We start from the raw sequence: 245971 nt of genomic DNA, 5'->3' as shown, positions 1-245971 counted from the left end.
GCTGTCCCTGCGGGCAGCGGGGCCGTGTGCCCCGGGCTCCCCGCCCAGCCCCGGCCGTTGGAGGCCTGTGGGGCCGGCTGTCCAGCCGCTCACCCCCTCCTTTCCCTCGGCTGTCGCAGCGCTGCGTTCGGCGTGCTGGCCTGAGAACTGCATCGCCGAGCCGTTAGGTACGGGCGCTGCCCTCTGCCGCTCGGGTGTACCTGAGGTACCCCCAAGATCACGTAATAAATACAGAGCAGATGCACTTTCTTCCCGTTCTGGTTCGGATTGCCAGCCTACCATCATGCTCTGCCACGACCGTAATTTCCTTTCCTCGTGTGGCGGAGGCTTATGGCTTGTTGGCAACACCTTTAATTACTGCATGAGGTGCTACCGCGTTTCAGGCCAGCCTCAGATTTTTTTTAGTGTGTTTTTGCTATCTTCTGCTTCTTGCAACCGTTGAAAAAAGAATGCATTCTTTACAGAAATCATATGTGTGCGTATGTCCTACATATATTTTGTGAAGATGTATTTATATATAAATTGGCATTCAGTTACATTTAATGCATTTTTGTAATTGTCAGAGGATTATGATATCTAAGAGTTATCATGGTGAACAGTTAATAAGCTTTCTCTGTGTTTAAATATTGCTGTGAGATGAGATACAGAAAACCATGTTAAAATGCTACTATAGCACTTGGACAAAACCCCAGTGTGCATACAGCAGCACATTGGCAGGCCTTGTCAAAATGGAGATGGTGACAGTTTTCTGACAAAGGACATAGCAGACACCCAATTTTTTAAATTATTTTTTAAATGATGCCTGTGTGACATGTATCAGAGGTCCAGGGAAGGTTGTCAGGGATTTAACTGAAGCTGAACTGGATTCTCTGTCACACTGGTGGTTAAAAATGTTAAGAACCACCGTGAGTTCGAGTCTGCTTGCAAATTGTTTTGCTGAGGAACAGCTGAAGGGCAGAGGGGAATCGTGATGTTATTCTCTCTCTCTCTCTCTTCTTTCTGTAAAGGAGTACAGAGAAGTGTCCCGAAGGCCATCCAGCGAGGAGTGCCACCTGGCTGCACAGCAGTGACTCGGCCAGGGACGAGCAAGGGATGCGGAACGCGATGGTTCCTTCTGCGCAGCATCGCATCCCAGGAAGCTCGGTTCGCTAGTAAAGCACCCAATCATGCCATTTACTTATAAAGCTGTCACTTGTTGCTTAGTTGCCTTTGGAGGCACTGATTAATAGAAAACGTAATTTTGGAAATGAAACTGTTTCCCAATACATGTGATAGAGATGATAAATCAGAGGGAGTGCAGAAAAACAAGATGACTTTAATTGTCTAAGCGAAGCTGCATGCATAACTTGGCTGAACATACACTTGGATAAGAAAAGTCCATTTTAAACTTTGCTTAATCTACAAAACACTAGATAAACACACATAGGCTTTTAAATTTAATCTTGGTTTCACAACGGTGTTACTGTGGTTTACCTATCTTTTATGCAATAGCTTTGTTTTTGGTGGAGGTCCTGAGGTGAGACTGTATGTCTGAAGGGTGGGAGTTTCGGGATGAAAGAAAGGTAAAGCTTCTCCCCAGTTATAGACCCAAAAGGAGGAGCAAATCCTGAATTTAAAATTACTTTCTTTCCTGTTCAGAACGTTGGGCCTTTCACAAGGAAGCAGCAAATTCCAGGAAGAGGTACGGAAGAATAGGTAGCATTACTGGATACGTCTGCTTTGGGGGGCAATCATACTAATTTTAAATGTTTGGAGAGGATACATAGTAGCATCCTATCTGAAAAGGGCAGATGGAAGACCCTGTTCTCTGGTTGTTCGTAACTTCTCAGTCGGGCATAGAAAGATGTCCTTGGGATGGTCTCAGCTTGCTTTGAACTCCCGAGTCATTATTGCAAAGCAGGCAACTCCCATGAATAGCAAAGCTGTTGGGTGTGGGCTTGAGAGAGCTTGAAAATCAGGATTAGTGGAGGAGCAGTTCTGCATTACCAAGTGACAAGACAGGGCCCTGCAGTCTTTTCTTGGAACGCTTCAGAAAAGAAAATCGTAACTATGCGACTATGTTACAGATGTGGCAGGTGGCTGCAGACAATGTCAGCAGGGCTGCGTGCATTCTTAGAATTATTCCCCGGTGCTGACCTTGCACAAGATCTGTCAGTGGAGTCCAGTGCTTTGTGCAAAGCATCTTTGTATTGTTGCCATAAAAAATGGGCCAATCCTCTGATTTTTAGTCATTATAACAGAGCCATTCAATCCTTTACACTTTTTATTATGTTTACATGATCTTGTAAAAAGTTGCAAAAAAAATTCTGTTTAAAATTTTACTTCTGGAAACAGTTTTCACTCATTTCAGGAAAGGATTTCCAGAACTTCGGGGTGACGATTCAGAAAAATTCTTGCATAATCCATAGGAGAATTGTTTACGTCAGCATCATAGCTCCAGTTTCAGGTAGCTTAAACAAGAAAAATACTGAGCCAAAGATTAATCTGGCATCGGGTAATTTAAATAATTGCAGGCTTGTGGGTCCTTGCCAGGTCTCATAATGCAGACATTTAGATCAGTGATCATGTAGAAAGGATAAGACAGAGCTGCCCTGATGGAAAGCTGCATAGTAGCTTTTAGTCTTTCTGCAAAGCTCCACTAACAGATTAACAGCGACATAAAAATGCCTATATATTACTTTGTATGTCTCCATAAAGTTCACATTCCATTAACTGAAAACTTAAACACATCTTATGTGGAAAAAATTCTTTCAGTATCTTGCTTAATAAATTTGTCAATGGATAATGAATTACTCCTATTTTATACATCCAGTTATTTGTAATGTTGAATAAGAGTCTGAATAAAGTTTTAAATAACATTTTTCAGTGGAATGCTTTTAACTCTTTTCTACTTTTTCTGTCCTTTCTTGAAATCCTAGTTGTTATTGGCACGTGTTATTTTCTGATCAGAGGCAGTTCTGTCTAATGTCCATGACTGTTATCCCCAAATTCAGAAATTTGATAAAAAGCCTGGTGTTAAGGAACTCCCATCTCCCAGAGAGTTTGTACTGAGCTTAGATGTATACATTATATATTGCTTCCCTGCCTGTTAGGAAGACCAGTAGTTCTGAGTGTAAAACAGACAAGGCAGCTGCTTTTCTTTCTTGCTAGAAGGAAATAAGCTAGAGTAACTTCCCTACCATATTTAAGTGTTTGTTGTGGTTGTCTAAATAAAGTGCACTTCTTTTTACACCTGCATGTAAGCAAGCAAGTCTGAAGGTATGTGTGCATTTGTATGTATGCAGACACAAACACGCTTCACATCTTTTTTCCTAAATGGAATAGTTTGCTTTTAAAAAAAAATTGCTTATGAATGAACAAAGATTCTGTACGTGTTAAAAATACTGATTTTGCTGCCATCTAGACCTGGAATAAGATGATTTGTGTGGTTTGGTTTTTTTTGTTGTTGGTTTTAATTAATTTTTTTAATTAATTAGAAAATGTAAAAGCAGATGTAAAGGGCTGTGGCTGTTAAGATAGATCTTTATAGCCACAATTCTTCAAACTGCTTATTCAGCTCATTAAATTAGTAACAAGGCAGCAAAGAAATGCTAATTTGCTATTTGAAAAGATATAGAAGTAGTTAAAGGTTTAGCCCTTACAAAGCTGTGTCTGTATTTAATTATGAAGTTGTTGGAAAAAAGAAATCTGACATCTACGCTGCATCAGTATGGCTGGATTTGAGAAACAAAGCTATTTTTTACATCACCTTTGTGCGTGATTGATCCGAAAGCTTAGGTTCCAAGTGTAACAGAGATGATTATTCTGCAGTTAGTGATACCAGATCTCTGCAAATTTTGATTGACAAATTCTGTACAAATTCAGACACACAGTACAGTCATACCCTGTCAAATTAACCAGGACATGATCTGCAGTTTCTCAAGTATGGTGTTATTTGCTGAAGGATAGAGAACATGAAGCCTGCTGTAAAGCTTGTCTGTACAAAGGCTGGTTTTAGATGAAAATTTTGAGCTGCAAAAAATTTTTGCCACTGAAAAAATAGCTTTATTGGGTGCAACTGGGTTTTGTGTTCCAACATAATTCCTTGCTTGTGTCACCCTGTTTGTGATGCCGTACAGGGAACTGATTGAGCTGGCTGAAAAATAAACAGTTTTGGGGGGGAGGAGGGAAGGTTATTAATTTTCATCCACATTCGTTTTCGATTCAGTACTAAAAGCTCTGCAATCAGATTTCCTATATTCTTGAAGCTGCCCTTTGGATAGCTCTGAAACTTAGAGATTCTCTGTGTGAGTTGTTACCCGACAATTCAGCCTGCCTGTTGGCAGGGCAGTGATGTCATGTCCCCTTTCAGCAAGTCCTTGCTCTTGCTCTGCAACCCAGCAGGACAACGCAAAACCCCAAGAAGGGCGTGATTTGGACTGGAAAAAATTGCTAATTTACAGATCTGGAAGAGACACCTTATTTTTTGGACACTATTTCTGTTCAAGATTGCACAACTAACAAGTACTAGTTATTTCACTAGAAGTCATTTCTTTATTAGCTGTCTTGATGAAGATAAGACTTCAGTTGATCTTGAAAACCTTCCCTTCTCAAGCAGCCCTATTACACCAACCAGTAAGTTTCTGTGGTTTTGGGACGATGGAAGGTAACCGGAGTACAGGAGCTTATCAGTTGACTTGCAGTTGTGAAACTTGCTTCAGAAGCGAACAGGGTAACACCATGTTGTCCTCAAGAATGAAATGAGAAGTCTAATTCTTCAATAGCCTCCCTCTGATAACGTCAGAAAGCTAAATTATACGTGACAGTGAGACAAACAAGGGGGAACAAAAGGAGGAAAAAAAAATGGTGTATATTTCTACAATTTCTATGTTGCTGAAATAGAAGAAACAAGATTTAAAGATTTGTCCCTGCCCACGGCAGGGGGGTTGGACTGGATGATCTTTAAAGGTCCCTTCCAACCCAATTGTTTCTGTGATTCTGTGATTAATGGAACTTTTTACAGTTTCAGTTTATATTTAGATGTAAGCAAGAAAACAAAAAAATGTACTTTTGGTGCCATGCTTTTATTTAAATGAAAGGAAAATCTACACTGTACCACGTAAGTAGCAATGACAATATTTTACAGCACAGCATTTGAAAAAATATGGAAGCTATGCTCCATAGAAGTGGACAAGTAAGCACACAATACACTGTACATTTTTTCAACAGTGCCCATTAAATCATAATTAAATAGCTGAATTTGGCTTTAAACAGCCAAATAATAAAAACTAACAGTCATACTAACATTAAAAAAAAAAAAAATTCAGTAGCTATTATGACTGTTAGAATATGAAATTTTGCTCCAAAAACTAAGACGAGAGTTTGGCAATTCAGTTGTAGCAACAATAATAATAATACCCCTGATGAAAGCACCAGTGTGTTCTGAAAAGGTCAGTGATAAATACTGGCCTTTATGGAAAGCTTCCTTTTTTTTTTTTTTTTTTTTCTTCTTTTTTTAAACATGATCCCAACCAAAGATCCACTGTAATTAGAAAATTTGCAGGCTTAAAAAGGAAAAGCGTATCTAGCTTTACTTTTCCTGTGTTAAGTAAAACTTTATACTGCGAGCAATGACATTTTCAACTGCATTATTCACATTCTACTTTTAGACATTGCACAAATCTGTAACCTGCTGACAAATGTAAATTTCATAATACATTCAGATATATTTAAAATTACTCCAAGAATTCCTGTCATGTATTTAAGCTCACTTTGATTAGATTGATGCATGTGTCTTTATGGTGTTGCAAATCTTCAGTTAAATCATAGTACAGATTTTAGAAATAAAAAGCCTCCCATGATAAAACTTCTTCTGAAGTTATTCACCGTATGTGTATCAGATAATTCCAACCTCCTGGTTTCTTGAATCACTGTATATTATACACAGCTTCATATTGTTATTCAAGATGTTCCTACCACAGTAGTTGTAGGAACTGTCTAACAGGCAGAATGCGCAAACCCTCTTTCCCCTTTTTTTAATATTATTTATATCCTATATACACAATATGTATACACTTGAAATATAAGAGTTACATATCCTGGTGATATACATGCAAACAGTAGGAATCAGCTAACCACAAATAGTTTTGAGCCACATACATATTAAACATGTATTTTAAAGTGTTTTTTCTTTTTTTACAGTTTTAACAAATATACATAAATATAAGAACATAAATTACAGTAAAATTGACAGCATTTTTGAGAAAATGTTTATAACCCAGATGCATTGATGCCTAAGGCCTTATAATAATTTAAAAAAAGTACTGTTCTAAACTGCTTCATGACATCTCATTCCTGTGCATCTTTTATGTAAGTCAATGAGCACATCATAGTAGTGAGGCATAGTTTCTCTCAAAGCAGTTTAATGAGAGAAATATGAACAGAGTTTTAGTCTCCCCATGAAACAGAATGGACTACATACTTATAGCACAATACTGTCTTATGTTAATGTAGTTGTCACAACACTGAAACAGAACAGAATCACAAATCATTCAAGTCTTTTCCTGAGAATGAGATTTTTTCCCCCAACAAATCCTCTGGTGTACATTATCAAAATAGCCACAGATTTAGGGGAGGCTTCAAGTTTGTAGTTTCTTTTTTTGTCAGAACAGTGCTATGTTAAAAGCAAATTATAAGAGAAACAAACACTGAAATGGAATAGTGATCTATAAAATAATCAAACACTGTTTTGAAATAAAATGCAGCCCTTTATAAATAATACTGAAATATGCCTAAAGTTTGGTTTTGTAAATGGTCATACTATAAATTTATTGAAATGTCATTTAGGCTTTTTTGCCATATGTATTTAAACTCGCTAAGTGTCACAAGACATCATCTGTTAAATCGTGTCAAAAAACCAATTTACTAAGACACACTGAAAATGCTTATCAGATGTCTATTCCCTGGAAAATGGATTTAAGTCTGAGCTGGCAGATCTGAAGGCAGGAAGAACTGACAGTGGCCTGGATCTTAAAATCAATGGGAATTAGATACACGACTTCTGAAAGATCTGTGACTTAGTGAATTCTGTGATTCTTCTGAACATTTGTAGTGTTCTGTCAGGCAAACATCAGGGATCTAGTTCTGAATGTTTCACAAGTGCCTATTCCTTCCTTGGAGAAGCAGTACCTGACCATGTGCTCGCTCTTCATGTGGAACAATGCAAAATAATGCACATTTGCTTAAACTGTTCTAGAGGTCTACTGAATCTTTTTGCTTTGCGTTTTAATGGTGGTATGAACGTGCACATGGTCAGTCATTACATCTCAGGTGGTAGCTTACTGAAACGGGAATAATTGCATCACCTAGCTATACCCTGAGTTGTTAAATAATTCATTTGAAGGAAACTTCAAGCAGTTCAAAGGTTTTTCCTTTACTGTTTAGTCTATAAGCAAGTCAGTATTATTTAATTGAAAAAGAATTATAAATACTCAGGGGAATCAATCTTGATTTTGTTACAGCACACAATAAGGATCTGGCAGAACAGACCCATTCAGCTGTTCTTCGGTGACATACAACTGATCATTTAGTCTTTACTGTAAGTCAGTATGCAAAGTTCAATGGTATTGAGAACATTAAGAAGTATTTCTTTAGTGAAAGAAAAAATATTTCAGGACAAGCACAAATACAAACATATAAGGCAACAGATGTAAAAAAATGTAGTTTGAGTCACTAAAGAGGAACATTCAGTGCTTCAGTGTATCTAATCAAAATACAGAGCAAATATACTCTATATATTGTATTAGCACATACAAATCTCCACACAAGTCAAACATTTCCATAATCACTCATAGTTATTCACCTAAGCAATAATCTTCTGCACTCCTAAACACTGTGTTTACATTCCAGTTGGACATGATAATAGAACTTGGTGTCCAGTTTTAAGTTCTAAGAGTCTTCGCTGGCAACTAGAAATCTATTTCCTATAGGCAGTAAAGATGAAGTGCAAGTTTATCATAATTCTCTGAAGCAATTTTTTTTGCCATCTACTATGCCTTGGTGGGTAAAAGTTTCTTAGGAGTTACTGGTCTCTTGGTTTGCCACAAATGGCTGTGAATGGTAATTGCATCAACACTGGCAGACAAAGTTTTAGCAGGTATGTGGCTAAATTGCTTCCTGTCAGAGTTGTACTTATACAGTCCCTCTATCATTTTCTTTGTGATAGATTTGGGACCTATTCCTGTTAATTTATTGATTTCTTCAGTATCAGGGCAGTATGTATACAGAGATCTGAACTGGCAGCCTGAATCCCGGAACAAGATTAAGAAATTATTGGCATCGGATTTTTCCATTTCCTTTAAAAGAAAGAAAGAAAAAGATTTACAATATGAATTTTGCATTGTAGTTGCAAATAACATTGAAAGTTATTGGATTGTGATTTTGAATTTGTTTTCTACAAGAGCTGAAACTTATGTCTAACTCTGTCCACTAAAAGACCTTATTGTCAATCACCAAAATTTGCTAAGCTTCACCTATCTGAATTTTAATAAGGTAGCTATCTTTCTCAAGCAAAACCTTATTTATTTAGACAATTTCAGCTATACTTGTTTAGTTGTACCTCACGAGGAGATATCCTAACAAATTTTCTGTTGACCAAATAAAAAGTCTTTGATCCATTTCATCAAGCAGATCTAATAGTTGCAAGTCTAGGTACAGGAAATGTAGGTATGTCCAGATGTGCCAGAAAGATCCTCCAGTGCTAAAATGGGTTTTCAGTCATCCCTAAATCCCTTCAAATTTGGTCAAACCATAATGTTGGTTGAAGTGTACTAAGCAAAGGTTCTTTATTAGCTGAAATGTTCAGATTCCTATTCCACCCAACACAACTTCTACAGGACATGTGCCCTGAACATGTACAGCTTCTACCAAGTGACATATGCCACAGCCTAGAGTTAAGCACAACCTTTTTACAGCTGTTCTTTCCTGGGATTTCTGGGGGTTGTTATGCTCCCAGTTACTTGAACTGAAAGAGGCTGTCTCAGTTTCTCACTTGTTATTTCCAAAAAGTAGCTGCAAAGATAGAGAAGGCAGCATCTAAACGTGAATGCAGAAGAATTACGACGAGAAGAAAGGGCAATAAATACTTTCATGAAATTTATTCTGGAAAAGGAATTAGATCTAGATTCCAAGTACCTGTGTTCTTTGATCTTTTTAATCTATCAAATTTGTCACAGTTGGTAAAAGGAACAGTCCCATTACTCTCAACCCTCAGACTCTGTGTTATTCCTTTTGCATGGAAACACACTGGTCCCTGAGTTCTCACCCTTATAACATTTGTACATCTTCAGAAAGGTTTATATGAGCATAGGAGAAAAGGCTGGAAGGCACCGCTCTGTGGTAGAAAGTCCTGAATTTGCCCTACTGCTTGGAAACTGGAGAAAAGCCTACAAGGGATGGATTTCAGTTCTTTCTGTTCATCAGAGAGCTGTGCTTTAGTTCTAACGGTCCCATGTATAAGATGGATATTTTTCACGTTAGGGAAAACAAGTTTGTGAGCAAATTATAAAAGTCTACATATTGACGTTCCCACATTAAACAAGCAGTAGCTATTAACTAACAGTTCAGCTTCCTGTGCTGCATGTACGATGCAACAGCTATTGTTTCTACAGTACTAGAGAACCTTTCTGTCTGCACAGGAAGCAAGTCACAGAAGTTCCTCAAGCCTTTCCCTAAAAGCTGGCTGGCATAACCTCAGAAGATTCCTTTTGATACTTTTGATATAAATACTTGAGTGTTTTCCTAATGCCTGACTGTGGTTTGACTTAGGTGTTTATGCTTTTAGGGGAAAAATACCCTTACCTCCAGTATCTTTTTCTTTTGACCTTCATTTACTTTTCCAGCCAAGCAGCAATGTGCCAGCGCATTCTGAATTATATACTTGTTGGATTTAGCACTGGGTTCTTTGAAGAGCTTTGGTCCTATGGAGGAGGAATGACAAATCAGCTAAGTCAATAAGCCAACAAAGAGTTTAAATGCTGTGAATCACTTTCAGTATGGATCTTTTGCATGCATAAAAATACAAATCCAGGAATAAAATAGAATTAGGCTAGAGACCACAAATTTCACAAACAAGTAAAATGTCATTTTTTCAGCTGTTATTGAGCGTGCTTACAAATGTGTCTTTCATTATTAAATCATTATTGTTGGCAGTCCTCACAAATACATTTTCTCTCAGAGGACCTTTTCTATGAACAACAAAATGTTTTGCATTTTCTAACTAAAATTTCAGTCGTCCAGGAGGAAGCAAGTTCTTTCTTTTTCTTCATCTACACCTGTAATTTCAAGGGTGAAAGGTAAAACAACAAAGCTGATGCAGCACTTAAGAGTAACTATAGCCTGTCTACCTTGGAATTCCAGACAAGTTTTACCCAAAACCAGAGATAAAAGATGTGACCTGACACTTGTCAGGTTATTCTGTCTGTAAAAAGACTTGATTCATCTGGTTGAAGGAGAAATTTCTTCTGTTTTAACTTCTGAAATATACGCGTACTTGTATCAAGACTATTTGAAAAAACCAACATGTAAGTACCGATTGTGAGTCTCAGAAAGGAACATAATATAGAAGCAATTACCAATTAAACTTAAGATTAAATCTCAGTTTGTCTATGCTTTGGGGAAAAAAGCCTAGAATCAACACTAAAAAGCTGTATGGAGTCTGACTGACAGAATGAAGATATTAAAACATGTGAAAAAAGCCTTCTGCTCAATTCTTATGAACTGTACATTCCTTCATTTAAAAATAACCTCCACATAATAATCATTAAAACATGATCTTCAGCACTATGGGTCTTCATGAGAAAACTCAGCAAGACCAGCCAGGCAAAGTATCGCTATCCCTCCTGTAATTTCATTTGACATGCATGTGGCACAAACTGACACAAACTGACTGAAGTTTCGTGGTTTAAAAACAGGTACTTTCTCATTTTCAGAATGAACACTTTGCCTTTCCAGACTGTAGTCGTTTCAGTGGAAAGGAGATAAGATTATTTTAAAAGCAAACATTTGCCAGCACAGACAGAAGTATGCAGGCCCATCAATCAAACCTGATCTCCCTAAAAGTTTATTGAAAATACCTGACATTATTTTACTCTTTACCAAACAAAATGACATTAGGTGGGCAAAAATGGAGCTTTTATAATCCTGATAATGCACGGTCTTTGCAACGTCATGTGCTGTAATTTGGAGAAAAGGGATGAAGATAACATTATTATTTGATTCATAATATAATAAAGAATTAGAAGTCAGATTGTAAAGCTTTTAATAAACAAGAGATCTGTTTGGAAACAAAAGGTGCAGAATATTTAAATTCACATTCATTCATTCCATTCTAAATTGAACTTAAATTTCAACTCTTCTTGCCTTGCTAGACAGACTACTGAAGTGCACTGTTTATTCTGGTTATCACAAATGCTACTGTGTCAGTACTTTAATTTTGGATTTAAAATTTTAAAATTTTTAATTTTTTAATTTATTATTACCATCTATTTTAAAGGACGTGAAAGTAACATTTCTATGAAAGCATCCTCAATCAAGTTTTAGGAAACCAAATAAAGATAATTCAAAACTTTTCATGCATAGAACCACTAATAGCCAGGTACTTTTCTGAATATTGTTGTCACTGACCTGTGTATTCTGTAGCAGAAGCGACTGAAGAAGTTGTAGATGCGTTTTCCCAGTCTTTTTCTCCATTCCGACTACCACAGCGACTTGGAGATAAGAATCCTTCCACAGACTCAGACCTAAATATAAATTTTAAAATCTATTAAAAAAGCATTTACAATGTTCGGCAGAGAAGCCTTCTAATATGAAAGGAAGACAAACTCTATTAATGTAGAACACAATGATTTGAATTGTAGACTATGAGCCTAAATGCACAATATTTATAGAAGAAATTAACGGATAACCGAGTTCATGTTCTGTATCAAGTTGGTATTTAGGTGAAGTGTATGTTAGTAAATTTTTGGGCTACATCTGAGGCACAGAAACCTAATAGATATTCTAAGCTGTGGAATATTATTACTAAGTGGGAGTTTGGGTTACTTTTACATTGGTACTAGCAAAACAATGTTACCTCATGTAGCGAACAAACCAGTTCTCGGTAGAATGATGAATGTGAAGTAAAAACGTACTTCATTCATACTTATCATTACAACAATTGGCAGTGAGAACTGCTCTATTTAAGACAACAAAACAATTTTCTTTCTATTTTTTGTTTTCACAAGCAGTAATTCTTCAAACTGTGTCTGCATTCAAATGTGAAAAGTTTTGCATTTAAAGATCTAAGCAAGATTGTAATGTTTTCTTAAATTATTACAAGGTATTTAAAGCTTCTGTGATTGTGGCTACTGGAAAAGCCAAATTTTCAGCTTGGAATGAAAGCTTTTCTAAGTGAGAAGAAAGGCGCTACTAGCAAAGAATAAGGAAAAAAAGTGGTATTATAGTAACATTTATCTGCACACTAACTTCCAGTAAAATCAGCAATAGATGAAAATACAATTTATAATACATCCTATGCCTTTTGTGATTAGCACCTGCATGAAGGAGACCTCAAAGGTATCACTGAAGTTCACTCAATGTGATCATCAAAAGACAGTTCTGATGCAAGGAAAAGGTGAAAGTATGGGTCTGGAAAGATTGAAAATTCTTTCAACTCTGTTACTTTCAATAATTTGTACTGAATTTTATCATATTTTAAAAGTCTCAACTCCCTAAATCAAATCCAAAGCCAGAGAAAGATGTACTGTTCATTACAAGCATAGTACAGCACTGTACAACTAAAACTACGTAGACAGGGGTCATCTGGAAAGTCTGTGTAGATAAGCAACATCAAGCCTTTTCTAACAGCTAATAAAGCTAGAAGAAATCCCCTTCTCAATTAAAACTGATCATTTTTAAGGGATGACAAGAAATGTTAGGATACTTGGATCATTTTATGAAATTTTCTTATGTAAGAACCAGAAATTCAGTTCTCAAGACATCAAGAAAATGGAAAAGTCAACTGAAACCAGCTGCAGGCATGTCCGAGTTGATGAGTGATGCATAGGGGCCATGAAAACATGACATATGATATCGTAACATGTAGTACTCATTATCAACCCGCTGTTCCTAGTTTGCCTTTCTTTCCTATTTCTTTTCTATAAAAAACCCCCAGCTATTCCTCTGAATATTATTAAGTGGTTACATAGAAATAAAAATTTTCCTCTGAATTACAGTATAGATTCTGCATATAAAATTAATAATTTTCTGTTATTTTTATCTCTTTTTATTTCATTTTCAGGTCATTTTTAATGCAAAATCAATTCTGGTGTCTGGAAGAGGCTGAAGTCCTAGTGAACACTTAATACTTCCCTGTACGACTGCTCAGGGGAAAAAAATCAGAAAAGAAGCTTCTATGTGAAAAAAAGAAAAGAAGCTATGTAGCTGCACGTAGCATACAGGTTTAGTAAAATATCCACAAGTTGAGATTTAAATGCAAGCAGGTGAATTAAAGAGGCTGCGTGAATAGCATTTTGTTTTGACCTCATTTACAGTTGCCCAACTGGTTTACTTGGTAAAATTTGTGAAACAAATGATCATGGCTTGGTTCCCTAATGCCTGACACTGGAAACTATCACAGTCTCAAATCAGGAAAACATACCTGTTCTTGGAGTACACAATATATACATGACCTCTTTAAAATTCATGCTAGTTTTACATAGCTGATTATCAAATTTTATTAAATCAAACGGTTATTTTAGCTTTACCTTGGTGTTCTCTTGCCTGACTGCACACTCTCATTGTCCCCTGTATTCAGCGATGCCAATGAAAGACTAGATACTGAAAAAACACGATAAAGCTGTGAACCTGGATAAAAACAAAGTTAAGGCTTATAAACCTATGCAAGTAGTAGAGTCTGTTCATTAGACCCAACACCAGCATCAGAAAGTCGGTAAGAGCTTTTATATGCGAGACTCTTACACCCATACATGATATACCTGCATGCATATGTGGTGCACTTCATCTAAACGTTTGCTGACACCCAGCCATTTGCAGCCACCTGGGATGGTCTCAGACTAAGCGTTAACGTGAAGCACAGACATGGGAATATTGGCACTATGCAAATCAAAGAATGCAATCAAAGTTAATAAGTCCTCATGAAAGAGAGCTTAAGAGGCTTAATGGAGAGCTTGGGAGGGATTCTTGGAAGGTGTTAAGGGAATACTTTAACTTACACTGGAAGATGGAGGGAAGCAGCTAGAGAAAATGCAGCAGAATAACAAGGCTATACGATGCTGTAACAAAAAGGATCACTGAGCAGTCTGGTTACTTTTTCTAACTGTAAGTTGGCAATACTTCTTCCAATCATTACTGCACTTATGTGATATCTAAAAGAATAAATTGTTCCACATGATTAGTGTTGCTATGTTCATAACTATACCTGCAGCAGGTAAGTGAGCAAAATAGAAAAAAACATGAAATATATAAGTAACTTTTTAATTTTAATTTTTGTCTGTATTAAGCAGGAGTTTAAGTACTCTTACCTTATAATCACCATTTTATTTATCAATCTCTTATCTCCCAACTTTTATTCATTCTTAGCTCTACAGGTGCAAGAAGAGATTAGTGAAGAATACATGGGTGTGTATGACTTGCAACACATGTTGGTGGTCCCACTGGGTTTGCATACAGTTAGCCTTTTTGTTTCATGATATATGCATGCATGCATAGCAGGTAAGTAACATTCATCTTTTTATTTCAATTGGCAAATTTTGCTTTCCAGTTTGGTCACGTGCAGCTTCAATTTAGCACAAGACACTAATAAATGCATGTGCTTGTTAGTATCAAAAAACAAGCTGGTGTTTTAGCATGAACAGACTCTTTTTCCACATGAACATTTGTTACCTGGTGGACCTTTGATTGGTGTCTTAGGTGATTCAATATGATCTCTATGAATAGATTTTGGACGTGGCTTTTTTTGTTTGATTGAGAGGGAACGTGGCTTTATGACAGTATCCATTTCTTCCATAAGCTTTAGTTGTTTCCTTCTCATATATTCCTGCTTAATAAATTCTCGCCGTGCTCGTTCATCCTCCTTCTTCTGACGTTCTTCTTCTGTTTTGCGTCTAAAAAACGACCAAATAAATTCAACAATAGAAACTTTCCAAATTAACAGTTTTAGCTAGCACGGTGAGGACAACACAGGCATCAGACTTGTGGAACTTCTAGAGTTCTCAGACATCAGTAAGAGGAACTTGCTTTTTTTACAACTTTCAGACGGTTTAAACTTTTTGGGATACCGTTACTAGTAAAATCAAACCCACATTTATTAGCTTGACTGCTGTAACCGAGCGAGCATTGCGCATTTGTGCAGAAAGAGGCCCAAAGTGATGTGTTCTCCCTCAGAATATAAAGTGCAGGGCAGGGTAGTACTCTGAGGAGCTTCCCTCATGCCAGCAGGGCTCATATGTTGAGTCTGAGCTACAGACTGATGCCACTGGCTGATTTTGCAGGACCAGCTGGCATGTGTCTTCAGCTGGGCTCCTCAGCACATCTGGCTCTGGATTAAATATCTTGGATATTATGATACCAATTCTTTGACATGGAAGTTACACTTTTAACTAAACTAGACATTTTTACGTTCACTGTTACTGATCATTGGGATCAGGACATGTAGTTTTACCTTGTCTCTTCCTTCTTATGTTCTAGTTCTGCTTCCAGCTGCTGCTTTCGAAGCAGAGTCTCTCTTTCCCTTCTCAAACGCTTCTCCAATAATGCTGCTCGTTTCATTGCCATATCATTTTCTGCCTTTTGATCATCCTAGCAGCAACAGTATTTGAAGGAAAAGGACCCAAAAATATTAAAATTTCTGAATTCAGCAACTGATTTTGCCAAGTCATTAGACACTTAATTCTGTACACTGTGTTGAAATATCCTAACATACTTTTGCAGTATTTGAAGTAAGTTTATTTTAAAAGATTTTTCTTAAGACTACTAAAACTTTCATAAAGGAGTTTTTCCTTCCTAAGTCAAATAAAATTCAACACTGATATAAGAAAGTGAAATATTTTAGTTTAGAGTCAGATCCCACACTGCATAAACTTCTGTATTCAGCTTCAGAAGATTCTACATGTATGGAGATGAAGGTAATTTATCATAAAAAGCAGTAACTATGCAGCATATAAAAGTAACTTTGCTGATCAAGCCATGTGTTTTGTTAGAACTGAGGAACGCTTCCAGACAAGCAAGGTGCATCTCAGATATGCAATACAAGATTTTGGGGTATTCCAAGATGGAAATTCAAAATCTTGATGGCTTTCAGTGTCTAGACCACTCTCCTACAATGTGCATTATAGTTAAAAGCCTGTCTGAATATAACTCTTTAATAAGACAACAGGGAGTGCTCCCAAATACCAACTTCAAAAGGGAGTCTCAAAAGACTATACTTCCTTAGCCAGCCAAGAGATGGAAAAAGGCTCTCCCAAGTGCAACTCAGAGACATTCAACATTTTTAAAAATGCAGGCTGTTTTGTACTTCAAAAACTTTTAGTTTAGGGATGGGGAAGTGAAGGTGAGACATGAGCATGTTTAATTAAGGTCACCAAAGCTTACGTTAAAAATAAGTCTACATTCCAGCATGCATTCCTCACCAAAACCTGCAAGCTCTCTTCCACAACTGTGAATGTAAAGGGGTACTCTGGCATGCTCAAAACTGCAGTATAGTAGAATCTCACCGCTCTTATGATGCCAAATCAATCATCAGGTGCAAAAGGTAGGCTTGTACATTTAGAGTTGCAGAACTATCTGCTTTGACTTCAATGGCAAGTCATCACTGAAATCTGTATCTGAATTAAGTTCCCTTTCAAAGGAAGGTTAATGGCAGACATACACATCCACTAGTTCTCTTACCTTAAAAAAGAATCCACAACACACTTTCTGGTCATCCTCAAATTGTTCTCTATCACTCTCACCTTCATATTTTTCAACAGATACTTCAGTTTTTTCTGGTGGCTTCAAATCTGACAGGGAAACTTCAATTAAGCTAGCTGTTTTGGGAGTTGGTAAAATTGGTTGGCTTAGCTGATCCTCATTTGGGGTGAGGCAGACAGTTTCTGTGATAGGCTGAGATAATACTTCCGAAACATTAGATTCAATAGGCTTAATCTCCTTTTCATCCAACTTCGGTTCACACTGTTTCAGCAATTTTGGTCCTTCGTCTTTTGGTACCTCTTCCGTAGGCTTGACTTCTTTCAAAAGATTTCCCCTTAACTGAGGTTCACCTATATGTTCACCATCATCTCCAAAGCAAACAAACGATCTAGTCTGAATAGGAACCTGACTTGGAGAAAATCTCCTCAAACGGGGAAGACTATCCACAGACCTGGGGGCAGTCAAGGTACGATTTAGAGGTGTTATTTTCAGTTCATTTGGCCTAGGAGTCCTTTGCATTTTAATGTGAAAAGAGGCATTCTTCCTGTTGGAAGACTGTGGAGATTGATGTGTAGAGCGAGGAGATTCCTGTGAGAAAGGTGCAACAGGAGATGGAGTTCCCATTTGCCTTGATGAAGACTTAAAGTCCCGAATCTGCTTCTGAGGAGAAGGCTGAGGAGGAGAAATAACCCAAGCCTGTTGCTCTCTCATCTGCATCAACATCTCCTGTTGAAGGGACAGACGTTGCATTTCTTGTTGCAGAAAGTGCAGGGAAGAATTTAGTTTTTCAATTGATTTTGTATATTCTAAGATATCTCCTTCATTAAAATTTTCTTCTGAGGGGCTTGCTAAATTCCATTGCTTTTCAGAATCCATAGGAGTAGCAGGAGATTTTAACCATTTGCTATGAGAATTTTCAGGATTTTCTTTTATTAATTCTGAACTCTTACTAGTTTGTTCATCTGATTTTTGAGTTTCTTTTTCTTTCAACCGACTACTGTCAGTGAATACCTTCTCATCCTCAGCTCCCGCTGCTTCTTCTCGGAGAGGTGACACTCCATCACCTTTCTTTTTCACAACATTAAGAAATGCTGTTCTTCCCATCTTCTGCCGCTGCTTTGTGAATGCAGCTTCAACTTTCTTCTTCTGTGCTTCAATGGCTCGCCTCTTTTCCTCTAGCTTCATCCTAAGATGTACCATTTCGGAAGCCAGTAACTGTGTAGTGTCTCTTCCTTGAGGAACAGATGCCTCCTCGGGAATATGAGTCCAAGCAACCACATGAGGGATGTTCAGCTCAGAACCTTCTGGTGTGGTTTTCTGAGAACTGCTTCCACTGCTTCTACTATCTGTGTGATTCAACTTCCTGAATTTCTGCTCTGCAAAGCTAGTCATTTTAACCCCCGAACTTGAAGAAGCACTGCTGCCTGCCTGTGATTTAGTACTTACTGAGCTGGGACAGGGACTTAATTGATCTCTGTGATTGCTAGCTCGCATGTCATACTCTTGGAGAAATTTAGATGGTTCTTCCATGTCAGAGTCCATGCTTACAGTATAATCTCTCAAAGAAGAATCCTCATCCATTGTCTCTGGAATATCTTCTGAAGGGACATGTATTCCGGTATCTACTTCTGTATTGTCAGTCACAGGACTTAGAGCACCTTTTGTGTCTGTAATTATATCAGGGGTAGACTGATTTGGTTTAATGTTTGAATTCAAGATGCTCATTTCCTGATTGTGAAGAAAGAACCCATTTGTAATTTGGTCTGGCTGGATAACTCTGGGAGATTTTTCAGTGTCATGAATTATCTGCAAAGCCTCTTCAATGCTTGGTGTCTCAATCTGATTGCCAAAATCATCCAGAACTGCCCTGTTTTGCAGAGCTCCATTTGGAAACCGGTAGCAGCTGCTCTCATTGGCATTTTTTTGATTTGTGTTAAGAGACTGATTGGCCTTTGTGTCTTTAGGACCTATCATGTCCTTTTCCTCTTCAATATCTTGATTTTCATCTTCTCCATTTACTGGTTTGAAGGACAGATTTTTTCTAATATGTTTTGGCATGCGGTTGCTGTTTAGTGTAAGGCCTTCATTGCTCACAGATCTAGTAATTCCTCTGTTTGGAGCAGTTACTGGAATGCTTTTTTCTTTGTCAAAAGAAATGTCAAATGAAACTCCATGTAATGATGACCTAATAGAGATTAGAATAAAGGAAATAACTGAGCAACTCTTGATTAATAATAATGAAATATTCACGTTTGGTTTTAAAACTATTTTAAGATTGTAATTTTAGAGGCACTGTTACGCGTACTGTATTTTGCCTAACTTCATATGCAAATACAATAAATAAAAAATGCACAATAAAATAGAATATAACAACATTTTCTTTAGAGATAGCCAATGCTTTTTATTACTTCAGAATAAATTCAGGGCACTTTAGGAATATAGGAATTGCCATAGTAGGTCAGAAGGAAGATGTGAAAAGACTCACAATTTACACTTACCGAATAACCCACCACTATAACTCTTACCATTTTAACTTTAGTTTACACCCTACAGATTAAGAGTTTATGACCAGTCTAACTGAAAGACAAAACATTCAGCCTGATTGTTCTTACTATCCACAAAATAATGCAAGTTTAAATACTACTGAGCTCATTAGCCATGTGAGTCTTACCACTGTTAGTTGACTGCGTGAGTAAATGTGAACATATTTAATGTCAAGAATTCAAACATCTCAAATATACTTCATTTCAATGTAAAAATAGATGATTTGTTTCTGAAGTTTGTTTCCTATCACTGAGTTCTTAATCCACAATATAGTTCTCTCTTTCTACTTTTGCAAGTCACTTACAAGGACTCTTACTACAGGATTCTTAAAATCCAAACTACAACGGAGCATTTATTACTATTTATGACCAACACATAATAATTTTTTAACCAACTCGTATGGTAGAACTACTTACCTTTTTTCTTTGGGCCATGTCCCTACATACCCATCTACATAAGACATCGATGTGGATCTTCTGATGACTCCTAAGTGAAATTAAAATAGAACCCAAGGTAACTGCTATGAAAAATTATTTTAACATCACCTTCTGTTGCTTTAACAAATTAGTTTGCTTTATTACTTAGAACACTGCAATGGCAAAAATAGTGGGTTTATATTACAAATACAAGTAGAGCAACTGAGTTGATTTCATCCTGAATATATATTATACCACTCATCCCTCAAACAATTTACTATTGAGTAAAATATACTACAAATAATACTAAAATATACTACAAATACTTGTTGAAAGCTGTATTTCACATAATCAAAACAGAAGTCAGATTAAAAAAATACACACAATGTAAGAGGTACAAACTCAAACTTCCCATTTGTGTATTTTATAAATTACCAAACTCATTCATTAGCCTTGCATGTAAAGCTCTCCCAGTAGTATCTGCATAAATAATGTTTGAATAAATATAAGCATGATAGCAATTTACTCATTGCCTCTTCCACCCATTTGTAAATTGTTACCTGAAACAGATGAATAAGGCTGCTGGGGTGTATGCAATTGGCGAGATGGTGTATAAGTTGGACTCTCCAATCTACAAAGTAAGAGGCAGTAACTTATAAGACATACATCAAAAGCCATATAACAAAAGGGCAACCAGACTTCATGTCCTGGGCCAACACAAAACCAGATTTATTTTTTGTGACAGTGAGCAAAGTGAGGTGCAATTATTTTCTTGAAATACTAATTTATTAACTAAAAAGAGAACTCTGTATTACCTTTAACTGGACCTAATGCAGACAGACACAAAAAGGCAAAAAGGTATTTCTCCTACACAAGTGGCCACAGAGCGGTGTTATTTTTTGTTAACTTGTTACCTGATTTATTTCATGTAAATGTCATTATTAGAAGGTTCTCATTTTTAGGTTTGATTTTAGCAAAAACCCCAAAGATGAACAAAATGAGGCAGTTCCTACTGGCCTCAAAGCTGAGTGACTGCAGCTAATATCACATACTTTTCATGCATCTCTCTTTTCAGTTGCTTAGTCTGAAGCTTCTGCTTTGTGTCTGGACTGCAATCTACACTAGAAGTGGATAAAGGAGATTTTGTGATAGACTTGACTTTACCAAGACAAGAAATATATTCACTGCTAAAACAGTAATTACAAAGATTTCCTCTGTTTCTACTTACAACAGATTTTTGTTTTGTTTTTGTTTTTTTGTTTTTTGTTTTTTTTTTTTATTTTTAAGTCTGTAATAGACTAGCTGTGGTAATCCAGAATAGGATTAACATAATTCAATGTTTTGATCAAAGTGCTTCTTCAGGATCAGAACAAAGACACATGCATAAAGATACATGCGTTTGTATGTAAAACACTTCTAAAGAAGCCAGACTTCAAAAACATGCTGGATTAAATCCTTTCATGTTTGGAATTTTGTTCATGGAGCTGAAGAGCACACTCCCAAACTCCCCTTTTTTCAATCAGTCATTTTTGAAATATTTGTTTAGTGCTTTTATAGTTTATATACAGTATGCTCTAGAAATGTTTCTAAATAATATTTGTGGAGGGATAGTCACATCAATTTAAGAAAAATATTGTTGTTTAAAATCTACAAAAGCATCTTCTGTAAGTATATATTTTAAATTACTCAAAATAGGTCCTCATAAATTCCTGATTTTTTTGTGTTAATAAGATTACACATTAGCTACACAACTTATCTGTTTTAAATGGCATTTGAGATTTCTGTGAAAATTTTAAAATCATACATATAATGTTTGTAAGTTATCTTAAAAGAAAAACATGCATTCAAAATTTCGTCCAGCAGCCTGTGAAAATTTGCTACCACAAAGAAAATCTATGCACTTCATTTTCCCTGAAGAAAACACTGATTTTGGCACCATGACTGTGATTCCATGGCAACCTCAGACATCATAACTGCTCGCCGCCACAGTCCCACTCCCTCCTCTGCACTGGATCTGGCTTTCCATCTGATCCTCTGAGTCATTTCAACAAGCTACACCAGCAGAAAAAACATACACTTTTTCCAACTGGGTTAGGTTTTTCTGTCTTTGTAAGCTGAAATGAACAATGTCAAACACTCAAGGGGGCAAGAACGTGCAGCTGGGAGAAGGAGAAAGGCCAGGACCACGACATCCTGCAGTCAGATCTGTTCTGCCAGGGGACCTGCAGCCTCTGTGTTAGATTCCTACCGTCTGTGCTAACTTCTGCGCTAACTTCTTAGGCCCCTCCTTTGCCCTGCAATGCAGGGAAGTATCATCATGTTGGATGATGTACACTGTTTTATGAGGAAAGATGTATGTCTCTATTACTCATGGATTGCTCTCATAATACTCCAACACAAAACCATATCCATCACTTGTAAAGACACTAAAACAGTGTTGTGATGAGCTACTACAATACACAATCCACCACCCTAAGGGGTTCATAATGATTTTTACTATGTCTTTTTAACACGTCTCAGGAAACGTGAGAAATATTACAAAATACGTTGGTGACAACTTAGGGACTTAATAGTTAAATTTGTAAGTACTTATGAATTGAACTCAGATGCTTACTGCAAAATGTCCAATCAGTCCTCTTCAGTTTAGAGGTCAAAACCATCCGCACAGACAAAATGTACACATTTAGAGAAAAGGTAGATTTATTTGGATGAAAATACTATGTTACTGACAGAATTTGTCAGGGCAGGATAGACGCGTGGTTAGTGGCTTCAGCTGTGGGGATTCTTTAACATAGCCAAGGCTCTAGATAGACTTCTCTTGTGGTGTTGTCCAGTATTCCTCTACTAACTTTCTTTACATTTAAAGAAAACCTTCTCCATGGTGATCACTACAGCACAAGTGTGGCACAGAACTCTGTGCTTCTTTAGTTTGATTTGGTTTTAAGTGTAACTGACATATGATTTACTATCTTTATAGAACTTCTTAAAAGAGAAGTCACTGAAGTTTTGTTCGTGAAGGGCTCTAAAAGGGGGACATCAGTTTGGAAACCATGTACGAAGAGTGATTTTTACTGCAAACCTTTCTCTGTTCTGTAGGACAGTCATAGTTACAAGCCCTTTGTTGGACTGCTTGCAGTGGCTTTGCAAGGTGCAAATGGCCTTGGGAACTCCTGTTCCAAAAGATACGTTCAAAACTACTGTTTCTTGTTCTCCTGGGCTTACATGCTCAGTTTACACTAAAATAACTTTGTTGTCTGCAAGGGAAACACTTCCAATACACACAGGAAAAGGATTTGGAATCACAGCATTTAATGATAGTAAGAAATACTACTCCCTGATTAAAGTCAGCATAGATTCCTAAATGCTAGAAAAACCCCAAACCAACCAAACCTCAAACCCAACCAAACACCCCCTCTACCAAAAACCCCATTCAAAAACAACAGAAAAGGCTGAACAGCATTAGCTGGGTTGGCAACTAACAATTTACTGAATATCCAATTAATATGCTAACTTTATCCTTCTCCTCTGTGTCAGTTCAGATGCAATCAATAAATCTTTGCCCCCAAATTATAAATGTAATGCAGTGCCACCCCTCACCCACTATGTTCAGATCAGATCACTGGAAGGCTTTCTTTACTCTGTTAAAAAGAAAGATTAAAAAGAAGGCCTGATGTGCAATTTCTGCCTCTTATCAAATGCATAATCAGCTAGAGACCACAAGGGAAACAGGATGTTTTTATATTGCTTCCAGTATTACTGTAACAGTAATACTAAAAATAATGTTTCACATATGTTTATAAAAATATAAATATTGCAAAACATATTTAATAAAGCAGTTAGCTCGCCATTCTTGATGCTCACGAGTTGGGAAGTTCATCACAGAAGTATTTATTTTTACCTATTTGACCTTCATGGTACTTAAGTAACATAATCAGACCAAACTAAAACTCAGTGGTTTTCTTGCTGTTATCTTAGTTCACCTTCTTTACCATTTTTTGAAAATTTACTGTGAATTCTGGAAAATCCTGGAGCATTGCAAAAAGGCAACAAAACTAAATAAAAAAACTGTGTTTGATTTTTAGTAGAAAGGAGAAGATTGTGAAACAATACCAGCGATTCTCTGACATTACCTGGCTACAAAGTCAGAACCAGATGGGCCATCCATATAATTTCTTCTGTTAACATTCAAGCTGTGAGCAGAAGCTGCATCTTTTGCAGGTTCACCTGCCAGGAAGAAGAAAGCGCAAGTTATTTAGTTTAGTATTTGGTTAAAATCCACTATAGAAATGCTGTCTGAAATAATCTGAAGTTATGATTTCCAAAGTTTTAAAGAATTTTCATTGGTTCCATTATTTAAATTAAAACCCAGTCACTTCCTTTCAGCTTTACCTCCTCCGAAGTTCCCAAATTGGCACTAATTAAGGGAATGGAGCATGACAAAAATGACTACAAAAGGCAACGGGTTAAATAATACATTAAAAAAATATCTGAAAAAGAGCCACAAAACTAAAAGCAAGCAATCTTTTTAGCAAAAATATTCTTCTTCTGGAAGAAATTTTTCTGAAAAAATTTTTTTTCCCCAAACCCTTAGACTGACTTTTCCGCTAGAAAATAGTATTTTGGCCATATCCTACATTAGTTAGCAATACCAGATTTGTATGTGCTATGAAGTATATAAATGGAAAAAAAAGCCACACAATGAAAATCTCATCCTAGCTCTTGGAGAGACAATCAGAGCACTACCATATGAATGTTAAGTTACCATGACTCTATACTCATCAACAGATCTCAAGATCTACCTGAGAGGTGGATTTTTAAATTTCAGAATTTACTGATGGAAGACTGTGCCTTTGCACCCAGTTAACTGTAAAATTGCATTTTGTACCTATTTGTCCACTTTCCCCAGATCTATGTTCCTTTCTCTTGGTATCTTCTCAGCAATACAAGCTCTTCAGGCTAAATTCTGTTCTTGGCTCCTTATTACATTTGTAATCCCTGCATGGGCATAAATGGATTCTAGGCTGGTTTAGGTCAGGAAAATTCGCAAGTGATTATACCACAACAATTTAAATGAGTTTTTGGTAATAGACAACAAGATCTAATTATGATTTATGAGAGGAGATGAAGATTAACATGAGGAAAAAGTACTTTGCTCCTTCTTTAAGGGGGCTGTACACCACCAAATCCTGTTAAATAAAATATTTGCTGTATTTGTGAACACAATAGCAATCTGTACACACATATATTAAAAACATGCATGTTAAACCCGATCCTTAATAAAATTACCTTGGGGATGCACAACAACACGAGGTTGTACAAATGATGGCTTCACCACTTCAAACCACCAGAACAATTCTGCCATGAACACCATGTAGTTGCTCTACAAAACAAAACAAAAAAAAAAAGAAAAAAAAGAAGAAAAGAAAAAAGACATTTCTGTTATAACACAAGCCTGCAAATAAATAGATTAAGCAGCATTCAGGATATGTGTCTGCATTTCATCCAGTTTACATTTTCTTCTCTAACAATTTCTTAGAAAATGCAATCGGTAAGACTGATCTGTAGCACCAACTATAGAATACACATAACTCAACTAGATTGTAGCCGTTTGGGTTGGAATGTTTCATAATAAGCATATGCTCACACCTGATGTCTTGCAGGCAGGGCAGAGAGGTACAGGATGGGTGGAAAAAGATGCCTGTCAAACAGATTAGCCATTTCCATAAAAAAGAGCTGTGAAAAGCCCATTGTTTTGCAAGGCTAGGCAATAACATTTCAGAGTTTTTTAACATGAAGAACTCTGGTAGCCCTTAGTTTTAGTGTAGGAATTTTGAATCTGATTTAGGCCTTTGTGACAAGCATGTGCTTTTTGCCACTTTTGTGAAGATCTACCCAAATTTACAATTGTCTAATTAAAAACAAAACCCAGCAGCAGTGTTTGTTCAATGCAGGTTAGAACAAGGTTTTAGCTCCAAAGATTTATGCACACTTCATATATCGTTGATATATCTCCCTTGCTCACATTCACATTGCCCACATTCAATGTTTAACTGCATATTTGAGCACACCTGGTGTATGCCTGCAGAGGATGTACTTAAAAATTGTATTCAGACTATGTAAGACTTCCATTTAAGACTTCTTTTGACAGCTTCACTATGTCAAATTCCATCGTTGCATTAATTTTGTTGCCTTAAAAATGTGTACCTCAAATGTAGTGCGAGCAAACGTTTGACAAAAGTTCTAAACAAAATGTCATTTTATTTCAAAAGCAAACCACAGGCATTAGGGGGTAAGAACATCTTTTAAAATAATAAAAAAATTACAACAAAAATCTTTAATAATAAATGAGATAACCTCAATTCTCTATCAGTAAATTTGAAAACATGATTTTAAATATCTATTTCACACTGTCATTAAGATTTATTATTCCTGAATATTTCTGCTGTAGATAAGCCTTTATTCCAGCAAAGGATGCTCTTAGACTGAAAGCTGGTCATACGCTTTAGTATATGGTGAAGGGATCAGCCAGATGTTGCCATATTTATTACATACAAGCTATAAATAGACTAGGAAAACCCCCGCCTCTGCTTATTCAGCACAACAGAACTGAGAGAGGAAAAGTTCATAGCAAAATGTTTTCCATTCAAGTAAAATGTTAAGCGTAGCATTTTGGTATCACACACTGATTTCATTAGGAAACAATATACATAAAGAAAAAAATCAGATGTACTTCTCAGGCAAAATATGATTTTTAATACTACAATTTCTAAGTATTACAATTTCTACATTTTTTCTCTTAATACTTTCCCCCTACCCTTACCTCCTCTCCAACTTTTTACATTTTTTACTTGAATTTTTGTCCTGATTCTGGCTGAGACAAAGTTCTTTTTCTTTCTAGTAGCTGGTGTAGTGCTGTGTTTTGGATTTAGGGTGAGAATAATGTTGATAACACACTGATGTTTTTAGTTGTTGCCAAGCAGTCAAGGACTTTTCAGCTTCTCATACTTCCCTACCAACGAGGAAGCTGGGGATGCACAAGAAGCTAGGAGGCGACATGGCCAGGACAGCTGAGCCAAACTGGTCAAAGGGATATTCCATACCATATGACGTCATGCTCTGTATATAACTGGGGGTGCGATGGGAAGCAGTTTGGCCTCAGAACGAGCTGAGTATTGGCTCTGGTTGGTGAGCAGTTGTGCTGTGCATCACTTATCATCATCATCATCCTTTTCTGTCCTATTAAACTTTTTTATCTCAACCCACAAGTTTTACTATTTTTCTTTTCTTTTCAATTGTCTCCCCCATCCCACTGGGGAGGAGTGAGCGAATGGCTGTGTGTTTGTTTTAGCTGCCTGCAGGTTATACCATAACATACGAAAACCGAATTATAAAATGTTCTAAACATAGCTTTGTCCCCATCTGAAATAATATTGTACTTAAATAATATTGTACTTAAATACTCCCATTTTGTATGTTTATGTTGAAATGCTGCATTTAATACTGTGATTACTTTATGAAGGACTCAGATATTCCTTCTAAGAATATCTTCTATGCAGTCCTGAGCTACTGCAAGACAGCTTGTTTTTCCAAAATCACCAAAGCAGTATTTACTGAAGTAAACATGAAACTGTTGGCTGCATAGCCTGCTTGGAACTGAGGCTGCTTTAGACATCATGATGGAAAATGCATTTTCTCATAAGTTATTTTTAGTCAGAAAGGGTTGCTAATAATAATGATCAAAGGGGAAGACTGATAATCAGTAGCTTAATTTTTTGGAAAAAACTAACTGTGGGTTTGTAGTAATCCTGCTACCCAGGACTAGAAAGAACATAGATATTATTTTCACAGATTTTGCCTTAATTATGCTGACAGAAGTTCTAATAGCTCATCACATGATTGTCACGTGCACTTATACACAAAAATATTCAGAAGCACAACAGTATTTTAACAGTACTAAACAATAACGGAGCTCTGAGCAGCTCAGACTGCCTCAAAACCACTGAGCAGCAGATGGCAGACTTGCGGCTTCATAGATGCATTGCTAAACATGCTGATTTATTTCTTTCAATTTGATTTTTGCAGACTGTTCATTAATTGCACGTAGTCAGCTGCACTATTGGTTACATTTTATCTATTGCATCTTCTGGTACCATACAATAAAAATCCTTCTGTTTAACAGATTTTGCAAGATCATCTTTTGGAAGAAAAAAATATTCCCATATTCTGAGTACAAAATCTAAAGTTATTACTTGCTTCTGTATCAAAGGGAGATACATAAGCTAGCTTGCTTTATAAAATTTTATACAAAAAAGAAATTATTTTATTTAATATCTCTCCTTGACACAATTTAAAAATCACAATTAATTTTTAAATCGAATTAGCTAACAGAAATAGTATGTCCAATCTTGCCACTTAAAATAAATTACATCCTTCTAATATTTATAGGTTTTAGATCTGCATATTTATGGAATAACAACTACAAGGTCATACATACAAGTGATACAAAGAATTTGTAATCAGGCTTGAATCCACTAAAATGGAATGAAAAAGCATCCACAGATGCTTTTAGGAATTTTCTCAAAAAGAACATAAAAATACACTGTAAAATTTATATCATGATGCACATTAAAATTTCTGTTCAATAGGCCAGGAAAGCAAGTTACCTCAAATGCAAATCCATAGATTATATGTTATAAAAGTGCCAACATAAATGCATCATGACTGACAAAATTTGGAGTGTTTCAAACTCTCCGGAGAAGGCCAAATTACAGTCCTGTGTATGATCCATGCACTATCAGTTTGTCATATCTCCTGCCACAGCAACTCAAGTTGAAAACTCCAGTATGTCTTATTTCAGACCAGAACAAAGAAGTGGGAAAACTGGCCGATTAACATCGGTGAAAGTAAACCACGCTGCTTCCCTTTAAATAATGAGTCAGGAACACTTGGTCCCTCTCAGGAGAGAAATCTTCTCTTAAAGAACTGTTCCCTGGTTGAATCTTCCTTTTCATTCCTGATCCTGAATCCTTTTAAACCAGCCAGATGGGAATCAAATCGCTGGGCAGACTCCCACCATAGGTACCTAATTGCCTCACCAGAGACAGCCAGCTGCTCTCCCAGGTCCTTAAGGAGTCCATACACACATGGACGAGGACTTGCACTCAAGTTCAGACTTGGGTTAGCACTCTGATTGGCAGTGGGTTTTTTCACTGAGATTGGAGGGAAAGCTGTACAACACTTGTGGACATTGTGTAGCCCCTAATTGCTATGATTTATCTATGTGATGTATTTGAACGCTATTTGTCACATCTCAGAAGAGAAGGTGCTAATTATAGCTTCTGCTTACATTGTTTGCAAAGTTACCATCAACATTACATCAGAAAGTGCAAGCATTCAAAATGTTCAAATACAATAAATATTTTTAGTAGAAAATAACCCTTTAGGAACTCTATACTGCTGTTCAGTTCAGTAGTGGGGGGGGGGGGGGAGAAAAAAGGACCAGCCTCTCCATCTGGGTGAGCCGCAGTGCAAATGTTTGCTCTGCCTGCTCTGGTTAGTGCAAAAATAAAGTACCTATTCCATGTGTTTAGCTGTGATTCTGCACAGTTTAGAGTCTGGCCCACATTTAGGTCACAGGAACGCCTTTCACAGACAAGAGACAACAATCACCTCTCGAATTTGCTTCATTTCACTTTCAGAAAGCTTTCATCCTGAATAAACATGCCTTCTGCACAAGTTTGGGCGAACAGACTCTACAGATATCAGAAAACAGCAGCCAAAGAGAGCAAGCATCCATGCTGCGGGGCAGCACACAGAAGTTTCCCAAGAACTGAGAGGCTGCAGACCCATGGTCCTGTTGACTCCCCAAGAACCCAGACGCTCAGAACAGCAGGACTCGCCCAGATCTGTACAAGGCCATCAGCACGTGCTAGTGTCTACAACAGGTTGTATAACCCTAACCATACCCATGAGGGCAGTAGCTGCTATATGCAGACAAAGAGTACACGATTCTATGTATATAAACACCTAAAGAGACAAGTGACCCCTTGAGAGACTTTCTGGATACCTTCCCAAAAGCCACCAGTGAGCCAGTATGACCCCCTACTTCTGTAAGGCCACTGACTTGGCCTCCAACACAGTAAAAATGACTGAGAGTGTGTGTGTGTGTGTGTGTGTGTGAACTGTGCGATAAAAATGAATGCATTGTGTGAATCATTAATAATGGATTCATTCTATTAATAATAGCAGTTGAATTAATAAAAGGTGTTCTAATATTGGTTGTGATCTGTGTCTCACCGTGCCTCAATCCTTATCAATGAAAGGAATGTACAACAATATGTTTAAATGAGTAGCAAAAGTTTAGGATCACTATGTAAAAAAAACCATAAACACACACACATTTTTGAAGGTTCAGATTAAGGAACACTTACAAAAGACAATAATTAACTGTGTGTCAATTGACTCAATGCCAAGTTCCTACGTGAGGTCTCAAATAATGGTAAACATCAAATGATTCAAGCTGTCTATTAGTACGCTCTTTGACAGTACATCTCGTAAGTGACTTATTCTTAGGTCTGAACCCTGCAGTCCTACTAGAACAAACTGGCAGAGAATGATCTAAAAATAAGGAATATAACCAAATACAACCAAAGATGTTTTTTTCCTCTTTTAGAAATACTTTCAACACATATCTCATGTGACAAATGGAACACGCGAGACGCATTTTTTTCTTTCTATTCAGGGACCATACATGTCCCTTACAACATCCTTTCAGAAATTATACATTCCATAAGACATTTATTCAAGCCACAAATGCTATATACTGATGTGGCAGTGCTAATCAACTGTTGCGCCAAAGCAATAAAGAAGTCTTTACTGTTCTGCAGGGCAGTTTGTGCTTCCTGTGATGGCACTTCATGCAAGTTCTTCTATTTCTACAAACTTTTTCTTTGGATAGGCAGAACATGTGTGTGTCAAAACACAATAAAAAAAAAATCTCTTCCAGTTCTATGTAATTTCCCAGATACCGGCACAGAACAAGATATTAAAAAAAAAAATAAATCTTGTCTCAGGATAAAACTGCTTACAGGAAAAGGGAAGAGGGAGGATCAGGGCAAAAACGCAATCTGCACAACTAAAGAGAGATCCAAGACACTCTATTCTTTCCTCGTGTTAAATATGCAGGGAGGATTCAGAAAATATTGTGATTATTTGTATGTACTGTCTCTCTACTTGTGTTTGCTTGTCTCAAAGGAAAACAACCAGGAACCAGTATGGTCCCTTGGTAGTGCCTCAAGCATCCATGGAATGTATTCAAATATTTTTTTTCTTTAACATCAGTAGCTCTGTGTTCGTAAACATCTCATGAAGAACTTCACAAATGTATTTTTCATAGAGGAGGAGAAATGGGCAAGTGAGGAGCAACAAAACTTATTTTCTGCTTCATTTGATTGTGACACATTAAAGCTGTCTAGAAATCCAGCCAAAGCTTATTTCTCCTCTGTGCTGAAACAGAACTAAGCCAACAGTTTCATCTGCTGCAAAACCTGAGAGCCCATATGAAATACTCCGGATGTTTGTTAAGAGAAGTTTTAAATTAAGCTGACTTTGTTTCTGTGCATTTTGATGAGAAAGCCAAAAGCGGGCACAATCACTTTGATCAAGTCCTGCACTAAATTTCTGTACCATGTACTATCTACAACCTACCTTGATTTAACATTAACAGGACAGTGCAGTGTGCCCAGTAAAGAATGTAAGGTATGCACTTGGTGCTTGATGACTTTAAAAGAAAGAGGCTCTGCTCCCTTCCTTCTCAAGGACTAGCATGAAGTCAGGATACCTAGTGTAATTTCTAGGACCACACAAGGCACAGCATAGTCATTACAAAAACTCAGCTGTCATTTTTTTATTGAGGCTTTGTCCAGTAATGTATCAGCAGTTTGGTTCTTTTTATTCTTTCTGTCACCACTATGAATGTAACAGACTTTTAACCAAAAGCGTAGTGCCACCTACTGTGCAGTCTGAGTCACCCTGAAAACAAATAGAAATCTTTGCTGATTAACACGGACACCTGAAACAAAGACACATGCTTCTATAAATCCTAAAACTTGATTCTATGTAAATCTTGTAGACTGACATAAAGGTGACTTCTACTAACTAGTTTAAATCAATGCATAATATTTAAAATATCCATTTACAAGTTTTTTTTCAAAGTCAAAATAAAATTCTTTGGAGAATATGTACATCTATTAAAACTTACTCTAATCAGATGCACTGGAAAATTAAGAAAGAGCTCCTTTAACTGTGAATTTATTTTGAAAGCAAATTAATTCTTAACACTGGAAAAACAGAGTTTATAGAACTAGCCAAAGCTTCTGTGCCAAGTTTTAGAAGAAAAACTTGGCAGCCTTTCTTTGTAGCATTTACATCTAAATAAGTATCCACACCACAGCAACTTGTAAAAACATGATCACAAAGGGCCTTCTCAGTTCTAGAGATATTCTAAATCTTTGAAAGAAATCTAAATCCCCTCTAAAAACAGTGTTCAGAAACAGCAAAATTGCTGAGTCTGTAGCATTTTAGAAGTGTAAAGTCTGGTGCATTGGGATATTGACAAAATATTTAATATAGTTACTTTTTTAAAATTGAAGCTTCATAGTGCATACTGCCTTGAGAAATAGTTCAAACGTGTACTATAAAAACCAGTATTATTAATTGTCACAAGTGAAACCAAAGAATAATGAATTCCATTTATTCCATGTATCTGTAAGCAGAGAGAAACAATCAAAATGCAGTGAAGGAGTTCTACTCAAGATCATTGAAGATGGTTGTAGGACCATATGTTGGGAAACTACAGGCAAGACAGACTGCAATGCAGCAGGCTTTTTACAAGTTGGTAGGTAGGTAGATTACTGTATCTGAAATTTAAAAACACCAAAAGCTGATTGAAAGCAGTGACTTACGCAACTTTGCATACACAAAATAAAACAGCAGCAGCTAAGTAGTCTAGACTGACAAGGCCTGGTCCTACTGCCGTTACTCACCCTGGCAACTCATTACTTATTTGAAAAGGATTGGGTTCAACCCTACAGGACACAACAAAGTTGCATTCAGGCTCTAGCCTCTGACTCAGCATGTGAGATTGCTGTAAAGATAAGAGCATTGAAATGACCCAGATATTTAGAAACCAATTACATGCCGTCTGCAATGGATATGCTGACACCATAAAAATAATATTTAATTCCCTAAAGGCAGGCCAACAAGAATCTTAAGCAAATGAACTTTTATATAGAAGAAAGTCTTAGAAAAACACAATGAAAAATTAAAGTTACAATTAGGCAAGAAATAGTTTGATTACTCCTTGTCTTTCCACACAGGCTTAAAAAATGCTAGAATAAGCAAAAGTATTTTTTTCCTTCTTTCTAAAAGAGCAGAATCTTAGAATGACTGAAAACACTTAATTGCTTATTCAAACAACTGTATTTGTTGGAATGGTGTTCCTGCTTACGTTCTGGGCATAAAACCAATTAGATTTTTCAACGAAATTAACTCAGAAGTTTACACTTTTATAAAAGCGAAAAAGCTTTAAGGTTAAACCATAAAATTATTGTGTACACAGAAATGAGTAAGAAGGGTGAGTAATAATTCCATAAACAACTCTTCGATATTTTGTCCTTTTGTAAAAGCCTTAATAAATTAAAACTAATGCAAATCACTATTACATTTTAACAGAAATATTATAGATTACATGCTTCAACTAACAATTAATTAATAAGAAAGAAGATAAGTATGAAATAGTTTCACACAAAATCAAAGTTTTTATAAATACTTTCGCAAGTGCGTTTTCTAAAATACTTTGAAATTACTAGAACCACATGACTGTCAAAAGAAGGTGGTTTTACATGCTGCTGTGTGTTGTATGCTATAGCATGAGATGCAACATGCTTTTTCATATAGCCATACAGGAGCAGATAGAAAATTACTAAATATATCATTAGCAAAACAGTTCTGTGGATGCTGCTTGCATTTCCCTTTATTTATTTACTTTTACCTTTATTGAAGAAGCTGCATAGAGCATATCCTCAAGACTGAAATGGCAACACTGGTTAAGGTATTCCTGACAAAATTCTTGAATCAATTGTAGGTTATACAAGCTGTCAGCCAAAGACATTGTCTCTTTCAAACAAATATCTAAAAAGGAAGAATAGAAGCAAAGATTAGATATAGTTACTGATGTGCAAAAAAGTGCTTTTTGCTTTGATGGATTCTGGAGCATTTTCTGGATAAATTCAGACTTGGTTTTTTTTTTCCCCTGAAGGCTTTTATTTTTCTATTTCAGAAACTTAAGAAATGACAACTCTACATTTTATTTTGCAGTTTTATATCTTTAGATGTTTTTCTAAACCTGAATTGTGTTATTTCACTATTGACAAGTTTGTTTATTTTCTGCTTTGCCTTTTGTGAAAATGGAGGTTATGCTCTAACTTCTATTTCCATATAATGAAAAACTATATTTGATCACTAATATACATGGTTTGGTTTTTTTTTTCAGTTAGATTTTCTATATAGCAATGGCAGTAGGAAATGTATGCTTTTTCACAAAGTTCTCCATACCTACTAGTTCCTTGTCTTCGCACAGGGATCTGGTAAGACATTTTAATGCTATTAACCCTAAATCTTCACCAAAAAACCCAGCATCAGTTTATTCTTATCTATTTGTTTTTGTGGATGTAGATGTTTGATATGAGATTTTACAAAGATCTGAAGCCTTTGATATATGAATTACTATTCTCTGTTTGAAAGTGCTATTTAAAGACAAGTGGTAGCAGTGAACAGACTAGCGTAGTTATACAGTATTCTCTAAATACTATTTACCCTCAGCTAACCTCCTGTTCTCTTTTTATGACTGCTTCTTGGAAAATTAAGTAGCAATAACAATTTCCTAGAAAAAAAGACAGCCCTTGTAAAAAGGACTGAATAACAGAAAATTAAATATACTTCCAGAGCATGCATCACATTTTACTCCTAAAGCAACAATGTATGATAGAGCTGCACAGAACAGTTTTAAATTGTTTAGTTTAAAAGATTTCTTCAGACATGGAATTTACTTTGATGCTAGCAGGACAAGGATTCCCATCCTGAGGAATGAAGATATATTCCGTCATCCCAACCTCACAGATGATTATCAATGGAAACAACCTGTTTGATTAAACTGCCCAAAATGGGATTAAATTTAGTAATGCAAAATGCAGTCATGGATTTGGATCTAATAAAATTCTAATGTGATTCATTGGTTGAAAGTGATACAGAGTAGGAAGGTATCGTGTATTAGCCAACGTAAAGATGTCTATGAGCTTTCAGCATCATGCTGCTATGGAAAAAAAGCAAACATAATGCTAAAATGTATCAGAAAAATTATTTCCAGTAGTGACAGAGAAGCACTGTACAAAGCAGTAATGAGATGCCAGTCTGGATTTCTGTGTACAATTACAACCATCCATATTCAAGAAAGATGAACCAAAACTGGACTAGTTGCAGAGGCAGACTAGTGAGGATAATAATGAGAATGGAAATCCACTTCAGAAGGGGAGACTGAAAACGCTTGGTTCAGTAGCCTGGGCAAAACAAGGGAAAGAAAATATATCGAAAAGGTAGACATCAGATTAGGAGAAGCTAATCAAGCCGAAGGGCACTGCTGGAGGAACAATAAAGGCACGTAGACAGGCTACAAGCGCATTTAGGTAGAAAACAAGAATACGACTTAAAACCATGTAAAAAATGGAGCACTGCAACAGTGGGTAAGAAGAGTACAGATTTTAGAGAGTTAGACATGTTTTAAGATAAAACATGATAAATTCATGAAAGGGATTATATAATTTTGTACAATAGCCAATTTCTTGACTCATTGACATAGGGAGTCCTTTCTGGTCCTGTATTCCTTGAAGTAAACCTAGATTTGAAAGTTAAATAAAGTCTTAATGAGAAGAAACAATCTATTCCAGACTACACAGAACTCTAGATTAATATTTTTCTTTTTTGTTAATGCATTTTAAAGCATTTTTGCATACGCATTTTTGTTACCTGCCTTTCTCAGTCCAATACAGAACCAAATCTCAGTGAAATTTAACATGCATCAAAAATGATGTTTAAATACAAAGAAGATGGGCAAAGTCTTTTAAAGTGTTTCTGGTCACTTCAGAATACCTTTGAATTTACTTCTGAGACAATGACATGCACGTTTACATATCTTTAGGGAAAGGGATGTCAGGACACCCAAGAACAATATTAAAACTAAAGTTCCAAAGATGACATGTGCCTTGTCTTGTTTAAAGTCAGATGCTGGAGAAATCTGCTGATAAGCATATATGCGGTCACACAAGGTGCACAACATTTTTCAGTCTGTCCATACTTTTAGCCATGCTAGAACAGTAAGAAGGAACCAGGTGTTACCCCCATTCAACACTACCCAAGTTTTAACTCTTCCCTAATCACATACAATAGCATATATTTGGCTGCAACATCTATGTAAATTGAAAGTTGTATTTTTCAAAATTCACAAGCCGAAGAAGAATGGTGAATACATGCATCTTAGTGTCTTTCATCTTCAATGCCTACTGTGCTAGAAGCTTCCTATAAAGTGGTTGTGCAGATGAATTCCAGGTTTCAGTCCTTAGCAAGCTTTATACCCTTGTTCATATTCCTGGATTTCTCAGGATGCTTCTGTGTAAGTGTTCCCACGACATCAAAGGTATCACGGACAGAACACAGGCAGAAAATGATGGGTGTTAGCTGCCAAGACACTTTACAACTACATGAGGCTCTTAGTTGCCAAGAGGAAGACATGACTTTAACCAGGCCACTGAGCAAAAGAACAAGATGTAGCTGCTCATTATAACCGACAATTGCTATTACAGAACAGGAGGACACCAATGCATTCTACACTACATGTTTTTGTTTACTCTACAAATGATATTGGTAACTATCAGGTGAACTAAAAGCCCAGAACACAGAGCAACTATTTGCCATGCAGTGCAGCTATGCAGAGCTTGACTAACTCTAACCTCTTCCATGGTTTATATCTGTAACTGCTCAGATTCACAAGAAAGCACTTATGCAGCTTCAAGAGTAAGACCTTTCCAGGTGGTTTCAAATTTCATAGCACAAAGGCAAATGCGTTGCCACAGTCAGATCTGTAACAATATATCTTAATACGCTTATATTAGCATGATAACATGAAAATAAGCACAACGTGGAAGGACACCTTGGTTCCTTTTATTTAAATGTAAAAATAAATAGGCACTAAGTTAATATTAAACCCACAACACCCAAAATATGCCTCTGGTATATCATATTTAAGCACCTTCCTTCACACTTATCAAATACAGACATTTCAACTTTTACAGACATATGTTTACAAGCTGACAGACACGTTAGACATACCCTCCAGTTTAACGATATCTGGACAGTAGAAGTGGATCAGGGCTGCTAGAGCACAACCATCTGTACCATCTTTCAACAGGTTCTCCACCAATGGAATGCAGGGCAGCTGCTTAAGCAACGTTTGCTCCTTCCTGTAACGAGCCTACAACATAGAACAAAGAAATTTAGAGAGACAAAGGCTCTGAACCATATGAAGAAAGAGATGCATATTGCAGGTTTTACACTGTTAGTCAAATAGCAGTATTCAATAAACAGCTGAATATTCGCAGTTTTAAAGTTCTTAAAACTATTCATGTTATGCCCCATTTTGAATGGTATAAACAATATTTAAGAGGAAAGGAACCTACAATGCTAATATTGAGCTTTTCCTTCAAAACTATCAAATTTTGATTATCTCTGTATAACATCATATACCTTAATTACATTCAACACACTGTTATACTATCAGAAATGATCTGTGTGTAAACACAATGAGACAAATCCTTATCTGGTGTAACTTCAGTTTACTGGCAAGTCAAATGACTGTGAGGTTAACACACCTAAGAATCTTGCCTAAAATCTCATTCATATAACTGACTCAATGATCAATTCAGAAACGAGGAAATCTGCATTTGATCCACTCCCTTTTTATTACTAGAATGTGTTATTTTAAGCAGTTGTAAACATAGAGAAGCATTAATGATCAAGTGTGATGACCATGCAGTGGCCCAGTTATAAAAGGAAACATTTTGAAAAACATCTTGGTATATAAAGAGATCATTAGTTCACAATACCAAGATAGCATTTGTCTGCAGTGAATATATTTTTCATGGGTTTCTTTTTTTCCTGGAGGGAGAGGGGGCTTACTTAAAAAAGTGGTATTCATCATTCTTAGTTTCTTTTCAGTTCTTCCTGGGAAAACAAATGGAGGTGGAAGAAAGTGATACAGATTTTAATGTGTTAATATTATTCACTAAGACTTATTTTTAAAACAGTACCGAAGGGTTACTTTTCTACTCATACCACAAAACTACTTATGATGCCAAGAGTGTTTCTGAGTTAATTTTATGCTATTTTCATTCATCTGGAAGTCTCCCTGTAGGAACTCCAAGAAGCCTTTGTGGATGTTATACTCCTCAGCAAAGCTGAAGCTGATAGTTCCTATCTCCTACTGTCCACCTTTTGGCTGTGCTGGAGCAATTGCTGATGGGGCTGAGTGGTAAGACCAGTGATCTGGCTACATCTCTCTCCTCCTTTGCTTCTGCAGTGAATGAGTGGGCAGGGCTGGAGGTTTTATGGGTGGGGTGGGAATTGTTTAAGCTAGCTTTGCTGGCAAAAAAGGCTGAGGAACCACAGACTAACCCTGAAGGCTATACTTACTGTCACTGGATTGCTGTCAAGGATCACATGGGATTATCTTTAGTGAACGTCAGTGTCCTCTAACTGGCCCAAAAAGTACAAGTCTAATCTGGCAACAGTAGACACATCAATTCTAGAAAAATAAAGGGCTTGTATTTGGCCCAGAGAACTTATACTTTAACCAATTAATATTAAAAAAAACCCAACCAAAACCTGAGAGTTAGTCTTTATTTCATACTTGAAATGTACTGGTATTTGTGTGTCAAGTATGCTGTATAAAAATGAAAATGCCATATGGGAAATATTCACTGATAGTAAACAAAATCATGTTAGTGTTTCATGCATTATTAATATTCTTTTCCCTATGTTAGCAATACTTCCTATTATTTCTAATTAAATAGGTCAATTATGTTTGCAGTGAAAGTTTGTTCTTTTTCACTCTGTGGCAATCCAATGACCCACTATGATGAAAATCCTGTAAGTTTCAAATACCATGTTAATTTGTCCATGTACTTCCCCCTCAAAATGACTGAAATTCAGTCTCTGAAATATTACAATTAATTATGAAATAATGATAAAAGATACAGGATACAGATGGACTCTAACATCACGGCCCTTGTATAATTTATATATTCCTTTAAACAGCATCTTTTTAATGGAGTGTTCAAAAATATTTGAAATGGTTAATACAGCGGTCTCGCACAGTAAATCCTGTGAAAAAGTCTACTGTCACTTTAATGATGCCTTCACTGGCCTTATGAACAGTGCCTGCAGATGCTGGAAACTGTGTCATATCATTAAAGTGGACCTAAAAAGAGGACTTAATTCATTGTAGAGAGTATGCCAGGCACATTACTTCAGGAAAAATAAACTTATACCCTAATGAACCTAGCATGTCAGGTTATATAAGAGGCATTGTGTTTTAATTTGGTTGAAAAGATAAAAGAAATGATACTGAAAAATAAGACACTGGTAATTGCACTGCATTTTTACTAAACTTCAATTTGAAGCAACTCTTCTCATCAGTTGCTATGTTTGCTAATAAATATGGATGCAATAATGCAAAAGATGAACCTCGAGTTATTATAAAGCTCTAGTGCTAATTTAAACATAAATGCTAATACAGGCATCTTGTTTCTGAGATCCTAAACCAGCTTGATTTAATGTCTTGGAGCTTATTCCACGTAAACGAGTCTAGGTATAGCTGAGATGCTTGCATATAAACAAGGTCAGCTAAAGATGAACCAACAGCATGCCAGCTACTCTATCTTAAGTGCTCATGTGTACTCTGAGTTAATCATTAATAATGAACACTCTTATGCATTTACCATATAGTAGATAACATGTTATAAATTTACTTCTCAGAGTAAGTTTTCATCTGCCTGTATGCTCAGGAATGTCTACCTCACTATGAAACACTTGCACTACGTAAAGGGAAGATATCAGGAGACTAGTTGAACTGTTAGAGCAGTGTGAGCCACTGCCTTCCTACTATATCATCAGTAGCATGTGGGTTTCAACTGTATCTCTACCAAACTAACACACTCAAAGCAACATAAATACCACTAGTTCAAGTTGTTTATGGACAACTGGCAGGAAAATTGGAGACAGCTTTTCAATAGATTGAATATCTTATATTTAAATACCATTTTTATGCAATGGAAGAGAATCATTAGCAAACTAACACCTTAGGCAAAAATAGAACAAAAACATATTCTGAAACTGCTTTGAAGTAGCCACCTTATTTTGTAGAAATGAGACCAAAAAAACCCCCCAAGCACTGCTTAAATTTCTGATCACAGACAGTCCATTTTTTGCATTATTCCCTCCATTTAATTATGCTATCTATTCCAAAACACAATTAAAGGACTATACTCTGAAAAGCAGTGCATTTGTGTGTCACAACTGTAATAGATAGCATTATAGAGAAATTGCCCATATAGCATAAACTGTTATGAATTTGAATACTGATTAGTCTGCTGAAGACAGTACTTTTAAATTGCTTTTCCAGACACCAAGTAACTTCTGTTGTTGCATATATGCACCCGCCTTGTATTTTTAATTCTCTTTGCAATGTATAAACAATCTCTTACTAGCTATGACAACAAATATCTCAGGGACTGCTAGATCAGTTATTTGGTAATCCTTAGATCAAAGATAGATCAGAATTAGTTCTTTGGAATTCAGACTAGAAGTATGCAATTCTGCATGTACCTAAACAGCTGACTATTTTGTTTCCAGCCAAACCTGTTGTAGAATAAACAATCTGAATACATTTCAGGGGTGAATTACTATATGATAAAGGAAAGTAATGATAATCCCAAAGTGACACAGAGAGAAAACAAACTTTATTATGGCAGTCCTGAACAGTTACTTTTTATTGCTTTTAGTGAAATTAGTTTCAATAAAAGTAGACTGCTTTGGGTTACTTTGTGTGGGGAGAGATTAACTGCAGTCTTAAATCAGCTGAAAAATTAGGGAATTCTCAACAAATGGTGTCATGATTGCACATTGTTAAATCAGAATATTTCTGATGCCATCTTGCATCAACAATCAAAAACTATTTCTGCAAGTCTCTTAAAAAGAGAGTCAGTATCAAATAGCATATGTTTACTGGAATCTTATGAAAAAAGTAGTCTGCAAAACCCCTGATCATTTGACATTAGTTAATTACAGGTAGCACTGCCTTATTCAAACCCATAGAGGACTTGACTGCTTGAAAAGTAATTCCTTATCCAGCTTCATACCTTACATTTATTTTGCACAGATTATCTTGCAAAACAAGGTGCACTATTATGCACATCTTTGCAGAGCAATCTCTTGTAAAATTATCGTGTAGAGATACATGAAATGAATGATTAGACCAGCATGACATGGACAAAGCCATTCCCAAAATAAGCTAGTTGATCAAAGTGAAGCAGCTGGGCAAACTTACAGGAACCAGTTTCCAAAACCATTTGGTGGGAGACTTCAGAGGAAGCAGTAGGAAAAAAGAATAAAAGCAAAAAGCAAAGAAAAAAAAAAAAGGAACAATTTATCAGATTTCACAAATTACTTTAACAAAGCAATTTTCTTTAACATTCTCAGTTTTGTGTAACAGTGAATTGTAATTTAATGGTAAGCATTAGTGCACTGTAACCTCTGTGTATGGAACTAATTAGCAGAAATAACAGTGGAGAAATATGTCTGCAGTTTTTGTAGATCAACATTATAATTTTCCCACATGAACAGGTAAGATTGTCAGATCAATGCAGTTTTATTTAATGCTTTCACACATCTAATTGTGCCCTACATATGCAATCTGACTGAAGAATTCATTTGAGACTTGAAGTCATGATACCACAAGTATCAAAATGAACTCCAGCAGCACATATGGGGAAGCAGGGAAGCTAAAGCAATGAAAAAAGGTATAAACACACTGTAGTACAGTACAACCAATTGCAGTGAAGTTTGCATTAGTTACTTCAAGCCAAACAGTTATGTTTATAACATTTAACAATATTTTTAAACAATCATATGACAGTTTTCAGAACAAGAGGTGCAGGCAGTTATATTTTTGCAATGACAAATCACATTAGCATCAGCTGCATGATGTGCAATGACCTGAAATGTAGATGGAGTTTTGGCTACTGACAGAGAAATGATCCGAATTGATACATACAATTCTAAACTCACAGGCGATCAAAAAATACTACAGCAAATTATAAAGAAAATGTTTTACAAATATAAAATTTGACCTAAAAGCTTAATCCTAAGCACAGTAAAGTCAGTGAATTTTTCTGTAACTAGTCTAGCATAATACTTCTACTATTAAGGAAACAAAAAATTGTGTAGCAGTATTATAAATTCACACACAGAAAACTTCACCACTCTATTGATTTAATTGTAGAAATTAAAAAACCCAAACACTCCAACCAATTACCAAAGTGCAGGAAAGAATTTTTTTTTTTTTTAAATGAAGAGAAATATTTTCTGGAAATGGTGAAAAAAATAGTTTCAAAACTACTATGCAAAAAACTGCTACAGAAGCTTATTATTTTATGCAGTTGTTAAAATACTGCACTTCTACAAAACCCTTAAAATAACTGCAGTAATGAAACAAAGCTTCTATGTAAAAAAGCTATTGTACATGAAAGGGTGTGCATTAGTAATATGACTATTCTCAATATTCTCCTCCATTTAACTGGACATTTACACTGGAGAATCCCAAAGCCACTTAGAGAAATGAACTACGAGATGCATGTTCATGTCTGGCTCTAGCATTTCAGTCACACCAACTAAAGCACTTTCCATAGAGTTCAGTTTCTCTTCACCTCACTGAAATATAGTCAATGTATGGAAAAGTACATGAATTTGGAAACAATTATTTTTCAACTGCAACAGGAATTCTAAACCTTATCATAAAGCAAGTGTTTAGGTAAATGGATCAGACCGGGGCTGCCTATCATTCTTCTTAACGCTGACAGGAACATTCTTATTTGATTTCCAAAGGTGAAATGTATTTCAGACTTGGACGCAAAGGTCCATCAATATCTATTTAGTGATAGGCTGAAGAACTAGTCTTTGGAAAAAAGCACACATTACTTTCAATTCCAAAGACTAGCTCTCCGTAACAGTACAAACAGAACTGAACACTAGCAATCCAATATATATTTTTATTTGTCCACTTAGCTGAAACTAGGGTTGAGATGACTATGAATATAATTCAAGAGGCTGAAAGACTGAAGATAATCAAGTTTAAATTCAAATAGACTATAAGATTTGTAAATATACGCTTTGTAAAGGCACTTAAAAAAAGATAAAGACAAGTTGAAATCTCTTGGACAAGATAATGGGAATCCAATGGCTGCTGAACTGGCACTTTATATTAACAGGAATAAACTTCTGCTGTCTTCCTTGCACCATCATTTGTGTTCATGCAGCTGTGCATTAACTGCATTAATTGGATCAAGAAGCTGATCCTGCTGCAAACATTTCTTCTTGACAGGTTAGCTTTTGCTAGCAGTGTGGATTTATGACACATTAAATTGAAAGTGATACTACGGCGTTAGTGTTTTACCTTCACGCAAAAAGTTGCACTGTTTAAACTAATTTTAAAAAACGTTTTAAGAATTCAGGTCTTTGGATGAAACATTTGTTTCTCACATAGGATTTGCACTGATTTGGCTTAAATCTGTTAAGACTGATTCAGCCTAAATCACAAAAGTAGATGGAAAAATAACAGATTTTTTAGAAAGCTTTGACTACACTGGAAATCAGTAGTTTAACCAGTGCAACTGTACATTCACTACATATTCCTCAATGGAAGCCTGAAAACCAAAGCTATTCACTACAAAACTTGAAATTCTAATTCTGAAAGAAGATGCAGAGACTCTACCAGAAAAAGACGAGGTTACCACAAATCACGGGCTGATCAAGATCCACAGAGGACTACCTGGAACTAAAAATCATACGTAGTCCTTCCTCTCTTACCTTCTACAGGAAGCTATCAGCAGAAGAAAGTGAAGGAAAACAAAAGCAATCTCATAATCTGTTAATACTGTTTTTAATCTATCCAGAAATAGAAAACAGGTATATCTTATCAGTTTTATGATTTATTAATCTGTGTATATGATGCTTACAATTTTTAGAAATGTAGAGATTTACTATTTATTGAAAAAAGGTTCACCGTGGTTTTGTAACAAGACAGTAAGGCATTAATTTGGCAGGCTTGAGGATTTATGAATTTATCACAGTAGGAAATTATAAAATAATTTAAAAGTCTACTCGTTAACTTTCTTTCACCTTTTAGGTACACAACTTTGCTGCTTCTTGGCCAGAAATTAAAAATAACAAAAAGCTTTCCCTAATGACAAGAATGATCTATTCTTCCCGTGTTTTTTTGGCCATCTCTCTAAATCAGCAGAAGAGGCATTTTTAATTTAAATTTAGTTCAAGTTCAAAACCTGACCACACCTTAGAAACTCTGAAACTTAAATATCCAAAGGTGTGTGGCTAGAGCAGAAGGGAGATTGCAAAGTTTCTTCAGTTTTAGAATGGAATCATCACCTTTCGAACCACTGTGTTGGGTAACGTGGAGAAGCTAAATTATAAAACAACTTTAACCTGAAAAGGATGGTGGAAGACAGAAGAAAGGCACAATTAAACAGGCCAGTTCCCCTTCATGCTAAGTTTTAAAATACAAATAGAAGCAGCAGTTCGGAGTTTAAAAAGATCAAAGAAAGAAAATAAAACAACTTAATTCAGATATCAAGAATTAAGCTACAACTGTAATATGAGCATAGAAAATACTATACTTAATAAATATATAGAAGTATAATTTAATTTTTCCATAAAAGTGAAAAACCATGTAATAATATTGCTTTAGTTAACACAATTACTTGACAATGTAATTTATGCAGCTGAATCCCACACTGAGGCAAATAACAACATATACTTGGGATAATAGTATCTAAAATTCAGTGTATAGAAGAGAAGGCCTTAATTAGAATTTTTTCCATGATATAGCAACTATACCATGATTTCGGTATTTTGCAAATTCATTTGTACATTGGCCAACAGAACGGGGCTCTGAATGTGTTATAGCTTCACAATTCATATGAAAAACACTACAAATGCATATACCATTTTTACGTAAATGTTTTATTCCACTGGGTCCATTTATGGGATCAGAGTTACAGACTGTACAAGTCTTTCAGCAGTTGATTCAAGAATGTTGACATTAAAGATAAATTATAAACTAAAAATTTTCTCTTGCTATTCCTAATATAAAATGCAAACTACAGTGTAAGTGAAAATAAACATTACTGAATTTTTACAGATACAGGTACTTCTATGGCATTGCTTTGATAATAATGTCATCTTAGATATATCTTTGTTTACCATATTAAGACTCTCATCCACTTTGGATTTTAAAAATTACTGTCATCTTTCAAAATGACCTAGAAGCACACAAAACTTCCTACTATTATTTTCAAGAAAAAGAAAAATCACTAGAGGACAGAGGATCATAGGTTATCTCACCGCCCCCCATTTACTTTGTTTTATCTAAATTTGAGAAATGAACTTGTCAAGGACATCTTATTCTCCAGGTTTCTATGCCATTATCACACTGCTGAACACAGATTAAATTTTCCTTATCGAGATATATGCATCAGGGTCACACTACTATTGTAAAAAACACCATTTTCTTTTGCTGAGTCACATACTTACTAATTAGCCTTCATCATTCCGTATATTTAAAAAGAAACCACAAGTGCAGGGGCATTCATTGCATTCATACTTTTTGAAGCTGAACTTCTGATCTAGCCAGGTAACCCGCAACTCCTTCACAGTAGCACTGAAAAGGAGATAGCTGCTTACATGAAAACAGACCAGGAAGGGAACTAGGATTACAGCCTTGCTGTAGCTAGGAAATCTGTCTGCATTCAAGTGCAGGGATAATACCAAAGGGTGTTCCAACTGATTACCAATTCCCCAATAATAATTATATCACAATAGGATAAATGATCTCATTCTGAAGCAAGCAATTTTACATACTTTGGAACTGTATGCTATCCTTCCGTATTTTGATGGGTATAATGCTATTTAATTATCTGAGCTCCGCAAACAAAAGGAAAAAAATCCTGTTATGAAGGAGAATCAAACATAATCTGGTTTTATTGTATACATAATAAAACCTGTAATCAACCAGTATTTTGGACCATAGCCAGAACAATGCTTCCCATGATGCCACATACAGATCTCTCTTTTGAGATGCATGCAATTGACAAGGAAAAAAACATTTAAAATAATACGTAAAAACGTGGTGGTCTTTTTTGTATCAGATCTGACTGCAGTTTTAATCCATTTGAAAGTATTCATTAATCTTAATAAATTCCTTAGTACTAACATAACAGATGTTTCCCTGCTATCAAAGATTTATTTGTCAAAAGGACAACTGGGAATAAAAAGTGCAACTCAGTGTTACATTTAAATGGATATTTTCATGGAAACAATGAAACTAACAACAAAAGGACTGAACACTAAAAGTTTGCTTTCTTCAACAAGCAGTTAAAAATGGAATGTCTGCAAATGTATATTTACCTATACATACTATATGCAAGTAGTTTTTGTTTATAGATAAATGTTTACTCTTGTTTAAAGTATTTTAACTCCTACACCTACCTTTTGACCTCCTGCGGATTCTGCACCGTGATGCTCTTTTAGTTTTTGCTCCTGTTCCATTATGTCTTTTAAATGTTCATTTACCTAGAGACAAAATAGTTTATTCAGTGGTCTGTTCTAAGTTAGTCTGTTAACTGAAAAGATTAAACAAGTGTTTCAGACTACAGCCCTGAAGCATAATCAGAAAATGACAGTTTTAGATGCAGTCTGGGGTCACTAGTTGTCAGCTGTACACTGCACAAACTAACCTGCCCCTTATTATGCTCAACCACGTTTGATTAACAGTGCATCCTTGTTACTTGATTTGACTATGCAGTGAAACAAGATGTGTTCAAATACAAACAGAATACCTTGGGTTTAAATCATGTTAAATTACACACTAAGATGACAAGTCTTGACAGAGCCAAAAAGAGACCCTCGAGCAGCCGTCATGCCATCTCAGCATGACGGTGACTGGTAAACTGTCATATGTAATGTCTATTATAGTATTTTATTTAGTATTTATATAGTATTTATAGAGTATTTATTTAGACTTCCCATTTATTTGGTTCACACAACATGTTTAGCTTATTTCTGCAAACTTTGCTTTTTATTATCCACACACAGCAGATGTAGGAATAGTCTGTATCAGACACAGTCTTGATATACCTACATACATCTATATCGTACCCACTCGTCTCTAATCAAATCATATAGACTACAAAGAAAATCACAGCTTGCTTTTCCAGTACTCATACCTTGTTTATCCAGTACATGACAGCATCCTCAATGTCATAAGGTAGATCTGTAGCTTGGAAGAAGGATGAATACTGCTGAGTGCATGCAATCACTTTCTCAACGCTGACCATCTCTACAGTATATGCCATCATAAGAGTATCAATCATGGCCAAGTGAGCACTCTACAAAGAGAAGCAGCAATACCTAATTAGTTTGCAAATCAAAAGATCACTTTCTTGCGTATCATTTCTGAACATAGTCACATACGTGCAAAGATCAAAACTGTAAATGCTGCAAGTTTTCTGTCTGGTTGTCAGTTTTTGAATGAAAGACAAATGAAGACAAACACACATAACAGATCTGAGAATGCAATACAAAGCACAGGGACATGAATTAAAAAAAATATTTATTGCAAATTAAAATAACTTGTGTAACAAAACTAACACCAAAAATAAAGAACTGGAAATGGAAAGAATAAGCAATTTTAATAACTCAAACATTACAACACTTTTAACAAAGCTAAAGAGATCTTTTAAATTTGTCACCCTAGCGAAAACAAAAACCCCTGCCTGTTCCAATGTTATTTGTACTGGAAATAAAAGCTGAGATTGCCTGGTAAACAACCTTCATCATCATGAAAATGCTTCATTAGTAAGTGGAAGTTTATCTGTTTTTAAAGTCATAATCCAGGAAGAAGACGACACCATTATACTAAACTTAAGTAAAAACAACATGATAGAAAATGTTTTTCTTCTAATAAACTAATTATCTTATGCAGATGCAGCTATATATGAACAACTGGGTTTAAAATAAGCATATACTGACAAATAAAATATAGCTTCTGTTAAAAGAGGAGGTATGTTTCTCCTGGTGGTGTTATGTATTGAAAGACAATGGCTATGTCACAGTTTGTAATAATTTAAAAACAAACAAAAAAGGATGACAAGCAGGATTTACATTAGATACTTGTGACTGAATAAGAAAATGATGGCAGTTTGTTGAGGCAGTGCCTACAGCTAAACAGATTTGTTTCTGCTTCATGATAAGATGAACAGCAACAGCTTTCTAAGTATTAAGTAACATTTCCCATGAACCAGAACAATTTCCAAAGACAGCGTTTTTTAAAACATTGCCTTTAAACACAGCTCATGATGCAAACAAAGATCCCAAACACTTGGTAACACCATCACTTCAATTCTATTAAAAACATTCATATAAACATCTCACAAGGTAGCTATAACAGCCATGGCAACAGCAACGCACAACATGAGTCACACAGCAATATGCCATTTAATTATTATAGTCAAGGTAGTACATGCACATCATTTATTCCAGAATTCCCAGCAGGGAAAAGATGAACAGATCAAGACTTTGTGCTGCCCTTAGTGTTTGTATCATCGACGAAAGTGATGATGCTGGCCTCAGAAGCAAGCAGCAGCACATAACTTTTTTTTTTTTTAAATGCAGTTAAGTTACTTTGATGAAAAAATGCAAACTATACTTACTTTATTAACTAACTAAAGACATTCACAAATTGTTCCTGACAACCCATCGTCCTGGAATGAGTTCATTCTCTCTGGACGCTGGATGTGACCTGAAAGCCCTCTGTCTGCCACATGCTCCATCCATGCTCCTAGCACAGTAGTGCAGCTAGGCTAGGAGCCAGCGCCTCTTCGCTCCTGCCACCATTGACTTATTCAGAATAAACTCTTTTCAACATATTCATCTGCCTTATTAATTTATTTACAGACCTTTTGGGGACTACTATGGACAGAAGTTCCTAGGTGCAAATGAAGGAAAGAGCTGGGGAGTTGAATTCTTGCCACCCAAAGTATTTAAGAAAACAGAGAGTATTACCCATGACCAGTCTCCTGAGGAACCTGAACTCCAATGTTAAATATGGCAGTTCTACACATAGATACAAGAGTTTCTCCTTTGTTGGCCCAGAAATGCAGTGCAGAGAAGGAGTTCAGGTAGAGTATCACATTAACTAGTAAAGTCCCCAAACCTTGTGAGGGATTGCAGAGCCTTGGTCAGCCACACAAATCCATGCAGTTCTGCAGGAGCTTCCAGCTCAGATTGCAGAAGGGTAGTTTAACAAGTACAAAACAGGAAGGAAGAAAGGAAGACTTGGATTGTTTCTGACATCCAGGGGTCACGGCTCTCATGGTCTTTCCTTGCTATATCTTTGTTGGCTAGTCTCAATGGCACTTGGGTTAAAACCTTGTGCCATTTCCAGAACCTCCCCAGAAAATGGAGATATTAAAATAGCATGAAAATGCTGGATTTGCTTTTTAAAATGAGGTAGTGCACAAAATGTGTTTCCCAGTCGGACATAAGAGCAGCCTCATATGGAGTGCTACTGCTAGAGGTGTGCTAAGAGTCATCTGTGCTGATCCAGAACTGCTCGGACTGCCTGCTGCACACAAGGATTGTTTTCATCCCCTGCCTGCGAGGTGGACACAGCCTTCCAGTTGAGGTGTGACAACCAAGGAAACTCCAAGCAGGTTTGGAAGCAGAAACTTCTTCCCCAACTGGTGGTCCACGACTAATTCACCGGCTACTGTGCCTGTGCTCTGAGACTGGCCCGCAAGAAAAGCAATCGCTGGCAGCTCTCCCAGAGGGAATTTAGCAGCTTTCACCTTCCATGCTGGATCATCGGTTTCTCTGTAAAACTTGATCATGCCTATGAAGTGGATTGCCAATGGAGAGCAAAAGCCGCTGAAGTGTTGCTAGAACTGCCAATAAGCTCAATACATTATAAATACATTCAGAAAATTATTTACAACTAGCTAGCTGAGCCACATTTTCAATGTTTATAGCAAATTATTAACGAACTGCAAACTACTTAAGCAAACAGAGGGAACAATGAAAGGGATGACCTTAGATAATACTCTGTATTATCAAAATCAAGTGTAATAAACTTTTACCCATGCTAACTGGATCCATGTCACTATTCTTTATTTTATATAACTTACCAAATACAAACATCTTCAGAGTCTCAAAAGTGACTCCAAATTATTTTCTTTATAATCCAGGCAGAACGCTCAAAAGGAGGTTTTTTAAAAATAGTAAATAATAAAAAGAAGTATTTGAGTCAACTTGCATCTATTATCCTGAGAAACAAACTACAAAATGGCTGTCTTTCCCAGTTAGCAAAATCAAATTTTATTTTATAGGTAATTTCTTAACTAATAAAAATATTTAAAACTATTAACATCTACAAATTTTTCCCCAGAAAATTGCAACCAACCAAATAAGCACATAAGATAACTTATATCTAAAATAGTTGGGTTTTTTGGGGGGTTTTGTTTCAGTTTTTTTCTTTAAAAAGGAGGTACAGAAAGAAACACTACTTAATTCCACATACAGTTCTACTGGTTTTCTTCCATTTTTTCTAGAAAGAGTCAGACAAGCTGCATTCTTTTACATCTTTTAATTCACTATGCTCAATAAGAAAGACTAAATTAAAAACTGCACTACAAAAATAGTATCCTACTGTTCCAAATACAGGGTTTATCAGCATAATGGCTGAAGTTCTCTACAAAAACAATTTTATATAAGTCCTACTGATAGTAAATGAAGTTTCTTTTTTTTTTTTTTTACATCTCTACTGAACAGCATATTTTAAGTACAGCAGAGAGAGGTCACTTTTACTAGTCAAATCCACAATTATGACTGAATTATGACACGAGGAAGCAACCTTTCATATTTGTGGGGGACATATAGATATCATTCTGAGCCAGGCAAAAACTAGGATCAGCTGCTCTGCTCAGCCATGTTGTCTTTCTCTGGACAAGCCTGTAATGCAATGCCTGAAGGAAGTCCCCAGGGGCTGCTGATGACTGGTACCAAGATGGTAGTCTAATTGTGGCTATTTCCTCCAACATGTCAGCATTGTCAAATGCAGCATAAAAAAAAAAACCAGGCAGGATTTTATGCTGTCACATACCTCCCACATCCAGAACTGCAGCAAGGTATATTTGAATAAGGACACATGATTTTGAAAAAATAACATTAAAAAAATTAGAGAAATAATAGAAAAAATCAGTAACATACTTAGTTACACAGAGTAGAATATAAAACCATTAAAGAAATATCTTTTAAAAAAAAAAAATCAAGACCAATACAGCAGCAGTGAACAACACTGGAAGTAATACACTTTTATCACAAAGCTGTTATGCAGAGATTTGGTTTAAGCCAATTCAAGAAATCTTTTCATTCTTTGATCATTTCACTACAATGATGCAAAGTACTGAAGTCTTACATGGCACACTACAAAATGTTAAAAAAAAACCCCAAAATGCTGAATTCTTAGGAGGTATTTTATTTTCTAGACACAAACACGGTTTTGTCTTTCCCAGCTACACCCTGCACAGAACACAAGAGTTTTATCTTGGTAATCTTTACAGTCTTGTGTAATTACTAGTTAGTTTCTGCTCTGTAAAGTAGGTTCCATAGCTTTATTTTCTACTGCTAAATAGTTCAGTAAGAAGCTTACAGAACTGTAGAAGAAAAATTATTCTGAGAATGACTGCTAATGCTTTCTCTGTCTGCCTAATCTTTGATCACGGAGCTTGCTCCACCTCCCTTGAAGAATTGCAAACAAATTCATTAAGCAAAAGGTGTATATGATACTGTACACATAGATACTTATGGATAAATACTGTATATTATAGACAGCTCTTATATTATTACCTACTAAGGATATTTCTCATACTCCATTAAACGATATTCAAGTCAAGAGTTCTCTTTTAACCTGCCCTTTTAGGAATATCAAGGACAAAACCATTTCCTACTACGATGCTTGAAGAAAGGGACAGAAGGAAAACAGAGGATATAATTGTTATCCTCGTGCTAAAATAAATAAAGGACTATTTCCTTAAGTCTTTTATTGAAAGAAAAAGTCCCCTAATCTCACTATGCTTTGGAGAAGAGATTTGATCTTTGACAGAATATGGCTTTTGTAAACAGGAATATGTATTTCTGTTCTTATTGAAGTTGGTCGTGCTTCAAGAATTTTATGAAAGAATTTGCCCATATTTAAAAAAAAGTCTTCACACTAGTTCTCACTTGCACAATAAACACATATATTTCTAGTTAAAGCCCCTAAAGATTTTGCCTACACTGCATCAGGCACTTGAGCAAAGAACAGAAGAGATCAGCTCTCTATAATTAGCTAGGAAAATATTTACATCACCTTTGTATCAATAGCTATGCATGTAACCAACTGTTTCTACCTGCTGAAAATGAAGTTTTGATGCAGACACTTCTCAGAATACAGTAAAAAACAGTAACTTGAGCCAGTTACTTCAGTTAACAGTAAAGTACAAATTAAATTTCATGGGCTTGATGGAACCAACTCTGAAGATACTACATACAAGTAAGCACTAAGATTACAAATACGTTAAATGGTCAGTGTATTCCTAAAAATACTTGGTCTGTTAATGTTAACTGTAAGTAACATTTCCTAAATTAAACCTGAAATTCCCATTAACGTTCTGCCAGGATATATTACCACTTAATTTAATGTTACATTTCCTTGTATAATTATTGCCACAGATTGAGTGTTATCAAGACAGAGCAAAGATAACTAGAAAGAAACAAAGCAAGAAAGAGAATACAATAACTAAGATACAGATTGTCCCCACAAAAACAGTCACCGAATTTATAACTGCTAGAAGGTATGGATCATATGGAATAACCATTAAAGGACACCTGCTTAAAGAGAAAAGACAGGTAAAACCAGAGTTGCTTAAATGCAGAGTAAAAAAAGACAGGAACAGCAGGCGAGTATGGGGTTAAACATCCAGGACAACTGTGGGGAAAAGGTGTGCCAAGAGCACTATGAGGATCTCCTTCCGTCCCACCCTAACCCAGGTCTCTGAATCCCGCTTTCTGGCAGATTCTGTGAACAGTGCAGTTTGAGGAGGCTGAGTAGCTTTAGCCCTCAGGCACCCTCTCCCAAAGACTCTCTGCTAGATAATCTGAGTCTCTAATAAATCTGCTAGCATAATGAGATACCACCTAAATTCCAAGTCTCAACTAAGAGTGGAAAATTGCAGAATTCCAACTCAGGGAAAGCAAAGGGTAGGCTCGATACTGCAGGAGGTGACGAAGGAATCCATGAGTTGAGCCAATAGGCGATAAACTTCAAAGCTATTGCTTCCTTTCCCCAACATTCATATAGCAAAATGAAGACAATTCTGATACTACAAAATAAACAACAGTTTTAAAAGATTTCGATCAACAAAATGGGAGCAGTCTGAAGTAGTCATTTCTGCCTCACTTGATTTTTGGACCCAATTCTTCTCTAGCCTCACACAGTCCTTATGCCTAGCACAAATCTAAGAGAACCCCAGTTGTCTAGCTATTCTTGTCCTGCAACGGAATGATCATGTCCAATTACCTCCTCACTGCATTTTCATGAAGAACAAGCACTTGACTCTGATAAGATGCTTGCTCAGCAAGAACGGGCATTACTGAGTCATGCTAAACACATCATAGCAGGTTCTGCAAGGTAGAGGGAATGGTTTGTACTTTCAATATTTATTATAACCTTCTGTATTTGGTTAACATTTAGATTTAGTAATCAATTATATGAATGTATATAAAACATCATGATTGGACTGATGGTACACATCTGACATGGGAAATGTAATTAACTTCTTAAAAAAGCATTTGTTAAGTATAGATACTTGCTGAGTTAACATTTTGATAGCACTTCTAAGTTCTTCTACCTAAGGTTTTCTCACTATGCTTGGTAAGGAATTTAATACTTTGATCTATTAATTCAATCCTAACTAAATACTTAACAGAGATTCCCAGATTCTTTCTGAATCCCATAATCACATGAGACCTTGCCACTCCAGGTCATAAATACCAGCACGACGTGCACTGGAATCAAGAACCAGCAAATGGTGTTAGTCACATTATTTTTATTTTGTCGTATTTTATAGTTTCACACTACCTACATTGTTGGGTTTTTTTAAAAATATACTTAAAAATTACTCCAGAAATTACCTGTATCCTATACACTGGAAGAATCAAGTGCCTAATGGTAAAAACCACGAATGTGCTTCAGTGTCTTTGTGCCAAGTACTGCATGTTTCAAAAATAAAGTATTTTTAGTTGGATAGGTTAAACTGAGAAATTAACATAGGATAACCAATAACAAGACAGTTATACACATTTAGACAAATAAATAGCACCAGCCTCAAATTTCCCCAGAATATTTTGTTTTTACAGATAATTAAGGATTTTCTTAGATCACACTGTCAAATCCTATGCAGATAAACCAGAAACAAAAATCCCTTACAAAAATTTATATTGTTACATATGTGCACTGTCTCCTTGCTGTTATGCCCTGGACATTTAAACCAAGAACAAGCAGTAATTATATAAAATACCATCTGAATGTCTTCTGTCACAGAAATCTCCACCAATCTTTGAGGAATAGAAGAGTAGGAAAAAGAGAAACAGGGCTTTGGTTATAAATTACATCCATATTTAAATAAAAAGTAGTTCCTCCTTCCTGACTCACTCATACCTGCATGGTAATGACATTAAAAGCAGCATTTTAACTTCTCTGGCAGCTCAGCTAAAACACTTCCAGAGGCAGGTATCACCAGGAAGTATCCAAGCCTGTTCATCTCGGAACATCTGTTGAAGGAACACAGCCTTAGGAGTTCTGGAGAACTACCACTTCCTCATGGAGATACAGGAGCAGTGACAAGAAAAGCTAGCTTGTTACAGAATTTGGGGTGAAGAGTTCAGGTTTGGGTGATGTGCTCTAAGTACATAAGAGAGGAAGTTAGAAAGGGAAAGAGAGAAAAGAGGCTGAGGTCCCAAAATAAAAATATATGTAGGCCTGGGGTACTAATTCATGGAGATGAGACTGGAGGAGGAACCAGAGGCATGTTTTCTCCAGTGCATGACTTAGCCTGCCACAAGTCCCACTGACAAAACCACTCAGAGCCACTGCTCAGTATGTTAGCGGAGCAGATCCGTTTTGAAACTCTGCAACATGGACTTCTAGTTAATCCATTTCACACTTACATATAGATACCCAGCTTTTGTTGCTCAGGTAACTGATACAACATGCTTTCTGACTAATCTGCATTTCGAGTTTGCAGATAATAAATATCAAAGAATATTTGAAAGAAAGAACTTAGAAACCTAGAAAAACTTAGACCAATCCCCTTCCCAAAGCAGGTCCAACTAGCTCAGGTTTCCCAAGGACTTCTCCAGTCAAATTTTTAATATCAACAAGGATGAAGAATCTACAACTGCTTTGGGCAACCACCTTATGTCTTCCATCACGTTAGTGTTAGCTGGTATCCTTCTCAGTACAAAATTCCAGTCTCATGGCAAATATATGGCTAAACTAAAATGTAGAGAAAGACTCTGTAGCTCTCATTTGCTTCAAATACTGAGCTCTCAATATCACTATATTTGTATCAAGCTTTTTATTTTTTTTTAAATAAAGGTAAACACAGAACACTGCTTTCCTACAAGAGAAAAGATGAAGTTAGCTATGGTTCCCTCGTTTCTCAAACCAAAAAAGGATCAAAGTAGGGCCAAATTATCAATGGAAAACTTCAAGTAAATTCCAGGATTGTTGCTAAAAACCCTGCAACTCACCCAAAGCCCAGCTGAACAATGCAAGTTGCCATGTTGCTCTGTTACAATATAAATCCAGAATACCTTCAATAAAAGTGTAAAAAGATGCAGACTTTAATCCAGCATAACTCAGCCTACCACGTAAACCACAAGCTGTTACCAAGACAGTGTAAGAAGCTGAAAACAAATAGGTTGCTGTCTTTCAAAGGAGGGGAAGAAACATGAATATTTGCAGCCAATATAAAATGTTCCTACATTTTCATCTGAACAGGCTCCTTATAATTTTCCTTCTGTTTTTCTATGTATACCCTTACATGTAATTTTTTGATGTTTCATTTACTAACATTATGGTGAGATAGCTGCATCTGCACAGTTCTGGACTGGCCTTCCAGGGTAAGATTTTAACTCCTACATTCTACTCAGTTCCCTCAGGAAACGTGCCTCCCAGCTGCAACTTATGTGAGACTCTTGCCAAAATACAATACTGGAAATGCAGGCTTAAATTACTCAGGGAAGGTATTTTAAGAACTTAATTATAAACAAAAAGATTGGGGGTTTTGTTGCAAGCTCATCTTTGGTTTTGAGAGGTAACCATCCTTCTTGGTCCAAATTCGTATTTTTATTGTATGTTGAGAAAATGTGTAGCATTTTAGATAAAACAAAAAAATTTAGTGTTGAAGCTAATGCCTCTGATGTGTAAGCATCCAAGACCTAGGGACAATTTTATTCTGTCACATGTCAAAAATCACTGTATTTTTATAAAGCTGCTGCTCAAGAACCCATGAAATGTTTCTGTGATTTTTTTGTTAAGTTGCTGATGTACAAAAACCTATTTTTAGGACAGAAACATGAGAATCTCTTAGGCTTAGCTTTCTTTGTTGATCTAGGAAAATCTTGGCTAAAGAAACCAAAACATTATGACTGTTCATTTCAACATAGTATCTTCAAAAAGAGAAAAACTAGCTGCAATTTTTATATGAAAACATAATATGAAATCTTCCTGCATTTGCATATGAACAACCTCATGATAATTTCCTTGCTGTTTCTTTATTAACCATAAAAAGGACAGAGAAATAAGGTCATCACACTCATTACTCTAATGGCAATTACATTAAGAATGGGAGTTACTTGTCCTTTTCCTCAAAGGTTTGTAGGAACATCACATTTCTAGACCATAACACAGCACAGTAAGACATGAGAGGGAAATTGACCTCATCAAACATTTTCTTCTAAAATAACAGCCAAGGTCAAAAGAAATTTCCCAGTCCCCTACTTCAACTCTATCAGTAGCGTTAAAGAAATTAAAACAGACATAGAAAATTATACTGATCACAAGAAACCTGTTTCTCTATGGCTGCTAATGTAGTAACACCTTGTAAGTGACAAGCTGCTGACTAATAGCATTACTAAATCAGACAGCTGACCAGCATTTTCTCATCTACTTATTAAAGGATTGTGACAGGCCAGCCACAACAGTGGCTGCTAAACAAGGACACGGCCCATAGTGATGTTATAGCAGAAGTAGGAAAGGTGCATTATGGTTGTTTTGATAAATATATTCAAAAGCCTTTCCACTTGTTTGTTCAATCTGGACTAAACGCCAAGCTTTAAGACAGATCTTGAACCTCTAAAGTAGGGCTTCTTCAGAGAAAGACTCATACGTACAAAGACACAGGCATAGAAAAATTATTTTACTGTAAACTTTATGATCTGTTTTTTCATCTTCCCAATTAACTGTGTAGTCAGGCATATAATTTATACTTAAGAATGAGCAGTATGCGTTCATTCACAGAGATCCTGCTGTACCAATAATCCTTTTTAATAGATTACTTGCACCCAGGGATGTCCACTTCAACCACTGCTGTAGATTTTTGCAGGACATCTGGCTGTAGTCCCCATTACTATAAGCTTCTACTAAGCATCAGGCCATACAAGCTTTGTCTGCGTCAGGAACTGCTGCAGATCAACAGGAGCAGGATGATAGACAGAAAAGGGTTGTGTTGAGGACGGGATACCTATGATATAGATTTCTGTTGTCAACCATCACTCCACTTTGAAAATAATCTGGAATTTAAGCAGTGTACTAGTAAGGCAATGGATTGTCTTACTATCAGCTTTTCACAAAAACGGGAAGGTCCATGAAATAGTAACTAAAGCTTTTCTTAAAAGTTACCTAAGTGATGGCATGAAAAATAGTCATAGATACGACACCATCTTCAGGAAGCTTGTTGCCTAAAATAGAAAAGACTAGAATGTTCTTTTCCAAAGAATTAAGACAGAACAGGAGACCGTTGTGAACTAGAGACTACTCAGTTAACTGGCAATCAAGGTAAAACAGTGCCCGTTCTCATCCTTCACAAGTATCTGTTTGTAAACTAATACTTTTTATGGCATGAAAATGAATTGGAAAAGTCTCTCTCCTCCACCTCCCTTTGGTAATGAAATAACTGCCAGTTCATAAGTCTATTTAAAGACTGAAATAATAAAACACACAATCACGTTCTTATTCCTCATGCTTTTTTGGTTCATAGTGTTACTCCAAGACCTGTTGCTTAATTACTAGCTCTCAGTAAAGTCAGCTGCAGCAATAACCTATTCACATTGGAGTAAACAACTATTTTCTTTGGCAAAATATCACTCCTCCTTTTCTCCCCAACTAAGGCAAGCTGAGTAAGAGGACAGGGTGATGAATGAAACAAAACAGAGAAAACAGCTGAACAGAAAAAACAGAATACAGAAACATGAAAAATAGTAACTCCTATCCTTTCATTTTCAAAATAACACATTTCAATAACTTAAGATGGTGATTACTAAAATGTACATATTTGCTGTGCTTCCAGCAGTAAATACCAATAGTATTAACCGAAACGTCTGCTACAAGCGCAAGATATGTCAGCACATGCTGTCCAGAAACCACACAAGCCCTTCGCATAATGACGAAATCTTCACTTCAGCAAAAGGAATGATCCCCATATATGAACCTCAACTACTAAATCACCTTGTTAACTGGGAAGAGGAGGGGAGATGAAGGGAGGGAAGGAAGAGGAAAGGGAAGTATTTTAGAGCAGTCCTCAAATGATGGATTAGGAGACCAACAGTAAACATGAAGCCCCCCCCGCAGTGCCACATACTGCGATGGAAGGATTAGCATAGGCCCAGTGTAAAGGACAGGTAGGGGTGTAGCGTGTTTAAAAAGCTGTGACTCTGGGCAACAGTCAGGCAATTTGATTGATTAGCTACATTGTTTTGTCAGTCAAAAGGGTACAACCACAGAACAAAAATCTTTGTCAGGCAGTTTAGGTGTCGAACATTTGGAGGAACTGAAAAAACAGAGATTAAAGTGGTGTGAATAGTAAGGCCTTCAGAGGAATGACATCAAGCCAGGCCAAAATCTCTGGAGAGAGTGGTTTTTTTGATTGGACTGAATAAAGCAAAGAAAAGTAGAAATTGTTTTCTAATTTTTTCTTAATTTCTGACTGCCTTATTTTGCTCTGTTTGTAGTTTGTTTGGGGTTTCCCCCCCCAACACACACCACCTTCTCATTAAAGTTATAAGTTGACTGACATCTGCTCTTTCTTTTCAAGCATCCAAACTCTGTAATCCCATAATCCTTAAAGGGTAAAGGATGATGATGTGGTCTAACCCAGCAGGCAGCTAAAACAACCACACAACCTTTCGCCCACTCCCCCCACCCCCAGTGGGACAGGGGAGAGAATTGGGGGGGGGAGTAAAACTCACAGGCTGAGATAAAGACAGTTTAATATGTCAGAAAAGGAAGATGATGATAATAATAATAAATAATAATAACAGAATATACAAAACAAGGGACGCACAGTACAATTGCTCAACATCTGTTAACCGATGCCCAGCTAGTTCCCGAGCCGTGGTTGCACTCCCAGTCAGCTTCCTTCAACTTATATACTGAGCATGACATCATATGGTATGGCATATCCCTTTGGCCAGTTTGGGTCAGCTGTCCTGGCTGTGTCCCCTCCCAGCTTCCTGTGCACCCCCAGCCTCCTCACTGGCAAGGCAGCATGAGAAGTTGAAAAGTCCTTGACTTGTGTAAACACTGCTCAGCAACAACTAAAAACATCAGTGTGTTAACATGATTCTCATCCTAAATCCAAAATGCTGTGTCTGGCACTCTTCCCATTCATCCTCATTGCACTTGGGTGCAAAATAAATACTGACCATTAAAAAGCATCACTTGCTATATAGTTCAGGTACTTCAAAGTATCAAATCCAAATCACTTGATTTTGAATGTGCCTTTTGCAGATGACAAAATAGCTGTTTAATGCAAGTTACTCATACTGAAAAAAAAAAAGAACAAAATCAGTTTTGCACTTCCAATGAACAAGCACAGAGAGGTTCAACCAGAGCAGCCAGTACAGACAAGAGGAACATTAACATCCCTCACTCCTTCCTTCTCTGTGCATTATAGCTTTCAACTTCCTTGTACCATCCCAGGACACATAGTCACACAACAGGAAATGTGCTTCCAGCTCCATCCTTCACCCAGGCTTGAAAGCAGCAAGTCAGGCTGTATCCTAGGACGTTACAGCCAGAGCAGGAAGCACTTCGAACGGAGTTTGCTGTTCAGATACATGTTTCTGATATCCACTGCAGAAAAGGCTGCAGGCTGGCTGGCGGCCAACTAGACCATACTGATCTACCAGGCAGCTTTGACTGTAACCATGAAACAGTTCAAAATAAAGAAAAGGCATGATAATAGTGATTCTTCAAACTTTTTACTTAGATACTATTTAAAATATTTCTATCATTCATTAACACGACCTTTACAACCAGAGAGCTTGTGGAGGCCCCATCCCTGGAAGTGTTTAAGGCCAGGCTGGATGAGGCTTTGGGCAACGTGGTCTAGTGGGGGGTCTCCCTGCCCATAGCAGGGGGGTTGGAACTAGATGGTCTTTAAGGTCCCTTCCAACCCAAACCATTCTATGATTCTATGATAATAGCTTCTGAATTAATCCTTAACTGACTACACTGGGATTCTCTTTACATAAACTATAAATTCTTTTGGCAATTCTAGGTATATCAATGACAGACTATAGAAGTTATTTTGAATGCTGTCTTTATCTTAGTCTTCGGGTTTTGAACAAAGGTGAAAAGAATGTTATAGTGTAGGATGCGGGCATGAACTGGAAAAATTACATTTCAGCCCTAGCAAAGCAAGCGCGTAGGCACTAAAACACACTAATCTGAACAAGCTGATCTAAAATCCAAGATTCCTTAAGTCTCACCACTAAGGGTATGCAAAAATATCAATATGCAAATGCTTCTCATCTATCAAATGATGTACATGGCATATGACAGCCTACTACTCCATCAGTTACTCCATTAAATCAAATAGTACAGGTCCACACTGTGTAGCTACAAGTTCTGATGATTAATGAAATGTGTACTCTCTAATTCCATGAAACAGGATTTCAGACCTTATTTTTATTGCTGTTTTAAGATTAAGATAGGATGACAAGAGGGGAAGAAAAGAAAGAGGAAAAAAAAAGATTTCATGACTTTCTCAGAAGTCCCCTGAGAGCCAGCTGAATGGTCACAGCTTCACTCCTATGTTCGTTTTGTGATCTTTAACTTCTGGATGTTTGTCTTCAGATGGTCATGCCTGTCGTAGAAGTAGTGACATCTCATTTTTCAGCCATAGTATAAAGTCAATAGAAGCCAGTTTTAATGTATTAAAAGTGGACAGAACGTTAAAGGAACTAAAACTTATGGCTCTTTACATTCTTAATGTCTTAGTTCCCTACTTGTAGATTTGGCCCAATAAAACTTTCATATTTGTTTATATATACACACTTACACACACAAATATAGGAATAACATGTCAGAGTAGCTTTGAATATATGTAATAAATAATGTTACAATAGGCCTTAAACAATGAGAAAGAATCAGTCCTTCAAACAGCATTATCCTCTTGGGATGTGAATAAGATATGTTGTATTTAAACACTATATCATACTTTTGCCAGAGTCCCAAGATTACAAATGAAAACATCACTCTGGCTTTTCCAAACTTTCCAGTATTTGGCATTGCCACTAATTTTTAAACTTTTTTTAATGCATAGTAATATATAGAAATAATAGTCCCAATTTAGTTTTTATAGATACGGGTGTCTGTATTAAAAAATTGTTTGTTTTTAAACAGATTCTTTTTATAGAGTAATCAATCATTACAAACATCCGTTGTTCATAGTTCCAGACGTTTGTCTAACAAGCGTTGTTCAGCTGTTTATAAACTTGGGACCTTTTAATTCCACTGTTACCCTGATCCAACAAGAAAACTTGCCATTACACACTGGTATTGCAACAAAACACTGAAAGAAACAATTTAAACTCTCTCCTAATTACTGATAATGAGTGTACTGCCAAGATATAGTAGTGAGTGTATTCATATTTGCAAATATACTGCTACATAATTATGGTAAAACATGCTGCTTGATGAGATAAAGACAAACAATTCTTTCACAAAAATAAATAAATAATATATAGGCCCAATTTTATGGTCTTCTCTCTCAGTCTCCAGGTTTTATTCTGTACTTGATTAATTTAATAAACATTTCACTGAAATAGTAAGCAGCCCTACCTTAAGCATTAGCTACCACATATTGATATTTACAACAAACTAATCCAGGGAAAAACAAGTGACCTACCAAGCTTTCAAATTTCACCTCTAAATGTCATTTAGCTTTCAATATATCATCAGGTTCAAACTGCTTAGGCAAATGCAGGTAATTGCATCCTCCAAAAAGATATCTGAAATATGTAGAAGCCTGCAGAAACAGTTTCTGTAAATATGTAAAGAGTCTACTGCGACATGCTTTTTCACAGTATGTCACTTTTTTCACAGTATGAAAGTTAACCTTTGAGACCGAATACTGGACTTAAAGTAACTAAACAATTAATAACAAAACCTAATGTTTAAAATTACAGGAATAAAGTAAACTTCTACTCCAAGTGCATATACCTTGATGGCTTTCAATGTACGGGGAAAAGGTGAGATTTTCAGATGTGAGATAGAAGGACATGAGGCAGAGAACTCATTTGTATAATTAGTTTGTGACATCAATTCCAGATAAAAGTCACTTTTTCCCCTTTCCCCTCATCACATTAGGGAACAATCATTCTAATGCTGTTATAAAGCCTTCTGAAAAATTCTAAAACTACTAAAAGCCTACCTTAAATATGTGGCAAATCACTAACTAATATCTAGTAGCATCTATCACATGCTCAGCATTATCATGATGTTGAAAAGAAACTCAGCCTGAATCACGCAGCTCACACCCTAAGACTGAGACAAAAGCAGCAGAGTAATTTGACTGGACAGTTCGTTGTTTTTTTTAAGTACATATTGTATTATATTTAAATGGATTTTAGATAAAGAAATAACCTAAATTCATGTAAGAGTGAACTAGTTCTTTCAAAGAAAAATGTCAGTTTTGGATGTAAAGAAAACAAGTGGAATGGTGGGATAGATGTTATGAAGAATAGTCTCAACATCTAAGAATTGTAGATGAAGCTCTCTGAAATTGCTTCTGCTAAAAATACTGCAGAAAACAGTGATCAGCATGTGTTTACAAATACTGTGACTATATTTTAAACAAGAACTAAAACTTTATTGTCAACTTCAGTTGGAATAAAACTGGACAAGCTCATAAAAGGAAATAACCTGGTATGTTGTTTTAGTAAATACTATCTACATAAAAACATTCAGCCTTTCCAACTGAAAATTGAGTGGCAGTTTGAAAGTCTAGGTGCATTGTACAACTTTGCACAATCTTTGTTACATTAAAATGCCAGACAAAGTACAATTCTGCTATTTTTAAATTAGTTCTAATAGTAGATCTTATTTGAGAAGTTCGGCAATATCCATTTCAGGTCAAATATAGATAAAGTCTGGGATACACATTCATTTATATTTTCTAGTAATTCAAATATCTTAATACAGATTTACATAACCTTATTTTTTCTTAGGGAAAATGTAGACCCGAGACAGTATTTATTATATTTGCAGGCTTCAGACAATGTTTAGTGAAGAAAAAAAAAAAAACAACTCCCCACTTGAAGATTGTTTTTTTTCCTCATACTCAAGCAATACTTTAAATTCTCTGAAAGCCTCTCACACTCTCAACAAATATTATGAAGCGTCAGTTATTCTGTAATAGAAGATTTCCAATCAATCTTCCCTTCATATGGACCTGCTATTCTAATGAAAAGGGCTTCGAGAAGAGCAAGTTCTGACCCCCATCTGGTACTGTTCCAGTTACAATCCTGATGGCAGCGCAATGAAAAAAGTCCTGAAGATGCTTTACTGCTGGATTTGTAAAGAAAAGCAGTTTCCTTGTTCTGTAGGTCCTGTGCTTTGCCAATTAAAAAATAAGAATGAAGAAAAGGTTTTCTCCCCCTCATATAGCGCACAACCACCCAACACTTTTCAAAGAAAGGCATTTCTTGGAGCTGTGCACCACAGAACTTGATTTTCACCTTGTTACTTCTCCAAGCTAACTTTTGCTTAAACATTTTATCCCTGAATTCCATTTGAACTTAGTGTAATACTAGTAACTGGTATCGGTTATCAGTTTAATGTATAACTAGATGAACATTAAGTAAAAAAATTCAGTAAGTTCAATTATTATAATTCATAATTTTCTTGAGTATAGTATTTTCCTGTTTTAATCACAATCCATTATTTTGCCCCCAGAAATTATGACATTAAGGTAAGAAATAATGGCATGTCTAGTTGCCAACAGATTAGCAATGTATTATTTTAATCTGTAAAGTACCACGTACGCTGATGCCATTGCAAGAAGCAGAGGAGGAGAGGTGGGAGTTATGCCGTGGGAGAAAAAAAAAGTATCATCCTTCTGGAAAAAGATATTCCTGGCGATAGGCTCTATCACACCATACCTACACACAGATCTGGAGGTCTCTGCTTTATTGGGGTTGTCACAGATGGATGATGCCCTTTGGATAATATAACCAAAGGCTTTTGAGGAAGCATCTCCAAGCACTTGGCTCTGGTTATCTTTTGGTAATAAAAAGAAGGCAAGTGGAAAGAATTTAAGTTGCTCTATGACAACAAAGCTTTGTGGATTCATGGACTGTGTGCTCTGGGCTCAGGAGTAACTTCACTTCTCCCACCCACCCATAATAAGTTGCCCAAAAGATTCAGCCCCCATCCCAAGCCGTCTAATCTCTCCCATTTTTCCTCAGACCTACATCCTGAGGGCCTTTTTGAACTATTCTCAGAATGTGCTGGTTCAGGAAAGAAGCTCATCAGAGTCCATAGCTATTTGGTCTACACTTCAGCCTTGCCTTTGGCAAAGGAGTGAATTTGGCTTGCTCTCCTCTAGACCACAAGCTATCTCCAATATGCTTGTAAGAACTTGTAACAAAAGTAAACTATTTTCTAAAATAAATAAGCAGCAGAAGATAGATATAGGCCATAAGTAGAATGAAAGACAAAAACAAAATAATCATTTGACTAGGATTAAACCTGCAAATTCAGATAATATTTTACATTCTTTTCAAAGAAGGGTTGGGAAAGGTACAGAAGCAATGCAAAGAACAAGAAATAAGCAGTGTATGCCTTCAGGAAAACTTAAAAGACAAATTTATTCAGTGGTTATACTGGAAGAATGGTATTTTTGTAGATAAAATAACTAGCAGGAAAAAAATCTAGAGGACTACAGTTTGGATAAGACAACAAAAGGGATGATACGATCAAAAAAAATTAAAATAATATGAAAACAGTCTTGCATGATTTTAACTTTAATTTATTCATCAAGATAGTAGCTAAGATGAATATTACCTAGAAGTGATGTAAGTGGCAGGAGAGATATGCAGTTGTTAGCCCAGCAAATGCAGTACCTTTTCAAATGGCAGCAAGGGCTGCTGTCCAAGGTTTCAGCCTTAAAAAGATGGCTAACAGCTTATTTCTCTCATGACCAAGGACGCTCTGTATTTAAGGATAACAAATAATGGCCTGCGGAGAAGTATCTCAATTCTATTACCAGTATACATAGTGACCTGCAAGCTGATACTACTATTTTTCACTTTTTTCAAGAGATTTCTAATCCTTTCTGTCTTCTAAAATGTATATTAATTATTGATAGCCTTTGGATTATCTGCAAGTCTGCCAATTTCATACATAACCTACAATTTCATCTCAGAGTCTAGAGAAATAAGGAAAGAAAAAATATTGTATTTTAAAAATTACAAAAGGATTTAAAGAGGAGCTTTCTGTACATATTGAGCTATTCTTTCTGTAACTAAGAACACTGGGGACATTCCAAAAGACTAGAAGAAACAAAACAATGGATTTTTTTTTTGAAAGACAGACAATACAAATAATTTTAAGGCCCCACATCCTCCTCCTGATCTCATGCAAAATAATTTCAGAGTCAGCAAGCAGCTTGATTTATATATAAAAAAAGATAATAAAAAGATAATGCTAATTAAAACATGAACTTATAGAACATAGATAACATTCACTTATAAATGTAACTGAAAAGTGTAAGACCAAGGCATCTAATGATACTAATACATTCTGATTAAACAGATTTTTTAAAATGCTAGATACATTAAACTGATTTATAATCCAGTCAACTAAGCTGAAAATGCAATTCTGAGCACAGAATCAGCAATGAATAGGTGCGTTTTCTGTGAAACACCATAGGGATGAGTTATCAGCTCACCATCTCTTACTATTTTTACCAATGGCCTGGAAGAAAAGCTCATCACTAATCAGGTTTGAAGAGAATGCAGTATTTGTGAGAAAGGTAGCTAAGGAAGAAGATGAATCAGAGGAGTAGAGTGATTATTTCTCCCTCCAAATTCGGGAGGGTAAGAAGAGAATCAAAGAAGCCACATTGAAATGGAAGGTCCCACCTTAGCTGAAAAAATGCAAGCAATAGTCATCAGAATGGTACTATCTTCTCTAGTAAAGGAAAGGTTTAAAGTTGTTTGAGAAAAGGAACCTAAAATAATTGACACTACAGCCATATGTATGATAACAGCATAATTGTGTTTAAGTCATTAAGACATCAGATCTTGTTAGAACAAGCAAGGCTGTATTATTATCCTTCTCCCTCCTCCATAATCAGTACAAGCCAATAATACCAAGCCACATGTAGCCTGTTACATAAGTTCCCAGTTTCCTTATGTTCTGGGAAAGCCAGACGAATTATCCCTCAATGCCTAGAGGCATATGGGTATTAATTTTTTTGTTGTTGTTGAAAGTACATAGTACATTAGTAGGATTGTATTCTTCCCCAAAGCCTTGACCTGGAAAAATAAGAATTTTCAAGCATATGCGTGTGCTGACTTAGAGAAAATACAATTCGTGATGCTAACTAACAATAAAGAAAAAAGCACTGGAGATTACCTGGGGACATCGTAACACCTTAGAAGACACTGGAGTAATTTGACTGATGCCATTATTGTCTAATTAGAATCATAGAATGGTTTGGGTTGGAAGGGACCTCAAAGACCATCTAGTCCCAACCCCCCCTGCTACAGGCAGGGACACCCTCCACTAGACCACGTTGCCCAAAGCCTCATCATTACTATACGTACTATACTAAAACTGATAGCAAGTTCTGCAAGTAAATTAATTGAGTAGAACTTTTAGCATCAGGATTTTCTTCTCTCTAGCAGTTCTTTGCTAGCGTGTATACATATTTCTTCAACTCCATCTTTACCATGCTACTTTACTTCCCAACCGCGTAAGTTTTCTCTGTATTTCTTCCTGTTGCTGAAGAAAAAATAAATGCTAGAGTTTGAATAATCTCATTTTTTGCAGGTACCTACCTATTAGGTACATCTTACCATAAAGAATTGAGCAACACAGACGTTATGAGGCTTCCCTGACAAAATGATACACTGAATTACAATAACTTATAGTCTTTCTATGGGCAGTCACACTAGTATTTTTTTTAACCTCATATACACATGTCTTTAGAAGGAACTTCTAAATATCACTTAGACAGGTTTGGTTTTGGTTTTGAGAGTGGGGGAGTTAAGAAAAGGGGTAAGGAAAAAAAAGTAAAATGCGTTCAAAATTATGAACTGAATTTTCTTTCCCTCAGCATTTTGTCCATTCCATTGTCTCCCTTTTATGTACTAGGATGTAACCCCACATAGTCCTGTATTTCTCTCTAACCTTTTTTTTCCCTTCACAAAAGCAAAGATGAACAAAGAGCATTAAAAGTGAATTGAGCTCCTTATAAAAGCTGGCTGCCTTCACAGAACAATAACACAGAAACATACCACCCAAATTTACAGAATTCTTTCTATGTAATAGACCAGGAAGCTTTTACAAATGTTTATTCCCTCACAGCACACCCTTAAGAAGAGAAATAAAGCACAAGGTATTTTCCACCAAAGCATGTGTCACTAATGTATGGTATATTCAGTTTCAAAATAATCTTAATATGATAGAGAAGAGAGTCAGTAAAAAGTCTGTATTAACCTTTTGCATCTGGGTGGAGAACACTTAAGTAAATTGCTGATCAGTGGACACGATCTGAGGTTAGAGAGTATAACCACCTGAATATGACCACACAATGAAAGTCATGCTGCCACAAAGAAGGCAGCTGACATACAGGGGGGTGTCAACTGCACACTCTAGTTTGCAAAAAATGCACCAGTACCCATCATGCCCTACAAGGCTTGACAAGGTCCCACTTAGAATCCTGGGTCCAGATTTTGGCACAACCTGTCAAGAAAGATTGGCACCAAATGGAGGGCATTTGGAATTAAGATAAGGTTTGGGAAACAAAGCATGAGAGGCATCACCTGCCCACACATAGAAGGCTGCTACAAAAAGGAAGAGAATAAACTGTTCTTCATGTTCACAGTAGACACAGCACAAAACAATGGGCTGATACTGCAGAAAAGATTTAAGAAAGAAATTTAAGGAGACTTTCTGATGGTAGGGTGGTTCTGACTGCTGATATGGCAAAATAAAGCCCCTATTGCCCCCACACCCCATACATTAATTTATAAATGGTAGGTCAGCAGGTCAGTAAAAAAGGGGTGAGGTGGTACAACATCTGTAACTAAACCTCTCAAATGCTGTTGAGAATACAGATTGCATTTTCTAGCTGCTTTCAACAGCACTTAATCAGTACCTACTGCAGTAGGTTTGTTGCCTAAATGCCACTGTGCAATTTACTTCATGATATATCAGTATCCTTTAATAATATAACAGATACCTCAATTTCATATTTAATAAATATAAGTGTCCCTATATAATGAGATTTCATATTACATACTATGTACATTTAATAATTATGTAAAATTCATCTGATCCACCATTACATGCTCATCCAGTATCTACATATTCACTTTTCTTGTAATTTTTTGTCTTTTAAAGCTCATAATAGTTTTTAACCTGCTACTTCTTTATCAAACCAAACAGCTAAAAAAAATTTCAACACACACTTAACATTGTATATACTTATTGCATAAATATTGACTGCTAGGCATTCTGAATTGTGTTCCAAACATCCAACTTAAAGCTTATAAAAAGCTCTTGCCATTTCAACTTTTCAGAGATGTCATCAGTCTTGACAACTGATTTGGATCTCTAGCTACTGCTAGATGATTATATAAATTCTGATAAAGATAGCTTTTTCCAATCTTCTAAAATTATTAAGTTGTAGGACCTCTTTCTGCCATAGACTTTGCTGTTTACCCACTGGTCTTAGAGTCATGGTTTGGGAAGGCAAAGAAATATATTATACTGGGATATACCCTTCCTAATGACCTGATGGATGTGGAAAAAGTAGAAAATCTGCCACATTTATAGTAGATTGTCAATTTGTTAAAAAGCACTATTACAGTCAATTTATGACTGTAATAGTTTAACAAGTTACCAGATAATGTTTTAATACAAGTCTTAAATTGTTTTATTTATATAGGACCAATTCTGTTGGATTGTGCTTTGGGTAATTTGAAGATACACTTCTGCAAGGTAATAAAATTTCCTACTAGTTGATATAAACCAAATAGTTGGTAGAAAACCTACCAGTTCATATAAATGACTGAAGTACATTGCTATTTACTGCATTTCCCTAAGTGTCAAACAAAAAGACTAGACATACTATGGAGACCTTACAACATTTCGTTCATTCAACTTCAGGGAGAAAATAAAATCCTATAATGTTTTTAAATTCCACAGGGTTTGTAAGAACAAAGATTTCAATGTTATGATACATCTACTGTGATGACAGAGGGTGCTCTTTGCTGATAAATGCAGCCAGATAGCCAGGTTTATGTGTGCAGATTAACAAATGCAGATTAGCAGTGTTCTTTTGTACTATACTGGAGCAGCTGCTGCATTATGGGGAGTACAAACTGTATTCCTTCAACAGTCAGTGTGGTTTTGTCCCCTTGTTGCTGTGTGTATGTACTACATAGAGCTGGCAGTGAAGCTCTCCTTATGTTTACACGACAGACCCACACCTCCTGCTAAAAGCGGCTCACTATTTTCCATAATAGGAAGAAAGCAGTGCTCTTAACCAAGTAACTGCCTGCTACAACCATGCAGGATTTTTAGCTTTCCCCTATCCAGCAGAAGGGTATTAAGAAAGATTTCTCTCAGCATAATTTAAACTAACTGATGAAGAAATACTGTCTAGATAGTCTGTAAAATAATTCATAGATTCTTCTTTTTCTAAGCAGCTTAGTTCCTATACTCTGAAATGTACTTAACCTAACAGAAGTTAAGACCATTCCTAAACACCTATGTAAATAACTTTTTCACATTTTTAAGGAGATACAAAGAAACTTCACAGCAGCATACCAACAGCCAAAACCAGAACCACACTACTTAACAGTGCTGTTGAAACAGGAAGAAAGTGTTCTTAAACTGTGTCTAACAAAATAGTGTTTCTTTCAAGGTTAATGAAAATACTTCCTGACCTGTTTAAAAAGCATTTTCTGCATGGTATCTAGCATTCTTCACAGACTTTAACTCATACTGTCTTTCTTTCACAATTTATACCTCCATTTAACTGTTTTTCCTTGTTGGGCTTCAGGAGTGGTTTTTTGTCTGTTTTTCAGGGGGGGTTTGGTTTGGGGGTTTTTTGGTGTTTTGTGTTTTTTTTTTTTTTTTTTTTTTTTTTTTTAATTAAACCACCTTTTTCTTTCCCCCCCTCCCAGGTAAACAGCAGCATAAGAAGGAATACTAACTAAGAATATAATCAGAAGCTCTTTGGTTCGGAACTTCAGTTCGCTCAAGGTAGAAGAATACCAACTATTTTTTTCATTCCTCACAGCACTCCATATTTCCTAATGAGCAAGGAAGTGAACAAGACAGACAACAGTCAATAATGATGCGCTGCTTTATTTTCTGATGAAAGGCATTAGACTTGACTTTGGGAGGTACCACTGTGTCTTGAGGTACACGTTCACTTTATTTCCTGTCATCATTCCCACACAGCGGCAGCTTGGTTTATTTAGTATATTATGTACCTCAATTGGAAGATGTGCCACAATATTCTCTCCTCATTTTAGCAGAAGTTTAAATGTGATTGCCACAATTTCACATTAAAATAAATATGACAGTGTGGCACTATTTCTGAGCATTGCCTACTACATTCATCTGGCAAAGGCCAATGTAAGGTCAGTTCTCTATGGAGCAGGTATTTGATGGCAGTTTCGAGAACGCACTTTCAATGCAATACAAGCAGCACAGTCTATTCAATAGCTCTGCACAACCAAAACAAATCCTACAAGCCTTGTTAAAAAGAACAATCAGATTTTGTTATTTTCCATACAAGGATTCTTAAGTGATACAAATTTGAAATGCAGCTACATTGCTGGAACCCTGAATAAGACCAAAATGCTATAGATTTTTGTACTGAAATTAATGATGCAGGAAAGAAAAAAATCCCAAAAATGAAAATTAAAGCTAGAGAAATATAGAAGGTTTTCAGTTTTCTTTTGTGGGGAGAGTTGCAAACATGAAAGCAAGTGATGGGATCAGGGTTTTAGCATTAGAGTTGCTGGAAAGGACCAGTAAAGAATTCCTACTTTCTATTCTTTACAGACATAACTTTGGTGTCAGCAGCTCTGCTACCTTCCACATTAGTTGCCACACTTGGTGCACAGATGAGCAGACAGCATTCCATGAAAACCCAAAGGATGTTGCAGAGGACTTTGTGGTTACCTAAGTCTTCCACAAATTTATGATACAGATATCTACGTTATCTTTTGGAGTTAATTCCTACCTTTAGTTGCAGAAAGTCCTTTTTAAACAGATTTCAAAACTGATGCTCTAAGAATAAATGTCTATTTTCTCCCACAAGAGATCTTTCTAATAAATAATGGTCCTTTACCGCAATTTTTCTTTTCAGCTATTCATAGGCTAAGATACATATGAATAAGAGTAAGCACAGAACAATTTAATTATATAATTTTATTTCATCTGCAGTTTCTTTCAACTGGCTTGGAAAAACACAGAAGTGACTCAATCTGACTGCAGCTAAGCTAATCATTTACAGTGCAAAAGAATGGCATTAGTAGCAAATAATCAGTCATGGAGTTTTGTTTCAGAAAAGGAGGAGGCTTAAATTAAACACACCCTTCTGTTCCAGAAAATTACAGAAATAAAACAAACCTCAGTATGACTCACACTGATAACCTGTATTTGATTTGTGCATGCTAACTTCTAGACAAACATACTGTAGAACACATCCCAAGTTACTGCTGCTATTTACATGAAAAAGCATTTTCTACATACAAGACAAACATAATTAGAAACTAGCAGCAGGCAAAACAAAATCCCCAGTTTATGAGTCAACATAAGCTGCATGAAAAAAGCTAAGAGAATACTAAGATGTTAGTTAAAATGGTCAGAGCAGAATAAACTTTGTGCAGAGTTATAGCAGTTACGATGACCAAAGCGCAAACTGGTACTGTGTGCTTGAGGGAGCTTGGTATCCCCATTCCTTTACTACGTCAAACAGATGTTTGTGCAAGGTTGCCTAAAGTGAGATGGTATATCTGACACAAGACTAGTAAAAATACTGGATCACTGTTTTCAAGCAAATGAGAACCTCACAAGGAATGTGTGTGAAGAGGTAAGTCTCAAACTCAGTGTCAACAGCAGAAATTGAGAAAAATACAGAACATCTAAAGATTACATTATCCCAGCTCAAAGCCACAGCTGACTGGTTCTATGAGGCACATTAGACTAAACTCAGGTTCTGTTTCACCACTCTATTTGCTTATTATTTTAATCTTCTGTGAAACATACTACTATGCAAGATGCTTAAATATCACAGGTCAGTTAATATTAGAATCTGGTGTTTTAACTAACAAATTACAATATCTATGGGCTCAAGTCAAGTAACTGCAAATTCTTTTTACGTGTCCTCATCTAACAAAGTAATTCACAATAGCACAGGAATGGAGACTTGTTACATCATGCCTAAAACCAGAAAAAAATTCTTCCGGGCAGAAGCCACATGTTATTTCTTTGTTCTATGAAGTGTTTAGTACATTTTTTGTTACCTTACAGAGTTAAAGGAATTCTACAGCAAGAAAATGCAGAGGCTGCAGCACGTAGCTGCAAGCTAACTGGGTGAGCTGCTGGAGTCCTTTGTCAAGGATAAATACTCCTCTGATGATAGGGACTGTAATTTCAAATTAATGTAGTCTGTCAGAAAGACCAAAAATCTGGATTGCAGGATGAGTTAACCTCTTATTATCTGCTACCTTATCCAGAAGGAGATCCTGATTCTGGCTGTGGATACAAAACCAGCAGTATTAATCCCCCTTCCTTCCATGTAAGTTTTACTGGCTATGATTAACCTAATCATTAGTACTGCACAACAGAAAAGCAAAACTGGTGCAAAGGTCCCAGGAATTGCCTCTACTCCCTTCTCAGGGGATTCACTTCAATCAGCTCTACTCTAGTCCTGCTAAATGAGTACCCTTTGTCAGGTGGACTACCGCAGGTGTGATCCCAGAACCCACCTTCCCGTTTAACTGCTGAAAGAAATTGAGTTCACGCTCCCTGAGATGACTCCACAACACAAACCAGAAGTGCAGTAACTGGGAGAAATATGGAAATTTGCCTCAAAAGTGCACTCCTGATCACTACTAAAAAGCTAATACAGGCACACCTAATTATGCCTCAGTTACAGCCCAGATTCACAAACTGCTACAGAGAAAATTACTGCCAGACTGCCTCACAGAAGAAATCTTCAAGGAACAAGGCAATTTGTAGCTAAATGGATAAACAATTTGGACAACAGCACACTACTTTTTATATTAAAAACCCATACACAAGGTATGTCTCAGAATTAGAGATGTAACAATTTTTAGTCCTACCAACTATTATGGACTTATTGCTGTGGTTTTGCTGGAGCCTCTCATTCCCTTCACATCTTGGCTGACAATTGTGGAAGTGTATGGATGATTTAAGTGTTTCTTGATTAATTACAGTACTTTTCAAAAGTAACTATACACGGGTGTAACTTTAAGGTAGCTGCTCAGCTACTTGACCTTTTTCTGCAACAATGTTTTTCCAAATTAGAGTTCAAATTTACACAAAAGTTACACTTTTTGATTGCATTATGCTTAGTACAATTTTTATATCTTCCCATATTGAGAAGATGATACAGATAAATATTTGAAAATATGGCATATTTTCCTGGAGATACTATTTATATATGGGGTATTCACTAACCTTTTTCTAGTTGCTAAATTTTAATTAAGAACTAAACATCTAAAACTGTTTTTTTTTTTTTTCTTCCTTTCAGAACCCTTGCAAGATAGTGGTTTGTTGGGTTTTTTTAAGTCAGATGAAAATGCTTTATCAATATACCACAAGGGCAGGAAAATAGGTTTTTGGCACAAATCTGGTAATGGTCTGTTACATTACTGTATCTGTACACCCTCCAACACACACTAGTTTTAATGTCAAATCTTTTATACCAGTTTATTACCCCTCAAGCTTGAAATTTAGTTGGTCTTGGCCCTGCCACATTAGGGACAGAGACTGGGCAGTATGGAAGTCCACAGCTTGGGTAATTATGCAACTTCAGTTTCCCTGAAGATCATCAAGCAGCAGAACACTAAGATGCTGATTCATTATTCCTTTCCCCAAATAGCAGAAGTGCATTGCAGGGACTTGGAGGAGGGAAAGCATTTGTTAATTCCTCACTCAATCTGTTTATTCTTCCCTCCACTTGAGGCAAATTGAAAGAGATCACCAGTATATGAATAAAAAATAGCCAGCCTGATTAATATCAGAATTCTTGTAAAAGGATTGGGCCTGTCAAAGACATTATTCAGTTGATACAAAATTATTAACATAATGCAGAAACTTGTCTAAAAGTCTCTTCTGGTTCGCCCTGTAAGAATAGATATATATGGGTTTTTTAAACATAAAGAGATCAAATTTGTATGAGAGAAAAAAATATGAAAAAATCCAAATTGCCTTCTCTTGTGTACCTGACACTTGAAGGTTTAAGTCAGTCTGGCTCATGAAATAAATGTGAAATTTAGGAGGTAAGTCAACATGGAAATACAAAAGTAGATCTTGACTTGAAGAGTGATCTATGCATATTATATCTGGAAGCATTAAAACAAAATTATTGCATAATTGTCAGAACCATGCTGAATTCTCGAACTATTTCAGATTTCTATAGCCTGTCAAAATCTCACATATGATTTCCATCTGGAAGTGCCTATTTAAGACAGATTTTTTTTTTAAAATGCAATTGGAACTTGCCAACTGAAATAAGTAGCTTTTGCTCATATTTTTGCAACTTGGCTTTCATAAATTTTTTAAACATCAGGTAATTCTTTTTGTACCCCTGACCTGAAGTATAATTTTCAGGAGAAAAATACTTTGTTTCTTGGTTCAACACTGCTTCAATTGCAAGCTCTAGACTTATTTCTGCATTGTTTAAAGTCTAATGTAGCAGAGCCAAGACCATATGAATTTCAACCTGGAGTGTAATAATGTGGTATTTGTTTCTTTTGCTCCCCTATCAAAAATAAAGGCAACAGGATGATCCTATCGAATAAGAAGATTTAACAAAAATAAACATAGAATTAAGTTTTAATGGTTTGCAATAGACAGAGAACAGAAATAGAGGTACCCCTGAATAGTTCTATAATGTTATCACAAGATGCAATCTCTCAGAAACAGACAGTTTAAATTACAAGTCCTGAAATCAGAACAAGCCTAAAGAATAACACAGCTTTCAATTTTACCAGCAAAACAAATATAAGACATGTGAACAAACCAAACATAAGAAAAACTAAACCAAACCAGATTCCACATGGACTTCCCTACCCCTACACAGGGCAGGCTTTAATAGAAGCCTTTGCTCTTGTTACTGTGTGTTAATTTCTTAAGTGCCTCTTTCTTAACCCTATTCCACTGGAGAAAACTAATTTTTATATACATGTACACTTACACACGTATATACAGACATACACACGCACACAAACACAAAAATTTGCAGCTTCTCAAATTAGATACTAATGCAGCCAAGTCAGTCATGACTAACACGGAAACTACCACCTATCCTGACCTCAGTCCATAAAGAAACACAGCCATTTCCTAGACTTTTCAAAGACTTTAATATATAGGGTGCTTCCTAGAAAAAGGTTCAGTTATAGCTAGCTAAGAAATAGAGAAGGCCAAAATTTGACATGCCTGCTTTAGTAGTCACATGCAAAGTAAATCAACAACTAATCACCACAGCCATCACTGTTACAAACATACAATACAAGGAATTCCAAGTCTGTTGACCACAGCTACACACACTGGAAAACACAAGTAAAATTAAAACATTCCATACTTAAATCTCTTTCCATAGTTTCAGTTTATATTATAACTCACCCCTTTTCAGCAATAGAAACACAGCACATCTGAGCAGATAACAATAAAGGACCTCTAACAAACACCAACATCTTTCCCCTATTTATGGGGAAGACAGACTAGCCAAGAGAAGGACTACCATACTATTTTCTATTAGATTACTCAAAATTAGATTGAACATAGGTTTAACACAATCTGATCTACCAGAGGAATGTATGAGTTAATTATATATGCAAACTTTCTGTTATACATAATCGAAAAAGAAAAATCATTCCATGCTCTAAAACAGATATACATCTTCTTTGTAAGCCTTGTAGAAATTATGGCATACGGAACACTGGGAAAAGGTACTGGAAGACATCAAGGGGATAATTTTAAGACTGTCAATACTGCAACAGCCAGATTTGAAATTCTCTGCCAACTTTGCTAATCATAGAGTAAGGAAAAAAGTTGAGACTTCCCAATTAAGATGCAGTGTTGCTGCTAGGAACGTACATAGCGACACAAGCATGGCATGACAAATTTAAACTTTTGGGCTCAGAATATTATTATTGAGACTACAGTTTCACAGCCATTTCTTTGGTAGCAATTGCTTTAGACATGGCTGCCCTTCTGCCCAAGCCAGTTAGTTTCCACTCCAATGTTCCCTCTCATCGTCACGGCTGTGAACTAACTCAACAGCCTCAGTACACTCGTCTGTTGCTGGTACTGGAGTGGGGACAAGTGATCTGGACAGAGTAGGAACCTGGGGATGTCAACTGTTATGACACTAATGCTTGAATAACTACTTGCTGGACTGTATCTAAACAACACAGGAAAGAAAGACACAAAAATCCATTCAAGCACAGGGGAAATACAAAATCGCTATTGAAATGCATTTTCAGCAACATTAATTACTGAATTAAAGATCTGCAAACCAAACCAGAGAATACGGACACATTTTCTCAACTGACAACTCTGAAAAGAGATGCCTCTTACAACTATTCTAGAAAGGGTGGGAAAAAAAGGTCAAATAGGAAAACCATAGATTCAGAAATGCAACTCAAACTTTATCTTCCTTCAGAGATGAGAACGGAATTGAGTTCTGAAAAAACATCAACAGTCAGGAAATTTGTTTCTTAACCTTTTAAATGCTTCTAAACGAGTCATGACTGTTGCAAGTGTCCTGCAAATTTTGTATCACTTCAGTATGTGCTATCCACAGCTTCTTTTACTAAAATGCCACTTGTTCTTTGCTGAGCTCTCCTTTTTAAAAAGGATATTGAGACCAAAAAAAGAGACTGGCAAAATCTCAAGTTATCTACGTTCACTGATCACAGCTTAATCGTAAGGAAAGAGTGTCTTGACTAGTTTTATTACTATTGTTGAAATACTTGTATCTTCAGATCTTAAGCATTCTATGAGTAGGAAATAATTTTCAACATAAAAATAAAAACAAAGTGGATGTAAAGAATTTAGTCTTTATATCACAGTAACTGATTACTGCCACTTCTGAAAAAAAAAAAACAAAAACACTTGTGCAATCTAAGAGGTAATACTTAGTGGAATGGAATAAATCATTAATTACTAATTAGTAGCTTTGATGTCATACCTGTAAAGCTTCTGCAACTTATCACTTGATATTAACTGATCAAATAAGAGAGTCTCTCTAGTCATATTCTGCCAAATACTTGTTAGTCATCTTACATGTCAGTAAACACAAGTTGCTAATAAGCTGACGATAAAAACATAGCTGTATTAACTTTCACACACCTCCATTCTAGCAGCAGCTACAGGTCACTGACCATAAAAGTATAAAAGGAATTAAGATAGAGCAGTCTGCCAACTCCAAAGGATAGATTCAAACAAAAAAAAGACCCTGGCAAAAATAGATTGCAAAGTCTAAATTCAGCTAATAGATAACAGAAAATTTATAGAAGTCCTTTCTCTATTAGACATTTTATTCCCCCTGTGTCCATTGTATTGTAATCTAAAAAGACCAGATTGTGCCATGAATACCTCCTAGTAGGAACATTAGTTCCACTGATAACACAATAAAATTTGCTCGTGATTTCAAATGAGCAAGCTTAAGTTCTGAAGTAAAATGGAAGTTATCAGCTCAACCTTTGTAGTTGCATACTTTGTTTACTGAATTTATTTTCTATATCAAATATTAAACAATAAAAAGTTGAAACTAACTTTAAATATTTCACTTTAAATATAGTTCAATCTTATTCTATCATACTGTCATTTTATAAACAACCTAGAGAAAGGATTGGCCATATGTAGTCACCCTTTTTACAATTTTTTTTTTTAAGTCTGCTCCAATAAAGGAAGAAAATCCGTGACTTAGGAGCTTAGTAATAGAATCATTCATCTTTTGAACTAATGTTTTAATTACCAGTTGTATAAAGTAAAGACATATTATTAAAAGTCTCCATGAAAGAATATACCATTGTTGCATGTTTTACATTGACTTAATACGTAACTAGTGATATTGAATGTTATTAGGTTAAATTGCCTATGTCATCAAAACTTTTTTTTTTAAGCTTTTAACCAAAGATTTCTAAGGAGGCGAAAAAAACCCAAAACCTATTTTCAAACCACTTTTCCAACACAGAAATATTCACTGACAGTCAGTGCTGTAAAACTGAAATCGAAGTGATCATATTGTCACTACTGTATTTAAAAGTGTAACACTTGAACCAAGTAGAATGATAGGTGTTTTCAAGCATTAGTAGAGAGGAAATACATCTGCACTGACAGCTATGAGAAGACCAAAAAAGCAAACCAAAACAATCATAAGCCTCCCAGTAATGAATCACATTTAACTCTTGAGAAAAATACTTCAACATAATGATGCATGTTATAAGATAGATATGTAGTTATTGGGAGTACAGAGAAAAAAGAGAAGAAACATAACATACAAGCTTTAAACACTCACCATCTGAATTGGTTTTTTGTGAAGATCTCGTTCAGTCACCAACTTTTCTTGGTCAGTGACATAAAGGCCTTTTTGTGCCAGGGCTTGTATAACAGCATCATGACCTAGAAGTGGTTTTGCAGCATCACTCTTGAGAATAAGGCTCCCAGCACGACAGTAGAGTTCTGCAGACAGCAGCAAGTTAACAACAGGTGGTTTAATGTGCTCCTGGTCATACTGGTCTGTGTAAAATGGTTCTCGTAATTCTTCTGGAACATTTTCTACAAAGACAAAAATAAAAAGCATTAGTCAGTATCAGAAAGGATAGATATAGTATTAGGGTTTTTTTTTACTTATATGAGCTCAAAATTACTTTAAAGAAAGTATATTCAAGGGAAGGACAGAGTCTTTACCAGTCGTCATGATATAAAACACTGGGGAAAACTGCATACAAATATAACATTTGAACTATAAATAGAAACTTAAGAAGCATTCAAAGAGCATTCCACAATGCAAAGGCCAACCTGTGGTTTACAGCATCATTAAGATTTCTCGGCTTCTCCAAATACATGCCCAAGTGTTCTCATTTCCTTCAGCATAATATTATATAGGTCAGACATGTAAAGGCAGAACAACACCCATTTAAACACAAAACTCTGTCTCTATTACAATAATAAAATGGAAATGGAACATTATATTTTAGCACAGAATAATTTGAGACAAAAAGGGAAACTTACACTCAGCAGCCTTCTAGATTTCATATATGCAAGAGAAATTTGATTACTATACTACCTATTTCAAAGGTCATGCATCACAGAATGATGACAATACAGCAGTTAAGCATAAATACATGGATGTTTTACTGTAATTAAAATAATGGAAAAAGAGGGGAAAAATTATCAATTTCCTTCTGACAAAATATTAAATTCTTATTTGCCTATTTGTGTTACTGACTTCCCGTAAAATTGTGGCTTTCCTCCTTTTCCAATGAACTGGCTTAGCACCCACAGGAAGCTATGCAAGATTCTGTCAAGTTTATGCTGAGATTTTAACCCCAAAATTAGCATTCCAAGACATTCTAACAGTTTTTCCAAGTACTTTACACAGTACAAGCAGACTATATTTAGAATTGTCTACCTCAAAAGTAATAAATTAAATATGGTACCAGATCAAATGAAATTAAAACACCAGTGAAATGGAAAATAACTTAGACATGGTTTCAGACTTCACATTTCTAGACATATGCACTGCAAGATGCTCCATTTTCCCCATATAAGAATTTCACTCTCCATTGTTGTAAAATTAGTTAAGCCAACAGCATTTATGGGATGAAGAGCAGTGATTCTTTTCCTGACCCCAAATGGAAAAGCCTTTTTAACTGGGAAAAAAGTGCATAAGAAAACAGTGATGCAACTCTATCTCCTAGATATATCTCCTATCCCTTTTGCCTTCAGCATGAGAAATGGCTGAACAGACAAGGTTTGAAGCAGAGGGTGGAGTAAACAGCAGTTTACTCCAGAGGGTGGAGTAAACAGCCCAATACGGGTTGAGCAGGAGAGAAAAAAAACAGAACATGCCATCACAAGATAACGACAGATTATCTTCTTCCTCATACATATTCTACTGCAGTTCATGTGCTTCCATTATGGGCTTTGGAAGAAGAGCTAGCTGCCTTCTAGCTGTGAAAGGAGCAGATATGCATTACAGAGTGCAAAAAGGGAAAGAAATATTAACACATACTTTCTTAAATGTCATGAGAATGGTAAAAATGGATAAGATATCACTTCTTATTTGCCAGTTCAGAATATCAAGGGGAAGAGAGGTATAGTTTATAAATTGCTTAAACCATGAGCCTAAATTTGGCTAGAAAGCTGGCAGCTCTGCTTTAGATTACAGATCAAAATATATTGTCAGGAAAACTAATTTGCCTTTTAAAATACAAGCCTAATGCCCAACAACATTTTTTTTACAAGATAATTATAAAACCACTAAAAAAAAAAAATCTATCAATGTCAGGCAATGATATTGCAATCTTCTCTTGCCACTTCCCAGCCTCACTTACTGACTACAGGAGCTACAGTCATCCAATACTATAAAAAGCATTTATAATTCAAGAACTCTGAACTCCTAGGTACCTGCTTCCCTAGGTATTATTTCCATCTATCTCAGTTCTACCTGTCCTTCTTTATTTTCCCTGTTTCTCCATACATTGTCTATTTAAATATTAAGCTCATTATTTCTGAAGTCTCTCATGATCCATCTCTTCCTTGTTATCAGAAGCTCAGACTTATCATGACTTTATCCTCTATAATTCCAAATGCCAACTTTTAAAGCATATTCATGGTATTTCCTCAAGCTCGAGAGCATTAGAAAATATTTTTGTAAATATTTCACAATGCACAGGCAGCAGATTTTTGCCTTTTTTTGAAAACAAAACACACACCCTTTTTGAATCACAGGGGAAGTTATACGGGGTAGGAGGCATCAGGGAGGAAGAGATAAAGCCACCTGTAGTTTCTTAGAAGACCTAAAAAAGCTTCATTCCCATGTGGAAAAAATACCTCAAGGCAGGAGCAGTTAGCTACACACAAACAAAAGTCACATACTCTGTGTGATTCCCTGAAGACAATGACAGATTTCAAGTCTGAAAATCTGAGTCAGAAGAGAAATCCAAAGTCAGGAAATAAAAAAAAACATCGCCCATTAATGAGTAATTTCTGATCTTCTGCATCACTGAAACAGACCCTAAAGTGACAAGCTAAGATGCAATAAATGCATTTATCATGAAGGAATGATATCCACTACTGGGGTTTAGTGATGAAAAACCTCAATACACTAAAAAAAAACCAACCCAAAACAAAAAAACAAACCAAGATCAAGATGATAATTATCAAAGGCAAAGAGAATTATTTATAAGGAATATTTCAGCTTCTGAAAAATACAGCAAAAGACAAAATAAGACATGTGCCATTTCTTTTACTTCATTGGTGTTCACAAAAATAAATCTGGAATAGAAACTTATTGGTGTTCATAAAAATAAAACTGGAAATTTATTAGAGAAATAGAATACAGAAACAAGGGGCTAGGAAGAGAAACTGACTACAGACTTATATCTGAATTTATAAAAACAAAACATGTGAAAACATACAAATAAGGAATCCCTGCTGCAACAAGATCAGAAGTCTTCACAAAAATTCCCATCAGAGTTCCCTTTGCACAGAAAGAAACACATGCACTTTTCCCCATTTAAAACATGTATCAAACTGTTTGATATCAGAATAGATCTTTATAGAAGATTCAAACTGTGTTCTCATTTTTGTTATAGCTTAAAAAAAAAAGCAGAGCAGCCAGACATAGAGGAAACTTTTCTTGTTACTGATATCAAAGTAACAGCCCTTACAGAATCAGCATGCATTGCCTTTGCAGTCCTGTGGAGGGGAATTTCAAGGCTACATCCAGCTCTCAGCAGATTACCAGAACAACCAACAGGGTCAAACCCCTTTCTTAACAATCTCCAATCCTGCAAGAATTGTTAAACAGCTCTGTTAGGCAGAGAAGAATCTTAACACTAATTCCCAATATGTGCATTTTACCAGTCCCTTCCCTTTGCCCAACTGACAAGTCTTTCAAGATTAAACTGCGAAGTAAATGAACAGTTTTAAAATAAATACCTTGTTGCACATACTGCCATAAAGTACCATTTAACCTTGAAATTTATGGCAAAGTACAGCAATTATGTTAGAGAGATTTATCAGGGACACTGGGTTTGGGGAGTTGAGCACACAAAATATGGATGAGACCAAAGGAACTGGGTGTATTTCTGCTGCAGAGGCAGTGGGAGGATCTAACTGCACTCTTCCAGCACCCAACGGGCAGGTTTCAGAAACATGGACTTGGACTGTACAGTGAAGTGACAAAAGGCAGTGGTTGTGAGTTGTTGCATGGGAAATTTCAACTGGGTAAGTCAAAAAAAACCAAACTTCTCCGCAGTGAGAGCAGCAGAGCACAGGTTGCCTGGGGACTTGGCTGTGCAACTACCATCTCTGGGGACTTTCAATACTTGAGTGGACAAGGCCTTGAAAAACCTCCTTTAACTTTGAAGCTGGCTCTGCTTGGAGCAGAAGGTTAAACTACGTGATCTCCAGAGACTGCTTTCACCCTATTTTTTTTCCTAAACGTGTCAATAGGTCCACAGGTTTCAATTGTGGAAATCTTTTCTTGATAGGGGTTTTAAAAAAAAGAAGTTTGACATTCTGAATTTTGTCAATATTGAACTGTGAAGAAAATAAATGAAGCTAATGTACATATTCAATACACATGGAAAAGAACAAAGAGGAAATACCACATTAACCCAAAGCATTAACATAAATTTAAGAATCAGGCTAACTTTAAAAACAGTATTCAACATATCTTCATGTAATTTTTCCATAAATTATAATGCTCTCTTGAGAGAAGAAGGGGGGAAAAAAGAAAAAAGGAAAGAAAGTACTTATTCCAAGCTTTAAAGCAGACAAGGGATTATTATTCTCCCTCCTTCCCCCCCAGGAGATAGAATTGTAACTTAACTTTCCATTTAAACAGACAATTCTAAAGGGAAGGAATTATCTAAAAATAATTCATGGCTACAACCCTTGAATTTACCTTTAAAAGCTGTTTCATAAACAAAACACTCTGCTCAGGTAAGTGTGAATCAATCCTTGGAGGATAGGATGAATTCCTCCTTTGGAAAAAATTACTTGTATTAATGTGGAAAGTCCACACTTCTTTAAAAACAAACTGGTTTTTTGTAAAGTTTCTAGACTTCCATACAAATGAATACAATCCTTTGAGTTACACGACTACTGAGTTTTTTAAGTTTATAAGAGTGAACAATTCCAGATTTATGAATGTTTGCATTACGGAAATCCAAAAGCTTATAAGTCTTTGTCAACAAGGTCTCTTGTTTATACTATCCTCAGGAGTAAAAAAAAAAAGTTAAAATATCTCACCATCTCATTGAAATGTACACCATTCTTGGGAGCCAAAAGAACACATCAAGCCTCAGCCTAGAAAACTTCCATCTCTATATGTTACTGACGTCAATCAACAAAGATATTAAGGAAAAAAACCCAACTTATTTGTAGAAGACTGAGATTTAATATAAAATTATTTCATGAAAATACCTTTAAGTACTTCCTAGTGCAAGCCATTAGATGAATTTATGCCAAGTCTTAACGGACTCAGTTACTTGACAGTTTTCTGTAGGACAGCAAAGATATGCTTTTGCCATAAGGTAACACTGTTAAGTTACTTCATTCAGATTCCCACTTGCCAGCAAGGGTTCTGGTGCCCAGATGGCAAATATGGCACAAGAGAGCAGAGCCTGCATGGAAGTCAAGAGTCTGAGGACAGCACAGGTCAGAGAAGTGTGATTTATATTATTTTGCTTTTGATGAATTTTTGTAGTTGCCTCAGTAGAAGAGGGAGACATTTCAATTTGCTGTTTCATTCTGGAGACACCTTCAAGGACTCTGGTGAGTACTTCAGTTCTAAGATTTACAGCAGGTTAGTAATCCAATGGTCACACTGATGCTACTGAAAAAAAAGTAATAGTCATGAAACAAGACTTTTAATCAGGAAGCAGAAAACAAAATGAGACAGTTGATATTAAAAAAGAATTTTTACTTTTTTGTTTGTTAAATCAGTCTGCCACTTACATTGTTCTTGGCTAGCAGGCAGTAGGTGTACTTCTGCCTAGGGGCAAGTATCTAAAAGGTCCATCTATATAAATTTGTGGTAGACTTAATTTCAGTAGCACAATTCTTAACTTTGTCCACCTAACTAAACTGAACTTGAGAGATTCTTGGATTTACCATCACAGAAGTACTACAACCCTACCCTCCTGCCTCTAGATGCCACAAAAATAGACCACTATCCACTGCTTTGACAGCAGTTCTGCACTTATAAGGGATTCATTATTTAAAAACAAAACCCAAAAGCATCCAAGGAAAAAACATGCACAGGCTCTACCTTCATAGCCTACGCAGACTTCAGTTATTTTTTGAGCACTGAGAATCACATAAGAAATGCTCTACGGGGTCATGCTAATTGTCTTTCCTGTCCAATATTCTGTCTTTGGTAGCACAACAGGAAGCTCTCCTTGCAAAGCATACAGAATTTGTCTGGTAGGAGCATTTCTTATAAAAATGGGGAAGTTTAACATCTACTTTACTAAAACCTGCATATTGATTCAGGTTTTGATAAACAAAAGAATGACTTGGAATTACCCTGGCAATAAAGGTATCAATTCTTATTAGCATAAATATCCTCAGAACTTATTTGTGGGAAAGGTAAGGTATGAGAAATATAAAGATAATAGTATAGTTATAATCCCATCTCACTCAGCTAGCACCCTGATGACTGTTATAGTCAAGATATGATTTGAATAGCCTATAGAATAGGGCAAAAGATTGTTTCAGAAATTTAGAGATAAACACTTATTTATTGAGCTACTATAGGACTTTATTAAGCCAAAGAAAATTTTTGCCAGCCATATCTAGAAAGACTTGAGCTGACACATCTGCTTTGGTGTCTGGATTACAGGTTCTCTTAGCTTAAGGCTGCTTCTAATTGGAAGAAAAAAAAAACCAAGTAGTTAAAAGTTATTAATTTCAGGAGTGGAATTGTATCCAGTTTTGCTCATCCACCAGCTAGCTGTAGAAGTAAAATTATATAACATCTCATATTAGAAAGGCGATAAGTTCCTGATTAACAGCATATAAATACTCTCCCAAGTTTGGAAGAGAGCCACCTTTAAACATGGAGTCACTAAAGTAACCCAACAGATTACCATAAAGAATGGGGGGAGGAAGCTAAAATATATCTGCAGCAGTAACTGCAATGATGGTCAAAAAATATAAAAGAGAAACTAGGTATAGGTAGAAGAAATATGTTTCATCTCATCACCTGACATAGGTGAGCATTTGGCTACAGTCTTTGTCAGATCTATTGCACTCTGCAGACCCACACTTCAGTTGTAAAGACAAATAGGCTCAATGACATGAAGTCATTGAAATAACAGATTATAAACTACTCCACCTGAGGTCTATCATGTAGTAAGAATCTTGACAACTGTTAACTTATTAATTCACCTTCTCATACTTTTGTATGTATACAATCTATAACCTCAGATGACTCTCAAATCCAATAGATCCAGAGGCTCATACAATTTTATTTATTTACTTTAAAAAAGTGATCTACAGTCAAACCATGTTTTAAATGTGTTCTACAGAAAGGAGTGATACAATCAACTTCTAAGTAGACCATCTCAGTTGATGATTAGTCCAACCAAGTGACTTTAGTAGGATTGACCAAAGCATCAATTTGTCAGCAACTATTTTAGAGAAGTGATGGAAGGGAATATCCTCAGAAGAAATCTTCCTCACAAGACTCTCAAACATTTGCTTTTATATTCCAAACTCTTGTGCAAGTTTTTTCTAGCTGCCATACTGAATAAAAGTAAAGAAATATGGTATGCTAGGAAAAGATTAAAAGATGTTCTGGCCTGCAACACCCAACATAATAGATGAGAGTATTTAGTTAAAACTTGTTTCTGTCAGATACACAATGTCCATTTCCTCTCTTCATGGTTCTACTGGCAACATCTGCGAACAGCAGTAAGTAGCTGCATATGAATTCTGAAAGTATTAATCATCAGGAGAAAGCTATTTTTAAGTTTCTTGGGTAATGTTTAGTTGCAGATGACACAATTTGTAATCTATTGCTTCCAAATCTATAAAGGATAAATTTAATGTTAAAAGGTGTATGGACTATTTTATTTTGACTGCAGAAAACACTCACAACAATGTTTAGGATGAGCACTCAGACTTGTGCAGCTTTTATCTAGTTGTTAAGTTTACTCCTCTCAAAAAAAACTCTCATGCTAAACCAGTGAAATTTATTACTGTAGCAGAATAATATGTTGTATGGATAGTAGAACAGTAACAGATTTAACTTGACTTTAAAATTGTTCCCATGATTACCTAAGAATCATACACAGAGACAGCATATGATTAACTTAGTAAATAAAAATGTGATGCAAAGCTGTCTGAAAAACAATTTTCCAAGAGTATTCTGAGGTCTCCTATCAAATGGGAAGAATGTCTACTTGAAGGTTCAAGAATTAGTATTTTCATTCATACTAACTGAGGTTCTAGAGAAGCAATTCCAAGATACAAAGGGATTGAGAGCATTTTGGAGGACAAAATCAAAATCACCTGGAATAAGTGGAAGAAGGGCTTTGAAAATAGGATGCAGTTATGTAAGTATAGCTGCAAAGCAGGAACCTACAACTGTACAATTACAAGATGGGAACAAGTGAGTAGGCAGCAGTTCTGCAGAGAAATATACAGAGCTACAGTGAATCACAGACTGAATGAGTCAACAATTCTAGGCTGATGCAAAAATGACAAACATCATATTCTAGTGATTAAATGAGAGTATTATGGGTTGGAAAGATGAAGTAATTTTTCAAATCTACCCTGTACTGGTAAGGGTTTAGCTGGACCATTAGATCTAGATTTAGGCATAGAACTCATGCAACCCGACCACAGGGAAAAAAAAAAACCCACCACAGGAAAATAACAAACCAAAAACCCCGCAGAGTCCAAAAAAGCTTGACTTACAAAAATGAAGCTGAAAAAGTCTATTGTGTCTAAACAGCAGAATAGAGAAGAGACACTGTTTTTATTATGTGGAAGGTGTTATAAAAAGGTAAGGCACCCACCATTCTCACATCCACCGGGAACAGGATAAGTAATAGGTTTACAGTGTAGCAAAAGACATCAAGATTATTATGTTGTTCTAACATCTAGAGATAAATAAAGATTCAAATTGACTAGCAGACATACCATGGAATCTCTATAATTACAGATTTTTTAAAAAAAATGGGCTAAACAAACATCTGTCAGGGATGATGTATATTTAGTTCAGCCTGTCTTTAGGTTGGCGGATGGATAACAAATTTTCCAGCCACATTTTCTACATCTATAGTACAGTGAGAAGACAAAAACTTCACACTCCAGAATAATGAAATCCACTTCTGTTGTTTACGAAATAAAAAGGATGCAGAGTAACACAACATCAAGACCTTTTAAAAATTATTCCTATGAAGTAGGTCTCATTATATTTTTAAGTCGAGGCATATAACATCAATATATTCAACCACTTCTTTGGAAAGCAGTTTTTCTATACTGAAATGGTTAACTTCCAGCATTGGGAGTCAGTGCTGAAATTTAGTGTTTGCAGATTTAACTTCTAAGATCAAACATTCCCACTTTCATACTTCACACTTTTTGTTAGTTTCCCTCCCCTTTCAGTTACTGTAAGTTGTGTCACAAATAATTTATTTATTACAAAACATTTAACCTGACCTGTCCTAACACTGATACATTTTCTTGCAACAGAACATCAAGGCACAAAATCCTACACTCCCTCAACACTTACTTATGAATGCTGTCTTCAATTAGTATTTCTTAAAAAATTCTTCATACAAGATGCCTTCAACATGACTCTTAGTATACTTGTACTCTCATAAGGGACCTTACTAATAAGGCAACTTACATTGACTCACCTGTGTTGCGGGCCAGACTACTCTTGCAGCTTTACTGAAGACAAGAGCAATATACAATTGGTCTCTCGGTTTTTGTATGCAGATATCAAACACCAAAAGCCACTACTAAATGTTAATGAACAGTACCTATTTCAAAGTCTTTTTTCAAGAGACAATCCTCTTCACAACACCTAGCCAAGCTGTATCCACAATTTTGATGATATTAAAATATGCTTTTAAGAATGTGAAATATGTCCATTGAAAGATGTGCTCATGTGATATATAAAGATTTAGACTTCTTCAATGGGTACATGATTGCAACAACTTGTACTTTTCATTAATCAAAATGAATGGTATTAGTTTATTTCAGAGAGGGTGGGGAAAAAAATCCTTCATTTCCCCTGCCCACTTAAGGCATTCCAACATTTCAAGCATAAAAAAAAGAAATAAAAAAGAGGCATCCATAAACACACGAATCATCCTTTGTAATTCCTTTGTACAAATGCATACAGCAATAGGTAGAAGACATGACTGAGGTTGTGACCTACTCCAAAGAACTAAAACAAATAATTTAACAAACCCAAACTTCCTTCCTTCTTGGAAAAGGTCTTCTGTTTCACTCCAAGTATAAAGGAAGCGTTTGTATTGCAGGCATGCAAGTCTTGTATACTGTTTTTCCCTACCTCAGCCACAAACTCTTCTTTGAGGCGACTAGCGATATTAACCTAGTGGAAGAACCGTGAGATCAGAAACACTACAATTGTGTATGTTTACCTCTCTTCCTACTATTACATTACAGCAGTACTTAGAGGGCAGATGGAGCTATTTTCTCTCTAATCATGTTTCATTTGTACATCTCAGAACAACCACAGTAATGAATAGAAAGAGTAAAGGAAGCTGGTTTGGATCACACTTTCTACAGAAAAGTACCCTGCAAGTTGCTTTACACATCCAATAGAAACTCAACCAATATAAACCAAGACATTTCAACCACAGGCTGTGAATCTGTCCAACTCCAGTAGAAAAAGGTTTTCAGGTTAGAATGCTGGGTTATATTGCACAAGCACTGTACACCCAGATTCCCATGAGTAGAGACTATAGAACTAAGCTACCTAAAAAAATAATGATTTCTGAAAATGTTCAATCAAGTACTTCCAAGAGTTTTCACTACTACTATTTTACCCCTCATGTCTGCATAGCTAATAAAGCCATATATAAAAAATATTAAATACTTGCCTAGATTTCACCAAAGAAATTAAGCAGAGTTTATTGACAAATCTTTAAATATAAATAGCATCTTGATCTTTTTTCTTTCTAAAGTGACAAACATGCATCTTACTTCAGTAGCTACTGACCTTACTGAAATTTCACCAGGTTCAACCACTTCTTTTAAAAGTAGCTTTTTGGAAGCACCACATCAAATATCATCAGCTCCCAGGGGCATCATAAAGGTACACCTTTAACCCTGTTCAAATACATAACAATGCTCCTGCCCTAAATGCAAAAGTTACAAAATTCCAGAAGGAGGAACCTTTTCCTGTTATTCTACAAAGAACAGGGGTAAAAATATTGACTGTTAATATATAACTCACCTTTCAAAGAAGAACTTTCTTTTTAATCCACAGAAAATTAAGTGATTAATATACCACAGCTATATTAAAAACCCCCAGCTTGGTAAATTTTCAAAATGCTTCCCTCAGACGACCTCTGTAAGTCTGGTATTCCTCAAGGCCCAACAGTATTTCAGGCATAGAATAATAGGTCTGGTATTCCTCAAGGCCCAGGTTTTCAAAGACAGAGCAGTAATGCCTTTTCAGAGGCATTACAATCAATTCCATTTATGCTTACGGACAAGGAGAGGCTTCTGTATTGTGCAGGCCAAAAACCTGGCATTAAACGCTCTTTTTCCTGAAACCCTTATTGTTTAACCACCCAAAAGGCTACAGGCTACTGTCACACATGTCAAAACTAACAGCGCACATCCATTTCCGTTGCTAGCCCCCAATTCAGCTCTTAAACAACGTTAGGAAAAATTTTGAAACGACAGGCAAACATGGATTGCTGGTGTTTTTTCACGTTCTAGAAGCATGACCCGGGGAATAAATAATACACAATTAACAGAGTTTGATTCTTCAAATAAAATTGTATTAGCACCAATACACAAAAATTACTCGCTAATGGAAACAGTGGTTTCTCCAGAAAGATTACAGGTAATTAAAGAAAAACAAAAGAAAATCTAAAAACCTCACAAGGGGTAAGGAACCTAAATAGGAGGGAACAGACCAAAACCATTTCCTAGGCACCTCCTACCCGCCCCCCCCCCGCCTCAGCTCCGCAGGGAAGGGCTCGCACGTCCTCAGGAGCGAAGCAACCAAGCAGGAACCAGCATCAAAGAAAAGGAAGAAGAAGACGCCACCTACCTGTCCCAAAGGCTTTGGCCACCAGCCAGGCGAGATTACAGGCGATTTTCGCTCGGGAGAAATCATAATGGTCAAAGGGTTTGATGGCAGGAACAATGAAAGTCTTCCTCATCTCCTTGGCGTCTGCGGCATCCCCCATCTTCTCACAGGACCCCCGGCAATTCGGAACTTACATGGTTTTTCCTCCTCCTCCTCCTTCTCCCGCAGCCGGGAGAGACGGCTGTAAATACGCCGACAGCAGCTGAGGGCAGCGCTGAACCCAGCTGTCCGTAAAGGGCTAACGCCGCCTCCCGCCTTCCTCTGCACAGGAATGTGGCAGAGCCCGAGTGTCCTCCTCTTCTTCTTCTTCTTCTTTTTCCTCCTCCTCCTCGCTCTTTGTCTCAATTCACTCACGACGCCGTCCCTCACCCCCCGAAAAACGGCCCCCGGCGGCCCCGGCCCCCCCTCCCCCAGGGAGACCCTCCGGGCAGGGCTGGGCGCCCCAGGCCGCCACAGCCTCCAGCCCCTCGGCCTAGGGCGGGAGCCGCCCGCAAGGCCCCCACAGCCGCAGCGGGCCGGGACGCGGCCCTTCCCGGCCCCAGCGGAGGCACCGAGATGTCAAAACGCCGGGGACCTGCCCGAAAACGCTGCGAAGCTCGTCCCGCCGCCCCGCCTCAGCAGCAGCCTACGGTGGGCTGGGAGCGACACCAGCTACCCCGCCGCTGCCCCTTGTCCAGGCGCTGCCCCAGCCGCCCCTCAGCGAGACAACACGCTCCCGGCTCCCCTCAGCAGCTGCCGCTGCGGTTTTCCACCCGCGGCTGCCGCACTCGACGGGCGACACACGGCTGCGCATGCGCTAACGCCACGGCCGCCGCCCCCGCCCAACAAGGGCGGGGCGGGGAGCGCGAGAGGGAGGGGCGGGGCGGGGCGCTCTCCGCCGTCGGGCGGTCACGTGATCGCCCCCTCTCTACAAGGGGGTTCTTGGCGCCGGGCTGGCTCCTCGCCTCAGGTGGGGTGGGCCTTGCCTCAGGCGGGAGAGCCGGGGAAGCTCGGCCAGGCTCAGCCCGGCCGTAACCCAGCGGGAGAGAGGGGCGGAGTGTTTCCCGCCGGTAAGGGGGCGTCTGGTGGTGCCCGTCCGTGGGGAAAAAGGGCGGTGTCCCTCGGCCGCAGGGCCCGCCCGCTGCTGGCGTCGCTCCTTTCCTGGCGGGGCCGGACGCGTCTTCCCGCGCGCGGCCGTTGGCCTTCGGCGGTGTCTTCTGGGAAGGTCGGGATCAGCCCCAGCGCCCGGATCACAGCGTGCCTCACGTGTAGGGGGGCACTCTGGGGAGCCGGCGGCCGCCTTGTTGCGGGGCAGCTCGGTGGGCTGGGGCCGCTGACTGGAGCAGGGAGCGCTGCCGAGGGGACGGGCTTTTCATCCCTCTCGTGTGTATTTGTTCCTCCTGTCTTAAATTGCGTCTATGTGTAACTTCTCAAATAGTCGGATAGAAAAATGACAGAGCCTTAAAATGGTTCAAGGCCTGTTCACATAATAGCTGTGATAACAAGCAGTAGTAACAATTTGCCCTAGAGACCATCTGCTGTCTCACTCGCAAGTACCTGGGCTGTTTTTGGAAATGTATACAATCACTTTAACAGTGGCCTGTGTGGAAAGAAGTATTAGTCACAGTAGGAACTAGTAACCGGGTGATTAATGACTTGCATTCAAACAGGATTGGATGAGTTAGCTTTGAAGTGTGGGTCTGAGGGTGCGGCTGTGCTGGTGAGCGGCTGCTGCTGATGGGAAGGTCCTGCCTTTGTATGGCCACTGTGTAATTGGTGACCAGCAGCGCCAGGGGGTACTAAATTTGTGCTTTTTAGCATCAAATAGTTATTAGGTTGGTGTAATGTAGAAGTGTGTCCTCCTTCCCTGCCAACCTGGGTGCTCTAGCAGCTGTGTGGTGAGCCAGTTCAAGAAGCTGATCAGGCCAAGAATTAATAGTTTCTTTTTTGTAGTTAGTTTTTTATCTGGCTGAGCTTTCTTGGGTCACTAAAGGACCACTCCTGACTTACAGTAATTATTAGTTAACCTGTCTCCTCCCCCCCCCCCCCCCTGCGGTAATTTAGTGAGCATCTTCCTAAATTGTTGCAGTGGAGGGTGGCAGCCTGAGGTGGGTTGATTTTTGAGGGGTTTTTTTTGGTCCTACTGAATGTGGAAAAGAATATTTAGGCACAGTCTTAGCATTACACTGTAATGTTTCAAATAATATTTTATCTAAACTGTTATTTCTTTGTGTTTAAAGTGGACTGTGAATTGATCTGGACAGAGATTTTTCCATTGTTACATGGCTATCTATGCTTCTAGCACTTCATGTGCACAATGATACAAATACTATGATTATGAGGCTATAGTGTACTTTACAGTTTTGCTGACCTGAAATACTGAATCTGTATTTACTAGTAATGAGTAAATGAAAGGATTGTGGGGAGGTCAACATTTGAAGATATTATTGCTGTCTCCCCATATGCTCTCTGGGATGGGATTCCCAAACTGTCATGCATACCACTCATAAGTGGCACATAGCTAGCTACAAAACTAGGAGCTACTGTTGGCGGTATTCAGCAGAAGGGAGGGGAGGAGGAAAGTTTAGAAATCCTTGCTTTAGCACACTTATGACAGAAATTCCTAGATCCTCTACAGCAGAAATAGGAATAATAATACCAAATTAACATATGGGTGTGACTTGGGAAAATTTTCCCTATTCAGGAAAAGCATATGCTTAGTTTTCAACAACTAAAGTAAAACCTGTATTTGCATGTGTTCCTGAATTATTTTTATATATGTACTTTGGAAATAAGTTATATTAGACACTTAACATTATTTTAACTAATTTTTATTTTATATTGCCACTAGAAAACTAGTTTAATTATTCCTGTATATTTAACAACAAACACCTAGAATCCATATGCTTTAAAATCTCAAATGATTAGAGTTAGAAAAAGTACATATGTCCCAGATCCCAACTCATTTGTTTCTTGCATGACTAAGAAAATACCTAAAAATTAGATCAACCTACAAGGAAAACATGTTTAGGAAAACTATAAGGCCATTATGTACATATGAGGGATATAGGATCTACTTTGAGAGGTCATAAGATTACAAACTAGTCCCTATAAAATGATACAAAACTTTCAGAAACACCTTTCTTACAGAAATGTGGCATAATCCAAATAAGGTGTCATTAGTTATGTGTAATGTACTCCTGCATTTATCATCTGTTCCTATGCACTTGCAAAACATAACGTGTACATATGTACTGTACATTGAGACTAGTGACACTTACCTGAAGCAAATAAAAATCCCAAAATTCTTGTAATCATGAGTCCCTTCTTAAAAAAAAAAGTGAATATTGTTTTAGAGAATGCATCTCAAAAATGGCAATAGATACAATTATAGATGGGATATAGATAAACATTGCTACTAGTTTAATTTAAAATGCAGAAATTTTTGTGGGTGCAGCCTTTGTACCAGTTAAATTTGTTCAGAGTCATAGAACAAAATCTAAAAAAGCTGTGTTGTGGTAACTGCAGTCAAAGTGGTTTTTTTTTTAATTCGCTCAGTGCTCTTAGGAGTGAGTGCATGAATGTAAAATCTAATATGTGTAAGTGAAAAAAGACATCACCACCAGTTGCTGGAGTTCTTGTGCCAGTTCATCTACTTTTGCAGACATGCTAAAATGTGATCTGCTTATTGCACTGTCAAAGATATCAACAGTCAACATGGAAAATGATTAAAATTTGCTCTCATTGTTCAGAGTAGATAAACAGAAAAATTGAGTGAGGAGTCATCCCCTTCTGCTCTGCTCCCGTTTATCCATCTTAAAATATTTTAAATAGTGAGAATCTCTTCTGTACGCAATCTTTCTGCTGCAAAGTATTTTATACTTCAAAATTCATTCCAAGTGGAAAGACAAAGTATTATGGATTAAAACAAGCAGTTCACAGATACTTTTTTTTACCTTCTTTCTCCCTTCTTTTGCTTTCCCTCCCTCAACCCCAAATTAGAAACCCATTTGACTAGTTTTATCCTGTAATTACATCATAGGCCTGATTCTTCACTGTCATGTGTTTAGTCATTTACATAGTTGGTATACCAAGCCTGTAGTCAGTGTCAGGCAACAGGAACAAATAAGACCATGAAGCTATGAATAATGGTGTGGGTCACGGTTGTTGCTAATAGCCTTAAGCTTGGGAGATAGTGAAATAAGTCTTGAGTAACAATTTTATACCTCTCTTTTTTCAATTGGTTTAAGATTCACTTGGCTTCTGAAGAGGCTGTGTATAGAGTAGATGCCCTTCGACTAAATTCAGGCTAGTGCTAGATTGCAGAGAGTGTTCAAGCTGGAGTAAGATTTCATGCGTGATTTCTTCTTTCACAATACTTGATGATAAAGGTAATGTAAAATGTTTTAAATTAGCAATACCATTACTGCTTTTGCTGTGGCACTGTCTGTAGCCAGACTCTGCACTAGTGAACAGGCATCAAGCTACCTACAAAGGGTAGTAAAAACTACCATTTCAGATTAGCTGGTTGTATTAGGGCAAATCCACAAACAGGAGTTCACAGCAACTATTCTGCCATGTAATGCTTCAGCCTTGATGTTGGAAAAAGGCTAGGAATAACACCATGGGGATATTATCTTAAATTGCTGCCATCAAATCTGCCTATTTAGGATGATCCCATCTGTTTGCCTTAGCTTAGAGGCTATCAGTCACGATAGAAATGGTAGTAGCTGAGGGGAGGGGTGTGCTCTGTAGCCTGTAACCTCTGGCAAAGAGGCAGAGTGCACAACTTGATGTGGTGCTGTCAGACTATCAACATACAGACCAAGAATCAGTCATGTCCCAATGTGATCCTTAAGAAATGTGCTTGTTGACTTCAGTAGGTTTTATGTTGAGTATGTGAGATTGAACAGGTAATCTATAAATGATTCTGTAATGTTATTACAGCCTAAGGATGACTTGTGAAATGCAATTACTGATATTCCAGCCTCTTAAACTTACGATATTTTATTAAATATACTTCCTTATAAGTAATGGTAAAACCATGAGAGTTAAGAAATTATACATTTAAATAGATATTACCAAGTGAGCGATTGTCTGAATTATTAAACTTCTTTGGAATTATTACTGAAATGCATGTATGTGGTTTCTGCAAGCTAGGAGTTTTCTTGGAGCGTAAATTTGGAGGGGAGTATGTTCTTCCTGTTTCAGGATGATACAAAAGTACAGGAACAGTTACATAATTATTTTCTTACAAATTATTTTATTAATTTGTAATCAGAAAGTGCTGAGGCATTTAAAAGGGAAGATAGTTTACCAACTTTACAGATTCTAGTAGAATCATGAGCTGAAGCAAAAATAAAGCTTTGTATGACATTTTACTTGGATTGTCTGTGACTTTTGATATGGTTAAAATTAAAAAAAGGAAAAAGGTAGAGTAATAGCTACTTTAGCTCATTTACTACTGAAATCTGCACAACCAAAAAGCTGCCCAATGAGAATCAAATGTGGTACCTAATAGTTGCTTCTCTTAATACTTGGCTGCTCCTGGTTTCATTTCCTGAACTTGGCTTTGACCTAATATGGCTCCATGAAGGGGGAAAAATCTACATCTTCCCCTCCCATGCCCTAGTACCACCAAGCAGGTACCAGATCTGTCCCTTTCCTGTGGTCTGTGAGAGGCAAAACCTCTTGGCTCCGTCAACACTCATGACTAGTTGGTTTGTCTCTTTCTCTGGTTACTTTGGTGTCTTCTTTTCTGAGATGTTTTTTTGTTTATTTCTTAATCTGTTTTTTACACTGACTGCTTTCATGTTCTGCCCATCTCCTGGAATTGCAGTCATGCTAGGGTGGGGGGGTTAGATGACTGTTCTTCCCAAGTGTGCTCCCTAATTCCAGTGCTTTCTCCTTCTTGATGTTCCACTGTTGTCAGAGAATGAGTGCCCTGCTATAACTGATATATACGTAAAATAAGTGTAAAGTGGGAAATTTACATTCACAAAATGACTTTGTACCAAAAAAAAAAAAAAGGAATGTTATTACCATTATGGTACCCGTTAGATAATGCTTTATTTGCACTCAAGTTCAGAGGAAAATGGGCATGACTAGTTTACAAATTGTGCGTTCAGGTATAAGAAGTTTAAATTGGTTAGCAAGACTTCACCAAATCTGAATGAGAGTGAATTTTAAATTGTGCAGTTTTTTCTGTTGAACTGTAGTCCGCTGAAGTGATTGGCTGACTTTTTTTCGTTCTGCTTCTACACATGAAGAAAGATCTGAATGTTCATAAAAGCTCATTTGTTTTGAGCATGCACATGATTTATTAGTGGAGCATGAATAGACTTCAGTTTCCCATCTTTTGGCCCTGCTTTCAGTTTCCACTGAAGCTCATGTGTGTCTGAATGAGCCTAGCAGTAAATAGGAGAGAATGCTCTGTTAGAACAGTAAAATTCTGGTGTCATTTAATCACAGCAGAATTGTTTTTTGGAAGGGGTGGCAGTGAAGGTGGATGAGGAGAGGAAAGCAAGGGAGTAGCATAGGAGACTACCCAATGAAGGGTTTTTTTCTATATATCTTCTTTGAAACATCATCATCCAATTTTTCACTGAATTTTTTAGGCAGTTTCTCTGTTTCCCTTAATTTATGGAGAAATTGCATAATTTTGAGGAATTTTTTATTATTACTTTAGGGAACAGGTGTAAATATCTGCTATGCTGTTTAAAAAGTGGCTGTGGAAAGTGTGTATCAAAGATTTTTATTGTAATCTTTCATTTATACATAGTGACCCTTGATGGTGTTGGAGATTTTGTTTCTGCATGCACAGTAAGGTCAGCAGAACCTAAGTGCATGGAACTCTGTTACATTTAATTCTCTTTTGGCATAACTTAATTTGTTTATAATATTTTCTGAGTAACTTTACAAGATGTATGACTTACAGTTCATTTGAAAACATTTTCAATATACAAAAAATGTATGGGATATTTAAGCCTCACGTAGAAAAAATTTATTTAAATACTCCCCTATTTCAATATATATTAGAAACATGGAAAGAGCAACAATTATTTTAATAGTTGCCTTAAACTAAATGTATATATACATTTAGCAATAAAAACTTGGCTCCAGCAAGGATTTTTTTAAGCTTTAGATTAATCCTGTGGGTAGTTCCCATTTGAAATCACTGGTGCTACAGACATGATTAAATTTAAGTGTGTATATAATTGTGTTTCTGGATTAAGGGTTTCATGCAGAATATTTGTTTTTGAAGAAATAACCTGGATGATTTCTTTCTTCTAGAAAGTCTCAGAAATTAGCTACAAAAGGCTTATACATCTCTCTGGTTATTCTGTCCTCATACAGTATGCTTGCTATATAGTATACACAGCTCTGTTAAAGCATAGGATCTTATCTCGGCTGTCTCACCTGGGCAGGGAGCAGTCATGGTGCCACTTGTTGGCACAAAGAATAGAAATGTCCATCATCACAACTGCTGTCAGAAACAGAGCCCTCTCTTTGGCAGGGGGCAAGCAGGCTGAAACTTGCTGTTCAGGGAATGTTTGAGCCCCAGTTGTGATGGCTACTGCCCTGGAAGCAGTCTGAGACAAAGTACACCTGGGACTCCCACATCTGCACAGTACTTCATGATCCAGGGTTTGTTTTAACAGCCACAGTACAGTCCTTATGGATGATAATTTACTAAATGAGGGGAGAATCAGCCTGGGGAAGAGTATGCTAGTAGGCACTGTGTTGAATCAAGGACAACAAAAGTAACCCCTGGATGTTTTGTACAAGAACAGGGACTTGCTGGGGTATATACCTATCAGTTTTCCTTTAGTCTGGCAAGTCTTCTTTGTATCAAGCGCTTTCCTCCTTTTCTATTTGTTCTTAACAAAAAGGAAGCAATTGCCTGGTTGGACAATGTAGGGTAACCAAACAGATTCCATTGCAATGAACCCTGTCTTGATATAAGTCCATTTTGTTCAGCTGAGTATTTTGCCATGCATAGGGCAACTGTTGAAATTGGGTGCTTGAGAGTCTCTGTCCCAGCTTTTAGGATGCTATTTCAGAAGTGGGAAAAAGCAGTAAGTTGTGGTCACCGGAAGAGATGGGGAAACAAAAACAGGCTCAGTAAGAAAGTGTATCCAAGGTAGAGAGCACAGCGCCATGTTTTATTCTCTTTTACCACCAAGGTCCTAAGTGGTATTGTGCTGGTATACTTAGGAACACTATTTGGCTTACTTGAGTGAAGAGATGAACTGAAGGTGGGATACTTAAGCATAAACAGATGAAAAATAAGAACTATAAATACTATTTAGGTTGTAGTAGGTTGTAGAAGTTCTAGTTAAAGGAAAAGATGTCACAGTGGAAATGCAGAACAAAATGATGTTTTAGTTCCGAGTCAGAAGGATAAAGTTTTAGATAATGTAAGACTAGGCAAGCAGTAACAAATAAAGCTTTGATATTATTACATTGCTCTGATTTAATTGCCTGAGAGCCCAATGCCTCGGAAATATTCTCACTGCTGCTAGAGCAGGTTTCCTGTGTATCAACAGAAGATTAAGAGCCATCTGCATGGAGATGCTCTGTGTCTGTGCTTCTGATGGCTCTTTAATCATTGTAGGAAGACATGTCATGCTTCCCAGGGCCAACACCCTCTTGTAACCACTGACTACCTTTGTGGCTTCTTCCAGAGCAGACAGTGTAAGTCATACAGAAGCCTTTTCACTACTTTGCCTTTTTTGCTCCAAGTTCCAGTGATCTGGTAGGAGCTATTTGTTCTTACTTGTCTCTGGTCTGGCTAGCCATTTTTTTTTCCTTGTTCAGGTTGTATCATGCAGTAGTGCTCTATTTTCAAGTATTTACATTGGTAATGTCAAGGGGAGCTGTTCCCCTGCAGCTTTAGTTTATGCTGGAACTGAGCAGAATGAGAATCTGAGAGCCATGACTTACCGTTCTTGAGGAGTTTATACGAACTGGAGTAAAGTCCTTATATACCCACCATATTTGGTTGAATTACAAATAATCTCAGAGAAACTATTGTTTCATAAGAATACTTAGTTTTAATTTGTGTTGAACTGTAAGGTAGGCAGAGATATTCTAGGGGATAATGTGCTCTAGGCAAATTCTCCTGAGGGAAAACCCAAGTTAGTCAAGAAAATGAGCAGAAACACTTCTAAGCTACTCTGTCTCGTGGTATTTTCTGGCCCTGTTCCTTCCAATGTTTCTTTTGAAATGATCTCACCAGATATATTCAGAACTGTTTTAAAATTTATTGGTATGTTTTCATTGTCTCTTTTTGTTTTGAGTTGTTGGGAGGTTTCTTCCTCTTAGGCATAAGCCTAAACCACTACTTTTTCACAGCTCAGGCAACTATCGTAGCCTTCTTGCTTCTTGACACCTGGCTATTGCTTGAAAGAGAGCTTCCTTAGCTTGGGCTCCAATCTGTGTTGTGCCTGAAATCTAATTTCTATATATCTTGCTAGTTGCCACAGGAAACAACATTGCTTTGGCAAGGAACTGTGCAAAATGACCTTGTCCTAATGGGTCGTGTGCCAAAAAAGAAAATGGGAACACTGAAATTGGACTTTTGCACGGCTCGAAGCTTTGAATCGTTTGGTTAAAAACAAAAACAACCCCACATAATTTAACATGGAAATTCTAAGCTTATGTTTTGTAAGAATGGTGTGTTAAACTTAGCCAATTTTTTCACAACCTGGCCTTATACTCAAGTCAGCTGAGTTGTATTAAGAATTAGCACAGATTTAATCCACTGCATTGTTTAGCAGATAGAATCCCAGTAGTGCTTCATATGCATTTCATACAGTCTTCCTTAAAAAGAAAATACACATCAGTGGAGTCTTGACCATACAGCACAAAAGTTGCCTTTCACATTGCAATACTTCAGACTTATTTAATACCAAAGGGTTAGAAAACTTATAATGATCTGAGGTGCAAACTTGCTAACCAGAGGGTATTTTCAGTAAGACAGCTAAAAATATATGAAGTGCTAAATTGTTTACCTTACTACCTTTGGAATAAATTAAATTTATTCCAAAAATTGGAAATATATTTTAAAATTTGTAATCTGAATTCTTTTGAACCAGGCATTATCATGCTGGATTTTTTTGTAGCCAAGTTACAAATCCCAGAAAAATAAGGTTTGCATGGAAAGTACTTGGCAGATCTCTCTTGGAACAGCACAAACAAAACTTCTTAACAAGGAGGCATTCATTATTTCTGTCTCGTTACCCTCTGTTATTACAGAGTCACCAGCTGTAGGTTACTGGCATCTTTGAATGTTTCTAATAAAAAGCATAGGGAGCAGTCATTGAAGGGTGGTAGTGAGAGATATGTTGCATTTTTGAGGCTTGCTTTCTTTTTCAATAGCTATTGTGCTTTATCAAGCTGAGCTAATGCATTGTCTGCATGTTCTCACCGCAAACAAAGTTTAGGAAACTGAATTTCAGAAAGGCAAATCTGTTGGTTTAACTTTAGCAGTCTGTGGTCCTGAAGTGTGCGTTTAAACCACAGATGGACAACTTAGTGCCACCATGTCATGGAATGTGGAGGTTGGTTTGCTTAGTGTTTGTAACAACTAATTGGTAAATACTGCAAGTGATTCACAGAAGCAAAAGCTTAAGAGAGAGTTAAAGGATTTATGTTTTTTAACATTGTAATGTATTCTCATCTCTTTTGGTTATCTTGAACTCCATAGTCTCATATAATTGATGTTTATTAGTATTTTCATTTATTCAGTGCTTTCAAGTCCTCAGTTTTATCACACCTTGACTGTATTTGCTGGTAGGTCTAGCTTAAAAGAGAAAACAAAATATTCATTCTTTTATGCAATAAAACTTAATTACATATACTGAGTTTTAGATGTATCCCTTAAGACAAAAGTATTTCAGTTTTATATTTTTGTATTTGATAGTATACTTTCTTACAGAGCTTTATAAGAACAACATTTATGAGAAAAATCCATACAATATCCAGTGTTTGGTACAGTGCCATTCTCTGATCAGAGGAGCCAAGCCATGTTCTGAGGATGTCTTCATCTCATTTTAGGTAGGTGGGAGTTTAGCTGGACTTACATGAGGGGATGGAGAGGAAGCTGTTTTCAGACAAGTAATTTCTACTTCTTAGGTTTGGACTGGGGGGACATTTTTTAATTGACGGGCTAGTACCAGCAAGGGCTGAGTTAGCTGGAATTGAACTAGGAGCTCAGTTGTCTTGTCTGAACTGGCTTTCTCAGAAGAATATAAATAAGAGAGCTACCCAAGAAACCTGTAAGTAAAGCCAAGCTTTGACATGCTAAGTATTCAGAGGTGGACTGTTAAGGCTTAGGGGCTTGGATTTACACAGATTTGGTCCCCTCCTTGATGCTTTATCTGTCTTCAGGCTGATCCATGGGACTTTGGTATTCCCAGATTGGGATATAGCCTAAAGCCTTTTACTCCCTGACAGACTAGGGACTTTATGCTGGAAGATAGGCATAAATAATGCTGAGATCTGCTATTCAGTCTTGTTACTTTGTCATTTTTAATCTGTGCTTTTTTTTTGTCTCTGTAGGATGAGTGTTACACATTTGTGTATACAGTAATATTTACCTGGGAAGGCAGTTCATCTTTGCTGTCAGTGAATATCCAAGTGAGAGGATGAATTTAGTTTAAATATATGATCAGATTAATGCTAGTTCTTTTCATTGATGAAGTAAGAAAAATAAATAAGCGAATGGAATTACTGGAATTTTAAGGTAGGTTTTCACTTACAGATTACATAAGTGTTTTAACTCCTTAAAATTTGAGTAGTGTATTGGTTTGGTGATCATGGAATGTTTAGCTATATTGAAATACATTTTTAGAAAAAAGTTCTGCCACTTAGGAGGCTACTTTACTTCATTTTTACATATAAATGTTTAGAAAATTATTTTCTAAAGAATCGAAAGGATAGAACAGTATTTGAAATCATAGTTAAATTACACCGTGAATAATTTCTGAGGCTAACAGTACCATCATTTGTATTCTACGTAATTTTCTCCCATTTGAAGTTTCAGCATGGTAGCTTTCTATTGATAGGTTTTACCCTGAGTTAGATGTTGTCGATACTAGTGCAGCCAGCATAAACACTATATTGTGTATTATGGCTAATGGGACAGAAATTTGCGCGAAGACCAGATTCAGATTGCTTCTTTACCACTATGTTATTTTCTAGAGCTAATGAAAACCATGGCCTCCCAGGTGACAGAAAAAAAAACTTTGGGCTGTTTCAAATAGCTATACATTATTTAGTAGGGAGGAACTTGATGATCAAAGGTCTGGAGCACCTCTCTGATGCAGATAGGCTGAGAGAGTTGGGGTTGTTCAGCCTGGAGAAGAGAAGGCTCTGGGGAGACCTTATAGAGGCTGAGAGAGTTGGGGTTGTTCAGCCTGGAGAAGAGAAGGCTCTGGGGAGACCTTATAGCAGCCTTCCAGTACCTAAAGGGGTACAAAGCAAGCTGAAGAGGGACTGTTTACAAGAGCAAGTAGTGACAAGGGGTGATGGCCTTAAGCTGAAGGAGGGTAGATTTAGATTACATATTAGGAAGAAATTCTTTACTGTGAGAGTGGTGAGGCACTGTAACAGATTGCCCAGAGAAGTTGTGGCTGCCCTCTCCCTGGAAGTGTTTAAGGCAACCTGGTCTAGTGGAGGGTGTTCCTGCCAGTGGGAACTAGATGATCTTTAAAGGTCCCTTCCAACCCAAACCATTCTATGATTCTGACTGGCTGGAGACTTAAGTCCTGCTTTTCCAGCTTGCCAGGTTTATGGTTTTTTGGAGCTTATGAAAAGGAAATTATGGGGGGGCGGGGGCAAGCATTAACCATAGCAAACATTAACAATCTTTTCACTCATTCTTTTCTACACATGAGAAGTAAATTGGGAAGGAACAGTGAAATTGATGCACATGTTTTGGAGATAAAGTAAAAAGTGGTTTGTGTTTTGAAATCAAAGCCACCTGGTATACTTTTCTGTTAAAGCTATGGATGAATGGCCTACTTGGTGACCAAATATTTATATTGCATTACAATCCTTTGTAATGGAATGGAAAGGAATTTAGGTGAAGGTGTAACTTTTTGGTAAACTAAGTAGCAATTGTTTTATCGTCTATTTTGCTTAGCAGTCATGTACAACATCTTTTTTGGCATGTGACAAAGATCTGTACTAGTGAAATTAATGCCAAGTATGCTGCAGCTCTGCAAAATTAATATTGGAGACCTGCAGTATGAGTCAGTGGAAAAAATATCCACAAGGTGTATTTTTTTAATTAAACTATTAAGACTGCATTGAATACTCTGCACACAAAGAGTGACGTTAGAGAAATTTAAAAATCTGTAGGCAAGAGCCCAACAGTAACAGTCACTTAGAGCAGTGGTGAAGGCTGACATAAAGGAGGCTTTTGAGACCTGAATCCTGGAGCTGCGTAGCCACCAAACCCGCCGCTAGCAGAAAGTACAGGAGCTGGAAGGAACCTCTGTTTTGTAACAGAGGCCAATGGCTGCCAAAGGCAATAGTCACAGCTGGCAGTCACTCAGTAGCAGGGACATCCTGAATTTGGCTTCTACTCTGGCAGCAATGAGATGGCTTTGTAGATGCAGTTACAGCCTTTCCATGTCCTTTAATAATTTTCATGTGAAGGATTCAGCTAGGCCAATTTAAGACTTCATGCAGCATTAGAATAGGGACCAAATGTAATGTAGGGAAGCATGAAGGTTAAACCCAATGATTAGTATTGACACAGATTTTTAACAAGACGACTGGTAAAAAGTTTAGTTTCTAGCAGCTTTCTTGCATGTTTTCCAGACCATTCTTAGTATAGTGGTTTCTGCTCTCAAAATTATCAGTGCTGGTGGGAGGTTTACAGTTGGAAAAGGAAATTTACTATCCATTTATTCAAAAGGCTTATGATGTTGTGCTGGTTTTGGCTGGGATAGAGTTAATTTTCTTCATAGTAGCTAGTATGAGGCTATGTTTTGGATTTGTGCTGAAAACAGTGTTGATAACACCAGGATGTTTTTGTTACTGCTGAGCAGTGCTTACACAGAGCCAAGGCCTTTTCTGCTTCTCACCCCACCCCACCAGTGAGGAGCCTGGGGGTGCACAAGGAGCTGGGAGGGGACACAGCCGGGACAGCTGACCCCAACTGACCAGAGGGATATTCAATACCATTTGGCGTCATGCTCAGCATATAAAGCTGGGGGGGAAGAAAGAGGAAGGGGGGGAACATTTGGCGTTATGGCATTTGTCTTCCCAAGTAACCGTTACATGTGATGGAGCCCTGCTTTCCTGGGGATGGCAGAACACCTGCCTGCTGATGGGAAGTGGGGAATGAATTCCTTGTTTTGCTTTGCTTGCCTGCGTGGCTTTTGCTTTACCTATTAAATTGTCTTTATCTCAACTCCTGAGTTGTCTCACTTTTCTGATTGTCTCCCCCATCTTGCCGTGGGAGGAGTGAGCAAGTGGCTGTGTGGGGCTTGGTTGCCCACTGGGGTTAAACGATGACAGATGTAAATTTTTCCTTCAGTCTGTCACACTAATGGATTATAACTCTGTGCTTCTTTCACCTGTCTCCCTGTAATACAAGTGCAATGTACCAGAGCAGAAACTGTTACATTTATCATACTTGCTGATTAATTAGAAAGGTCTTAATCTCTTAAGTGATATGATTGGAAAGAGAGTTTATTGAGGGGGCAGGTGGCAATATACATCGAACACAGGTCATCTGGCAAGCTGGAATGTAATGATTCCTGTTGTCTCTAGTGGATTTTCTTTTCTTTGTCTCCCATCCTTTTGTCTGGGACCCCAGTGGGGGGAAAAAAGGGTTTAATTTCGCTAAGTGCATGTTGTGGGAGTGTTATCTTGTTTTTTTAGAATAGATTGCAATCTCATATGCCTCCAAACAGCCTTATTAATTAGAACACAAATCTAAATGGCAAACTGGTAAGCAGCTTTCAAATATAATGTTTTATATCCTCTCAGAAAGAAAAATAGATTAACATGAAAGGAGAGAATTTTTAATTCTTAATTCCTCACCTCTAAGTTATTTCAAGATTTATTTAATCTTGTTAATTTCCACCTGAATTCTCTAAGAATCTGGGTTCCGGTTTACTGGTTACTGAAGTCCATGGAAATTTGAAATTGTCTTTGGAATCTTTGTATCAAATCTTTGTTCTGTAAGTCTCAGAGACCTAACAGAGATTTGCAAGTTAGTTTAAATGATTCTTACATCCTAAAATTATTCCTTTTAATTGGAAAAAGCTACTCTGTATCTTGTACAAAGAAGGTGATATTAAATCAGAGAGTCCATTGATTCTCAAAGTAAATACTATATGCAGTATTTGAGCATATAATCAGATACATTATGTTCATAATTTTTGCATGACTTGCCCTGTACAGTTATTTCCCTATGGATTAGTGGCATTTAATGCCAGAGCTTCAGGGCAGGACTGCTGTTTGTTTTTTTTTTTTAATACACCTCAGTAATATGCTTTAAGAATTCAGATCTAATTAGATTTTTTTAAATTCCAATTTTATCACAGATTTCTGCAGAGACTAATATTAACTAATATTTCCTTAGAATGTGGCTCTTTAAACAAAGAGAATGCTCAGGAAACCCAAAAATCTTAGTCCAAGACTACTTTTACTGATTATTTACTTTCAAAAAGTTTAGGAGTTGCCTGTTTGGATTAAGCAAACTTATAAAAACTAGGCCTCAGAATACTGTTTGCAATATCTGTACTAAATCAGGACATTTTGTATGAATATTAGCAGAATTGACTAGTTAATCGTTAGCCACCATTATTTGTTTTTAGATTATCCGGATTTTTCTGGTGTGGTTGCTTTAAAGCTGTAATTCAGAAAGCAGTGGAAATATTGACGCACTGATTCTTTCAATAAAAAACCCTATTCATTAAGTATGCTTTGGGTTAGAGTTGCTGTTGACTACCCACCTACAAATCTGCTGAGTGGCTTCAAAGTCCCAAAGCATTAAAGAACCAGAAAATATTTAGTTTCATAGCATCAGGTGGAGCAGACACAGGTGCCAATCCCCAAGTATACATGCTTTGACTTCTGTGTCTTCCGAATGGAAAGACATTCCCTCTCCCTTACACCCAAGCAGTGGATATTTTTTTAACTCAAATTATGCATACTGTGGCACACTTTAAAAAAAAAAAAAAAATCAAGGAATAATTTCTATTCTCTAAGTGACATCTTCATAAACTTAATGTACTTCATCCTTTATAACATTAAAAAACAACATTAAGGCACTGGGATTCCTTAGTTTAGAATAGTGATATGTAGGATACATATTGAGTTATTTAAAATAATTAATAGCATAAAGAAAAAACCAAAACTATTCCTTGAGACACATTCTTTTGAGGTACATTTTAATTTTCATATTTGTCAGTAGTGACACTTGCCACTTGAGGGAGTGATGCATCAGGTGCTATTTGGACTCTAATTTGAGTCCATTCTCAGTAACACTGGGAGCTCACTCTTAAGTGGAAAGTTCAGTCACCATATGAGGATATTTTGGCTACAAAGGAAACTTAAAATGCACTGTATTAAAATGTTTTGGACACTTACCCTTTGGGATGTATTTATCTGTTAATCACATGACTGTGTGGAACTCGAGAAACAGCCTGCTTGCCAGATTTGTGGCGAGGTGCCTACAGGTTGTGTTCTGGACAGGTTTTAATTAATGGGGGTCACTGGCAGGTATCGCTGTGGAGAGCCGAGGCATATGCTACAGTCAAGCAGCTGTTTGAAATGCTTGTGATACTGTCTCTAAATTAGTATGCAGAATGCCTGGGTTTTATGAATTTAGTGTGTCTGGGAGTAGAGGGATTTCAGTCTCCTGCTTTAATCCAATCTTGTTTTACTGAATTATTTATTATTTGCAAGTGATAGGAAAGGTTGGTTCATGCTTCTAAAGAATGGCTGTGAGATGTCGTTGGGCAAAGCGCCTGTTTTTAAATTGAGGGCAGGAATCCAAGATGCCACGCTGGCTTTCTGTGTATTTGATATAGAAACCATGAGTGAATATGGAAAAAATCTTCTTGATATAATTTAAAATAGACCAAAAAGCGGGATACCTTAGTATTAATAATTTGTGCTTGAATTATTGTTTTCATTATTTATTTATTTTGACTTTTAATAAATAGTTACTATCTTTGTTATTTTAACAGAAATCTGCATAAAGTTGAAATTTGTTGCTGTATATCTGTGTAGTAAATCCATGTTGGTATATACTAGTCCTTTTGTACATGTGGGTTTGGGTGTGCATTGTTACATTTCTGTGGCTCCTAATATTTATTTTAGAAGTTACTCTGAAGAGGTGTATTAATTATAAGGACTATATCTGAACAAGGGTTTCTAATAACAATACATGGTACTTTCCTAGGCAGCTATTGTACTGGAACACATGCAGGATAGACAAGATGAGAAAATTGTAAATTCTTGGTGTTTTACCAGCTAAATTAAAATGTGACTATACAAAATATAGATGCTACTTTTTTTTACACTACCTGGAAACCTTAAGATACTTCCACGATGAAATCTCCACATAAATTGTCCATAATGTGTGAAAATAACTGTTCTAATTGTTCATGGTTTTCTAACGAGACTTACACCCACTTTATTCAGGCAGTGCTTGAATTAACTAGTTTTTAGAAAAAAATACCAAGACAAAACCCTTATAGGATATCTGAAAGCATCTTGTCTGGGGACATTTTGTACAATCTGGTGAACTCTAAATGTACAAAACTTCAAGTTCAAAACTCTTATTAAAATGTCATTTGCCTCACATCTGATTAGCAGCATGAAAAGCTGAGAGGATGGGAATGAAATTCACCAAGGCTATCTATTACTCTTACATATTTCAGCATTCTACAAAGGCTTAGGAAAATGACTGGACTAGAATGTTTATGCTTTATTCCAGGAAGAAAAGTATTTACTTAGGGACCTCACAAAGCATGGTATCTGTTCCAGAAGAGGTTTTGGTAAATCTATCCTGATTAACTTCTCCATGTAAAGAAAAACCTACTACATTCTGTGGAAGCTTGCACTCCTTTTCAGTTGTAAGCACTTACTACAAAGCATATTACAATTTAAAAAAGTGTAGTGCACTTAGAGTGTGTCAAAGCAATGGCTGAAAAAGATCTATTTTGTTAGTATTTCTGTTAATACCTCACTGTTGGTTGTGTTGTTGGAAGAAAGAATGAACTATCAATACCTGTCCAGCCCTTATGAGCCACTCAAGGTATAGTAGATCTACTGTATTTGTTCCTCAGTCATCTCTTTTTTCAGACGGATGAGTTTTTGTTTAGTTGTGTCTTGCAGGTAAGCTCTTTCATGCCTCTGAATATCCATAGACTCCTTTTCTAAAACTTAATTTCAAGATCTACTGTTGTCTTTCTCAAGCAAGGAGAGTGAGTGATGGGGAAATCCTAGTTACAAGGAGCATTCATATAGGTGAACTGTCAGTTTATACAGTAATGTTCTCTATACATTTCCTAGTATTTCCTACCATGTAACTTTGTTTTTCTGACTGCTGTTGTACACTGAACTGATGCTTTAATGAAGTAATTCCTCTTAATATTCAGATCTTGTTTCTGAATAGTAATGTACATTTCAGAGCTTATCATTCTATACTCAATGTCAAGATACCTGTCTGTGTACCTAGGTTTGCATTTGTCTGTCTGAATTTTACCTGTCATCATAACTAAGCTTTCTAAGGCTCTTGTAAAGCTTGTGTTAAGTATCTGAGACATCATTGCCAGCAAACTTTCTCACTTTCCTGGTCTTCAGGTTGCAGTATCAATCTGTAAAACAGTACCAAGTTTTGCATAATTCAGTGGTGACTTCCCTTCCTCTGTTGTGGGAGCCCTTATTAGTGCGTCCATAAACTTTTTTTTCATGTATTCTAATCAATGGTATGTCAATGCAAGACCATTTCCTCTTACCCTGCCTTTTTTTTTTTTAGTGTCCTCAAAACTTCTGGTGAGTAACCTCTTAACAGCTTTTGGAAAGTCAAGTATTCTTTATCAGTGGCATTTCCCATAATCACAGGGGTGTCAACCTTTTCTGGTAATACAGAAGTTTTTGATTAGGTATGAACAGTTGTCTTTATTGAACAATTCTTTAAGGATTCCTACATAATTGAGGATGTAATGAGAGAGGGGGAGGCTGCTTGTTTGGCGGGGTTTTTATATAACATAATCCTGCAGACTGTTCAATACTTGGTTTCTTTAGTCTTTAACCAGTTTGAATAATCTCTGACCTCCTTCTATCTTTACTGCTGTGATGAAGTCTCAGTTCATCTGAAAGACCGTTATACGCTAAAGAAAAGAAAGCTATTAGTGTGTACTAAAACAACAGTAGAGGCAGGTTTTCTGTTTGGAGAATGTCAGTTTGTGTTGCATTTATAATAACTTGTTATATAATAATGATCTTGTAAAATGCAACACAATATTTGTATTTTCAAAGTGATTATAAAAAAAATCAGTACCTAATTAGAAAGTGTTCATTACTAACAAAATAGTGTTCTCATGAAACAAATACAGGGTAGACCAAAAATTGAAAGTCATGCATCCAGAAGTGAATCATGGAATACACCCACTGACTACATTATTCCTTCCACAGAAATGCGTGTACTAGAGTTCTGCATTTTGCAGTTTAGAACAGCAGGAATATGTACTATGAACAAAAAAGCTAAGTAGCTGTATTACAGTATGGACATATTATTTAATCTTAAGAGCTTGAATGTGTCTGTGTAATCAAAGTGTGCAAAGTTCTCCCATTGAATGAGAAGGCAAATGGTAGCTTTCAACAAACAGTGTTCTTACTATAATAAAAAGGTACTTTAATTTTCTTTAGATTCAGTTATTTCCATTAGATTAGTATTTTGTTGCATCTATTGTTAGCAAAAAATAGGATATCTGATACATATAGGATGTTTGCATTTTGGTATATGGACGTTATAGAGTATGAAGCATCTTTTATCAGATTGAATACTGTTGAAATACTGGTCTTTGAGTAAAAGATGTTTTGAATTCCAGGAAATGACCTTGTAGAAATGGAAGTAAGAAAAGGAAATTAGCCTATGTTAGAAACTCTCCAGGAGGGAAAATGAAAAAAGGAAAGTCAGTGCAAACAAAGAGGAATGACAGAGGCTGAATCAGAGAAAGGTTGGGATTTTCACAGAGAATGAGGAACGTATGGAGTGTGGGGGAAAGGTGCCTGACAGTTTTTCATGCCTAGAAATGCCCACTTAATCTTTCCAGAAGCTCAGTAGTCTCTTCCAATTGTACCAGTTAATTAAAAATCCCATGCAGACCCAGACCCCTTATTTGCACTGACTTTGTCTTGCTACTGTGGTAATCTACCACAGAAAAATCCAAGATACTTCAAGATAGACCATGTTTCAGGTGTGACTGGACTTGAAGATTAGAGAATGCTGCAGCCAGCTGCTGGAAAGCCCCAGCTTTGTGCCTGTGTTTTAACCCCATTCCCACTGGCTCCTCTGACTGTTCCTCTGGGCTGCCATTAAACTGTTTCCAAAGGGGCTGCTAGTATTTATGGATTCTTTCTTTTAGCAGGAAATGGTGGTGGTGGTCACCAACAAAGTTAATGAGCCAGAAAGACAATGGAACTCCCCATCAACGTGGATGCTTTCAGGCTAATGGCATCAATGTTGGAGGAAGAGGGAGGTAAGATACAATCTGTTTTGTAGTATCTATCAACCCAGGTAGCTCCCAGCAAGATATCTTTCCCATACACCAAATTATTTATGGCTGTAGGGTACGTTTTGACTTTGGGAATACTCTGGTCTTCCTGCTTGTGCTCAGAACCAGGACCTCCTGCAAATGGTGTGCATACAGTGATACCACCTCAGGGACCTGGTGTTGCAAGGGAGTACCTGGGACAAGTTGACTCGCCTCCTTCTGGTAACATGAGTCCTTGGAAAGAAAGGGAGTAGCAGTGACCACTCTGTTCACTGTGGCCAAGCAGCTAAAACTATCAGCCTTCTCAGTGGACGTACATACAAGCCTTGGTACTCTTTTTCATGAACTTCGTTTGCCTGGGGCAGTTGTTGCAGAGTGCTGGTTGAAGTTAAGTCTGAAAGTTTCTTCTGCCCTGCAGTGAAATGTGATAAATGGTGGTGTTCTCATGCATTGTGATGTAGTGTAAGTGATGCTTATTTATTATTGAAAATAATAACTTCCTTAATTTGCAGTATATGAACAGCTCTTTCATCATGCTGTTTTAAGTGGGTCATGACATATGCTGGGCATTTATCTGGCATACCTTATGCCTTCATCATCTGCAGTAATAACACGTTTTTCTCATGTGTGCAAATACCTCTGTGTTTGTAGCGTGCGGCAGCTCACCTGTAAATACATGAGGGCAACACGGGGCGAGCCCACCCCGCAGACCTCAAGAGGGTCAGCAGCCGGGCGTCCAGTCCCCCAAAACCGAAACTGAACTCAGCGGCGACATCTCCCGGCGATGCGGCTTTCGCCTCCCACGCCCAGCACGCAGGCTGGGCCGCCACGGGCCTGGCCAGCCCCCGGGAGCGGGGAGCCCGCCCGCCCCTGCCCGCGTCTCTTCCCGTGTAGGGCTGCGGGCGGCCGCCACCGTTTCGCCTCTCGCCCTCGGCTCAGCCCGCGCGGCCGCCGGTGACCTCCCACCGTGCCGTGTCGCACCGTGCCGCTCCCTCCCGTGCGGCCGAGAGCCCCCGCCCCTCGGCTCACTTCCCCTCGGCTCGCCCCGTCGCCGGCGCGCCCTCCCGCTGCTCTCCCAGCACTCTCCGGCAGCGGAGCGGCGGCTCGCTGTTTCCGCCGGCCGCTCGCCCGGCGCTGCCTGCGTGGGACCGCCGCCATTTTGTGAGGAGAGGCAGTGGCGGGGCCGACGGCTGGTCGGTAGCGGTACGTGAAGCGACGTCGCTGCGCCTGCGAGGAGGAGGAGGTGGGGGCCGGGCTCCGCCTCGCAGCGGTGGAGCGGGGGAGGCTGGCGGATTGAAAGGGCTCCGCGCCGTCTTGGTCTTCTGTGTGGGGTGTGTAGCTCCTGCCGGAGAGGAGGGCTGGGGCAGGCGGGGGAAGAGGATGCCGTGCTGCCCCGGAGCCCTGCGGGCAGGGGGCTTCCCAGCGGGGTCACCGCTGGCGGCAGGACGGGACACTTCTGAAGAGCCCGTTAAGGGTGTAGTCTTTTTCGTCAGCCTGGCGCTCCGTGAGCACGGTTTGCTCCCCTCACCTGAAAGGTAACTGAGTTTGTGAAGAGGTTTGTTGTGGGGAGTTCTCATTAGGTGCGAAAAATTAAGTGGTGAGATCTGGCTGCTGATCCAGCAGCGCGGAGGAGCAACCTCCATCCCAGAACATCGGGTCTGCCCGCGTTCTACCCACGGATTTCAGTCAGCAGAGCTCATCCGACCGGTGAGCTGCCTGCTGATGCCTCGTCATTCTGAATTGCTTTGAGTTACACAGAAAAAAAGCTGCCTGTAAATATAGAGATAGCTTTGTGTATTTTTAGAAAACTGGTGTAAAAAGAAGTTGACAGAGACTTGTATAGACAGTACGATTAATTCAGAGTAAAATTATATTTCATGTACTTTGTTTACTGATTGCACCATACCAAACGATTGGTGAGAACATCTGATACTTTCAGATTCAACTACTCAAAGTTTCAGAATATAAAAGGTGTGGTTATTTATGGACACTTAATTCAGCTTCCTTCTATTACAGTAGAGACTTGGCAAATTGATCATCTAGGTCTTTGCCTTTTCTTTGACACCCTGAACAAACAGAGCTGTGCTCTAAACAGATCTCAGAGTTTACAGGTTTTTTTTAAATTTGGGTAAACTTTGAAAAGGACAACAAAAGGAGTGGTCTTAGGTGGGTCCTGTACTAAATTTCACATCCTTTTCAAAATTGATGCTTTTGTTTGGTGGTTTTTTTCATAGCTTAAAAGAATGCGTGTTTTGTTTCTATATGTCATCTTAGAAACAACTAAATTATCCAAAGATTTAAATATGACTGACTCTCAAAATGGATAAATTTCCCAACAGATAGTGAAAATGAAAGTTTTTATTCAACTGCAAATGTCTAATACAGATCTCTCTGTATTGTTCCATGCTTCCACTGTTATTTTGAAGTACTGCTTTACATTGCATCGACATGCTAAGACCAAGATTGTTTTTAAACAAGGCAATTTCTAGATCTTTTCAAGGATTGGAAGCTGGTTTCTAGGTTTGCAAATATATTTCTTAGACTTCAGGTTTTTTGTGGTAACAGTAAAATGTACTTTTCTCAATGGTAGTAGTTTCTAACAACTGTAACAATTCTCTTTCTAGTGTACTGAAGCATGTTTTTACCAAGATCTGTTAAAGTCAAGAGGACCGCTGATGACGACAAAGATTGTACAGCTAAGAAAAAGAAATTGTCTTCTGGAGAATCTTTGCTAGAAGAGACCACCGAGTTCCAAGACTGTAAGTTGGTAAGAACAGAAACTTGTGCTTCAAGATGCGATTTGAATGAAGTTGTACAAGAATGCACAGAACCTGTAGCTGGAGATCTTGGTGTTCTGAATACAACTTTGGGAAAGGACAACCAAAATACTGATGAAGATAGCTCTTTGGAAGAACCCATAAAATCCTTCAGCAAATCCCAGCGTTGGCCAGAACCTGGAGAACCTGTATGTGTTGTGTGTGGTCGCTATGGAGAGTACATCTGCGATAAAACAGATGAAGATGTTTGTAGCTTGGAATGTAAAGCCAAACACCTTCTACAATCTCAAGAAAAGGAAAAAAAGCTAAAATCGGATCAACTCACAAAAGAAAATCAAGCAGATACTCACCTATTTAACACACCTTATTTCTACAAAGATCATTCCTTTATTTTAGGTTTGCGAGATGATCAGATTGAGAACCTTAAACTGCAGCTAGGTATTGCTGTCCAGGGCCAGCAAGTTCCAAGACCTATTGTAGAGTTTGAGCACTGTGGTTTTCCTGAAACTTTAAACCATAATTTAAAGAATTCTGGCTATGAAGTCCCAACTCCCATCCAAATGCAAATGATCCCTGTTGGACTGTTAGGGAGGGATATTGTGGCTAGCGCAGACACGGGCTCTGGAAAAACAGCAGCCTTTCTACTCCCTGTTATTATGAAGGTTTTGAAAGAGGTAATGAAACTTTGTGTGTTTAAAGCAAATGGTTTGCAACTTTGTGTCTTGGATTCCCGATGTAACTGAGAATGTAATTGCAGTGTGTTTTATTGACATTCAATGATTTGTTATACTTTTGATGCAGCATTGGGAGGTGCTGATTATTCTTAATGACTTTGAATGTTTTTTCACTTGGGTCAGGAGATAAAGCAACTCTATTAATATTATCTAGTATACAGATTCTCCTTGGTACGAAAAGTAACTAAACTCTGTAGTAAACTTCCTAAATGACTTAAGAGAAAATTCCAGGCACTCTGCAAGTAGTTGTTCCTGTATCTTAACATATCAGATGGCCGAAAGAGCTTTTTTGGCATTGGCATAATTTCCCAGAGTAGTTTCTGTTGGAATACGTTCAGCTGACCATCAGATAATTATAGGAATTCGAATTTATAGAACTTTTGAAATCCTCTAGTTATACAGTCTCCCCTTTGAGAGTGTGGGAAAAAGCAATTAAGAAAACTTTTGCTTTGTGAGGACATGAATGTATGATGAGAAGTAATGGCAAATAGTATTCTGGACCTTGTGTGTGGTTCAGTATTGCTTTTTCCTCTAGTGGTTTTATTCAAAAAGAGATGCATAAGAATACATTTGAAAATTCTGGACCTGATTCTGGTTGATGTTTTGGCCTGTTTAGATGCCTTTATATATATATACACACAATATATATACATACACACAGATGTTTGTGTATATATATACACATATATATACACACAGATGTTTGTGTATATATATACACATATATATACACACAGATGTTTGTGTATATATACATATGTATAATTTTTTTCAAATGAATAATTTAAAAATTATTTAAGTAACTCTCTTAATCTTTAAAGCACTATATCATTAGTTTTTAGAATGGGAGCATTTAAGAACAAGAATCTGATCATCGTTAAAGTCCGCAGGACAATTATGTGCTTACAATAACGTGAACAAAATTGGAGCCTCAATGAGTTTCTCTACATGATATTTCTCATTCTTCATCTTCAGGGTACTTTACAAGTTAAATGTATATGTCAAGAAATAATTTTATTTTGTTGTTTAAAATAATTTTCATTTCTAACATGAGAGATGAGGTGTTAAGAGCACAAGGGTAATCGGGTTATGAGATACTTGACAGTTCCTGGCTTCTTCACATCTAGATATACACCTTTTTTTGTGGTGGTAAGTTATTCAGTTAAACACTGTTGCCCAGTTGAAAACAACTCAAAAAGCTGTTCTTGACACAAGTATTTAACTATGTAGTTCCTTGCTGATGCAGTGGGAAAGGAACAACCTCCTACTCTTGGTCAATTGTAAATATTCCAATTGAAGACCAGAAAGAAACACATACCATCCAGACAACTGTTAAGTGAATTTCTGATTGTAGTATCAGTATATGAGAGAGCTTTGTTTATTTGCTGAAAAAGTGATCAGCATTATTGAAATAATGCACCTTGGAGCTAGACCATTATTCTGTCTTTTTTTGTATTCCCCACCCCCCATTTTACCCTATGTTTTTTACTTTGTTAGTATGTGTTAACTGCAGTTAGGAATCTATATTAATCTGAGAGGAATTACTACCTGTAATTTTGTGTTTTCTGGGTTGCAGAAGTATCAGTGAGGTGATAATTCAGTTGAAGATCCTTATATAAGGAACAACAACAACAAATCGAGTCTGTACCACTTTAATGATTCATCTCTACTCTGGCTGACTAATAGTGGGTCAGAGGGGTTATTGATTTTGTTTTTAAATTTCAGAGACATATTATAGAATGGTTTGGGTTGGAAGGGACCTTAAAGATCATCTGGTCCAACTCCCCTGCTATGGGCAGGGACACCCTCCACTAGACCACATTGCCCAAAGCCCCATCCAACCTGGCCTTGAACACTTCCAGGGATGGGGCCTCCACAGCTTCTCTGGGCAACCTGTTACAGTGTCTCACCACTTTCACAGTGAAGAATTTATTCCTAATATCTAATATAAATCTATCCTCCTTCATCTTAAAATGAAATTATGTTTTTGCTGTACAAAGTTCCTATCACTGCTTATCTTGTCTGGCTAGTGCTTAATGTTTTTACTTAGTGGTGTGCAAGACAGTAAAGGGAAATAGTCTGTTCCAGTAATATCAACACTTCTAAAACCCTTTTTAATGATTTCTAGATTCAGCTAGCATCCTGTGTTTTGAGTTCATGCGGAATTTATTCTGAATTTCTGTTACAGATTCAGTGCAATAACTAAAATAGAAAAAACCAATCTTTACAAATGACTGCTAGCTTTTTGGGCCTTTTTTTTTTTGGTGTCAGGAAGCTATTCCAACAGTGTACTTACACAGGCATTAATTATTTGTTTTCAAAAGTTGAGTAACTGAGGGATAGACTTCCTTGGCCTACATTGTTAAAGGTATAATCCTGGTCTACCTTCTGTCTTCAGATAGAAAGGGTATTGGCAGTCTAATGGTATGTATCCACAGTAGCTGCGCTATATACTTTATATTTTAGTATTGGGAGATTTAATCTTGAAAGGTTTTTATCTAAATAATATATAACAAAATTCAATGTTCAGCAGATTTCCTCCCCCTCTTTCTAGACAGAAACTCCATCTGCCCTTATTTTGGCACCAACAAGGGAGTTAGCAATTCAGATAGAGAGACAAGCTAAAGAACTGATGGCTGGTTTACCAAACATGAGAACAGTTCTTCTGGTAGGAGGTTTACCACTGCCACCACAGCTTCACCGTCTCAAGCAAAGTGTTAAGGTAAGGACTATAGTGTGGAAAGATCCTGTGGAGAGTTATGTTTTCGTGACAGTCACAGAAAAGAAAAATGTTGCTGTTGACATATATGGACACATAAAGATGTGCTTTCCTAAGTCTGAACTACTAAAATAATTGTTAGCTCTTGAAAATTTTACAGTAATACTTTTTTTTAACATTTTGATTTTTGATTAAATATATAATAGCTTTTTTGGTTTTTGAAAATATGTCATGCGTAATATTGCTGCTTTCAAAGACTGAAATATGCCATTTTATTAGACAAGGAGTTGTAATTTACAGCAAAAATAGTTCATTTTTAATGCAGATTACATTGCTTATATTTAGACACTTCCATTAGAGTTCTAAAAGGTCCATTTCCTTTTGAGGCTTCATAATTTATGAAGTTATCTATAAAAGTTTTAAGACTTTCTTGACCGTTAAGTAATTTCACTGATGAGTGCCCTTCTCGGCTATGTGCTTTAGTTTTTCTAGGATAGTCATCTGTCTTTTAAGGAATTTCTAACTCCTGTTGGTTTTTTTTTTCCCCCCTTTTGGTAGGTTATTATAGCAACACCTGGAAGACTACTTGAGATTTTAAAGCAAAGTTCTGTTCAACTGCATGGCATAAAAATTGTAGTGGTGGATGAAGTAAGTTTTTAGTTACTGGGGGTGTATTGCCTATACAGAGGTCCTTGAAGAGCCAGTGTGGGTGTCTAGTTGAACTGATTAAACATACAGAGTGTTCATTATAAAGACAAAATTCATTTCTCAAGAGAAAAATTAATTTAACACCATTTGAAATGTGTTTGAACAATGCGTGTTCTATTGGCTATAGAAGACTTAGATACCTGTCAGGATAATGCTGCTAGACCAGTGTGAAACATTTGTTTTTAATTTTCTCAGCTTTTCTTCTGACTGAAAATACTCCTGAATTTGGATTATTACATACATATTGTGGTTCTTCTGTTGATTCAAGTTCAGGATTCTGCTGTTTATGAAAAAATCTGGTACAAATCTAATACTTTTCACATAGGTGGATACCATGTTAAAAATGGGTTTCCAGCAGCAAGTGTTGGACATTTTGGAAGACATCTCTCATGATCATCAAACCATACTGGTGTCAGCCACGATTCCAGTAGGCATTGAACACTTAGCAAATCAGCTTCTGCACAATTTTGTAAGAATAACAATTGGAGAAAAGAATCTGCCGTGTTCCAATGTTCGCCAAATTATTTTGTGGGTAGAAGAACCATCTAAAAAGAAAAAGCTGTTTGAGATACTAAATGTAAGTGTAGTATTTTTCTCATAAGAACAACTTACACAATTCTTCATGTCTTTGCGGATCTCTGTCAAGTTCTCGTCTTTAATTCTAATCTGTATGTAGTGAAGAGGTGGAGTGAGGTTAAGCATACAACTGCACTAACTAGTTCAGTAGTTCTGCAGTGTAGGAGCTTTAATGGCAATTTCAGGGATTATTCCACCCCCATCCCTCACACCTCCTTCTGTGCAGCAGCAAACTAGATTCCTGTGCTGGGATCCAAGTTAAAAATTACAATCTTGATAATTTTTTTGTGATTCGCAGTATGGCATCCCAAAGGTTTGTACTGATTATCTGAGAGTGGTACAGGAACAAGACTTTCTTAAACTGTCATAGCTGCTTTACAGCCTGGGAGTGGTTTGTCATTTGAAAAGTCATTAAAGAAACCAGTGAGAAAGTTAATTTAGTTCTTTCTTGAATTTTCTTTATATGAATAATAATATATGTCTTTTATGAGTACTTGGGGGGGGGATTTTGGAGTCTTGTCTGAGGTTATCCAAAAAGTAAATAAGAATCTAACTGAACCTCAGAACTTAAAGAAATTCAGAATTATTATTTAACATTTAAAGAAACATAAAAGAAAGCTTCTGACTTCTAAAAAAAGGCATGTATTGATATCATAGAATCATAGAATGGTTTGGGTTGGAAGGGACCTCAAAGATCACCTAGTTCCAATCCCCCTGCCATGGGTAGGGACACTTTCCACTAGACTAGGTTGCCCAGTGAAAGATAAAAACTAGGGTTCTCAGTCCACAAATCATTATATGTTTATCACGTACAGATTAATATCATTTCATGGCTGGTATCTTGTTCTTTCTTATCTAGAGTGTAAGAACATTTATTCATCTGCAAATGTTTTTAATATTAGAGATAATGAGCAGAAGAAACTGAATCCAAGTTGCTGATGATGAGCAGCAAACTGTTGTAATACCTTCTTACATAAACTGTTTAATTTTACAGGATAAGAAGCTCTTCAAGCCTCCAGTGTTGGTGTTTGTGGACTGTAAGCTAGGAGCAGATCTGTTGAGTGATGCTGTTCATAAGATTACAGGATTGCAATGTACAGCTATGCATTCTGAAAAGTCTCAGGTGGAAAGAACAGACATATTACAGGTTTGTGCCTCTGAAAGTTACAGGGGTTTTGATGGATTTAAAATGGACAATTTTTTTAAAGGTGGCTTAATTTGGATGAATTAAGTCATAATTTACTGCTTTTCTGCAGTAAAACCTGGAGTATTGCTGAGGGAGAGGAGAGACAGATGGGACCAAACAAAACTGTGGATAATAATGCCATTTTAAATGCAGATAACCTAGCAAATAGTCTCCAGTATTTATTTGCTTTGAAATGGGAATTTAAATATGCATTTAACATTAACTTATGATTTTTTTTATTAAAATGGTGATTTTGATCTCTCTTTAATTAACTCTGTGAATTATACTGCTATTTAAGTCAAGAATACGGAGGGGCCATTCTCTTTTCTGCAATGGAATAATCCCACTGGGTGTGTTCTTACACTGTATAACTAAATCTAGCCAATGCTTGGAGATGTTCAAAATATAAATAAGTAAAAAAGAATTAACTTTTGTTTATTCCTCCCTTGCCAGGGATTACTTCAAGAGAAGTATGAAGTTATAGTAAGTACTGGAGTCCTTGGACGAGGGCTTGACCTTGTCAATGTCAAACTGGTAGTAAATTTTGATATGCCCTCAAGTATGGATGAATATGTACATCAGGTAAATAAATTGCTAAAGCATTATTTGAAAAGTATACTGAAATTTGACATCCACCTATGGAAGTTTAAATTGAAATGTAAACATAAAATTATTTTCCTCTTCAGAATATCGTTTTTATAGAAAAGAAAGGTGCTGAGTATCTATTCCATAAGGCTCTTAGGTAAATTACTAAAATCTAGAACACTGTTCTTGTATCTCCTATATAAGTTACTAAAATCTGGAAGAGTGTTCTTATATCGATTATGTTAGCAGTATTATTCTTCTGTTTTGTAATCTGTTGTATCATTTTGTGTCTATAGAAAGCAAAGTTTACCATGTTTTTACTATCTGTGTGAAGGAAGGCCAAATACCCCTCTTCCTGCTGCAGCTCATCTGTAGCGTGGGATATGCACGTAATAAATCAGGAAACCAGTTGCGAATGTTCTTTTCATTCTCTCTTCCTACTCCAGTATCTTCCCTGATACTTTTTTTTTTCTGAGGATTTCTTGCTTTGAAAAAGACGGTGTGTGGGTTGCATGCATGTGTGTATTTATGTATATGTGCGCACACCCCAACCCCAGTTTGGCTAGCAGATCAAGAGAACTAATAATTACCCTCTTTATGGTACTTATGAAGCCACAGTACTCTACTACTGTGTCCAGTTTTGAGACCATCACTACAAGAAAAGCTAACAAACTGGAAAGTCTGGACAAAGTCACACGTGACTGGCACATGTGACACATGAAGAGAGGCAGAGGGAACTGGGCTTGTTTCGGCTGGAGTAGAGATTTAATTGTTGTCTTCTGTTTGATAATGGACGGTTACAGAAGAGATGGAGCCAGACTCTTGGAGATGCACAGTGAAAGGATGACGGCCAACAGTCGCAACTTGCTGCAAGGGGAATTCTGGCCTGCTTAACAGGGAAAAATGTTTTTCACAGTGAGAGTTGACAGGCAGTGGAACAGGCTGCCCAGAGAGGTGGTGGGACCTTTGTGCATGGAGACACTCGAAACTCTGTGGGACAAGGCCCTGAGAAAACTGATCTAACTTTGAAGTTAGCCCTGTTCTGAATCAGTGGGAAGGACATCTGGAAGTGTCCAGTCTCATGAACTCCTAAAGTATTCTGTGTTACTAACTGCAGTACACCTCTCTGGGTTTTAATTATCTTTCTGCTAAAGTTTCAAGCAAGTACTAAATAAATAAAAATGGTCTTTCCTGGCATCAGAACTATAGCAATATTAACATAGTGCCTCTTCCTAAATAGGCAGTCTTTGTAGGTGGTTCTCTAATTTGTTCAAGCACTTTGGGTAATACTGAAAAATATTTTTAAGTTACCAGATCATTGAAAGTAAAGGGCTTTTTTTATGGTCATGCTTATACATATCGTGCTTGATACAAGATACATGTATGTGGCATTGCTATAAACATTTTTTAAACGTTTTGTTTGGACCCATAGACTATATCATGTATCTCAGCTTTAATATTGGACTTTTGGTATGTCCCATAAACCAGTGGTAATTTCAGATGTGTTTAAGCTAAAGCTTCAGATCTGTGCTCAGGAAGTTTATTAAAAGGTTGTGCTTAGAGGATGAGATAGAGATTTGGTTTTGTCACTTAGGTTAGTTGCTGTTTTATAACAGAAAATAAACTTTAAGGATATATGAAGGACTTCCATTTAATATTGATAACTTAAAATGAGTTTTTGCTTTTTCAGGTTGGAAGAGCGGGGAGGTTGGGTCACAGTGGAACTGCAATTACTTTCATCAATAACAACAGCAAGAAGCTCTTTTGGGATGTTGTGAAGAGAGTAAAACCAACAGGCACCATTCTTCCCCCACAGCTGCTGAATTCCCCATATCTTCATGACCAAAAGAGAAGGGAACAACAGAGACTTAAACAATTACAGAATAGTCTTGTAACAGGAGATAATATTATGGACATTATTAGAAAACATGACAAAAATAATTCTCAGAGGTAATAAAGATATATTTATAGTTATCTGATGTAATTATAATGAAAGTGATTAAAAATAAACATGAAATTATGATGCTTTGTATCTTGCCTTTTTTAGAAGAAGTTTATATATTCTGTTTTTTAAGGAGTCTCTTTTGTCTCATCTTCATTTTGAAATACAGACTATTGTGGGTTTGAGTTACAGTAGTACCTAGTAAAAATAGTCTGTGACCCTTTTTCAAAACCAGCAGTCTTTGGTCTTGCTTGCCACAAACTATTTTGTTGTAATATTTCTGAATAATGATTTCAGACTTGTTGGGAAACACACTCTTCTGGTAATTTTTATGTCATTGAGGTAAGATCTTTGCTAAGGACATCCTCTTCCCCACCCAAAAAAAAAAAAAAAAAAAAAATTGGGGTCTGGTCTCTGAAAACAAGCCTCCATCTCTTCCTGTTAGTTTATATGAAAGCTTCCCCTGGGATTGAATCCTCAGTATGTTCTCTGGGGGTTTCTTGTGAACATACATGCAAGTTTTTTGTTTGTAAACAGTACTGAAAGTTTAGTTTCTCCTTCATTGCCTGTGGACTAGCTAAAAGTCCTGCTCAAGCGCTTTGTGATAGCAGAAATACTCAGTTATTGGTATAACTTCATTGTAGACAATAGGATAAACCATGTAAGTTAAAGAAGAAATTTGTGTTCTTATTTCATGAAACATGGTAGTTAATGTCTAACTGACCATATTTACTTATTTACTGCTCATTTAAGCACAGCAGATGCTGGTTGTTTTTTTTTTTTTTTCAGGAAACAAGACCAAAACTATTAAAATAGTGTTGTATGACTTACCATCCAAAGTTCCTTTTTTTTTTTTCCTTTTAGACTGAGGCTTGAGATACTAGTTGCATCAGACCTTTCAAGCTGCTGTGATGCATCATCCCTTTTTGGCAGACTGAGATGTCCCAGGTAGTTAGATGTTAGCCTTATGCATTCTCTGTCCACTCTTTGGCCAAAGGACAGCAATACAATAGACTGACTTTGTTTTGTAGCTAACTCATTTTAAAAAGTTTAGTAGCTGAATATTTTTTTCCCCCAACTAGAAACAGAGAGTAGGTATTAACCTGCTGCAAGACAGATGGCATAAGCATGGCGCTGGTGCCAGGCATTCTTTAACAAGAACAGATTTATATAGTTATCAATGACAAACCTCTACTATTATTTCTGATAATCTGAAATATTTATTATTTCTTTTATTTGCAGTTGTTACTACTTTAATAATCTCACATGGGGGGGAAAACTAGTCTTTAACACCTTCCCTGTGCTTTGTCTTTTGTCACCCTCTGCTGGATTTTTTTCTTTCAACTTTATCAGATTAACTTGATTGTACAGTATTTATAAATGCCAAATCTTTTTTAAAACGCATATATCCTTTGGCAAAAGACCAATTTTTATTTCTTGTAGAGATTTCATGAAGTGGTACTTGATAATCTTTCTCATCCTGTAATCCTCAAACTTTTCAATAATCACCTTTTTTTCTGAGGGTGGGGAGCTAAGCGCTGTGTTCGGGATGCAACGCGGCGCCGGTGTCGTACCGTTGCTGAGTGGCTCCGTTAACGGGCCGGCGGGTAGAGTGGGGCTGTGCCTGGTGTTTGAGGGGTCACCGGCTGCGTCGGGCTTCCGCCCATCGGCCGCAGGTTGTCGGCAGCGGGACCTCCCTGGAGGGGAGGAAACGCTTCCGATAGGAAAGCCGCAGCTGCCCCTGGCAATGAGTCGCGGCTCTGAGCGGGCAGGAGTGCCGGTCCTCCGTCCTCCCCGTCCCGCGGCCGTACGACCGGCCCCGGAAGCTCCGGGACGCTTCGGGGGCGAGAGCGACGCCCCGGCGGCGGCGCGCTCGGGGCCGCCCCTTCTGACGCAGGTCCTCGTGAGAGCCAATCCCTGCGGGCCCGGCGCATTCAAACGGGGCAGGGAGAGGGCGCGAGGCGCGTCCGCAGCGGAGCGGGTGAGGAGAGGTCGCTGTGAGGTGAGGGACGGGGCTCCCTCCCGGGTCTGGGGGTGTCCCGCGGGCCTGTGGCTGGCCGCGGCACGGGTGGACCATTGTTTCGGGAGCTGCAGAGCTGGGTCGGCAGCAGGGGGTGGCGGGCTCTGCAGGCTCGGTTGGTCAGCCGCTGCTTCCTCTTCGCCTTGTGCCAGTGGCCGCGCCCGGCGAGGCTGAGGGGCGCCTTCGGCGGGGTGGTCGTAAAACATCTGTGGCTGCGTCGAGAGTCTTACGGGGGCTCGCCTGAGGAGGGTAGGTTTGCTGAAGGATAGAAAAGCTATCGATTTCTCCTACGCTTTCAGCCAGCTTTGAACACTTGGGTTTAATCTCTAATTAGTATTTGTAATCAATTAAAAATGAGGAACGAGTACTTTTACCAAGTCTTGAACCTTATTTTAGAATGAAGGAGCATTTAACGAGGAGATTAAGCTTTTTTACAGAAAAGCTTGGTGAATATTTGCAAGGCACAGCTATAGCAACAGGAGGGGAGAACTTCTGTTGTTATGCTAGTTAATTTAAAGCTGAATGGAAAAGATGGACTTTCCAGAAAACACTAAAGCAATTCATGGCTTACAGCGATGTTTCTTTATTTACTGACTGCTAGACAGAACCACAAAATATGTTTTTTACAACTCATGTAGCATAAGAAGATTCCTGTATCAAACTGGATTGAGCAATAAACACACTCTAGTTTGAAGTTCTTGAAACTTTCCTCACAACTTTTGAGGTATGAAAACTTTGTGCAGTCATGATACATGTAGAAGTGGATGTAGTTGCATAAATTCTGAGAGTGGTCCAAAAGCTCTAACTTAAAAGTGTAGCATCAAAAGAAACTTCTATTGGAACAATGGTTAAATGGTTGTTTCTCTCATCTTACTCTCTTTTTTCATCCCCTGACCATCTGCTGCTTTTGTTAATGATATATGCAGTTTTTGAAGGCTCTAAGGCAGGTGACTTCTTGTTGACTTTTAATAGCAAATTAATTGCAGCTGGCATATTTGTAGTAGTGATGTCAAACCTGCAACTGCCTGGTAACTATGGTGCACATGCGACAGTGAAAGCATACTTTTCTATCCAGATTGGATATATACAGCTTTTTAAATATTTACATGTAGAAAGGATGTGGAACACATTTAATAGTTTTTCTTCTGTCCCCTAGGCTAGGTATCTTTTTGTTTTGCAATGCATGTATGTACTAAATAAACTAACTAAAATAATGTCCAAATGTATTGTAATTGTCATCTTTATTAACTGACTTATTCTGATAGTGTGTGTTATATTATATATCAGAATCCTAAAAAAAATCTGCTATGTTCACAGATCTCCTATTCAATGATAATAATTTTGTTGTTCTATTAGAGTCTGTTAGTTGAGAAACACCAAGAGCATAAATAGTTGTGAGTTAATGGAGGGGCGTGATCTTGAATTCCCTTTCTGTGGGGATGATGGTAGATCACTCAGAAGAAATGTCCATGGTGATCTTTGTTGCTAGTTAGCTCATTCTTTGTACCAACTCATGCTTCTTTGTGATGTTTGGTTCACTCTCTGAAACAAATAATAAAATTCAATAAACGGAATCAAATAGCCTACTATTGGCAGAAGCGGTCATTTAAATATAGAAGAATTACTTTTTTAAGTGCTTGAGGTGAAACAGGATACTAATTGTTCTTAATGTTTGGGGACATATATTTACTGTAGTAAATATATGTGAAGACCTCCCCATGCACCAAAACATAACTCGCACTGAACACCATTATCATAAAAATTTTTGCTTTTTCTCCCCAGATTCCATAAGAAGAAGCAACTAGAAATAATCTTTTAGTAAAGGTGGTGTACTTATTAAAACCCTGATGTTAATTTGCTGGAAGACAAAATGCCTATTTACACAGTTCCTGCAAGAAGCTCCTCTGAGGCACGAAGTACTACCACTTTGCAGAAGACTTCTTCACAGAATACCTTTACCAGCAGCAAAGCGTTTAGGCAGCAACTGAAATCACAAGTGTCAGAGGAAGAAAAGGATAGTCTACTTTCATGTTCTCAGAATAAGACTGAGGAAGTAAATAGGACCTACGTGATTTCAGCCTGTAAAAAAGTGAGTGATGCATCAACTACATTTAAACCTGAAGGCAAATTAACACTTCAGAGGAGAACTGGAGCAAGCAAAAAATCAGCGTCCAGTAGTGAACAATTGCATACAAACACAATGCAGGGCATGGAAAATACACAAATGGAGAAAAAACTTACTCTGCAGAGGCGTGTGAGGACTGGCTCCATAGAGAAAAGTAAAATTAGTCAGAATACTGTGCTTGGAATAGAAAATAAATCTGCTGCACAAAGAAATTGTAAGATTGCACTTCCACCAAATATTAATAATAATGGTACCCATGATGTTAAACCAAGCTTTAAATTAGCCGAGGGTCAGTCAAGTATGAAGTTGCAGTGTAACCCAAACAGCAAGGATTCCTTTGGCTTTGTTGATGGTCTGTGTGAAAACGATAGCTGCACGTATTTAAAATACAGGACGTGCGCTGCTGACATAAAATTGCAAAATGAAGTTCCTAAATCAGAACAATTAGTTACCTCAAAATATATTAATCGGATAGCAGGAGAACAACTGAATGAAAAAGGTGATATAAATAAGCTAACTGAAAAGCAAAGGTTGCAACACTTTTCTAATAAATATAACAGTGTGGAGAGACCAAGGACACCAACAAAAGGTTCAACAGAAGGGTTTAAGCTTACACCAAAGAACAGCACTTCTCAGGATCAACCATCTCTGTCTGCTTCAAATAAACAAACACCTTGTCTTCAAATTCTAGCCAAAAAGAAAACTAGTGTCTCCAGCTCTCTTTCTGCAAGTAGAAGTTCAAAACCAAAAGAGAACACAGAAACTCTAGCTGAGAGCAATAACAATGAGAAAGATTTTTTCAAAGTGGAAAACAGCAAAGTGGTTGTAGCTGTGCGTGTACGGCCTTTCAGTAACAGGTTTGTATCCTGGACTTAATTCTGATGCTAATAGTAGCTTTTGTAGTGTATGTTGATTCCTGCTTTGTATTTTTTTAATTGTTTAATCGTTGACCCAATAAGGTTATAATACATACTTAGAAATCAGCTGATATTTCATGTTACATCAAGAAAAAGATTTTCTTAAGAGGTTGAATTCACTTTATAAATGTTTGGGACAATTTTTTGCATATTTATGAGCTGAATGATTTTGAGCTTGAATACTTTGTATTTGTATGTTCATCAAATGTTTTATTTAACAATGATTACCAAACTTCTTATTTTCCATAAGGCAGTTGATTGAAATCACTAACTTAAAGCATGTAGTTTATGCTTTTTAATTTTTTATTTTTTCCTTTCTTCCATTCAGAGAGAAAAATGAAAACTCACTCCCTGTAATCTCCATGAGTGGTTCAGAGACAGCTGTACAAAATCCAGCCACAAACCAAGTTTACAGCTTCAGTTATGACTTCTCTTTCTGGTCTTTTGACAAGTGTCATCCTAATTTTGCAAGCCAAGCAATTATTTATAAAACTTTGGCAGTGCCACTCCTAGAAAGAGCTTTTGAGGGCTATAACACTTGTCTTTTTGCTTACGGGCAGACTGGTTCTGGAAAGTCATACACGTAAGTTCCTAATAATAATTGTTAAAATTCTGTAGGAGCCACTTGTTATGCAATGTAAAGTCATGAAAAGAGATGATATGGAATAGATTTCATAGTTATTGAATTGTGTTAAAATGTTTTTGTATATTTCAAACCAAACAAAAATAATTAAAACAATGTTTATAGTAAATGAGACTGTTAGCTGTGGAGTATTCTTATGTGTCTGACGCTGACCTCTTTCTACCTCTAGTGAAGAAAATAAAAGCTCTTTCCAGAGACTTTAGTGAAGAAAAACCTTTGTTAATGTGGAGAGCTTCTCAGGCTCTCCTAGTGCTGTGGTTCACCACTGTTTGTTATTTTGTACGTGAAGTGACATGTTCTAAAGTATGTTATGGTTTTTGGCCAAGACCTTTAAGAGACCTTTCTAAGTATGGTCCTGATTGTTTCAGAACTTTAAATAAATAAATATGTTTGTGACACTGCTTATTTGAAATCTAATCTTTACCCAAAATAATCCGAGACAAATAACGTTTTGAGGGTTTATAGCCAATTTTATATACCTAGTGTAAGTTTTTCAATAGAATGCCTAGTGAACTGTTTTGCTTCCAACCATGCATCTATTAAAATCAGTTCTCAGCTTTACAATTCCCATGCAGTTATATAGACTTAAATATGTAGTTGAGGATCAGAAACATTTCTATTCAATATATCACAATTTTATGTTTTGTATTGAATTTATCATAGATATAGAACTTAAACAGAGGTAGGATTTTCTTTTTAAGTGGGAACTCTATTTTTAATTGTAATGTTTATTTACCTTGCCCTAAAAGAAAGATATGCTTAATATTGCAGTTGTTATCCTATTTGTGGGTTTGTTGTATTCTTTTTAAAATTTATTTTCCTCTTGCCTTCACCCCTTTCTATTTTCAGCAAGGCTGAAATTGATATCAGTAATAACTGTTTCCTCAGGTCAGGTCTACACAACAAACTTCTACTGACAGCTATGTTGGGCAGATGTAGGAGTCTCTAGACTGCAGCTGAATTAGTCCAGTACACTGGTGTTCTGCAGTGGCAGAACTAGACAGGAAAAAACTACACCAGAGGTGGAGAGAGGCTTAGGTTACTGCATTGGCAGGATGCAGAGAATATAAAATGCATGCATGTTAAGATATCAAACATCTATAGGTTTACTGTTCATAGTACAACTTACTCTTCAGTTGCTGCAGGGTTTTCATTTGACTTAAGTTTTCAACCAATTTCTCAATGGCTGAATTAGAAAAGACCTCTGGACATCATCTTGTTCAACTCCCTGCACAAGCAAGCATGAACTTAGATCTGGTTTATTTCTGTCGCTTATTACTTCTATAACTTAGAAGCATATGGCATTTCAGCTTTAGAGCTATACAATTAATACCAGAACTAGCTATAGAGGGTTACAAAACTGAACTAGCCAGTTTTTTTTTAACTACAGGATGATGGGATTTGATGAAGACCGAGGAATAATTCCAAGACTTTGTGAAGATCTTTTCACTCGTATAACACAAATGGACAAGCAACAGGTAGTGTGCTTATGCTATTGACCTTACATTGAATTATAAGGAAACCGATGCATTTCAGAATTTTGATACCTGTTTCATTCTTTCATTTTATACCTTAGTGCTGATCCATTTGTTAACATCTGTATTCTTTTGCTGATTCAAATCTTATTTCTGCCAGTAGTTCTGATTAATAGGGTTCCTAAATAGTCAACATCAACATTGTTTTGCTTCATTAATGATGATAATGTGAAAAAGAAATATAGGCATGCTGTTTTTGCTGTGTCACTAGACTAGGATTCTTTCATCTATATAGCATGTCTTACAAGATAAGATTTATATAACGAAAGGTAAAAAGAAATCCTAGTGAGTTCCATACTTTCAGTGGAGGCATATAAAATAACTCAAAAAATATGAATTTACCTTTAAATGTTGTCACATATCAAAGCAAAATACACTTTAAATAGTATTCTAATTCTAGTGTTCTAGCTCGATATTCTTGCTGAAATTAAAAAAAAAAACAAAAAACAACTACCTCCACCTGGTGTGGGTTTTTTTAAGACTTTAAGATTTTCATTGTAAATAAGTGATTCTGTTGCTGCAAATTGTCTCAAATCTTGTATTTCTGACTTAAATGTTTTAGTGGTTTTGCTGCAGTCTTCATTGTCTCTTAAAGGGAATTCTATTTTATTTAAAAAAGAAGAAAAGATCTGGATGCCTTCAGAGGAAGGAGATGTGTTTTCATGAAAAATTTGTTGTTCAGTAATTTTAAGAATTGCTGTAGGTAGAATTGCAGTTTATCTTTCCATTAAGTCATTCTGTTCCATGCCAGGATGTTGACAACATCAATCCATGCCTTCTCTGTTACACATATCATGCTGTAGAAGCCCAATCCCTAAGGGAATGAGACTACTGCAGGTGCAAACAAAACTGTGTTTTCATATACGAGAAACCCAACACTCAAACTTCTAAAATACATATATATTTATATTTTATTTTATTTTTAAGCTTGATAATTATCATCTGGGAACGGCTGTGGATGGAATTCCAATAAATTGTATACTTGGCAATAGCAGATCCCTGGTTTAGGATATTGCTTCTCTTGGAAAGTCCCTTCAGTACAAATGCCTATAATGTTGAATAGCAGGATCTGTTAATCTAGGTTAATTTGTGAAACAAGGGATGATGAAAATGTTTTGTGGACTATATTAACAATTCTTTTATTATTAATTTTATTAGATTTTGTATCATCTTGAAATGAGCTTTTTTGAAGTATACAATGAGAAAATCCATGATTTGCTTGTCTTTAAAGCTGACAGTGGACAGAAGAAACAACCAGTAAGTTGCTCATGGAAACAAGTATTTGCATAATCTCAAAGCAGTGGCATCTGTAAACAGTAATGCACAAATGACAAGTGAACATTGTTTTGTTCTCCATGTACCTTAGATTGTTGTGAATAATGGGATTCGAGTAAAAAAAAAACTCACTATATAACTTCAAGCAAAATGCTTGGCACTTCAGAAATGCTGAGTAAAAAGAGATCTTGCTGGAAAAAAACCCAAAAGATTTCAATAGAATCTCTCAAAACTGTTGCTAACATCTCTCCTTATCTGCAAAATGAAGATGATCTTACCAGCCTTTATAAAAAGTGTCTTAGAATATTATTTATCCAAATCTCCAGATTATGTTAAGGCTCTTCTGTGCAATATAATTTGAGTTATAATCTTGTAACTTAGATGGAGTTCTAAAATGGAAGTATGATAGCGTTAGGAGGCTTCCAATGGTGTTTGGAGAGAGAAAAAAAGAAAAGTATTTTCCTAATTGAACTTGTACTGTTCTAGGCACTACTGAAACGTCCATTCACTTTCTGAAAATATCTGTGTATTCTTTATCTGCTGGGATGCCTGTTTGCCACTGACTCTACATATCTAATTTCATTCTGTAGTATATACATGAAAAAATGTTGCAAAGGGAGATTTTTCCCCTCTTGGTTTCCCCTGTGCATTTACATTACCCAGCTACGGAAAACTGCTATTGTATAAGAGTTTAGCACCGAGATAGATAATATCTTTCAGATTCTTTGCCCTGGATAATTTACTGCTTAGAGCCGTGGGGCTGTCAAGAAGTTTCTTTTTTTTTTTTTTTTTTTTTAATGTTGGTTGGTTGTTTCCTAAGAAGCTGGGGGGGAATCAGTGACCTGATTAACTAGTTAAGAATCACTAGTTAAACTAGCGTAGCTAGTTTTTATGCTTGTGTGTTAGAGTATGTAAAACCATAAATTAAAGGTACTTGTATTAAGTAGAAGATGTGGGGAAGGAATTTATCATGTTTATTTAAAAAAAAAAAAAGTACTTTCTGTATTTTGATATATTGAACACTATACTGGCCACTTGTGTGTAAATTATGAGTATTTGTTTATGATAAAGAAGATATACTACATTCAACTTGCTGTTGAAATAAGTCCTTTATCCTAAACATGGGACTTACATGGACTAGTTATATATAAGTAAAGACTATACTGTCTCGTTTATAGTAGGAGTGCTTTCATCTGAGTTTCGTCAGTGACTTTGTGCGAAGCTATGTAACTTGGAAACATAAGAGATTAATGTTGCAGAAAAGATTTTTTTTTCTTATGTAAATATCTTACATAAGATATATGTTCTTGCAGTTAGCTATGTGACTGATGGCCTGGTGCAGTCTGCTGTGATTTCTCAGGCAGCTGGAAAAATTCAGTTGTAGGTATTTTCCTGAAAATATTGTTCTAGATGATTCATGCTAAGTTTTGTTGATGATAAAAGTCATACCAGGGATGTAGATAGGAATATCTTAAAGTTAAGAAAGTCTGAGTGGTAGGTCTAACTAATGCACTCCTAATAATTTTTCTTTTAAAATTATTCTCACCAGCTTCGTGTAAGAGAACATCCAGTGTTAGGACCATATGTGGAAGGCCTGACAGTGTAAGTCTTAACTGTTCTCATTTTAATAGATGTATGGTGTAATCCTGAAAGAGTATGCTAATTATTATCTTGAGGATCTGTGAAAGCTTGTGTACTCACCTGTAAATTAGGCAAGATCTTGGTATCACGTAGTTTTACAAAAATGCGTACTCATGTCTAGTTTGACTTGACATATTTCCTTTAGTGAAATAACTGTGTGGAAGTTTCAAGACAACTGGAGCTTTCATGATATATTTGTATTATGTGTGTAACTGGGAAAATGTGTCAGAACTCAGGCAGCAGGGAAAACTGTAGAAAGAAAACAGTCTGAACCCAAACTTTTCTTTTTCCCCCCACCTTAGGAATGTTGTCAATTCTTACTCTGATATCCAGGTAAGAGTTATTTGGTTACCAAAAGGGAGTAAAAATATTTCTACTTGCTCCTTCCTTCACTGCTGAAAACTAAATTCCATGGATGGGAAGAAAATGCTTTACAGACTGCCCAGTAGTCTATGATATTTCAGCTGATTTTGTAAAAGGATAATGAAGACTAGTCCTATATAACGGAGCTAAGTAGATGCATACAGGCAAGTGCCACTCTCTTCATATGGCTATCTCTTAAACTTAAGTTTTAATTCCTCCCTTATAGAGTCATCATTTGTGTTAATAACTTTATTTGCAAACATTTTAATCTTCAGTTAACTACCCAAAGTAGGTTTTGGTTTTACATCCTGAGTTTTATCTCTTGCAGAGTTGGCTTGAACTAGGAAATAAGCAGAGAGCAACAGCTGCTACAGTAATGAATGACAAGAGCTCTAGATCTCATTCTGTCTTCACCCTTGTCATGACACAAACCAAGGTATTGCTGGGTATTTTATAGTGGTTCAAATTGGGTAGTAAAAAGTAGTTTTGTGTACTGCCTAGAAAATTGTTGTGAGAATATACTTGAAGATTAATAAACCACAGGGCATTTTAACATGTATTTCTACACAGTAAAACTTATTTTACATGCTCTGAGTACATTCTGATGTCTCTGTGCTATGTATATTTATAGCAGCAATATAAATATGTCTAGACTGGCAGATCTAGGAGTAATTCAAAGCTTTTTAGTTTGAGTTTTGAGATGTAACTGGAATCCAAATTGAGGCCAGACCTGGCTTCTAAGAATGTTAGGCTATGCAAGGTGGATAGCTGTGCTGAGTTCCTGCAGGTGATGAGCTGGGAGAATGGTAGGAGATGCAGTTTCTGCTCAGTTTCAACACAGTTCACTGAGTAAACATTTCCTTGCTTCAGGATAACTCTCTCACCCATGTGTCTCCAGGATATAGCGACTACAACTCTGCATCTGGTTTACAGATGTGTAAGAGACAAAGCATGACTTAGTGAGATGAGATTGAAAACAGAAGTGAAATAGGTAGAGCTCCTTAGTTTACAGACAGTCTTCTCCATTCGCAAATAACTTGTTGGTTTGGTTTTTTTGTTGTTCTTGGTTGGTTTAATTTTTTGGCCCAATTTCTTAATATTCTCCTTTCTTCTTTCCCTCACCATTCTCACCACTAGATTATTTCTTTTCTCTATCAGAACTAGTCCTGAGACATTTCCCCGGACTACTTAGCTCATCTTCATTGCTTGAAGTCAGTAACAGCTTACTGATTTCCATGGGTATTGGATAGCCGCAATAGTCAAACTTCAGACGCAAACCCATAGTTTGCTGATCTGCTGTTTGTGCAGTTTATGCTTATACAGTTATTCAACTGCAAGCAATTGATACTATTGTTAGAAGTCTGAACTTGGTCTCCTTCGAGGGATGTACATGAAAGTATCCTGTCAAAAAGTAAATGGAAGTGTCAATTTTTTAATGTATTTCAAGTGAACAGCTTGTTAGATTTTTGCTTGTCCTCAAGTTTTTAATTTTGGTTTGAACGCAAACATCTCCCTTTTCTTCTAGGTAGAATTTGTGGATGAAGAAAAATGCGATCGTAGGCTTACCAGTCACATAAATCTAATTGATCTAGCTGGCAGTGAATGCTGCTCAACAGCTCAGACCACTGGAGAAAGGCTGAGGGTAAGCCAAGATTGGAAATCTGTGGAAAAGGATTGATTCCAAAGAATACCCCTACACTCCAAAGCATCCTCACCTAGCAGGACTCTTGGGCAGGATCTGTAGTTATAAAAGGATATGTAGCCCTTAAGCTTATAAGTATTGCACAGTATTTTGCTAGTGGGAGTGAATGGCCTGAAGAAGCATTTTTTACTGTGCAGTAGGGCAGGCCAGATCTTGCTTAGGACAGCACTCCCCGTGTTCTGCATGCCTAATGATCCTTTAGAAGGAATGAGGAAAAATTGTCCACATGACATTCCAAATCATGAATCGGATATCGCATGGAGTTGGGGCTTGCCCCTTTTTTTTGGGATTTAAGTAAACAGAGTTTCTAATAAGAGACTTTCGAGCTGCCTTCACAAGTTTGATGGTTCTTAACACTGCTTATCTTAAAGCCAGGGTCTCTCTCTTTTCCAAATGAAGATGATCTAGGATACTCTTGCATCTTATTGTTGGCTTTTAATCAGTAGTGACATTTAATATGGTACAGCTGTACCATACATTGAATAAGCACAATTAAATCAACAGTGCAGTCGATAACATCACACAAGAAAATACAACTGTATTAAATTATTTTTATTTTTGCTTTGTGTAGGAGGGTGTGAGTATCAATAAATCACTGTTAACCCTTGGAAAAGTTATTTCTGCACTCTCTAAACAATCTCAAAATGGAAAGAAAACTTTCATTCCTTACCGGGAATCTATCCTTACTTGGTATGTACACTTCAGAATTTTTTATATAGAAGTAAATAAAGGCTTTCTCGGATTGTGGATTCCTCTTCTATTCAGGAGGCATCACTTCCCCTCCCTCCTCCTCTCCCTCTCTCTCAAATGACCTATGGAGAGAAGAAATTAGCCTGTTGCATCAGGCAAAGAACAAACAGGACCTTGGTTTGTATTTTAAGTAGCTAACAATCACTCTTAAATAAGCAGCAAGACCCTAAGTATTTTGTATTTAGTCTGTTCAGATTGAGAAATTTAATTTTTATTTCAATGTGAGGGCTGGGGACTGACTTCTACTCTCCTGTCAAATGAAGGTTGTTAAAGGAAAGTCTTGGTGGAAATTCACAAACTGCTATGATTGCCACAGTAAGTCCAGCTGCCAGCAGTACAGAAGAAACACTCAGCACTCTTCGCTATGCAAAACAAGCTTGTTCAATTATCAACATTGCTAAAGTAAATGAAGATGTGAATGCCAAGCTAATCAGAGGTGAGGTTGACATCTGCAGTATTTGAGGGTTTTTCATTTGCATGTGTGTTTAACTTAGTGCTCCATAAGAGTCGTTAATACTATTCTATTGTGTTGACTGACCACTTGTCAAATAGGCTAATACAACCCAGGATATCTTCCTTTTAATATTATTCTTCTTTGTGAGGTTTTTTTTTTTCCAGAGTTCAGATGATATCTTAGGCTATACTTGAGAACCTGGAATGGGGAAAGGTGTTTCACTTTGATTAAATAGCAGGATGAGTTTTCTAGTATCATACTGAAATGTCTAAACCCTATTTTGTCTTCATTTTTTATATGTACTATGTGTCTGGTTTGTCTAATGTAGAATTGAAAGCTGAAATTGAAAAACTGAAGGCAGCTCAGAAAAGCGCTCTGAACACTGATCCTGAAAAATACAGACGTTATTTGCAGGAAATAACATCTCTGAGGGTAAAATTGCACCAGCAGGAAAGGGACATGGCTGAAATGCAAAGGTTTGGCAGTCATTAATGTCTTAAAAATAGAAATGATAAAGTTTATATGCTGTAATTTTTCTTCTAATATGTGGTGTTATTTTCCCCTTAATATTTTAAGGGCCTGGAAAGAAAAATTTGAACAAGCAGAAAAAAGAAAATTAGAAGATATACAAGAATTGCAGGTACGTTTTATTTATCCACTTTTTATAGAGAGATAGTACAAAAATATAACATCAGCAAGCCTTGCTTGAAGAAGAGAAGTAGAATGGTTGTAAGATTTGGTTTCCTTAATGCTATTCTTTTAACAGACTACTGTGACTTCTTAGAAAAAATTAATATAGATATTTGAATGCACAAAGTAAATTGTTTTTATGCAGAGCTCTCTTTCACCTAGAAAGCAGGAATTGCATTCAAAATGGACAATCATCTACCAAACCTTGTCAATCTCAATGAAGATCCTCAGCTTTCTGAGGTGCTATTGTATATGATCAAAGAAGGAGAAACTACGGTTGGAAGATACACGCCAAATTCAAAACATGATATCCAGCTTTCCGGAGTGCTGATTGCTGATGACCATTGGTATGTAGTATTTTTTAAATACTCTTTAGGGATAATTTTTGTACTGTGCAATGATTAAGGTCTCTTCCTTCTGTTCCCTCTAGAAGTCTTTTAACCAAGGTAGTTTAATTTCTTTGTTCATTTCATTAATGTAGCAAAATATTCTGTTTGTGCCGAAATGCTGGAGAGAAAGACCTGATCAAATGATGCTATGTGATAACTCTATTGCATTACATTCAATGGAAAAGTGCAATGCTTTGACAGTTCTTACTTAAAACTAAAAGTAGAGAGCAATTTGGCCATATTGCAGAAATACTGTTATAAGTGCATTCCATGCAATTGATCCTAGACAAAATGCTGGAAGAAACTTAACTAATCAATTACTAAATACATGAAAGATGTGGGCATATTGGGAAATTAAGCGTTATCAAAGAAATGCACAGATGACAGGGTATTATAGTAATTTTTGTAGCAGTGGATTATTCTTAGATTTAAATATTGATTCTCTTCAAAATAGAGGTTGTCACTCATTAATTATGTATGTTGTAACTAAGTGGTATGAAGACAATCCACATATGGAAAAACAATAACAGGACACTATTTTAGTCTACTAAGAAACATCATTTGCGTGAGCTACTGATGTTGCAAATGTTTCTTGTTTTCAGTGTTATAAAAAATACTGTTGGCAAAGTGAGTATTATTCCACTGAGAGAAGCAAAGACATACGTAAATGGGAAATGCATTTTGGAGCCAACAGTTCTGCATCATGTAAGTAATTGATTTGGTCAGAGTAACATGTGCGTGTGTGGATTTCTTGGCTTTGTTATTATTACAACTTCAGACTGCAGGTTTTCTCAGAAGACTCTGGAAACTAAATATTTGTCCTTCCTCTTTGATTTCTAGCCCCACCTGTTATGTTTTAAGTTCTGTAAATTTCTTATAAACCTCAAAGTTGTAGAGCAGCCTTTTTTTTTTTTCTTCCCTAATAGGGTGATCGAGTGATCCTTGGGGGAGACCATTATTTCAGGTTTAATCATCCAGTAGAAGTTCAGAAAGTTAAAAGGCCGTCCTGTGGGACTATGTTGTTGCATGACGGTCCAAAGGATTTTGAATTTGCAAAGAATGAGCTGCTTATTGCACAGAGGACACAGTAAGTATTGTATCTTCTTGTTCTAAAAGTAAATTCAGTTGTTAATGCATCCATGCAATAAGCTTAAGAAATAAGAAACTTAAGATTATTAATTATTTCACAATAAGGGAAAGTGGAAAATAGAAAGGTTATTGTTAACTCCATTTATAATGGAAATGGAAGTCCCAGACTCAGCTGAAATGGAAGTATACCTTTAAGAGGTTATCACCACAACCTAGTCCAGTTGTCAAGAATGTAGACCACTATTAAAGACTGAGCTCCAGAGGTCCTCAAAGTAGTGATCTCTTCCATTACACTTCTCTCCAAGCACATGATGAGTGTAAAATTGGCTTTTGATGTTTTAAAGAGATTTAAAGCCTGAAAAGCAAATGCTTCAAATGAGAAGAATCCAAAGTTACAGCCTTGGTCTTCTGTGATGCGATGTGATGGTAGAGAACTTAAGCAATAGTCAAGTGTTATTTGTACCTGCTTTGCTCCTGGGAGTTATTAAACCACAAGACTCATTGACTTAAAATTTACTTTTCTGTGTCTGAATGTGATTTAGTGAGTTTCTATTACAGTTCTTAATTTTGTGAAAGGTGCATAATAAAATAAATATAGAAATCAAGTAGATTTTAAAATTCTGGAATGTCTTCTGCCTTTACCAGTGTGTATGTTTTCCCTGTGAAATAAATATCTAGGTAATGTATAAAAGATGTTTTCTAAAAAAAAAAAAACCAAAACCAACAAAAACCCACAACCCAACCAAAAAACCACCAACCAAAATCCAACAAAAAAACCCCCAAACAAAAACCCCACAAAACTCAAAACAAACCCTCATATTTTTGCCGTTAAAAATGGAAGCCTCTGTCATCATAGAAGAAAAAATTATTATCTATGTGCAGCCTATAAGAGATTAAAGCCAGCATTCTAAATGTATGATACTTCCGCTTGTAGGCTTGAATCAGAAATTGAAGAGGCACGACTCAAAGCCAAGGAAGAAATGATGCAAAGTGTCCAAATTGCAAAAGAGATGGTTCAGCAAGAACTGATCTCACAAAAAGAAGCTTATGAAAGCAAAATAAAATCACTGGAAGCAGAGGTGGTAAGTTGCCATTGTGTCATTACATCAAACAAAATAAAACAGAACCTGTAGTATGGGGTTTCTATTATTTGTATGTTTCCTTTGTTCTTTGCTGGTTTGTTTTTTTGGTCTTGCATATTATAACAGTGTCTTAGGGAATGCTAAGCCTCATTCTTCTTTAAAAAACCAACAACTTAGTCACAAGAAGTTATGAAGTAGGTATTCCTTTTTAGAATTATTCTAGGGATTTTGGTTTATAGAATTAGCCAGGAACTAAAAGACAGAAACTAGTATGTTAATCCAGTGTGAATTTAAGGGTGTAACTTGTATGTGAAGAAAAATCCCTACAAAATCTAACTTACTCTGAGTCTTTTAAATTACTACAATATTTTAGTTAATATGGCATTTTTTTTCTTCCAAGTTTGTATGTTGCTTTATTGTTAGTCTTTTAAATACTTTTATAATATATATGTCTACATAGAATAGTGTATCATGGTAAAGCAATAGTAATGATGAGCATCTTATTTCTTAAATGTGCTATAGATGACATAATGTGAGGTTTGTGAACTGTGATATAGCCTTTCATTGCTGACGCTGGGCTGAGCAGTCTACAGGGGCTGCGTGTTTTAAATGTCTTGAAGTGAAAATAAATCTTAATATCTGCCTAAGGGATGGATCAAAAATGCTGAAGAAGTAGTACACCTCCTCTTATCTGCCCTTTTTTTATATTCAGAGAGAAGAATCTCGTAAGAAGGAAATCCAAGAACTGAATAACCAACAAGCTGCAACTAAAATACAGGAGCTGGAGAAGGCAAAGCAAAATCTTGAGCTAGAACTACACTTCAATAAGAAGCGTTTAGAAATGGAGACCTTAGCTACCAAGCAGGTAATCTTAAAAAAAAAAAAAAAAAAAAAAACCCCAAACTTTTTAGGTGATAAACTGTGGTTTTGTTTTGTGTTGTGGGGTTTTTTTTAAAATCATTGTAAGTGAAATGTTTCTGATTTTTTTTTTTCTTCTACATGATCTTATGCATAAGAACAGATGTTTTGTTTATACTCTGAATATGATATTGTATTAACTTTGGGGATAAACTAATGCTGACCTTATTTCTTATGTAATGTGGACTGTTTTGTTCATGTACCAAACTTCAGCAACCATAGCCTATGCCAAAAGTTATGACTCAAAGCGTTAATGTAAGTAATGACTGTTTTTTGGCTCATGTTCATATATATCTGACTGCTGCAACAAATATGACTTTTAAAAGTTGTTTCTTTTTAATTCTGGTATTTCTTTTAAGCATGTCAATATCTAAGCAAAACCAGAAAACTGTCACAGTTTGAAGTTGAAGGGTTTCGTATCAATCTGGCAGATGTCCAATATAAATTTCATTCTGTTCTGAGAGTCTGTAATGACAGCATGAAAAAATTTTACTTAAATGAACAGCATTAAGAGTTTTTGATTTATTTTTCTTTTTTTCTTTCTCTTTTTTTTCTTCCTCCAGGCTCTAGAAGATCACACTGTTCATCATGCAAAGATACTTGAAGCTCTGGAAGCTGAGAAGCAGAAGATTGCTGAAGAAATACGTGCCCTTCAGAAGAACCATGGAAGTGGGAAAAAACCTGTGACTAGTATGTATATACATAATGTTGCAAGGGCAATGCTGATTTTTCTTTTGCTTGGTGGGCTTGGATTTAGTGGCTATGGATCCAGAAGCTTTTTCTCTTCCTCTAACACTTCTCTAACAATCCTGCACAAGAGCAGTCTTTTGGCTACTATGATCCTTTCCATTCATAAGCTGTATATATCAGACAGTGCTAAAAGCTCCATTTTAATCACATTCAGGGTAGTTAGCTGGAGATAAAAGTAGTCTGTATTTACCCTGATTCCTTAGACATTCTTCCCCTGGCTGGTTGAACTGGTTAGATATTAACTCATTGGGGAAACTGGAGTAACAGAAGCGATTCTGTTTAGTTTCCTATCTCCGATTAGTCTAATACGTAGTGTCTAGTGTTATGCCTCTATTTCTGAAATACCATTTACCTGACCTTTTATAAAGGATTATCTTGGCTTGGAGGGTCATTTCTTCCCAATGTATTGGGGATTCACTGAACTGTTGTTGGCTAAATTCCATTCCAGTTTTTAATTGCAGTTTCTTTTTTTTATTTTTTTATTACCTTGAAATTCTTGCATCATATTGTTTGATCCACTTAATTGTTATGTGCTCTGTTCTTTATTAGTTCCACTTAACTGGAATTCTCTGAAGCTATCTGTGATGATCAAAGAGGCCAACACTATTAGTAATGAATTGGGGAAAAACACTGTTTTCTACAGGTGAGTGTCTGAGTTAGGTAATAATAAGGGGGTATATGTAATTTATATATATATAAAAATTGGGGGGTGGATTGTGGACATGCAGTGAGCTGTTTTTCTTTTCAGTTTTGTTAAATTGAACATGACAAATGACTTTTCCAAACTAACTTTGGTTAAGTGTGTAGTTGAGCCTTGTTAGTTTGAAATGTGAATTTCAAATTTGAATTTTAGATCAAAACTTTAAAGGTATGTCTACAGACAATTAATTTTGGATCGAGTGTGCTTTGAAGGTGAATCTTCTGATGCCTATGTCCATCCTGCTTTGGTTCACATATTAAAGTGGCTCTAAAGCACAAGCACACTAACTGCATTCCTTTCGGACAAAACTGAACCGGGGAATATGTGCCAGCCACTGGGAGGTGATCAGTTCATATGAACACAACAGAGGTAGTTCAAAGTAAAAACCTCAGAACATGCATATAGTGGATATTGAGTGCTTGGGATCAGTTGTTTCACTCCACAGGTTTTTTGCTATGCCATGCTACTTGCTAGTTGTAGCTGAAGAGTGTTCTAAAGTGGACTTGTATATTGGTCAGGTGTTCTTAGTGTGACCAGAGATATATTAGTGCAGAGGGAACTCTGCAATTTCAAAAAATGCTACAGTAAATGCAAGTAAACTAGGACTTTCTAGTTCGTGTATGTATCACTGTCTTTCAGATGTTGTGTTTTCACATCCTTCAACAAGAACTCTGCCAGTAGAATTCTGTAGAATATATTTGATCCTGAGTTTCTTGAACCAGAAGTTTGTATGCTAGTATCTACTTGTATCTCTGAATGTAGGGATTCCTTTTTTCCTTTACATAAAAATAATTTTAATGGCTACACTAATGCATGCTTCGTGAGATATATGATGTCTCAAGCAATTTCTGTGTTTGTAATCAGATTTTTATTCTCTGTATAATCCTATCTACAGGTACCTTGTTCATTTTTGCAATATGAATAATATTTTTGTCTTTTTAAACTTTTTCAAATTCTTAGGCACGACAAAATTGATGATAAAACAGGAACAGTGTCTTCTGTTCAGGTGCAGGTTCGTAACATCAAACTAGGAATAGCAACTTTCTGGAGCCTGGAGAAATTTGAATGCAAACTAGCAGCAATGAAAGAACTGTATGAGGTCAGTAACAACTGAAAAAAGAAAAAGGTAATATTTTGTCAAAGATAAGGTTTTGACAATCATAAAGGAGGGAAAATCTTGGGATTTTCTTTATGTGATCTTAAACACCAAGGCACATGATTATTTTTATTAAATGCATGTGCACACGTTTGTCCATAGAAAGAGGATAGTAGAAATCAATTACTTTATTCGGGTCATTTTGAGTACAGAGTATGAAGTAGTAGAACAAGGACTGCTTTGTGGTTCTTCTGGCTGTTCAATTGTTTATCTGTTCTAGAGGAAAACTTGGCTTTTCAAAGGTATCACTTGAATTTTCATTACTACATTCTACCTTTTTTTCTTTGGTTCTGGTAAGTTAATTTGCTACTGGTTGCTTTTGTCTCTATGTGCTTTAGGTTCTTTAATGGGATTTTTTAAAGACATTTTTCATCTTTTTTTAATAAACTGACAATTAAGGTGCTCATTAGTCCCTCTTTCTAATTACATTGCTTTTAATAAGACAAACTGGGTATTTTTGTACTGCACCTCTCTAAATGTGCAGTACTTTATTTGGAGCATATCATACTATCTTTTGTATCAAAGGGGGGCAATGTGAAATAGAAGAAAGTGAGAAGTGGGAACAATGCCTACATTTGATTCTCTTTCCACTAAAGTATAGCCATCAGTTAAAATCTTTGTAATTGCATAAAGGCAGACAATGGTTCCAAATTATTGAATACAGATAAGATTACAGTATCAGCTCTTGTTTGCTGGGTGGATGGTATTTTTTTATCTGCTAAAGAGAGAAATGTCATAAGAAATAAGTTTATTGACTCCACGTGAACAGACAGTGTTTCACATTGCATTTTTTTTCTCTGCTTTAGAGCTGAAGATTGAAGAGGCCTAAGAACTACTTCAAAAAAAAAAAACAATACAAAACAAAACAAAAAACCCCAACCAAACAAAAAATCTCATATCCTGGTGGCCCTTAGAAGTACTTTCCTTTTTTAGTGGTGATAGTTTCCAATCACCAGGGCTGATCACTGCATTTTATTTGTTTTCTGGTTTCTGCCATATGAATTGACAGTTGTTTTAGACTGTAGTGAAATAATGAAGGGTAAAGGAAGGGAAGGTTCTTGGAGATGAGAAAGAGCTGGTTAGCGTGAAGGAAGGATCCAAAGCAATCCAAAAGAACCATAATGATCTTGGTTTTTATGCTATACTAGTCTGGGTTTTTTTGATTAATACACAAAACTATATATATATATAAAAAAGACCAAGTTTTAGATTAAGAGAACAGCTTGTCTAAGTTTTGGTGCTTGAATTTGTGATTCTCCCAATCGTAGAAACTCTTTTCATTGCATTATCTGTATTATGTTTAGCCTGAAGCACTATTGAAAAATGAGTAGAAGTTGCTTCAAATAATATATAAGTAAATATTTGGATGCTTGCTGTTTCCTAACTCAAATCACATTCTGGCATAAATAGCATCCTTGAAGTCTGCAGAGGAAGAAACCTCAGCTGTTGGAGTACTGAAGGTGTGCTGGTGGTAGGGAAAAATATGAAGGCTTTTTACATTTCAGAATGCCCTTTTTTTTACTAACCTTAGAAAATAATTGCATCTTATTGAAGAATTATGTTTTATTTGAAAGAGTGTCTTCCTCATATATGAGTAGATATCTGAAATAAAAATCTTTCAATATTTTGTCCAAAAAGGAAAAAAGCCATCAAAAGCCAGAAAAAAATTGAAGAAACAGTCTTTTATGACATAACTCTGTAATATGCAAGGATTTCCCATGACAGAATAATATTGCCATATATCTTACCAAAAACTGTTTGCATCTTGGCAATATCAGAGGCTGGATTCTGTTTCTTATGGAAAATTATTGCTAAAACTGTTACACAAGTCCAGATACAATTTACCATTTGTATTTATTTTTGTATGTCCAGTTTTTTAATAAACGTGGCATGTGGAGAGAGCTATGAAAATTTTTACTTGGTGTTCCTGTATCTCATGCTGGGTAGCCAGGTGTCTTCACTAAATGTTTATCTTCTTTTAGTTTGTTTTCCAACACATAGACTTCAAGTTGGCTGGCAGTCAGTTATCTTGTAGTTTTAATTTTTTTTCTTTTGTTAGGATATGTGTAATCTATTGTTAGTAGAACATGTTGTCTTCATCCATAGGTTGTGTGCTTTATTATCACTCTATTTCTATTTAAACTTGCTCCTTCCCTGTGTTTTCTTTGTTTTTTTCAGAGTAATGATAGAAATAAAGCAGCTGATGTATTCTATGACCCTGTTGATGAGTGGGAACCTGACCTTTCAGATGCCTCAGTTTCCTCTCTTTCCAGAAGAAGGTGATACTAATTTGTAGCTCCTTCATCTACACTTAAAGCAAAAAATTTGTGTAACTATCTAAACATGCTTCTGTGCCACTAACAGTCTTTTATTTATTAATTCTTCTTTTACCTTATTATAATGTCAAATTTAAAAATTAGTTTAAAAGTTATGTATACAGTTGTGAGGAGGAGGAAAGTTTAAACCAAATATGTTACCTCATTATGCTTTACTGGCTTCACTTATGAAATGTGTGTTAGTATGCCACACATTACTAATAAAAATTGCATGCCCACTAAAGCAGTTTGGCAGATTAAACAGCAATGTTTCTGAGGTCAGGCATAGCATATATGCAATGTCTGATCAATGCCAGAGGGCTTTATGTATGACTATTGACAACTGACTGGAGGTAATTAAAGGATCTTCCCGCTTATTTCAGAAAGCTATCTCAGAAATTGATACATTTGTCTCTAGTACAGGACTCTTAATTAACCTGCAGAGGACCCACAGGTTAAGGTTATAGATACCTGTGTATTTAATTAGTAACACAAGTGATTTTATATAGGCACTTGGACATCTGTTCCCATCCTTACTTACCCCATACACTGTGCCAACTGAGGAGTTGTTCTCTTCTGTTCGTTCATTCTTTTATCTTTCCTTATGGGCAAGAAATAGGAACAAAAGTTCTTCCAAACCCAAAAGTATAGTTTGTCAAAACATGTAAAGCTTTCTAAACTACATATCCAGATATCATCAGTTTACAGTGAAATGTGTAGTTTTTAATGTTTCCTTCACACTTCTATAATAGGAAAGCATTGGTTTTAAGTACTAAATTGCAGCTGGTCTGGGACCTTGTATTTGAAGCTTTAGCCTTGTAACAATATTTACAAGTGAATTGCAAACTTCTGCAAGTTGTAGCTTATAAAGGAAATGTTAACAAAATACTTTTTTGTCTCCTGCTACCTTCTGGATGCTACTATAATGTGTCGTCTTGAATCTGTGTAGTTGGTTTTGTTCTGCCAGTTTTAAAATGCAACAATAGAAGCTGAACTGAACAAGAAAAGGTACTGGAAAAGGGTAATCGGCATTGCATGCTGCACTGACAGCAGTTAACTGATGTCAGTCACACATACTGGTGAAATAAATTGAATTCCATGTCCTACTTGAAGATTTGGTGCTCCTGATGTGCAGTGTCATGGAGCATAAAGGACAGGCTGTTCCAAAAGGGAAAGGCGGTTTGGGGCTGAACGTGACAACAGAGCGAACAGGGCAGTACCCTGAGTGAGGTGAGCAGAGTGAGTCTGGTGATGCTAACCAGGGTCAACCAACAGTCCAGGTCCACATGTAAGTACGTAATGATGAGGCAGGGCTGAATTTAAGCTGGGAAATTGGCTTAGTGAGTCAGGATTAAGTCCAGGGACAGTTGGCAGGGTCAGCCTGCAGTGCAGTGATTGTCTGGCACAGCCATAGTGACAATGTCCCAGGTCAAACTGGTAAGTCAAGTCTGCAGGTCTAGATCAACGGCCTACATGGCCAGGCACAGGCATGGTTACAACACAACTGAGGTGTAAGTCAGGCAGGACCAGGGGCAGGAAACTCATCTTAAATGCAGCTCCAAGAAAAGTTGGGGAGCTCCTGTTGAGTCTTCTTCTGAGATTCAGCTATTTCTTTAACAACACTGTTTCTTTAACAGCTTCAAAGCTGGCTGAGTCTTCTCAAACAGCTCTCTTACCAAGAACTGGCCCTGGGCACCAACAGCTAAGCACCCAGAGCCAGGCCAGAGAAGTTAAGTTAGATTGTCTAACTGACAATGGAGAACTTTACAGAACATCTGCCTTCTACCAAGAGGAAAAGCCCCTCTATCTGGCTTTCCAAAAGCAATTCATTCTGTCCAGCAAACAAGATGGAAAAAAAGCCGACATGTCTGCTTTCTGTGGTCCCAGTAGGTAGGAAAGAAATGTGTTTTGTCTCGACTTCTAGGTAATGATAGTAATCCAGTAATAAAGCAGTAGCTTAAAAATGGGAATGTGGAATGAAGATCCTGCTATAGTAGCAAGAGCCTGAGGAAAGTAAGTAGGATCCATCCTACGAGCTGTATTGTCTTGCTTTCATTCTGGTTTAGGTTTTGTGTTCCACTACTTAAAAAGTAGATGTTTGTTTTATTTGCCTGATGTCTGTTAATATTAATTGAACTTTCAGTGTGTATGGGGAGAGAGATTCTTTTCTTTTAAAGGTTTTTTTTTCATGTTTTTGCTCTATCATTCTTTCCTAGAAGTAGAAGTTTCATGAAGAACAAGAGAATTTCTGGATGTTTGTCTGAGATAAAATTGCAACCAATTCAGAATATACAGGCTTCCTATATAGCAGGTACTTACTATATACAGAACACCTTTAATTTCATACTGAGAACTTGAAGCTACTACATGTATAAAACAGATGCACTTCTAATAGTCTCCAAAAAGAAAAAGCGTGGGTTGGAAAACAAAATGAAAACTGTCCTGTTTATAATATCTACAACCTTATGATGTCAAGCTGTTAACAGTAGGGGTTTTTTTTGTATTTTTGATTATGCTTTCTTAGGGCAAAAGCTTCCTAACTGGCACTTATGACCCCTATTCAAGAAATTTACGTAAAACATTGCTCTGTTTAACTGTATGGGTTAACCAGAGAAAGATGATAGTTCATGTAACAAATTGCCTGAGGCTGAATCCTGATATAATAATTTGGAGATGTTGTTTGAGATGTTGCTAGTCATTCAACTGCTGAGGTTCCTCCAAGCTTTTTGTCAAGTTTTATAAACTTTTTTTTCCTGAAATACTAAATGCATCAGTCTTCCAAATATTTTTTTTTTAATGCATTCAATTCTTTTAGATTGGTTGGATTTTCTTATTTTCTATCTCTCTGTAGGTTCAATTGTTGAAAAAGATAGATTCATGCTAAATAATTTCACTGTGGAACTTGTCTTTGTACTAACTGAATCTAGAAACTATGCAGAACATGTGTATACACGTTTTTTCAGACTTGCTATCTTGAGTAGTTGAAGATTGCTGAAGCAGCAATATAAAATAATCATTACAAAGACACACTGACTGCTATCTCCTTTGAAGAGTTTCTTGCATATATGTTTTGCTTTTACATCATACAGGTTTGCACAATAAGTTCAGCATATGCCCAAGCTTTTCTGAATCATTTCTTCCTGGAATTTGCAAAGAATCTATAAATTCAGCTTTAGATTTACTGGAACAGAATCAAGGAGGAAGAAAGAGCATAGCAGATAGTCTCCTAATTAATTTATTTACCATTTTCTCTGGAGCTTTTGCCATTTCAAAAGCCTATGAACAGCAAGATGAAGAATGTCAGGAAAACTGTAAGTCTCATTTTTGTAACAGTTTAAAGCAAACATTAATGACTTGTCTTTCAGATGCACAAATATTCATGTTTCCTACTTTTGTATGCAAATGAGACCTTCTGATAGATCTCTTTCTCTTGTAGTTTTCTCTCTTGATCATGATGCGCAGTCCTTCAGTATCAAAATTATCTCAGCTTTTGACCAGCTTGTGGTTCTAACCAAGCTCTGGCTTAACAATGTCCAAAAGTGCCCTGGATCTATTAAAGTTGAGGAAGAAATAAAACAGGAAGTAAAGAACTTGGGAGGTTATTTACAGTTACTATTGCAGGTAAAGTATATTAAGGAACTCACTGTGTGTATAGAAGTTCTATGTATTCATGCAATATTTACTACAGACTTTTTAAAAACACTTAAATGTCTAACGTATTCAATGACAAATGGTTACACCTAAGGAAGATGAACAGCAAAGGGTGCATTTTCGTTGGCTAAACTAGTACTTCCATATGCTAGTTCAGAGTAATGCAGACCTTTCTGTGCCCAGGCACTGACAATAGCATAGGTTCTTAAACAAAACATGCAGTGACGAGACCAAATGCTAGTTTAGATTGTGAAGTTTATAAATTTATAAACCAGTGGCCGGTAAATATTACTCTTGTTCATGCTACAGCCTTATGAGGGGTAATGTTTTTTTTTTTAACTGTGTAAGTATAATTATAGATACCATTCTTCTCTGTGGTTGCAAGGTACGGTCTTTTAACTGTGGTAGGTAAGCCATTGGAAGTAGGAAGACGTAAAGCTGAAAATGCCTCAAGCTACTGTGTGCTACAAACTCTTGTGTTATAGAAAGTGTGTGCTCTTTGACTAGAGATGCTTTCTAGCTTCAGTGAATGATATGCCTTTATTTCTCAGGGATGTTCTTCAGATATATCCTCGATGGTAACAGAAGCGTGGAGCAAAGTAAACCAAACGGTAAAACAAACAATGAAATGCATAGGACACTTGGCAGTAGTCACAAGAGCTGATATTTCCTTTTCTGAAGAGAACAACATTCCTGCAACTAGTCTACAGGTGAAAAAATGTTTATTAGAAATAGTAATTTTAATGTTGACATCACATATATGTTAAGTAACTGTGCTCAGAAGCAAATTGTTACATCAACTGAATTAAATATTTTCAGAGTTTATCTAATACTTCACTTTTATGGTGAAAATGAATCTGTGTTAATACCCTTGTTTTTTTTTTCCCTTAAGAAAATGTACTTTGAATATGTATAACTTCCACCTATAAAGAGAAAGAAATGCTGTGCTTTTAGGATTGTATCTGCACTAAGACTGTACAAGTCTACCTATTTCACTGATATTCAATACTTATTTCAGTTATCTGTGATTAAGTACCACATAGAATTTTCAGAAATCTGAAGAAAGTTAGGAAAAGGAAGTTAAAGTGTTGAGCCCCTGTGGTCCAAGAATGACATGTGACTGAATAGACCAGCACTGAACAATTTGCTCAAAACAATTACATTTCCAGCCCACTATGGAAAATTGTTTTAATTCAATGCCATATCAATTCCTGTAATTGTTATGTTTTGAACCCTTTTTTTAAAAGGACCTTGTGCTTGCCGTTTATAATGGAGTAGGCTCAGGGCTGGAGTTTCTCATTGATACTGTACAGGAAAAAGCAAGAATGGTGCAGAAAGAACTCGTGAAACAATATCCACAAAATGAGGTGAGATGACAGTAAGATTAAAAACTACTACTATATCTTAGAGGCGCTCGATTGTGTCTTTTTCAGCAATTCTGTCTAAAAAGCTTATAGTAGGAATAAGGTTGTGATTAGTAAGAGATTTGAGATGGGTGGTAAGTGGGAATATTGACTACAATCTTGCAGAATTTTTTTGCAGTGTTTAGCCTTTCACACATTTGTAGACTGAACATTTAAGTGTATTTTATTTAGAATGATTTCTCTGTGCATTGAAGGGTATTTTGTGTAAAATTTCACAGTGTGACCATGAAAGCGAGGGAGCATATGAAAATTGGCACAAGGGAGCAAGTGGACTGTTTATTCTGTATACTACTGTGAAGTTTGTTTTGTAAAAAGATTGCATCTTTAGTATGTAACACTTTATGATCCTGAAAGTTAATTGTTAGTTTATATTGATAATAGTAATCACCTCTGCTATTACTACATTCACTGTTATTGTCACAAAGATTATTAGAAAGTTTGAAGACTTCAGTTTGTCATACGTTGGTCTTACAGACCTAGTCCCAAACAGCATGCTATCTAAATATTTAAAATAGTTCAGTGTTATCTTTTAAGAGCTAGTTTTCCCATGCTTAATGCTTGGGGTATGCTGAAGCACTTTAATGAATTTGGCATTTTAGAGGGGAATTGGTTGACTAAAGTAGCTATTTAATAGCACAGAGGTCAGAAATGTCCTGCTTGATTTTGTGCCATTCACAGAAATCACAGCTGACCTTCAAATGCTTTCCAGGTTGATAAGCAGCAGTGATATTTTAATTTGAGCAACTTCTTTATTACACTTTATAGGAAAGTTACAGCAAATTATTTATATTGTATTAATGAGGTGTTCCTGTCACCCTCTGAATTTATTGTAATATGGATTAACATCAATGGGAAGCTCTTATCTCTCATAGTAAGACCTTGATTTAATTATTCTTGTAATTCCTACTACCTCATAATAAACAGATATGTGCACACTTCTTTTCCTCCTTCCCCCTCATTAGCAGTTTACTGCTTATATATTATCAAATTGAATAGGTTTGGGTTTTTTCCTAGTATGTTGAAGCCAGAGTTGTTCTGGGGAGGAGTTGCTCTTTCATGAAACAAGCATACTATTATTGGTGCATCTAGTGTATTTTGACACTTAAAGCAGAACAGACCTCGTTACAAGCTAAATTCAGCAGTAGGTTGTTGAGGTTTTTTTGCCTGGAGGGGCTTTAAGCTATAGCCTGTTATTTTGTGCTCTTATTTTGCTTAGGTGACAAACTGTGAGGAAGGTGATACCATAGGGAGTTATGCAAAGCAGAGAATAAAGTGTAAGGAATAAGCACCATAGTTAAAAATATTTCTGTGACTGTATGAAAATTCCAGTAGGCAAGCTAGAGTACCCCTTAGAAGTATGCCACTTTCTCAGTGGGTGAGTCATTTTGACAGAAAGCCTGGCTGAGTTCCAAGGAAATACTTTGGAAAGATTGAAATGTTCTTCAGCAAGGTACTAGGTGTATATAGTGTGCATGCTTCCTTTCAGTGTTGGGATATACAGGCTTGTTCTGCCACTGAATAAATATGTTTTGTACAGACAGCGTGCAAGGCTAAAGGTGACAGTTTACTTGTGTCTGAGCAATCTCATCTTCTATTTCATGTGTTTTTGGTTTTTTTTTTTTTTCTTCAAAGTTGAGAAATTTGCAGAACTGTGGCCAATAAGAAAATCTCCTTAATGAGTTCGGATATATAAAAAATACATATTTCCAAAGAATTTGCTGCTACTCAAAAGTCTGTAATACATGACCTGGGATAAAAGGTTCAAATCAGTTGGAGAGGAGTGATAAATTGCTCGTCTTGAGGAAAGCAAAGATTTCTTCCTGCTCTGGTTTTCACTGTTGTCATTCTTAATCCTACAGATAATAGTGAAACTGTCCAAAATCTTTTATGTTTCTATCTGCTTGCTTAACTCCCAAATGCTTCATGTTTCCAGCAAAAGGAATTGAGCAGTTTGCTTTCCAGACAGAGCTGTTCACTTGCAGCAGATTGCTATGTATCTGCAGGATTCCTGAATATGCTTATCGGTGGTGGAACTAATGTGAAGTCAGGAGAGAATACTACAGTATTAACGAAGAGGTTACCCCTGTCACTTAGAATGACAACAATACAAAAATTACAGGACAACCTTTCTTTAGCGAATACTTAAACTTGCTCATTCAATCCTCCTGTATTAAGGGGTTATTAAACTTGGCAGATATAGTTAACAATGTTTTCTACCAGTTAACATTTTATTTGAAAAATTGCATGTTATGTTGCAGAAAACATTACTTCTGCTTTTGAGTATTTTTCTCATTAGTATGCCAGTGTTCATTCTTATCCTTCTAAAATATTAATGTACTACTTATTTTGTCTTGAATCAACTGTACAATATAATTAAAAGTTTCTTTGTAGATTCAAAATCAAATAAAGGATACTGTTGTGGCATTAGCCAGATTCCTTGAAAATAACATCTCTTATTGCAGAAAGGTAAGAGAAATGTTTCACAGAATGTGTGCTTTGAGTCAGGGGTTTAAATTTAAAGTGTGCATTTAACAAAGAGAAACTACCTTCTGTATATTTACAATTGCATGATAACCCTTCCTGTCTCAGTGGTTTTCTTGCGATTGGAATGCTAACTGGCTACTGCATTTCTACTCAAAACTATTTGATTTTAATTTTACTTAAAGGATTTCTGGAGGTACTTGTATCTTCATTCTTTTTGTGCTCAGCTTCTTTGTGTACAGCCTCACCACCTGTTTTGTGGGGTTTTTTTATGTTGAAAGCCTCAAGTTCAGTAATGCTAGTGTAATTGTGTTATAACTGCTGCAATAGTTTATGGCCATAGTTAATAGTATTTTGAATTAAAAGCCAGGATAGATGAATTAATCTATCTTCTAAGAATCAAACCTTTTCTGCACTTCTTTTCAGAGCTATCTTACGTTTTATGACTTAGCATTTTGTGTTTCAGCATTGGCTTGTTTTATGTGACTGAATCCATAATAGACATTTTTACTAGTTAATATACTATCATGTGTTTTGGTTCTTTTTAAAATGTTCTTTATTAATACAGACAGAAATAGAACCTCCGTTACCAGAAGAAGAATCTCTCTATCAGGAAATACAGAAAAGCATTAACATTGCTGCGAAATATTTGGAATTGGAGCAGTGCCTAGCTGAAATCTGTCAAATCATTTCTTCTATATTACAAGGTATTTACCTGGATTATTAGCTGTCTTGATAGTAACCTGTGGACTACAGGAAACCTGTAAAGCAAGAGGGAGGGCGGGCTACTTGGTCTCTCTTAGCAAAATGCTGCATTTGATTCTTCTTGCTTTTGTATTTCATAGGGTCCTACAGAAACACAAGCCCTCTCAGGAGCTTTGCAGAGAAGATTTCTGTCATAGCTGGATATTTTAACAACTATTTCAGTTTATTTGCCTTGCCTTCTACTTCTGCAAACGATCCTATCCAGAAAATACCCATGCCTTTTATGAACTTGGATGAATTGGACTCTCTGGTTGATTCCCTTGTTATGAATTTTGAACTTGAACAAGGACAGCCATCGCTGAAATCTCAAACTCTTTATAATGAAACTACTGAGACTCAAGGAAGACAGGTTGAAACAGGTGAAGCTGAATTTGCTTGGAAATGGAAGGGGATTCCAAAACACACACAAGGACCCCAGTCTTCTCCATTTCCTGCAGAGCTTTCACCTGGTAGGATACAGTGGGTATAAAATACTATTATCAAGAAATACAGGGGAACTTTTTCCCTTTACATGAAGGAAAGCAACATACCACAAAAAGCTAAAATTTATTGCTAATATTATTAGTAAGTGGTATGAAAGTAAATTACATGATTGTATGAGGATAAGTACCCTAAATTTCACAAGAAAAAATGGAATTCCTTAAGGGGCTGTAAGACTTTAAAATATAGTGCCTTTTGTTTTAATAAAAGTCTGTTATTACCAAAGCTTATACAAAATAATTTAAAGCAGTAAGTAAAAAATCTGTTGGAGATAATATGAATGGAGAAACTAAAAACTGTTGGGGAATAACTGGAAATACAGTAAATGCTTGGTAGGACATTCACATCTCTTTATCTTAAACCTTTGACTTAGGACTCTTGTGTAACAGTGGGAAGAGATTCCCTTGAAGGGCATTTGTGTATCATATGTTTATGTTGCATACAGTTAGATAAGAAGACTGCCTTCCGATCTTAGACATTTGAAAAGTAGATGATGTGGATACCAAAGTTTTTGTTAACATTATTGCTTCATCTCTGCTGCATTATGATCTAGTAGTGCTACTGCAACTTTAAAGGGGGTTTTATGGCTTTCATTTTTTTAAATGGCAGTCTCATTTTTTAATAATTTTCTTTAAACAAAGCAAAAACTTTGTATTTATTTCTGTAGGGCGAAAACTATGAGAGATGGAAAAAGTACTTGTACAACCTTATTTGATGAATGCCTTTTTTAGAGGTTTTATAGTCCATTGAAAAATCTGGCCTTAAAGTATCAATGATGGTGCTCTTCAACTCAATCTGAAGTAAGTTCATGTTGAGTGCTGTCGCTAGCTAATAATCTTTTGATTGCTCAGATTGCTTTCAGTACTATTCAGAGTGGATTAGAAGCATAGCTCTTCCTAAATAATATGTAAGTCATCCCATGAGGTTGTAGGCACCTTTCCCAGTCATCTACTTGCTTATGCATTTTACTGTAGTCATCGGTTAACCTCTTACCTCTAGTCTGCTGGCTGAAGCCAGTGAAAATTAACAGCAAGGATGAAAATGAATTTGTACTTTTATTCTTTAATACTGGATTCTAGAAGGCCTGGACCTTACACATTTTACTCACAACAGTGCTGAGAAATTCATAAGCTAAAACCTAAGGTTTTTTTCATATATATATCAAAGCTTCCAAGCCAGATATTCATCTTTCCTTCTGAGGGAAGATGCTCAACTTCTTGAGAATTTTGGTCTTCGAGAACATGTCAGGCTTTTAGAACTATTTTCTGAAAAAAGACTACAGTAAAGAGAGTCCATCATCCTTTTATTTTGAAAACTTTCACACCATAGTTGTTATTGATGCTGTTACTCAGCGATTTTGTGCTTTTCTGATTTGGAGGAAATGGGGAAAACGGATGCTGAACCAGTAACCCACACATGTTTTTTTTAACACTAGAATACCTTAACACTTTGAAAAAATGTCTTGCAGTGCAGACCTGCCATCAAAAATATTCAACAATTTTTATTGCAGCTAATAATTTTTCTCACCTGAGGTGGGATGTTGCTTAATTGCTTTCCTACTGTAAAGGCCTTTACAAGTCTGCTCAAGGGTTAACAAAATATATTCAGTTGTTCGAATATTTATGCTATAAAAGTAAAGAGAAACCTGGTTTATTTCTACTTCTGTAAATGTATTATTTTATATTTGACTGAAAGTTTTAAAAACAATTTGTTCTTCTGAATCATGTATCTAAGCGTGAGCATTGTAAAGCGTAAAACTAGATTATGTAAATCGATCACCCATTTTTACAATATTAAGTGTAAATTCCTTGTCAGTTTTCTTCTGTATACAGTTGTTTAAGACCTTACTTTTGTCACTGAGAGTACTGCTTCCTTGCTGAAGATATTGCAGTATAAAAATCTGAAATGTTAGTAAGAAGTGTTTTCTGTAGCTCGCAAGTGAAAGAAAACAAAAAAGACTTATTTACCGAAGTTTCTTTCCTCTATTGAGACGTGTAACAGCACACGTTTAGAGGCTGAATACTTATGAACTAATCTACACCTGTTATGTCACAATAGTCAATCCCTTCCAATTTTTGGTAATATAGTGGTGTTATGTCTGGTCCCCATTGCAAAATTATTCAAGTGTGTTACTGATGTTCCACCTGCCCAGATGACTAATCACTTTTGCTTTTGTTCTTGTATTGAATGAGAAGCATTGCTCAGAAAATATCTTGTTTTTTGTAGTTCTGTGTGTTGTTATGAGAATTTTTTGTCTCTTTTTTTTTTTTTTTCTAAAACAAAGACAAGTTCTTCACAAACTTGCATCTCAAACTGACTTTCAGTTTTTGGCCTTTCTGAAACTCAGGAGAAAGAAACTGCGCAAACAAATGGGTTTCTGATATAATTTTAACTGAGGTATCGTATGAGCACCTTTAATCATACCAAATTTAGCTTTTGCAGGATGAGTGAAAATATTGCTAATAGCTTCATGCTGCTTGGTGGTTTGGTTTGTTGTTTTGGTTTTTTTCCCTCCGTGCTAACTAACCATGTCTAATCAGTCAACTAATCAGTCTCTCTTATTCATGTTCTTAATGCTATATTCACTTTTTAGAGTAATATGTTAACAAAACCTACTTCTGCTAGTGTTTTCTTCAGCTTGGTGCCCTTGTTACAGTTATACATCATTGAAGTACTTCATTCTTACGATATATATGGTGACTATACATCATCAGAGTGAGCTACTGCTCTCAAAACATATTGCATTAATACATCAACAAGCCTAGTCGAGGCTCCGGTACTCTATTGGTGTAATATACCATAAGGTAAGGTATATTTATAACTATAGGCTAGTCTATCTATAAATTATGAATGTCAAGGAATTGGGATCATAGCAGGCAGATTTTGGGATAGATTGATTTGAATGGTATGTTATTTTACTAGTCTTTCTGAGGAGTTGGAGGTAGGTGTGGGTTAGGCCCAGGTCAGCAGAGGGGAGTTGACATGGCTGAACGCAGTATCTGCATCACCAGCTCGGCTTAGTGGTGAAATGAAGTAGGCCCTAATCTTGATGAGGTAAGGGCTATGCAGTACCATCCAGGTATTTTCACCATCTTGCATTTTTGCAGATCTTGCTAAAGTCAGAGTCTGGATAGCTTCTGGTAGATAGTGGTAATACACAGAAGAATGTTCTTGTGATAGTACCTTTGGAGTTTCTTCTAAACCATAAACTAAAGCAGGCACCAAAACAGTGCAATTTAAGTAGTTTTTACTTCAGTGTGTCACACAGTTAATTACTTGTGCGGGAATATATATATTGGTGTAAATTTCTCTGGGGGAATTGAGACGGGAGTGGGATCACAACCAGTATTTATTACAACATCTTTTAATTAATTCACTCTTGTTAATAGAATTACTTCCAGCAGATAACTGTTCACAGAGTACATTCACTTTTTCTTTCACGTGTCACTTGCACCCACATATAAAATCACTTGTAGCTACAAGACTGGAGCAACAAACTGTGAGCTGACTCTGAATTGGAGGCTCATGTAGGCTTACCCATGAGACTCTGATGTGCTATACCCCTCAGCATGTATGCTTCCCCTCCCTGGCTAATGTTTGCTAGTTACTATTTCTCTGTCCATAGTTGTATGTACCAATAGAGCCCATTCACACACGCTTGCATAGATGGGGCTTTTATGGCTTTGGCTGAAGCTTAGTTGCTCTAGTAGCTGATGTCATGCTTCTGCTAAGAGCACTAAATTTGGTCTTGAAAGGTTCTCTCCGAGGGGTCTCAAACTTACAGTCTTCAGCTCTGTGTCCCTGAAAGAACAGTTGGAGCGAACAGTCAGGAACATGCATGATGGGGGAGTGGGAAGTATTACGAAGAAATGTTTAGAGACCTGAATGGGATATACTGTTTACTGAAGTTATGATGATTTTACTTTGTTATACATATTGATGTAATCTATATTTTGCGGTTGCTTGTTACTGTGTTGCTTTGTGTGTTTTGTTGTTTTTTTCCTGAAATATCCTTTCTTACTCCCTCAGGAAAATATTCTTCAGGCAGATTTCAGGTAAAAAGTAATTAGAACTTGGACCCATGGATTTTCTTGACTAACAGGAAAGAAAAAGAAGGGGGCTTTGTTTTAATTTTAAATATAAAGTGGGGAGTGGGGTACTCAGACTTCTGCACCCTAGTTTCATTTGAAAATGCAAAATTAAGAAAAATTAACTAATGCAATAAATTCTCTTCATAATAGAAATTGGTTGAAGTTAATAAGAAATAGGTATTTCTTCAGTTCAATACTTTATCTGAAAAATAGTACTGCATTAATAAACATATAAGGATTCTGAGAGTATTGATCGGATACTTTACTGCTTTTTACAACTCAGCCTCTAGTTTTATTTATTTAATAGTAGGAAAACAAGATTAAAATTAAACATTTTAACATTATCCTGCATTAATACACGAGGTAAATTACTGCACAAAATTATCATGCAAACTGATTTTTGATGTGGAATTTAGTAAAGCCATGGGAGTCAAACTAACTGTGATTAGGCACTAAACTGTTCATTTTTATCCCTAACCAGGAATAAGAAACATCTTTATTTCAGGTAAAGATAACAGTTCTGGGAGAAAGGATGTCATCAGAATATGAGCGCTGGATTACTTGAGGAGCCTTCAAACAATTTTAGCCCATCTTTATTGAGTCGTGTTGTATGTAAATGCTCTTTTGGAAAAAAGCACATTCTAGCTATGCTTTTTAAAGAATATGTGCCAGTGTTAGAAATTAAGGATAAATAAACTCTTCTAGCATTCACTGACTCATCAGAATACTCTTGATGAAGAAAAACAAGCTGCAGTTTAGACTTAATTTGATCCAGTAATGGCATCTGCAGGCAGAAGACGAGACTACATCTGATTCACCTCTGCAAATACAAGCTATTATTTTTGGACAGGAAACAACTTCTCATTCTTTATATACTGTAACATACTGCCATTAGAGAGTCCTGTTTCTTTTGTATGTTTTGCAACTTTTCTGATTTCATGGTAAAGTGGGTTTTTTGTTTTAACTATTATTTTAGGAGAGCGTTTTCATTATCTTCCTAGCTTTCAGTAGGATCTGAGGTTGCTCATGCATTTTCCCAAGGAAGAGCAATTTGCCTTTTTTTAAGTCCTAATATTTTATTTTTAGATATTAAAAAACCATATATTTCTCATCTTCATTGTCTGTTCTTTTTACAACTTGGAATCAGTATATGTAACAAGATTTGATTACTCTTGATTTTTTTCTCCTGCCCTCTTTTTTTTGTTTGTTCTTGTTGTTTTAGTATGTTCATGACAGCACTGGTTTCTAGAATAGGAGATGGTGTATATAATCTAATCAACATTAATATAATTTGATTGTTGCAGTGAAAACAGGACAAAACTGAAAAAGAAGTCTCCTGAGCTAACATTTCATCAACAGCGAGCACCATAGACAGCATAAAAAATATTATTTCAGGTATCTTTCCATCTGAGTTAATTTTGTATACCTCTATCAAATAAAGTAAGTTCAAGTAAATTGTATTCAGAAAGACCTATGAAGAGTTGAGGGAAAGGAAGGAAAGTATCAGAAAAACTCATGGTAGTCATCTGTAATTAAAAACAAACAAAAAACCAACACAAAAACAATCCCCAACAACCCCCCACTATTCATATGGAGTTAAACTATACTCAGTGTCTTTCGTGCAGATTTATTTTAACCGTATGTTTCCTCCTCAGCCTCATTCTGGGAGCCTGTTGTGCTCTATTTAGACTGTAAAAAGCCCGTACTAGAACAACTGGGTTTAGTAAGCGCTGCAAGGGAAGTCTGATCCTCTGCTAAGACTGTGTGCCACTGCCAGTAGCTCTTATAGTGCGTTCCATCAAGTTTATTGGTGGCTACGGGGAATTTGAATGTGTTTCTCTGTATAGCAAAATAATAATGCTGGCATTCTTCTGGCATTTCACGTCACAAAATACAGTTCTGGGATGGAATTCAGAATTGTATTAATGAAATATAAAAGTAATGATACAATGTTTTAAGAATTATGCTTTTCAGTATTTTTATTTGCTTTAATCACAGAACTTTTAAGTGCACTATTGCATTTCCTGTAAAACAAATCTTATTGCTTATAAAATAAATGCATAATGACAGCTAAGTATGTTTTTATGAAGCATCAGCTATTGAAGATGATCAACCTACGTGGGAGAGGGAAAGAGAATGTGAATCAACTTTCTAAGTACCTAATTGGATCTGAAATTCTCTACTGGTAGTTTGTATCATAATTTTACTATCCACATATGGTCATGTACACATGGAGACAAAAAAAACTAAGGTGAATTGATAAAATGCAAAGTTGAAATGTGTAAACTAAATGGTATTTAATGTCAGATACTTTTACTTCTAAAGTAAATTGTCCTTTAATTTAATTCAGAAGTATGCTGAAAGTAGGTGTCCTAAACGCTTTTAAAAAGAATACTTGGCCACAAGGGACTTGACAGAGTCAGAAGGGTAAGTGTGGAATAAAACAAATGCTGTTTTTGAACTCCTGAGCCATCTTCAACAGTACACAGCCAAGCTGATAAATAGGACTCAGTTTGTTGGTCTTCTGTTTTGCCCCTCTCCTCCCTTTACAAAGCAATTTTTTTCGGTTCTGTTTCTTACCCATAAAATACCAAACTATATTATTAAAAGTATTTGTTTAAATATTTGATTAATGAAGATAAAATCAGAAAAGCTTACATTAGTGTTAACTTAGCTGACCTTCAGTTCTTGTTTGATTATGACCAGTAACGTGCAAGTTTTATCTCATAAACTTGGATCTTTCTACAAGATGATTAATCAAGTTGTGAAGTATGTGTATGGTGTATATAAACTTTTAATGCTATGCCTACCACACTCCAAGCATGTCACACACAGTCCAAAAGGAAGTGTGCAAAGGTGTTCCTTTGTACTCCTCATCCTGCTGTGCAACAGTGTATTGTTCTAATTTTGCTGGTTATCAGGAGAGGGAATCCAGACTGCTCTGTAAAAATGCTGGCAGAGTGCTATTAGGTAGCACTGTGAGGTTTGTTGTAAGCAGCAAAAGAGTGATAAGCAATGGACTAATGCAATGAAGGTATTGGATAATTTATTTCCTGTTTGCATAAAACTTCTGTAAATGTGTCTTTAAATAGTCACCTTAGACAGCTGTGGCTAATGTCACAGGATTGAATCCAGGCTATTTCTTCTGCTGCTGCTGTCATTAGGGGGTCACTGACTTCTGGGATTGCCCCAGAGAGGCTGCAGGGAGTTGGCTCTAGGTTCATGTGTTGGGGATCCATACCCATAGCCTTTTTTAGCTTGTGGACCCCTAAAATACTCCAGTTAAGAGCCCTTGCTGGTGGTGTTCTGTGTTGGTGTGCTGCCATGTCCCATGGCTGTTTCCTGAGATAGCTGGGATACTTCCCTGCTTAGTTCTACTGTGAAATTAAATAAAATCTCCTACTGCCAGAGCTGATTCAGTAATTCTCTATCCAAAACAATTTGTCACTTATTAACACTTATTTCATGATTCTTTTTGCTGTTTTAATTCTAGCACTTGCCAGCATAGTCCCTGAACAGCATTTTCAGAAGAAGATGGATGATAAAAAGAACTTCAAAACTTTCATAGCTTCGGATTTTTTTGTTTTATTTTAGAAAAGTTCTGCTGGCTATACCATGTGTTTCCTGAAAAGAGTAGTTTCAAGAAGATGGATTATAGATGGTGGTGGTTGGTAGGGTGTGTGTTTTTCGTTTTTTTTTTTTTTTTTTTTTTTTTTTCCCCCCTCCTTATTTCCCCTCTCGTAAGGTGCTGGAAAAGCTTGGTCAAATATTAAGCCATTTATTAGAGGACTGTTTACTAGAAGATTGTATCAGCTGTTTGTATTCCACGTGGCAATTGCTTCAGCAGCTCGTAGAATTCCTATTGCGGCCACTAGATGGAAGTGTTTCACAAGGTGTACCCGGTATGAGCCTTCCAGGCAGCATCTCCTAACCAAACAGGGAAGGAATCTCACCGCCACCTGAAGTTAACGCTCATACTATATTTGTAAAAAAAACCCCTAGTTTCTATAAAAAAAATTTTGGGGGTTGTGTAGTTTATAGGATAACTTTTTTGTTATATATTCCCTTAAGTAATTATGTGACAACTATAGTATAGCTGTAATGATCAAGATAGTGCATATTTTTGCATATAATAACTGCTATCCTAGACTTATTTTTCACATTGTTAGTTTAGCATTTTCTGTGTATTAACGTTAGTGTTAAAAAAAATGTAATTTTGCTTGTGCAAAAATATAGTTTAATAACTGTTTTATCAATATCCCAATTATATTTCTTAAAATAGTGGGACTAACTACATAATCAAGCTCAAAGAATAACTTTTCCTGTGATGTTCATGTGAATAGCACAGAAAAAATAATTTTATTAGCTCAGATTTAATATTAGAAGATGTAAAGCTAGAAAAGATAATGGCCCAGTGAAGCAAATCTTATGCGTGTTTAACTTCAAGTTCATTCTTCAGCCACTTCTAATCACCAAAATGCTTACAAATAAACTAATGTTTTGCTGCACAGGGGCTTGGATGGCTCCTTATTCCTCCTTGTCTCTCCCACAAGTCACACAGTGGGTCGAGGATGAAATTCAGAATGGAACTTGGAAATTCTGGTGTTTCTTGTTGTAACTGGTAGGTAAGAAATAGCTTACAATCTTCTTTTGTTTTTTAACAGGTTAACTTTGTAAATAGAAGTTGTTGTAAATGTGTTCTAATGGTGAAACAGATTTATTAAGGTTTATATTTGCACTGAATAAGACAGACATATTATTAAGAAAACCTGACAACGTCTTCAGAGAAATTCAATACTCAGGAACTATTTATTTAGTAACTTTTGTTCCCTGTTTTAAACAATTCCTGGTGTTTGTTAGCATGCCTTACTTCATCATGTCAAGCTGTATCCAGATGTCTAAGAAGATCTGAGATAAACTAGACTTGTCTTTCTCTAGCCTTGCCTATGCTTCTTGTGGAATTGAGGTTGTAAATCAGATTGGGGGGGCAGGGAGGGGTGGCAAATTTTTTGGGGGAGATTCGTTGTTTAATGAGCAATCTGCATTTACTCACAATCCTACCTCTCCAATAAAAACATAAAAATGGGCATGAAGTAATCCAACTTGTCAATTATTGTGCTTACAAAAACTCCAAACACGGGTTTAGAAACTGTTTTATTAACTGTGTCTTGGTAGCATGGGATTCTTCCAGAACTGTTTTGTCTGTGGTTTAGTGGCATTGCAACAGAATAAAGGGGTTAACAAAACCTATGAGTAGATGTGAAATGAAAGCCACAGTTAAAAAAAAAAACCAACAAAAAAAACCCCAAACCAAAAAAACCCCCAACTCTTCCCCCCCCCCCCCCAACTAATAAGCAATATTAAATATGCATTTTGCAGATAGATCAGTAAGATCGGTATTGGATGTATTTCCTGATGTGTATATATATATCAAGTATTGCGCTTAAAGGTGGGGGGTTGCTTTTTTGGGTTTTTTTTTTTGTTTTTAGAAGGCCAGAAGTAGGTATGTTTCTTGATAGATATAATTTAAAGACAGGATTTCTCTTTGCAGAGTACTAATGTACTTGGATCGTAACAGCTGCAGCTTGACCTCTCCAACTCCTGATGCTATTGAGTCATTATAAAACTATCTCCTGTTCTGCTGTGGCTGGAATTGCATGCAAATCTACAGTGTTTCTCATCTAGTGGATCTCAAAGTGCTTTGCAAAGGTGAGAGACCATTTCTCATTCAACAGGTAGGGGGGAGAAAGTATTCAAGTAGAATAGATGGTTCGTATCTCTCAGCTGCAAAGCAAATCAGTGGTGTAATTCTATCTTTATGAACAGCTCTTATTGAAGAATTAGATTCCTAACTTCAGGAGGATCCACTTAGCTGAGGCAGTATTTTTTAACCTTTGGCAAATAGCCTATGTATAAGCTGTTGCAAGAGAGAAACTATTAATACACACCGTGCACGTATACGGTTATAAGGCTGTAAAGAAACTTACAGTTAACTGCAAACCAGTTGTAGACAACATCCTTGTATATAGTACTAGGTGAAGTAGGCTTTATTACTTGAATAGAGTACTGCCCATACATGAGCCCTGCAGTTTTGCTTGCCTATGCTTTTTGATATTAATGTTAGATAAACGTGTGGTTGTTCTTACAGCACCTAGAACCCCAGTGGAACCTGCTTTTTAATCTGTCAGTTTAATGACCCCTTTTCACTGTGCTTGAGACTAGACTTCTGTGCTATTAGTTTACAGCAGTGGTCTAGGAAAGATGAGACTTCAGTAAGATATACAATACATAAAACACATTTATGACACATTGCACTGGCAACACTGTATTGGGAGGCTATGATGTCCAGAGAATAAAGATTGTTCTGTGCTATATGCTTTAACCAAGCGATGCTGTGTCCTGAGAGGGCGTTTACCAGCATTCTCTGCACAGAGAAGTAAAGACATCAGTGACCTCTTCTTCACAAATGCAGAAAGGTGCAAACCAGCATTGTTGGCTTTTCTCTTGACTTCTCAGATAACTGGAGCTTTTGGAGAAAAACAAAATGTTAAACATGGAGGAAGAAATTCTTGACAGAATTTCTTGTTCATAGTACGTAAAAAAACTACTGTTTTGTAAACAGTAGTGAAAATCATCACTGTATTTTGGAAACGGTGAACATTGCATACAAGCAGTTAAGCCTAAAAATAGGTTCTTGTGACTGGTACAGTTAAGTTAACTTGGGAAGTTTCTTTGAGGCTAAAGGCATAATAACTCTGAAACATTTCTCTGCTTTGTCTTGGTGCTGGAATGCGGAAGCCATATATTTAGCAGGATGCTGATACTTTTTACAGTTATGCAGTGTTGGGGTGATTACTGCTTAACAGAAATTCCCCTGTCACAAAATGTTTTAATTTCCCATGTCTCTTATGAGGAAGGATTCATCTGCCAGGCATTTTCAATGGGAACTTTTAATTCTGTAGGCAGTGCAGTGCACGAGCTCCTTTCCCCGTTTCTGTTTGGGCTGCATAGTCACAGTAAGATGTAATAATAAAACTCTTGTTACTATAGAATTTAAAATATAACGCTGAATGCACAAAGTTGGCTTTTGTGTTGAATAAGATTATTTTTGCAGTCACTTTTTCTGATTGTAACACTTGAGTATTTGTTTGCATAAATTGGGAGCTGTGTACATTTCTTTTGACAGTTTATCAATGTTCTTTTTATGATCAAAAGAGGTCAATAAAAGCCATATTCATGCAGAATAGTGGTTTATGACTGAGTTATTAGATTCCTGTTAGATTCTTCTAAACCTGGATTGTAATGGATTTCTGTGCTAGTATGTTTTCTTTATAAATAAAGAGTAAGCACATTCTTATGTGTGCGCACATCTGATCTGTTTTCTATTACTTCTGTGCTTTCACATGTCACAATATTCAGATCACATTGGTATATTCCATCTTCATGAGATGCAGACCTCTAGGTTGATACTGTCTGAAGTTTCTTAGCTTGCTTGCTGGAAGCAATTTTTTTTTCTTCAGTTTTTCTTGTTTATTTTTACATGAGAAATATATAGACATTTCTATTTTAGTGTAAATGCAAACTCGGATTGTAAAAGTAGTTTGAAGAGAGTGAAGCTTTTTTTTTAGTCTGCCACTGCAGAGGCTGCATCAGGAATTTGCTTAGGTAAAGATATTTGTTGTTATTTAGATTGTGTAAATCTATTTAGTAGGCATTTTCCAAATGTAGAAGAAATCTCTGTCCCAAAGACTTTAGAGCTGAAAACAAGTGGGGGAAAAATTAATTTGGAAATTATGTCAGGTCCTGAGAATCAAAATTCCTTTATATTATACAGGTAGCATTTTTACATTATTCTATTGTTCCTAGAAATGCCATCTAGAAGAGGAGTGAGTTGTACCTGTTTTGAAGGGAGGTCAAGGAAGGAAAGAGAAATAAAAATCCTTAAATTTCTAGTACGATGAAAGTGACAAAAGGTAGGAAGGTAATGCACGTTAAAATGAATAGCAGTTGTTGTACTTACCAAGTTTTTGATAGGGTTAGAAAAGTAGTTATAAGTACTGTATCACTTATATTATTTGATTCTAAATTCAGAATTTCCCCAGCATATTTACTGTGGCCATTCTGCAATGCCAATACATATAGTCATCTATTTGTCAAAATACACTTTTATGCTCATTATTAAAATTATTTTATGATATTACAAGTGACATTAGCTGATAATATGCATTACGTGAAGAGCATATAGGATGTCCTAGAATTTTATCCTGGTAATGAGATTCAAGTTTAGCATGAAAGACCTCTCTTGACACTTTGACGGTTGCCACCATCATATTAAGTAAAGGAAGAATTCAAAAGTTAAGCAAATTACTTGCTAGTGGTAATTATGGGTTGCTGCTTCCTTGAATGACTAGTGTAAACTTTGCTGTTTGACGTTCTGTGGTGTCGTACAGTAATTATGCCAGCATCTCTCTTCTGTTTGTATATCAGCTAGAAAACTGTTGATGTTGTGTAAATAAAAGCAACTCAGCCAACACGCATGTTTTGAAGCCCTATAAATTGCATGCATTTGTAATGTGGTCTTTGGAAAATACCTGTGCCATTCTTTGCTAATTAGTAAAATTTCACAAATGTCACAACAGGCATCTAGCTCTTGTAAACCCACACCACTATCAAAATACACAGCTTTTTATAAAAAGGTTGAATATAATTCTTCAGTGACACAACAGCTGCATAAATAAGGAAGCTGTTAAAGTGGTGTATTATATTGGGAGATTTTCCAAAACCTGCCATGCTCTTTGGGTGCACAGATACCACTAGACAGTAAAGGGACTCTGGCTTTTAAATCTGTTTGGTTATTCTGAAAACCTCCTTCCAAGCTTTAAACTGACGTTGCAAAGAGATAGACAAAGTGCACTTAATCCTTCCAAGTGGTAGCTTTAAGTAGCTGGGCTTCTGATTAAGTGCTTTCTTTGATGCCTAGTTGAGCTTAAAGCTTCTGGCCTGTCAACATTGAACTGAATTCTGTGTAACAGAGAGCACTGGGGGCCAGAAATCCAGGTATCTCCACTCCTTGTTCTAAGAGATCTCAGCCAAGTTCGCCTTCTGAGATCTATGGAAAGGTGTGCCTATGTTATCCTTTAACATCTTGTGGAACTTGCAATGGGTAGAAATATTTTTCTTAGTTCTGCTTTTAATTAATTGATGTTATATTCTCTGAACCTGCAACTTTGTTTTGGTGTGGACAGACCCGAGGTCAACAAAAGCAGGATCTGTAAAATGCATTAATGACTAGAAAATTAGCGAGCAAGCAAGCAAATTACAGAACTACCTACTCAGTTGTTCTAGTGAACAAATATTACTGCACCTTCTGTACTGAACAAATTAGACTACTCCTTCAAAACCTGCAGAATTTGCACATCCACATGAGTTGGTGATGTATACAAATAGTGGGCAGTGGTGTCCCTTCAGCCCTTTGCTCAGAATACAACTCAAATTCATGATAGCTTTAATGTCAAGGGGAAGTACATTTATTAAAGCAAATTTTAAAAATGCGAAATCTACTATCAATTACAATATATCTAATTATGTTTCAGTTAAGGCAATATGGTGCATTCTGTGTATTAATCTATTGTCATTTCTAATGCAGTTCTAGTTTTAATTTTTTACATAATGAGAACTGTAGTTAAAAAGACTCTTTTAAAATGATAGGGTAAAAATATATTCTAGGTTGTCTTGAAGATACAGACCTATCGGTCTACTGTTGATCTTAAGCTCACTAAAATGAGCATCTATGGCACAACTTAGAGAAAGCAGAAGGGAAATGCTTTCTTTTCATTTTAAATTACCCCCCAAAAAATTGAGTGAAATTATGAACACTTTTGGGAAGAAAAGCCTGTGAATATTTTAACTGTTGCTTGATTTTTTAAAAATGCAAATATAAGAGATTTTTTTAAAAAATAAATAATACACTGTCCCTCTGACATTTTTTTCAGATGAACAATTTTTCAGGAGGATTACAAGGCTGAGTAGTCAGTTTTTGAGAGGTGGAGTATAGTTTAGTTGGTGGGCCTGCTGTGATTGGAATTGATTAATGGGTGTTGTGATAAGCATAGAAACAGATCAGTGGCAGCTTATCCTGCTTTCAGCTGTCACAGCTGTGCCTCTTCACTCTTCTTCTAGCCCTATCACACTCCCTGGCAGCCTTTAAAGTACCTCCTTCCCTATGGAATTTCTGCAAATCATTTACCCAAATGCCAAGATACCACAGAAGCAGCTGTTTCTGAGAAAATTTGTTCAGGCTTACATATTTGTTGTGATGAAGAATATTAAGTTAGAGGATCCTTTCCTCCTGCACTAGGAAACACGCTGTGCTATACCCTGAAGAGAGGGTTAAACAATGCTTCTGATGGGCAGGTGCACTCCTTAGTCAAGAAGTTTCAACCCTGGCTTGCACAGTGACAGTTTGCAAACCTGCTGGCTAAGTGATATAACAGTTTCTGCTTGTCAGTTGCAATAAATAATCACTGATTGTTAATCTTATTGCTAATGGCTTGATAGAAGCAATGCTACAATGTGTTTAAAATCCTGGTAGCTGCCATTTTTGTCATGTTCAGCGGATTTTATAGACATTTAGAAATGCAAGTTTTAGAAGTTCTGAATCTGTTTTGAAAATATTTCCCTGGTTTCCTTATTGGGAGCTTTGATCTCCAGTGTGTTCAGATATGCAGCTAGGTAGCTTCATAGGAATCATGCAGCTCTAACAGAAAATTAGAGGTATGTGGATTTTATACAAAACAAGGGCTGGATCCAAACTTTGTATGTAACTTCATGGGTTTGAGGAGGACAGCCTAGGAATGAAATGGTTTGAATGGTTTGCAGGATATGAGACTTAATGTTCTGTAAGATCTCTTCTATTAGTTACAAAAATATTTTGTTCATTTTATTGGAAATTGAATAAGCCTAGAGCATGAAAATAATTGTACTACTCTTTCTAGACATTTTGTAGATTATAATACTTAGGTGGCAAATAGTCTTTTTATGAAATCTTTGAGTGTGATGTAAATAATTTCTTGGCTTCTCTGTATGCTTTAAATGCCTGAGGCAGCTGTATCAGCATTATCAATAAATATTAAAAAAAAAAATAATTTGAGCAATATCAGGGAAATTAAAGCTAAACTTAAAAGCAAATGATGCACTCAGAAGGTCTCATCTCTGGCTGAATCTGCAGGATGTCTAACTGATCCACTAAATAGTATACAGTTTATCTGCTGTGGCAGTCTGTGAACAAGAATAAGTTTAGACAATTTCGGAAAATACTTAAAACCAAAAAGATGATTTGTTACATTTCTATTATATGTGCATGTACAGTTTCTGTGTTGATTATTCAGAGTCAACTAAGTCATATTAGCAGAAAACTACTTCTCAAATAGATCTAAAAAAAAAAATCTTTTCTCTCTCCATTTTTAAATATATATTACTGCAGAACATATCTAAGAACCTTTTTTGTTTTAAAATCATGCTATTTATTTATTCTACAATTATATTGCATGTCAGCAATATCTTGTAATGTCTTCTGTCACATAAAAGCAAACAAAGTCATGTTACATTAATGACTTGTCTGAGATCATGTGAGTGCCTGCCTGTAATTCCATGCCTCTCTGCTATAGAAAAAACATGACCCTGAATCTTAAACAGCTTTTGAATAAAGGCATCTACAATTATGATATGGAAAAAAGTTCATAGTGTTTATGACTTAGTTATTTCAGTTTTCTTCATTTAGTAGTTTTAGCTTCAATTCTCATTTGGATGTTATGCAATTTAAAAAAAAAAAAGCGCCATACTGAAAGCACTACTATTTTCAGAATGTTAAAATAATACTGAAATAGTGGATAAATAACACCTATAAACTTGCACCTGTGCTTACTCAGCTTAGCTTTCTTTTTTTGTACAGTATTTTAGATATTTGAATTTAGTACAATTTAAAAATGTCCTGTTTGTATATTATCTAATGCTGTGTAAAATGAAGATTTTAAGTGAGAACTGATCAAAAGGAAAGAGTTAATGTGATTAAATACTGTACACATGAAGTGTAATAGTTGAGTTTTCCACATCTTGATCTGCTACGGGGAGACTTGTTCTTTGGGAATCCAGCCTGCACTTTTGTCCTTCCTATGATTTTCTTATTTCAAGCTTGATAGAGAAAGCATCCACTGTTGTATCATTTCCTTCAGTGCTAACAGCTTTTATTCTCTTCAACAAGTGTTTACAGAAAAGTGTTGATGCTTATTAATCTGTTTCTTGTCTTACAAATGTGCTTATGCATGATTTGTGGTAAAACTGGCATTTCTGACAGCTCTCAATGTAATCTGCATAGCACAACAAGATTGTTACATTGAACAGATGTGGTTTGGAGTTGTTATTCTTTGTAATTACCATCATTAAGTGAAAGCATGTGTCAATCAACTTTGTTCTTTAAACACACCAATCATTTGAGACATGCATCTGCATTTCAAATATAGGTATACAAAATTTTGTTTTGAAATTGATTTCTGTTGTTTCTATTTAATACAATACTTCATGAAACACATGATGACCAAAGATGTCAAAGCAACAGATCAAGCTAAGAAAGGCTTTACGGGGGGGATCACCTAGATACTTTTTTAAAAAAAATTTATTTTGTAAAAATACTCATCTTCCTTTTCTGATGTAAAAGGCAGGCATTTATGTTTAATTTTATACATTTCCAAAGTTACTATGCTGCCTTCATCTTGGACTATGACTTATTTGAGGAAAGGAGGTTCTTATCTTTTAGGGGGATTTTAGTGTGATTACTTGGGGGCAAAAAGGAATCTGCATCAGTAAATGCACATACTGCCTTTTTAAGAATTAATGTTTGGGTCATTAATGTTGCTAGGATACCTTTGAGGGTCAAAAATGTTCATACTGGTAATGAACAGAATTAGATCAGGGAATTATATTTTGAGTGGAGTTGAAAACAAAGGTATCTTAGCCTGATTGCACAGTAACCGGCAGTAGAAGTCTGACCGAAGCACACAAAAGCAAGGACATTTGGAGCTGACATTTGTTTTCTCCTTGTTTCCTTGTATATTGACTTCAGTTATTTGTGTTGGAGACAGTAGAGATGATGGCACCTATGTATTGGGTATTTGTGGGTTTTTTTCACCCTGTGCTGTGACATTTCTTCTCAGTGACAAAGAAGATTAACTTGTATATAAGCCACTAAGTGTTGTTCATCATGGTGAGGTGGAATGACCCTCAATCTTTGAAGGTATTTTAGCCTATACCTTCATAATAAAAATGGTTGTTCTGTGATTTTTTTTTTTTTAAATACACACACCCCACCCTCAATTATGAAGAAAAAACCCCAAACAAATACATTTTTACCCTTCAATTTCCCTGGAACAGATTATTTTAGAACTTTACCAGCTGGGTTAAAAATGGTTCTGGCATCCTGTATGTGATGTGTGACTTGTATCTGCCTTACTAACAAATAAAACATTGCATAAGTATCCTTTGGTATCTTTAATGAAAAAGTATATTGTTTAGAGCCTGCTGGAGGCACTTAGGATTTCATATGGATGTTGATTATTTGTTAGACTCTAATCATTTGATTCTTACTGAGTCTTCTGCTAGAAGTACTGAAATAGAAATTGAGAAAGTGTATCTGAAATTTAGAAGCCAGATAAGCTACTTCCACAGAACAAATGACAGAGAACTAGGTAATAACTTTTTTCAAGGGACTGTGAATAAAAAATTATATTTGCAGTCCAAGTCTAGTGCCATATATAGAACCAGAAAACACATGGAAATTACACAGGGAGCATAGCAGTACAGTCTGACAGATACTGAAATGGCTCTTATAATCTCAGCCGTTTGAGTTACAGAAGAAACTTTGTGAAAGTAACTTGCAAATTATCTGACAGCTGTGCAAACCCAATCACTGGGACATATGAAAACCAGTTCTATGCATTGATTAGTACTTATGTGGTCCCAGATAATTTTGAGGTCCTTTTGTAGAGTAATGGTGCTTGGTAATTCTCTTTGCCTTTAGCTTCTCCACCTGCTAATAGGGCTAATACTTGGTAACTTGGTGTTTATAACCATGCTTGCAAAGCAGTTTAGAACTGTTAAAATTCACACAAATGTGTGTATCAATCTCAAGGCAGAGGAAACCTTAGCAGCCTTAGTGACTTCTTTGGATAATTGTCCCTTATACCTGCAGACTTCCAGCTGCACTATGGAAGTAGCTAGGCTTCCACTGCAGCAAAGTGTTGTGAAGAAGATTCCCTCATATATTTTTAATTTACTGTAATTTTATTAAAAATAAGGAGTTGAACTGTTGTATAGGTGGGAGTTGAGACCTTTCATCACTAGAAGAGCTGGTTGTGTTACTAATGCTAGTAACACAAGTGTTCATCTATGATGAAAAATACATCACTGCAGTTCATGGAAAGCAGGCTGCAGAACAACTGAAGCATCTTGATGTGATCCAAATGTATGAATTTTAAGCCTTGCCTGTAGGGTGCCAAAAAGTGCTTCTAGTAGAGCCAACTATAAACAGATATTTAAGGTGACGAGGCAGCTTAAAATGATGGTGTGCTAATCATATCACTCCCTTGCATGATGATGGTTGTAGAAACTGGTATGTCTTGATTTTATTTATCCCTGCCCCTGATCACCAGGGCCAGCAAAATTCAGGATAGATATTTTGACATGTCTTACCTGAATGCATTGTCTTTCAGCTTCTTCAAGTACAAGATATGAATAATGACAACTTGTGTTTTCATCAGCATAAAGAATTTTACATGAAGTACCGTATGAATGACAATTATCTATTATTGCATTTTCACACATTGCCCTGCTAAAAGAAAACTTGATTTCAATTGGAAGGTGTGCATTTCTGGTTCTTTTTTCCTAATCAATACTTTTCTTGCTCTTAGAGGTCCTCATAGCACATCTTTGAAGATTGTGATACATATGCTTGTATGTTTTGTTGAATATTTTATTTTAAATATTTTAGAACATCTGCACAGTATTCAGTAAAGAAATGTAGGACTGAACCCTGCAATTCATAGTATACAACAATCTGCTTCTGAGGTGAAACCCCAACATCTATCTAGATTTCCTGCAGACACACCTATTCTTTACCATATTCTTATTTTAATGGTTGGACTTTCCAAGGAACTCAGTATTTGGCATCTTTGCTGTCAGAGGCCAACTTTACTTTAGTTGTTGTAGCATGCAATACTTTCCATTACTTGAAATGTAAGGAAATGTTACATAGAGGTAGTGAAAGTGATACTTAGCATTAAACAGTGGTACATAAATTTTTATAGACTTGATTTTATTTTGGCAGTTTACTTAAATTTCAAAGATCAGTTAAAATTTTTTACACTCTGTTTTAGAACATTATGTTTTGTTTCTTGAAGTTTGGGAAGTTCTAGTTATTTACATGTATAAAACGGGCAATTGTTTGAACAAAACCTTTGCTCATAAAGATGCCATTTTCAAGGGCATGATGGCAGAAACAAGAGAAGAGAATAAACTGAATTACATGCTGTGTGGAAGTGCAGCAGATATTTTATTCAGTACAGGTTTTAACACATAATTTAAAAAAAAGAAATCTTTCTTTTATTTTAGGGAGGCTGTACTATTGTTCAGCTGGGAGAAGCTTGTAGCTTCCTGAAGTGGCTGAAATGAAATATTTAAGTACATATGCAAAGAGAGGTAGATTCCTGGCCTTCTGACCACTGAGTGCCTCTGAAGTAGAAACTACATTACAAAGAAACTTTTTCTCCAGATGTTCCCAAAATTATTGTTATTTAAAACAAGTTGAAGGCATATTTTAAAAAAAGTTTTGCTTTGGGTTCATAAGAAACACTGTACTAAGAAGATATATTTAACAAAAATTTCTATGTCCTTATGTGAACCCTAAGTGCCTATAATTTGGAAAAACAGCTACCATTAACATCCAATTTTTCAGAATTTAGAACTTGGAAAAATTAAGAATGAAGAAAGGTTTCATACCTCCCCATGAACTTTATATATCACTCTCAGTTGATACCTTTTTGGTTAGGTAGTAAAGTTTTTAATTTTATGTACTAATCCCCTTTTTTCCCCCTCCTATGATACTACTTAAATGGAGAAAGGCAACTGACAACATTCTTGGGGTTCTTTTAAAGTTAAATATTAGAGTAATTTTATCATACTCTAACTTAATTAGAAGTGATGAAAAAAAAATTCTTTAGCCAGGGACTTCTTATTTTATTATTACCTTGGAAATTACTGAGATTATTTGCCTTGGAAATGGCAACAAAAGAGAACATAAAATCATATAACTTTAACTTATTTTCAATACAGAAAATTAAGAGGTTGAAAGAGTGGTTTAATTTACTTCTATCCCCTGAAGCTATACAGGCTTAGTCGTTAAGAAAGAAATAAAAGAAAATGTTGGTTGTAAAGATATTTCAGTGTTCCTCATGTGCTCAGAGATAGGCTTTTGCAATCAGTGTCAATGGTATTAGTTTCTTATACATATTTTATTTAGTTTACTTTTTAATGTGGAGCCATAAACAAATTTAGCAGTATCTATTTAGGGATGTTGTATGTCCCTAAAATGGGATATGTTTGAAATCTAGAACAGGCACATGTTGTATTGAGAATAGCAAATTTCTTGTAAAAATCGACATAGTGGGGCATTTTCTCCTCCTGAGGTGCATATATAGTTTTCATGAATGTTAATGAAACTTACAGAACTGCAAAGGAAAATGTGCATCAGAGTGTATGTAGTATATATGATATTAACATCCCATAGAATTCTTGTACTCTCCTTTATATGTTATGGAGCCCAGAGATCCACAAAAGACTAGCTTAAGACTTTGACATTTTGTTTGTTGTATTTGGCATAATTGTCTTTGAGTGTAATTAGCTCCTTTTCACAAACCTGGTCCTGTCCCATTTTGGCAGTGGTTTCGATATTTATTGATAGAAGTACATGTAATCAACATTAGTCACTAAATATGAATTGACAGCTGAAAGAACACTAGATTTCCTCATGGTTTATGCTGGGTTAAATAGGTATTAGTAATTATTTTAACCATTGAAATGTAACTCTCTTGTATTCCCATGAGTTTAGCTTGTTTTGCTTGAATCCTAAAATTATCTTCAGAATATCAATCTAGTGCCTCGAATTCTTCATTCAGTAGCTATCACTCAAACAGTTCTGTTTGGATTTAAGATCTATTCCAAAACATGAAGGAAGCACTTTAGTTGTGGATAATGAGATCTGACAGTACCTGAGCTGCAGGAGGAGATGAAATCACTATCTATGGAAAATAATAATTTTTCTAGATATTCAGGTTAAATGCGTGCACATCCTGGTAGCTGAAACATCTGTTTCTAGCTTGTTGTTCCTCATGGCTGCTTCTCAATTGGATTTCCTCAAGCAGGTCCAAAGCTTGTCACCTTAGCCAGGGTCTGTTAACTATCACCACTGGCCCCACATTAAGTAGGAGGTTCAGGGCTAAGCTAATAACTCTCCTGCCTTTCTGACTGATCACAGTGATTCTCCCTGTGGCTACTTATCATGCTGTGCCCCTATGGGAGCGTTATCTTCTTTGTCTATACTTCAGCCGGGAATTGGTTTTGTTTTCTTCATTTCTAAGTTTTCAGGTAGTAATGCTGAAAGCATTGTCACTTTCTGAAGTGACCGTTTGCTTACTGCCTGTTATTTCTCCCTTACGAGTTTAAATTATGCTTTCTCACATATATAATGTTGCTTCTTTCCTTTTCTCTGGCCATAAATGTAACTGCTGATTTTCAAAGCAGAGATTGCAACTAGGTGCATGTGGCAGAATGGATGTAATATGAACATGTAATGTTATTTTGTGTGAACCTTGACTCAAATTTTACATTGTCACAGGTGAAGTGATTTTCATAACCTTGGCTTTAGTGTACAGCGATGCATAATATTTTAACACTTCTTATCTAGCTTGTTAGGCTGTACCTACTGTGCACTTTTTAAGAGAGCTCAAGAAAGTTGAGTAAGAGAGAAGAATCTACAAAACTGCTTACTTGATTTATAGTCACTGGCTACTTCTGAGCCTCATGTAAAACATTACAAAAGTCTATGAAATTGTTTTGGTTGGCTTTAGTGAGCATTGAGTAAGGCCCAGAATTAATATTACGGTATTCAGTGGGGATTTGCTACTTGTTGAGAATTTTGAGAAAAGGTGGTGGCAGGGTGGCAGTGCAGGCAAATCCATGTATCTCCCCTGGAAATCTTTTGGTGGAATTACAGAGGTGGTTGTTCTCAGAGTAAAGCTAAGAGGATTGAAAAAAATAATAATTTTAATTAGATTTGAAAAGTGCATCAGGCTTGATATAACGTGCTAACGCTTGGAGAACATGGACAGTTAAACCTAAGTTCTGTTAGCTCTCACATTGTAGCCTGATGTACTGCTTGGGATTTTAAATTCTTCCTTTCTTAAGTGTGATGTTTTACCTCACCTGTATTACCATCCAGTCAATAAATGGAAAAGACACTGGTGTAAAGTGTTTGAGGGGAGTTTGAGTTTCAGTATGGGAGGAAAAAAATGTGGGAAAGAGAAACAGGATTGCTATCTTCTGGATTTAGGACTGGAACAAAAGCATCCTGGATCGTGAATTATATTGTGGAGAATTGAAATGTTGTTTTACTAACTGAAACTAGTCTGTCATCTAATGTTCAGCTTTCGGTTTTGTTGGCATGTGAAGAGATCAGCACAGAACTACGGGGTGTCATGAGAATGGTAGCTTTTTGAATTGAAAACAAGGGTAAACACAATAATCCTCACACAGTTGTCTTTCTCACCTTTTCTTTTCTCTTTACTGTACTATGGTTATCTTGGGATCACTCAGTGCATAATCATGAAACCTGGTATAAGCAAGGACGTGGAAACATAGCAGTTCAGCAGACAGTTAGTACTTGATACTACTGGGATCTGTTTCCTTTCGCTTTCTCATGCCAATAATTGTGAAGTCTGAATGAAGTTATTAGGCGCTCTTGAAAGACTTTAATGATTAAAATAAATCTCTCCAAATCTATTAAGCAGAAATTATATTTTCAGTCCATGATGAAGCACTTGATACTCTTAAATCTCCTTGAAAGCCGCGAAGTGAGGGAGAATTGGTGATGGTAGAAGCTTTCCCAAGATGTAGGACTCAGCAGATAAAAAAAAATTTCTGAATTGAGATGGACCCTAAATAAGGTGTGATCCCAAAATTGATCATAAGATAAGTCAAGGTAGCATTGCTCGTGTTAGAAATAGTTTGAAGTGAACAAAAGAGAACAGCAATGAGAAAGACAGCTATGGAGACTGAAATGTGAAGAAAATGATGGCAAAAATGAATTGGGAGGGATGACTGCAAGATGATGACAGGAAGAAGTAGGGATGCCTGGGAAATGTGAGAAAAATATAATAACAATCTGAAAATAAATGAAAAACCTCTGTGTAATATTGCATTCCAGACACAATGCAGACACTAGGAGAATAGAGTAAGGATTGCTATTCTAAGAATTCTCTTGCCAGTTCACAAATTAATTTTTATTTTTAATTTCTCCCTATAATTTCTTCCTCACCTAAGGGTAATAATTTCATTGTTTTTTACCATCCTTCAGTCATATTGTCCATTTGAATTTCATCCTTCCTGGCCTCCTCTTTTCAGTCTTAATTTTTTTTTTTCTATTTTTCATCAAATATCTGATGCTCTCTTCTTTAAACACCTTATTTGGGTTGTAAGTGGTGTAAATATCAAACATTAATAGCCAAGTTCTTGTTACAATTTAGTGTAAGTAAGTCTGATTCCTAGCAATTAAATTAGGACAGGGAGCTACATGGTCAGACTGGCAGACATGAGATTTATTATTTCAGTCACAAAAAGTTACTGGAGAATTTAGTGAAACTCCCACCCAATGCTTTGGTTTAAGTTGTATGTAGTGTTTTCTCTTAACAGGAAGTTTGAATTAGGCCATTTAAAGCAAACAAAATTATGAAGCTGCGCAGCCTGTATTTCTTTGCACTTTTTATCTGCAACATCAAAATAAATTAATATTATAGATACAGCATTAAAAACTAATAAAGAAAAAGTAAACAAAAATATTCTTTGTCTTTCTGTGGTGATAGTCTGTAATGTCACTTAAGGAAACAAAATACTAAAAATATTGTCCAGAAAAAAAAAAAATTGCTATTTTAAAACATTTTAAATAATCCTAAAAATATAAAAATATGACTCTGACCATGTAGAGGGAAAGCAAAGAAGCCAATAAGGATAAAGAGAAGAAAAAAAAGACAGAAAAGTTATTAATAGGTCTGTAATGATAGGAAGTTTATTCTAGGCTTGAGGTAAAACTTAATGGTTCATAAATAGCAAATTCATTATGTTTTTAATACTCAGGTTATATTAACACTATATAACATCTTTATGGTACCATTAGTACCACTTAATCCTAAACTCAATTTGGAAATAAACATTTCCAAACCTTTTTTTCATGGAACAATTGGCTAAATAAATTATTTTTAAAATAAATATTATCTGATTAGTACACGGCTCATTCAATCATAAACAGACTTATAAATGTTTTATGTCAACTCTTACACAGAGTTCTTAAACGTTAACAAATTAATTTATTTTAAAGGCCATATCAAGGTGAAAACACCAGGGCCCTAGGCAGCAGGACAATACATCACAGAGCCATTTCTCATTCAGTCACAGTAATGGCAAAGGATATGTTAAGACATAAAACGTGATATGGTTTGTTAAATATTCATTTATAATTTGCATTCATTATTAAATCATGTGTTAGAACTAATCTTTAATCTCAAAAATACATAATGTGTTGTAAAGTCTATTTGAAAACATAACAATAAATATTTTATGCTTTTCATGTTGCTTTTTAAAGGTTGACTAGAATACACCAAAATGCTTGTCATTAGTGTCATTTAATTATTCCAAAGAGATTCGGCTACATTGATGTTGAATTCAATAATTTATTTCAACCTTTAGGTCAATATAAAATAAATACCTGTTTGGGAGATTGTCTGTTCTATGATTAATGACAATTTAGCTCCCCCAGTACTCCATGGCAACACTATAGTTCATTGTCTGAAACGTTTGCGGTGCAATGCGGTAGCTCCAAGAGGCTTATTTTATAGTGGACCCTAACAGTTTGCTTGGTGATAACAGTGACGCTTGCTTTTCTACATGTTCTATTTCATCGCTTGCGATTGCTGGAGATTTTCTTTACGTGACACAATAGCTTAAACATTTTCACTATAGGGAGGTATACTGACTAGAATATAATATTTACTGAATTTCCATAGAACTGCTATTCAATTTGCATTTTGTACATTGAGAAGAAAGGCCTGTATGAGAGGGCTGAGTGTGACGGAGAAGTGATTTGTATTATAGGAGACTAGGAGCTACTCAATGAACCATGTAAAAACAGTTCATTAAAATGTTTATGTGCTTGGCTGGATAATGCAAAGAAAGCTTTATTGCAGTCTTATAAAACCTCGGTAACTTCAGGTTGTAGTCAGATCAATGCATCTGTAATAATTCAGACAAACGCCCAATTCAGTTTAACCACCACCAAAAAACATGGCAAGAAACACTATTCTTGAAGTCTTTCTCCCAAACCACAGCAAGTTTTAATATTTAACTTGTACAACTACAGAACTTCCTTACTTACTGCAAGATTTTTGGACAGAGCTACCATCTGTCTAGATTTCCCTGGAACTTTTCAACCCTGAGACGTCTGTTAAGTGGAATCTGAGGTGTCTGGACATTTGCTAATTCTGCGGCGCTTGTGCTGAGGCACTGTGAATATGTGGGATGCACTTCAAGTATGTGTTGTGTCCTGTACGTGCACTATACCCCTCACTTAACCAGAATTCTTCCAGAATTGTCTATATCTAGTTTGAAAACTATAGTAAAGAAGAAAGAAGTCAAGCCTCTAAATTATATTTTCCATTTAACTTTTGACTTATCCTATGAGTAAGCACTTATCTGAAAATAAGCATGTCAGTGATATGGCCGGGGTTTTGTTTGGTTGGTTTTTTATCTAGGCACAATAAGTTACCAAGAAGGTCCTGAAGAGAGAGTGTGATTGGTCTAGTTAGATACTATGCGATTAATATTAGCAAAAGTAAAACCCTTGTAAAGTAAGGTTTCCTGCTCCCTGTCAGAGACAGTGGCAGAGAAAGCTACAAAGCTACAATTCTTCCCGCTAGCTTAGCAGGCGACTAGCAAAGAGCGTCTGCAAGGAACGTAACATCCTGGAGATTCTCCAAAAGCTAAAAAGTTGGCCCATGTAGGAACCCTAAGAAGAGTAGGTGGAGCTGTCTGAGAAACCATGCTGGGCTAAGAACTTGGAATGAGTTGAGTTGGGTGGTGTTGCTGATTAATAAAGTAATGAAGCAGCCCTCCCTACCCTAAAAGCAGTACTTTAGTTGAACAGTGGGGAATCTACTCTTATTACTCACATTCTGAAAACAGTGGTAATAGAGGAAAGAAAGCTCTTTAAAAGATGCATAGTCAGAGCAAACCCCTGATTCCTAATCAGCCACATCCTCTCCCTATCCTCCTGGAGAATATGGGCCATCAATTTCCCCATAAGATGAAAAGGAGGCAAAGCAATAGTTTAGCATCCTATGCATTATCTCTCTTTTTATGATTACAAATAGAGCACTTATGTTCACTGACCCATATCTCATACCAGACATCAGTAGCCAGGTCCAGATTTAGGTTATTGTTCCAGCGCTGGATTAGGCCATGCGATCGGAATCAAATTTATCTAATATGATCACTTGATTGTGACGTTTCTTATTGGCACTGTACGTATGCACAGCCGAAGCTTGAAGACATAAAGCAAATGCTCTTGAGCCCCAAAAGAATAGTTGTCAGTGCTTTTACCACGAGCTTCAGAAAGGTTGAGGAGGCGCTCTCTATTTGGTTTAATTAAGCTGTCCTTCTGCTTGCAAGTTTAAAAGGAAAAGCTAGTTAGCTCCCCATGTGGCTTTCCCAAACTCTTTCAGATGTAGCTGTAATCTTAAATGACCCTCAGTCCTGCAGCATATCAACTTGATGTGTGTAATTGATTGCTAAACATTTTTTACAGCCTGTTAAATGGTAAGGCTAAAAAAAAAAGAGTAAAATATAAATGTTGATTAAAGTGCTTTTGTACAGAGGGGTCAGAGACATTAGCAAGTTAAAAAGAAAGTGTGAGCTCTGCTGTGGTACTTCTAACCTGTACGCTGTATTTTGTGTAATTGATCCCACATGTCTACTCTAAGGTGGGGTTTTTTTTTGTCAGGTTTCAAACTCCAAATATTAAAATGCATTTGGAATAGTGTGCTTCAGTAAGGACACTATGCAGAATGCTCAGCAATGTAGATTGCTGGTATTATAATGGCAATGATTACAAAAGGAATAATTGAAATGACTGCAGTAGCTTGTGGGGTAAGGTAAGAGGGGAAAAAAAAAATTATGGTGTAAAACCTCAGAGTAACAGTAAATCTGAAATGGATTAAGATAGACATTCAAATGATAATTGCTGGTAATTTTGTTTTCATTATAATTTGTGGGGTTTTTTTAATAACTGACATAAGACATAATGTATTTTTCAGGGTTCTGTGATAGCAAGCCAACAAATGGAATCTGTCACAAAATATTTGCAGCTCCTGTTAGTGAGAAAGGTATGATGCTGTTACAAGTACAGACTGAAAAACGTTCTAAGTGTACATCCGTGAGGTTTTTGGCTTAATGTAACGGCTGGGTATCCTCAACAGAACAAATTGTTTATCTGTTTGTAAAAAAGCAAATAATAAATCCTCAACCCTTGTTTGGGAAACAATGCCTCAAGAATTTAATAAGCATAACTTTGTAATACCAATATGATACTCTGGATTTTTTTTCTTTAAATCATTAGTGTTGTTAAAGAAAAGGTGCAACTTGCTGGACTTGCCTGGCCAAGGTAGTTATCCATAAAATTCACAGGATTAGAAGAATAGTTTGGTCATTACTATTTCTCTGCTAATTATGCTAGTTAATGCTAGTTACAAAACACATTCACTATGAATTGTACACAGATGCATCTGACAGTGAATATAAACCACAAGCTTTGTATATATTGTTGAACATCCATGCATGAAAGCAAGTTTTAGTCCATACTAATCCAAGCAGGATTTGAAACAGTCTTTTAGGGGTGAAAAGTTCAATGTTTCATGTACAGAACTCCTGAACTGTCCCCTTCCTTGACATAGGTTGGTTTGTCTGTTTCTCCTAAAAAGTCTAAATGTAGAAGCTTTATTGTCTTGAATCATTTTTAATAGATTTAAACATAATTTAATTCTCTGGAATGTGGTAGTTCAGTTCTTATTTTCATAAACATTGAAATTTCAAAGGGATGTTTTATATTTGTATTTATGCTATTGGAAACTGGATAGAGTATTTGTCTGGATGGTAAACTCTAGCAGGTGTTTGATTTTTTAATAAATTATTTTAAGGTTATAAAGTTATTTTAATTGGTAATATCACCTGCCAAAGATATGTGCCACTTCTAAGAGTGAGATACTAAACTGAAGTGATTTATTTTTAAAAATGCTCAAGAAGATGGAGGAATTCAATTTTGAGATTTGATTAATTTATTTTTCATGTAATCTAAAACTATAAATTTTAGTAACATAACCTTAATGTTATTTCAATTCCCTCATTTACCTGCAAATAGGATCAATACTCTTAAGGCTGTACGGAATTTTTAAACTTTTGTTTTGTTTTTAAGAGAAGGCAAAATGGGTTTAATTAAAAATAAACAGTCATTATTAGGGTACTACTACTAAAATGTTTCAAGCATGTCACAACTTTTCAGCTGCATAGGACAACATGAGTTAGCTAAAACAAATATAGAATCAAAACCAGACAAAAGCTCCAAACAATAAATCCTATTGCGGTGGTAAAATGCTAGGGAAAGTGACAAGAGGAAATGAGAAAAAGAATATCTCTCTTAACAGGAGGAGAGGTGTGTTTTGTTTTTTAAATTTTGCAGAAAATTATCAGTAAGAACTTTTTTTTTTACTGCACAGTATCTTTTTTTTACAGAAAATTAGCTATGTGCCTGACTTTAACTTGAAAGCTATGCAACTTGGACAAAATATTTCTGAAATAAGTTTCATTTAAGACAGCACAACAACACTGAAGTTAGAAACATGTTTGTGTCTTTTTTTCATGACTAGCCCATGTCTATTCTCTATGAAATTGATGTCAAAAAAGTATTATATATTTTCAGTGCGAAATAGAAGGCTGCCCTCCACTATCCTTGTCAGGACGTCGTATCCCTTTAATCATACTTTTCATTTCAGTACATTGAAATTTCCGTTACCAAGGACAACATCATAAATAAAAGTGTTTGTGAAATTTTTACCTGCAGCTTCCTAACTTTGTGCATTAAGCATGAGACTAGCAGAGAGGTGGTCAAATGTGAAAATTTATAATCATTTATTACGTACGGCTGAAGCGAGAAGGGAATAAAAGCGTGAAGGCATACATCTATAAACTGGAGCAGAAAAGCTTAAATGAAAAGTAAAGTGAATTTCTGTGTCTTGTCATAAAGTAATGAGAAGCTAGAGCTTTATTCATAGCAACCCAAGATGCATTTACTCTCAATCTAGCTTTAGCAGTAAATGCTTCCCTGATGTATTGCTTCGGACTTACAAAGAAATATTTGTGCTCTACATAATAGTATAGTTAGGAGAATTACTGCATGGCTGAGGAGATTCTATAAAGGTTTATAGCTGGTGGTGTTACTGTAATTTAATCACAATGTAGCTAATGTAGTACTTTAATATCACAGGTTACTTTTTTATTTACCATTTATTAGTAACTGACAGTCAATCATCACCACATCATAAACAAATCACGCAGGATTCTATAGGAACCCTGAAGTTCTAGAACGGATGCACTGTAGCTCTTACCTGTGCTCCAATAATGAGCTAAACATCAAATTATTTTTTAACGGACTAATCATGTAATTCAGTCCCTCAGCCAAAGAAAATATTTCATGTCGTGAATACAATTAGTGTTGCATATTGTGCGTACGTGTGCGAGGTAACGCACCAATCCATTACAAGCAATACTGGAGAATGTTTTCAAAAATGTGAAGACGACTCAGGCAAAACACACTGTGTAAGAGGAATTTGCACATATTGATGAATGAGTTTATACAGGCTTAGAATTATGCCCTCTTAATTTCAGCCACCTTGTTAGGATTACTCTGCTTTGTAAATTGAGAAAGTAAATACAGGTAGTAAACGTAGTAGTACATCCAGTACTCTTGAGGCACTGAAATCCCAACGTTTTTTTGTGATAAGAATGATTTACATATTTTTTCTTTATTGTCCTTTTTTAGATGCATTGTAGAACAGACTTCCCCCAGTTTTGTGTTTATGATCAGCTTTTAGTACAGAATCACAGTATTGCATCTGAAGTTGCTTGTGTTAGCAAAGTTAAATGCTGATTGGAATGTTGAATGTGTTGCCTCTTTGGACTGAAAATTGTAGTTTTCCCAAGACTCTAAAGCCGCTGTGGTCTTTTAATTGCAAACAAAATCTATGTTTGTTTTTCAGTACTCTCCAGCTGTAGGGGAATGACTAGTAACCAACATCAGGCTGCCATGTTGATTAATACGTAGTAGTAATAAGCCACACAAAGATGTATGTTTGTAGGCTATTGGTGCGTGTCCTGGGTACACTGCAAAGAAACAGGCTGAAGACCAAGTGCCTTCAATCACTCGAAAGGCTTGCCACTAAGTCTAGTAATGCACACCCTGGCATGGCTTATTGCTATTAGACTATGTCTCTTTAAATTAAAATTTCATGCAGTCTACCCTTTCATGGTGAAAAATACTTCCTAGAAGAAAAATGTAAAATATTTGGAGGAGGTATATGAAAAAAACCCCCACCTTCCTTTGCTATTACATAGATTAGAATATAAAATCTCCTCTTCCATTCAGCATTGCATTGTTTATGTCCGCAGGTTCTCCAGACTAACCAGATATTTCCAAGCATTAAATCTGATGTAAAAGGAATGCTGTTGATTTGACTTTTCTTAACTGACTAACTTAACAAACAAAACCAAAACAAGAAAACCCAAACCAAAACAAATACTCCACTTAGCTATTAGATGATCCTGTGAGTATTGTTTTCCCTCAAATCACTGTACAAATGTTTCAGGTCATAGTAAACTCTTGCGTTTATTTACATATTTATTGACCCTTTGATATAGGAGTTTTTTAAAAGGAACCTGAATCACTATGGTCTGCCCTTGTAGTTAGCTCAAGTAAATTGACAGTTGTGCAATGCACAACCATGTGAAAATGGCTGCTGAATCTTTAAACATAAAATGTTGGTAATATGTTTAAAAGAAAAAAGTAAAAGGAAGACACTAGTAGAAAACCCTATTCATTTCTGTCTCTTTCTTTCTTTTTGCTTTTCAATCACTCTCTGGCTACAACCACTTTCAGCGCTTCCTCGAGTGGTCAGCAAAGACGCGATTTAAATCACATGGAGATGAATTAGTTTTTAACATGATATAATATTCTAACTGTTGTTGTACCTTTTAAGAGCATTTTCTGGTTAGATTAACAATGGATTGAACTGCAGACACTAACCTCTATTTTGAAAGGAGGATTTAATACTACATGCATTCAATTAATACCTTCCTTGTGCAGCTATCATATCTGTAGCCTATACTGAATCTTGAAAGCTGTAGAACCATTGTTTCTTTTCACAGTTATCTTTTAAGAATTACTCTGCTGGCTAGGTTTGGGACTAAGTTTCTGGCATCTAGCCCATCTGTTCTAATCTATTTTTATCACACCTGTCTGAGCAGCCCAATTTAGTCTCCTACCTCACGCTTCTCTCCTGCTCTCATTTGACTCTTTCCTGTCGTCCTGTCCTCATTACCTTTCCCCACAGACCTGGTAATGCTGCCTCTGTGTTGCTTTGCATCTCATCTGGAGTGGCTGCTTTCCCTTGCTTGCTAACCGCATGAGTAATGTTAAGGAGGATGACGACACTAAGAGTGGAGTGGGATGGCTGGCACGCAAATGTTCCATGATAGTTATTGGGTGGTTGGTAAGAACTGAAAGAGGTGATGCAAAGGAAAGAGAGATGATTCTTTGGAATATAAAACTTAAATCACGGCTTTTCATAAAAAAATGTTGGTAGAGCACTTTCTCATTTGCAAACTAAAGTAGACCTTATTTTTTTCCTTACCATCTTAAATTTCCTTAACTGAATTATGAATTGTTTAGTGCTGGGCAGAAATGAAAACTCAGTTCAACAGACATGATGTGTGAACTTGCATCAAATTTTCAGACCGGTTTTCTCAGAAAGAACCTTGAAAATGTAGGTTGTTTTTAAGTATAATTTGTTTTAATATGCTCATCCTTTTAAAATCCACCACTTTAAAATATACTTTTGTGAGGTCTTTAAAAATACCAAAAAGAAGCCAAATGAAATTTGAATGTTTCTTACCTCCCAATTAAAAGTTTTTGTTTATTTTCCAAGAAAACTGAGAACATATGCATTTTTCAGTCAATCCTGAAGTACCAATTAATTTCAGTGCCTATTATCAGACACTGATTGAAAAATCAATTATTTATACAGTCCTATGGTTAAACGGGCTTTTTTGTAAGGTAAAGTGCTGCAAGTTCTTTTTATTAATTATACCTGAGATACTGGTTTATGTTTAGCGTTTCTCAGATTTTTTCTAAAGGTCAACTACCATCGTCAACTGAGCAATTTAAGGCTTTGTTGCATAGTATGCAGAAAAACTATGAAGAGTCATTCAAAGCACATAAGCACGGTGGCTTTTACTCTAACTGCAACAACACATGATTGAACCCAAAATTTCAAAGGCATATTTGGAACCCAACATGCAGTATAAATCTAAACAGTTGAGATAGCTTGATTACACATAAGCAGTCAGAACCCATCGTGGCTTTTACAATCATGTGGCATAAATTGTAAACCGAACATATTTGCTGTGGAACAATCAAGACAATGTAAGCATGACCTTTGGAAACTATTTTCACATTAACATTTTTAGACTTAGAATAAATTTTTAAGTTTCCCCCTCAAAACAATGCAGTGTATATTTGACACCTGGATCTTTGGTTTGGAAACATCTGGCTTTTTCCTTTTTTATCTGAATTATTATCCTTTTGAAAATATAAATTGGAAATTACAAAACTAATGTTTGTAACTTTTTTCATATTATTATCAAAACCAGACCACACCTTGCAAGCAAGGATTAAAACACAGGAAAAACAGGCGGGGCGGGGGGGGGGAACCCCACAACCATATTTCTGGGTAGTTTCTCATTCTGCAAAGCGTTTCAGATCCACAGCCATAACATCAATAGGTTAATACATGGTTTTGAATATAGTGGTGTATTATCATGGCCCCCAAAGATTTCCCACATCTGCTACATAGTTAAGAGTCTAAGTAATTTTGACATTTATTTTGAAATCAGTACAACTCAGATGTCTAAAGACCTCTGCAAATCTGAACCTAAGTGATTATTACCTCTCACAGAAATTCAGAACCAATAGAAATGTGTGATATCTGGTAAGAAGTAGTATTCAGATAATTTCTGATAACAAGATTTTTTTTATGAACATGTTTTTTATTTGTTTTTAAGGCAGTTATTACTGTTGTCCTGTTGTTGATGTGAGAATATCTGCAAGACCACAGATACAGTGATCTCCCTCTAATATTAAAAGGTGAGTATTATCCAAGCACAGGATTCGCTGACCTGGCACTGGAAGAGCTACAGACAGCACTCAGGGCTGTCTTGTGTTTATGCCCTTTTCTATTCATTCGAGAAGGAGTTTGTACCAATAACTGTGCTTTTGTGTGCCAATAGCCTTCTCTTTACTCAGGCAAAACCTCCCATTTAAAAACCCAAATGGACTTCTAATAGAGGAGGGCAGCATCAGGAACCTAAAGTAATAGGAAAAGATGTATTTGGAATCAGGCCTCAAATACTGGCTTTCTTTTATGGTGTGTCTCCACAGCACAGCTAATCCAAACAGAATTGATCTGATGTGAAAAATGGGAGAGAGGATGTGGCAAAACTGTTCAGTCACATAACAAGGAGATTAGCTCTATGGGAAATAGTGTCTATCATGAATTCATCTGACTGGAGAGAATTTAGATAGAAAGCTTTTATAAATTTACCTTTTTTTTTTTCCTAGGCTAGTAATGAAATCTAGGATGAATAACCCTCCATCTAGAATGTGTGAAAGTATATGTGTATCTTGACATCTTAAAGAAATATTTTAAGCTATATAGATTCTGACTAGAGTTATAGCTTAAAAAACCCACAAAAACAAAAAACCAACACATTCAATCATTAATCATGAGTAGTTATTATTGTACAGTTTTTGTTATAGTAAAATAAGAATGCTTAGGAAATAGCCTGAGCAGCTGTTCTAAATGCTTTCAAATCTGTGGGAAAGATCCTGTTGGTCTGAATAGGCAACACTCATCTGTTTTGGTTTTTTTTTAGCCGTTGGCTGTAGATTTATAGGGCTCTGCCTATTATTTCTAAGGGGTGCAAGAAAAGAAACTTAGAAAAGCAGATACTGCATTCAGTATAGTTCACTGAAGTTTTTCTGGGGTGTACAGATTCAGAGAAGCTGTAACCTTAGGCTTTAAATACTGTATGGCAAAGAGGAGGGCAATACGCAGTAACTTCAAGCCTCAGCATCTTTTGCAATACGTGTACTTGCTTGTGTATATAAGGTGGAGAACTATTTGCAAATATAAACTTGTAAATGACAATAATTCCAGGATTACACTTCGACTGTATTCTAGCTTTCTTATGGGGATCTTACACTGATTCTTATAGTATAATCTGCACCATTGTAATTCTAAAAGTTTCATTTCTTGAGAGACAGATTTCTCTTCCCTCTACTCACCTTTAACAATATTGTAATGCCTGTGAATGGTCTAGACTAAATTGGCTAACTATGCTGTGAGATGCTACTAAATGTAAGGAATACGGAATTTAGCTCAATGTGGTGTGAATCAACATTTTTTGTACTACATAACATGTAAGAAACAGGTTTTGTGCTTATCTGTGTGCGTGTTAATTCGTTTTGGGTGGAGTAGACCAACCTTTAGAGAGAGAATGTAATGCAAATTTTTTTTCAATACAAAAAGTTTTAAAGAGGTGTTATTGTTTTAAAGAGCATGGATTAATTCTTTGGGTGAAATATAATCCATTTTCCTGTATGTTCCCTAGCTCAGTAAAAGTACTTGGAGAAATTTTTATAAAATGTGAAAGTGTGGTTTAATAGCAGAGAAAGTCATCTCTGAGCTGATGACAAGCACGAGGAATAACCGGCAGCTGGAAGAAGTTATAAGTTGGTGAAAGTAAGCAGGTAGAATGAAATTTGCAGTTCTTTCCCAACAGCCAGTATTCTAAATACAATGTTGTACAGAAAGATACTTTTTGTACACTGGTGAGATCACGCAATGGCATAGCAAGACCAGGCTCTGAGTACACGTTAGTTTTTTTCAAACCACTTTGTGTGTATGTGTGTCAACAACAGACTAATGAAAAAAATGAACAGAAGTGTGACAGGTTAGAACAGCTCCAGTCCAGCTGGGCTGCAAGCTCCCTCTCTGACTCCAGTGCCATCCCTGGCTTTTGGGCATCCTGCCTTCCATGCACAAAGCAGAGCTGAGCTGCTGAGGGAATGTGACTCTACTTCTTTGTGACTGGAGCTGCATCTATCTTTAGATTTTTGATGTATATGGTAATAGTGTGATTATGGTAATTAATTTGATTAAGGAAAAAAAAAGACTTCATGTCTTGGCTTTGCATGCAGTCAGTATGCTAGGAGACAATATCTTGATTTGTAAAGTATAACTCCAAAAAGAAGAAAGAGAAGCAGGAAATCTTTTTATAGTATGATGAATTTCCATTAAAAAAAAAGATTAATCCTGTAGCCCTGACTGTAATGCTTATAGACTCATTTCAAAGGTCAAGCTGTCCTCCTTAAAGACAAGTGAAAAAAGGACCCTCATCACCTCAAAAAGTAGATCAACACAGGCTTATCTAGGGGCTCCAATAGGATCTTGGTAAGGTGGTTAAAAAAACCTGTCAGATGACATACTTAAGTCATATCACAAATTTGCTGTATCTGCCATACGATAGCTTACTCTGACATCTAAACAGCCTATCCTTGCTTAAGTGGAGAGGTGGACAGATGACCTCTATAAGTCTCCTTTTTTTTTTTTTTATGTGAAAATTTCCTATCGTTCTAAACATATCTTTGTGAGGAGAGGTTATTGCTGACTTTATCTAAAACAAACTTCAGGGTAGGCTTACATTTGGCAACATGGAATGCTAATTTGCTAAGGCTGTGGAGAATCAGAGCTGCTCTTTTAATATACTAGATCCCAGTTATTCTACTGCAGATGTCTATATATAATTTCATCTAAAATTTCCTATGTGGCTCCTTAGCGGCATGTGTTTCTGAGAAGGAAAGATGCTATAGTATCCCTGGTAAGCAAGGTGGGGGTTTTTATCATTAAGCTATAAGAATTATGATAGTAGGCCCTTTATGTGGCTAAAAACAGGTCTTTTTTTTCAACTGTTGCTGCTCCTTTCCTTAAAAGAGGTTGAACCAGTGTTTCAAAAGTCATCGTCACTTTTTGAATCATCAGAATTTCTATGGATAAAAGACAGACTTTCTGTTACAGGTTACTGATACAATTTTCATTATGGGATAGATTTGTCTTTGTGGTAATGTGTACAGAACAAAGCCTGAAAAACTGTTTGTGTACTTCATTTCTTGCAGAGGTTTTTGGTGTGGAGTCCAGAGTGATACTCTACCCACCTGTCTCTACTTCATCTGCCATTAATGGAAGTATCTCTCTAACGTGGCTCTCAACTAAGGAAGCTATCATCTGGTTCTACATGCAACTGAGGCAAGGAGGAATTAATCTCCAAGGCCATACCAAAGAATCTTTTACAGGGTAGGTTGATGATTTGCTCCAGGGTCTTTGCTACAACAGTTTATTACTACTAAATTTCTGAGGATCTGTTAATTTGGTAGCCTTACAAAATTTCTGCTTGTTCTTTTCTTTTGAACTTCTATTTTTTATAGGCAGAAAATCTGAATCAAAGTCATGTTATCTCCTCCTGTTTGCCAAGTCTGCAAGTACTAATTTAAGCGATAACTACTTATAGCTGAAGTAGTTGCTCGTGGGACAGTTATTTTGAAATTTCACAACAGTACTGTTTCAAATGTCAAACTTGTTACCTGTTGAAGTAAAGATTTCTAACTTTTCCATCTATGGTAGAAAAATCTCTGATTTTGGAATTTGGTATCCTTTGCATTAACCCTGATGTTATATGACACAACTTTCCTGAGGCTTATAGATTCTAGCACTGGTTTGGATTTAAAACAAAAGTATATGCCTAATCTATCCTTATCAAGACAATTTTTAATTCTTTTAGGATTCCACGAAGACTGCTCGTGTAAGTAAAATGAATTGTCTTTGCAATCTGCAGTTTCCATTGCTGCAATAGTTATTTTTTAATTTATGAAAAAATAAGCAGAATTAGTTCAGTATAGCTGTATATGAATTACTATCTTTCTCTCTCCTATACAGCAGAAAATTTCTTGCAACACAAACTAGAGGCATGCTTTAAAATATTGAATTGTTTTTATTAGGTATTAATTTACTAAGAATGTATTTCATTAATTTTAATTCTTCTGCAATTCTTCTACATAGTGTTTACGTGCATATTTTGCTAATATGGTTTTATTTAATTGACCATTTAAAGTATTCCACTATGCATTTTAGTAATTGAGAATTCTTAAAAATCCTTTTTAGTTATGTCAAACAAATGAAAGATCAAAAGCTTAAAAAATAACTGGAGAAGGATTAAGTAATTCCATGTACTTGAAAATGGGTATGTTGAAAAGGAGCTGAAATTCAAAGTATGTAAGTATCAGTGTAACGTTCTGCACCACACCAAAAAATGATGGTAATTTATTGTTTAATCTTGAATGAAATATGTTGTCTGTAAAAGGAAGCTTTTAGGAAATGTCAAATAGTAACAGATTGAGAGACAAATGTTAAAATCAGGGAAAGAAACTTCTGATACAAGATCTGCCATGCTGGTTTCTGTTGCCCTAAAGCAGAATGAACTTCTGATAAGAGTGTCAACTTTCAGTGGTACCACCCAAATTGGAACAGATCCTGACTAACTTGCTAAAGATTAGAACTGTCCATAGACTGATTTATTCAAGATAGCAAGGACAATTCTGTTAAGACCTGCCAAATTTAAAAGCTGAGCAATCCATTTATGCCCTGCACAGGGTGACGAATAGAACTGTAATTAAGCACACAGCAGTTCTGTTCCTCAGTCTCCAAAAGGCAGGATTCTAGCTCAGCTGAAGGTTTTTTAACTTCTAGTTGACATCTACCAAGAACATGTCCTACTTCTCAATGAGACTTGAAAAATGACAGGTGTGCTTGCATGTTCTCTTTTCTCTACACATGGCCACATTTTCTGTCTAGAAACCTTTAACCTTTTCAAGGCATAGATGGCTTTATTCTGTCTTCATATGCTACTTAGCATAATAGGTTTACAGTTCCTCTGGGTGTTCATACTAGCTATCGGAACACAAAGAAAAAATACAAATGTGCCTTCTATGCTTCTTAATGAAGGATTTCTTTCTTTTTTTTTCTTTTTTTAATCCCAACAGGTATAATACATAGTTCTGGATAAAATTACTAGCTTGATCACAACACTGCTTAATTCCCAGAGGCCAAAGAACATCTGATCAGTCTGAGCAATGGAAGAGCCGAGGCAGCCGCTCACAGAACCATACTGCAGGTAACACCACGGCCCACTGAAGAAACAGGACAGTTCTTTTTTTGTCCAGTTAATGAACTAAAGAAACTGAACTATCAATTATGTAAAACCATACTATTTTTAACATTTCAAACCACCTGAGGATCTTTACCTGTATTTTTATCTCAGATGGACCAGAAACTATCCTGTACAGGTAATTGTTGATGACAGTGTTGTGTGGAAAATTACCCCTCATTATCAGTTGTGAGGGCCAAGACCTCGTAACTCATTGCAAGCAGTAAGTAAAATCCTTGTTGGGCTGATTCTATTAGCATAATTTATTGATGTCAAAGGACCTCTCCCCCACCACCACCACAAGGATAAAACAAGACAAAAAATTCCCAGAAGTCTACAAGAATTAAGACAAGAATGTCCACAGCACTTCATATCTCTAACAGGTAGATATTTAAATGAGCTGATATCAAGCTCAGAAAAAGTAAAAACTTGGCATACCAATTTAAGAGCTGGAATCTTTAATAATTTGTTTCCAAATTTTCTGTAGTATTACTGTGTATCCAAACCTAAGTAGCTAACTAGTTTGTCTACCTGTGATTATGAGGGATTTGTAGCTTTCAAAAGAGACCAAGAAGCAATTAAACATACCGTGTGTTTCTAGGTTAAAAAGAAAGCATTCCAGTCTGTTGGAAGGGTGGAATGTATGTGCGTGCGTGTGTGTGTATATATATATATATATATATGGTTTGTTTGGGGGTTTTTTTGGTCTTAACATCATAGCAAACAACATTGTTTGTACTGACAGTTTTGGCAAGATTTTTCACTCATGAAAGTACCTTAATAACAAGCAGCGTGTGATTTTACTCACTTCTCTGAGAGCAGCCTGAGAAAGGAATTTTTTTTTCTTGATCTTAACAGCAAGTGTTTATTCACTGCCTCTTACTATGACATCTACCTAGTCCAGCCTCTTACCTGGGAAGAAAATTCCTAAAATCCTGGGAACTTGAAATGGAAATAGGAGGAAATAAAAGTGTACATTTGACACCTCTTCTGATTTTTTTTATGTATGTATAAAGCAGGCCCTGATCAGATTCATAAATAAAAATTATTACATTATTTATGTATTTTTTACACTATTTACATTTGTATTGTTAGCATTAGCATTACAAGCTGTCACTGGCAGCTTTTGGTACTATCACAAACAATGATTCTTTAAAAGCTTTGTACTAAGTGACTTTGTTCACAAGGATTTTTTTGCAGAACATTCAGTTACAAAGTACCTGTGGTGCTGCTTGTATTGCCATGCGTTGAACAATTTGATTAATCAGCTGCCAGTTGCCTATGTTCAATGCAATTATGATGTGCTCATCTTACTTCCTATAACTTCAATATTTATCTAGGATAAAACTAATTTTATTTCAGTGTAATTTTAGAGAAAGTTTCTGATCTTTGTGGGTTTTTTTTCCATAGACTAAATGCAGATTTTGGATGATACTGTGAAAGGACTCAATGGCCCACTAACGCTACATTTAAAGTGATAACTGGGATTTTATTCTACGAATAATTTTGCATGTGAGTAATTCACTTATCTGAGTTGCCAAACTTCTAGATTCTGGTTGTTCTGTTTACAAATAAGCAGCATGATATAATTGTGGTATATTTCGTATGAAGGCACGCTCAGAAATGTAGCTGTCCTTTGAATCTATTTTTACTTATTGTTGAGGTCATGACAGTAATCTGTAAATAACTGAAAGGAAGTATTGGATTTGGGCTTTTATGAACAAACAAAAGAAATTAAGCAAAACCACTATCTCTCCCAAGTATTTTACACTGGCTTTGGGTAATCCATGGAAATATTACATATGAATGATATCTCTTACTCTGCCTAATAACATAATAATATTGCTGCTGAGCAAATCCAGCATTAATCCAGTTGTCTTCAAGTAATTGCATGTTGGATTAAAAAGTTGTAGTTTGTTAGTTACTCAAATGTAGTTTCTTTTCAGAAAATACTTTCTGTCTCAAAGTGAAGTTGTTTTTCTTGATATATTTAAGTGGTGAGTTTAAATATTAATATTAGAAGACAGGATCATTTTACAAATAAATTTAAAAATAGGTTACAAGCACGTGTTGAATCTGAGTTACAGAAGCATTTTCTTAGGAAACTCTCTTTTACATTTTATTTCCACTTGCTATTCTGTTGTTCTTCCTAGTAATTTGCCTGTATTTTTCAGGATTCTGCCTGCAGACTGCAAGAATCAGTAACATGTTGCACCATTAACTTAGATCCTGGAAACACATCCTTCAATAAGGTGAAAAAATTTGGAGAAACTCACTGAAGTGAGTGCTTTGTTTGGTTTTTTTATCTTGTTTTGTCTAATAATAGACCAATTTGAAGCAAGTTGTTTAAAAGCATTTTGATAAATCATGTATACTATTTGCTTGCTTGCATTCTTTCTTTTTTCTGTTCTCGTATATCTCTATTTAAATTTCTAAAATAATAAAGTGGGGTGTAGACATTTGTCAATATATGTATGCAGGAATATAATTTTAGTGTAGAATTTGGTAATATGTTTTCCTAATTTCAGCCAAAAAAAATCAGATATAGAGATCTTTGCTCCTTCTCAGTTTGCTTTAGCATCTTTATGTTTTCACTTTTTTATTTATTTTGCAATTTTGTTCAGAAAACCATTCAAATATAAAATTAATTTTTCTAATTAATGTTTTAGATCCTTTGGTGCTAAGTTTTTCATTGCCAAACAGTTGAATACCACAAACACTGTAGGTGATGCACTCCCACGTTATCAAATAAATGTTCAAGGTACAGCTTATAATGTTGAAAAATAGAAAAATAAATTGACCTTGATGAAGTGTGTCTTCTTTTGTCTGTTCCCAGGAAAGTTTATTTCAGGTATTTCTACTGCTGAAATGATTAGAGTTAACAGCTTTTTCCCTCCATTTTATTTTACAGGGTCTCTTCATCTTCCTGATATATGGGGTGTACAACACAGAGGTAAGTCTGCTTGGAGTATCTCAAGGCTGACAGAGTGAATGAGAGAAATGACAGGTTTCTTATCTTGATAACTGAGGGACAAAGTTGGCTTTCCATATGAGTGTCCTACTGCCCTTCATGCTTGGACTAGCTTATATGCATCCCAGCTTACCATTAAACACAGACACCCTGAATAAAGGGACAGACTCATTTCTCATAGGCATTGACTAATATTTTACTGCTGCTTTAAGTTTTTTGAATTCCTGGTCTTTCTTTTAACACTTAGCTAAACCTGACGGTCCTAAACTTGCATAATTTAATTTACAGGTAAAAATGAACTGTTAGTTTACATGCTATTTAAAGGAAACTATTTACATTAGAAAAGGAACAAGTTTTACTTATTTGACTTCAAAATTTTGTTGGGTATAGAAACTGCATCCAATTCCATTTTTTACATCAATTAGTTTTAAGATTTTAAAATCTGACCCAAGGCTTGGTACTGGTTAGGCCTATGGAAAGTACTTAATCTTTACAAGTTGAACTGTTGTAAGGGGAAATATTTTTGACAGCTAAAGCACAAAAATCATAAGGAATTTATTCACCTTGTTCCATTACTGCCATTATGTTAATGATAAAAATTAGTGTTAATATGTTCCAATTCCAAGTCTTTAAGCTAAGGTACCTCTGCAGTTTACAGTTTAATGTAATTTGGAACTCAGTAGTAAAACCTTACAGAAATATAAAAGGCTTTCAAAGCCAATAGTTAGAAATGAAGCAGAATTCTCTTCAGATTGTATTTGTATCCATGGGGGCATACTCTGTTAGAAAAATAGTGAAAAAGGTCTCCTGATTGCTTTCATCAAAAAAAAAAAAAATTCAAAATAACAGAGCTTTTATCTCATTTCCGTTACAAGGATGAATTATTTCCGTACACGCAGCTAAAACAATGAGCATTATTAGTAGCGTGGGGTTTGTTGTAACAGTGGGCCAGAGAATCCTGTACTTGGGGTCCACTGGTAGAAGCCGTGGGTTGTGGGCTGTGGGGTAGGTGCGCCAGCAGCGCCGTGCAGCTAACGTGCCAGCGCGAGTCCTGCGGCCGTTGGAACGCGGCGAGGGCTTCCCACGAAACGGGCACCAGTGGTGCGGGCAAAATATGCCCGACTGATAGACCAGATTAAAATATTCCTTCTTGGTGGTGGTATCTCACTTGTGGGAGTAGCTTCATTAACGCAGTGGCATCATGTGCGACTAATGCCATTGTTTTGAGACACAAGCAGCACAGATATAGTAGTCTGACTCTGTGAAAGGAAGTCTCCTCACCTCTGAAATTGCACCGTTTAGGAGGAGCACACACGCTAAACGTACAGCCGCTGCCCGTTCCAGGTGTTTTGTATATACTTTGGTTGGGCAATCACGTTACCCACGTGAGGCCGCACCTGTGATTTTAATTACAGGTCGAGTCTCTCCCGCAGAGTGAGAGGGGCGGCGTTTGCCCGGTCCCGTTAGCTGGCAGGCGTCCGCCCGGCGTGGCTGGCGGCCGGTACCGCACGTTACCGGTCGGCTACCACCGCTCGTGGAAACAGCCACGCTTTGATGGCAGGAAGGATGTCGCTTGCGCTATTCTTAGTAACGCGGCGGCAAGTCTAAAGCGCGTGTTCGCCACCGTCTCTCCTCCCCCGGAGACTGCGCTGGGCGCTGCTCGGGCCCCGGGGCTCCCGCCCCGCCCTGCCCGTGCGGCGGCGGGGCCGGCAGCCCGCGGGAGCCAGGACCGAGCCTCCGGGCGCTCCGGGTCAACGCCTCCGGGCGGACGCGGCGGAGGACTCTCCGGGACGCGGCCCGATGACCAGGCCTTCTGCGGCGGCGCCCACCAACATGGCACCGCAGCCCCCCCCCCCCCATGCGAGCGCGGCGGCGACGGTGGCGGCGGGCGGGGGCCCGTCGCGCCTGCGCGCTGCCTGCCTGCTGGCTGCCCGGCCGGCCGGGCCGTACCCAGCGTGCCGCGCGCCGCGCATGTGCAGTGCGGGGCGCAGGGGCTGCTAATTCCATTGTGGAGCGGACGCGGCGTTATTTTTAACTGGAGGCGGCGGCGGCGGGAGCCGTAAGTGCAGCCCGGGCCGGGGGCCGCCCGTCGGCGCGGGTGGGGGTGGCGGCGATGCGCCCGGGCGGCGGCTGCCGGGCCGCCGCGGGAGCCAGCCGCTGAGCGGGCGCCCGCCAGCGAGGCAGCGAGCGGTGTCCGGCGGGCGGGCGGCGGGTCCCGCAGCCCCTCTGGGCCGCGCCTCCTCTCCGGCCCGCCTTCCCGGGGGATGAAACTCGGCAGCGGCTTCCTCGGCGGCGGCGGCAGCAAGAGGGCGGCGGCTATGGAGCCCACCTTCCCCCCCGGCATGGTTATGTTCAACCACCGCCTGCCCCCGGTCACCAGCTTCACCCGGGCGGCCGCGCCCCCCCCGGCGGCCCAGCACCCCCCGCAGTGCGTGTTACCTCCGGCCTCCGCCGCCGCTTCCTCCACGGCGACGGCCGAGCCCCCGGCGCCTCCTCCCCCTCAGGACATGACTTTCAAGAAGGAGCCGGCGGGGGCTTTCCCCTCCGCTCCCTCCTCCTCGCAGAGGAGCCCCTGGGGCTTTCTGCAGTCCCTAGTGAGCATCAAGCAAGAGAAGCCCAGCGAGCAGGAGGAGGAGGAGCAGCCGCAGCACCATCACCACTATGGAGGGCTCTTCGGGGGAGCAGGGGAGGAGAGGACCCCCGGCCTGGGGAGCAGCAGTGGGGAAGGAACCGGCCAGAGCGTGATTCAGGACCTTAGCCTTCTTCACCACCTGCACCAGCATCCCCACCGAGACCTGTTACTGAGTGGCAGAGGTGAGGGCGCCCTTGGGAGCTCGGGTGAGCCAAAGCATGATGCCCAGGTCAAGAAGGCTAAGAGGCCAAAGCCAGAAACTCAGGGAATCAAAGCCAAGCGGAAGCCAAGTGCTTCATCCAAACCCCCCCTGGTGGGAGATGGGGAAGGTGCTATTGCGTCCCCCAGTCAGAAACCTCACGTCTGCGAACACTGCAGCGCTGCCTTCAGGAGCTCCTATCACTTGCGCAGACATGTGCTCATTCACACGGGGGAGAGGCCTTTCCAGTGCAGCCAGTGCAGCATGGGTTTCATCCAGAAGTACTTACTGCAGAGGCACGAGAAGATCCACAGTAGGGAGAAGCCTTTTGGGTGCGACCAGTGTAGTATGAAGTTCATCCAGAAGTACCACATGGAAAGACACAAGAGGACGCATAGTGGAGAAAAGCCATACAAATGTGACACTTGTCAGCAGTATTTTTCCAGGACTGATAGACTGTTGAAGCACAGAAGAACATGCGGTGAAGCCATAGGTAAAACAGGTGCTGGAATGGAGCCCGGATCATCAAATAACATGGGTAACTTGGCTGCATTGTCTCAGGGAAATACAAGTTCCTCAAGGAGAAAAAGTAAAACAAAAAGTATATCCACTGAAAACAAAGGAAATAAGTGTAGCAGCAAAGTAACTGAACCTCAAGTTACAAGTAATGTGGCCATGTCAAATTATGCAGTTGATATTCCTATTGTGTCTTCCAGTGGTGGGCTAGTTGGCACGGGTGTAGAAGAACTTCAGAAAAAGGTGCCAAAATTGGTCCTGAAAAAAGGAAGCAGAAAACAGGCAGACAAAAATTACCTTAATTTTGTATCACCACTGCCAGATATTTTGGGGCAAAAACCACTGTCTGGGAAACAGAGTGGCTCTCTAGGCCTAGTAGCCAATACTGGTGTAGAAACTATTGGCCTTCTCCAAAGTACAGGTGGTAAACCAGGTCAGATAAGTAGCAATTATGATGATGCCATGCAGTTTTCAAAGAAAAGAAGATACTTGCAAACTGCAAGCAGTAACAGTGCCTTTTCAATTAATGTCGGACACATGACTTCCCAACAGTCCGTCATCCAGTCTGCAGGTGTTAGTGTTATGGATAACGAAGCTCCATTATCTCTTATTGATTCAGCATCTTTAAATAATGAAATAAAGTCTTGCCACGACAAGTCTGGGATTCCTGATGAAGTCTTACAGAGCCTTTTGGACCAGTACTCTCACAAATCAGAAGGCCAGAAAGAAGATCCATTCAGTATAACTGAACAGCGTGTGGACTTGCACACCTCAGGAGAACATTCAGAGATGGTTCAGGAAGAAAACTTGAGCCCAAACTCTCAAACAGTTTCAAATGATAAGGCAAGTATGTTGCAAGAATACTCCAAATACCTCCAACAAGCCTTTGAAAGAACAACCAATAGCACTGGTTTTGCTTTTGGACCCAGTTTCCAGTTTGTTAGCTTGTCTTCAACTCTTCACAACCACACTCTCTTTCAAGACAAACAGATATACACTACATCTCCACTTGAGTGTGGCTTCAGCCAATCCGTTACCTCAGTATTGCCGACTGCGTTGCCAAAACCTCCATTTGGGATGTTGCTTGGATCTCAGCCAGGCTTTTATTTGTCTGCTTTGGAGGCTACGCATCAACAGTTGACTCCTTCTCAAGAGCTGGATGATCTCATTGATCCGCAGAAAAACTTAGAGACTTCATCTAACTACCAGTCAACATCTCAAAAACTGACTGGCCAGAAGGAACAGAAAAACTTAGAATCCTCAACGAGCTTTCAGATCCCGTCTCAGGAGTTAACTAGCCAGATAGATCCTCAGAAGGACATAGAGCCTAGAGCAACCTACCAGATCGAGAACTTTGCACAAGCGTTTGGTTCTCAGTTTAAGTCGGGCAGCAGGGTGCCAATGACTTTTATCACTAACTCTAATGGAGAAGTGGACCATAGAGTAAGGACTTCAGTGTCAGATTTCTCAGGGTATACAAATATGATGTCTGATGTAAGTGAGCCATGTAGTACGCGAGTAAAAACCCCAACCAGCCAGAGTTACAGGTAAGGTCCCGACTGTGATCAGGCTGTGGGGTCTTCTTAATGTAATTTTGTTTTACTTTGACAACACTGCCATTGGAATGTTTCTACACGGTCCTATTAAGAATAATGTAACATGCCCTTTCAATGCAACTTTTCATATTTAGTTTATTTTGTTAGCGTGATTTTTTTAGATCTGTTTATTACGGTTTTTAATCAAAAAATCAATAGATTAAAATAGTGTTTTTGTTCAAGTGACAGTGTTTAGCAATCAAATTTACATTATATAGATTGTCAGGGAATAGCCCAAAAGTTTAAAATGCAAAAATTTAACTTTGTTCCTAGGACTGAGGTTTATTCTAATTGCTTTACTCTCAGGAAAGTGTAACGAAGCATGGGAATTCTATGCACCACTAGTGTATTGGAACTTCCAATTTACAGATAGTGACAAATATATCTCAGCTTTTTGAGGAAGGGATCTATGACATTTCAAATTGCTGTCTCTTATGTCTGGGCCGATCTGAAAGAATTTTGCTACCTAAATCTTGATGTTTTTAAAGTACTCCTGTTCTTCCAGGTGATGCTCATTCCAGGCAGGTGGAGCAAATATTCTTGGGTCTATACTAAGAGCCCAGAATGGTAGCTTTAATATAAACAATAATGTCCCCAGAACTCCTGTGTAAGACTGTAATTCCATGAAGAGATTCTGTTGACACAAACCATGAGAACAAAACGTGTGTGTCTGGTTCATGTCACTAGAACCCCAACTTGAAACTACAGTCATAATCCAGATATGCTTTTGGGATGCATTATTTATTATACATGGTTCAAAAAAAGTTGATCTCTTGCTCTTCCCCTTTTCCACATTCTTTTAGTGTATAAGGTTCCCTCTCTTTTGTTGTGCTCCCAATTATTCCAGACTTGATCTTGGGTGTTTTTCCCCGCCTTAATTTACACCTTTTCTTCCCCTTCTTCCCTACACACTCCCTCTCTCTCACCTCAACTTAATAGCGAGCATTTAAAAAGATTTACATTCCAGAAAGTGCATATCTTATGTACTTTCTGATGTCTTACGACATCAGATTATGAACAGTAAACACCCACACACGTTTTAGAATTATGTCAAGGTTTCCATGTACGATAAGAAATAATATACTCCCAATTGTACATACTAAGGCCCCTGTCCTGCATCAGGGTCGGCTGACGTGGACCCCTGTGCCCAGCAGTGCACCAGTGGTGTCACTGGAGCTCTCTACGGATGTCGGGGTTTGCAGCAGTTCATCATTGCAGGCTTTTAGGGCCTAAGGCTGCAATTCCATCAAAGGCTTCTGGTGATGACATCAACTACAAAAGTAGAACTTGAGTGGCTTGTTAGTATCAACAGAACTTTTCTTTGGAATTATTGCCTTACTTTATGTATATTTTGTGGTACATTATTTATTATATGTGAATCCTGATTAATGCCTGTGGAGCCACGGAAACCTGCTAGAAATACTGGTGGCCATTCAAAGCTGCTGAAAGGCAGTGGCACTGCTCTGAACCACTTTTTTGCAAATGTATTTTTTGATTAGTTTTTTAATGTAATTTTGGTGATGTTTATGCTGATGGTTTTTTATGTACTCTTGGTGATGTTTCAGTCTTACGTACTTTTCTGGTGTCAGGAAAGTACCAGTGGTTGTTTGCAGTCTTATTGTGTAATCAGCCTATTACAGGCTTCCATGTATAATAAAGTTATTAACATTGTGCAAGTGTAAAACACTTCTGTTATGAAAGTGGTGTATTATTAAACGAATTGTTACAAAAATCCTGGGTAATTTCTCCCGTTGTCCCTCACCACTAAAAATTGAAACCTGAGCCCACTTGTAATCTCTTTTACTAGGTGATCTATCTTTTTTTTTCTTACTAATCTAGAGGTTGTTCTCATAGAGTCCATGTAACTCCATTAACTTTTTCTTTATACTTGATTATGTATTTCACCCTATTTCAGTTTAAGTAAGCAAACAACAACTGTTTTCTAAACACAGAACCCAGCCTGTTATCAGGGATGAAATAGTCCATAACCACTGTGTTGGTTTTTTCAGTACCTTTTTCTTTTGTTTTACAGAGGTTATAATTTACATTCTTTATATTGTGTGTACTAGAAGTTGCATATGTATTGTTCTGGCTGTTTGCTTTAACTTAATGCTAATAAAACCCATTATTCACAAAATCATAAAGATATCAATTCTATTATCCAGTCACACTTTTGAGAACCTATTAAGGAAACATTATGAGATTAAATTTTGGGAAGGAACTTACTGGCATGTTTTCAGCTTTTCTTCCTTCAGTTTCTTTTTGGGTCAGATAATCTGAATGCACTATTTTAGAAATCAGGGCTCGCTCTCATACCTTTAGCTTCCAAGGCAAAGACTAACAAATTTCCTTAAGTTAAAATGTTTGTACAACCTCATCTTCTTAAATTGTGTCTTTTTATATATGATTTTGGTTAAAAAAAAATGCATATTGTTAACTTCAAAGACATTTTGTAATTGCTGGAAATCCAGAATGACGCATATATAATACAATTTTGTTCAAAGTAAAGATTTTAGAAAGTCTTCTATCTGGGTTTTTTTGTTTGTTTGTTTTTCTTCTTCCTGCTCTAACTTCTGCATTATAAGGAAGGCCTAGTAAAAATAGTATTATAGCAAAATACTTACAAGTAATCTGAAGATAATTTGTGGACTCCTTAGTCTGTATTTTTCTTCAGCTTTGCGTGTGAATATGAGAGTAGCAGTGCTGAAAGTCTCAAAATGCTTGAAAAGTAGTGTGTTGAAGAACAGAAAACAGCAATTTGAATCAAGGTAATGACGTGGACAAGAGAAAAATTGTTGGCATGCTGAAAAGCAAATAAGGATGAAAACTTTCCAAAGTAAATATGAAATATGCTTAATGTTTAATATTTGGAACATTGCTAGGAATAATTTCAGAAAATCTGAGGAGGAAATTAATGGAATTTTGTATGGTCTCTCCACAGCTTAGCAGCCATTCAAATATGTTTCTAAATAGAACAGAACTAGACCTTCTCCTAATTTAATATGGAGTTCAAATGTATTTTTCTTTAAATAATGATGCTTAAGCATATGATAAAATGCATAGAAATCAGGGTATAGCTTTGTCTGCTAGGTATTAGAGCTACGTAGTAAGCAGTAGTAACTCACATGGACTAAAGGTCTATTTAGGGCTATGTGGCAGTGAGAGAAGGAAAAAGGAAAGCAAAATGACCCTTGAATTTTTTTTTCCACTTCAGTTCCTGTTTTAGTTTTGTGTTGTTTTTATAGGAATTACCGTAGGAGAACGATAACCTGTTTCCTACCACTAACAGGAGCGTAAAGAATTTGATATACATGATGATAGAAAATTGTACATAAACTGTTACTCTTCTTATAGTAGCTCACAGAAGTTTGGAACCAGTGCATTATGGTACCCTGACTTGTGAATGTGTCTGTGCGCCCCAAGCCACTAAAAGTGCTTATCTGACCTGCCTGCAGGTGATCTAGAAGAGCTAGATAAAATTTGTAGTAGTTCCTGTATTATTTAAATTGGACACAGGCTTGTGGGTAGTGGGTGAAATTTTAGAGTAAGAAATTGGTGAAATGAAAGGAGGATGAAAAAAATGTGAAAATACGATGGTGCTAAGGGAGATTACAGTTTCAGGTTTATGGACTACTGAAGAAGAAAAGCTGCCTGATGCCTCATGGAGACCTTGAGAAGATATTGGAATAATTCAACGTATTCCATTAGTGGTTTTTTGTTGCTTCACTTGTTTAGTCTTCCTCCGCGCCCCCCCCCCAATATTATATGCATGAAAACAGTGTATTTGTCTGAATGATACTTCTGCTTTTTTTCCCTACCAACTAGAAATCAGTGTTGTTCATGTGAAGCTGCAGTTATGACTGTGGAAATGTTTGTTATACCTGAGAAGATACATGTGAGAATGTGTAAGTTACTACCTCGCTGTTTTTTATTGTATGTGTTGAAGGGAGTCAGGTCACTTTAAAATGGAAGATTCTGTTTTCAGCCCCTGCTGACTACCAGCTTTAATCATTTGGGCTGGAATTTTCCAGGCACTGTCTGTCTCACTCCACACGCTATCTTTCTCTGGGAAACTTCTGCAAAAATTGCTCACGTATTTCCTAAAATAAGATTAAGGAAGAAAACTTTCTTGTTTCACTGGCATTTTCATCCCGTGCTTTAAAAACAAATCAGAATCACTCACCCACCCAAGCTAGGACTTTAGACTAGGTGGATAGGTGTGCCTTGTTGAATGACTGTTCTGGAAAACCTGATAATAATCAATTCAGAGCTTGAAAATGCTTTTACATTCAGAGATTTGAAAGTTTGGTGGCTATATCTCTGAAGATGACCCCTTCAGCATAACAGATCAGGCTATTACAATTGTTTGCTTTGGTGGTCCAAGTGGATTTTAAGGTGATTTTTTGTGGTGTTTTTTTAATATAAATACTTAAGAAAATATGGTATAGTATTGTGTACAGCATTTGGAACACAGGATATATATACCCTGTTTACCAAATGAACAGCTATGATACGCTTTGTTGTCCATGTTGTTCAAAATGTATTTCTTGTGTCCCCTTTTTCACTTGCAGTTAAAACCCAGATTTATTTCAGTGGTGTTTGTTTTCTCACAAACAGTAATGTCTGACTACATCAAAAAAAAAATTTTTTTTTTCATCTCCTTATACTGATATTCTACTCTTACGGGTTTTATAGATACCAATGCTAAAAATTTCCTTTTGGATGCCCAGTTTCACTTTGATACCTATGATCTGGAGGGTTAGGTACTGGAATTTAATCTCTTTGACGCTGATTGAAGTTGAGTTTCTTGGTACAAGACCCCTGCTGTTTCAAACTGTCCTCATGGAGAGAAACTGAGGAATAGTTACCAGCTTAGTAAATGTGGAATAGCTGATTGTCTAGAATCAAGTAGAAGCTGTGGGACAGAGTCATGGGGTAATTTAATTCTCTAAGGTGACATTTGGGAGCCTCAATCACTAGGTTGTCTCTTCCCTTTTCTTGTGTTCACTGTAAATCTGGGACCTGCAACAAGCAAAACCAGGTTCTGCAGCTAGCAGCCTCATTAAGCATCGTCCTGCTTCATTCTCCGAGTGTTGGCATCCTATTCGTTGTGAATACAAACAGCAAGGCAGTGTTGCTTGGAAAAAATACTGTGTCATCATGTAATCAGTCTGTCATAACGCACATACAAGATGGGGTGAATTGAGGATTAAAAGGAAGACTTAGTTCTGACATTTTTTTAACTTGCAATGCTTGATTCATAAGCTTTATATTAATGTAAGTTTTGGTATGTAGCATACTACTATATTTTCAATATTGATACCATGTTTTGTTTTTATTAAATTTCCAGTGGATTCCCAATGCTGTCCTGAGTAATGGTATGATGCTAAACTAGAAAGCTGCCTGTGTACTTGGGGTCTGCAATTTGATAAAATATTATCTAGCCAGACTCAAAATGAAGTAAGAATTAAGAACTAATTTAAGAATATATTTCTTTGATTATTTTAATATACTTATCTTGCCTTAAAATGTATTTTAAATAGTCTCTTACTTAGTGCTACAAATACCAAAACATTCTGTGAACTAATGAGGCATATAACGGTTATTACGCAGGATCTGCAGCAAGCATCAGATATTCTGTAGTAGCACGTGTGCCACCTTCGATGCTAAAACCTCCTTTATCTAAAGCTAGGTTATTACCATTCAGAATATTCCTGTGTTGTTCTTCAGAAGGAACCTTTACTTTGTGCTGTCAGCAGAAGAGATTTCATTTTGATTTTTCTCAAAGGCCAAAAGACTGGTTGTTTTTAATCCCACAATTTCTCCTTACAGCATGTACTTCTCTGCTTGTACTCTGTTCCCAGTGAATAGGAGATAAGAGTCTTGACTGGGACGTGAAGTGTGCGGGTGCTGGCATATGGTAAGGATGGTTCAGTCTGCTCAAAGATTCTGAATATTTTTTCTGGAGGGGAAAAAATCTCATAGGTGGGAGTTTCTTTGGGTGCTCTTATGTTCAGAGACAAGTAGGAATAAAACCAGGCTGAGACCTATTTCGAAGAGTAGCATTTACAAAGAAATCTATGTGCACCTCCATGAGTGACGAGGTTTAGAATCACTTTCATTTGCTTTCCAGTAAGGGGGAAATACACAGATGTGTAGTAATACATCTTGCATGTTTTGCTGAGGTGCTTTAAATTATGGTGAGTAAAATATGCCTATGGATCTTCTTGTCTATTAAACAAAATGATCTCTAGAATGAAAAAATATCTTATAAAGTGCTTGGTAATACTGGAAAACAAGACTAATAAGAATTAGCTTATGCAGCTGAAGAGGGCATTTATATTGTGTTAGCTGTCTGCTTGGAATTTGGGTCAGGTTGGTGTCAACACATTCATTCCTAGAAGCTCATGGCCCCGTCACGTCTTAAGGGGCAGGAGGCGATCATGCAATCTCGGTGGAAAGAACGTGGCCTTCCTTTTGCAGCTGAGCTGTAGTCAATGACTTTGAAGTATGAGAAACAGCACAGCAAGCTCCTTTTCTTAGAACACTTAAGGTTTTTTTTTAAGACCTGCCATTTCCAAGTATTGATTTGCTTTGTGAAAATCAAATTCAGATATCTGTGCCAAAAATATGCTTTTTCAGGTCTGGCCAGCTTTAGTCCAGAGGGTTATTCAACAGTAATCAATGGAGATGTGTCACTAAAAATATTCAACCTGTTTAGCTTAAGAAATTTGCCAGCTGTGGAAAGCTAGGTCATATTATATCATGAAGCAGTTCATGTACTTGGTCCATCAAACCCTGTAACTAAATGTGTATGCTTGGTGATCTTAGTGTAGAGTTAAATCTGTATCAAACATGTAGATGATTTAAAAGTTTATTTCCTGAGCATTCTTAATTAAAACTTCTTTCCAGGTTTACTTCTACAATAGTCATTTAATCGTAGTCTGGGGAGATGAGGGTGGAACTTGGATTTTTTTGAGAGATTGCAATCATTTTGTGTAGGTATGCTAGATTTTATTATTTTGGAGTTTAGAGAGGCACGTTAGAGTAAAAGTTTCATAATTTGTTTTACATGGTTCTGGAAATCATATTTCATGCGTGGATGGCAAATGGAATAAGACTGCTGGTAGTTAAAATCATCAATTTTTACTAGTCTTAACACCATATTCTGATGCTTGCATGTTTTGTTCTTCTTACAATGAAACTGAATTAAAACCTCTGAGAAAGCAGTCCTTCTAATATAGCATAATGAAGTCTTTAAATGGGTACAGTTGTAGGTCATCATGAATAGGAATGCAGTGACCTTTTTCTTGACAATGAAGCTGACACAAGCTTCTCAAAGAGCTGTTCTTTTTTATTATTATTTCTCCGCCAGAAAGGACACAAATAAAACAGAGGATCCCCCTTTTCCCATCAGTGAACAAAATCAAAAGGTTAGAAAATGTATTGTAAATTGTCAGTTTGCAAAATCTAGAAATAACATGGTGTTCCTTCTCAATATAGATACTGTTACAGGAGTGGTGTGTGGAAAGGGGTCGGGAAAAGAGGGAAAGTAGAGACACCATATGACTGGTAAAGGACCTTCTGGTTTCTTAAGGTACTCTGTAATAGTCTGGTTTGATTTTTGGATACACAGCAGTGAGGGATTCAGAATTACCAGTAGCTGCTTATAATTTTGAATCTAGAAAAGTCACAGATCTTCCTGTCATTCACTTTCCAGTCACTCTTACGTGTATCTGCAGGCTTGTAATGCAGTGTGGTGAAATATAGGAAGGCTCAAATTTCTTGGTGGCCTGTATAAAGAAGCAAAGCATTTCCAACGTAAATGTTGTGGCTGTTTCCTAATGGGGAGACCCTGTTGCTCCATCCAACTTTAGCAGAGGTTTTTGAATTGTAGTGCTCAGCAATTTTCTTTAACCATAGAGAATCATCTGTCATTCTTAAATAACGGCACTACCTGCTAGTTTAGGACTTTCTCAAGGTTTCAGCAATGTCGATCTGAATTGTGCTGTCTCTTGTAGAGCAGAGGCCTGTGTAGCAGAGTGCGATGAGGGTAATGAATGGACATTTGTCCTTTTTTGTAAGAAGTCATGTCTATAGAACTGGTTGTCTATGATCAGATAATGGTAACTTTTTTTTTTATCCTGTAATGGAGTAAAAATAGGAAATAGGTTGTTGGACTCTTTGTTTATTTCTAGGGGTTTTTTGTTTGTTTGTTTAGTCAATGACCTTAATACATGTTCTTTTGAAGAGCAGGTTGTTTCCTCAGTGATGGGTGTTACTCCCATAATGCCACAGCCTGGGGGAGCTCCTGAATCAGGGCCTTTGGGAGTGTGCCTCTTGGAGAATATGCTTCATCAAAAGGATGGCTGTTAAAAAAAAAACCCACAAAAAACCCAGGGAAGTTTAGATTATACACATTATTTCGGAGCTATGTAAACTAAAAGAGTGAAACAGCAGTTACCATGTAATATTACAAGTCCTTAAAACATATTCCAGGAAAACAATATGCTACTACTCTATAAATGGATCTTCTGTACAGTGAGAAGTGATTTTAATATGCGAAGATCAAAAGATGTGGAACAGCACGTTAATAGTTTGGTTAGAAAGATTTAGTTAACTTGTTCTCCTCTACAAATAAGAAGATGTACCCATAAAGCTTACTTTATAAGCTGGGACCTGACTAATTTGATACCAGAACCTTTTATTTTAGCAACTTCATGTCAAATTCTCTGGGGGGTGGAAAGTAGAAACAATGATTTGTTTTTTTCCAGGGGAAAAAGTGTGCCAAGGAGTGAGGTAAATTCTTAGCAAAGATCAAGTGCTGTGCAGTTTCTGGAAAAGTTATGGTATATCAATGATTTCTACTTGTTTACCTTAACATGCTAATATGAAACAACAAAACCATACTCAGCCCTGAGGAGGACTTGGGGGTGTTGATTGATGGGAAGCTCGACATGAGCCGGCAGTGTGTGCTTGTAGCCCAGAAAGCCAACCGTGTCCTGGGCTGCATCAAAAGAGGTGTGACCAGCAGGTCGAGGGAGGTGATCCTGCCCCTCTACTCTGCCCTTGTGAGACCCCACCTGGAGTACTGCGTCCAGCTCTGGGGGCCCCAGTACAGGAGAGACATGGAGCTGTTGGAGAGAGTCCAGAGGAGGGCCACAGGGATGATCAGAGGGCTGGAGCACCTCTCCTGTGAGGACAGGCTGAGAGAGTTGGGATTGCTCAGCCTGGAGAAGAGAAGGCTCCAGGGAGACCTAATTGTGGCTTTCCAGTACCTGAAGGGGCCTACAGGAAAGACGGAGAGGGACTGTTTATCAGGGAGTGTAGTGACAGGACAAGGGGGAATGGGTTTAAGCTGAAGGAGGGTCGATTTAGATGAGATGTTGGAAAGAAATTCTTTACTGTTAGAGTGGTGAGGCACTGGACCAGGTTGCCCAGAGAGGCTGTGGATGCCCTATCCCTGGAAGTGTTTAAGGCCAGGTTGGATGAGGCTTTGGGCAACGTGGTCTAGTGGAGGGTGTCCCTGCCTGCAGCAGGGGGGTTGGAACTAGATGGTCTTTAAGGTCCCTTCCAACCCAACCATTCTATGATTCTGTGAAACCAAACCTGCAAGCTGCCATGCCTAGTGTTTAGCAGGCTAAAGAAGTAGGCTGACAGGAGTCTCATGAAGTTCAGCGAAGTAAAATGCTCAGTCCTGCATCTGGGGAGGAATAGCCCTGTGCACCAGTACATGCTGGGGGCCAACTGGCTGGAAAGCAGCTTTGCTGAGAAGGACTTTGGGGACCTGGTAGACAACAAGTTGACCAAGAGCCAGCAATGTGCCCTCGTGGCAAAAAAGGCTAAACAGTGTCCTGGGGTGCATCAGGAGGAGCATTGCTAGCCGTTGAGGCAGGTGTCCTATTCTACTCAGCACTGGTGAGGCTACATCCTGGGCTCCCCAGTACAGGAGACAGACAGACTTACTAGGATGAGTCCAGCACAGTGCCACAAAGATGATTAAGGGGCTGGAGTCTCTTTGATATTAAGAGAGGCTGGGAGTGTTCAGCCTGGAGAAAAGGAGGCTCAGTGGGATCTCATCAATGTGTACAAATACCTAATGGGAAAGAATGAAGACAAAGGAGCCAGACTCTTTGCAGTAGTGCCCACCAATGGGACAAGAGGCAATGGGCACAAATTAAAACACATGAAATTCCATCTGAGCACAAGAAAACACTTTTTTTGCTGAGAGGGTTGTCAAACACAGGAATAAGTTGCCAGAGAGATTGTGGAGACTCAGTCTGTGCAGATTTTAAAGCCCAGCTGGACATGGTCCTGGACAGTCTGCTCTAGCTGACCTGGCTTGAGCAGGGGATTTGGACAAGATGACCTCAAGAGGTCCTTTCCAACATCAACAATTCTGTGATTCTCTGTAGTTTTGTTTGATCATTGGTCTGTGCCAAACAGCAACAACAGATTTTATGCTGAGGAGACAGTATTTGTCTGTAGGAAGTAGTACAATGGGATGTCTGAAAGTGCATTGTTCAATGGAATAGATGGGCTAGAGAATTCGAGACGTTGGGGATCCTACCACTATGTAATGTTAAGTGTTGTTTCAGATGTCTAGCTTAGACACTTGAGTCTGCTTTAAATTGCAGGCATTTTCCATGGCAAGTTTTCCTTAGTCTTTTAGTGAAGATTAAGAAGAAAAGAGAGTGAAAGCATTTTGAAATAAAATCCTATTTGCTTCTTTATATTTTACTAACTTTCCTTCTTTCCTTTCTTGTTAACTGTAGAAGTTTACCATAGGGAAGCATCTAGCTGACACTCATTTATGTGATTTGGGAGATGGGAATTGCTTTTTTCCCTCTTCTCCCCCAAAGTCAGCCTAAATGGCCTGGCTTGAAGCTGCTCTTGTTCAAAGCTCATGCAGGAGAAGAGAAAAAAGCAAAGCAGGAGAATGCAGCTTCTGGTTTTGGTTCAGACTTTAACTTGAAATCTTTCTGCTGGAGAAAGGCAGGCGCAGAGCTTTATCTTATCAGTCTGTTGATAAGTTGTAACAGCATTAGGCTGTTTCAGTCATTGCTGTTAGCTGTTGTTCTGGTCACGGGCTTGGTTGTTGCAAAAGATTGTCTTGACTGGTTGAGCCAGATTTTTTTTTTTTAAACAGAAAGAAAAAATGATTAAAAAGGATGGGGATTAAAATGTATATAGTGAATGGATGACAGCAGGAACGTAAGTTTTGTATTCCAGATGTTTTTCAAGGCTTAATCAAAGCTGGATATTACAGCAATATAATTTTGATCGTCTTCAGTGGGTTTGGTCTGGCTGTTTCTTGGGATCAGGGCAGTAATGCTAAATGATGTTGCAGTGAATCCTGTGTTTCCATGTGGTGGTAGAGTTATCAATGATAAGGGAAGTTTCATACTTTTTGGACACCTGTGGTAGGACTAGTTTTAAGTATAGGCTTTTACCAGAGGTCAGTATTTTTCTGGTATACCAGTTATAGGCCTTTCATTTCTGTGCCCTACGCTTCTTTTGTTTGTTAGACTTGATTTCATCACAGTCCTTGGGTTTTATCAGTGGGTGTTGTTTGGACTAACTCAATATTTCCATCTTCAACTTTTCTGGCTTCTATAAACAGTAAATCTTTGTTGGTTTATGCTTACAGATATATTTTTCTTGCTTTTAAACCCTCTTCAGTGCATACTCTGTGTGTACTTAATTTGTCACGTATACATAACGTAAATGCAGTAAAAAATTTTGTGAAAATCCCTGATTCTATGAGATGTTGCAATAGAAAGATGTTACATTTTTTGTATTTTTTTTTTTAAAAGGCTCAGTACTGGACTAAAGTTGCACTAAAGTGTTAGAGGATACTATCCTCTTTAAGATGCAAAGCCATATTATTGTTGAATGCTGTGATTATTGATTTTTATGAAACTTTTTGCTCTAATAACATGGAAAGCCAGCCTTTTATTCATGCGTGTCAGTCTTTAATTACTGAATTTAGGGAGTTTGTTAGAAAATATTTGTCAAGTAGTCTCAGGATGAATTTATGGCTTCCAGTTGTAATCTTTATATTCTTGTGCAGTTTTTCTGTATATGTTTTTCCTGGTGTTTTCGGGGGGGCTTGTTTGTTTGTTTGTTTTTTAAGATAGCAGGCTGGGAAAACAGGCAAAATGCCACAAAGTGGACTTTCTATTGATGTTCTTCTAGTTCAGCAGCAGGTCTGAAGCCCTTGGATGACAAGGACCATTGTCATTTGAGCTAGCAGAGTAACTGGTGGTAGTAGCTGATTTTCACCCTCCCTGGAACACAACCAGTGGAGAAAACAGCTTTGCTAGTTGTTTTCACAGGTAGATGCTGATAACTTAATAATGGTGGACTTGGTTATTTTGATTTTTATTGTGGACCAGGAAGCAGTAACTCTAGCAGATGGACACTTGTTATCTCGGACTTGACCCTTGTTCCTTCTACCTTGTTTCCATTCTGCTTCTCTTACTGCAGTTCTTAACTCAGTAAGCAAATACCACAGTTGTCTCATTCAGATCTCCCTGCTCTACAAGTCTTTACTTCTCTCTTGGCTCCCACTTTGCTAATTCCATCATCTTTTACGTGTACCCTTCTTTTGCTGTTGTAGTCTTGTTATTTCTGTTCCCGTGTTCCTTGCCTGACCAGTTTCTGCATCCAGCTACACGTTCTGTTCTTCCCGCCTGTTCCAGTTTCACCAGAGTCCTTGGCCCTGTGTGCTATTTGCTTTTGTCTGTGTATAGATTTTATTTCTTCTGCATGAGATGCAGAGGATTGGTATTTGCTTGCCACCTGGATGTCTTACTGCTGTCGTGGTACAGAGCTGATGGATAATTTGGTTTTACCCCTCTTGGCAGGGCAGAAGGCATGTATTCTAGCATACAAGAGGAATAGGGTCAGCTGCAGTTTTTCAGAAAATTATATTACGTGGACGAATTTAGGTAGATTTTCTTGAAGGTAACAGCAGTGTACCCCTGACACAAAGGATACATTCCTATTGAAACTCAATTGTCTTTGTGAGTACTAAAGATTTCCAAAGAAAAAGCCTTATTTTCTTAATTTTTTTCCCCCATAGTTAAGACAATGTATTTTTCATTACCGCTCTTAGAAGTGAGCAGGGCTTTCTGAACAAACACTGTACATATTTATTGTCATACACATGTGTGCACAGAAAGCATCTGACAGCGTCAAATGTGGTTGATGAAAATGTCAGCCGGTGTGATCAGCTTTGCAATCACAAGCTACGGACAACAAGATCTTGAAAGGTTTTGGGGTAACGTTTTAGAAGGCAAACTATATGCTATTAATTAGAGTGTAGTATATGAGTTGAAAGGCAATGCAGATGGACTGGACTTTTTACAACTACCATTGAAGCATCAGGAATTGCATTGCCTCAGGCAAGTTATGTGACCAGATACAATAGCTAGTTTATCTGATGTTGCAAGTTCCATATTCCTATAGATGAGCTAGTGCTACAAATTATCCAGTTATAATACAATAATCCATCAGACATCTACCCCTTTTGAAGGCTATTTAATTGAATGCACTGCAGTATAAGCAAGCTGTATGGTTACATATATGGAAGTCCCAGAAGAATGTGACTTGCTGGTTCTGTTGCCCCTCCGAAACTATTTTTTTTTTTTTTTTTTCTATTTGCAGTGGAGGATTTTAGCAGGATATTTAATTCTAGTAAACATTTGACTTTTCTAAACATCTGTATATAAAGTAAATACCAAATTAATTCCCCGTGTCTTTCTTTAAAATAGTTGGAGCTTTATGGAGGATATGTAGGAAAGGCACCTTCCCCTTCTAGTAGTACCCGCAGCCGGAAATTAGTTTAGGTTTGCATGTTAAGTTGGTAGTATTGCGTAGATGAACTACTGCAGGGAATACTGAACAATAGTTGAGAAGTGTAACTATAACTGCCCAGATAATGAATTAAATGCTTGCACAGTCTTTCTGAATAAATATGATGATGATGATGATGTCAATTGTATTTAAAAGGTATTTTTAAAACCATTTTAATAAAACTTCCATGAACTGTTATTGCGAGTTAAACCCAATGGACTTAGTTTAAGTTGAGGAGTTATCTATTTTAAGGTAAATGGGAATAACCTTCTCATATTGCAGACTGAGCACAGGAAAGATGTTATGGTTTAGTTTGATTTAAAATTTTATTGTAAGCTAAAGCAGTGCATGACATACAATCGTGTATACACTTTTCAGTCTGTCATAAGCACTGTGTCATTGGCTGGTGCAGAGTGCGAGAACAGTGTAGATAAGCTTGGTAGGAAATGGTATTTTTATTCCATCTTTTTTGTGATGAAAGAAGTAACAGTGCGAGGGATTTTATTTAGGCTTTTGCACTGTCAGTGGTGTTCTGTTCTGAGGCCGCGTTTTGAATGCTCTGAGGTGGCACTGTTACTGAAGGAAGCCAGCCTACCTTCTGCAGTCTTGGTTGCTTGCTCTCCCCAGCACAAAACAGAAGGCTCATTTTTCACATAAATCACACCTTCATCCCAGTCTTTGCAGCCTACCAGAATCGTTACCCTGGCACAGGTGTGGGGGGGGCACTGAATAGGACAGGGCTAGTGTTTTTCTGTGACAAACTCAATTTAAATTGATCGTCAACATGTTTTTCCATTTTTTTTCCCATTAATTTAATTGCTGATTGTTCCTTTTCTTTTGTTGTACTCTATCTAGAACTTCAGGTCAGAAGGTCAAGTCTGCTGGCATATTTTCTGTGCCTTCAGAATGGAGTTGCCTCTAGCCCATGCATTCATCTCCCTCCATGTCATGCCGTTAGTACTTTCTCTGATATACTCACTTTAAAAGCAGTATTTATGGTTTAGATACTCTCTTCAAAACATAAACATGAATAATTTAATTTATATGTGACATCACTGTGATATAAACGTATGTAATTATGTATAGTATGCTAGTTATAATGCCTGTTCTTTCTAGCTGATTACACTGTCTTTTTGCTAAATTAATATAAAAGTGAAGAAATGGCAGAGAGCTTCATTTGCAGTTGACCTTTCGAAAGTTCAGTATCGCTGCTTGATGCACGCACCGATTTTTCACTTCTGACAAGAAGAAATCCTATGCCATCCTCATTTATAATGTATAGACCTCTCTTTTCGTATTTATATTATTAAAAATACAGAATACTGTGAGTTCTCAAAAATAACGCAATTCAAGTGCAGAATGTATAGTACCCAGCCTTCTGTATATACAGGTTAGGATTATGGCTATGATCACGCTATCTTAATTACTATGTTGCTACTTTTTGATGAATAATGACTGAAACCTTGAAATACTGGACAACTAAAGACGCTCTGAATTTTACTGGTTTTGACCACACACCCAGTTTTGACAGATCAAGGGAAGGAAAATTAACAGACCTTTTTGACTAAAATTCCCTGATTCCTCAATTATTCCTTCGAATTCTGGTATTCTTGCTGAAAGAATATATATTGTGAGAACCATGAACTTTGTAATTCTTTAAGAGTACAATGGTTGAGTTCTATTTAGACACTCGTCCTGGGTTTTGGCTGGGATAAAGTTAATTTTCACAAGATGCTGGGAGGGGACACAGCCAGGACAGCTGACCCAAACTAGCCAAAGGGATATTCCATGCCATATGACGTCATGCTCAGTATATAAAAGCAGGGGGACTGGCTGAGGAGGAGGGATTGCTGCTCCAGGATGGGCTGGGCACCACGAGCGGCGGTGTGGTACTTAGCTGCCGGCTGGGGCTAAACCACCGTAACACTACACTGGTAAAAGTTAAAGAGGCAAAATAGATTGTGGAGCCAGGTTCTTTGCAAGTTGGCAGCTTTCTCAATTCCAGTAGAAGCACTTGTGCCCATAGTTATGACAACTACTTATATTTTACGTTAGCAGCTTAATTGATTTCTTAAGGAAGGGGATTTCTAAAGTTAATTAGGTCTCTGGAAAATAGATACATTGGTTATAAAAAAATAAATCTCACAGGTGCGTAATTTTGTGATCTTATTGTACTTGTTACATCTCTAGAAGGCCATCTGGTTGTTCTGTGGGGTCTGATCCTGCACATTGTTAGGTGAATGCATAAGTATTATCAGTATTGAGTGTGCATAATTGGAAAGCCTTTTATAGTCTTCTACTTTTAAAATTACCTATAGGTTGTATAGCTGTTAAAGGATAGTGAATGCATAAACCATATTCCTGAATCCCAAATATAACTTACCTGGCTGTTTTCTTGCCTCAAAATCTGATTTAGTTTACAAGATTTTATTAATAAGCTTCAATTTAAGTTTTCAGTTTGATATTTTTCAGATTATCTTACATTAATGTAGACTGCAATATTTAGGATTACAAATACAGCTTTATTTAAATGAAATAGCTTTCAGTGAAATTGCATTACCTTTCCATTACTAAACACAGATTTATATTTGGGGACTGGAACACTGAAGATCTCTAAGCCCAATGTTATAAATGGGAATGTTTCCACTAGCTAATATTTATGCTTTTTCTTATTTTCTGAAAGGTAATATTACTTGTTAGATACTCATAGTGAAGAGTTGAATATCCTTTTCTTTGTATGAAAGTGTAACAGTCTTCCTCTGACTGATTGTGCAGTCATGACATAGCTGAGGTGAAGATCCAACTTCAAACATTGCAAGATAAATCATTTCCACATTCTTGCTTAAGTGGCTATTTTAGTGTAGAGAAGCACATTTTCTGTTGAGTGCTAATGCCGCTGTCTCCTTGACCCAAGGTCTTAACTATTTTGAGCAACATGGATTTGGTAGTTAGTGTAAGAAAGAGTTTGTAAGTAAAACAGTTGTGTCATGTAGAAATTTTGAAATTTCTGTACCTTGTGGGATTGTCCATTGATAAAAGCATTGATTGAATGAAATGTGCTTTATACAAGGTGTTAACAGACGTATATTCTTCCTTCTTATTTATAGAAACTGGGAGGGGAGAAGGGGGGAGCTGGGACTGCAGCCGTGTGTAGGCTTGCCTAAGGGACATGGCAGAAAGGAATATGTTTCTCAACTCATTATTTTGCCCAGCTGCTTTGCTCTCATTTTCAGCAATGAGATCTATTAGCATAGGCATTCTATTTTTTGCTAAAAGGGGAGGAAGTAAGAGAATTTAACATTGCTTAATGGAAACAAGACTGTAATTTTATTTTAATTTTGCTGTTTAAAGGCAGCCTAGCAATTTACTTATGAGAAACAAAGCCGTGGAATTGTTTTTGTGGTCTTAACAGATAAATTTCTAGAATTTCATCAACCAGCGATGCTGGTTAAACTTCAGTAGCTTTATTGCCACTAGGAATATAATGTAATTAACTACAGTTAGGTACGCTTAACATGAGCTAAAGCTACAGCCATTTGTTCTTTCTATGTGCCGGCTCTGAGATGCGTTACTGCTTTCAATCTGTGTCGCAAGTCCTGTGTCCTGATGATGTTCCCAAGCCCCCCGGGCAGTGGCAGTCCTGTTCCAGAAGAGCCTCTTTCGCCCCTGGGTTGTGCCAGTTCATGGTGTCGAATTTTCCCCCAAGTGCAGAGAGGCCATGACCATCTGAAAGGCCTTCTAGGTTTCAAAGAGGAAGAACATTTGCAGAATCAGGGATAAAGTAGGTACAATTATTCTGCTGTTCATTTGGCTGCTCATTTTTAGTGGCTGCATGAGACCATTCTAAAATTGAGCATTTACAGGGAAATAAAAACAAGGATGCTCTTCCCCCAGTGCTACCTGGTGATTCTCCAACTATTTTTCTAACACGGAGCTGCCCAGCTTTGTTTGCCAGAGTAGAAGGAACATGAGACAAGGTCTCTCTCTGCTTCGTGCTGTTCCTCCCTTTTGCAAGAGTACTCCTGCATCTCTAGAAGAGGTGGGCTGTGTTGAGAAAAGCCTCTTCCTACTTCTATTGTTTCCTCCTCCCAGAGACTAGCCTTGTGAAGGATAGATGGTATTTGGCTTTAAATTAATTTCATTGGTTTTAATTCAAGCAGCAGCTTCAGTGAATGGTTATCAAATACCATCACGCTGCTTACTTTTTAAAGGAAATGGAAAAAGCATCTGAGACAAAGGCACCTGAAATGAAACACTTGATTATCATAGTATACCAAGAATGCACCTTGGAAATATTGTGTGACAGCGTTAAAAATAAAACATAGACTCCTTTAGTCCTGAGCATTTAAAAGTAAATGGCATAAAACTGAGGAGAATAATATCTTGCAATAGGTATTATTTTAGTAGTGTGTGTAATAAATGTGAAGTTGTTATTTAGTAATGCGAACAATAATGTTGGCAATAATAAGGATGCATAACGATAGTCCAGCAGTATTTTCTGGCTGAGGGTACCAAGGGAAAAACTTTTATTACTCCACAATTGGTAAAAACCATAAACAATTCTTTATATATTTTTCTCTTTATTTCTCACTTCCTTCAAGGTCCCTGTCAATCAACTATTACTATGCTCCTTTATGTCAGGGTATTATAGGCCAGACTTTCAAAGCTACTCATGGAAGATTAAGCTATGTTAAAACGATTTGCTTAAAGAAATTCCTTAGCGGCTTTACAGGAATGCCCAAAGGAGTCAAACATACGTGGACGTGGCAAATAGCTATGTGGCGGAGCATCAGGAACCATAAAGCTGTAAGTATAGTATATTGAATCCTAAATAGAAGCTGAGAAGTTAAAAGCAAGTATGGTGAATGTTTTGTGTAATAAACGTCTTTAAGGATGCACAATAACTGCAGAAAAGTCACTCAAGACCTTGCCTCCCTTCTCATTCCTCTCAGGCTGACATGTACGCACAAAATTAGATTTCACTGAGTGAGAAAACACAATGCTTTTTTCTTCCTTTGTAAAGGTATTCAGTGACACTTGCTTAGCTGCTTCATATGTCTCATCTTTCTTTTCCTCCCTTGAAATGAAAATATTTACAAAGCATCTACAGTTGTATGGAACATGACGAAATTATTAGGTAATTGTTGGGCACAGAATGCTAGGTGCAGTGAATATATACTGAACGTATAAAGCTTCATGTGACAGAATAAGGTAGTAGCTGCAATTGAAGATAAATGTATACTCACACACTCTGCATGGTAATTGGTGAAGTTCTGGTGGTGCTAGTGTCTCCCATTTCCTTCCAACCTTAAAAATGTTCTCTTCATAGTAGAAATGCAATGCTGGTTTGCACTTAATTTAAGATTTTTTTTTTTATTATTTCATTGATTCTAGTAAAAATAAATGTAATTAAAACACAGGACTGGATTCCATGTTTTTAGATGGAAGCTCTTTCAGAGGTATCTGGTCTTTTTATGGCTGTTTCGATTAAACAGTGAAATAAGAGTTAAAACCAGGTTGCACTGGAGGATTAGTTTACAGTTCTCAAGGTTGCTAACTGCAGGTCGTTTGCACCGAAACGATTTTTAACAATTTCTTCAGTGCAAGGAAAAATGTAATAAAGGAATACCTAATTTTTTCACAAAGTGTTTCTGAATATACAAAGTATATTTAGTGTTAATTTGCATATTCAATGTTATAGACCTTTCAGTCATCACAAAGATTTTTCTCTTGAAGTTGATGGTTCCTTTCAGCGTTGCTCTGAAAAGGAAGAAGAAAAAAAAGCATCTTTGAAACAAGTAGTTATAGCCTAAATTAGCATGGACCGAGTTCAATATAGCATAGAAACAGCATGTTCTCAAATTAGAACAGAGGGGAGGATACTCAGCTCTTAAAGTACTTAGTGCAATCAAAATATTTGGTTTGAAATTTTTCTTGCTATGAGAGGAGATTGAGATTTGCAAGGGGCAAATTAGAGGCTAAATATTTAGTAAACCTTATGGTACTTAGAATAATGAAAAATGGAACATTTATTAATTGGACATTAGCATTAATTATTAACATCAATATAAGCATGATTAGGTTGTTATTTGGCATCTTGGACATCCATAAGAATCCTTGAAAATTTGTTTTCATATTTGGCTTAAACTCTACTTTTTTTTTTTCCTTCAGATTTAATACATTTGTTGTAAATTTGTAGGTTTTCAAATGTAGAATTTGAGAGTTTCCTCAGTCTTTCTCTGCATAGCTTCTTGCTTTCTGCTTCCCTCCACTTACCTTGTTCTTACCCTGAATCATCGTCTGCTAAAAGTTCTTGTCTTTACTTTCTCTGCTGGTCCAACTATTATTATGACCTTTGACACACAGAGAAGGATGATTTCTTCTTTTCCTCTGTCATGGGCTTATGTACAAAATTGTGATTGTCTTTGAAGAGAAACTATCTTTTCTTTTGTTGGCTTCAGTTGACTAAAGCTCTGTATTTAAATTCTTAATTGAATTAAGAATTCTGTGCATGTAACTGTTTTTTCTCAAAATAATATACATTCCATGTGAAGAAAACACTTGCTTGCAGGGTGCTGGTACTGGTATTTCCCTTTGACTGCATCATGGGGATTTTATATCATTCAACTTTTTCACCGTGGGAGATGGTTTTGCAGTGCGTGGCGGAAGGAAGCACTGGGGAGCAGAGGAGCTCTGGCTTTAAAGTGAAGTCAGCTGTGTGGTTGGAGGAGCTGAAAGGAAAAATCGGCATTGTGTGGAGAAGATAAATTGTTGTCTGGGAGAAATATCTTACCTGGGGTGATTCTGAGACATCGCTGAATGACTGAAGTAAATATTTGTTTGATGCCTCATGAAAGCAGCCCAACATCCCAATTAGGGGCAATTCAAAATTTTTTTATAGACAAAAAACCAAATTAGATGACTTCTGGATGGCTCTAAACACACAAGGGCCAAGAGTTTAGCATCTTTCATGTTAAGCCAATTAAAGAAACATATTCTGGTTAACTTCGTGTCCCTAATTGCATCAGTATTTGAAATTTTGTTTTTCATTGCAGCATGTAGCTTTGATGCATTAATTTACATAACCTAATATTTTTAGGATCCGTCTCCTTGGAATGGCTAGTCTCTGCTATGTTGTAAAGGAACTAACTCCATGTAGACACCGGATGGAGGGATATGGGGGGTTTTTTTTAGATACCTCAAAATTAATTTTTTGGTGTGTTATCCTCCTTTTGGAAAATTCAAGGTCTGTTTTAATAAAACAGACTGATCTGTTTTAATTAAAATAAATATGTGATTCATACCTGTAATTCACCATTTTGCCCAGCCCATTGAAACAAAAATAATAAGGCCTGCATTGGTTTAACTTAATCAGTTTACTAAACAGGGAAAGCTTTAGTATGAGGATATAAACAGTGGTCTTGGAAAATCCTAAGCAGAGGAAAATCGGCTGTTTTTCAGTTTTGTGGGGTTTACTTGCTTTTCCTATTGTGACAATGGGTTTTATTTTCTAAAGTTTGTTTAAGCACCAGTGTCGCTTAGTTTAACCCGAACAGCTAAATAAAACATCTCAACTGTAAACTTACCTTTCTCTCCCATGTGAAGCGGGAGCCCCTGTGCTGGCTTTAGAGGCATTCATGATTTGCCTGCTGGTACTTGAGATGGAGATGGGGACTGTCGGCCAGACTCGTCCAAGGCATGAAGTGCTGCAGCTGGCGAACAAGCAAGAGCAGCCTCGCTGATCTGCCCTCCCCTGGGGAGCAACACGGGTTTCCCCCAATTTTCAAGTCGTTCTGCCCCACCATTTCTCTGCAAGGTCTGCCTCAGGGAGGGAAGGTTTCTACCCGTGTCATGGTCTTTTTGCTGGGTCATGTTTTGGTTCACAAGAGATGACACTGCAACTGCAGCAGAGATGGGGCTTTGGAGATGGGGCTGGCACTGGTGACTCAATGGGTAGTTTTTCAACAGCTGATCTCTTAGAGATCAGGAAGGGCAATAATTTAAATTGCTGCAGGAATTACGTTTGCTCAGCCAAACAGCAGCGTTTCTAGCAGGACCCTTATGCTAGGGGGTGAAGGTGCTGAGGGCTGAAGACCTGCTGAAGGGTCATTTGCCTCTATTCCTCTTTGCTGACTTTGGAGGCTCTGAATACCATATTTCCGTTGCAACTCCTTTCCAAGGATTTTTTTTTTTTTTTTTTTTGAGAGAGCATATAAAGCCTGGCTCGTTCCTTGAAAGTAATCAACTTCAGCTTTCTGCAGTTTGGATGAAAATCTGAAGGCAGATTTACAAAATAGTCCACAGATGTGTTTCCCCTGCCATCAAATGAGAAAACAGTCATGGTTAAGATGCTTTTTTGTTGTTGGTTTTTGTGTTCTGTGGTTTGGTTTTTTTTTAATTCAGTATGTAAGATAGAGTATTGTCCAAGACATATCGGAGTGAATTGGGAGTTTCCATGAAGTTGCCTTCCAGTATTCTTTTAAGGGAATAATTTTTATTACTAAAATTAATGTCAGGCTTTTCCTCATATTGCACTTTGCTGCCAAGCAACTTGATTTTTTCAATCAAGCTTGTGCCATCTGTTTTTAATTCAAATATTCGTTGTAATTGAATACTGTGTTATCAAAGTGACTGTACTTGTTCCCATTTACTAACAAGGTACATAGCTTGCTGACATCTGCATATGGATAGGTTTGAAACTTGTCGCATCCTGTAATCATTCCTCCTTAAAGAAAAGATGTGGCAAGGAATGAGCCCTCAGGAGCTACAGACTTGATGGCATTCATGGAGGGGTTGTCAAAATTCCTGTAATCGTTTATTATTCAGTGGAGTCATAGCCCATTGTTTCAGGGTACTGTCTTAAACTCAGCTCGCTTCTGCACAAGTTTTACTCTAATGTAGAGTATGCTGTTATCAATTCAAGGATTCTTAGAGGGGCTTGGGGTGGTGGGTTTTTTGGTTGTGGTTTTTTTGTTGTTGTTCTGTTTTGATCTGATTGTTTTAATCATTTCCACAATCTCGGTTAAACTAATCAAGCTAATCATTGTAATCCAACAATAACAGGGTTGTTTCTTTTCCATATCATGAAGATACTGGATAGTATTCTTTCACTCCATGGCTTACAGTTCAAGGGGAAAATTTTATTGCAGAAATGATAAATTTCAGGTAATGCTTTTGAATTGAGTTTGTGGTGACTCAGATGTTTTAGTATTTAAATAATTCCATTTAATTATATATCTTGTACAAATGGTTACCTAGTTATCTTTTCAACTCTGTTTTTCTTTTTAACTGAAAAGAATTTTGCAGATAATGTTTAAGATTTTTTTTATCAATAGTTACTTGTCAAGAATATGCTAAATTTCTGTTCAGGTGACTGGGGAGAAGCTGAACAGCTCTAGATGTTATGTTTTTCTGCACTAGGTAAGGGAGAAGGAAATGTGCTGCAGTACAGTGAAGAAGTTGCAAAATGAACCACAGCAGTTGAAGGAATGCGATGAAATTGGTAAATTATTTTCTTGATACCACTATGTGTAAAGATAAAGAAAAATTAAGAAGAGGAAGTTCATTTAGCAGAGTGCATTTAAGTGTGATTTCTGTCCTGCTTAGTGAAGAATCCTGATAAGCCCAAATTGCCCTTAGCCCCCCTCTGCTACCAAGCTTAGGAAACTGGAGCAAGGGAGCTGTGAAGAAGCTGCTCACTCCTTTTCCAGCAAATCAGCTGTTGCAGATAGGTAGGAGGTAGCCCAGGATTTGTCTTTCTGTTAATTTTCTTTCTTTCATGATGGCATTTGAGCTTGTTTCAAGTAGTTATAGCTATAATTCACAAATGGCTCAAAGATTATTTTTCTTTTGGCCTTCTAAACGTTTTACGATGATGGTGTAGCTGTGTAACACATGTAAGATGTGTGCCCCAGGTTGAGAGCGACTTCATTACTGTATAAATTGGTTTATAATTTCTACTAATTTCTGTAGCGTTGACACGGAAGTAATAAATATATTATCATTCACAAAACAATGCATCCTGGAAAGGTGCTTAATATCTAATAAGTATTCCCATGCATCAAAACTCCTGAAATCCTTTGCATCAAAACTCCCATGGTTACAACATGTTTGGGTTTTTTTTTTTATTGGGTGGAATTTGCAAGTTTCACTCAGCCTTAAAGACTGTTGTAATGTTAATTTGAAATGTGTAAGTAATAACACTGAAAGGATACATTTAAGAGGTGGTAAATCAAATCATATATTAACTATGAAGTTTTGTTACTAAATATTTAGTAACATATGGAAAAAGTGGTGATCGAGTGACCTGTTTGTCTAGTTTCTTGTTTGTTTGACTACTGATTTAGTTTGAATTCCTTTTTTCAATGGTGTGTATAGAAAATTTGTAGGAAACATTCTGAGGATCTGCATACTTATTATACTGATATCAATAATCTTATACACCAGAATTAAATACAGCAGCCAGCCACCATGGAACTGGAAGGTAAAGGAGTTTTCTTATGTGATGTTATCTAAAGGACAAAAAGTGGAAAAAATCAAGATGATTTGGTTGTATGTAGTTGTTTATGGGATACAGGCTTTTTAAATAGTAAGTATGTGGTACTTATGAACTCAGAAGATATTGTTGGAGCTGTCTTCCCTTTTCTAATTGTAGTACTTAACACTCTTACATTGAGTATTTTACTTCCACTATTCCAGAAAGCAAGACTGGAAATGGAGGGTAGCAGATCCTTTTCAGCTTCTGAGCAGCTGATTCCCATAATAAACTATTGGCTAAAGTAATTTGAAGCGAGCACTATTCCACTTTTACAGCCAAAAGAACAGTGACTGTTGCCATGAGGATGACTGTGGAAGAGGTATATTATATGCATAGTTGGGAGATTGTCCAGAGATTCCAGAGCAGAAAATAGAAGGGACCTGAAGCACTTTGAGTGAACCCTGGCTGTAGTCCTAAAACACGTTATTTAAGCTTGTAAGTGTTTGCTTTTTAACATTAAACTATTGTTCAGTACAGTATTCAAGAAGTATCCTTAGCAGTTGCGTTTTTTGTTTGTTTTTTGGATTATCAGATATGAAGTAGACAAAATAGCTGGAAACATGTTATCTGCACTGCTTATGCAGTGAATGTCTGTGATTCACACACAGGGATCAATGTCTTGTTTTTTTTCCCTCATGTCCTTTCCTTTTTCTGTAATAGATTTATAATTTAACAATGTGTAATTTTTCCATCTAATGTAGAGTTAGATTTATTTCCTGAATAATGCAAATTACCCTCATCAGAGGAGTAAGTTTGGATTATTATTTCACTTTATGTCAGTATTCATTATGTGCTAGTGGTTTTATAAACACAGACAAGATGTTATCTTCTCCAAAAAAGGCTAAAATATGATGCCACAGCCACAACTCCACTATTTTGAGTGACATTGTTAACATATGTTGTCAGACATTTCTTTTCAGTTGTGAGTAACTGTTAAACTAAAGCCACTGCTCTGAAATTTTACTTGGCTGCTTGAAAAATTTCAGCAGGAAGCATTTGTTTTGAGGTATGAAAATAGTGGAGAATAGGTAGTTTTGCCCATTTTTACATGCTTATGTTTATTTTCTTTGAACTAACACGCTCTCACAGATATATTTTGGAAGTCATTGATTGGTCTTTTCGTCATTGTTACGAAATTTTGTCTGGATTTAAAAACTTACGAACTTCAGGAAACTATAGCGTTGCTATACCTGGGAGGGCAACGGCACTAACTGCAGTGGTCAAGGACCCCATCTGCACACGTAGGTGTGGTGGCCACAGCTGGTCTTCGGGGCTTTGAACACCTGCAGGATGGGCTGCTGGCTCTTGCAGGGGACTCCCTGTCGGTAAAGGCATGAGGAGGAAGTAGAGACAACAAAAGTGAGTTTTCTGGGAGTCTATGTTAAAAATGAGAGTGGAGGTTGATGGCGAGGCGGTGAGCCTGGGGGAGCAGGAAGGAGAGCAGAGAGTGCGAAGCAATGTGGTTATAAGCCGGTACGTAAGGGGCAAGCTGGGTGTGACCTGGGAGAGAGGTCAGAGTAGAGGTACTGTTTGGTGAGCGGGTTTTGGATTTGAGTTTGCTGGACTGACAATTGGATGTGAGGGAAAGGGAAAAGGAGGGAAACAAAGAAGTGAGTTTGGGTGGTTGTGTTTGTCACAAGCCAGGAACCCGATGGTTGGTCCAGAGCAGTAAGTTGCCCAGGGCCAGTCTTCAGACATGGGACAGTGACACACGGGCAGGTCTTGAATTCTGGATTGGAGCCTACCTGCAGTGAATGGGTGGACAGGCCTGGAGTGCTAGGGGTGGGGATGGAAGCTCTGTATCATTATACATGAAGTCTCCTCCCCATTCGATTTGTTGTGTATTTAAACTGGACCCAGGAGATCTGGGCTTTCTGCACCCATGGATGCATAGAATACCTCTGAATACACACTATGCATGCGTGGAGGGATGTACGCAGAGGAATAAAGTGTGATCTGCTGTTTAATCCCATCCTCCTGTGTTGATCACATCCTTTGGCTGCTGCTCGGAAGAGGGTCAAGAAGTTTCATTGAGAAGCCTGGAGCTGGAAGGAAGGAGCTGGGGCCTGAGAACCAGTGATGCCAAGGAAAGGGGGTGGTGGATGTGGATATATGTTACTGGCCTTGTAAAATTGCTGCTGAGAAGTTTGGTGCTATGTAAGAGCACCAAGTGATCAGTGGGCAAAGTTAAGCATAAAGGAAGAGGTGATCTGTAATGCCAATAGCCTGGCAATCGGTAATAGATCCTCCTGGAAAGCTGACCTCCAAAACCCAGTGTCATTGTGTGTGCCTCAGAAAGGCATATTCAAACCTGAACAAGTTGTATCGATATTTTCTTTTTCAAAAGCATATATATTCTGGATCCCTCCTTCCTCCCGCATTAAGCCATGGGAGCTCTGAAGTTTGGGATTTTGTTAGATTAAGGTTTACTTCTTTCTTTCTTAGTGCCACTGGCAGTTGTGCTTTATGAGACGCTGATAAATCAGCTCCCTTGTTTCATGTATGGTTTTGCATATGTATCATGCTAGTGAGTAGTGCATCTTACAATGAGCAAGAGTTTGTTGTCTTCAGCAAATTGAAGTACTGGTCTGAAGAACTGCATGTTCTCGTGAAAAAGAACCAAAACAACAACCACCCACAAACAACAGCAATGAAAACCCAAAACATCTGCTTCATGACTGAAGACAATTGCATTAAGGATACTGTGACCCGTGCCTGTAATCATTAAATAAGAATACGATGGTGAAAAAAGAATCAGGAAAAATCACGTATTTCTTTAAGAACTCTTATTTTTTTGATACCGAGACCAGTTTAATTCACCATTCAAATTGATCTCCTCTGGCTTTTGCTGTCCACAGATGTTGAAAAAGATGATGGCTGTTTTTCATTATTAACAAGTACCTTTCTCGTTCATGTGAGTGTATCAGTCTAATGGTGACAAGAGGAAAAATGACTAAAGCACTGAGTAAGTTGTTATGCAGTAATTATTTGTATGGTTTATTAAGCCATGCAGTGATCTTTTCGTATCCCTGTCGGCTCGCTATGTAGCAGGTTCAGTTAACAGATCCACTCCCATGTTTGAAAGTGGGTATCTGCTAAGTACTTTGCTTAATAGCGACTTTTGTGGTACCTGCCTGGGCTCTCTTTGAGGAGTCAGTCTGAACTGTTTCTCCTGCCCATGAATTTAACAGCCCGACATATTTTTAGTTGCTGCAATGTATTTACGTTCTTAGATTAGCAGTATCCTCTCCTGGATTGGGCAGTTACACAAGGTCAAAACTAAACCAACTGGGAATGCCTACACAGAAGATGGTGAGCATAGCTGTTAATATTTTAGGGACCCTCTTAAGGGATGTTTATATTATGCATCTGATATGTTAATAACATGCAAAGCACATGAAAAGTTGTGACTGCAAGAAACAGTCCCAAAGTACCTTCATCCTTGTATCGATAACACTACTATTGGGTTGCATGGTTTTAATCCCAGAGGAGTTGTCGCCTGACATTAAACTGTCCAAATAGTATTTATATCTGCTGCTGCCCTGCAAGATCACTTAACCCTGCACAGCAGTTTAAAAGTAGTTAATGACAGACCCAGCATGACTTGCCCCTTATGAATGATCACATAAGTTCGACCTGTGCTGTCATGGTTTATGGAGGAAGGCAGTTTGTCCATAGCCTGCTTCAGCCACAGCAGGTAATTTGAAATGAAATGAGACAGTTTCTACAAGCAGATTGATTTGGGAATCTTGCCTGTTCTTCCCTTTGACCCTTGACAAGTTGACACTACAAAGATTGTGACTTTAAAAAATGATTGGGTGCAAATACATTTAGGTAGATGATTTACTATGTGTTAAAGCAAGGACAGTGCATTTAGAATGGTGCTGTGAGGGAAGGTAATTGTAAACTTTAACAACTCATGTTTTATGTTTCTGTATCTTATTAATTATCTGACTAGGTGAATCTTCTGATAACAGTAGAGCAAGTACCGTATCTAATAAACTGTATATGAGAATGCACAGACTCTGGATATGAGTATTCAGAATTTTAGCTATGCAGAAATAAGTACATATGATTTAGAAATGCAACTGGAATGCTTTCTTTGATTGAGCTGCAAGGGTTAAGTCTGAAGATGAACCTCTGAATGTATAGGTTCCCAATCCAAAGATGTCTTTATTTTGTTATTCTTTTGTAAATGCAGTCATGCAAATACAAATATTGAAATAGCAAGATCCAACATATGATAGGTAACTGGCAAATAGTGAAATAATAAAATGATGCCAGGAAGAGATAAAAACCACAATTATGTGTCTGTAAATATTCTGGTCTTGCAAAGCATACACCCTCTTAGTTAAAAAGAATTATGTGGACTTTATAAGATACTGTATGAAGATTTTATTTGAGTGCCTTTTTCTGATTTATGTAATTGGATTTTTCCCCAAGCCATTATGAGATTATGTCATTTGAAAATAAACAGCTAAAATATATTACTTCTGAAGAATTATCCTACGATGATCCAGGTTAGTACACGGAGCATACAGACAAATACTGCTGAAGTAGATATCATACAAATTTCACGATGATTTTAAATTGAACGTTCAATTAAATATGAGTCCTAGAAAGCAGAAACTTCTCTTTGGTAAGCCACCTGGCACTAAATGTGCTATGAGTGTGCATCTGTAAATGCATAATACAAAGTAAATGCTTGCACGGACAAAGTTCATATTTCTGCAGGTCTTTCTCCTACTGTCTGTTCAAAATGCTTTGTATGCAGCATAATTTTGAAGATGCTTATAAAAAAATTCTTATGGGTCTTGGTTCAAATTATTTAATACCCTTTTGACTGTGTCTTCACTAAACTATGTTAAAAGTATTTTGCTGAAATGTTTCTTTATGTTGTCCATTGGGTTTAATAGACGTGCCATTTAATAAGCTCTCTACCTGTAAGGATAGACTATTTGACCTTTGTGACCTGCCAGTGGTAGACATAGTATAAGATTGCTTTGTGAAATAAAGCTGTCGGTAACATCAACAAAATAAAAAATGATCGTATTCCAATACTCTCTGCTGAGTACTATGACAGCACTGAAATATGGAATAAAATTGAAAGTAGATTAGTTTTGGGTCCTAAGTCATGTTTTGACAAGATATAAGAGAGGAGAACATATCTTTGAACTTTTAGTTTTAAAGTTTTTTAATGAAAATATTTATCATTTTGTAAGGTTCCTTCTTTCTTTATCACAACTGGGCTGTATAACCTTAAAACAATCCATTCTCTTATTGTGAGGGATATAAATACTGTACTATCTTTTATATTAAACATCATAAAGGATACATGCACAGTATGAAATTGCTTGACACTTGCACGTAAAGGACTGTCATGTTAATAAAAAGCTTATTGGAGAGGTTGAAAAATCAGTCATTAATAAGCCACATATTTTTAAACTATGTAAAGCATGTAAATACTGCAGACAAGAAGGCAGTTTTTGCCATATTTTCTCCTCTCTGAAATGCTTAAGGTCTAAAGCAATAGTGTAAATAAGAATGATCAGATTGCCTCTTTTGTGCTTACTGTAAACTTTATATGATTTAGAAAGGAAATTCATTAATATTTTAAGTTACAATGATTAATCAAATCAAATGAAGAGGGTTTTTTTGCTGAGGTGACTGCTAGAATTTATGCAACTTGCAATCTTTTCTGGGGGGAAAAAAAAAGGCAGCAGCCTACTAAGGTGGGGGCTGTGGGGAGGAAGATCTCAAATCAACAAAATCCACTTTGTATAATAGCTACATAGTGAGGGGAAGGTATATATAAAAAATATATAAATGAGGTGAAGATATTCTTTCTGTCTTGATCTGTATGCTTAATAAACACAAACCCAATTAATTTAAATGTCTCAATCTAAGATTAACATCATTGACTGTTTCTCCTTGTTCAATTTTTTCAAATTACTTTTTTTAAAAAATGGGAGAAGCTACTGACTGGTTTTGTTTTTATAACAAGTATTGGGGGGGCTGAAAAGATGACAAATCCAAAAAGAAAAAAAAAAAAAAAAAAGCTGATGCATTATGATTGCAGCAGGGAGCAAATTATTTGACATAATTCTTATAAAATGCCTTTTAGTTCGATTATTCTCATTTGCCTCTTCTGTTCTTCTAAATGCTCAATTGTTAGTCTGATATAAATGAAGGTTTCTTAATTTCTATTTTTTTAATACTTTCAAGTTAGTAAAGTTTTTTGGTTTTGTTTTTATAGCAGATGTTTGTTTTTGAAGCCATAGGAATGAAATATGTTTCCTGGATGAAGTCATAATATTTCTACAAAGGTATTGGTCTCAGTTTAATTTCAGCAAATCGGGATGTTCTCTAAACACTGTAGGAAATACAAGAATTTTTTATTCTACATCATAAACAAAAATATTCATATAAAACCAGGGAGCAGCCTAGAAATTCTGTCTCATACAGTGCCTGTAAGAGGACTGTTATGATGGGCTTTTAGCAGAGTTTTGTCTTCCTTGGAGCATGATATAACTCAAAGGTTTAGAAAAATAATTTTAACCGATAACAAAGGAATGTTTTTAGCACCATCCTCAAATTGTGCCTCAAGTAGTTTGAAACGAAGAGAAGTAGAAAAGCTCTCAGGAAAATTTACTTGGTCTATATTGGACTGTACCAAATGTCAGATGCATTTGACTGTATTATGACTTTGTTCCACACCTGTAGTTTTGCCCTTTCAAATGGTGTGAAAGCAAGGTTAAATGGATTATCCTTTGGCCTTGCCGATGGTTTGAGATGCTCTGCTGATGAGATCATTGGTGGAAACAGTGTTACCTTACTCTTTGAATGAGGTTAATCGCCATTACTATTAATTTCTGCAATTGTAAGCCAGGGGCCGTGTCCCTAGTAGCAACATCTTTGCCTTGGGAATGTTTTGAGGTCTCAGCACTTCAGGATCATTTCAATGCCGACAGCCGGCATAGCCGTAGGAAGCGAGGCGGTGGTGGAGATCATGGTGTTTCGGCCACCAGCCTAGCAACTCACCATTCCACTAACACCGAGGAGGAGTTTCTTCAGCTGAGAAACACCCTTTCTCAGTTGCAGTATCTCATGGAGAGAGTGAACTCTTCCTGGCACAGGGAGATGCTGCTTCCGTGTGCTGGGTGGCTTGGGTTGTCAGCAGCAGTACATGGCTATGTTGTGAATTTAGCTAAGCCAAAAAAAAGGCTCCCCCTCCTTCCTCAAAATTGTGAATCAATATGGTAGTATTTCTTGTGGCAGGAATATATATATTTTTTTTATTTCAGACTTACATACATATTTTTAAATATAGTCTATAATGCTGTTTTTTCTGCTTTCTCATGACTTTGCAGAAGCCTGTCTGTCCTGTTGGAGGTGAGCTGTGAAGCAATGAACAGCACAGTGACGAGGCACTCGGTTTCATGTCCTAGTTGTTTTCTGTAGCTATTCATTTGCTGTTTCACTTCACTATGTATCTTCTTTATTCTACTCAAACCATTCCTTGCCCAAATTACAGCGATAGATAGAGTTGCACAGAAAATGGGCAAGAGAAAGTGGTGTCTAGCTGCCCACGATTTGCCAGAAGTTCTTTTGGATTTGCACTCGTCGTCTGGCTGGGCCAGCCAGTGTTGTGGTCATTCCATTGCTAACCCCGTGAGATGGAGGCAGGTATAGCAACACGTAAAAACTTAGTACAGTTTGGTTCGAGTGACTGATACGAACCACTACGAATTACTGCTTTAGGACAAATGGACTAATTGTAAATGTTTCTCATGAGTCAATATTTATCAGTGCTGAGAGCTATTGTTACAAAGATGATGATCGGAAATTTGTGAAGTTAAACTCAGATTTTTGAAAGCCCTTACCTCGGGGGATTATTTAAAGCCTGAGAACATGTAAACGTGATAGAGGAGGGCTTTCTTACCTTTAAACATGGACAGAAAATTTAGGGTCCTACACCTACTTGACATGGTATCTGTTTCTTAAAACCTCTGACTTGTTTAAAAAGCTACTTAACCATGTCTCTTAACTTGTTTTGCATCAAAGTTCAGACAGATTTGAGCAGAGGCTCCAGATTCTTTAGCATTGACCTGTATAATTGACTTAAAAATGGAGGTGAGAAAAAAAAAGTAAACCTTGGTATTAAGCAAAATTTTCAAATTAGAAGAGGTAGAGGGGAGGACTAGGAAGGAGCAAGAAAGGAGTGAGGTAGCTCCAGAGATGATGACATGAGATACATTGTCTCACAGATCTAGGTCACTCATAAAGCTGAATATTAATGCATGGACAATTCTGGGTGATTTTGAAAGAAGTGTCAGTGTAAGTACAGGTAGACTTGTAGAAAATAGTTATCTGTCACAATTTTGCTTGGTCTCAGAAGAAAGCCTGAGGCTGAATGGGTAGATGTAAACTTTTGAGTATGGATCCATTGACAGGTTGTTAGAGGGAAGTTGCCATTTAATCCCTCATACCCTTTATGAAAAGAAATCAAATTCTTGCCTTTTCAGAATACTAAGTTGCCTGTGAATCAACACTTGAAAAAGAAGTTATTCCATGAATCATGCAGTGGGCTCTGATATGGATTGCTTGGCTGAAGAGGGGTTTGACCAGCAACATGCAAAAGCCTTTCTTGTAAGTTCACTGCGCACTGAAATAGAACTTTTAGCTTAGATTTGAGTGTCCGCTGGTTGCCCTTTCAAATAGACTTACAGAAGAGCACAAATTAGAAGTGGTGAACGCAGTATAAAACATATATAAAAACATAGTGCAAAATATATATAAATTACTCTCTAGTAAGTATTTGGAGGCTCTTCCAATTTTACTATGCAGTACAGACTTTCTTTTAGCAATTGATTAGCCTTCCTTTTCATTTCCTTCCCACCCCATCTGTGATCATTCCCATTCCTTTGGCTTTTACAAAAAGATAATAGGTTTTGCATAGTCAAAGGTGCTTTACTACTAATCGCTTGTTCTTGGACTTAAAGCTCATGTCTTGTTAACCTTTGTTCAAAACTCCTCAAAATCTTTAAGTTGCATAAATAGAACTAATTTGAGAAGCAGTATAAACCAAAGCTTTTTTCATTGGTTTATTATATAATATACATAGTCATTGGGGTCCAAAAACATCATGTCAGTAGTAGTCCCTGTTGTGCTTGCAACTTATGATCAGGTTTTCAACACTCCTGGTTTTACCGTGACAACAGATGACGTTTTCTCTCTAGCACTGTTGTGTGACCAAAAGGTGGCAGCACTACCTGCTCTGTCCTGGCGCTGGCTCTTTGTACCTTGTCTCGTGTGTAGGGAAAAAAAAAGGAGGGGAACTTGTTAAAATGGAGACTGCGTTATCGATGACAATAGAAATAGTTTGTTAAGATAAGTAACAGTGTTATTAAAGAACTGTGCTTTGCTGCATGGTCAGTGCAAACAGAGACACCGAAGTCACGCTAATGATTTTGAGTGTCACATGCAGGCTCTCTACACCAAACTTAAGTGATTGAGCAAATGTCTGATTGTGTAAACCCAAATATTCTCCTACTCAGATCAGGGAGTGGCAGTTGATAACGCAAGTCTAAATCAGCTGCATCAGCCCCTGCTGCACTCCGCAAGCTGTGCGCTGCAGCTCCTGTTAACCAGGGGCAGAGCCGACTCTGCGGAATCCTTTGGCTGGCTGGCTGCCATTCACTGGAGGTTTTGATTAATAACTTCCAAACAAAAAAAAGAAAAGACTTTACAATGATGGTTTGTCTTCAGTTATTCTGGTAATTATTTTTGTGAGTAGGGCGTGCTAGAGAAATGTTCTGCATTTTGACCAAGCCAGATTGCTTTGGAGAACAACCTTTTTAGCAGCTATTACTGCTACATATCACTTTTATGATCACAGTGAAATCATCTGAAATACAACTTATTTGTGTTGTACTGAGGTTTTCTTCTTTTTTGAGGATATATGTTTACTTCTTCTATTTTTGCCATATTGAATAAAGTCAATGCTACTGCTTGAAGGCTGCACATTTTTTCCTCTCTTCTGTGCCCGGCAAGTACTTTCCCATCCGCTGTGTCTTGACCTTGCCTGCGTGGTGTTTTTGGAGGAAGAGGCCTTCACATTATTCCCTTCAAAGGCCTCATCAACTATTTTTCACCTTTCCGTTGGTAATCTGTGATAGATTAAATGCACCTCATTGTATGTGTAATTCCATTTTAGCAGGCTCCAGAGTTTGTTGCTGAGTTAAGCTTGCAAATAGAATGCACATGCTAGTGCTGGGAATGGTCTGTTAGCATCCTGCATCGCTCTTCCACTGTGTTTCTAATACAAACAAATGTTAAAGGGGCTTAAAAAGTGCCCTCTTATTTTCTGAGAATCCCAAGAAAATGATAATATACTTTGGCACTGAGAATCACAGGAAACTCCTTAGCAAAGTGAAGCATGCTGCTTTCCCCCATGGATGAATGAGCTGTTCTCCACTGCAGTTTGAGTCCCAATCGACTTGGGGAGAGAGACGGGAGACCGTAATGATGAATGAAGCAGAGTATCCCAGATGACAGTGCAGACCAGTGCTGTTGTGTTGTTCACTTATAAAGTACTCTAGGTTATTTACTGATTTTTTTTTTTTAAATTTTTTCCCCCCAAGGTTACATTGCTGTACATAACACAGGTCAGATCTGTACAAGAAATACTACAGTCTAAGGTGTTTCTAGTAGTTCTTTTTTTGCCCTTTCATCTCCTCCCTCTCTCCCTTCCTCCTCTTCTCCCCACCCCCTTCCTGTTAGAGGTAGGGTTTAGACGATGACAAACCCCATCTATCTGACCAGTGCTGGATCTGCTCATACAGCTCTGTGTTCCTGCAATGCACTATGGAGCAATTGTGTGTCAGCTCTAAAACGAAGTTTATGATGTTTTTGAAGACTCTGTTAGCTCCTGTCAATGTTAACCTAGAAACAGCAACAGCAATTCACTACTCCATGAAGACAGTTTATGGATCTGGTGATGCTTGCCATGATGACTGTAACCCAGAAATGGTGGCGCCGTGCAGAGGAGAAATCAAACAGGAGTGGGGTGGATTTTTCAATGATAAAGAGCTGTGATATTGCATGGCTTTGTCACTGCCGCTGTTGTCAGCGTTGCACAGAACTGCTCTCTTGTGCCACCAGTTAGCAGTCAGGGGTGCTGATTAAGATACAAATGCAGCAGGAATAGTTATTTCTGTGGCACATCTATTTACTTGGGACTCGTACCTCCCTAATTCTGAAATGGACTTTTGTTGGATGAATTAGAAAACCAAACAAAAAAATTAGTTTTATGAAGGCTTATGATGTATGCCAGCAAGATTTTTTTTTCCCCTTGTTTGTTTTTTGACTATGTTACTTTTCTTTTTGCCTCATGTGGCCTTAAACCCATTATATGTGAGCACCTATCAATCATTCATGCGTTCACTTTCACAGTGCTTTGTGGAGGTAGGGAATACTACAGAAGGGCAGCTGAAGTACAGGGTCTTTGGGGACTTCTGTGGCGTCACATAGGATACTAGTGGTTGGCTTTGGAGTTTATGACTGAAAGCCCCATGTTCAATAAACCACCTTACTTCTCAATATAGAATAGAGGTAGAGGACTAAATCTGAAAAAACAAACCCCAACAAAAACCCCCAAAAAACTACTGTGCGTCTTTAGTGGTGCATGCAAGCATTGGACATTTGCCATTTGAATAAATAGCATGCAAACAAGATCATGTGCCCAGCAGTCTGTGCATGTAACAAAGAGCTGTTCTTCATGCAAACAGGTCTTTGTACAAAATTGTAGCATGCTTCAAAAATTGCAGTGTGATGTTTTAGTATAGTGCTTTCATAATAACATGAGGCTTGACCAGTGTGATACTCATCCTCTGTATTCAGAAGAAATGCAGCTAAGTGTTGCTGGACTTATTCCAGCGACTTCTGTGCAGAGCAGCTGGATGCAGCACTCTCCCTTTTCTCTTTCTATCTGTGAAAGTTGTACATGCCTTTTTTGTAGGTTCTGGCACAAAATTCTGTATTATAACAGCTGTTCTTTTTTTTCTGCAAATTAGCTCTGTATCATGGTACCATTAGGTTGACTTCAAATATTTCATTTCTCAGGTTTTCTTTGGACACTCAAGCAATCTGCCATGGGCGTAGTGCTGCTGCAAGTGGCATATCCTTGGCTTATTTTGGGGTGTATTGTAAAATACGTTTCAGGCATTCATTTGTGCTTACTTGTAGTTGAGTTAACAGGTTTTAGAGACAAGGTGGGATGAGTGGGAGCTGTTCTGCTGCTCCCAGCTTTCTCTTGCTGCCATAGGGTATTGACTGACCTGCTTTGGGCGTTGGCCTTGGAGATGGCGGTTTGTTGGATGATTGTTGCTGGCAAGAGGTCCCAGTAAGCTATGACCTTCTTCCATCATCGAGGCACTGAACCACTGCTACGTGCTGTGCTGAGAGAAAGCCAATATCCAGTGAGTATGACTGAAGTGTGATGTGGCTGAATTTTTGTCATTAATGATCACTGTGAATCAAATTCTGTAGTCCTTAAATAAAGCTCGTCTGCAGCCTTTAGTGGGTATTTTGCTTTCCTTTATTTAGGATGGTAAGATTCTGCTCCAAAACTCCTCCTTGTTAATTTCCTTTATTGAACTGGTAATTGACGTTAATCAAGTTTCTTGTTAAGTCCAAGGTAAATGAAACGATCACAATGTAGTATAAGATATTTTAGGGGGCTTGAAGAATCCAATTTTGCTGTTTATTTAATAGGTGAAGGTGGAATGAAAGCTTCTGCAGGAAGAAGCAACAGTCCTTTTGATGGAAGCAGTGGTCTAAGATTTTGGACATCCGTTTGATAGCTGGTTTTACCACAGACTTCTTGAATAAGCCAGAAGTCCTCCTGTGCCTCAGCAAGTCACCTGCAGAACGCAGATGGCAAGGACAATATTTTCCTCTCTTCAAATAGGTATTGTACAGACTCTTCCAAAATGTAGCTGAGGGCAAAAGGAAGAGAAGGATGGTGGTACTTATATAGTATGGTAATGGGGATCTTTTAAACACCTAGTGTCATTATTGGAATGTATTTACATTGCTATGTAAAGTTGTCTTGCTAAAGAGCAGCTTCTTCACAATACAGCTGAAGTAAAGGGGTGCTGAGTATCCCGGTTCACTTCATGCTGGAGACTTGCTAGTCCCTGCATCAGGGAGAGGGAATAAAGTGCTGTGGATTTAGAAGGACGAACTACAACAGTGTAGCTGCAATTCCTGCTTTTCCTCCCTGTTGCAGGTTAGCCCCATTGTGGGGGTAGTTTGTGCAGCTGGAGATGTAGTAGCGGTTTGTGCCAAGATTCAGTATGGTGCTGATAATGCTTTATTGCTGTAATCCTTGTGTTGCACATTTTAAAGAGATTAGCAAAGGCTCATATCTCTGGTGAAGAGGAATCTCTGAAGAAACTATTCTTTCATGTGTGGTAATGAAACTTCTTTCCCAGATGACCATACCATTTCTCTTCTGAAATCCCAAATTACGTGACTCTTTGATAGTGAAGCGATGATTTGGTTAAATTGCTGTCTGTCTTACCCTTTCCGAGGGCCTCCTTTTTACATCATGTCTTATTTCAGGATTTTTTTGGGGGAAACCAGCTCTTAGCTTTGTCAGCTCATCTATCGTGTAGACTTCAGTCATACAAACTCCTGCTGCCCCAGTGTTCCCAAAACAAGGGCAAGCTCTTATCTGCACAAATACTTTACCTATCTTTGCTAATACTCTGGAAACATTGACAGTCAGGCTCCTTCAGAGCAGGGCAGAGCCACAGGCATTTCCTTCTAAACCTCTGTTTCTCTGCTGAGCATGCATTTATTTTATATATATGCTTGTAATAAAATGGAAAATCTATATTAATATGTATGCAATACCACTAGAGTTTATAAACATAAAGGGCTAGTGATGTTTCTTGCAGTCTTTTTGAGTCTGTTTCTCATCCTGTAGTGAGAGAAAGGGAACGTAATACTGAGATGGCCCTTTGTACAAAGTCTGCTGTTCCTTCCAAAAATACAAGAAAATAATTACAGGATTGGCTCAAAATATAATATAATTTTATTTTTAATCTGTCAAATAGTATTTGGATTCTTTGGACTTGTTATCAAGGTTTGGAATCTGCATGATACGCTTAGATTGTTTTCAATTTTTTTTTTAATGAACTTTATTTTTATTTTACTTTAGTTGGGATCCATCTATAATCACATCTCTCCATGAGTCTGATGTTAAAGTGAAACATGAAATATCTTGCAACTTGCAGTAATACACTTAGAACTGACAGTAATTAGAGGTGGAATTGGATTTGTATAGAAAGCAAGCACACTATGTGATGCTAAACAAGAACTAAAAGATATGAAAAATATCAGTTATATGAATTGTTTACAGGCTCACTGTAGTGGTATCCCAGCCCCTACAGAAAAAAAACCCACCTCACTACCCTATTATTCTGTAAAAATGGAATACAAAATAGCCTTTATTTCATGATTGCTTTTTACTTGCAAAAGGAAATGAGAAGCATTTGAAATTGGCATAGCATTTTACCTAGTAGAAAAAAAATGCCAGTGGATGCCTGCATGAATACTTAATTAGAAGTATTTTATACCAAGTAAACTGCTGTACTTTAAAGTGAAATGTAATTTTTGGTAGGGTGGTTTTTTAAAATTTCCAGTGACTTGATGTGGACCTGTAATATAAGTGTGTGGAATGAACATGTTGAATGGCTCAAGAAATAACATGTTGTCTTGTTCTTCATAATATTCATATTAAGTTCTTTATCAATGTAGGAAGGCTCTCTTGCCTATAAAAATACCTATGGCAACACTTGAAATTGTAGGTGAAGGACATAATTATATTCTGTAGGGTTATAAATGCTATGAAAGAACATTACAGAAAATGTACAACTATTTAATGTCTGTTTAATATTGAAGGGTAGAAACTTTTGGGAGAAATGCTTCTTCAGTGCAGCAGCCTTGCTTTGCTGAGAAGAGAGGGAGCCCTGAGGGACAGGAATGGGTATGGATCTTGGAGCTTTGGTGTCTGGGTTTTGTGTACAACCTGCTGCTGACCAGGTTGCTTGTTCTATATTAGGGAATGCTTTTGAAGTGTTTGGTGAGGCCAGAGCTTCTGTGTAGTAATAGTTTTGAAGTGATGGGGATAACCACACCTCCCCTTGAATGCAAATGATGCAACTAACTTCAATGGAAGAAAAAAACCCTCTCATTTTTACAAAAAGGATTGATATCACACACTTTGCTAACATACAGGCTACATTGCAAAAAAAAAAAAAAAAAAGCAAACTGTACTGACAAGATGTCTCCTGAGATAATTATTAAGTTTTTGGGTTTTTTTTATCAGGCTATCAACTTGGTGCCCAACTATCCTACGATCAGTTGCTGCACTCATGTACTTTCCTACTGGTGCTTGATAGCAAGATATACTGAGTTCTGAGTTCAACGTGGGTTTATATGCCATTAGCCTTGATTGTTTTAGGGATGTTGGTGTAGACAGGGGAAAAAAACCCAAAACATTTTTGTGGACATGTTTGAAAGGATCTCTCTCAGTTACATCTGAGAAGATTTTGCCAGCTTGAGGCCTCTTTGCTTGCTATGATTTCAATAAGTATTTGCCATTGAAGGGTAAAGCATGTTCAATATTTAGGTTAACTCCTATTGTTTCATCTATGCTGTGGTCGTGCTGCCTGGCCACAGCATCTTACCTGCCTTGTGTTCCCTGACCTTCATATTGATGCAGAAGTGACTCTTTCAGGCAGAGGAAGGAGCAGTGTAGCCAGTGCCATCTTTCCAGGAGATCAGTTTCTCAGTCTGGGAACACCGTTCTCCCATTGTTGAGCGTACTTGTGAACGTGCTGGCTCACAAGTAGGAGAAGAGCCATGAGGGCTGCGCATCTTCCTCCGAATCAAGTGTCAGAGGTGATTAAGGGATATTGGCTTCCCAGCACTAAAAATCCCTGGTGTGTTTTGGGGACAAGCAGGGGACAGGTTGCCAGCACGAGTTCTTTCTTTTTAACTAACCTATCCTTTTCTCAGTGCTACCGGAGGGGTTTGTGTTGACCTCTGCCTTTGATCCCTCCCTAGCCGAGTTCGGTGTGCCCGTGCTGTGGTAGCTGGCTACAGGGCAGAGGGTAGAGCTGCCTGTTTCTCCTGCCTTCATCTGATTGCGGAGCCACTGATCCTCCCCCGTGCTCTTGGCCACCTTTAAGCCCGGTTGAGGCAGCGCAGACTTCTCCACTGGTCTGCAGCCCCTGTAATGTCCGTGAATTCCAAGTGCAAAGGCTTTAATAGCTTTGCAGTAACGTGAGGTACAAATGCAGTGTCTGTTGCATTGCAGAATCCCTGACAGCAATACCCGGACTGGGAATTGTAATTGAGGTCCTGTAGCAGTGGCAAGTTTCTGGATCATGTCATGCCAGGGTAATAGACTGATTCTGCAGCCCAAAGGGAACACACTCTGGAGGTAGGGGTTCCAGATGGCTGAACATGGTTCATTTGGCTCAGTTTGTTGGAATTGCAGTGAGCAAATGACTGAACTCTACTCTATTAAATCTTTGTGGATACCAGAACAAAGGAGTTGAGGAGAGTACAAGGTATGACAAGAGAATTGACCCAGGCTACTTAGCTGCTTGTAGCCCCCAGGAGTAATTACTTATTTTGCTGTGTCTGAAGGTATATCACTTACACACTTATCATGTGCTTATGCTTCAAATAAGGAAATCGGATAGAAGGTTCAAATATATTCTTTTGCTGGTGGGAAGTTATTTTAAAATATGCAGTTGCAATAATCTTTATATATGTATTCAGATTTCAAATAATGACTCTATCCCTCAGGTTGGGTGACTGATCTTCATTTTCTCTTTGAAAATGGAGATCAACCAGGCAGTTTAAAATGTGTTGCTTTCTTGCAGGTCCTGATTCTGCAATCCTTACATGGAACAGTATTTACCTGAATGAATAGTACCATTGTACTTATTTGCAGGAATAATTGCTCTTTGGTTTAGTAAGGGTGACAAAGTTGAGCTTTAATTTGCAACAGCTAGGACATATGCTAGTGATTTTCTCTTTGCTGCATATAAACAAAGAGCAGCACAGAAGTATATGGATAATTTAAGGCTTTTCTGTGTTGGTATCTTCTATTTGGTTCTGTGGTATTAAAGGAAAAATGTTCTTAGGACAGCATTTCCATTGTATGAGAATGTTTGTCTAGACTTTGTTAAAATAGGGATATATTTCTCTCTCTCTTCTTTAAAGAAGCAAACGTCAATGTCTGAGAAGTTTCTGACACTTGAAACTGCTTCTCATCTTGGAAAAAAGAAATGGGAAGAAGCAAGTACATATTTAAAAGAAAAAATATTGATAAAAGGTTAGGATGAAATATTTGCTTTTGAAGAAATAGTGAAGTCAAGGTTTTGCATGGAGATTTTGCAGTGACCATACTTGAGCATACATGTTGTGATATAGTCCTACTCCTTTATCACACTTCTCAGCTATATCTGCTCAATTCATTCATATCAGTGGACAGGCTCCTTACTATCACTCCTTCCTCTCCATCTTTCTTGAAAATATCAGGTAATAGTGTAAAAAAACTAAACCAACCAACCAACAAAACCCCAAACCTTTTTGGTGTACTATACTGTGACAGCTTGCGGAAGCAACTCAAACGTGATCATACATATAACTTCTTTAGAGAAGGCAAATCACTATGCAGCCCTGTTTGTGATGGAGAATGGTAGGCAGTTAGTCATCTGCCAAGGCTTTCATAAGGTGTTTTAGTTCTACATGTAGTTTCTGCAGCCAGTAATATGCGATTTGCTAGTTGTAAAAAAAGCAAACGAATGCTATTTAAATTCATATTAAAATATTAAATTTGTTATATATATAAAAAAAGAGCTGAATGGTAAACATCAAAAACCATTAGTTCTTTCACAACACAGTTTCAGTTTCCTCAGCCAGTTTACACAATTCTTTCCATTGCCTCTAAGAAGAAACTTCTGCCTGTGAAGAAGTCACGAGATAGGAAAATGCAGGGGCTTATTCACCTTGGGTACAGAGTAAATTCAAGAAACAGCATTACTCAGGCTGCAAGAATTCCTGTTAGCATTTGGATAAATGACAAAGAAAACTAAGTGTCAAGCCTTTTGCTCTCATGATGATCAATGGGGGCTCTTTTTCTTTTTTTTTTTTCAATAGATCAGAAATACTTATTCTCAACTCCTGGTTTTGTATTGTTGCTTATGGAAGAATGGGTGTTAGTGGGAAAACAACATGTGGAACTTCAGAGTTATTGCTGTTGGGTCCTCAGGACAGAGACACCTAACTAAAAATGTTGAGGAATTCTATTAAAAAACCCACGCTTTTTTTTTTCTTTGGGGGGGGGGCGCGTGTGGAATTTCTGTCATTTTCCTTTGAGTGAAATGCAGTTCTGAGCAACAGTGCCCTTTGTTGTGATGGCACAGTCCCAAATACAGACAAATGTGATGTTCACGTTGAACCTGCATTCCCATCTGTACCCCGCTTGAGATCACCTGCTGTTGTGTTTGGGGGAAAAGGAGCCATTTAGGTTCAGGGGTTGAGTGGCTGCTTGTGCTTTGTGTTCCTCAAGAGCTGCTCCTTCTTGCTGGACTCTTTTGGGAGCTCCCCTGAAGGACTTAGTATGGAGTAGCTACAGCATCCCAGTTACTGTGCTGGGAACCATATGGGCTCCTGCTTGCTTGGGAGGAGGAGCCTGCTACACTTCTGCCTGAAGGGACCAGAAAATTTCAGCTGTTTTTGCAGTCATCCCAACCACATCCACTGAAAATCTGTTAATTAAGCATGCACGTGCAATGCTTTGGGACAATGACTGCATCTTGAAACTTAGACTGGGGAGAGTGTTCACTTGGGTTGTCTTTTGCAATTGTAGGGAAAACATGTTTTTAATTCTTAGTTCAGTCAAGTTAATATTACATAACTTTTAAACAGAACTCTTCAAAAGGCATGTTTAAAGCTATATTATCTTACTGTGCTTTCATATGGGAGGAACTGTAGCAACAGTGTGTAATATAATTTCAAATTCAGATTGTCCCTTAAGTGACTTTCAGTTCTACTGCACTGACTTGGTTGCGGGCAGCCTTTTGCCTGTGAGAATCCACGACAAATGCATGGTGAACTCTGAGGGATGGTCAATACTAAGGCTTCAAAAGGAAGCACAATCCTCTAGCTATGAAA

The 245971-nt window shown here is 37.1% G+C and overlaps 4 protein-coding genes across 18 annotated transcripts; 3 read left to right on the top strand and 1 right to left on the bottom strand.

The window, feature by feature from the left end:
* Positions 1-3633: 3633 nt before the first annotated feature.
* On the bottom strand, positions 3634-92823 carry CAMSAP2 (calmodulin regulated spectrin associated protein family member 2). 5 transcript variants are annotated; one of them, XM_054833526.1, is made up of 18 exons: positions 91979-92823; positions 79991-80250; positions 47585-47746; positions 46848-46931; positions 41617-41649; positions 37344-37485; positions 33955-34094; positions 25191-25284; positions 24035-24128; positions 20465-20535; positions 19905-19974; positions 16924-19129; positions 15698-15834; positions 14920-15140; positions 13782-13881; positions 11662-11777; positions 9838-9956; positions 3635-8333 (listed from the first exon to the last, which is right to left on the bottom strand). In XM_054833526.1, the coding sequence occupies exons 1-18, from the start codon at positions 92115-92117 to the stop codon at positions 8028-8030; spliced, it is 4494 nt and encodes a 1497-aa protein (XP_054689501.1). In that variant the 5' UTR covers positions 92118-92823; the 3' UTR covers positions 3635-8027. The 5 variants fall into 5 exon arrangements, with proteins under 5 accessions (XP_054689504.1, XP_054689501.1, XP_054689503.1 ...); XM_054833527.1 differs by having other exon boundaries at positions 3636-8333; positions 13782-13854; XM_054833528.1 differs by lacking the exon at positions 41617-41649.
* Positions 92824-92903: 80 nt separating this feature from the next.
* DDX59 (DEAD-box helicase 59) lies at positions 92904-124060 on the top strand. Of its 11 annotated transcripts, none has more exons than XM_054833540.1 (11): positions 92904-93066; positions 102939-103057; positions 103562-103745; positions 112627-112737; positions 115377-116203; positions 118818-118985; positions 119541-119630; positions 120016-120267; positions 121261-121413; positions 121906-122034; positions 123728-124060. In XM_054833540.1, the coding sequence occupies exons 5-11, from the start codon at positions 115388-115390 to the stop codon at positions 123989-123991; spliced, it is 1872 nt and encodes a 623-aa protein (XP_054689515.1). In that variant the 5' UTR covers positions 92904-93066; positions 102939-103057; positions 103562-103745; positions 112627-112737; positions 115377-115387; the 3' UTR covers positions 123992-124060. The 11 variants fall into 11 exon arrangements, with proteins under 11 accessions (XP_054689515.1, XP_054689514.1, XP_054689518.1 ...); XM_054833539.1 differs by having other exon boundaries at positions 112624-112737; XM_054833543.1 differs by lacking the exon at positions 112627-112737.
* An 844-nt stretch (positions 124061-124904) lies between these two features.
* On the top strand, positions 124905-160440 carry KIF14 (kinesin family member 14). The gene is made up of 32 exons (XM_054834266.1): positions 124905-124927; positions 127782-128981; positions 129370-129624; positions 131075-131162; positions 132378-132476; positions 134044-134096; positions 134438-134468; positions 134827-134934; positions 136024-136140; positions 136772-136890; positions 137214-137386; positions 137733-137880; positions 137981-138044; positions 138257-138441; positions 139086-139188; positions 139410-139570; positions 140507-140654; positions 141367-141519; positions 142136-142262; positions 142872-142965; positions 143983-144121; positions 146357-146457; positions 148710-148804; positions 149583-149804; positions 149930-150114; positions 150696-150854; positions 151392-151511; positions 153960-154034; positions 154618-154756; positions 154895-155263; positions 159324-159349; positions 159891-160440. The coding sequence occupies exons 2-32, from the start codon at positions 127870-127872 to the stop codon at positions 159948-159950; spliced, it is 5028 nt and encodes a 1675-aa protein (XP_054690241.1). The 5' UTR covers positions 124905-124927; positions 127782-127869; the 3' UTR covers positions 159951-160440.
* Positions 160441-199361: 38921 nt separating this feature from the next.
* On the top strand, positions 199362-204783 carry ZNF281 (zinc finger protein 281). The gene has a single exon (XM_054834263.1). The coding sequence runs from the start codon at positions 199634-199636 to the stop codon at positions 202265-202267; it is 2634 nt and encodes an 877-aa protein (XP_054690238.1). The 5' UTR covers positions 199362-199633; the 3' UTR covers positions 202268-204783.
* Positions 204784-245971: the final 41188 nt, after the last annotated feature.

This window comes from Grus americana, chromosome 8, assembly GCF_028858705.1.
Source record: "Grus americana isolate bGruAme1 chromosome 8, bGruAme1.mat, whole genome shotgun sequence".
In the NCBI taxonomy this organism is placed as follows: domain Eukaryota; kingdom Metazoa; phylum Chordata; class Aves; order Gruiformes; family Gruidae; genus Grus; species Grus americana.
Note: the sequence above shows the minus strand (reverse complement) of the source record. Positions and strands in the feature narration are given on the sequence as shown.

What these genes read in the sequence shown, in the direction of transcription:
- DDX59 (XM_054833538.1), top strand. Translation starts at nt 115,388, where the DNA reads ATGTTTTTACCAAGATCTGTTAAAGTCAAGAGGACCGCTGATGACGAC. An exon ending in TTATGAAGGTTTTGAAAGAG is followed by an intron (nt 116,204 to 118,817) that starts GTAATGAAACTT and finishes CCCTCTTTCTAG; the next exon opens with ACAGAAACTCCATCTGCCCT. An exon ending in TGGATGAATATGTACATCAG is followed by an intron (nt 122,035 to 123,727) that starts GTAAATAAATTG and finishes TTGCTTTTTCAG; the next exon opens with GTTGGAAGAGCGGGGAGGTT.
- KIF14 (XM_054834266.1), top strand. Translation starts at nt 127,870, where the DNA reads ATGCCTATTTACACAGTTCCTGCAAGAAGCTCCTCTGAGGCACGAAGT. An exon ending in TATGTGGAAGGCCTGACAGT is followed by an intron (nt 134,097 to 134,437) that starts GTAAGTCTTAAC and finishes CCCCCACCTTAG; the next exon opens with GAATGTTGTCAATTCTTACT. An exon ending in CGGGAATCTATCCTTACTTG is followed by an intron (nt 136,891 to 137,213) that starts GTATGTACACTT and finishes TGTCAAATGAAG; the next exon opens with GTTGTTAAAGGAAAGTCTTG.
- ZNF281 (XM_054834263.1), top strand. Translation starts at nt 199,634, where the DNA reads ATGAAACTCGGCAGCGGCTTCCTCGGCGGCGGCGGCAGCAAGAGGGCG.
- CAMSAP2 (XM_054833526.1), bottom strand. Translation starts at nt 92,117, where the DNA reads ATGGGGGATGCCGCAGACGCCAAGGAGATGAGGAAGACTTTCATTGTT. An exon ending in AATCCGCAGGAGGTCAAAAG is followed by an intron (nt 41,650 to 46,847) that starts GTAGGTGTAGGA and finishes CTTCCTCTGAAG; the next exon opens with TCTCCCACCAAATGGTTTTG. An exon ending in GGTTCTGACTTTGTAGCCAG is followed by an intron (nt 20,536 to 24,034) that starts GTAATGTCAGAG and finishes CTTACTTTGTAG; the next exon opens with ATTGGAGAGTCCAACTTATA.